Source organism: Geotrypetes seraphini, chromosome 17, assembly GCF_902459505.1.
Source record: "Geotrypetes seraphini chromosome 17, aGeoSer1.1, whole genome shotgun sequence".
In the NCBI taxonomy this organism is placed as follows: domain Eukaryota; kingdom Metazoa; phylum Chordata; class Amphibia; order Gymnophiona; family Dermophiidae; genus Geotrypetes; species Geotrypetes seraphini.
In genome coordinates this window covers 16,063,631-16,301,614 of record NC_047100.1, presented here as the reverse complement: position 1 = coordinate 16,301,614, position 237,984 = coordinate 16,063,631, and the positions used below count along the sequence as shown (strand labels likewise).

Genomic DNA, 237,984 nt, shown 5'->3' with positions numbered 1-237,984 from the left:
TGCTAATATTCAGTATGAGATGGCTAGTGAATAGCCAGTTATGTTGCGTGACTTAGCCAGCTATCTGTGACATCTAAAGCACTAGCAGGTTAATTTTAGTGGCCAAATCAAGCCACTTAAAACAGCTGGTCTATCTTTGGCCACTATAAGCCGGCCAGCGCTTAATATCAATTTAGCTGGCTAGACCCAGATATTCAGGGCTGGTCATTGGAAACGTCCTGCCATTGAATATCTGGGCTCAGCACCTACCATTGGAGTCAACCCAGCTAACTCCCCTGGTTTGAATATTGGGCCCTATATTTTTATGTAGTCTGAAAAAAAAACACATTTTGACAAGCATGATGTTTACAAAACTAACATTACATATTCTGTTGATTGTTAAAAGCCAAAACCAGTTATTTTGTCATCAGCTGGGGTAGCATTTGGTTATTTTATTTAATTTGTAGTTGATATCTTTCAAGATTTTGTCTTTTCATCTAGCAGTTTCTTGTTATATTTTGTGAGACGTAACATAAAGATAACTGCGCACAGAATGCTTGAGCAATAAAATGTTTCTACTTGGACTAAATGGACCATCTGGTGACTTGGGGCGCAGTGTTGAACATAGTAATATAACACAGATGATGGCAGATAAAGACTCGTACAGTCCATCCAGTTTGCCCAACAAGATAAACGCATAGCATAAGGTATGATGTGATGCTACATAGGCATACTTGATCTTGATGTGTCCTTGCCATTTTCAGGGCACCAGTGGCACATAGAAATGCATGCAGTCTTGTCACCATCCCTCAAAACACAAAAAATTGCACATGCAGTTTTGGTTGCATATCCAAATTGTACACACAATCTAATTGAATAACAAGCTAATTAGTGCCAATAATTGGCATTTTAATGAGCAATTATTGATGCTAATGAAAATCAATTACAGGTTACACGTGTACATTTAGGCAAGTCAAAAAGGGTGCAGAAATGGGTGGGTCACGGGTGGATCTAGGCATTAAAGTTCTGTGCATAATTACAGAATAAGGGCATTCACATCTAAATTTAGCTGCAGGCATTTGCACCACGTTTTCATTGGTGCAAATGACCACGCCTAAATTTAGTCATGGTTCCCAAGCGTAAACGATATTTTATATCTAACTTTAAACATAGAAACCATGATGGGATCTCTCAGAGATCCCACGTGCCTATCCCATGTCTTCTTGAATTCAGACACAGTCTCTATCTCCACCACTTCTTCAGGGAGACTGTTCCATGTATCTATCACCCGTTCCGTAAAAAAAGTATATCCTTAGATTACTCCGGAGCCTATCGCCTCTTAACTTCATCCTATGATGCCCTCTCATTCCAGAGCTTCCTTTCAAATGAAAGAGATTTGACTCATGTGCATTTTATATCACGTAGGTATTTAAACGTCTCTATCATGTCTCCCCTCTCCCGCCTTTCCTCCAAAGTATATAGATTGATATCTTTAAGTCTGTCCCCATATGCCTTATGACGAAGACTACATACCATTTTAGTAGTCTTCCTCTGGACCGACTCCATTCTTTTTATATCTTTTTGAAGGTGCTGCCTTCAGAATTGTGCACAATATTCTAAATGAGGTCTCACCAAAGTCTTATGCAGCTGCATCAATACCTCCTTTTTCCTACTGGCAATACCTCTCCCTATGCAACATAGCATCCTTTTGCCGCCACCTTAAGATCATCACATACAATCACACCCAAGTTTTACATTCAAGTACTCGAGCATTTTTCTCTTTCTGTCCCGGTAGGCTCACACACTATCTAATGTGCTTGGGGCAGTGACTTGCCCAGGGTCACAAGGAGCCATGTGAGATTTGAACCCACAACCTCAGGGTGACAAGGCTACAGCTCTAACTACTACGCCACACACAGCTTATAGAATAGCATTTTGGGGGGGGGCTGATTTTTTGGGCTCCATACATAGAATTTAGCCCTACGTGTACTTACATGTAAGTATATCAGGGATAATTTTTTTTAGGTCTTTTCTGTGTGTAAAACAGCTTTTACATGCAGTAAAACCCCACTTCCGATGGGGGAGGGGGAATTCTGTGCAAATGCGCTGTGCAGAGTTTACATAAAATTTCCCACCTGTGCGGAATTCTGCACTTCTTATGGAAAATATAATATGGTTTGAGATGTAATGATAGGTTAAAAGATTTTGGGTAGTGAGAGGACTCAGAATCTTTATGCTCAATATTCATAAAATACAAAGGGTTTTCATATAAAACTTAAGTGAAGGGGGGACTCACTAGATATGTGAAAACCTATACTAATCATTTCTTTGGCACTACTAGGTGTATGCATTATATCCAGGAATCTTCTTTGTCCCTAGTGGGCTCACAATCAGAGTTTTATGCACCTGGGTCAATGGAAGTTTGAGTGACTTACCCATGGTCACAAGGAGCTGCAGTGGGAATTGAACCCATTTGCCCAGGATATCAGTTTGCCAACCATTAGGCTATTCCTACACTTCTCCAATACTTTTTCACTGACAGGGTGGTAAACTCTACTAATACTACTATTAATTATTTCTTTAGCGCTACTAGACATACATACATACATAGACATACATAGCGCTGTACAGAGTCACAAAGAAGAAGACAGTCCCTGCTTGAAAGAGCTTACAGTCTAAACCAGGCATCTCAAAGTCCCTCCTTGAGGGCTGCAATCCAGTCGGGTTTTCAGGATTTCCCCAATGAATATGCATTAAAAGCAGTGCATGCACATAGATCTCATGCATATTCATTGGGGAAATCCTGAAAACCCGACTGGATTGCGGCCCTCAAGGAGGGACTTTGAGACCCCTGGTCTAAATAGACAAACAGGATGTCATGGATACAGTTAAGGGGAACGGTTAATCAGCTGGCTGGGTTGGTGGGCAGAAGAGTAGGGTTATAGATTGAAGGCTGTATCAAAAAGTTGGGTTTTCAGTCTGCTTTTAAACAAGGAAAGGGGCTTGGCGGATAAACTTGGGTAATTTATTCCATGTGTAGAGGGCAGCTATATGAAAGGAGTGAAGTCTGGAATTGGCAGTGGAGGAGAAGGGTACAGCTAAGAGCGGCTTATCTGAGGAACACTGGAACAGACTTCAGTGGCAGGATTCCAGCATATATAGGGCAAACATGAAAGATCTTAGTGGCAGAGAGGCAGACGGACAAATCATCACAGATGAGGTAGGACCTGAGAGAGCAACTTAATAGCCACGCCCAAAATGCATCAATCCTTGTCTGTCGATGTCCTTGCAGTGTTACTGCCTGTTATTACTAGGATCTCCATGCCTCACAAACTGAACTCTTTTTCAACTAGAACCTGTGCTAAAAATTAATTTATGTTTACAGAATTACATTAGAATGCTTGTGCAGTCTGCTCTTTTGTTCCTTTAAATTAAAGGATTTGCAAGGAGAGAAGTAGTCTGTATTCTTCCAGAGGTCTGTAGCAAGTGCTTTGTACAAAGCAATGTTAGTGTAAGACATGTTAGTTACACGGTTGTCATTTTAATTCAACACTGGCAAGATCTAAGCAGAAACGTGTTGCTGAAGGCTTTTATAGAGACTCTGCAAATGGAAGGAACTGCAGTCTTTTGGATATATTTTCAGAACCTGGATTTTGTGATTTTTGGTACAATTTCATGATGCAGGTACAAGTTGAAACATAGCATGCAATACATTTTATGTTGTTAAACATAGTTGTTTCCTTATTTTTGTACATGTACACATGCGTTAAAATGTAGATTGTATCTGATATTTTCTATTTTTGGAAAGTATGGTACCTTCAAATTAAAGGTTTCTTTATGAGTTTCTAAAGTCAGACCAGAAAAGTTTATTAGTAGTGTAGTAACGGGGGGGAGGAAGGGGGGCAGGAGCACAGCATCCCAGGCACCATCTTGGTGGGGGTACCGGCACCTCTCTGCCCCCCCCTCTCCACACACACACACACACACACACACACTGGCACTCTCCTTTCCCTGCCTCCTCGTACCTCTTTAATTTTCACCAGTGCAAGCAACTACTCTAGCCAGTTGTTTGCATCGGCCTGGCTCCCTCTGAAATCACTTCCCGGTCGTGGGGCCAGGAAGTAATGTAGAGGGAAAGCCAACGCCAGCGCAAGCAGCAGGCTGGAGAAGCTAAAGAGGTACTTGGGTGGGAAGGGAAGGCATGAGTGTGGCGTGGGTAGGTGGGTGGAGAGGAGGGGAGGGGACACACCGCCCCATGCACATCCAACCTTGCTACATCACTGCCTGAGTACAGTATTTTTTTTTTTTTTTTTTGGAATGAACCTCTCCAGTGGGTGGCCACATTCTGATACAATTAAAAGTAACATTTTGGAAAAATTATGTTGCAAAGAACAATGTTCTCATCCTGATGATCATATGAAGAACAGAACAAGCACATTCTAACTTCAGTCTGCTCTGAACTTGAAATTCTTGGGGTAATTTTACAAGGTGGTTCTGCAGGTAAAAGTGGTTTATATGCAGGAACAGCCTTCTGTAAAATTGTTCAGCCAATATGGAAGTAATTTGATAAGAATCCACCTAGGCAGCTGAGCACAGAAGAAGCCATGGACCTAAGTTAAAAGCCAAAGCAGGTCTGAATGCTTTAACCAGTGGTCTCAAACTCGCAGCCCATGGGCCGCATGTGGCCTGCCTGGTACTATTTTCAGGCCCTGGATATTATAAAGAATGATTCTTTATGGAAAACTTGTGCCTTAAGTGGTTGGCGGTCACTGTAACCTCATGCAAGCGCTTTCCTGCGTCTGTACGCGACTGTGAGGTGGATAGGACAATTGCGTACAGACGCAGGAAAACGCTTACGTGAGGTTACAGCAGTGAGGCGGGCAACATTCCAGAACGTAAGGTAACCATTGGAGGCAGTGCAGATTGTGCGTGTGTCCAGTGCCGGAGGAGGTGAGAGCTAAAGGCGGTTGCGGACGTGACAGCCGGACACTTAAGGCATAGGTTTTCCATAAAGAATCATTCTTTATAATACCGAGGGCCTCAAAATAGTTGGTCCAAAATCTTGTCTCTTGCAGTTGATACGTTGATAGTTTTTCACTTTCTGCATGATGCGCTGCTTTCAGTTGTGTATAGCTGAAATTATCAGAAGCAACTAAGGAAAGATTTATAAACTATAATGAGTTTTACCTCATGCAAAGTTGTCATTTCTTCAATAAGACCTTAACTGTTTTTTTTCTGCAGCCTTCCAAGTACCTACAAATCCAAAATGTGGCCCTGCAAAGAGTTTGAGAGACTGCTGCTTTAAACTGAATGTTTGCTAGTGTTTGTTTTTCTCTGTGCTGCACATGAGTGTTTGGTAGAGGCTCGAGGGACTGAGCTACAAAATTAAGTTGCCTTATTTACTGAGGCTGTGAACATGTTTCTACTCCCCCCTCGAAACTATGGGCCAGATTCGATGGTATGACGAATTCAGAAAAGTGAAATATGCAGATGGGGGGGGGGGGGCAATCGGAGGAACGCCCCCATCTGCCTGCCCAGATTGCTGGTGTGAGATCCCCGTGCATGCACAGACCATCTGCTTTCCCTGCAGATGGTTTGCGCATGTTTTGTGTCTTTTTTTTTTTACTGGGTTTTATTTTGGGGGGGCCCGACTTTCCTGCTCCTATATCCAGCAGCAGCAGCCTCTTCCCGGCACTGGCAGCAGCCTCTTCTCTCCTTCCCTGCAGTGCAAGCCCACGGGTTTAAAGCGGGGTTGCACTGCAGCTTCCAGCCCCGCTTTAAACCCACAGGCTTGCACTGCAGAGAAGGCAGCAGAGATCAGTCTGGGTGGCCCCTAGATGTATGCAACATAATTGTTTGGGAACTTAAGGGCGCATGCTGCTCTTTACTGGAAACATGCAAGGTTTACTTTATAGCGAACTGGGAGCTCTCTCCTTAGAGATTTTTTCAAAGACGGTCCTACAAAATTCCTGAATCTTACAGGCAGTACTGGAGAACCCTCAACACTTGAAAACTGTCTGATTCACACAAGGACTGCTCTCCCCCCTGCCCCAGGGCTTCTGCAACCCCTGAAACAGGCAGCGAGATCGGGGCAGCAGAGAACAGGGCAGAGGTGGCAATGGAGCAGGAGAGTCGGTAGAGAGATGTGCAACTGGTCCCCAGCAGTCGCTTTAGGACTTGATCAGCCAGCCCAGTCGGATCGAGAATTTTGTATAGTGAATCGCTGCCTTCCCTACTTTTCAATGTCCCTCCCCTCATTTACATGCACAGATCGGAGGATAGTTGGCGAGAGGTAAGTGAATCGAGCTGGAGGGGAATTTGGTTGCTAAGGAGTCACAAACCGATCGGTACATGATCAGTTTGCTTTAAGAATCTAGCCTTATCAAGGAAGTGGCTGGGCTGAATGCTTAGTAAAAGCAATACAGTTGGGTGGGCTTGTCACCTATGGGATTAGCTCACCCTGTCCAGGCTGGTGGTATATAGACTCGGTGCCTACCAGCAAAGGAAGAGCCTTGTGAGCAGTGTGAGAGAAGTCTTTCTAAAGTAAAGGAAAAAGTTTTAAGTACTTTTTGTGTTGAAAGGGAGGTGTTTAAGAGGAAGAGACAGAAGCCCTCGAGCTCCCCAGAAGAGCCCAGAGGGCTAATGACTGTTCTGCTATGAAAGTTTTGGGATTCTGTTCTTGTCCCACGTTGGGAAAGGACCCCCACAGGGGAAGTTTATGAACCAGTCAGGTTCTACGGTATTACAAATTGTGTACTTTGAATTTGGACCGCTGAAGCTGGACTATTCCTGACTGGACTAAGAATTGATTAAAATGTGGCCTTAATAAAGGGAAGTGGGTTTTTTGTTTCATTTTCCCTTCTGTGTTTGGCCATTGAACCTCAAGGAGTGTGAAGCAGTGTGCATGGGATACACTGAAATCTACAAGGGTGGAGGTCGCACCCATTCAGCTCTTCTGGGTCACACCCATTCAGGGTCCTCCGCTGGTTACTGAGTGGCCAACTTGGTGTCCCTGCCACAACACTAATACATGTGACTTATAGAATTCTATAAGTTATACACATCACCCAAATCTAGGTGCGAGCATTTATATCCAAGGGCCTGATTCTGTACTGGTATCGGCAGCCACCTAAGAAGCGTGTCAGTCACGCAGCGGTGTCCTATTCAGAATTGGGTCTGCACTCCTGGACAGGTGCCTTAAATGTAGGCCAGCATATTGCAGGCCTTCATTTATGGTGTGTGTCTCCCATCTACAGAGATGCATACCGACACTTAAGCCCGCCCAAGGCCACTTCCGGATGAAACCATGCCCATACGCTGCCTTAGACATGCTTAAGCGTACTTGTGCGTCTTCTTAGACATATCCATAGACATATCCTCAGCAGCATTTTTTCTAAAAACGTGCTTCCCAATTGGCTACCGGTAGGACACCTACCGCCACATAAAATCAGTACGCACAGTTCAAGAATCAGCACCTAAATGCATACATTATTTTTTATTTATTTATTAGAATTTACTATACTGCTTTGACTGGCAAGCAGGGCTAAGTGGTTTACAGACTAAAAATATAAACATAAAGGAAAAAGAACCACAATCATTTTGATAGGAAAGATTAACAGATGTTCAAACACTAGAGAAGATGAATATAAGAAAGTTATCTTAAGCCCTGCTGAAAACCCCTCTTAAATAGCTGTTTTAAAATGTGCTAAAGAGCGCTCCCCACATATCATTAATGGAAGCAAGTTCCAAAGCACAGGGATAGTAAAATAAAAAACAACGTGTCTTGTGGATTCATGCTGGGTTGCCTGGGGACCAGGCAGTATCATGTGGTGGTCATTTCAAGATCTAAAGACTTGAGCTGGAGTGTAGGTTATTGTCAGAGAAGAAAGGCTCCTGTCCTAAAGGCTTTAAAGGCAAGACGTGAAATGTTAAATTGGACTCGATATTATACAGGGAGCAAGTGGTGATGTTTTAATAATAATAATAATAACTTTATTCCTTGTAGTTCAGAGCGGCTTCCATCAAGAAAAGCTGAGAAAATGCAGCAAAAATACATCAGCATTTTTCATAAGAAATACATAAGCAAGATGATTAAACAAGTTTATCAAATAAATAAGTTTTCATCGATCTTCTAAATGATTGAATTCAAAATCATGAGTGACATAATAAACAGCGGTGCTTTGTAAAGATTGGATCTTTTTAATAGTTAATTTCGATATACCAGAATAAATGATGATGCACTAGGCAATCCTCGTAATTAAGAGTGCTAACAAATGTAGGGTTTTTAATGTCCTGGTTAAGATTGTGTAAGTCTTTTAGGTATGACTTTGCTTTGGAAGTTATGAATGTAATTTTGTAAACTGCTTTGAACTGACATTGGTTAGTATAAGCGGTATAGACATTTTTAATAAAGATAAAATGACCTGTGGAAAGTAGGCACATATGTTCACTTCTGCCCTCAGGGCTGTGTAACTGTGTCTGTACCAGTATGAATAGCTGCATGTGACAACCCTGCCACCATTCTGCCCCTGGATATGCCCGGCCGGTTTTATAAAAGCCAAAAGCCTACACAAGCACATTGAAATACTTTTCTAAGTGCTGTATCCCTAGAGGATCAAAGGTTTAGTGAATCTGGTCCTGTGTGGACTCGAGACATGTTACGACACTTTACAGATATACACACTAGGGCTCCTTTTAAAAAGCTGCGCTAGCGGTTTTAGTGCATGCGCTAGATGCTAACGCCTCCACTGAGCTGGCGTTAGTTTTTCCACGTAGCACGTGCTAAAAACGCTAGTGCAGCTTAGTAAAAGGAGCCCTAGATGTTGCATTTGGGAGATTTTCAGCACTGTACAGTAACTGCATAATTACATGGTTAAATCGAAAGAAAATGAATGTCCATTAAATCCAAAGTTTCTGGTTGCCTAATGACTTTCTTTATATGGGTGTAGTTTGGATTGCCCTTCAAAGTATACTTGTAATCTGTATTTTAGACTTACCTGAGAAAATGTCCCTGTCAGCATTTACATAATCTCTAGCTAACTTTACGTTTGGACCTGAGGTTTGAAAAGATGCTTGGAGAACTGTGAGTTTCGAGGATGGCTCACCAATTATATATTTTTACTTCTGCATCCTTGCAAAATCTTCATTCACCAAACTTTTATAAAATACTAGCATACTTTGAAATATTTTTTTACCCATACAGAGTTCTCTTATGTATGAGACAAAAAGCAGCTCCTGTCCAACTTCAAATCAGTCAACCAAAGCTACATCTGATTCTGCTTAATGCAATGCCCTTACTCTTTTCTGAAATTTGCATAGTGGGCATTTGTTTATTATATGGTTAGAAGTTTGCTCTGTATGACTAATGACAGGCACAGCTGACTAGTGCATTTAATGCATGCTTGTTAAAAATATTTTTCTGCACTCTGTAATATGTAATGATGCTTGTTAAGGACATAATTATAGATTAAAAATAAAGTCCTCTTTTAACATAGCACTCTTCATTCTGTATGTAATAAGCTACCAGTTTCTCTTCTTTCCTTTCAGATCCTACTTCTAGACTTTTTCCTTAAGGGCAATTTTACCAAGCTGCAGTCTTAAGCTCTAATGCTGTGTTTCCCAACCCTGTCCTGGAGGATCACCAGTTAGTTGGGTTTTTGGGATAACCCTAATGAATATGCATGAGAGAGATTTGCATATAATGGAGGTGAAAGGCATGCAAATCTTCTCCATGCATATTTATTAGGGCTATCCTGAAAACCTGACTGGCTGGTGGTCCTCCAGGACATGCTTACCACTGTTCCCTCTAAGCCAGGGATGTCAAAGTCCCTCCTCAAGGGCTGCAATCCAGTCGGATTTTCAGGATTTCCCCAATGAATATGCATGAGATCTATTTGCATGCACTGCTTTCAGTGCCTTCAGGGGGGACAGGGGGGGTGCAGACCTTCAGGAGAGTGCAGGCCTTCAGGGGGAGCCCTGGTGTGGGAGTACATGGAGGGAGGGAAGGGGTGTTCAAAGAGACGTGCATATGCCGGACTTGGGGGGGGGGAAGAAATAATGGGTCTAAAAACAGAGGAGAGGGAGAGAGATGGTGGACAATGGGATTTAGGGAGGGAAGATACAGAAAGGGAGAGAAGTTGGACAAAAGGGATGATGTGGAGAGGGGTGGGGGATAGAGATACTGGATAGGAGGTTAGTTGGGAAGAGAAAGGGAGAACTCATAGACCCTGTGGTGGTGGGAAGGAGAGAGAGATGCTGGATGAAAGGGTAGTTGAGAAATGGAGAGATGGTGGATCTGGGGAGGGTGGGGTCTATTGCTGCAGCTGCGGGGATGGAGATGAAAAAAATGGAAAGATGCTAGATCTCCAGGGGAGGGAAGGGAAATGGAAGGGGAGGACAGAGATGGAAGATGGATGGTTAGCATGGAGAAAGAAGGAGACCCTGGCAAGTGAGTTATCAGAAGACAACCAGAGCCTGGGACCAACATGATTTGAATAATGACCAGGCAACAAAAGGTAGAAAAAAATAATTTCAATTTCAATTTTCTATTTTTCATGTGAGATTTCAAATGTGTATCCTGCCAGAGCTAGACCGTGAACGTAATCTAGGATTTAACAGAGAGAGGAAAAGTCTTTTTTGTTTATACCACAGCGCCAGTGTGGGTAGGAGAGGGCAAAGGGAGTGAAGAGGCTATAAAATAAACCCACTAGAATGTCTGAAAAAAACACCCAATTGGGTAGGAAAAGTGAATTAAAAAAAATCGATTCAATAGGCTGAATCGAATAAACATTTTTTTTTTCTGAGTCGGACAGCTCTAGCATTGGATACTGCAATTGGCACTGCCTACACTGCACCTGAACATAGACAAAATGTTGGAGTATAAAGCCAAAGAATCAAGAACGGAAGATACTGAAACTGTAATTAGAGTCTTATAAGATTTGCAGCAAAGTTGGATGCATTAGTCATCAAGAGGGTGGAAACATGATTCTCTTTACAGCAACACCCCATGTATGCCAGGCAAGGGTGTGCCCATAGGTATGAGCTGGAATTGAAATCACTTCGGCTGTGACACGTGGAACTGCTGAAAACCAAAAAGGGCTGGATTCTATAAATGAAATCTAACTCCTAGGTGCCATTCAGCATGATTGTCTATCAACTGCTACATGCCATAGAATCATGCCTAGTGGTGCCTAAGTGTTTTTAGGTGCTAGTAGGAAATGAGAGGCAGATTCTATAAATGGGTGTCATGACTGTAAGTGTCCTACCGCCATCTGGCAGCCAATCAGGATGCACGTTTTAAAAAAAAACAACCCAGAGGTAGGCCGCCTACACTATAGGCATTTGTCGCAGGTGCAGGGAGACGCCTAGAGACACTTGAGCTTACCCAAGGTTAGGCGTAGGCATGGTTTCATCCAGAAGTGGCTTTGGGTGAGCTTAAGCAGCCTTAGGTGTCTCTCTAGGGCCACAACAGACGTCTGAAATGTAGACCAGCAAAATGCTGGCCTACATTTCAAAACCTAAAGGTAGACATGGCCAGCTCAGTTGATCATGGCTTTGGGGAGTCCTGCTGGCTCAGCTGATCGGGGGGAGGGAGGGGAATACCCTTGCTGTGATCAGCTGAACAGTTGTGGCAGGAGACCCCCCTAACAAGTATCCCTGAAACTGGCAGGAGGGATGCCCTCTCCCTCCTGCTGCCTCTGCAAAATGACAGGCATTCCCCATTCTGGTGCATACTGAGATGCACCAGGAAGGGGCCTAAGGCCTGATTGGCTCAGATGCCTAAGGCCCCTCCAATAGGAGGCGCCATAGGCCTCTTCGGTGCATCCTGGAATAGAATGGAGATGGCCTAAGACTCCGATTGGCCCAATGCAGCAAAACTCATATACTACAAATCAAGATTTGACCATGTCACACCACTGCTTATAGAACGAAACTAATTACTGATAGAAAAAAATAATTTAAAATGCTATACGGTAATGTCCCAAATAGATTCCCCAGATTTACTGAACTATTGGTTAGATCTGCAGATCAACGTAACTCTAACAATCTGATCCTACTATTCCCAACTCTGAATGATATAAAATACAAGATAGCTCACAGTAAATCATTCAACTACCAAATAGCAAAAGTGTGGAACTCACTTCCCATCGTAATTTGCGCAACTGCAGTATATACACTTTTCCAAAAATCTAAAAATGTGTTGTTTTGGGGGTTTGTTTTTTTAAAAATCATTACCTGGGGTCCAAAGAGACTCAGACTAATAATACAAGTCACCCACAATAAAGACAATATTAAGGGTTAGTTGTTATCTTTGATATATTATCTCAGACTGTATGTACAATTTGATAACTTTATCTAGCATATTTAGTACAGTCAAACCTCAGTTTGCGAGTGTTTTGCAAGATGAGCAAAACATTCTTGCAAATCTTGCCTCGCAAACTGAGCGTTGACTCGATATGTGAGCCCCCATCCCTGAGAACTGGCATCACCCCGCTCCCCCCCGGCCAAACCCTTACCACGATCGGGCACCGGCACACAACACCAACCCACAGGATGTGCTGGTGCCAAAAGAGCATGCCACCTGCTGCTGATCTCTGCTGGGCCTTGAGCATCTGCGCATGCTCAAGGCCTTCTGGCTCCCGCTCTCTCCAGGATTATAATGAGATTCTTGGTTTCTCCCGCTCTCAGAGAGAACAGGAGCCAGAAGGTCTTGAGCATGCGCAGATGCTCAAGGCCCAGCAGAGATTAGCGGCAGGCTGTATTGGCAACAGCATATCCTGTGGCTTAGTGCTGTGTGACAGTGTCCGATCGCGGTTAGGGTTTGGGTAGACGGGTGGACGGGGGGGGGGGCGATGCTGGTTCTTGGGGGCAATGCCTGTTCTTGGGGGTGGGGGGGGGGTGGCCGAAGCCAGTTCCTGGAGGTGGGGTGGAAGCATGCCATTGGCCTCGGGGGTGGGGGGGTCTTCATGAGATGGGATGGGGTGGAAGCAAGCTGTGGCCTCGGGGGGGGGGGGTTCTTTTGGGGATGTGGAATGAATCGTGAGTTTTCCTTACTTTCTATGGAGAAACTTGCTTTGATATATGAGCACTTTGGTTTACAAGCATGCTTCTGGAACGAAGTATGCTCGCAAACCAAGGTTCCACTGTATAATTATTTATATCATGTATAATTCTTTGTAAAATGTTCTATAAAGAATTCTATATAGCAATACGCAGCTTGTAACCTGCCTAGAACTCTAATTAATGAGGATTCAACAGAATATAAGATTGCATATAACATATACATTATATACTCGTATGTCTTCATTGTATGTGTATCTATCTATGTATATTCATCCAATGTTTTAATCATTTTAATGGGATGAAAACAGTAGAAGAGCTATGATAGGGATGCATCCATTTTATTTATGGACCTTAATTTTGTGAGATTTAGATTGCAATCTAGCAATGATGGATGGAAGCTCTGAAAAATATTGCAGTCAGTTAGGTAAGGGTGATCAAGGCTGTTTAAACCGATATAACAAACTGTAAAAGTCTTTAACCCCTAATGAAGCATGAATTAGCAAAACGGTTGAGCTCCAGTCAGGTGAAAGCTACGTATTTTTGTTATATTACAGTCTGAGCATTATTAGCATTCAGCATTTTATTAAAACAGCCAGCAACGGGTTTGATGTGAACTGGTGATGATATTCATATCCCAGTAACTGATTGGTTGTGGGTGTTTGAAGTTCACAATCTCACTTACTAGTGATATCAGTATATCTTGTTTCATAATACTTATCTCAGTGATTTATTTGATAAAATCTTAAAATACAGTTCAGATGATAAATATATTATGCAATATGATGTAATACTGTATGTATTGTAATAGCTACCTCTCATTTCATCAGAGTTTACTAAGCCCTCTAGAGACTGTTCAGGGTGTAACTCTCCAGTATCCTTGGCATGATCATGACATCTATAAGAAACAATATTATTTGTGACCCTCAGAGGGAATATCTTTGACTTAGGCTCACAAAATTTCATATAGCCTAACATTTGAAAGCTTTTACGAGAGTTCTAGAGCAGAAAAGAGATACCTTTCATAATCTATTTAAAACTCAGATTCTATATATGGCACCCAAATTTGGATGCTGATCAAAGATGTGCACTTAATTAAGAACCCCTTTTATCAAGCTGCATTAAGGTTTTTTTTAATCTCAGGTCGCAATGGTAAAAGCTCCAACGCTCATAGAATTCCTATGAGCACTGGAGCTTTTACTGCTGCGGCCTGCGATAAAAAAGCCCCTAAGGTAGCCTGATAAAAGGGGGCCTAATTGGCTTACAATCCAATTAATTGCAAGAAATTTATGTTAATCAGTTATTGTAATTAATTTGCATTACTAAATATTGCGAGCACTTCTTCCTGGGTGCTATTCTATAAGTCTGCATGTTTAAATCCCCTGGCATGCAAATCAAAATGGGGTGTGGCTAAGGACAGAGCAAAGCTGCCATCATTTGTGCTTTTCAAATGTCTGTCTGTTAAATAGGACCTGAACCAGCTATTCCAAACTGTTGTAACTGATGTAATAAAATGTCATGATTTTTGTTGGCTAGGAAATGTATTCTGTTATTATGGAGGCAGGCCGAGGTGCCAAATGTTACCATGTGCAGAAATGAGCTGTTTACATTGTTAAAATTTAAATATTTGGATGTAAAACACTGTGGTCCTGGTAGGTGGAAAACATTTCAGGCAGTGTGGGCTCCTATTTGGGACAATTTGTCTCCTAGAGCTTGTAGTGCTCTTTTGAACTTTTGACACTGGAGTGCTTGGGTGGGTGGGTGTTTCTTGTTGGATATTGTTGGAGCTTTTTAGTCACCTTGAAGAAACCACGCGGTAGACTTTTCTTGTCGTTCTTTCTTGTTGTGCTTTATATTTGGACTGTTGTACTTTGTATTTTTAAAAATTTTCTAAAAAATAATAATAATTAAAAAAAAAAAAACAAAGTCATGATTTAGTAGGAAGTTAATGTCTCATGGGCAGCAATGATGTCCCCTACATGGCATAAATGCGCATGAGTCAAGTCTCTTTCATTTGAAAGGAAGCTCTGGAATGAGAGGGCATAGGATTGTGTTAACCTCAGGAGTAATCTAAGGAAATATTTTTTTTACAGAAAGCGTGGTAGATGCATGGAACAGTTTCCCGGTAGAGGTAATGGAGACAGAGACTGTGTCTGATTTCAAGAAAGCCTGGGATAGGCATGTGGGATCTCTTAGAGAGAGGAAGAGATAATGGTTTCTGAGCACGGGAGACTGGATGGGCCATTTGACCTTTATCTGCCATCTCATTAACAATGTTTCTATAACCATAAAGTTATATGACATCACAATGCAGGTGTAAAGAGCTTTAGACAATAGGGAGAGGAGGAGATAGTGAATGCTGCCAGATGGGCAGATTGGATGGGCCATTTGGCTTTTATCTGCCATCATGTTTCTATGTTTCCTGTGACCCAAATTGGTCAGCTCTCCCACTTCACCCTGAAAATTCTGCTCACTCAGATTTGAGCGTACTATGGACCACCAGAAGAACTAACAAATTGATTCTGGAAGAAATCAAACCGGCTATGTCACTCGAAGACCAAATGATGAAGTTACGACTGTCTTATTTCGGTCACACTGTCAAAAGAGAAAGATGACTGGAGAAGGACTTTATGTTTGGGAAGATCAAAGGAACCAGATGAAGAGGGCGACCTACAATCAGATGGCTGCTGGACATGTTAAAAAAACAAACAAACACGGGGATGATCCTGGAAGACATTAGCAGCCCATCTCAAAACCAGTCTCAAAAGATCTGTAATTCATCTAGTCGCTAGGACTCGAGCACAAGTCGATAGCACCTAACTATTACTCCTACTGTAATAGAATAATTCCTACATCTCTTTATACTTTTTTTCTTTCTATTCCTCTGAGAAGTGAACTTCAAATTCTATCTGGCATGCTGTCCTTCACTGATATTGCTTTTGAGATTTCTTTTGTAGTATACAATATAGCTTCTGAATGTATACCATTTCACATTTCTCCTGGAGGTTTACAGTGGTACCTTGGAATCCGAACGCCCCAGAACTCGAACGACTTGGAATCCAAACTTTTTTTTGTAGTAAATTTTGTCTTGGAATCTGAAAGCCCTGCACATTATATGCCCCAGAATCTGAATGCTGCTTTGGAATATTTGTTAATATTTTACCTTAAAATCCAGTGTATTTCCTGTTAAAATTTGAGTTTTTGGGAGCCAGGAACAGATTAATCCAGTTTCAATTATTTTCAATGGGAAAAATTGTCTTGGAACTCGAACGCTTTAGAACTCGAATGGGGTTCTGGAACGGATTAAGTTCGGATTCCAAGGTATCACTGTATTTATCTGTATTGAGTGGTTGACATCACATTTGTGCACTTAACCCTCTTTATTGACTGAATTGTTTATCCTTGGGGTAAATCTGCACCCTTCCCTCTAGCCCAGGGGTAGGTAATTCCAGTCCTCGAGAGCCTCAGGCAGGTCAGGTTTTCAGGATATCCACAATGAATATATATGAAAAAGATTTGCATGCACTGCCTCCTTGAGATGCAAATCTATCTCATGCATATTTATTGTGGATATGCTGAAAACCTGACCTGCCTATGGCTCTCGAGGACCAGAATTGCCTAGCCCTGCTCTAGCCTAACGGTGGGCTACACAGTCCTCTATGGCCACAAACAGTTGGGCTTTCAAAATTTCCACAATAAATATGCATAAGATTAATTTGCATGTTCTTCCACTGTATGCAAATAGATCTCATGCATATTCATAGTAGAAATTTTGAAAACCATACTGGGTTCTGTCCATTAAAGGCCATTGATGCACACCTTTCCTCTAGACCAGGGGTATCAAAGTCTCTCCTTGAGGGCCGCAATCCATTCGAGTTTTCAGGATTTCCCCAATGAATATGCATGAGATCTATGTGCATGCACTGCTTTCAATGCATATTTATTGGGGAAATCCTGAAAACCTGACTGGATTGCGGCCCTCAAGGAGGAACTTTGACATCCCTGCTCTAGACCTTCCGTGCCCTTTGCACAATCATATAATTAATCTATGAAGTGAATAAAACTTTTTTAAATTTCTTGTGACACTGGATAGTTCTAGGCACAAATCTGTTTCCCTTTTGATGGTGATCTGCCACAATTTCTCATCCTCATGCCGTATTTGCATGCTTTGTCAAGCATATCACTCTTTGGTTTAATATTAAAACCATTTCTTAAAAGCCTGAGTAAATTATGTTAATTACTTCTAAAGTTCTCATAGTTATATTGCTATTTATTTGTTAGACAAGGTTTTCCTTTTATAGACCACACTATTTTAATCATATTTTTGTGAGATTAATTCTGTTTTATGCTAGATTACAGAAGTTATTCCCCATATTTTACTTGTTTTGAAGCCAACCTCCAGATCTTCCCTACTATTCTATATGGAGGGTAATTTTAGAACAGGTTGCCTAGCTTGAGGGGGGCAAGATGATGCCAATTCATAAGCTATAGAAATTGTAACTGAAATGGAGCTGTAGACATACACTTACTTGGAAAACCATTAAAAAGACCAAGCGGGTGTCAAAAGATTTGTGATGTAAGAATGCAGCCTACTGATGCTATATAAAAGCAATCTCTTAATGGTTAACAGCAATGGAGGACAAGAAGCCATGGTCAGAGAAATGAATACTAAATTCCATCCTTGTACTGAATATTCAACAAGTACCTGATATGCTTCTTGGTACTATCATGATATGCAGTACCGTTATTTGCCAAGCAATGACAAAGTCTCTATAGATTCTACCCTGAGTCTGTAAAGCCAAAAAGGAGAGGAAAAAGCACAGAAGATGGGTCTGATGGGCAGAAATGGATATCATGAGGACAGAAATAGATCGGCACAGCTGGGTTGACAATTGGTAGCCTGAGCCTGCTAACAGCTGAGAGTAAAGACCTGACGGGGACAACGAAGGGACAAGCGGTTTATGCCTGAAGGATGATAATCAGATTGTTATGGCTTTATCTTGTTTTATGTTCACATTGGACCTAAATATGTGGGGTTTGACCTTCAAGTGGCTAATGCAGTTAGTGGTAGCTATTTTAAAAAAAACACAAAAACACCTCTACAATGTATATACATTAGTTTTATGTGTATAACTATAATTTCAGGTTATATGCATAAAATATGTAACTGTAAAGGATGCAGGGAGAAGGGTAGGCTGAGGGTGAGCCAGAAGTTATACAGAGTGACAAAATTAAGTCGGTCAAATATACCTTACATGCATAAGTTATACAACTGAAATAGCAGTCCTAACTTATGCACAGGAGCTGCAATGCAATTAGGGGATGATTCTGTATAGGACACCAGTCTCAGCAGCTGCCTAAGATGTGGCTGAGAATCGCACACTGGCGTCCTATTCAAATTCGGTTGCCTATGCTTCAAAACAGTATTCGGCACGGCATCCACCTACCTTCTGAATCACTACCTTCCCTCCTCCTCCATGGTCAGCATTTCCTCCTTCACCCCCTGGCTAACATCTCCACTTCCCCTTTCTCCGCTCCCCCCCAACCAGGTCCCAGGTCACCAACATCTCTTCTCCTTCCTATCCCCATCCCCTGATGCCAACCCCTCCTCTTCTTATCATCCCCTAGGTTGCCAGCATCTCCCTCTTCTTACCTTCCCTGGGTCCTGCCATACCTGCTATCATTACTACCAGCCTACCTCTTCCTGGACTGAGACTTCACAAGCTCAATATGGCATATGCCCTTGAGAACAGGTCCATATTCAAGCAGTGCTATGACCCCTTGCCCCCCCCCCCCCCAAGATGACTTCCTGTTTTGAAGGTGAGGCGGGAGATGAGAACACTTGAGTGTGGGCTTAAAGACCTTGTGAAGCAGCAATATCCTCTTCTTTATTTTGATCTATCAGCTTCAGCTCCCAGTTTATTTAGCATTGATCAGACACAATGGAACTGACAAGAAACAATTCAATAATGATCTGGGTTTTCTAGCGCATACTGATCCACAAAATTATACTACCCAGTACCCAACACCTTCTCCTCTGCACCTCCCTCTTCCTCCTTCACATTGTCATCAGAATGCTTTTCATTATTCAATTGCATTCTAATCTAATCTATTTTATATACTGCATCCTCCCTGCAAAAGAGGGCTCGATGTGGTTTATATTAAGACTTTGCACAGTATATTAATTTTAAAATGTGTATGAATTATACTATAAAAAAAACAGTAATCCAAAATAGCAGAAAACAAGAAAGTCTTTAATCTTTTCCAAAAGATTTGATAGGTAGTGCATGACTGCAGACTGATGGGTAATTCATTCTACAGAGTGGTAAATAGAAAAGAGCATAAATGAAAGACTTGACTCCTTGACTGAACACTTTTAAACGATGGAAAAAACAACTATTTAAGCAGTAGAAGATTTACGGCCACTTTGTCGTGGCAAACCTGAAGGCAATAGTACAACTGAGTCACCTAATTATCTGTAAAATATTAAAAAAACTAGACAGGCACATTTGAAGTATGACTCTCGATTGAATAGGAAGCCAATGTAGTGATCTTGAGGGGCGTGACAGGTTCAAATTTATTTCTGTTATTCTCTAGTACTGCCAGCTTTTGCTCTTTCTGTTCTGACCTGAAGTAAGTATTAGTACAATAAAGATATATTGTTTTTGTTGACTTTCATTTTTGCACATAACCAAGAAAGTATGGCTATTGTAGGCCACAGTATACCAGATTCACCTTAGAAGTCATAATGCCATACAATTCATTAAAAGCCAAGGTGGAAGACTAAATCTTCACTTGGAGAGCTGGTGTCAAGTTCTTATCAAATTGTTTTTATTATCTCTGCTCATTGTGATGTGACACCCTTTGTTTTCATAAGTAATTTAACATGATGGTCCTGGAAGCCCTCTCCTGCACATCCCAAAAATATATTTCTTGCAGCTGCATTATTTATATTTTAAGAGGATTTTCATATTGAAATATAATTAATGGTTAGCAGCCTTTGTTGAGTCCAGAGGCCTTAATCAGTCACAATCAGAATTTTAGTGTCATCTATCCACTTCCTGGTAGGAAGGAAACAGGAAATAAATACCTGATACCAGGAATTATGATGGCCAACTATCCAAATCCTTTTGGTTATCATAAACATTATAACATACTTAAAAAATTATTATTGTGAAATGCCTCTCAATGAACATATTTGGTTTTAATTTCTACATAAAGACACAATAAGACTATATGAAAGCTTATCTTGGTAAGATGAGTCATAAGCATATCCCTAAACTTGTGGACTGTAATCCAATAGGCATAATTAATCACACAGATGCCAGCTGTCTTAGCCACCACCCTCTTCTGCTTCAGCCAAAAAAATAGTTAATTTACCACAAAGGGAATTAAGATATGCCCTTCTGTGCCTCTACACAAATGTCACTCTTAGAAGCTTTCAGACCTTGCTGTGGTTGCTTTAGGAGAATAACTTGCACTGTTCAAATCAACGTAGTTTGCAAAGATAGCCAGAAACCCTTCCAAACCACAAATAGGTCAGATTTTAATGATAATTCAATAAGTCTGTAAAAAAAAGCATATAATGGAACTGCGATGGGGACAGCCATAACACCTAGGGCTCCTTTTACAAAGGTGCGCTAGCGGTTACCGCCTCCTTTTAAGCAGGTGGTAGTTTTTCGGCTAGCGCACACTAAAGACGCTAGCGCACCTTCGTAAAAGGAGCCCCTAGTGTTGCTAATTTATGTGTTTCTCAATTTGAAGAAACATTGTTATATTTTTCATCGTGGTGGACTCAAACTAAGATCTGGTTGATGTTCATAGATCTACAGTCCCCCAAAAAACTTACCCCCTCTTTTATAAAATTACGATAGCAACTTCTAGCGCAGGGAGACACGCTGAATGGCCCACGCTGCCGACGCTCATAGGAACTCAATGAGTGTTGGGAGCAAAGCAGGCCATTCAGCTCGGCTCCCCACGCTAGAAACTGCTATCGCAGTTTCGTAAAAGGAGGCCTTAGTCTGAAATGACTACAAAACAACAAATGTGGCTCACCATTAATAGATTAAATATTGGAGCCAGAAAAAGACTTCAAGTGCTCCTGATAATAGGCTAAGAAAGTTCTAGCCTAATTATGGAATTTAGGAAACATCATCAGTCATTAAAAAAACTCCTCATTTTTATATTTTTGTTTTTCTTATTTGTTCATATCCTCAGACTACTAGATACTAATAAATATTGTACTTAATTTGTGAATATAAATCCAATGCTTGAACTGAGGAAACAGTTTCATGCAAGAATGGTCAAGATTGAACTTTTTCTTAGCCTATTACCAGGAGCACTCCTTCTAATATTTAATATATTAGTTGTGAGCCACATTTGTTGTTTTGATGTTCAAAGATTACATATTTTTGGTTTGGTCTTCATCTCAAGTTAAACTAGAACAATTTGTCACATGGTTGAATACTTGTCTTGTCATAAAGAGCACATTTCATTTTTAGATATTCTACTTAAAAAGACACAACATGAGCTAATAACTACTGTATTCAGTAATTCTACTGATCAAAATAATTATGTTTGTTATTCCAGCTGTCATCCTCAGAAGCTCAAGGACTCTCTTCCTATAAGTCAGTTTTTACGAATAAGACACATATGTATTTCGGTGACACAGTTCAAAACAGAGGCTAAAATCTTGTTCCAGAAATTTATAGCTAGGGGTTATCCAACTAAAATGGTTAACAAAGCATACAATAGAGCTTTATTTGCCCACAGAGACCTACTAATGGAACCCATGTGCCATAAACAACCAATAAATCAGCAACTATGTGTTTTGAAACATACAATTTTGGTTGCTCAAGTGGCCAAGATCATTGGCACATTTTTGAATTCCATCCTATTTTCAAGACACGACCATGTATTGCATACTCTAGAGCAGTGTTTCTCAACCTTCTCAAGCCAAGTACCCCCTAAGCCTAACAAATACCAACTGAGTACCCCCGGCCAAACTCTGCCCCTGACTCCACCCCCATAATAATAATAATACTAACTGTAATGCAATTTCTTCCATCCATTTTTCATATATACACAATATCATCTTATTAATACATAATGGTAACCATAAAATTAAAAAACACATAGCACACTGTACACAGAGAAAATGTTAATTATCATTTATATTTGGGGTTTTTTCAAAGATGTCAAGGCAGATGACTTTAAAATATGCAATGTCACCTCAGTAACAACTATAGAAAAATAGACAAATATAGTGCAAAATTTAGACAGCAGATTCTTAAAACTGACACATTTTGATCACTAAATTGAAAATAAAATCATTTTTCCTACTTTTGTTGTCGGGTGATTTCATAAGTCTCTGGTTGCACTTCCTTCTGTTTAGCTGACCCGGACCTTCTTTCCAATGTCAGAATCGATGTCAGACTTGTGAACTAGCGGTGTGCAATCGCTGCACACGCCTAGCCCTTCCCTTCCTGGAGTTGTGGCAGCAGTGGGGGGTAATTAAATGGAATAGGCAGGCGGCGAACAGGCGGTGAGCGGGCGGCAAGCAGGCGGTGAACAGGTGGCAAGCAGGCGGCGAGCGGGCGGTGAGCAGCAGCAGCGGCGGAAGGTGGTCAACCAAACTTGGTATATATATCATTTACTATTTGGGGAAAAAATACTGTGAGGGTGGGAAGGGGATGATGTAAAAATTCTCAAAAACAACACATATTACTGTCTACCCTGTAGTTTTCGGCCTCACTGAGATGATTTTCCAGCATAACTCTGAAACGCATGGAGAGATTTCAACCAAACATGGTATACATATGACTTACTATCTGGGGAAAAAAATACTGTGGGGGTGGAAAGGGGGTGACATGTAAAAATTATCAAACACAACAGATGATTAATGCCGGGTAATCAGCTAGTTAGAAATAGAGTAGTACAATCTCTTATTAGTGATTCAGAAGCCCATCAGAGTGTTTTTCACCAACCATGTGGTACATGTAGTCTGTGAAATATCTTTAACAACTTCTCAATGGATACATCCATTCATATCTAAAGTTTATTACTTAAAATCTCAAACTTCATGCCAATCTTCATATGTAATTTATGAGATCTTGTCACAGCAATAAAAAAAAACTTGAACCACTAGTACCCCTCTGGTTGAGCATTTTCTTGACGATTACCATCAATTTGATTAGATACAATGGTTTATCCTAGAACAAGTTTTCATTTCTCAAATAGGAGCCAGACAATAGACACAGCTAGAGAACAATATTGGATCCACCACCTGAATACTGTAGGACTGTGGGACTTAATGAGAGTGTAAAATAGAATACCATAATCTAATTTAACATCAAGATATTCATTCCAAATATAAAAATGTTTTGTAGTATATTTAACTTTTGTCCTTATAATACAGTTTTTAAAGTTTTATTATATCATCACGTTTTTTACATTGCAACGTAGCAGCGTCATTATGACCCTTATGTTGCTCTGGGGTTAGAGCTTTTTAGCCCACAGTGATCTCTGGCTGAGCACGCCGCTTCCCTTTTATTTCAAATATGCCTGCAACTAGAGAGTGACATGGTAATGGTTATCATGGTAATTCCTGTAACAGGAAAAAGTTGCTGATTTTGACTGGTATTACTGAGGTTGCAGTAGACCTTTCTATGGTAATACTGTGGGAATGGGAACCACTGCCATGGTAATACTACAGCAATGGGGACCCAGAGAACCCTCCCCAAGCCTACCTTTTAACATCCTTAGTGATCCAATGGCTTCTTTCCTCCTTCCCTGTTCTGCCTGCCATACATCCCTCCATCTCTCCCCTCCCCTGCCATCCATCCCTCCCTCCCACATAACCTCCCTCACCGTGGTGTAACCCCAATGCTGACCCGAACACCCTGTGTCCTACTTTATCATAACTAGTCTCAGCAGCCATTTTGAAAATTTTCTGACCAGTGGCGGCAGCAGCTCTAGCAGTGGAAAGAAAGAGTTGGGCTCTTTCCTATCCCCAAAGAAGCCACTACACCACCAGAGATAATAAGGCAGGATATACCTTGAACTACAAGGTATAGAAATCCGTAATGTAATGTAATGATATAGGGAAGGGAAGGTCAGTGTCGCACCATGGGGGGTGGGGGAGGGTTAGGTGGGAGGGAAGGATGGCAGCTAAGTTTTCCAAAGTCTCCATATGAATATCCAATTGTTGGGTAGTATCCTTAGACACCTTTTGGATGGACTCTACAATAAGTACCATTAGGTCTAAAGAGCATTGAGAATAGCTGCCCACTTATCTAGGAACTATTGATCACAGGTGAACATTTGAGGTCCTTTGATAATTCTTAGTCCTCTCAGAATCATCTGTTGTTGAATATATTCAACCAAAGCCATACTATACAATTTCATTTTAATTAAAGTTTTCTGAACATTAAATCATTGAGATTGAACTGCACTCAATGTAGGGAAACTATATCCTCTTGATCTTGAAATAAAGAACAGTGCTACAATAATTTGGTAATATCTTCTGTAGAGTAACATAAGAGAAATTTTTTTTTTTTTTTTGCCACATTGGCATGCCCATAGTGACAATTGCAGGCAAATTTGAAAAAGAAGGGAAGCAGCATGTTCAGCAGGAGATCACTGTGGGTTAAAAAGCTCTAACTCAATGAGATTATGTCCTGGAATCCAGATGCCATAGATCCCTGAAGAAAGACGTAAAACAGGGTCCTTGGAGGCATTTAGCTACACTGGAGCTTGTTTAAGATAGGTTTTCACATTTTGTGCAGATTAATCATGGCATTCACTAGCACAGTGTATTGCAAACTTTATGCTGTGGCACACTAGTGTGCAGCACGAGATTTCATGTATGCCATGAGAAGCCAGGGAGGAGGAGAGATGCCAGCACCAGCTGACTGCCTACAGGACATGCCTCTCACGGCGATAGGCACGTCCTGTAGGCAGTCAGCTGCTGCCAGTGCCTCTTTTCCTCCCTGGTGTCTCGCCTCCTCTTTACACCTCTTTTTTCAGCACCCCCCCACTGGCGGCTCAGGGCCCCATCTAGAGGGCCTCTCCGCATGCGTGGACATCGACATGATGATGTCACACATGCATGTGACATCATTGCAGCGATGTCCGCACACTTCTGGGTGCCCTTTGAGCCACGGCTCATAAAGTTTGTGAAACACTAGCATTTAAGATATTTTTTTAAATGAGCTCCGGTGTGTATGAAGCAGTTTTTCACTAGGGGGCACAGTTCTCTTTATTCACAGTAATTTAACCAGAGAATTTCTCAGTACAGTATTTTGTTTCACTCATTAATTGGAGGAGGGATATGATGTGAATTGTAAGTGACAACAGAGTCTTTTTACAAGGGTCATTTCATAAATAATACACACTATTTTTGTTAATTTACATGTTTTATTTTTTTTTCCAAGTATTTCTTTACAATCCTTCAGAGTCCCAATGTCCGGAAAGCTTCATTATTCCATCCAAGACACCGTTTTTGTTCAGTTGCCAAATGGTGGAAAAAAGCTCTTCCAGAGATGCAAAACAATGTCCACGCATAGGTTGTTTCAACTTTGGAAAAAGGTCAAAGTCTGGTGGACTCATGTCTGGCCTATAGGGAGCAAGAGGTAACACCTCCCAGCCGTATTCGCGTACTTTTCAATGATGAGTGGAGAGCTCCATCTTCCCCCATGACCAAAAAAATTTTGACGAGTTCTAGCAAAAGTTTAAAAATGATGATTTTTGCTTATGTTCATGAAGGCATCATCATCACAAAGTTCCATGTGGAAGAAGTGTCACAGCAGTGTATTATCGTGATTTTTTTTTTGCAAACAATGCACAAAAAATGCACAAAACTCAACCTCAGTTGCTCTTGGCTGGGCCACTTATTCTTCACGACAACGCCCACCCGCACATAGGGAATGTCATCATTGAAAAACTACGCAATAACATCTGGGAGGTGTTACCTCATGCTTCCTACAGTCCAGACATGAGTCCACAAGACTTTGACCTTTTTCCAAAGTTGAAACAACCTATGCCTGGACATCATTTTGCATCTCTGGAAGAGCTTTTTTCCACCGGTACCCGAGCCATTTGGCAACTGAACAAAACGGTGTATTGGATGGAATAATGAAGCTTCCCGGATGTTGGGACTGTCATTACAAAGCAGGGAGACTATATTGAAGGATTGTAAACATGTAAATTAAAAAAAAAAAATTAGTGTGCATTATTTATTAAATGACCCTTGTAGGTTCATATTTGTCTCCATTCTAGTGCCTGGTTGACACTTTCAATCACTGATACCTCCCCTTTCACACAATATATATATTTTTTTTAATATTGCATTTACTTGATTGATTATGAGTAAGGAATTGTCTCCCTAGTGATTCTATACAATTGGGGAAGTTGTCCTATAGTTGATGTTCTTTTATCCTTCCCCATTTGAGTTTTTTTGTGGATTACACCCGATTCTAATGTGGTTGCAAACCTGACCTCCTGAAACCTATAGTTTAAAATCTGCAATCAATATTTTAGTTTATGAGCGATGTCACGAGGGTTAGTGTCCTTGCCCCACTATAACTTTGCTACCTGGATAGCAAAACTGTACTGTATATATGTAAGTTTCCACATGGAATACCCCTCCCCCCTCTACCTGAATGGATATTGTTTGTGAAAAAGCTGAGGTTTTAGCCTGCTAAATGGCATTAATTTAAAGTAAAGAAACGTTAATTTAAAAAGTAAATAAACTTTTTGCTCGTTTGACTCGCGCCCTCTGAACTGAAGTCCGAATGACATCAGGACTTTCCAGGGCACAGTGGCTAAGGGAGGGGGACGGCAACTCCTCTGTCACCACAAGGCACCGAGTCAAAAGGGGGGGAAGAGAAGAGACAGAGAGATTGGAAGAAGGGAAGGCGGAGATAAAACGGGCGAGGCGGAGACAGGGGGGGGAGGGGAGCCGGAGCGGCGAAGGAAGCGCGAGGTGTAGTTGGAGGCAGCTCGCGCCCGCTCGCCGCCGCCGCCTCCTCTTCTCCTACATGCCCGGCGACCAGCTCCCGTCGCTCGGTCCTGCGGGAGCAGCAGAGCCCCGGAACTCGCCGAGCTCGGGGGGCCCCCTCCGGGGACGGGGCGGCCGCCGCCGCCGCGCTCAGCCTCTCCACAGCCGCCGCCCGCCGCCCCGAGAGCACATGCAAGAGGGAAACGAGCAGACCGCAGCCGAGAGGTAGGAGAAGTCGGCGCTGCGCTCGCGCAGCCAACCGCCTGACTGGCGCGCGTTCGAATTTCACTCGGAGAGGGATGGGTTCGCGGCAGCCAACTTTTTGAAAAACGAGTGAGGGGGGGGGGGGGATTTGCTGCACGCGCCGAGGAGCGGTTGGAGCGCTCGCAGACCTGCTAGCTGGGAGGGAAAACTGAATGATGCAGATTGTCCGTGCTGTGACCTCACAAACCTTGAGTCATGGGGGGGACTTTAATTCACGTCAGTTGCTTTGTTGGCTTTTTTTTTCTACAGTTCTCACATGATTTTTTAACGTTTCCTCGTGGTTTCATAGTTCATCTGCTCTAGTCACTTATTTCCTAAGATTTAAAAAAAAACAAACCAAAAACCAACAACCCCAAAACCAAACATAAACAAATCTGAAAGACGCACACTTTCAAGCAACCGTATTTAGGTTATATCACAAAAAAAGAACTGTTAGATCTGTAGTGTACGTAGTGAAAAACAAAGTAATGACTCAGAGCAAAAAAATGCATAGACAATGGAGGTCCACTTGCTTCAAGAGAGATTTAGTTCAGTGTCACTCAGCAAGTGAAAACCGATTCGATACTGCTAAGAGTCAGACACATTCCAATATTGGCTTAACATTCTGATACTTGGCAATCTCTCTACTGACTCTCCCTAGGCCATTCCCCTGTAATTAGGAGCCTCTTATGGTTAGAGTGGGATCATCCTCTCCCAGGTGCACATTCAGCACTGCTGCTTGGTCTAAAGCAGTTGCCACTTTAATGATGGCCACCTTCTCTCAAGTCTCAACATGCTGCCTTTGAGGCATGTCCAGACCTTACCAGCTCTACAAAGCAAAGGATTTGACACCCCTGCTAAGCCAGAAGAAAACAGTGTCCTGAGCTCTGGGTCCGGCCCCTATGTTTGTTGTTTGGGTGTTGGGATTTGTTTGGTTTTTTTTAATAAATTGGCAGACATGTATTATCCCTGTTTGACTTTGTGGTGTTTTGAACATCCTGTGGTATAACAGAGAGACACATTGTGGCCCTTATTCTGTAACCAGTGCCTAAAGTTAGGCACCTATTTCGGAGGCGCCCAACTAGATAGGCGCCTATCTAAATTGAATAACAAGGTCAATTAAGCTTTTTAATCAGCACTATCAAGAAAGCATGATTCTGTAACAAGGCACCTCTAAAAATGTAGGCGGCCTTCAAAAAAAAAAAAAAAAGGCGCTATGTATGGTGGGCGTGGCTACATGTTAGGCGCCTTGTTGCAGAATCACTGCTCTTAAGCATGCTTAAGGGCTCAGCTAGGTGCCTGACTTTTAGTTGTGCCTAGAGCTGGCCTATTTCTTGGACGCCTCCAAAATAGGTTTCGCTCAGCGTGATTCATTAAACAGCACCCAATTTTACTTGAATCGCACTGAACAGTGACTAATTAGGCGCCTAATTTTTGGGCGCTTCTTATAGAATTTGCCCTACAATGACTACTTTGAAATCAGATGAAGCTCCCAAGTCATTACACCTGACTTAAGTACAACTCATACTTAAGAATGTGACTTCATTTGATTTCACTGAGCCGTATTTCCAGTGGCATAGACTCCTACACTTCTCCTGTAGCAGATTCAGGAATGATGCATGATACATTAAGAGCAGTGCGTGGTTGTGCATGCTGTAACTTAGCGGGAACACTGGTCTAGGGACAGTTGGCCCTTTTGTCAGCTAGAATCGGAGGTAAGCAGCAAGAAACAAGTTCTGAGTTAGGTTTTTAAAGCTGTTCTTAAGTCGTATTTGTATTCTTAACCTGGGGACTGCCTGTACTGTTTGATGTTTTGCTGTGGCATATTTAACAGAGCACCCAAGGATAATTACAGTCATAATAGATTATTATTTTTATCACTGTTAGTATAATAAATGAATACTATTAACCCTTGATTTAATGGACTAATTACAGGGAGGAGGTGCCCATTAAATTGAAATGACCAAAAATAATTAAATTTTATACATTTTGAAGTGCAATAAATCAGATTTCATTTTTTTTGTGTGTGTGTGTGTTCAACACTTTTTATTGGGTTTCCAAGAAGTAAATACAGAACAGAAGAAATACAAATACAAAAGGTACTTTTCACAGTGTATAACAGCAGAACATAGCACACTCAATCATTGCATACGTGAGTAAGAAGTCAAATAGTGTTCAATAACACTAAGCAAATCGTATAAAGTAAACATAGAAAGACAACCCAGTCAAAAAACAGGTATGAACGACAAAGGTCAAATTAGCTACAATATCGAGTAAGGGGTGACCAAATACTACAGAAAGTATGTAGGGTACCAGACTTTTCAGCTAGAGCCTTTTCATATTTGCTAGTCAGGCAAAGCATATTCCACCATGTGTGAAAATCCACTTTAGTGAGATCTTTCCAGCAATAGAGAACATTTTGTAACGCTAATGCTAACATAATAGTGATCAATTGAATTTCAAACTTATTGAAGGTATGTGACAGGCCTTGTGACATTAGAACAATAACAGAAGTGGTAATAGGCTCAGATATATTCATGACATCACTTATCATGGCCCATATTTTTTCCCAATACAGTGGTGCCTCACACAACGAACTTAATTCGTTCCAGGAGCAAGTTTGTTATGCGAAAAGTTCGTTATGTGAAACGCGTTTTCCCATAACAATACATGTTAAAAAAAATAATTCGTTCTGCAGCATAAAATATGCTAAGATGACATAAAAAAAGATAAATTTGTCAAAATGGTGAAAATGGTGGTCTTGCTGAGGCCAAACTCTTTGACGAGGTCACACTGTTTTACCCCACATTCACTCCTTCTAATTATTTCCCGTTTCATTTCAACAGAAATCACCTTCCTGCTTTTTTTAGAAGCCATGATATATAAAAAATATTGAGTTTATCTTAAAAGGACGACTGTATACAGTGAGAGAGGGCAGTTAAGCGCAGTGACTAACGACTGCCTGCAGTGCCTGCGCGGAAGGATGCAATACATTGGCAGCTCGGGCGACTTCGTTGTGTGAAACGAAGTTCGTTGTGTGAAGTTCGTTGTGTGAAGTTCGTTGTGTGAAACAAGACATGAAGTTTGTTGTGTGCAGCGTTCGTTGTGCGAGGCACCACTGTATAGGGTTAAGTGTTTACAGGTGAATATTAGATGAAGCAACAACAAGATTTTGTATTTAAAACCACAAATTTACTTATATTAGATATTGTGTATTGAGAAATATATACTGTACATGCATAAAGAAACATTTTGTTTTGGAATTTGCAACTTCTACGTTCCATCAGCTGTGTCATTATAATACACACACATCTGCTGGTAATTTGTCTATTAAATCTGAAAGCTATCAAATCAGAATCCATTAAACCGAGGGTTGACTAATCTTTTTTTTTCTCTACAGTAGCAGTGAAATGTAGACACAACAATTAAGTGCACTGTAGCAAATCTATAACTGTGTTAAGATAACCCTAACCCATTATAGAACAGTTGCATAAAGCCTCTTTTGAGTGCCAAAACTTAGGCATGACAGCTTACAGCAAGTCAATGGCAGGTACAAGCTGGCACCTAAGTGCACCTTGCAATGTACACGTCTGATGCTGTTCTATAAGGCAGAGATTTTCAACCCAGTCCTCGGGGCACACCCTACCAGTTGGGGTTTTCAGAATATCCCAATAACAAAAAGACTGATGGGAAAAATGATGAAAATCTCCAAAACAATCACAGCTGTGCCAAGTGGTGAAGGTGACACTACAAAAATGCAAAAAGTATTCATCCAAAAATTAAATGCAAGTGGAGAGAAAAAGACCTCCACAAAAAGGAGCTGAAATTTGCAGACATAGCTGCATTATAAGGAGCTCAATGGTGCAACCTTGCCTTGAGTATTGCGTTCAGTTCTGGTCTCCTTACCTCAAAAAAGATATAGCGGCACTAGAAAAGGTTCAAAGAAGAGCGACTAGATATAAAAGGGGATGGAACTCGCATACACTTATGTACCAGTGCGACTATCGGACATTGGGAAGATTATCAGAGTAGTTATGAGAAAACACACCTGCCACAGGATAGAAATATGTTGTAATATCTGTTTCCAAAAACACTGGACAACCGGACAAAAATAAAATATATTTATTTCTTAATAATGAAGGGTAATTCCAATCCAATCCAATCCTTAGGTTTATATACTGAATCATCCCCAGGTACTGGGGCTCGACTTGGTTTATATTATTGGTGCAAAGAGGGGAAAACAATAGATATAGAAGAAGAGAAGCCCAAGTTAATTGACCCAGCACGATACTGAATGAAATCAATTTTTGTATTCATCTAGAATAGATCTAGAGGCTGTTGGAAAAGATAGGTTTTCAGGGATTTAAAGAGAAGTCCAGTGACAGATAAGAACACTCAATAATATGATAAGTGTTTTTTGTCAGTACGAAAAAGCCATCTTTTTAAAATTTATAACTCTGCCTTATGATTTTTGTTTTTTAATGCCAAAGGTCGCAGCTTTCTCAAATTGGATTCCAATGGTCCATTTGAAATTCAGAGCTGTCTTTATTTGATACGTTCTTGGCCGCCTGTATTCATGCAGAGGTTCATTGCTGCTGCTGTATATGTGCAAAGCTAACCCCTTTGGAGACACTGTCCCTCTTCCTGTACCTCGAGAGAAGCCACCTCTTCTTTGAGTGCCCTTCAATCGCTGTGCAGAGTGTGCCACTTCAATGGGAGGCTGTGAGAGCCTAATTGGTCTTTAGAGAGCTCGTAATTACAGTTCTCCTTAGTTTGTGTACAGCACTTCTAGAATCCTCTGTCAGATACGCCAGTTCCATTGATCTCCTAAACCGTGCACTTCGACTACTGTCTCTTCTTTTGAAGGAATTTCCACAAGAGGAGGGGCCTAGGGCGGGAGGCAGGGAAACTAGGTTTCAGATCCCACTTTCCTTGTCTTTCTGACTTTGGGCAAGTCGCTTTTTCTCTCCCACTGCTTCATGTACTCAGGGGGGCCGGGGGACGACGACCTTTTACTGAAAAGTGCTAGAATCTGGGCTTAATGCAGGGTTACATTCAGTTTTACCATGTGCTAAGCCCATATCTTAACGCAGCACTTTTGGAGGATTTTTAAATGCATTTTTATTGCGGGTTGATCGTTAATTTTGTCTTGGGAGCACTTACTCCCTCCTATTTAAGGGCGCAAGTGGTCCCACATTAACTCTGCATTAGCCAGTATAAAGCACTAGTTGGTAAACGTTTCTGCGCCCACTCTCCATTCATGACCTGCTCCCTTTCAAAAAAATATTTAAAAAACCCAATGATGTGCAGGTTAGCATATGCAAACAGACAATATACCGCAAAACGCTTTTACTATTTCTCTGCAGTAGCCTGTTTGCATGTGTTTATTGCATATTAAAGGCTTATTGCCCTGTAGTAAGAGAATCCCTTGGGTTATATTTGAGAAGGACTTTTAATCTGATACAGTGGCATAGCGAGGGAGATGCACGCCCAGGGCAGCGGCGCCCCTCCCCTGCCCTCTTCACTGCCCCCCCACCTCTACACATTTCTTCCCTGCCCCCTCCTGCCATGAATGTGCCACTTCCCTTCCCCCCTACCTCTTTAATGTTCCTGGTGTGAGCAGCAACCCCCAAGCTGCTGTCGTGCCAACGGCGGCTCTTCCTCTGACATTACTTTCTAGGCATGGGTCCAGGAAGTGATGTTAGAGGAAGATCCAGTGCTGGCGCGACAGCAGCTTGGGGTTTGCTGCTTGCATCAGGAACGTCACAGAGGGACGGGGGAAGGGAAGTGGTGTGCATGCGTGGGGGTGGGGCAGAGAGGAGGATGGGTGCCTTTGCCTTCAACAAGACAGCGCCCGGGGTGGACCCCCCCTTACTATTGCACTCATCTGATATACCATCTATCTAAAGCAGTGTATTGCAAACTTGTGTGCTGTGGCACACCAGTGTGCCTCTTGAGATTTCTGGTGTGCCGCGGTAAACTGGGGAAGAGGAGAGGTGATGACTGTCTACAGGATGTGGCTCCCGCGAAGAGAGGCACGTTCTGTAAGCAATCTCCCAATGCTGGCACCTCTTCTCTCTGCTGGCCCTTCTCTCCAGTGCAGGTCTTTCTGCGCAAGGCCCGTTTGAAGGGCCTCTGCGCATGCGCTGATGTCACACATGTGCGTGATGTCATCACACTGACGCCAGCACACTTCCGGGTGTCTCGAGCCAGGGACACTAGGTTTAGTGTGCCCCGGCTCGAAAAAGTTTGCGAGATACTGATCTAAACATAGGTAGTTTTCAGTTTTAAAAATGTACATAAAAACATCTCCAATATAGAAAACATGACCACGGAGGCCTAGATTACAACTAACAAAGTAGTAAAATAAATTGGTAAAACACAATTAGTCCAAAAGGAAGTAAGGGAAAAAAATAACATAAGATAGACAATAAAAACAGCATGGCCAGTACCCTAACTATGTTGATGCTAGAGGGGAGGTTCTCAAGCCAATCCTCGACGTACCTGGCCAGTCAGGTTTTCAGCCTATTCACAATAATAAGAGAGAGTTTTATGCAGTACCTCCATTCTGTGCAAATCTACCACATTCATATTCATTGTGGATTTCCTGAACACCTGACTGGGTAGGTGTATTCCGAGGATCTCAGTGCAGTCGTGTGGCATTATACAAATATTTCAGCATCGTTCTGAATTTTACCTGCAAAGTTTCCGGCTGATTATCAGAAGGGAGGTCGTTCTAGAACAGTGGTTTCCAAACCTGCTCCTGGAAGACATCCCAGTCAGTCAGGTTTTCAGGATATCCACAACGAAAACTCATGAGAGAGATTTCCATGCAGTAGAGGTGGTGCGTGTAATTCTCTCTCATGAATATTCATTGTGGGTATCCTGAAAACCTGACTTGGCTGGGGTGCCTTCCAGGACCAAGTTTGGGAACTATTGTTCTAAATAGGATTGATGTGAGATGTCTAGACCAGTGGTTCCCAACCCTGTCCTGGAGGAACACCAGGCCAATTGGGTTTTCAGGCTAGCCCTAATGAATATGCATGAAGCAAATTTGCATGCCTGTCACTTCCATCATATGCAAATCTCTCTCATGCATATTCATTAGGGCTAGCCTGAAAACCCGATTGGCCTGGTGTTCCTCCAGGACAGGGTTGGGAATCACTGGTCTAGACAAATATGCAAATTTGATGGAACAGAAAGCAAATTTTGTTGAGATGCCTTATTTCTATCCACATTGTAAGCCACTGTGAATATGACTGAAAAGGTGGGTTGAACATCCTCCAATTATTACCGTACATTATTTTCTCTCTTTCTTAAACACTCTCTTTTGTACTTGTGTTTTACCCATCTTCTTTCATCTTCCTAAGCTGTTTTATATTATTTCAAAGTAGAAAAACTAGAAGCTGGTATAAGCAGTTTGAAGTAAAACCTTTTTTTTTTTTTTTAAACAAGTCATTTCTTGCTCTCATAGGTAAATAATGCAATGCATTTTTTTCTGGCTTTGACGCCCATTGTACTAAGGATTATCCTATTAGCGTCAGGAAAAGAAAGCCACTAGAACAGCCTGCACAAGCCCTGGAAGCTATATAATCTGCCTTTTGCTGGTAAATCCTGCATGTGTCATTCATGTAGTTTTAAATTTGTGCCATGGTGGCAGAGAAAGGAAGTGGTTTTATTTATTTAGATATTGATTTAGCTCACACATTTTCGGTAATAACTCAAGGTGAATACTAGGTATTATCCTGTCCTCGGAGAACTTACAATCTAAGGGGCTGTTTTACTAAGCTGCATTAAAACGTGGCCTATACTATTATTGCGTGGTTTTCCTGCACCCTAAAGGCCACTTTTTTATTATGTTTGTTTATTAAAAATTTGATATACTGCTGTTTCTTACAATAGATCACAGCGGTTTACAAAACTAAAACCAAAATAGAAAGGAACACCATAAAAACACAGGAAAGAATACTCATTCACAAAGATACAATTAACCTGGAATTTGTTGAGTTTTGAGGGGAAAAAAATCTTCTAATAAAAAAAATATAGCTTTAATATATATGAACATAGAGAGAATTATCCTTCCAAATGCTAACTCAAAAAATGACTTTTTAAAAGAGTTTTGAATGTTTTAAAATTCGATTCTAATTAGGAAGTTGGTCCCACAATGAAGGTGCCAAGTAAAAGAAGGCCTTCTGTCGAGTGGTCTCCTTTTTTTTTTTTTTTTTTTTAGCAGTCAAATTTTTATTCATACAATATGTGTATGACAAACAGCTAGTTATTCTATTGCTGCTGAGTTGTTGCTCAGAAAACGTTATGGCAACTAAATAAATAAGAACTGAAAGGATATATAGAGCCTTCTGGAGGATCTCTCTTCTATTTGTAATCTGCAAACATTCTCTGAAGCTCTTTGGGAAATGTACTGTTCCCATTCTCTGCTTGAAGCTTGTTTCTCTGCCCGGACCCATGCTCCTTCTGGCGGCTGCGGCAGGCACGTGGCGGGCTCGGGCCCCGCTTGCTGCAGTGAGCGCAGGACTTGGCCGTGATGGCGGGATGGTCCCGAGGCGGGGGCGGCGGCGGGGGCGGGGAGAGCACGCGGGCGTTGTTCTCCTGGTCGCGGATGGCATGCCGCAGGTCCCAGTTCTCCTGCAGCAGCGCCATCATCCGGCGCAGCTCGGTGTTCTCCCGCAGCAGCCCCTTGTACTCTCTCGTCAGGTCCGCTTCGCATCTCTGGTAGACGGGCTCCATGGGGGGCCCCGAGGGGCCAGCGCCACTCGGCCTCCGTGTCCTGCGGGGGCCCGGCGCCGCGCGCCCACCTCGCCTCCGCGGCCCGTCGAGTGGTCTCCTGACTGAGGGAATGACTGTTGTCTTGAAGTGATCTTAAGAGTTTGCTTGAGAGTATAAGGAATAGTTAAGGAATTCAGATAGCTTGGATGTGAAATGTATAAAGATTTATGTAGTTTAACCCTTTCAGGACCATAAGGATCGTAGGCCAATTTTTGTGGTTTTGACGACATTTTTATGGTAAAAAGGGCTTACAGATGCCAAAATATTGATTTTTTTTGTGAAATATCATTATTTTTTTTTAAAAAAATCACACTTCTGGCTTATGGGCAGTGTGGCAAGTGAATCTTCTCGTCAATCTGGCAACGACGCTAATGAATGAATGTCGGAACCAGTTTGTTTACATAAAGGCAGTATCATATGGAATCCGTACATATCAAATTTAGAACTGTAGACTATCCCAATCAAAATTTATAGGATTTTAAAGTTATGGGACAAATATGTCCCTTGGTCCTGAAAGGGTTAAACTATCCTATAAAATACCGGAAACCAATGATATTGTAAATAAAGAGGAGTACCCTAATAATTGGTGATTGCTTTGTTTTGTAGGGTCTGAAGCTGTCTCATATTGCATGAAGTAATGGCAGCATAAACAATATTAAAATAATCAAGTTTAGACATGGAAAAAGCATGTAATAAAGTATGCAAATTCTTCGGGCTTCTTTTATTAAGCCAAGCTAGCGGGGTTAACGGCCGCCACTTTTCATCACCCGCTAACCCCCGCGCTGGCCTAAAAACTAACGCCTGCTCAAGAGGAGGCGGTAGCGGCTAGCACAGCCGGCGGTTTAGTGCGTGGTATTGCGTGGGTTAATCCGCTAGCCCTTAGTATCAAAAAAAGTGTCTAATAGCCCAAATTGATCTTAACACACAGAATCCTCTTTTTAACACTCTCAGAAATCTGATCATTAAATGATAGATTAGAATCCACTATGATTTCTAAATGCCTAAGGGTTCCTTAGCATTTAGCGCATGCTAATCTTTCGCATGTGCTAAATCGGTTATCGCGCCTTAATTAAAGGACCCCTACATTTCCTAACCTTAGGTATCTTGTCTGCCAAGAAGACTAGGTGAAATATTAGGTTCAATTCCATGGCCTACTATCCAACAAGAAAAATATTTTTCAATATTTAAGAGTAATTATTATTATTAATAAACAAATTTTTTTTATTTTGCATTATGTCTGCTGGTTCTAAGTGGAGTACAAATCAATTCACAATAACAAAAATAATCCATTCATTTGGCTTGTTACAGTTCAGTTCCTTATCAAATCTCTCGCTTCAGAGTCCGCACTGCTAAATCCCCTCAAGTGCTTGTTCAAGGACAGAGGTTTTTAACCCTTCATCTGTCTGCTGTTAGCGAGGCTGTAAAATGGCCTTTTTCTGAATTAATTTCCCAATTAGCGTGTGGCTATTGGCACCTGAGCCCTTATCACTGTCTATTTTCTAGGTGCTAAGGTCTCGCATGCTAATTGGCATGATAACTCTCTAACCCCAAACACGACCCCTACCACGCTAAAAAAATAACGTATTTTTTAGTGCGTGGATAGCATGTGCCAATCCTAAAACTACTGTGGGATGCCTCAGCGGGTCCCTTGGTAGTGCCTTTTTAAGTTTCGGTAAGGACATAGGGCTTAATAAAGGGACCCCTAAATTTGTACTTAAGGCAATATTATTTACACCCCGGCTGTGGTGGTATTAGCTCGGATGCTCATTGCTAATACTGTCGCAGCCCTAATGCGACTTCGTAAAAGGGGGGCTTATTTATTTATTGAGATTTATTAACCGCCTTTTATAATGAGATTCACCCAAGTCGGTGTAGAGCGGGTATAATTCAACATAAAACTTGCAATGTTATGTTACCAACATAACAGTACAGTGGTGCCTCACACAACGAACTTAATCCGTTCCAGGAGCAAGTTTGTTATGTGAAACGTTCGTTGTGTGAAACGCATTTTCCCATAAGAATACATGTAAAACAAAATAATTCGTTCTGCAGCCCTACATTTCCCTCCCTCCACCTCACCTTATATGCAGAGTTTGCCAGCTTTCTTTTTCACCCAGCCGCACACTTTCAAAAAGCTGTGCACGCGCAGCTGCTGGAGTTGATCAATGTTCTCCTCTCCTGCAACTTCCGGTTTCCGGTTGCGTCAGAGGAGAAGATTGAACAACAGAGCATGCGCGCATGTGCTGCTCTTTGAAAGTGTGTGGCTGGCCGAAAAAGAAAGCCGGAAAACTCGGCATCTAAGGTAAGGTGGAGGGAGATGATGGAACACTGCATTCAGACAGGAGGGTGCTGCTGTTCCCGGCTCACATTAGGAAGCAGCGAGAGTAGTTCCGCCCCCCCCCCCGGGCCCCTCGGGCGACTTCGTTGTGTGAAACGAAGTTCGTTATAGGGAGCAAGACAAAAAGTTCGTTATGCGCAGCGTTCGCTGTACGAGGCGTCCGTTATGCGAGGCACCACTGTATTAGTAAAAGACCAAATATAAGCATAAATACAATGAATGAGGCAGAGTTAAGATCTGTAAATTGAAACTTAATAGCATGACTTAAGTGACTTGCCCCCAATCACAAGAAGCAGCAGCGGGACCTGAACGGTTAGGAACCATTTAAGCACATATAAAGCTGGCTTACATGTTTAAGCATACATGTATAAGTAACTATTTTAGAATAGATGCTGCCTCTGTACGGTGGTGGTTCACACAGATTTGGAGAAGGTGTGTTCTGGGTAATGTTTGGGCAAACCTTCAAATAATATGTGTAGAACCTTTTCTCATCATCATTTACACCTGCTTTGAGTCACACATAACTACCAGCTTACTCCTTGTTTGGGTTTTGGCTTGGGTTTAGGAGGAGAGCTTGGGGAGGAGGGGAATTGTGTTTGCCTTGGAGGACAACTTCTTCAATGGCTCCATGTAGAAATGCAGCTTTTCAAAACGCACCACTTATGTGTAAGTGATTCTACATATGTGTGCAAAGCCCCTGGTTATGCTGTGTTTTACACATTCTCCTCTATTTCTGTTGTGTGTTGTGCCAAATACCACTGTATACATTTAATAAAAGTATCCATGCTCAGGAAGCCTTTTCTCAGATGCTAGTGCAGATTTTGCACGCACTGACCTGGGCAGCTTGTAAAAAACTTCTCCTCAAAGACTTGCTTTCCCAAGCTTCTAACTCTCTGTACTTTTGATTCTTGTATACAAGTTCACTGCTAACGTTCCCCCTCTTTTACTAAGGCGCTCTAGCCATTTTAGCATTTGTTAAATATTAGCACATTATAAACGCTAACACATCCATAGACTATAATGGACACATAAGTGTTTAGCGTGCCCTGAAATGGCTAAAGCACCTTAGTAAAAGGATCCCATTATGTTGCCCTTAGCACAGGGCCATTACCAGAAATTAGTGCATGAACATTTACTGCCATCTATTCTGATATTTGGACTTTTAATTTGTTTTGTATTGATACCAATAAGTTATGTATTTGATATATCAGTTTGTATTTTGGGGGTCCAGGTTGACAATCAACTCTACAGTATATGGATCTCTAGATAAACAAAATAGTGAAATCTTCATTCATGTTATTAAGGAAACTTAGAACAATTAAATATTTTGAATATCATGTGCTTAGGTTAATCCTTCAATCATTAATATTCTTACAAGTAAACGATTCAAGTTCAGTCTACTTAGGTTGTTCTAGGTTCGTTTTTTCAGAGCACAGAGGCTACATTGACTTTTCTCAACGCATAGACATGAAAGAATTACACCACTTTTTATTAGGTTACATTAGTTTCCAATTGAGGTGAGGATAGAATTTAAAATTTACATGATAATATTCAAAATCCTATATGGCCATTCTCTAGCCTATGTGATATCCTTTGTACAGGTATTTGGGAATGAGACTTATTGTCTTAGAAAGCAGATGATGTGTTTAGCAACGATTTCTAAAATTAAATTGAATAAATTTTTATATTTACTATTTTGTACCAAGGGGTTAAGGTTTGGAATTCTTTGCCTACTACTGTAAGAAGGATTTATTTGATATTTTTAGGAAGGCAGTATAAACATTTTTATTTCAGAAGATCTTGATGAATTTTATGGTATATTTTTTTTATGGCAGAATGAAACCCCACCTTTTTGAAATAGCTTTCAATCCTTAACCCTCCTCCTCTGCCCTCCAACCCAGCCAACCCTGATTAACCGTTCCCCTTAACTGTATCCATGACATCTTGTTTGTCTGTCTTGTCTGTTTAGATTGTAAGCTCTTTCGAGCAGGGACTGTTTTCTTACTCTTGTTTCCGGTAGCGATTATGTCTGGTAGCGCTATAGAAATAATTAATTGTTGTAGTAGTAGTAGTATGGCGAGTTATTTTATAATCTGATAATGTCCTGGTCTCAATTATAGAAAGTTGTATTTGCCAGTGATAATGCTGAATTTCCTTGGAATTGTCCAAGTCTTCTTATCTGTAATCCACACACAATCTGAGTAAGGAAGCTGTAGAATATTAGAACTAATGGTACCAGAACCCGGTATGTGTTATTTAAGAAAAGCTTATAAGATAAAGTAAAATATTGTATTATAACTATGGCAAATCCAACATATAAACTGTCTGTGTGCCAATTAGGATAAAATTTGTACTGGAAAACTTGCACTGTAAGAATAACCAGGGTAAATTATAACCGGTAAACTATAAATGTATATTAGTATTAGACCCTTTAATATGTGTCTAGCTAGGAAAAAACTTGTATTGGAAACTTGTACTGAAATTATGGCAAATCTAGTGTAAATTGTAACCTGTTAACTATATACTATGTACGTTTAACCTGTAACCCGTTCCGAGCTCTTTGGGGACAACGGGATAGAAATCAAAATAAATAAATATGTTTTATGTATTTTTAGGGGTACACCATCAAAAGTGCGCAGGACAGTTGCACCCCGACAATTCCGCTCCATCAAATGCGCGCACATGAAGGGAGTGGGGATTTCAGGGTGCAATGGTAAGTGTAGTGGAGCCCCCTCCACTACACTTACCATTGCACCCTGAAATCCCCACTCCCTTCACGTGCGCGCATTTGATGGAGCGGAATTGTTACGGGTTTGCAGCAATCGAGTGCTTCGGCATCCTCCTGAAGGAAAGCGCAATTGTAGTAGGGGGATTCCCCCCCAAACCCCTCAGAGCAGAAGAGCGGAAAAGGGAAAGCTTCGGGAGGAGAGCGTGAGTTTAAAGTGTAGTGGGGGGTTCCCCCTATACCCTCCTCAACGGGAGCATGAGTGTCTTGGGGGGATTCCCCTTAACCCCCCCCCCTCTCTCAGAGCATAAATGAGAAGGCATAGAGGGCGGCGCACATTTGTCCTGCCTGCAAATGTCGGGGTGGAATTGTCAGCGTGCCAATGTCCGCGCATTTGATGGATCACCATTTTTAGGTGGTAAAGGCTCGCATGCTAATCCCACACTAGTCAGCTAGTGCAAGGCAATGTAGATCCGCTGATTAGATCGGAAATGTCCCCTGCCCCCAAGCATACACCTCCTAGAAAAATGTTCTAAAACTCTAGCCCACGGTTTTCGTGAAAGCACAATGATGATTTTGATATATGTTTTTGATGTACCAATTTTATCCTTTCCAGAATTTTCAAGAAATAAATCCTCGGGGGGTACTACATAGTTTATCTTTTTCTTTTCTACATGGAGACGAAGCTGCCCTCTACAACTTGTAAGAGGCCCTCTTAGTGTTTGCTGGTGGGATTGTTGTACTCTGTGTTTTGGGGGTTTGGGCTTTTTGGCATTGGTGTGAGAGCTGCTTTGTGGTTTGTATGAGCTTGCTGCTTTTATTTATCTAGCAGTTTTTATTTCAGGTGATAAACACAGGTTTCTGTAGCATCTTTTTGAGGAATGCAAATGACTATGTTGGATGAACGTGTCGGAATTTCTCCACGGACGTTTGAGATCAGGCAGTTTTTATCTACTGAAATTTCACTGAACGGCAAACCTTTTGAAAATTTCAAACAAATAATAAGAATTACGATATGAAACAGATGCCCAGCACACTTCAAAAATCAGTTGCCTAATATCCAAAATGCACAACGCAGCCCCTGGTAAGAGAGAGTTGTACATATATTTTGGAATATGGACTGCTAGTGAGGTGCATTCTGGGAGGCTATGGACCCAAATGAGGGGGGGGGGGAGGTAATAGTGCCAGGCAGGAGACTGGAGACCCAAAGATATGAATGGATGCTTGTTTCTGATGCAGCACTGGGGAGATCTGACATCACGCTGGATATATATGTCTCTCTTTCTCTCCCACTCTCACTCTCTCAAGGAGGCAGTGCATGCAAATCCATCTCATACATATTTATTGTGGATATCCTGAAAACCTGACCTGCCTGTGGCTCTCGAGGATCAGAATTGCCTACCCCTGCTCTAGATGAGGGGGGTGTTCACAGAAATAGAGAACGGGGTGGGGGGGGGGGGGGAAGAGTAAGGTGTGGAGTACTACTCACAATCATTCAGGACATCCATCTTGTCCAGGGGTCTCAAAGTCGGTCCTCGAGGGCCGCAATCCAGTCGGGTTTTCAAGATTTCCACAATGAATATGCATGAGATCTATGTGCATGCACTGCTTTCAATAGGGAAATCCTGAAAACCCGACTGGATTGCGGCCCTCAAGGAGGGGCTTTGAGATCCCTGATCTTGTCTAATGTGATGTGCTTTGCATGGGTTTATTAACCGGATTCACCCAAGGTGGATTTATTAACCAAATTCACCCATGGTTGGTATACAGCATGTATAATTCAACATAACACTTATATGTTACATTACATTACATTACATTAGGGATTTCTATTCCGCCGTTACCTTGCGGTTCAAGGCGGATTACAAAAGGTTAATTTAGAAATACAGAGTTACAGTGATTGGCTAGATAGGTAAGTTGTAGATGTTAGTGCAGTAATGGGTAGATCAGATGTCGGTTTTAGAGTTACTAAGAGGTCGTGATGTTAATGCTGCTTCAGGAATTTCTTGAAAAGTGTGGTTTTTATTTCTTTTCTGAACGTCCTATAGTCTGGGGTGGTCATCAGAAGGTTGGATATCTGGTTGTCCAGCCTTGCGGCTTGAGTGGCTAGGAGGCCGTCGTGTAGTTTTGTTCTTTTTACTTCTTTGATTGGGGGGGGTATGAATGGGGAGTGTGTTTTTCTGTGTCTGGTAGTGGGTGCTTGGATGAGGCGATTATTCAAGTATGATGGGCTGTCTCCGTGTAGGGTTTTAAATAGTATGCAGTAGAATTTAAATTGGATTCTTTCCTGGATTGGGAGCCAATGTGAGTTGATGAAGGCTTCAGTGATGTGGTCATGTTATCTCAATGAGTAGATGAGTCTCAAAGCTGTATTTTGGATTGTTTGGAGTTGTTTAATCATGGTTACAGGGCAAGGAAGGAAGAGGATGTTGCAGTAGTCCAATATACCTAGTATTAGGGATTGTACTATAAGTTGGAATTGTGTTTTTTCAAAGAATTTTCGGACTTGTCTCAGATTTCTCATGACTGCGAATGATTTCTGTTCTCCGTTTGCTTCTCTTGTACACAGTACTATGTACACTGAAGAAGAAGATATAATGTATCCTCTTTTCTTTTCATTATTTATAACTGCAACTAGAAAGAAAAAAGCTGGAACACTTTCAGTGGGATCAACTGAATATACAGTAAAGACATATAATTGAATTAAGACAATATATTTTGTTTAAAGCATCACATTTGTTCCTCATTTATATAGTTTATTATTATCAAGTTTCAAGTTTATTAAAGTATTTTTTTGACCGCTTATTCTAGTTTCTAGGCGGTTAACAAAATAAAATTACATAAAAACAAATTGTAAAATTACATTAAAACATATAAAGACATTTTGCTTGTTGAATAAATTATATAATATACTTTAAAGTTCAATAGATTTTTATTAATATTTTCAAATGTAAACAGATCATGACACAAACAGTTCACAGAAATGAATAGCAAAACAGATTGATTACAAGAATCAATATAGAAATAATGCTAACACTAAAACTAAACATACATTAACACAATAAAACTAACAGCATGGATGTACATTACCATAAACAAGAAAGAATCCAACTGGAACTGAAGTAGAAGCAGAACAACACACGAAAAACAAGAGAAAACTGCAGATAAAATGTACAAGATGCAGGCTATGTTTATTAAATCAAATATTAAATGCAGTTAATAATACCACCTTTCAACAAACCAAGGGACCCAACACGGTTACAAGGTCTTGCAATACGAGTACATACAGTATACACGCGTCGCATCATAACTGAGCCGATGGTTCTTCTCTCTCTGACGCTGCAGGAGTGTAGTGACTATTCTAAACGATCAAAGTCTTGCAATACAAGTACATATAGTATTTTGTATTAAAGTTTTTGGGTTGTGGAACAAATCGTCCGAGTTTCCATTATTTCTTAAGGGGAAATTTGCTTTGAGTGTTTTGGATGGCAAGCGTGTTTTTGGAACGAATTATGCTCATAAACCAAGGTATTACTGTATATGTATTGGTGTTAAAACGTAATAAAGTTGCGGCCAGCATATATCACATGTTGAACAGAGAACAGTTCTCGGTGTTATTTATCATGGGCAGAGGTTAATGTGTGATGCATGAAAGAACGGAAGTCCGAGTGCCAGTGCTAAGTTTTCAGTTCAATTATTTTGCTTTGTTATTAACAAAGTACGTACGAGTGTTTTTTCTTTTTTTTCTATTTCTCAGCAATACAGAATTAGCGATTTGAGGGTTTTTAAATTTAGTAATTTTGGTTCATTTAATTTAATTTCTATATATCTGTTCCACTTTCAATCATAGCATGCATAATGGGGGAAGAGCGACCAGTTGATGGCGGAGGTAACTTTTCATCCTGTGTTTGAGGCTTCTCGCAGCTGTTAAGAAGGAAAAGCTCTAAGTTCACTTCCAAACCAGCATCGCCCTTTATAAAGGTGTGATCTAGTCTAGATAACATTTGTTATTAATAGTTCTTCCTTAGCAACACAGAGACTTAGACTCTTCCCTTTTGTGTATTTGACATCCCTATTATATAAACAGAAGCACATTGCAGGGTGTGGATTGTACAGTATCATAATAGCTATATAAATGAAGTGTTACCTGGGACACGGCATGGCCAAGTGTCTTTCTACTATCCAGAAACTGCAATTTTTATGATGCAACTCGCACTGAAATAGCTTAGAAAATGTTTTAGATCACGTGTGCCAGAAGCAATTTGTTTTGAAATATTTTCATTTTAACATGTTTGACTCTGTGCATTGTGAAAAGTTTGTTTAATGTTGTGTTTTTATATGTTTTAATTTTTATGTATGTATACTGTAACTCGCTTAGTTAATAGGCAGGATATATGGTGCCAGCATTAGAACAATCGGCTCACATAGCTTCTGGTTTCAGATGGGCAGCATTCATGGCAGTATCTAACCTCCTGTGCCTGAGAAGGGGACAAATGAAGTCTTGCCTGCAGAGATTGTATCTGCAATATATCTCCACGGTGTACAGAGCTGGAATATCAATGGGAAAAGGCAAAAGAAAAGAGAGGGAAAAAAGCTCCAAAGAAGTTTTCTTCTAAAATAGTATATAGTGCAGTTATACCCCTGCTCTTCACAGTCTAGGTCGGGCAGGACCTGACTAGGATAACCAATCAAGTTAGCAGAGCCTGGCCAGGGTAACATATACTGTATACAATCTTCTGCATGTACACAGGAAAAGGTTAGTACACAGTTACTAACCGATAAGGGAGGGTGAAGATCTCTGGCTATGGCAGGGGGGATTCAGCAATTCCCGCTCAACAAATGTAGGGGTCCTCTTATTAAGGTGTGCTTACTGAGTTATCGCGTGCTAAATGCTAAGGCATCCCTTATATCCTATGGGCATCTTGGCATTTAGCATGCGCTAAACCAGTTAGCACACCTTAATAAAAGGACCCCGTAATGTAGTCCATTCAGTTCCTGTGGGTTTTGTCACAGTTGTCACGCCAGGATTGCTACTGTGGCTTTGTAAAAGTGGCCCTTATATTTTTCTCAGAAATCTTGCATTATACTATAGCCTAAATGTGCAGAATTTCTGGTATTTTCCAGCGCTGACCACAGGAGGAACTTTTTATGTGCAGGTTTCATTTCAAATCATCTTTCAGTTCATGAGTATGATCTGTTTAAATTATGTAATGCTTTATTTGTCTCGTGTAAAAGAAAAAGAGCTAAATTTTTATAAACAGATATGAGAGAAACTGCACTAGTGGTAACCTGATAGAAATTTTCAGAGGAATAAATGTGATCTGAAATAATTTGGAACAAACCAAAGTGTCTTTTAGACAAGCAGATCTTCTATAGTCGAGATCATTTTACGATATTGGAGGTTTATAATCGCTTTCTATAACCAATGTTGAATAGTCGATACAAATAAATAATGTTTGCAGTCTGAACCAAAGTAGTTCCCCACAGAGGGGAGTTAGCTGGGAAAGTGCGGCAACCTGAACAGGTGTTTTAGGAAGAGCTTCCCCCACACCCTCCCCCTCCCCAGAGAAAACTAATCTTTGATAAATCTGAATCCAGGTACTTTGAAATCTACCAGGGCAGGGGGGTAGGCAATTCCGGTCCTCGAGAGCTAGAGCCAGGTCAGGTTTTCAGGATATCCACAATAAATATGCATGAGATAGATTTGCATCTCAAGGAGGCAGTGCATGCAAATCCATCTCATACATATTCATTGTGGATATCCTGAAAAACTGACCTGGCTCCGGCTCTCGAGGACCGGAATTGCCTACCCCTGTACCAGGGAGCAAAGTTAAGTTTCAGATAATGGTGATTTGACTAACTAAAGTGCTCTATTCTTTTTATGACAATGGCCTCCATTCCATACTTTCCAACCTACTGAGGGCCCCTTTCACAAAGATCCGGTAGCAATACTGCCATGGTATATGCACCAAAGCCCATTCAATTCCTATGGCCTTCGGTGCATTTACTGCAGCAGGATCGCTACCATGGCTTTGTAAAGAGGCCCTGTGTAATTAAGTTGATGATTTTCCATAGTTTTAAAGGAGTAACTTTTTTTTTTTTTTTAATTTGAATTGTCTAACTTTAACATGATCAATGAATGATTCAGAGAAGAGATAGGTTAAGTATAGCTGAGATCATGTTGTTGAAGTCTACAGAAGTGAATAAAATGGACAGGTGATGTCTTCTCTGAAGTTTGGGCTATTCTGTTAATTATCAGCTGTGCTAGTTATTTTAGAGTTGTTTGGCCATGAAGCTCTTGATTTGTTGTGCATCATACAATCTTCCTATACTTAGGGGTCCTTTTACTAAGGTGCGCTAGCTGATTTAATGCACACTAAACGCTAACTTGAGATCATTGGGTGTGGATAAGCAGTTTCCAGCTTTTATTAACATCTGTGCCTTTTTACTAAGCTGCTGTAAAATGAGTCCTTAGCTTGTGCTTTACACATGTCATTTTCAAGCATTAAGGCCATTTTTACCACTTGGGTAAAATGACCTTTTTTCTTTTTCAGCATTAAGGGCCACATGCCAATTTTCCCATTAGCACATGGCCATTAGCGTGTGAGCACTTACCAACACCTATATTGTATGCAGTAAGGCCCTGATTCTATAGAAGACATCTACCGGTGAGCGCCCCAATCTAGGCACCTAGCTTAATTATTTTTAAGTGGCTTAATTGGCTCTGCTAATTGAAAGCACCATGTAAAAAAAATGAACTAATAGGTGCCTACTACCTTGTTATAGCTATCTACTGCAAGGCTGGCAGTGTAAAACAAAATAGACACTGAGCTGCCTACATGAAAAGTAAGTGTGGTTAAGGGCAGAGATTGGCCATGGATTGAGTTAGGCACTGGTAGGTGTCTTAAGAACATAAAAATAGCCATAATGGGCCAGACTAATGGTCCATCAAATCCAGTAGCCCGTTCTCACGGTGGCCAATCCAGATAGTACCTGGCCAAAACCCAAAGAGTAGCAATATTCCATGCCATCGATCCAGGGCAAGCAGTGGCTTCTCCCATGTCTTTCTCAATAACACTATGGACTTTTCCTCCAGGAAACTGTCCAAACCCTTCTTAAAACCAGCTACACTATCCTCTTTTCCACAACCTCCGGCAATGCGTTCCAGAGCTTATCTATTCTCTGAGTGAAAAAAAATATTTCCTCCTATTGGTTTTAAAAGTATTTTCCTGTAACTTCATCGAGTGTCCCCTAGTCTTTGTAATTTTTGACGGAGTCAAAAATCGATCCACTTGGACCCATTCTACTCCACTCAGCCGTCTTTTCCAAGCTGATGAGCCCTAATCTTTTTAGTCTTTCCTCATACGAGAGGAGTTCCATCCCTTTTATCATCTTGGTCACTCTTCTTTGAACCTTTTCTAGTGCCGCCATATCTTTCTTGAGATATTTTTGCTGCTGGTATATTAGGCCAAGAAAACTCTGACAGTACAGTATACAGGATTCTACAAATGGCGCCTAACTTTGATGACATGTGGAAGGTTCTGCTTTGCTAGACGTCTACCGAGTTAGACTTCATTTATAGAATCTGGTCCTAAGGGTAGGCTTTAATTGGTACGGTAATTGATCACATTTTGATGAAAAACTCATTTTTTTAAAAAGTAGGCGCTGGGAGGCATCTGCAGTCTCGGCGCTGTAATCACGTCTGCACCAAAGTCTAAGTGGGCATGTTTAGGGGCGGAGTGCAACTTAAACGCTATTAGGCACCTCCCAAGCACGATTGACGGCCATTTTTGTAGGCGGCTGCCAATTTAGACACCATTAATAGAATCTAGTCCTAAACGCTCACATAACCGTGTGCTAATTGTTAATTGTGCTAAATGATCAGAACAAAACAGAATGGACATCATGGAAAAAAAGTTCTTTAATGCAAAACACTTCTCCAAGATGAATTGCAGCCAGTTTAGTTTTGCAAAGTTTTCTTCACAGGTAGAATGTCCAAACATGACATCTCCAGTATTTGATATTTCAGTGTAAACCCCCCCCCCCCCCCATCTGCTTGTCAAGCAGCCAATGCAAGTCTCTGTATCTTGTTATTGTATGGGACAAGACCTGATATATTACTCAGCAAGAGACAAGTACAGGCTTTCCAGTTCATCAAAAGGCTGTGCAATGGAAAATACATAATCAAATGCATATTAGTGTAATAAATATATAAGCAGATACAAATGTATACCTTTAGAATGAATACATGTAGTTATATATTTTCAGTTTTTATATGATGAGCTCCAAGGAAGAACATTTTACATCTGTAAAAACTCTTTTCACAGGGAGGATTCCTCATGTGCATGCAGCCATGGGTCAAGTTTCAAGTTTATTGGGATTTTATATACCGCCTATCAAGGTTATCTAAGCGGTTTTTACAATCAGGTACTCAAGCATTTTCCCTCTCTGTCCCGGTGGGCTCACAATCTATCTAACGTACCTGGGGCTATGGAGGATTAAGTGACTTGCCCAGGGTCAACTCGGTGGTCAACTCTGAGGTATACACACAGAAAAGCTCTTTAGGCCTTCTTACATTTTTTTTGGTTATGTTTTGATGGTTTTATACTTCTATAGAGTCAGGAGTGGTACCATAGGATTGGAGAAGGGTGGATGTGGTCCCTCTCCACAAAAGTAGGAGTATGGAAGTAGTAGGGAGCTACAGGCTGGTAAGTCTGACTTTTGTGCTAAGTAAATTTAATGGAAATGCTTTTAAAACAGACAATAGTACAGTTTCTGGAATCCAGTGGATTACAGGACCTGAGGTAACATTGATTCACTTAAGACAGGTCTTGCCAGACAAATCTGATCCGACTGACCAGAGAATTGGATAAAGGGAGTGCGCTATATATGATGTATTTAGATTTTAGCAAAGCCTTTGACCATGTTCCACAATGGCCTCGATATGGGCCCCACTGTGACAGACTGGGTCAGGAACTGGTTGAGTGGAAGATGACAAGAGGGTGGTGATCAATGGAGATCACTCTGAGGAAAAGGATGTTACCAATGGTGTTCCTTACAGTTTGGTTCTTGGGCTTGTTCTTTTTAACATTTTTGTGAGCGATATTGCTGAAGGGTTGACTGGTAAGATCTGCCTCTTTGTGGATGATATCAAAATCTTCAATACTTTGTTCCAACTCTGCTTCCTCCCATTCTAGTGGGCTAGAAAAGATCCATGATCTATTTTCACTGGGAAGCTAGACAAGATTTACATCATGGACTCTGCCATGGCTCCCCCATGAATGATATCAAAATCTGCACTAGAGTAGACACCCCTGATGCTGTGGAAAACATGAGGAAGGACCTAGCGATGCCTGAGGAATTTTCTGAAATTTGGCAGCTAAGATTTAATGCTAAGAAATGCAAGGTCGTGGATTTGGGCTGCAGAAACCAGAAGGAACGATACTGTTTAGGGGGGTGAAGAACTTTTGTGCACGAAAGAGGAACGTGCTTGGGTGTGATAGTATGTGATGATCTTAAGGTGGCCCAAAAGGTTGTGCACCAAAGAGGAACGTGGACATGGGGGAGCTAGAACTCACTTACACCACTGGTCCTACTCCATTTTCTTGGGGGCTGAGAAAAGTGACAGTGGTGTTTTGGGATGTTCTGCCAGAAATTAAAACCTGGGTACAAGTCACCAGTAGAGTGTTAGCTAGCATAAATTTGAAACGTCTGAGCAATAACGTCAATAGCAAAGCCAAGGCTAAAGCTATGCACTAGAACAACTGTTCAGATGTTTCAGACAATTGATAATTTACTACCTTTATGCTGAAATGTCTGCTTTGGGATCATCCCTCCCCCCCCCCCCCCTGGGCCTTGCAGTACAGGAGAGGAACTGGATTAGGGAGCCGAGTGACTGTTTTCTGCTCTGACTGTACCAGCCTCACCCTCCTCCCACTCTTCCTTGTAGGCTGTATGGAAGGGAGAGGTTGGAAAAAAACAAAACACCCCTTCTGTTTTGCCTCTGGGGGAAAAAAAGGTGCAGAACTGTGTTTTGGCAATTAAGCTCTAGTTTATGATAAGTGAAATGGGCATTCAGAACACTTAAAATGCCTGCAGTGTGTGGCACTTTACTTTCTAAAATCATGTTTTGAAATCATCCATACCTGTTCATGTGCAAATAGGAAAAATAAAATTATTTCAGGTCTTGAAACTTGTTATTAGATAAAGAAATAATTGTACCTCACCAGCAGTTTTTACAGGCTCATATTAAGAATATGGAGATTACCATTTCCGAGTCTTTGCAGAGAGTTGACAGCTGCTAATAATATTACACCATAATCTGTAGTTTTTGTCTTCTTTTATTAATGGGTGGAGATGTTATGACTCATGCTTTGATTTGATACTTTTAATGAGTAGAATACTGGAAAGGGTATGCATCCTTTATCTACCTCTCTTCAGGGTGGATTCAATTAATGATTTAGGGGCAGATTTAATACAGGTTTGCAACCATTTTGGAATTAAATTACATTAGTGATTTCTATTCCGCCATTACCTTGCGGTTCAAGGCGGATTACATAAGAATTGTCATGATATTAAGAAATACATAAGGCGGATTACCTAAGAATTGTCATGATTGATGCAAAAGATCCACTAGACTTAACTGAACTAGTCTAGTGAGGAAGAAAAGTAATGTGTTTAAAAAAAAAAATGTACCTCCTGCCAAACAGCAGAAAAGACAAGACTTGGACTGGTTCAGTGGAGATGTGTACAGCTCCTATGACAGAGGCCTTATGGCAGGGGTGCCCACACTTTTTGGGCTTGCGAGCTACTTTTAAAATGACCAAGTCAAAATGATCTACCAACAATAAAATTTTAAAAAACACAAAGCACACTGTACGCTGAGAAAATGTTAATTATCATTCCTATTCCGAGTTTTTTTCAAAGAGGTCAAAGCAGATGACTCTATGCACTGTCACCTCAGTAACAAATATACCCCCCTCCCTTTTTACTAAACCACAATAGCAGTTTTTAGCGCAGGGAGCTGCGCTGAATACCCGCGCTTCTCTCGACACTCATAGGCTCCCTGCGCTAAAAACCGCTATTGTGGTTTAGTAAAAGGGGAGCCATAGTGCAAAATATAGATAACAGATATAAATTCAGACACATTTTGATCACTAAATTGAAAATAAAATCATTTTTCCTATCTTGTTTGGTGATTTCATGAGTCTCTGGTTGCACTTTCTTCTTCTGATTGTGCATCCAATCTTTCTTCCCTTCTTTCAGCCTTTATGCTTCCTCTTCTCCAGACCTCATTCCCTCCCCCAACTTTTTCTTCCTCTCTCCCTGCCCTTTCTTTCTCCCTGCCTCCATTTCTTTTTTCTCTCTCTTCATGCCCCCTTTCTTTTTTTCTGTTTCCCTTTCCTTCTGTCTCCCTGTCTGCCTCCTTTCTTTCTTTCTCCCTACCCTCCACCAAGCCACTGTTACCACCATCAGGGAACAGGCCCCCAAGCCGCTGCCATCGAGTAACCGCCACTGCACCAAGCTCTCTCTGCTTCCCTGCATCGGGCCAACCAGCATTCCTCTCCCCAACATCAATTCTGCCGTCGGAGAGGAAGTTCTCCCCAGCCAGGCAGCGATTGGCTGGCCCGAACTTCCTCTCCGACGGCAGAATTGATGTTGGGGAGAGGAAGGCTGATCGGCCCGGTAGATCGCCAAGGCAAAGTGAGTCTGATCGACTCACTTTGCCCTGGCGATCTACCGGTTGATCGCAATCAACCTATTGGGCACCCCTGCCCTATGGGGTGACTTTTACAATGAGCTAAGAAATGAGGCCTGGGGCTTTGGTAGCAACAGTCTTCTGAAGACTTATCTTCCTTCCCTGGGAGAGGTGAGAACTGGAATTTGTGAACTTGAAATTCTTCCAAAGTCGGGTTCAATAAGCTTTTGAAGGCCTTCGGGAAATCCAATAGGCTGTTTGTACTGTTTGGGTGGGATGAGGAGAGCAAGCAAAGCACAGATGGCATCAAAGCCTCTATATTCAGGTGGATTAGGGAACCCATTACCTCAGAGTACATGCCCAAGTAGGTTCAAGTGCCAAAATGTCTGTGGGTTCGTTCTGGCAATCACCTGTTCAGAAAAAAAGATATATGTGGGAAAGCGGGATAGGAAACTGAATTTGCAAAGTATTTGCAGGCAAGGGGGAATGCTGCATTTGAAGTGCAAGATTTGTAGGCCTTCTCCTGTCCAATCTGAACATAGGTCCCCGTAGTCTGGATTGGTCTGGCAGGCATAGAAAAGAAGGTCACATTATTCTTACTTGATAATGTTCTTTCCTTGAGTCCTAAACAAAAAAGCAAATGGGGAAAGGACTGTACACATCAGCCTTAGAAACAATAAGGTTTATTAAATACAATTATACATATAGGGCCTCTTTTATGAAGCCGTTTAGCGCAGGCTGCTGCGTTAACGGCCCCGAAGCCCATAGAGATTTAAAGGGCTTCGGGGCTGTTGCTGCACAGCTTTGTAAAAAGATATAAAGAGACAGGGATGGGTATTTGTGGCATGTGGGTGAGTATTGTATGCGAGGGTGGGGTAGATTGTTTTTGATGTGTATTTTATGTAGGACAATACAGTTAAAGTCAAGTCCATGCCTGCATGTATGTGTTTTGTAATGTGTGGGTTTTTTTGTGCTTCTTTTTTTAACTATGTATGTGTTTTTGGAACCCGCTTTGTATAAAGCGTGGTTATAAATAAAAACCATAAACCATTAAAACATATCACATGTATAAATACAGTCCATCTCCTTTGGTCTGTGTTTCGGCTTCAAAATAAAAGCCTTCCTCAGGGGTGAATGTGTCAGTCTAGTAGATAGTGCTGAAGTACTGAAACATCAAAATAAATGCTCCGGGCTCGTATTAAAATGTACAAGAGCTGGGAACAGACCAATCTAGAACCTAACCCAGGAGGATGACATTTAAGAGGTAAAGCCTGGTGCATTCGGCGGAACCACAGGGATACAGGGCTAAAAGAGCAGAATAATGATAAACTTCCTGGCCATATCAGCCTATATAAAGAAGCCAAATAGTTTTGTTCTGTCTCATCTGCTGGCAGGAGGAACATCACCCAGTAGTCTTGACTGATCTGGCAAGACTGAAGGAAAGAATCATTTCACCTTATATTCAATGGGAAAGACACTGGTGCAAAACTAATGTGTTAACAGATCAAGTGTCCATTTTTTCTAACATGTTTGTTTGCAATTCAAAAACTAATCAACTATCAAGTTTGCAGAACTAAATTCTTCCATACAATGACAAGATTCTCAGACTTGCATGGGCTGCTGGACAAGCAGGTGGGGGTTTACACTGAAATATCAAATACTGGAGATGTCGTGTTAGAACATCGTATCTGTGAAGAAAATGTTGCAGAACTTTGCGTTTGTGGGGTGGGAGTTACTATATTTCAAAACATCCCTTGAAATATTGTTCACATAGGAAGTTTATTGTAATATGTATCAAACAAGTCACAGAACCTTTTGTATCGCCTCAAATCATCTGGTTTCTCATTTTCTTCCATTCTTGTGAACCAGACTGTAGCAAAAAGCTGCACAAAGAACTTTTATGAACTTCAGGAATTCTGTACATCTGAATATCATAAATTTGTTCAATGAAATTAAAGACATTAAGGATCGGACCTATACATGAACCTTGCAGAGCTGTTGTCATGAAGCATCTGTTTATCTAAGAAGAAATATTTTATAAAAACACACAACCCAGAGCCTTAAAGTAACATTTGGAGACATTGCCCTCAAGTAACAATCCTTTACAGTATTGTGTTTAGTGGTGTAATTTGCTACAAAAAAGACAGTTTTGCAAAATGTAATATTTTTGGCCCATTTTACATAGAACATAGAATTCCAAATTAAGACGATCAGCAGTATTTTAGAAAAGGATCGGTAAATACCCAAAGGAGTACTTGAGCAATGCCAGCACTTACAGGGGGAGCAGCCAAGTTAGAAATAGAATGTAGAGATCCATGCACTCCCCTCCCCCCCCCCCCCCCAGCTTGCATTTTCCCTGATGCACTGATTGGCACAAAGGGAGGAGGAGGAGCAGGATGGTTGCATTTTCCTCCTCTGCCACCCTGGCCCTGGATGCTGGTTTGAACTGTGCTGGTTCAGCAGTGAGGCCCAGGCTCTATGGAAGGAGGTATATCAACTAGAAATCACAAAATAGGGGATAGAATACACAAAAATATATATTCCTATATACATCTTTGGTGGAAACGTTGCAAACCTAATAGTCTTGTCAATATATATATATAAATAAATGGAAGTGCTAATTGAATAGCGAAATCACTGGAATCATATCCAATTTCAATCGGGTCAAAAAACCTCCAGTGTCTATGTCCTTAATTGTGTTATTATTATTATTTTATTTCTTATATACCGCTATGCTGTGAGGTTCAAAGCGGTTTACAATGAAGATAGATTAAAGATACATTAAAATAAATAAAAATGATACTTTGGATTTCCCTAGCTGTCCCGAAGGCTCACAATCTAGCTAAAGTACCTGAGAAAACAATAAATAAAAATAAATGAAATGAAATTCCAGTCAGACAATAGGATCTGATGTTAGAAGTTCATAAAGACGATATGTCAAGGAGCGAAAGCTGGTATGCTCCTTGAGCCCTGACGTATGCAGCCAAGCCAACACACATTATTGATTACACAGAGAAAAAAACAGCACTTATTTTAATTCCTATGGAGTATCTTCATTTCACCAACGGTTCTTCAGGGGAATGAAATGGCTGTGAATCCGTCTCTGTCTGTCACAATAGGAAAATCTGAAAAGAAAAGACAAAAATGAAACAATAACAAAAAAAAAAAAACCAACAAGGCAGAAAGACAATTTAAGTTGTTACAACTCAGACAATGGGACGTTGTGAGCCAAACTTATCGGCGTGCTCCAAATTGGGCAGAAGTTTCCCCCGTGCCGCATTGTAAAGTGGCCGCGGGCAAATTTTAAAGCTTGAGGAAACCAATCGGCAAAGAACACATCATGATGGCATCACCTGGAAACCACTGCTAAGTGGAAAATGAAAACTATCAAAATATCAAGGAGATGTCACCAAAAGGCAGACCATTGAATATTAATAACATGACATAGAAAATTTACTTCTGTCCCGCAAAACCATTAAGTTCTATGTGGTTTACAAAAGAAAAGTTATTACAATGGAATAGAAAAGTTTTATTTGCCTAAGTATCTAGTGAACAGGTATGTTTTAAAATATCTCCTAAATCAGGGATCTCCAAAGTCCCTCCTCGAGGGCCGCAATCCAGTCGGGTTTTCAGGATTTCCCCAATGAATATGCATTGAAAGCAGTGCATGCAAATAGATCTCATGCATATTCATTGGGGAAATCCCGAAAACCCGACTGGATTCGGCCCTCCAGGAGGGACTTTGGATACCCCTGCCCTAAATAGTTAACTACGAGAAGTCGCGATTAAGGGATTTAAATCCTTATCCCACAATACTGCCTGATACGACAAAAGGCAATGATGATATATTTTTATTATTATTTGCACCCTTTGACAGATGGAATTGAATATTAATGTTCAGGCCAGATGGTTCGACAGAATAGAGAAGAAATATCTATCTTTGTTCGCATTGTATGAGTTTCCTGTCTCGATCACCACCCCGTATATTAACGGGGATGTGACCAATCACAAGAAGGAGGACCAATTCTCTTCCACTTGTGCAGATCAAGGGATTTGAGAAGGAGCTGTGGATGTGTCTATGGCTGGAGTTTTGAGAGAGTGAGTGTGTGAGTGAGGTGGACTTTGTAAAGTTCAAGTTCAATTTATTTAATATACCGCAAATACAAATGTTAAAATCTAAGCGGTTTACAATAAGTATAAAATAAGGGAATAAAACAATACAAGCAAACTATTACGTTTAAAGGGGAAAACAATATGATAAATTACAATAGAAATTGCAAGGAAAGGAGGGGGGGGAAAATTGGGTCCCCATAATATATATATATATATATATATATATATATATATATATATATATAAAAGAAAACCTTATGAGCAGAATACTTGAGAGAAGTAAAATGCCTTTACTTGGCCTTTAAATGTAATGAATGCTTTTTCTTCACGAAGGTAGATAGGGAGAGAGTTCCAAAGAACAGGTGCCATAACTGAGAATGAGGAATTTTTGTGTACATCAAGAAATAATTGCCTAAAAGAAGGTATGCTCAAAAGATGTTGATTTGATGAGCGGGAGAGATCTCCATGCAGTATAATGAACCAAAAATCTATGTAAAAAGGAAGGGAGTCCAGAAAATATAACTAAAAAACTAATTGTATTATATTTATAAGGAATTCAGTAGGCTATAGGAAGAATATGTTCAGTTTTAAGAAGTCACATGGTTGAATTTAGAACATCCATATATAAGTGACCTTACGTCCCGTTTTGAACGGGACTGTCCCTTTTTCTGATCCCCTGTCCCGTTGTCCCCACGCACAGCTTCGGGATGTCTAAATGTCCCGTTTTCAGCAACAACGTCCCGAAGCTGTATTTGGGGACAACGGGACAGGCGATCGCAGGAAAATGGTAATCTCCCTGCTTACTCGCCTGCCGCCGCAACAACATCTGGAAAGGCAAGTCCAGGCAACGGCCCAGAAGCCTCCCCGACGTCAATTCTGGCATCGGAGAAGAAGTTCCAGGCCAGCCAAACGGTTGCGGCAAGGGCAGGAAGTAGCAGTGGGCGTCGTTGACAGATTGGGGGGGGAGGGGAGCAGAAGAATCGGGTAGGCTTCGGAGGAAGGCAGACAGACAGGCAGGAGTCCTGCAGTCCAGCTTTCTCATATTCGGCGTGGCAGGGAGGGAGGCTGGCTCACTTCGGGGGAGGGAGTGGGACAAAGGCTGGAAGGCAGGGAGGGGGAGGCAGGCAGACAGGCTGGCTTTGGCAAGGGAGGGGCACTAAGGACATAGGAAGGAGGCACTGAGGGCACTAAGGACATGAGAAGGAGGCACTGGGGGCACTAAGGACATAGGAAGGAGGCACTGAGGGCACTAAGGACATGAGAAGGAGGCACTGGGGGCACTAAGGATATAGGAAGGAGCACTGGGGGCACTAAGGACATGGGAAGGAGGCACTGGGGCACTAAGGATATGGGAAGTGACACTAAAGACATAAGAAAGAGGCACTGGGGGCACTAAGGACATAGGAAGAAAGGAGGGAGGGAACAGAAAGGACAATTGATGGGCCTGAGTGCAGAAAGAAAGAAAGGTTGCACCGTCAGAAGGAAACACAACCAAAGACTCATGAAATCACAGCAAAGGTAGGAAAAATTATTTTATTTTCAATTTAGTGATCAAAATGTGTCAGTTTTGAGAATTTATATCTGCTGTCTATATTTTGCACTATATTTGTCTATAGTTACTGAGGTGACATTGCATATTTTAAAGTCATCTGCCTTGACATCTTTGAACCCTCCCCCAAATATAAATGATAATTAACATTTTCTCTGCGTATAGTGTGCTTTGTGTTTTTTTTACATTTTATGGTTACCATTATGAATTAATAAGATATTATGTGTCCATGAAAAATGAATGGAATAAATTGGGGGCGGGACTAGGGCAGGATTGGGGAGGGACTGACAATTAATAGATGTCCCGTTTTGATGAAAAAAATAAATATCAATCTAACTGCTGTGTTTTGTATCAACTGTAAACGATGTAATTGATAATTAGGCAGACTGATCAAAATTGAATTGCAATAATCGAGTTTAGATAAAACTAGAGAAGGAATCAGTATACGAAGAGAGCTTTTTTGAAGAAATGAATGAACAGAGCAAATTTGTCGAAAGGCGCAAAATGAAGAAGAAACCACTTTGGAGATATGAGTATGAAAAGATATAGTATTATCTAGTGTCACACCCAGAATTTTAGTAGTAGTTGTAAATGAAAGTGAAACCCCATTCATACTAAAATTTGAAAGATTAGAATGTTTACCTGAAGAGAGCTATGATGAATTTGCCAAGAGGGTAGAAAGCAAACAGGGTCATATACATGAAAAAGAGAGCAGGTGGAAGTGGGTGATGGGGAAAAACCTGGGGGGGGGGGGGTCTTGCTGTGAGGTAAAAAGAGAACTAGGGATTAGCTAGGTATTTGAGAATGGGGAGGAATGAAGAGAGGACTCTGTCTTGCTGGGTGAGAAAGAGGAAAAAAAGCTGGAGAATAGAGGGAGAAAAAAAAAGAAAAGGTTGGGGCTGGGATTTGTCTACTAAAGAGTAGGCAGAGAAAGCTGAAGGCCAAACATGAGGAAAAGGAGAGGAAGAAGATCAAGCCTAGGGAGACGTTCAATCAAAGATGTGGGTGTTAGGTCTGGTTTTATTTTCAAAAATATTACAAATTAAATTTTGCAATATTTACGGAACAGAATTTACAAAATTTTGTACTGAATTCCCCCAGGAGTAATGGGGAGAGGTTTAGAGGAGACAAGGGAGATGGAAGGTTATGGAGAGAGCGGAAGAAGCAGGAAGAATGTATAGGGAGCACAAACACTCCCAGACATCCGCTCTCCACACATCCTTGCAGGAAAATTAAAGATTCAGATCAAGACCCAAATGCAACACCTTGTGCTAGAAACTTTTGTTAGAATGACTTTTGAAGCAAGTATAGCAATGAGATTCGATTTATAAGCAGGAACCAATATACGGTAGAGAATATTCAGCAAAGCAAAATTATCTAATACAGTTTATTTGGTTTAGATAACAGAATGGCTTTTAGTTTCTTCCAGACAATGTGATGCTTGTTCCACTTGAGTCATGATTCCTTTATCCTAGTAAACAAGAACAGAAAGTGATTTTTTTCCCTCTGTGATATAGTGAGTAACTAAAATTAGTTTGTAGAATCAGAGATAAGCTGGGAAGCCCATGTGAAGGTCTACAGTCTCGTGATCTAAGAAAGTTTACCTGCTCTTCTCAGTTATGTACAATCTTCAGCCCGACATCCAGAATCTACCTTAACGAGGCAAGGACTACTCACGAGTTTCTTCACATCCTCACCTTGGGGCATTCCTGCTGAGCCAGACACGAAGGAAGCGTCAGTACTAGGAAGCGAGATCTCACTTAGTCCCGTGGGACCTGTACCTCCCTTGCAGCTGTGAGAGAGGAGAACTTCGGCAGCAATGTCGGCAGTGGACTCTCTGTTCCCCCCGGAGCATCAGGCTTGCCGGCTTCACCAGAACTTGTGGCTGGAAGATCTTCAATCAACGGAGTTCCAGCGGAGAGAGGAGAATTACCAACATTACAGCCCCTTGTTAGACCTGCTGAGGTTACTCTGGACACTATTTGGACCGCTTTGGATTCCGTTTACAAGGTATGTCTGGGAATCTTTCCTCTTGTTTAGGCTCAGTCTTTGAGGTTAGAAAAATTTGAAGAGGATTTGAAGTCCCAGGGAGAAAAAGTTAATTCCTTAGAACAGTCGGTGCAGGGAATAAAATTTACTACTGGAATTATTTTGCAGGACAAACTTTTGATGTTGAGAAAAATAGAAAATCTTGAAAATCATACTAAGAAATTGAATTTAAGACTGTTAAATTTCCCTAAGACACTGACTGACACCAAAAGAAACGTTTTATACATTTCTGAAAGAAGTTTTCAAATATCCTGATAATGACTGCCTCCTCTACATAAAATTTATTTTTTGCCAGTTTCTCCAAAAAAGCTTTCCTCTTCTGATTCTGAGGTTATTCCTCAGATAACGACAGCTGGTCCACTGGCTATATCAAATATATTGGAGAACTCTCAAGAGGAAGTCATTTTGTGTTCAACGCTTCTTGTAACATTTGTATTTCATCACAATAAAGAAGCACTCCTTTGCCTTTTTTTTTTAGGCCGAAGGAAGTTCAATTTTTTGAATAGTAAAATTTTGATATTTGCAAATGTATCAAGAATGACACAGACAAGAAGGAAAAGATTCCTGGAAATGAAAGATAGCATGAAAGCATTGGGAGCAAAATTTCAATATCCTTGTAAATGTTCTATTTGGATCAGAATTCCTATATATTTTATGAGCCCTCCCAGTTACAATTTTTTTTTAGAGGGGATAGGGATAACGTCGTAGATTCCCAAGAGTATGCCTTAGTATACAAGTCCATATTATAAATGGGGATGTGTCACTACCTTTCTTAATATCATTCCTTCTGATTGTGAAATTGTCTCTCTCCATAATGAGGTCTACACAAGAGAACTGATATAGTGAAAGGAATTGTTGATTTATTTGTTTATGATATATATATTTTTTTGTATAATCATCTTTATTCAGGCAAAATGCAACCAAAGGTATAACAACGTCAGAAGAGGTAGTGATAGAAAAACAGAGCAATCTGCAATGAATAGTAACAAGCAGGGCAAAATACAGTCGCTCGAACAAATGCACAAGGAAAGTTCCGGAACGCCAGGCCACCCTGAACGAGCAGCAGAGAAACAAAGATACCAAACTGGCATGCACATGCCTGGAATTAAGCGAAAAGAGATGAGAAAATAGAGGAGAAGAAGAAAAGAAATGAAAATAAGGGCTCCGCTCGTACCCCTCCCGCAACCAACGCACAACCACTCCCCACACATACAACCCAGCCACACCGCAGGCAAAACCTCACACACGACTAAGGAGTCCCTAATAAGGGTAAGACGTCCAGACAAAAAGCATAACAGGAATCAAGAGAACTCATAGTAACATAGTAGCATAGTAGATGACGGCAGATAAAGACCCGAATGGTCCATCCAGTCTGCCCAACCTGATTCAATTTAAATTTTTATTTTTTTTTTATATTTTTTCTTCTTAGCTATTTCTGGGCGAGAATCCAAAGCTTTACACTGTACTGTGCTTGGGTTCCAACTGCCGAAATCTTTGTTAAGACTTACTCCAGCCCATCTACACCCTCCCAGCCATTGAAGCCCTCCCCTGCCCATCCTCCACCAACGGCCATATACAGACACAGACCGTGCAAGTCTGCCCAGTAACTGGCCTAGTTCAATATTTAATATTATTTTCTGATTCTAAATCTTCAGCTCAAAACAGGGTAGATACAAGGTTAGGGCTCCACAGAAGCTGATAACAAACGCTCCCAAAGAGCACATATAATTTCTTTTTCAATGTGTAAGACTCTTGTATTTGTTCAATATGTATCTTATGATGTTTGTGGGTAGACCCTGCAATGCACTCTACCTGCGGATATACCCTGGTCACTTAACACTCCACCGATCAGATGCAAAATGTAGGGCTCTTTTTACTGAAGGTTGTTTAAGCCTGTGAGAAAATGCTGACTGGAGGAGTGTGTGGCACGGTGGTTGAAGCTACAGCCTCTGCACCCTAGGGCTGTGAGTTCAAATCCCACGCTGCTCCTTGTGACCCTGGGCAAGTCACTTAATCCTCCAGAGCCCCAGGTACGTTAGATAAATTGTGAGCCCACCGGGACAGATAGGGAAAATGCTTGAGTACCTGATTGTAAAAACCGCTTAGATAACCTTGATAGGCGGTATATAAAATCCTAAATATAAACTTGAAAAAAAAAAAAAAAAACTTGACTGCAAAATACGTTAAAGTGGGTAAGGTTTTTGCGGTAATATGTTTTTGTGTTTTATAATCATTGAGTGGGGGGGAAAAGGGTCAATTGGGAACATGTGTAAGTTGAATGTGCTTTTATTGTATAATTATACGTTGCATTTGTTATATTGCACTATTGAAGTTTTGAAAATGAATAAAGATTAAAAAAAGAAAAAAAGTGGGTACAGCACTCATTATCTGCCAAAAACCTGAACAGAAGTTCTTCTTCACAAATACAGCAATAATAAACTAACGTTGACATGGGAAAACATCTATAGTACCTACTTAAGGATGGATTTAGCATAGCCTGTAAAGCAATAGGATGCAATACTATTCTGCGGTCCAGCTAGAAAATATTGCATCATTAAAAGCTGAACCCCCTATAATTTGGGAGATAACCGCTGAAGGGCTCCAGGGAATGAGCTGCATACTGTCAGAAAGCTTTCTCCAGAAGATGCAGCATGTGGTGGCAAAGTACCAGGAACCTAGAATCCAGAACTAGCCAAAAATTTGGAAGCAATTTGAAAAGATTTTTTTTCTTTTGTTGTTGTTGGAAAAGAGGGAAAGAAGTTTAATATTTTTATATTAAAGCAAAAAAAAAAAAATAAAAAAAGAGCTATACTAAAATGCTGCTATGAAATAAATGAAACATCTTTTTCCTCCATTTGTCCAATATATTTTGTGCACATGTGGTAATATTTAAGGAAGTCTAGTTCTATGCTTTGTATTTTGCAATGTCTGCCTTAGTGGGTATTCATCTAACAAACATAGCCACATGCGGCTTGTTTGCTGAGGCAAATGGGTGGAATAGATATTAAACAGAAATTCTTTTTTTTTTTTCTTTTTTAAATCTTTATTCATTTTAAAACCAGCAGAAAGTGCAACATATTATTCAAACAGTTAATAAATTAGACAGCACTCAATACCATCAAATGATACAGCAAATACATATTCCCCTCCCTACTCCCACCCACCCTTCTTAAAAGTGTAAAAACGCTCAGGATAACACAAATGATCAAGATAAACAACCTTACAAGCAATTACTAATTAAATACATATCACCCCCCTCCCACCCCACCCCCATCCTGGATATGCAAAATCAAAAAGGGCAAAACTAATAATCAATTTTTGCAAAATTTTGTTAATTTAAACAGAAATTCAATGTACAAGTGTTGGAGCTGTTATCACTGGGGCCGGTGCTAAAAACCACGCTATGGTTTTGTAAAAAAAAAAAGGGGGGGGAAGGGTAAAAACTAGTATTCCAATGTGGTACATAAAAAACACATTCATTTACAATAGGGAAATCATTATCCTATTACAAGTAGTCCAAAGTACTAGTATATTTTGCTTTTCAAATATTAATATTTAATTGAATATATCGGACAAAAATTTTCAATTATTTGTGTTGTGTGCTCAGAGCTTCGCCTATACAGTCATATCACCATTTAGGGAGCCATCATAGCCACACAAATGCTCCCATTGACCATAAGCTGCAAGATGTACATGCAGCCACTAACAAAGTCACCTATATATAATCCCTAAAAATCCTGCTATACCCCTAAAATTCAAAAGTATATCTTTAAATTCACTTATCTGCCTTTGGCTTTCACAGATTGCTGCACCTAAATTTAAGATGAACAATACGACCTTCAGTTTTTGTGGACATCCAAAGGCAGATAAGTGAATTTAAAGACATAATATTGAACTCTGTTGACATAAAAATGCTTACCACGATATCAGTTAGCAATACCGTAATTTAAAATTAAAATTTTGTGTTTTGGCAAAATGTCTACATCACAAGAATAATTAGCTAATCAGACGCTTGGGATTTTAAAAAGGCAAAGTGTCTCATGGTGCACCATCTAAGGCACAAGTCGAACCTTTGTAAAGCGACTTGTGAAGCTGGTAAACTCTCTCCTGAGATGCCTTATAGAAGATATTGGTGCTAGCTATATTTGAGCAATCGAGGAGACAGTTATTGGTGATGTAAGGGGGTTGAGGTAGTGATGGGGAATTGGAGATATGGCATTTTATCGTCTGTGAGGATTTGTAATAGAGAAATGCCTGCTGTGATCAACTGTTTAAAACAAATTAAACAGCTGGGGATGAATGAGATAAAATCATCTGTTTGTAAATGTGGATATGTAAATGCTAGGTCGATCGGGAATAAGACAGATGTAGTCCATGATTATGTTATTGGTGGAGAACTTAGATATTTTATGTATGACCGAATCTTGGATTTTATGATATTGTTTCATTGAGACAGTGCTGCCCACCAGGGTACGGATGGCACTGGGCTTAGCGATTAAGGAAGTAAGGTGGAGGAGTGTGGTTTTGTTTTTTATAAGTTATGTTTAACCTTTAAATTAGTAGATGTATGTGTATGTGAGTGGGGTGAATGGTGACAGAAAACAGAAGTATGGTATTGTGTGTGGTATACATGCCACCAGATGTGATTAACTAACATGGTTTTCCTTTTTTGGATTTTCTGCTTGGCCTTCTAATAAGAACATAAGAACATAAGAAGTTGCCTCCGCTGAGGCAGACCATAGGTCCATCCTGCTCAGCGGTCCGCTCCCGCGGCGGCCCATCAGGCCCATTGCCTGAGCAATGGTCTATACCTATCTATACCCCCCAATCCCTTTTTCTTCTAGGAATCTATCCAAACCTTCTTTGAATCCATTTAGTGTTTTCTTGTCCACAACAGCCTCTGGAAGCACGTTCCATGTATCTACCACCCTCTGAGTGAAAAAGTACTTCCTAGCGTTTGTTCTAAACCTGTCCCTTTCAATTTCCCCCAATGCCCCCTTGTGCTTGTGGTGCCCCTTAATTTGAAAAATCTGTCCCTGTCTACTTTTTCTATGCCCTTCAGGATCTTGAAGGTTTCTATCATGTCTCCTCTAAGTCTTCGCTTTTCCAGGGAGAAAAGTCCCAACTGCTTCAATCTGTCGGTATATGGGAGATTTTCCATTCCCTTTATCAGTTTGGTTGCTCTTCTTTGTACTCCCTCAAGTACCGCCATGTCTTTCTTGAGGTACGGCGACCAGTACTGGACACAGTACTTCAGATGCGGCTATACCATTGCACGATACAGCGGCATGATAACTTCCTTCGTCCTGGTCGTAATACCCTTCTTAATGATACCCAGCATTCTGTTTGCTTTCCTAGAGGCTGTGGCGCATTGCGCCGATGCCTTCAGTGTTGCGTCTACCATCACTCCCAGGTCTCTCTCCAGGTTACTAACCCCTAGTGGTGTTCCCCCCATTTTGTATGTGAACATCGGGTTCTTTTTCCCCACGTGCATGACCTTGCATTTCCCCACGTTGAAGCTCATCTGCCATTTTTCGGCCCACTTTTCCAGCTGCGTTAGATCCTTTTGGAGATCCTCGCAGTCTTCCTTGGTTTGAGCCCTGCTGTATAGTTTGGTGTCATCTGCAAATTTAATGACTTCACACTTAATTCCCGCCTCTAGGTCATTTATGTAGATATTGAACAAGAGCGGTCCCAGCACCGACCCCTGCGGAACTCCGCTCGTGACCCCTTTCCAGTCTGAGTAGTGGCCCTTTACGCCAACCCTCTGCTTCCTGTTTGCCAGCCAGTTTTTGATCCATCGGTGGACCTCCCCTTGTACCCCGTGGTTCCATATCTTTTTAAGCAGTCTCTCGTGTGGCACCTTGTCGAAGGCTTTTTGGAAGTCAAGGTAAATGATGTCTATAGATTCCCCTTTATCCACCTGGCTGTTCACTCCCTCAAAGAAGTACAATAAGTTTGTGAGGCATGACCTACCCTTACAGAAGCCATGTTGACTCGGTTTTAGCTGCCCATTTTTTTCGATGTGCTCACAGATGCTGTCTTTAATCAGTGCCTCCATCATCTTTCCCGGGACTGAGGTCAGGCTCACCGGCCTGTAGTTTCCCGGATCCCCCCTTGCGCCCTTCTTGAAGATGGGGGTGACATTTGCTATTTTCCAATCCTCCGGGATCTCTCCGGTTTTTAAGGATAGGTTGCATATCTGTCGAAGTGGCTCCGCTATTACGTCTTTTAGTTCCTTGAGTACCCTAGATGTTACTAAACCATGTTTGTTAGGAGACTTTAATATTCCTTTGAAACCGGAAGATATGAATAATGAATATTTGGATAGTGATTTAGTCTCTATGTTCTCAGGCATGGGTTTGTTACAAATGGTGAAAGAGACAAAGAGCACAACAGAGACAAGAGAGATGTCTGAACCAACCATTAGTCACTTTAATTTAAAACAACATATAGGATAAAAGTCCTAACTCTTTGAAGTCCCAAATGAATGGAATCCTAGGAAAGTCCCAACCAGGATCTGGGTTTCGGCAAACAAACTTGCCTTCCTCAGGGGACAATGTGCATGTAGTCTTCTCTGTCTTAATTGAAAACGTGTTGGCGTTTCGAAACAAAAAGCGTAACGTTCTGGATCTTATTTTTCTTTCCAGTAAGTTGTGTGCTATATTGGAGGGGAGGGAAAAGGACAAGATAGTACCCTGGTCTGACCACTATTTCATGTCTTTTGTCTTCTATACTTTCGTTAAAAATGAGAAGCTGAGAGGTGAGATTAGAGTGAGGCCAAGATTTGATATTGATAAACTCGCAGAAAATTGGCTGCCATTGCTACATGTAGATTATGAAAGAAACATACAGGAGGATTTAGAGATATGGCATACAACTTTAAACTGTGCCTTAGATCTAGAGGCACCCGAAAGGATGGTAGCTATTAAAGATGAGGATGAAGTGACTAAAGTAATTATGACTGTTACTCCCACAAGATCATTACACTATCCATGTAATACGAGTACTGTATTATGCGTTCATTGGCTAGAAAGATTATCCCATTTGCAACTTTAGGAAAAGTTTTTTTCGATGTTTGTGGGTTGAGTATAGAGTGTATGCAGACGATATTCTATTTATTTTCCCCCAATAGGGAAACAAGTATATGAGGTTGAGATGAAACTACAGTAAATCTTTGTGTAAAGGAGGCGTGCTTGTGGATGTTGACTCATGGATTGCAACTGAGTGTTAATAAGACTGAGGTGATGATTGTGGGTTAGGGTAATGTTGAAAAATACCTAGACCTTTTAAATGTGTTAGGAGTCCAATTAGAAGTGAAGAAAGAGATCACAATCTTGGGGAAAAACAAATTTTAAAAACTATCCAGGAGGGGAATGCGCAATTGCATATCCTGTATAGATTGAACCTGATGTTGACACCTTAACGATTTTAGATTGGTAGTACAAGGATTAATTTTGTCAAAATTAGGTTATTGCAATTCTATCTTGGTTTGACAAAAATGAAGTGTGAAGCGCTGCAGTTATTGATGAACGCGGCCACCAGGCTGATTACTGGTATTCCTTGGATGACACATATAACTCCTGTTTTGAAACAACTACATTGGCTTCCTGTAAAACAAAGAGTGCAATATAAAGTAATGTCTATAGTACACCAAGTTTTGTACAAATTAGCCCCTGTTTGTTTTCAAATGATATGGGAGATCAGGGAGGGTATTGAGGTCAGAGGGAGGAATAAAGTTGAAGCTCCCTGAGTCATTGATGGGGCCATGTGAGTGGCTAGTGAAACATCGTACAGAGAGGACAACCGGAGCTTGGAGGGAGCTTTTGGGGGAATGCCCAGAATCATCTCCTGGACAGCTGGAGCTTCTGGGAGAACAATTACTACCAGATTCCTTGGGAGAGGAATTGAAGAACCAACAGAAGGATGGTGAGCCCTCTCTCTTCCCTATGATTAAACCTACCCATGTTACAGTAGAATCTATCTGGGATGGAGTTGCTCATTTGGAAAAAGTTTTCTTGGGAAATTCAAGTTTCAGTGGACGTTTCCTTACAAGATTGTAAAATGCGCTAATCACCCAAGAGCCAAAGAATTTTGAACTAGGAAAAAAGTTGAGAAAATACAACAAGACCTAAAAATGTTTAAATCTAATTCCTTAGTGCTTGGATAAGGATATGTGGGACTTAAGAACAGAGTGGAAAAGTTGCAGAACTACACACCGAGGTTGAACCTCCGTTTTGGTGAACATTTAAGAAATACCTGATAGATGTTTCCTAAACATACTTCAATAACAGCAATAGTTATGTTTACAAGATATTTGAACAAAATTTTGAAAGTGCCGGAAGCCTCATATCCACCTCTCTTTAAAATTTATTATTTACCTAGAAGAATAAAGCCACAAAGTCTTAACCAGCAGAATGTATCTGCTGATAGTTTGGACTTATCTAATTTCCTGGAGAGATCAGATACTGAGACTCAGGTGTCAGCAACACTGTTGATACAATTTGCTTTAGATGCTGATAGAGAATAGATGCTTAAGCTGTTTTTCAAATATAAAGATGTTCCCTTTTTATCAAATGTAATAAGAATGTATCTAGATGTGTCTCATCCAACCCAGAAGAGAAGGAAACAGTTCCTCATTTTGAGACCTCAGGCACTCCAGTTGGGTGCAACATTTGTTCTGAGATACCTTTGTAAATGTGTTTGAAATTTTAAGGAAAACAGATATGTTTTCTATGAACCACAGCACCTATCAAAATTTATTTCCGCTAAAGGGCAACCTATTACCTTAACATGAGTTTGTTGTTGAAGCTATCTAGCTCAATTAGGAAAATTCGAGAGCCACCTACCCCCATCTTTAGTTTTCTTTCTTATGTTTTCTGGATTTAAATTTCAGCAATCTTTACTCTGTCTCCATATATTGTGGACTACCTACTTCTTGTGGAAAAATTTTCCTTTTTTCTTTTGTGAAATTATGTTATATTTCATTGACAAATGTTTGACCACAAGAAGTTTTTTCCTTTTTGACTGTTAAGATTGCCAAAATTATTAAAATTTATAAATAAAGAATTTAAAAAAAAAAGAATTATCTGATAGAGAATTTGGGAGTACCTAAGGAAGCATTTCCTCTTGTTTCCCGAACATATTATTTGCCTGGGAAGAAGCGGCAAATCTTGAGACAAGAAGAGCTATCCATGCATAGCTTGAACTTAACACAATTTTTAGAATCATCTGCAGAAGAAGAGTGTGACAGATCTACTCTCTTAGTGACTTTTGTCCCATATAGCACAGCACGTTCACTTCGTTCATCTTCTTTTAATCTTCTTACAGTGCCTTCTATTAAAATGATAGGAACTAGAAGACAAGACATGTTCTCAGTTATGGCCCCTCATTCTTGGAATCTTTTACCACAATATATTAGAGAACTAAAAGACCCAACAATGTTTAAAAAAATGTTAAAAACCTTTCTCTTTAAAGATGCGTATGGATCTTAGGACAAATAAAAAAATGATTAGTTTTTATCCATTACCGAGTTTTCTATTTTTATTTTTTTTAAAACAACAGCTATTATAACCCACCTTTTGTTTTTTCCTTTTATGTTTTTTCTTCTCTTCTATCAAAAATTGTAACTATTCCCCCTCTTACCGCACAGGTCCTGTATGTTTTACCCACAAATTATTTTAAACTTATGTTTGCACCCAGTTTGTTAAATGTGTTAAATTTTAACTAACAAATTTGTTTTTATGTCACCATTAATATTGTACTTGTTTCATCTATTATTACATGTTTTTTTTTATTGTACATCGCCTAGCAATTTAAATAGGCGATTCATCAAGAACAAATAAACTTGAAACTTGAACTTGAAACTTTTGTCTTTGAGTCTGATAAGGGCTGGCTGATGAGGCTCTTTTTTTGTAATCAGGATAAGTTGTTTCTGGGTGGGAAGGTATGGATATTGCCTGATATCTGTGTAGATACATAGGAGAAAAGGAAGCAATTTTTATTGCGTTGCCCCCAGGTATTATCCCTGGGTGCACATTTCTTTTACGTTTTTCCTTGTAAATGATTAATTCTTTTTGAGTCTAATAGATACCGATTCTATGACCTGAAACAACTTAAGGCTTTTCTTGAAAATAAATGGCCAATTCAAGTCCCAAGTGCTGACAGGAGGGAGTTGAATGAAAAAACAGGGCTCCTTTTACAAAGCCGCGTTAGCGGTTTTAACGCATGCACCGGATTAGTGCGCACTAGCCAGAAATCTACCGCCTGCCCCAAAGGAGGTGGTAGCAGCTAGCATGGGCGACAATTTAGTGCGTGCTATTCCGTGCATTAAGGCCTTGGCGTGGCTTTGTAAAAGGAGCCCATAGTTTTTCTTTATTTTGAAAGGGAAGAAACAGGATAAAAGGAGTCCAATCTAGATACCTGATTTTTAAATAATTTTTTCCTGTTGTAATATTGCCTCATTTCCTTAAGATTTCCTCTTCTTTTATAGGGGGGCTAATAGGAAATTAAATTGCCTGAAATTATGATAAAGAATTTCTGTTAAATTTTATGATTTGTATTGCAAATTGAATTTTGTTTCCTAATGCATGATAAATGCTATTAAATTTGAAATGATAATAAAAATATTTTTTTTAAAAAGATAATGTTTGTGTATTGTGTAGAAATATGTTTTATAATATGTATTTTTTGGGGGAAACCACTTAGATTTACATAGTATATAATTTTTTAAAATAAATAAATAACAGTGCACAATGCAATTTTGAGAGAACCAGCATTAAAGCCAACCACAAATGACCAGAATTATATACTTAGTGCCAAGAACTCAATAGAAGAGGGTAAAGGTGAAGAAACAACTTTTGCTATGACCTGTTGTTAATAATGAGCCAAAGTCAACAGAAAACAGAACCACAAAGCCGCAGAGCACATACAGTTTGATAGGGACAAGCTGTGAGCTGGGAAAGGGAGCGTGGGAAGTGCCTTAACCTTCTCCACCTTGGTACTGCTTTCCTCAAACGTGATGAGTTCGTGTTTGTCCGTGTCCTTGGCACAACTCTTGATAAGCCAGTACTTAGGGGTGCTATACCTGACTTTGGTGGTGGCAAAAGAAAAGAAGAAAGTCCTGGTCATAGCAGTTGCCACGTCTTTGACTCCCCCAGCTGAACAATAATTCCTTTGGTGTAAGGAGAGTTCAAGCCCCTCTTATCGGTCTTTGCTCACATTTCTGCTTTATATGGTAGATACTGTGCAGGTTGCTGTCCTCATGACAGTGGCTTGGCAGGGAAGTGTATTGCTGCTGCAGTAGGAACTAAGGCCAGTTCTGGGCAGACTTGCACGGTCTGTGTCTGTATATGGCCGTTTGGTGGAGGATGGGCTGGGGAGGGCTTCAATGGCTGGGAGGGTGTAGATGGGCTAGAGTAAGTCTTAACAGAGATTTCGGCAGTTGGAACCCAAGCACAGTACAGGGTAGAGCTTTGGATTCTTGCCCAGAAATAGCTAAGAAGAAAAAATTTAAATTGAATCAGGTTGGGCAGACTGGATGGACCATTCGGGTCTTTATCTGCCGTCATCTACTATGTTACTATGTTACTCTCTGACGCAGATGACCTACTGCTGAGAGGCAGTGTTCTCTCCAGAAATTTTTTCCAGCCGGGTGGCATGAAAAAGTAGCCAGGTGGGGTGGGATGGGGAAATTTGGTGGCGGGGAAAATTAAATGTGCACTATTTTAATTAATTAATTATTATTATTTTCCAATGCTCAATATGACTTCCTTTAAGGCTTGACACTTAGGCAGTGTTCCAGTAGTATTTAAGCCACTCTTGAAAAAAAGTAATGCAGATCCTCTTATTCCAAATAACTACTGGCCAGTATCAAACCTTCCATTTCTTTCAAAACTACCATACTAGAGAGTGGTATTCAGCCAACTTCAAACCACTCAACCAACTTCAAACTCATGTTGAATCTAATGCACAGAGACAGTAGTTCCTGCCTTAGGGCTCCTTATGCAAAGCTGCGATAGCAATTCTGCCCCAGCAAATGCACTGAAGCCCAAAGGAATTGAATGGACTTTGGTGCATTGCTACTATAGCTTTGTAAAAGGGGCCTTTACTGACTGAACTCCATAGTCACCTAGACCAGTGTTTCTCAACTTCTTCAAGCCAAGTCCCCCCCTAAGTCTAACAAATACCAACCAAGTACTCCAGCCCAAGCTCCGCCCCTGACCCCCACCCCCATTATAATAGTACTTGTAATGCAATTTCTTCCATTCATTTTTCATGTACACACAATATAATCTTATTAATTCATAATGGTAACTATGGCCCCTGGAATGTTTGCCCCATTCCAGGTACTGGTAGCAGACGGGCATCTTGCACTGCACACAGTACATGCTGTGGTTCTCCAGCTTGTGGGCCATGCAGGTGGCGATCTTGCGGGGGCTCAGCCTGCGACTCACCTGGCCCTGAGCGGGGGGTCACCAGATGGTGCTTAGCCAGTGGCCGCGAGGTAGGTGGCAGGGCTCGCAGTAGAAGTCATCGCACAACTTACAAGTAAACCTCAATACAGTATAAACCAGCCTTCTTTTCTTTACAGCTCTAATACTATTGCATTAATTTTTTTGCATCTAAAAAGGTTCGAAGTTGCTCTGGCTCAACAAATACATATTTTATCTGACATTTACATGGATAGGATAACAAGAAATTTGCTCCCATTTTTACAGCTTCTTCCCTCATAACTAGAAACAACTTTCTGTGGACCTGTGTTATTTTAGTAACATCTGGGAAAATTCGAATTTTTTGTCCCATAAAAAGATTATGGGGAAATCGAAAAAAGGCCTTCATAATTAAATTCAGGTCCTGCTCAAAAACCAGTAAAATAACCAATGTTACTCGGCATTCGATTGCCTTTGAGAATTTTCTAATAAGATGCACACAGTTTATATACAGCACAGACAACTGAAGAGCAGATCTTCAGAGCCCTATGCAAGTGTTCCCCTAATAGTCATAACAACATGAACACAATACAGATACCTGGAAATCAGTCTCATGCGACCATCACACATCTAGAAGTTGTAAGAATGTGATACACAAGAATGACAAATGAAATGATACATGGAGAGAAATGAATAGAATAGGTAGCTGAAGGCAGTAGAGGTTTTGGCCAGGTACTAGTGACCTGGATTGGCCACCGTGAGAACGGGCTACTGGGCTTTGATGAACCATAGGTCTGACCCAGTAAGGCTATTCTTAAGTTCTTATGGGTGCTGCAGGGCAGGAATGAGGTGCATTGACAGAGAGCTCTGTGTATGAGGGTCTCCGTACCAGGGAAGGAGTGAGATGCATTGGCAGAGGGATCTCTTTGTCTGTGTGAGGGTCTCAGAAATGGAACCGCAGAGCAGAAAGGAGGTGCGTTGGCAGACTAAGTATACTAGAATAGGAGATGCTTTGGAAGAACTATGTGTGTGTGAGAGAGTGTCTTGGCACTGGCGATGTTGTGGGGCAGGAGCGAGGTCCATTAATAGAGCTCTGGGTTGGGGGTGGGGGGAGGCTCCATTCACATCTCACTTGCCCCTAAGCTGATTTTTGACTGCCTTCTCTTCCTGCTCTAATCTTTATTCCTCCCAGCATGATATGAGCTCTCCCTCCTATTAGAGCTTTTTATCTGCTTTCATCAGTTTCTGGAGCTAGAGGACCCTGTGAGACTCTGGAGTCCTGTATGGTTCAGAGTTATTGTTTATTCTGAACTTATTTGTAATAGAAGTCAAAGGGGTTCACAAATTAAAATTCTAAAACCAAATAAAGGGGGGGGAACCCCCTCCAATTAACCATAGTTCAGGTTAAAGCCTGCGCAGGAGAAAGCAGATGCAGCTCCCTCTTTAAAGTCATGGCAAAAGACACCTCTAGGCACAGATCACCCATCGGAAATCCATCACTGGCTGTTGCCCAGAGTCACTGCTATCAGACAGAGGAGGACTATCACTGTGGAATGAGAGCTCTACCAAAAGACCTGACAGGAAACTTCAAGTCTTCCACTTTTCATATCAAAAAAGCTGAGTTATCGATGTGAGCTATGCAGTTCTTTGCAGGTAAAGTGACGCTTTTATCAAGTGGAATTTATATTTCCTCTATCACACACACAAATCTCAATGACTTGGGGCCTCTTCTATCAAACTGCACTAGCAGTTTTTAGTGCAGAGAGCCATGCTAAATGGCCTGCGCTGCTCCTGACGCTCATAGGAACTGTATGGCCTCCTTTTACGAAACTGTGATAAGTTTCTAGCATGGGGAGCCATGCTGCTCCTGACGCTCATAGAGTTCATATGAGTGTTGGGAGCATCACGGGCCGTTCAGCGCAGCTCACCGCACTACAAACTGCTAGCACAGTTTAATAGAAAAGAGGGTTGGTGAGTGCGAGGCAATACAGAAAACACCCACATCTACATAGCAAAATACAAAAATCAAGTTGCAGACAAATTGTAGGTGAGAAAATAAAAATAAAATAAGCTGAAACTACTAGAAAAATATTTATATGTGTAATAGGAAATACTGGATAATAATAATGTAGTATATATATCCATCTAGTGGAGATAATGGAAAAAGACAATAAATAATGAATTGACTAAAGTAAAAGATATTCCAAATAATGTGGTAATAGCGCCATCTAGAGGAAGCAATCAAAAAAAGCAACGAATGGACTGCAAAGTGAAAAGAGATGTAATAAAATAAAATGTTTAAAAAAGTAATATATAATATGCTTTAAAGTCTCAGTATTCAGACGGAAAAGGTGAAGGGCATCAAGCTCATGACTCTCTGTTCTTGTCGACTTTGCCTCGCCTTAAAAACAAATACAATCAAACTTTATGACACAGTTAATGATGCAACCAGTTTGGAACGGAACTAAAAGAGGTCAGCGAGAAAAAGGAACCAAGCATGCCCGAAGACATTAAAAAAATCCCCAAGGGCTTCCCTTTCCAAAGCTGCAGTAGGGAGTTCCCCGAGAGAAATGCACTAAAGCCCCTAGGGACTTGGCCCTCTTCTATTAGCACAGGGAGTAGCTCTCCGCGCTAAAAACTGCTGTCGCAGTTTCGTAGAAGAGGGGGTAAGTCTTCATATATCACAACAGAAGACCCAGAGAACACAAAGTATGACAAAATATGCAAATAAGTCAAGTGGATAAAGCATCGAAAAGTACAAACCATATGATGAACAGAAGGTGAAATGCGATGTGGCTATATAGTGAGTGCAAGTCAATACAGTAAACACCCACATATACATAGCAAAATAAAAAAAAATTCAGCTTGTGGATAAATCGTGGGCGAGAAAGTAAAAATCAGAATAAGCTGATACTGTTGGGAAAAAATGTTATGTATAACAGTTAGAAAATAGTAATATCGTCATCTGGTGGACACGGTAAAAAAAGACAATGAATGTGAATGGACTACATAGTAAAAGATACAGTATTTCATATACAATGTCGCCATCTGGTGGAAACCATCACAAAGGACAACGAATGGACTGCAAGTGAAAAAAAGATGTATTAAATAAATAAACGTTTAAAACAGTTGTAATATGTAATGTTTAAATATTTTAAAAAGGCAATATAATATCAGCATTCAGACCATAATAGTGAAGAGTATTAAGCTGATAATTAACTCTCTTTTCTTCCATATATAAAATATTGTTGATGTTGCCTGGTCGCCATTCATGCTTTAAAGGCGAGGCTTACTATTTTACGAGAAACAGGAATTAGAGAATGACACGGGGAAAAAATTTGTCCCCATCACCGCCCTGTCCCCGGCCGATTATCCTCTGCACCGCCCCGTCACCGCCATTCCCTTCACCGCCCCGTCACCGTCATCGCCATTCCTTTCACCGCCCCGTCACCGCCACTGCCATCCCATTCACCGCCCCGTCACCGTCACCGCAGCATGCATAAAAGCCTCAAACAGGTATGATTTTATATACTTATCTTTATTAACGTATAAAGGAAACATTCTTTACAACTTAGTTAACTATACAAAAACAAAACACAATCTGTACTTTTAATTGTCCTTATTTTTTAACCCGTGGATGAACAACAAATCATCTGCACAAGTGGGTTAAAATGCAAACCTGCTACCATGAAATCTGATTTTTAAGGGCATGCATTTGTGCAATTGTGCCACAGCAAATGGACTTTGGTGCATTTGCCAAGGGAGAATCGCTACTGTGGCTTTGTAAAAGGGGCCCTTACTGAGTGAAGTCCAGTGTTTCTCTCAACCAAGTTTCCCAGGCCAATCTCCACCCCTGACCCCCATCCCCATCATAATAGTAAATAGTACTAATTGTAATGCAATTTCTTCCATTCATTTTTCATGTACACTACCATATTAATTCATTATGGTAACCACAAAATTAAAAGAAACACAAAGCACACTGTATGCAGAGAAAATATTAATTAATATTTGTTTCATTTTTCAAAGAGGTCAAGACAGATGACTAAAATATGCAATGTCACTTCAGAAACAACTATAGAAAAATAGACAAATATAATGCAAAATATAGATAACTGATATAAATTCTCAAAACTGACACATTTTGATCATAAATTGAAAATAGTCATTTTTCATACAATTTTTCTATCACTAATCTTCCCCCACCCCATAAATATTCCGCAGTTTTTCAAAGAGGTCAAGGCAGATGATTTTATGCAATGTCACCTCAGGAACAACTATACAAAAATAGACAAATATACCCCCTCCCCTTTTACTAAATCGCAATAGCGGTTTTTAGCGCAGGGAGATGCGCTGAATGCCCTGCACTGCTTTCGATGCTCATAGGCTCCCTGTGCTAAAAACTGCTATTGCGATTTAGTAAAAGGGGGCCATAGTGCAAAATATAGACAGCAGATATAAATTCTCAAAACAGACACATTTTGATCAGTAAACTGAAAATAAAATCATTTCTCCCACAAGTGGACATGCTTAGTTACGTCAGCTCTATGGCTGCTTTAACTGTAAGGCGCCTGAATCTAAGGCTATATGCTACCATTCTGTAAAGGAACCTCTGGGAGCCCATTCACTGCTATAGAAAAGGCATTCCCTGTACAGTCTCAGGGTGCCTACAAGGAAGAACCCACTTGGAGAATTGCCCCTTATTTTTTTTTTTAGGATTATAAAAACAGAAGCAATAATGTGAAAAACAAAACCCAGCCTTAAAACAGGCTGAATTAATTTGTGAACCATTATTTAAAGGATACTCAGAAAAAATATTGTTTTCCCTTAACTTAAATGAAATAAACATATTCCTATCCATCATTTGACTATAGCTAAGGGCAAAAGAACCTCATAGAGCTGCAGTGAAATAGAAAAGTGATTTCATTTTACTGTAATTTCTGCATTAAGTGGATTTGCACACCCCAAGCTCCTTAAATCCTGATGCACTTCTAGCTTTTCCTGTATCAGACTTTGCAAGATTAATAAATGGAGCATCCTTCTGCCTGCCAGTTAAAGGATGAAAAACAAATGCCTATAAAGTTCAAATCACAGCTTGACTAAACTTGAACTTTCTTGATTTCATTCTTCCTGGCTGACCACTTTATCTTCCACAATAGGCACCAAGGTTGCTTGGATCAGAGCTTTAAAAGAGCAAGTAGAATCGGGTCCGATGTCCATGCGTTTGGTTTTATCAAATGGTATACCACTACACTTGCTGCTTTTACTTGCTTTGGGCCTTCCTCGTTGTCAGGACCTGCCTACTTTCTGTTTCCGCGAAGGCAGGACCCGGCAGCGAGGAAGGCCCGAAGCAAGTAAAAGCAGCAAGTTGTAAGCTTCCCTCTAGGGCTCTATTGTGTGCGTGCTGGCTTCCCTTCTCTTCCCTCCGAAACCAGAAGTAGCGTCCCGGGGGGGGGGGGGGGGAAGAGAAGGGAAGCCGGCACGCACACAATAGAGCCCTGGAGGGAAGCTTACAACTTGCTGCTTTTACTTGCTTCGGGCCTTCCTCTCTGCCGGGTCCTGTCTTCACGGAAACAGAAAGTAGGCAGGTCCTGGCAACGAGGAAGGCCCAAAGCAAGTAAAAGCATGCTGGCAAAAAAAAAAAAAAAGGCAGGCGTCAAACAAAATTTTCAGCGGCGAGTTAGCCCGGGAAGGAGCATCGGCGGCAGCAGCAGGATTAGATGGGCGGTCATCTAAATCAGCTGGGGAGAACACTTACTTGTACCTGACGAAGTTTTCAGGCTTTCAGCTCCTCCCAGTGAAATGAGTGAATCCAATCGAGCAAAAAGAACTGACCAATGAAGAGCCTGTATATTAGGGGGCGGAGTCAATGTGGCAACGTGCAAGTCGGGTAGCGAGTTGGAGGAGACAGACCACATGGCGGAGACAAACATGGCTGCCGGAAAAAATCTGACACCAGGTCCCGAACCAAAGACACACGGTGAAGACAAGGTAAATAGTGGTACATAGAAGGGGGTACATTTGCCTGCGGGGACAAATCTTTTCACCGTTTTTGCAGGCAGTGAAAACTTTTGTCCCCATGTCTGCAGCGATTTGGCTATGGAATCTCCATAACCCGCAGCCAAACTGCAGCCACGCCACGGCTCCCTGCGGGGATCGCTCCCCGTGTCATTCTCTAATAGGAATCTATGTGAGATCTTGATGCCATCTATTTTACCTGGCTCAGACACTCAGCTACCTGCACACACTGGCCAACGAGCCTGCAGTTGCTGCTCTGTCTGCAAACATGTGGTATGCATTGATTCCTTCACAGATCCACATACTAATAAAGGTTTCAATATACATCATTCATCCGATTGCAATGCCTATCAAGTTGTTTACATCATAATTTGTCCATGTGATAAACTATTCTATCCAAACTGCTATCACAGTTTTTAGCGCGGGAGTCAGTCCATTCATTGCCTTTTTTATTGTTTTCACCAGATAATTCCATTATATTTGAAATATCTTTTACTTTGCAGCCCATTCACATTCACTGTCTTTTTTCTTTTACTGTTTCCACCAGATGGCGCTATTGTATATGAAATACTGTATTTTTTTACTTTTTAGTCCATTCACATTCATTGTTTTTGTTTTTTTACTATTTCCTATCTGTTATATAAGACATTTTTTTCCAGCAGTATCAGCTTATTTTAATTTTTACTTTCTCGCCCACGATTTATCCGCAAGCTGAATTTTTTTATTTTGCTATGTATATGTGAGTGTTTACTGTATTGACTTGCACTCACTATATATCCACATGGCTTTTCTTGCTATTTACATATCACATTTTAGCATTTCCTGTTCATCATTTGATTTGTTCTTTCAGTTTTTGATATTTACTCCTGTTTTGGCATACGTTGTATTTTCTGGACCTTCATTTGTGATAGACGTCACTTTGGGCACCTATTATCAAGCTGCGTTACAGGTTTTTAGCGCGGACCAATACAGTAAATGCTCCAGTGCTCATAAAATTCATATGAGCAGTGGAGCACTTACCTCGCTGGCCCGCACTAAAAACCTCTGCACTGCTTACACAACACCATCACCTCCTTGGGGATCTTCTCGCAGAGCTAGGCTAGCACTTGAGCGTTTTAAAGGTGAGACACTGACTAGGGTGAAACGCGTCATTCGAGGAAGACAGCTGGGTGCTCACTTAAATTAGCCGGGCGGAGCGCCCGGCTAAAAGACGCTAGGGAGAACACTGGCTGAGAGAAACAGTTCAGACCAAGGACATACCTGCATACCCTCTCTTGCCTACCCTTAAGACAACCTTACTGCCAGGGTGCATTGGAGTAGTCCAGTTTCAAAAGAGGATGGGGAGCTCTTAGGTAGTTCCTCAGGCTGAAGAATGTTGTCATTGTACTACCGGGATTGTTCCCTTCTTGCTTCTTCCTACTGGGTGGTCTATAGGTTCCCTCTACTGGTTTTGTTTTGGAGCACTGATATGCCTCTTCCTCAAGAAAATGCCATGGCACTCTCACCACTGTTTACAATAGGAGTGTCAAACTCGATCACATAAGGGGCCAAAATCTAAAACACAGGCTAAGTCGCGGGCTTGATTTTTTATTAAGATACTTAGTTTTAGTAGAAGTATAGGGTTACAACCTCTCCAATACCACGCTGGCTCTATGATGTAAACAAAATAAATAAAAAAGGCTTTTCTTCTTTCTTTTAGGTCCTAGTTTACGCTTGCTGTCTAACACCAGCTCTGACAGGATACACATTTCAAATCTGACATATTGTAATCACAAAATAGAAAATAAAATTATTTTTCTACCTTTTGTTGTCTGGTCATTTTGTTTTTCCATCATCTTGGTCCCAGTTTCTCTTTCTGCTTTTTGTCTATTTTCTACTAATTCTCTCTCCAGTATCTGCTGTTCATTTTTTTCTCCTTTTCTCTCTTGTACCATTCCCTCTGTCAGCCTAGCATTGCTAGCAGCCAGCATTTTCAGTTGGCTTAACCAATGTTAGCAAAGGCTTATGGGAGATCATATCATTCATGTCTGACCTTAGGGAATAGCAACCTTTAAAGATATTTCTTAGGCCCTCAGCATCACCACTCAGAACTCAAACTTATCACTGTTCTGAGCTTTACGTGGCAAATCGTCACTGGGTCTAATTTTTCATTTTAGCTTCTATCAAGAGCTTTAGATACTTTAGATACTTATAATTTTCTATAGTTTATAATTTAATTTCATTTCACTTAGCTTATATGTTGCTGTATAGTCTCTTTTTAGAGATGTCTTATATCAAGCAGGGTGACATAGCCGACATGTTTCGCGGGAACCGCTTTATCAAGGCATCACCCCTAAAAGAGATTAAGACAAGATTTCAATAACTCTTGTATGAGAAAAGCTGAAATATCTACCCTTTCAAGATATATCAGACTAGTTTAAGATAACCAACTCTCTTGCAAATAGGCAAGCCTTACCTTACCTTTGGTAAGTCCAAAGGTACGTTGCAAAGATGTAAAAGAAGCTAATTGACTCCCTTCTGTATACATTTGGAAGATAAACCTTAAATCTAATGTGGCCCACCTTTGAAAAGCAACCGATGGCAAAGATGGGGTAGTTTGCCATCATAGAGCAGAGGGCCGGCATTTAGGCCCAAAACTAATATATGACGGTGTCTTATTTTCGGGGAAACATGGTAGGAGTGGACCCTCTGTGATTTGCTTGCATATAGTTTTCTTTAAGGCTATTTGTTCTCCAAGTGGATGAGTATGTGGTCAGATGTTACTGTTGTGGAGCCTGAAAGATCAGAGTTTCTTTTTGGTTTTCCCTTTTTTTAAAAAAAAAGTTTTTGGTTAGCAAACTTTGGGGAAAATCTTGTTTGAAGCCTCTGAAACGTGTAACCTCATTAATTTTCAAACAAGGCCTGCTTGATTTGTGTAACTTCAATGGAGTCACAGTATGATGTGTGGCAAACATAGTCACGTTTGACCACAAGGGGGGGTCTCTGTTGCATGATGTAGTAGATGATCATGAAAGACCCAGAGGGTCTGATGCTATAATTCAAGGATGCCTAACTAAAATTTGCATGTAACTAAATTATCTTTTAATTGGTTAAATGTTGTGGTAATTGACCATGCTATTAAAAAACATTATAAAAAAATACTAATTAAAGTTGCGTGAGGATATCTACATGATGCCTAGTGACGCTTAAGTCTAGATGCCCTCTGACGCCTAACGGTACCTACTTGAAAAGTAGGTATGGTTAAGGTCAGAGAATAGGAGTGTTAAATTTAGGCGTGTGAGACAGGTGCTGGTAAATTAGGCCAGGTAAAACCTGAACTTATATTCTGGCACCTACCTCAACGATGCCTAGCAACACTTAGTAGTTGATTGACGACCATGCAGACCAGTTAGGCAGAATCAGGCCCAGAGTGCATAATTTATAGGATTTCCTATTTGCATCTTCATCAGGCATGTCCTTATATTTATTAATTTGTATTCTTTTTTAAAAAATTTTATTGAACATTTTGTAAAACAGAACACATTGCATCAGCAGAGACAAAATGCAAATAACATTGCGTGCAATCCCAGACCACAATAAACTAATGCACCAAATAGCTCCCTAGTCCGGGATCCCAATTCCCCCCTCCCTAATCATTCCTGAAACACCACAAAGTCCCCACCCCATCCCATGTACACATCGAAAAGGAGCATTTAGTGTGTCCTTCAAAATGCCCCTCTAATCACCACTTCCTCCCCCCCCCCGTCCTAAGCCCAAGATCCATGAAAAGGATCGGAGAGGTGCAAAAATCTTCTATTAATTTGTGTTCTTATGTTTATGTATTTATTTTTTAAAACATTTCTACCCTGCTTATACCAAAGCGGATATTCTTATTTATTGAGATTTATTAAGTGCCTTCATGAGAGATTATTAACCCAAGGCATTTAGAAGTACATTAGTACCAAGTAGCGTTTATCATTCTAATTAAATTGCATTGCTGCCTCTTCATCAGCTGTAGAGAATGACACGGTGACAAAATTCATCACCGTCCCCGTCCCCGCGGATAACCGCGGGAAATAATCCCATGTCATTTGCTAGTGTCTATTTCAACCTCAGTCCTTCTACACCAGCATTCTTCAAAGCAAAGCTTGCGGGTCAGTGGTTGAGGCCATTCATACTCTGATTCTTCCCTCTCTCCTTAAAGAATGACATGAAGATTGTTTACCGTGGTTATCCGCGGGGACGGGAACGGTGATGAATTTTGTCACCGTGTCATTCTCTAATCAGCTGAACTGCTTATTTCGAATGCTTTCCTGGAGGTTTTCAGAGCAGAACATAGCTACCTCAGTTTTGTAAGCAGTTGAAGGCTCACTTGTTTATCTTGTATTATTTTATTTTTTTTTATTGTATTTATTTTTTGTTATTTGGCTGTGTATGTTTTATTGTTTTATGACTTTGATCAGCTGAGTCAGATGAAGAGTGTATAAATCCTATAAAATAAGATCTTAAAATTTGTAAGATGCTCCCACACACCTGGCAGCTGCTGGTTTTATGAGAGAATCACAAATTGCTCATAAGTGAGATGTATTACTAATAGCTTTAATAGATTACTTAACAAGTTTTCAAGCTATGTCAGATCTTCCTCTGCAGATTCCTGTCCTAGTGGCTGAAAAAATTTGGCAGAAGTCATTGATGGGCTTCTGATGAAACTGGGAGTGTTCCCAAGCTTAAGTCACAAAAGTAGGTTTGATAGCGATCTTTCATCGTTTCTTGAACATTAATCATTCTTTCTAATTCCCAGCTAGAGAGAGATTTTTGAGTCTAGTGTTTGAACCGGACTAATGATTCATACCAGGAATTAAACTGCAAGAAAGTTTTTAGTCGAGTGCGGATAGCCACACCTGATTACTTGGGGCACCTCACAAGTTCAAGTTTCAAGTTTCTTAAAATTTGGTATCCCACCTTATCTGTAATCAAAGCGGTGATGAAAAGAGGACACTAGGCTTGCTATTTTCCTAGTGGCTGTTGTAAGTGATTCTACAGGAAATGTATCTTTCATAAAATGGAAGTTTAGAAGGGATAAACCTGGAGCCAATACTTATGCAGGTGTTGACTATATATGTGTGTTTGTTTAATATGCTGGGCTGATACCTGCATAACTTTTGGCCATACAAATCAGTATCTGTCCAAAATTAATATGGAAGCAAAGGAGCGGACAAGGGTATTAGAGGGCAAGCTATATATAGCAGTGTTGTTCAGTCATTATCTATATAACTTAACCTGTATAAATAGGAGGCTTAATTTTATACAGATAAATTATCCTTATGAAGTTATGGCAGGATATTCAGGGCTCCTTTTACTAAACTGCAGTAACAATGTGGCTTTTTTACATGGGTTTTTCTCTTTCACTACGACTATTTTACCCCAGTGGTAAAATGGCTACCATTAATAGACACAATAGAAGATCAGTCATTTTACCACTGGAGTAAAATAGGCTTGGCGCAAGAGAAAAACCCATGTAAAGATGCGCCAATGCCACATTCTTATTGCAGTTTAGTAAAATGACCCCTGAATATCCTGCCATAACTTCATATGGATAGTTTACGTGTAAATTAAGCCTTCTATTTATACAGGCTAAGTTATATATAAGGTGCGAGTATTTCTAGGCAAAATGCCCTACTGTTGGTGTTCCTTTATGTTAGTAGCACAGCCAGTGCTGTACCAAGAGGGCGGAGCAGTCTGCCCTGATGCATACCATAAAAGAGTGCTGCTCCCAGGGTCGGTGACGTGGTCTGGGAACTTCCTCTTCCAGCAGGGGCAGCCTTCACAACTTGCTGCTCTGCAGGCATTGGGCCTTCCTGTCTGCCAGGTTCTACCTTTGCAGAAGCAGGAAGTAGGTGGGACCCAGCAGAGAGGAAGGCCCTACTGTGGCAGAGCAATGAGTTATGAAGGTTACTCACGATGAGAGAGAGCAAGAAAGATACCCATTGAAGGGGAGGGTAGAAAAATGCTACACCTGATTGGAGGGAGAGAAGGATAAGGAAGAAAGCCATCCGATTGGGGGGAGGGAGAAGGAAGGGAGAGGAGAGAGTGATATCAGACCATGGGGAAGGGAGGGAAAGAAGGAGAGTTGAGGCCAGAGCATGGAGGTGGAGAGAGAGAGATTGAAGGGAAGGAGAGGAGAGAGATGCCAGGGGATGAGAAGAAACGCAAAGATGCCAAATCATGGGGTGGGAAGGAGGAAAGGAAAAGAGAGATGCCAGAGCATGAAAGACAGAATGGTAACAGAGAGGAAAATGGAGAGAGGGTGAAGCTGAAATGAATCATGTATAAAGGAGAGAAGGGGCACAGGATAGACAGTTTATGGAGAGGGCATAGAAAGAAGAAAGGTGCCATATGGAATGGGGAGAAGGCAGATAGTGGACGGAAAGGCTGGTGAAGAGAAGATGAGGAAAGCAGAAACCAAAGATGACAAAAAGCAATAATTAAGAAATGGATTAGTCCAATAAAATGGTATTTTCTTGTTTTCGTTTTTCTTGTTTTATTTCTACAGTATTTGTTAATTTGTAAAGTGGTGATTAGTATTTTTCAGTTTTTTTTCAAATTTACATCTGCTATCTTTATATTTTGCACTGTATTAGGGAACATATTACTGTTTCTGTGGTGTTGCATTGCATGCAGAGTTTGGCTTCTTGGCAGTTCATTTTAACTTTTGTTTACATATTTCTTTTTTAGTTTGTGATTACTTATTCTATACTTGGCGAGGGTGTATCTGTGTTCTGTGTGTATGGTTTTTCTTTTATATTGACTGTGCAGGATCAATCTGTATTAATTTGGCTTATTTAGTTTTACAATGGGTGTATTTATTTATTTAATTCATTTTCTCTCCTGTTGTCCCCAAAGAGCTCAGAATGGGTTACAGGTTAAATATACGTGACTGTTAACAGGTTGCATTTGCACTGGATTTGCCATAATGTCAGTACAAGTTTATGATACAAGTTTTTATCATAACTTGACACATACTAGGGGGGTTCATAATAAAAAATTTTTAAAAACATCCAAAAAGTGGCCTATATCGGTAATTGGATGATCAAAAAGCCAGATCGTCCAAGTACCAATAATCAAAGCTGGTTTTAGACATAGCTAAAACCAGCTTAGGCCTTTCCCCTGCCTCTAAACAGCTAGAGCAAAAAGAGGCGTTTTTAGAGGAGGGGAAAGGGTGGGAGGTGGGCTGACCTAGACTTAGTCATACTGCAAGTATAACCCAAAACTTGAGCAAGTTGCCCAGTCGGAACTTATGCATTTTGACTTAAACCAAGTTCCGAATAGGGGCGATCAGCTCAGCAGCCCCGGCAACCTGCCCACCCCCTACCGCAACAATCGCGGCAGGAGAGATGGCTCATCTCCCCTGTCGCATTCGCGATCCCCACCCCTGAACTGCTGCGACTTGTGGTAGGAGAGATGCCCAATCACTCCTGCCGCGATCGTGATCCATCCCCCAACCCTGACACAATACCGGCAGGAGGGAGCCCAACCCCTCCTGCTGAGGTGCGAGCCCTGCGACTCCCCACGCCCCTTAAAATATGGGCAGGAGGGATCCCAGGCCCTCCTGCCCATGGCGACTCCCCCTCACCCCACCTAAAATACAGGCAGGAGAGATCCCAGGCCCTCCTGCCCACAGCGACTCCCACCCCCCCTAAAATACGGGCAGGAGGGATCAAAAGTTTTACAAAGCTGCCTGGACGGAACTTACCATTACTTCTTAAGATAGTGCTATGATTGTCAATAATATGGCTGCATTTGATAGCTAGTATACAATATTGCACATGCAGTCACCACCGGCCACTCCTCTGCACCACTTCTGCCATGCACAGGTATGGAAGATATGCTAGAGTGCGGAAGAATATACAATGATAAGATATACTCATATGGGTTTTTTTCTCTTTTTCTCTCTGTTTTATGAATGCATGTAGTAGGTCTGTCCTATTAAAAGAATATGGTGTTCAATTTCCACTTCAATTATTTTATTTATCAAGTTTTAATAAACTGTAAACATGCATCTAGCATGGGGTTTTTACTGTGATAGTTCTGTTAACACGTTAGACTTTAGTGTGGGTCCGCACTAATGTTTAATGCTTTGAAAAACTGTTCTGACTGCTTAACACAATAAAATGGCACCACAAGGTTGTTATTGTTGTTTTTTTTTTTTTCAGTTCAAAAAGTTTTTTATTGAAATTTTTTTACAAACACAAAAATGAAATATTCAGTAAAATTTGTTGCGTAGTGATACAACAATCAAAAGGTCAGTGGGATAAAGAAATATGGAGAAATGATCAAAAACAGATACACTTATTAAAGTTAAAGCAACATCTGTATGCTATGTAATACAACATTATAGATGTGTACAAATATGCCTTTTTATTGAAATGAGTTGGTAGAAAATCATTAGAACATGTTTAAAATATGCTTATTTAATATACCCCATGTGATAGCTTCTTTGAATAAAGATGTCAGTTCAATGTCCTTACATTACCAGAGGCTCCAGTTAAGTACAAAGCTGACAAGCAGCTCCTAGCTCTTGAGAAAGCATTTGCTCAGTATTTTCTGGTAAATATCTTTTTTTTTTTTTCCCTTTGGAAAGAGGTATTTCAAAATTAAATTTAAAATTAAAAACAAAAGTGAATTTTGTTGGCTGCACCTCAAAGAGGAAAAATATTTATTATAGTACTGACCACGAATTGATGTCTAAAGATAAAGTTTTCGTGCTATGAATTTTCCAGTTTTGTTAAGACAATGTGGTTTAGTGGTTCTCTTCTTGGTATTGGAAGGTGTAATGTATAACACTAACTTTTCACCTGCCTGTATTTTGTTGGAGTCCAGCCTGAAATGAATTGTCATGCAGTGTGGTTGAGCTTCCCAGTTTATTGGACTATAGCTTACATTATAAAATAGACACACACAACCTGGCAATGTTTCTGCACTTGGCAACTCTTTGCTTAGGAAGGACTGAGCAGACTCACATTGTATGAGCGGGTGGTAGTGCAGAGTTATATGTAAAGGTCATTGGCAAAGACCAGAAATGGACATGCACTGCATCGTAGGAAGGGGTGGGGGTAGGGAGAGCTCTCTCTTTTTAATGTTGGCAGGCTGGTAACTTTCTGGGAAGCTAAGCAAGAAAAGTGTTTGCTCTTCACAAAGAAATAGGGAGGGCATGTTCTGGTAGTTCTAATTTTAAAAAGAGGTAATTTTTTTTGCCACAAATAATTTAAATTGAGGCCTACACAAAGCTATAATCTGAATTTTTCTAGTGACAGAAAAGGTCAACTATGAACTGTAACCAAGATATATTTTGAAGAAATTAGAACAGAGTATAATGTTCAAACTGATGCATTTTTGCAGACCTGTACTTGTCATTCCTCTAGGAAGCATTACAGGTTTATCTAAATGATGAGCAATTACCTTAACGGACTGGGGGAATGGTTGTTTTTGTGCAAGCAAAATTACATATAGGCATGTGGAAACACTTCTTTCTCATAACTGATTTTCCATGGAATGAATGCAAACCTTTTTTTGTTGGATTTTGGGTGTGTTTTGTTCTAGCAGTGGTGCATGTTGGGGAGGATTAGTCTGTCTGTCCATCCATATGCACAGATTTTTTTTTTTTTTTGCACTGTGCAAAACCCCCCTGTGCATAAAGAAGAGCAGAAGCTGAGGGTAGGAAGCTGTGTGTATATTTGGGGGGAGGAAAGAAGTTGAGCTTTATCATCTGAAGATGAGGATGAAGAAAATTAATATCTTAGGGTCTTCAAATTCTACAGCATAAGAATAGCAGACATATCATGGGAGCAGCGAAGATGTACATAGTGTGCCAGAAAAGGTGTGCGCCTTGGGAGAGGCCTTAAGCGTCTGAGCCAATCAGGGCCTTAGGCTCCTCCCTCTGTATCTTGGGATACAAGGGGGAGGAGTCTAAAGCCCTGATTGGCTTGAACTCGGGATGAAACTGGTGTCCTTGTGCATACCACTGGGTCAGTACAGATTTTTGCTTTCTGTGAGTTTGCAGCATACAAGAAAGCCTATTTTGGCCTATGTTCTATATTTATTTTGTCTTCCATTAGTTGCTTATGCAATTTGGAGGTTGCACTATGGGGTCCTCTGTTGCTTCTGTCAATTAGCTAGTTTAATGCATCTTGGGATAAAGACCTAAATATCTGGATCGCAATTTCTGGCACCTATCAAGAATTCAGGAAACACTTGAAAATGTATTTGTTTATAAAATAACTAGGTAACTAGGTCATCTCATCTAATTGTAGCTACTATGCTTTTGTAAACCGCATAGAGCTTCACGGTACTGCGGTATATAGAAGCAGATTGTTATGTTTAAATATTTGTTTCGTTCTTACAGTTTTCTCGTAGGTTATCCTTCCTGTGCATTGAAGTGCCTTTAAAATAGATATATGCACATCAGCGTTAGCATTGTTATTTTAAAATAAAATGTATTTATATTTTTTATGGAAGGGTGGAGTGTATTTTTAAACAATGGTGTCATATATTCATTTCTGAGGCAGCAAGAATCATTTTTTTTTTTATATATATAATATTTCTTTATTGAGCAAACCAGTACACACATAACAGAACAGGGTAAAGGGACATCCATCTATCCAGAAAAAAAAAAACCCGCCCTACCGGGCATACAGAGAAAAGGTCAGAAACACAACCAAGATCAGATGTCTCAGGAACAAGAGGTGCTCAATACAATTTTCCATGTAAAACCCTCTGAAACCCCCCCCCCCGGGACATATCGTAGCACCCCAATACTATAACATACATTAGAATACACCGTAGAAAACCGGATCCAAACCACCTCCCAAACCCCCCACCCACCCCTACTCCCGACCTGTGAAATATATATACGAAATACACAAAATAGACAAAAAATAGACAAAATAGACAAAATGGGGAGGAAAACTAGGTCAAAAAGGGAAGAAAAAGAGGAAAAAATAAAGAGAAAGAGAAATGAACCCCATAAGAGAATCCAAGTAAGAATGAGTCTGAAGAGGGAGAGTACAGAAGAGGACAGAAGACCCCAGTAGATGCTAACAGTTCAATAGTAGACTCCTCTCGCGATGGGGAAGGGACAGCCAATACTCCTCTCATACATCCTAAAATCGAAGAATCATTTTTGAACCATTGTTGCAGTTGTAATGCAGATTCTGGCAAAACTGCAAACATATGATTTACAGCAACGTAACTAAAGCTTATAAAAACCTATGCAGCCATTTCCAAGTTTTGAAGCCCAAACAAGATTTCATCCTTCTACCAGCTCTTGATTCTGAGGGTGAAAGCATAATAAAGAAAAGAAGTTAATATATACTTTGGTTTTGTTTTTTTATTTTGATTCCAAACATCTCTAATTTACAGAACATTAGACTTCTGTTGCAATGTCAGTAATTTTAGCATTATATCAGTTGAGGTTTCATTTCAGGTTACCTTGGGATTCTGTGTGTTTTCTTCCACTGTAACTCTAATAACGGGTTGTAATGCATAATCCATGTCAGAAAAGTATGCTGAAGTTCCAAATTATAGTTACTTTGCTCCATGTAGTTCGTTCGCGTTAATGGCCTTAAAATGGTAACCACACTTTACCATCCCCTGAAAACTTCACAACTGGGACGCTGAAAATGGATAGCTTGATAAGTGCTTTGAACTTCCAAAGCTTTGGTATTTGCTTTGGGTCTTTGAAGGCCTTCAACGGGTCAGGTGTTTAGGCTGTCCCTAATGAATATACATGAGAGAGATTTGCATACGATGAAGATAGCAGCAGGCATGCAAATTTGCATACGATGAAGATAGCAGCACATTTATTAGGAATATGCTGATAACTTGACCTGTTGGTGGGTGGAAGTGAAGACCTCTTGAAACAATTGATCTTGAATAATGTGCAAAGTGTGTCTTCTAAGAGACGTCACCACATGTAGTATCTGTATCTTTAATCACACTGCAGCCTGAAGCAGCTATAAATGTAACTGCTATAATTCCCTCCCTCGTGGTGCTTTTTTTTTTAGTAGAAACTGGTTTGGGTAAAACCGGCAGCTCCTAACATGAACTCAACAGATCTGAACAGGTAGAGTTAGTCTTTGCAGTCTGCCTATATTACATTTTTAGAAAGCTGTACTGAGAGAGTTTTATAGCTGTGGCATAGCATAAACCATAGTAACCTAATGAAAGCAGAAGTCTTGCCTATTGGTGACTCTTCCACATTGAATAGGTGAACATTAAAAGTCCCATCCTCAATCCAACCCCTCTTTGCAGTGTACCTGTATTTTTCCATCTTCTGTGTGTTTTTTAAACTTTTTGCAACCCTTGAAAAATATGTGTGGCACAGTGGTTAGAGCAGGGGTCTCAAAGTCCCTCCTTGAGGGCCGCAATCCAGTCGGGTTTTCAGGATTTCCCCAATGAATATGCATGAGATCTATGTGCATGCACTGCTTTTAATGCATATTCATTGGGGAAATCCTGAAAACCCGACTGGATTGCAGCCCTCAAGGAGGGACTTTGAGATCCCTGGGTTAGAGCTACAACCTCAACACCCTAAGAAACTGTTAAAGAAACATTTGTTTTGCATTATGAAATATGAGCGTCCAGTGATAGCGTGGCAGTGTAAATGGCTGTTAAAAAAAAAAAAATTGAACTCATGCTTTGTAATTGAATTATGTCGTTTGGTAATAGGTTGGATCTGATGGGTCAGTAGATTTTATGTTATTTGTTTAATTATTTAGTATGCGTTTTTACGTGTTTTTATTGTGTATGTTCTTTTTGTGATTCGCTTTGGATAAAGACGGACTAGAAATAAACTAAACTAAACTTATGGGTTCAAATCCCATGCTGCTCCTTGTGATCCTGGGCAAGACACTTAATCCCACCATTGCCCCAGGTACATTAGATAACGTAACATTAAAAAAACCCCATAAAAACTCACTGCCAGGACAGTTAGGGAAATATACTTGAGTACCTGAATGTATATCACTTAAGTTATAAGTAGTATAGAAATAAATAAATAAATAAATATATATATGGACTAGGTTGCTTTCTTTATACATTCAATATAACTTAGATTATAAGATTTCCTCCAAGGATAGGAAAATACCCACTGTAACTGATTGCAAATCACGTTGAGCTACAATTGAAAAAGTGATGAGCTAAATCTAATAAATAATTGATATCTGGATTGCGCCGAGAGATGTATGAGAAGTGGCTTGAATACCTGAATACGTATACCCTAGACTAGAGGAAAGAAGGGATAGAGGAAATATGATGTAGGCATTTAAATACTTAAAGGGTATTAATCTAAAAACCAAATCTCTTCAAGAGATGGCGAAACAGTATCACTAGAGGACATAAAATGAGGAGGAGTCACAAGAAACAGGAGATACTACGTCCACAAACGTGAAAGCAGAGAACAAACAACGAAGGTGACTAATCGATGTTCAATTTCCTTTATTGAATGAAATGACTCGACACGATCGTGTTTCGGCCCCAAAGGGCCTGCCTCAGGAGTCTGGTATCAATAAATATAAAATGTTCACAGTCTTCTATTTCAGATGCTCTAGTAAAATCTTAAAACATTCGCGGCATACACTTTTAACAACAGAATCGGATGTTTTAAGATTTTATTAGAGCATCTGAAATAGAAGACTGTGAACGTTTTATATTCATTGATTCATCATCAGAACCCAGACTCCTGAGGCAGGCCCTTTGGGGCCGAAACACGATCGTGTCGAGTCATTGAAATTAAACATTGTCTAGACTCTGGAGCAGTATCAGGAAATACTTTTTCATGGAGAGGGTGATGGATACCTGGAATGCCCTCCCTGGAGCGATGGTGCAGGCAAAACCAGTGACGGAGTTCAAAAACGTATGGCATAGACACAAAGAATCCCTGAATAAAAAGAGGATAGTAACGACACAAAACTCTACAGAACTGGAGCTATAACTTCATTATGATGAGCAGGAGTGGTGCTTAAATGGCAGCCCCAGTAGTGAAGCCGATGACGAACTTCTATGGTCTGGCCCCAGTATGTGGTAACTGATTCAGAAGGTTGTTAAGTATTTGGGAAAATGAGGGGAAAGGCATGAAGCCAGAGAATGGCACAGATAGCATCATTACTGGTCACTGGAGTGTAGTGTGAGACGAGAGATCGTAGCTAACAGGGTGCTGCAAAGTGAAGATATTAGTATGTGAGCAGAGGAAGTTTGATTTGAATGTGGGAGCCAATGTAAGGCTATTGGGTTTGATATAACACCTTTATGTGGTACAACCAAAAAAGTGGCATTGCAAGGGAGGTTGGCGCCCCCGAATCATTATTCCCTGCCGCCTCTGCATCACCATGCCCTCCACATCTTCACCAGTAATGTGGAGGAGTAGCTTAGTGGTTAGAGCAGCTGTCTCAACACCCTGAGGTTGTGAGTTTGATTCCTGCTGCAGCTCCTTGTGATTCTGGGCAAATCACTTAATACTTTGTTGCCCCAGGTACAATATAAGTAACTTTTAAAAAATATTTGATTGTGTAAACAACATAGAAAAAGCAGTATACAAGTCCCATCCACCATTTATCCCAGATTGTCCTATCCCTGCTCACACTGGCTTTCCTTCTGTCATCACTTCTTGGTCCTGTGACCTGGAAGTGATGTCAGAGGGAGGGAGGAAGCCAGCACGAGTAGTGCGTAAGACAGCCCGGTCGTTGCTGGAATATTGAAGAGGTAGGAGCGGGAGTGCTTCTCAGAGACCCCTCTCGTTGCAAGGAGGAGAGGTGCCAAGTCGCCACCTGTGTTGCTCTGTCCCTGCCTCCTTACTACGTCACTGAGTGAGCTCACAATTTAAATTTTTGTAATTGAAGGAGAGTCAAGTGACTTGTCTAGAATCACAAGGAGCCACTGTGAGAATCAAACCCCATTCCTCAGATTCTCAGCCCACTGTGCTAACCATTAAACTACTTCTCCATTCTGAAGTGGAATAGAGTGGATTGACTTGAGAAAGAGGGCTTTACAGGGTCATAACAATGCTGGTGAAAGATAAGCCATGAAGCAGACTTTTGAATAGATTGGAGTAGTGAGAGATGGTTCATTGAGATCCTGGATGCAGTAAGCTGCAGTAGTCCAAGTGCAAGATGACGAGAGAGTGAATGGTTTGCACAGAGGAAAGAACACATTTTGGCAATCTTCGAGAGAAGGAGTTGATGATATATTTTTTTTTTACTAGTTTGGATATGACTGTAATTGCAATAACAGTAAAGTGACTGCTCCCATTTCTCTCCCTGTCATCTGCTTCTTTAGCATCTTTTTATGGAATGGGGTGGGCAACAGGGGCTCTGGCTGTACCAATTTTTTGACCCACAAAGCATCAGCAACCAGACAGAGGGCAGACAAGGACAGGCAAAAAGATGATCCACAGCCTCTGTTTTTAACTATTGTCAGTACTTAAGGAAAACGTCCACAGGAATGCAGTTATTGTTATGGGCTGATTATTTTATTTATACATTTGGAACTTACAAGCATCTGAAGCCAAGGCAGATACTGTCTTCTGACGTGGTCATATGCACCTCACCCCAGAAGCCCCACATACACCCACAGATTGCTACTTTAAATTCTACCATCTGATAACACTGTAGAGGTCTACAACGTTCCTCACCGCCTAAGAAATATACACCATTAAATGAAGAAAACAAAACCTGAAAATCAAGTGAGGGGAAATCAGCTGGCATGAGGAAGATTAAAAAAAATCCCTTTTATGTGTGTAACAGGGAGGGGGCACAAGGTCAATGGGAATAAGGACAAAAAAGAGCCAGCTGCCAAATAAACTCGGTAGACCCTCCTTAAAAGTGTTGCACTGAGCCAAGACCTTCTTGTGCAAATAAAAATGTCTTCACACAGGATGCTAAGTGCCCGCCCCATACCAAAGATTCTGTAAAAGTAGACACAGAAGAAAGGGCCAGCTTCCACTGCAGAAGGCAGAAGAGAAGTGCTCTTGGAAGCATATAAAAACAATCCCAGGCCAGTCTGTACTCAGGAAAGCATTACATGACTCACTTGGTGGAGTTTACATTCGGGCAAGAGATGTTTGGTTGGATAATAATTTGTCTTCAATTTATACTTTTACATTGGAAAGAGCAGATAGATGAGATAATTTTTTTTAAAAACAATACAGTGAGAAACTATTTATGACACGATGAAACTTTGTTATTTCCGTTGGAACAAGTACTGCAGCATGCTTGTTAGTAGTTATTGATCCTGGAGAAAACTGGATGTTAATATTTGTTCAGAGAAGGTAAATTAACAACTACACCGCCTCTCTCCACACATTGAGAAGGCAAGTCTTCTCACGATGGTTCATGCCATGATAAAATCGAGACTAGATTACTGTAATTCACTCCACACTAGTTTGACCAGAAAGGTCTGCAGCAGCTCCAATTGATTCAGGATGCTACAGCAAGACTAGTAGAAGGTTGTAAGTGATGTGACCACCTCGTACCATTTCTAGAAAAGTTTCATTAGCTACTAATACAATACAGGGTTAAATTTAAAACTAATGTTGCTTATTTTTGAAATGATGATCTGTTGATTTTGTTGCATCTGAGTGTAGTGGAATTTTACTAAGTAGATTATCTAATATTGGAATTTGTGATTCAACTTACTTTGGTTCAGATCTTTTTGGGAAAATAGACTTCAATTTGTGGAAGTCGATTCTGTTTTATCTAAATCTAAAGTGCTAGGTGCTCTTTTGTCCCCACTTCTTTCTAATCTATAAGCCCCTTCTTAGATGATTGCCTAGACCCTGCCCGGATAACGGCAGAATTTATTTGTCAGGACCAGGGTCGGGACCAGTTGTAAAACCGGGGGGGGGGGGGGGGGGGGGAGAGAGCATGCAAACTAGCATCAGACTGTCCAGTCACTCATAGCAGAGAGAAGGCTTCCGTGTCAGAAGCTGGCAGTGCCTAGGAACTGCCGCCTACCGTTCTTTGAAGAGAGAGACCTGATAATAGCCCTACTCATTTTCTAAAACCACTGCACCACCAGTTGAACCAGCAGGTGCTGTGCTACTCCAATTGGTGTGTCTTGACTTTAGCATATACCTACGTTTTATTAAACCTTTTTTCCTGAAGTCTTTATACTGTATTTCTTTTCCTTAATATTACATTGGGAGGCCTGGGCTTCATGCACTGCCAAGTAGAGGACAGCACTATCAGCAAGCCACAAAGCATCTAAAAGACAAAGAGATTATAATAATATGCATTTATTATAGAATTTAGGAGTAAGGTAGATTACTATTCAATAGAGACTTCACATCAGCATAGTTTACTTCAAAATACAAATAGATAAGACTGTTGTAGATTAAGGGGCTCATAATCGAAACGGAAATATGTCTTAAAAACCAGCCTAAATCGGCACTTGGACGATCAATAAGACAAGTTGTCCAAATGTCAATAATCGAACTGGGTTTTAGACGTATCTCAAAACGATTTAGGCCTTTTCAGTGCTGCTGTATGCCCAGAGCTAAAAGGGGCATTTTAGGAGGAGTGGTGAGGGCGGGATTTGGGCGGGACGTGGGCCGACCTAGACTTATTCGTACTGCAAGTATAACCGAAAGTTTAACGAGGCTGCCTAGACGGAACTTATACGTAGCAACTTAGGCGATTGAAAACCAGGTTTAAGGTCCCAGAAGGTATCGAAAGTGACAAAACAACCACTGGCATAGGAAAGCCTAGTACAGCAGCACAGAGGTGGCTTAAGTAGTCTGGGATATTGGGGTTGTAGACAGGACCAATTTGGGAAACACTGGTATATACTTCCTGTGTGCAGTCTTTGGTAATATTAGAAGCATTTACTGCATTTTTCTATACATACTGTTAAAAATATGTACTAAAACTTAGTTTCCTGCCCCTAGAGTTGCTGATGCCCTTGGAGGAGGTATATGCTCCGCAGGGAAGGTGAGAGGTGCCTGGGGCAATGGCGTCCCTCCCCCACCCTCATCTGCACCCCTTTCTCCTTCCACAATCTCCCCTGCAGCACAAGTGACTCTCTTCTCTTCCCCCATACCTCTAGTTGTTCACTGCCACAAGCAACAAGAACGTTGACGTGCTCCTCGTGACTCCGTTGTCTCTCCCGTTGACGTTGCTTCCTATGCGTGGCATCTGGAAGGTGATGTCAGCTGGAGAGATGACGTGGTTATGAGGAACATGTTAAAGTTGTTGCTTGTAGCGGTGAAAAACTAGAGGTATGGGGGAAGGGAAGGGAGGCGCATGCATGGCAAGGGGCGAAGAGGAGGAGGGTTGTCGGAGCCTGGGGCAGATTGCCCCCCCTCTTACTATACCACTGGCTCCACACTCCTCTAGTAACTTATGCTATGGGTAGCTTCCTGCAGCATTGGCCATCAAAAGTTCTAGGAAACATAGTAGTAGTAGCTTGTTGAAAAGGATGGCAGATTCTTACACTCACAGAAGCATGTTTCTTCTTTTCATCTACTGTCTCTCTCTACCAGGCTGCAGGAATGATGATGCAACTCTGGTGGTAGACCAGTTATCTGGTCTCAAAATGCTGCCTGTGATTAGTGGCCATGTCATTCTCAGTGATATTGATAGGGTCAGGGGTGAGGTCTGTACAGTAAACCATGGAGTGGCTGAGGAGGTCCAAGGAACACCATCTAATAGGGCACTCACTGGACTAAACAGGTTGCTCAGGCTCCCCTTTCATGTCTGAGCTTATAGACTCTGCATCTCCTCCCCAGCTTCTCTTCGGCCTATTTTACCTTCAGGAGACAGCCATGCAATGATAAAGACGGAAAGAACCCAAAACCAAAGTCTGAGACCAATGTGATTTGAAGAATAAAATTACCAGACAACAAAAGGTAGAAAAAAATAAATTTATTTTATATTTTGTGATTAGAATATTTCAGATTTGAAATATGTATCCTGCTAGAGCTGGTATTAGACATAACTGGGGACCGCAAAGCCCAGGCTGTGCTTCTTTAGCTTCCAGCTGGCTTAGGGCTCTCTCTCTGACCAGGGGGCAGTTGCCCTCCCCTAATACTATTCCTGCCATGTGTGACTGAAGTATTCTATTAGCTTGATTTTTCTATGTAGCATTCTGTAGTAATTTGGTTTGTTCAGTTTTCACAATAGTGGAGGGGATATTTGTGAAATGACAATTGTACAGAATAGCCTCTTTTTATACTTTAATAAAACAAGTTCAGTATAAAATCATCACACTTCGAGGCTTGTGTGAGTGGGATCTGACAGTTTGCAGGGCAGGGACGGGGACCAACGGGACTGAGCTCATGGGGTTGGGACAAGGATGGGCACAAGTTCACGGGTTCGGGGCGGGAACGTGTCATTCTCTAATATGGATTCCTGCACTTCAGGTGATTAGGGACAGACATCTCGGATCAGTGTTGCAGAAATTTGTGGAATATTGCAAATTCTACAGCACTGTAGAGATGAATGAAAGAGACACCATTCCACTTCTTATCATGTATCATTCCAATTTCCAGGATGCTGTAAATAAATGTAACAGGCTGATGTACTTTTATGGTGAAAAATGGTCCCTAAGAAAAAAAAGAGGGGATCCACGATAGAAAATGGTGGGGTCCATGATAGAGAATGGTGGGATCCACAATAGAGAATGAGGGGGTCCATGATAGAGAATGACACTGGGACAAATTTTGCCTGTCCAAACAGAAACTCATTTTCCTCGTCCCCGCGGGAACTCATTTTCCCATCCTGTCCCGGCGAGTTCTTTTCCTGTCCCTGCTCCATTTCTGCAAGGTCCATCCTCATCTGCACAAGCCTCAAACACTTTAAAATCATAAGTGTTCGAGTCTTGTGCAGTTAAGTCAGAGCTTACAGGAATGGGGCAGGGACAGGAACAGTGACCAAATTCACAGGGATAGGATGGAGAAATTGAGCTCCTGTGGTGTCGGGCAAAAATTTGTCCCCGTATCATTCTCTAGTCCAGGGGTGTCACACTCAATCACATAAGGGACCAAAATCTAAAACACAGGCTAAGTTGAGGGCCAAATTTTTTATTAAGATACAAGTCTTAGTAGAAGTGTAGATACTTCCTCACCCTCAGACACTTGTGTGGAGTGCCCTGATCCAACCTAGCTTTTACATTGGGACTGAGTCCTGCCTGCAAATGGATACTGAGGCAGCATAGTGAGGAGCTTGGAGCACCGCTTGGAGTGGGGCAGTGCGTTCAGTCGCTTGGAGCACCACGGGGACTAGGGCTGCAAAGTCAGGCGCTTAGATGTGGTACAGTCACTGCGGGCCACATAAAATGGCCAGGTGGGCTGGATTTGGCCCCCGGGCCTTGTGCTTGACATGTGTCCACTCTAGTCCACAATACAATAGCCACAGCAAAAAAAGTAGACCAAAAGAAAACGGTGTCAGGTCCAAGCTTTGATCTGCAATGTTACTCTTGGGTCCAAATTTTTTATCCTCATTGCTACCATTTTTTAAGCATCGTCCAATTGACCAATAAATATTATTTTTATCAGCATTATGTAGAAGACCTTTTTCCTATATTTATCCAGGTACAATTATATACATTTTCATTTGGTCTACTTTTTTTACTGTAAAAAAAATAGTCCTTTCAGGGAAATCCGGTGCTTCTATCCTTACTCATACTAATCTAATACAAGACAAACCAATAAAAGGATCAGCCATGAATAACTATAGATTAGAATATGTTATAAGTTAGTTTTTCATCTTTAGTATAAGAGCATTAAATTTAGTTATGTTCAGAGATCAGGTCTACTAACAGGAATGTTATTTCTTAATGTTTTTACTTCTGTTATTCATCATGTTAAGACGTTTTATAGACGTCAAGTGAAAAAGAAAAAATAAATCTTAATTGTCATCGGAGCCATGTTGGGGTGGGGGGGGGGGGAGGGAATGCAACAAGAACAATTTTCCTGGGCCCCTTTGCCACAAGGAGAACCCTGAATATAACACAGCCTTCTGGTGAGTTTTAAGACCCATTTCCCAAATTTCTGCTCTAGGCCACAGCTTCTGTAACATTGGTCGCCTATGTATTTTATTGTTTGTATTTTTGCTCTATTTTGTGGGTGTCTTGATTGTCGATCTTATATGTAATTTTGTAAGTGTGTAACCCACCCTGGATAAGGGCGGGATATAAATAAATAAACCAAACCAAACACTGGCCCTACTTTCATATAAGATGATAAAGCAATGGAGAATGGTAAATAATGGGGAAAAAAATGCAATTAATACTGCAGTCATCTTCCCTGTTGGTTTAAAAATTGCTGAAGCTCACCTTTGGAGGTTGACTCTCTATATTTTAAAGTGCAGTCAACTGTGAGCTGTTGGCCTAGATACTGCAAACTCAGTATAGCTTTCTCAATTTCTTTTTCACTCTGTGAGAGGTGTTAAATGACCCCAGACTTCCATTAGTGCTTTCTGTATTTCAAAACTGTGTTTAGTAAACTGGAAAGGAGAATTCAGCAAGCAGTATGCTCAATCTGAATGCAAACCCTCTTTTGCATATGCCAATTCAAGCTTGACTGTATCTAGTATTGAAATGGAAGAACTGATTTGAGGAATGTGTCTAGATAAACAGTAAATATTTATTTTTTTTCATCTTCTAGGGCTAAATGGCAGCAGAAGAACACCTTTTCCTTGTTTCCTTCAACCAAAGGCTGGAATTTCAGAGGGGTATGTTGTTTTGGGGTTTTCCTTCTCCAATTACTTTGCAGTAGAAATTATATAATATTTTTAAAATATGTAACTATCATTATTTCCTGTATTTAGTAGACCGGTGCAACAGCTACAGTGTGTGAAGGTGGACTTCAGATAGAACATAGATATCAGAATTGAAATATGCAGATGGGATGTTTCAAACTGTACTAGCATTGTAGAAAAGGATCTGTCGACACAGTTTAAAATGTTTGTAGTAATGGACTTGGGGGGGAGGGGGGGAAGAAGGAGCTCTTACCTGGAAAAGAGTAGGCAAGGGAATTGACTCTACAGCTTCTGGCTCTACAGGGAAGTTGCCCTGGCTGACATCATCAGTTTGTACCAGCAACTATAAAACCACAGTTTGCCAATGGGCATGTGCCTAAAGGGATGTGACCAAAGGAGCAGGTCATGCCCCTTTGGAGCCACATTTGAGCTTCATCTGAGTTATTGAGGAGGATGGAGAAATGACCAGTAAAAGCCCCCAAATAGTGAGTAAATGAACTATCTTAATGGTTGGGATCAGTATGGGAAAACAGAAGGCTAAATTGAAGAACATATTGCTTCTCCAAGGAGGAACGATACAGGGCCCTAAGCACTCACAATGGGAGGAGCTTCATTGATGGTCAGAAATTTGAACCTCAAGATTCCCTCCCTAAGTCTGTATACCTCTACCTTGTGCAGTGAATCTGAGCTCTGCCTCCATTTGTTTCGACACCTAGTGTACAGGTTAAGGAAGTTTCGCTGTCTGATGTAAACTACACAGAACAAATAGCAGGGTGTGGTAGGCCATCCTGGGATGAATAATTTTTGTTTGATACTTGAGTACAGCTCGTGGCTCAGCTAGCTAGAGCAGGGGTGCCCAACCTGCTTCCCTTCCCCGTAAAGATAAGGTGACCATACGTCTCGTTTTGAACGGGACTGTCCCCTTTTTAGTTCCCCTGTCCTGTTGTCCCCACGCACAGCTTCAGGATGCCGAACTGTCCCGTTTTCAGGGACAGCATCCCGAAGCTGTGCGTGGGGACAACGGGACAGGTGATCGCTTCTCCTCTCTCCAGTGCCGAAGCTGAAGCCTGAACCCCCCGGACTGGCCCCTGCTGCTGCTGCCTACCGCCGCTTCAAACATCCCCCCAGTCCGCTACTGCTGCCGACTGCTGACCGCCGCAACTAAAGAGAAGGAAGATCCAAGTGCTGGCCCACAAACCTTCTTCCCGACGTCAGTTCTGATGTCGGAGAGGAAGTTTCGGGCCAGCAAATCGCTGCCTGACTGGCCTGGAACTTCCTCTCTGACATCAGAATTGACGTCAGGAAAAAGGTTTGTGTGCCGGCGCCTGGACCTTCCTTTGCTTTAGTTGCAGCGGTCAGCAGTTGGCAGTGGTGGCGGACTGGGGGGTTTGAAGCAGAGGTAGGCAGCAGCAATGGGGGCTGGTCCAGGGGGGCAGGCTTCGGCTTCGGCACTGGAGGGAGGGAAGGAGGCAGGCAGGCTGGCTTTATCGCAGTGGGGAGGGAAGAAGGTAAATAATAAAATAATAATAATAATAACTTTATTTTTGTATACCACCATACCCAGATGAGTTCTAGGCGGTTCACATTAATTAAACAGAGTTACAAGTGGTTCCATACAAGATTGATTAGAGTTGCGAACAGTGAAGAGAAGTAAGGGGGAGAGGGGGGAGTCAGGGGGGGTTCATTAGGGGAGAGGTGGAGGTTAATGAAGTGGTATTAAGGGTCCTGGTCTTGGAATAAGTGGGTTTTGAATAATTTTCTAAAGTCAAGGTAGTTGGGGGCCTTGAGGACCATTTGGGCTAGCCATGGGTTTAGTATGACGGCCCGGAAGGCGAAGGTTTTGTCAAGGAATTTTTTTGAGTGCCATAGTTTTAGGGAGGGGAAGGCGAAGAGTTGAATTCTGCGGATAGGCTGCGGGTAGACTGGCTAGCTTCGGGGGAGGGGGTGGAACAAAGGCTGGAAGGCAGTGAGGGGTACATAGGACATGGGAAGGAGGCACTGGTGGCACTAAGGACATAGGAAGGGGCACTAAGGACATGGGAAGGAGGCATTGGGGGCACTAAGGACATAGAAAGGGGCACTAAGGGCATAGGAAGTGGTACTGGGGGCACTAAGAACATGGGAAGGAGGCACTGGGGGAACTAAGGACAAGGGAAGGAAGGAAGGAGGGAATAGAAAGGGACAATTGTGGGCCTGAGTGCAGAAAGAAAGAAAGAAATTAAAGAAAGGATGCACAGTCAGAAGGAAATGCAACTAGAGACTCATGAAATCACCAGACAGCAAAGGTAGGAAAAATAATTTTATTTTCAATTTAGTAATCAAAATGTGTCTGTTTTGAGAATTTATATCTGCTGTCTATATTTTGCACTATGGCCCCCTTTTACTAAACCGCAATAGCGTTTTTTAGCGCAGGGAGCCTATGAGCATCGAGAGCAGCGCAGGGCATTCAGAACAGCTCCCTGCGCTAAAAACCATTATCGCAGCTTAGTAAAAAGAGAGGGGGTATATTTGTCTATTTTTGTATAGCTGTTACTGAGGTGACATTGCATAAAGTCATCTGCCTTGACCTCTTTGAAAACCTGCAGAATATAAATGATAATTAACATTTTCTCTGTGTACAGTGTGATTTGTGTTTTTTAAAATTTTATTGTTGGTAGATCATTTTGACTTGGCCACGAAGGTAAGGGGGAGGGAGGGGAGCTGCTGAAAGACATCTAGTAATCCTTGCAGGTTTGACTGTGCAGGGAATTATTTTTGTAAAATCATGTTTTGTTATGTGACTGGCATTATTTAGACTTTAATTTCTATGAATGAATAGAATAAAAATGATATAAAATTGCTTGCTTGTTTTTATGTGCGTGCGCTGAAGGGAAGTGGAGAAAGAGTGGGCTGAGGGCGCTGAAGGGAAATGGGGAAGAGAGAGTGGGGAAAAGACGCTGATTTATAAATTGACAATTGTACAGAATGTTGTTTCTTTTTATACTTTAATACAATAAGTTCAGTATATAACTATTTGTGTGGATGGGATCAGATGGTTTGCGGGGACGGGGACTGAGCTCGCAGGGACGTAGCCAAATTTTTTCCCCGTGTCATTCTTTAGGCTCTGCCACAAATCGATTTTGGCTATGTGCGGGCGAGCGGGGTGTCAGTCGGGTTGATGTAGCCATTGTAGCACAAGCGGGCACAGGGTATGGCTCTCAAAAGAAATCTTAATCATTGTACTGCTGATCTTTGGCTCTTTTGACTAATGAGTTTGCCTACCACTGTATTAGGTGGAAACCTACAGGAACCATTACCTGCTAATTTGACACAAATTCTAGAATCATCTCTTCAATAGACCACATTGAGGGCAATTATGGTTGTTACCAAGCCTCCAGTCCCACTTCATCAAAGGTGCAAATAATATCAGTGATTAAATATTGACCTCATGAGTCTAGTTCAGTGATGTTTGATAACATTTAAATAAAAATGAATATATAATTAATGATTCTCTAATATCAAGGGAATTAGTTTAATTGATCAAAATGTAGCATTTTTCTGAAAATTATTTTGAGTAGGTAGCAACCCACAGTTGCATCCTATGATATACAAATGTACAAAGCAGCACATACAATTGTCAGCAAGTCTCACAAAGCATTATAGATTGTAATTAAAAGGGGAAATGATCTCTTCATATACCATTGTGCTGGTAGTTATATACAAATGTCCACAGATTTGTAAATATGTACTTCTCTCTCTAAGGGGCCGTTTCAATAAGCTGCAGTAAGCACTAACGTCCTTCCAACAGGTTAAAAACTGGGAAAGAATGCCAAATAATCTTGATAGGAAAAAGTAATTGTGTATTCCAAGAGAGCAAACAAAACAACCAAAATGCAAAGAGCCAGTACACACATCCGGGGACAAGTTGTGTTGAATATCAACCCCAGAATATCTGTCTTAATCTTGCTTTCTTGGTTAAAAAAAAATTTCCCAACAAACAAAAACAGAAATCTGAAGACTATAATATTTTTATTAAATCAGGAATAGAAATAGGAGCATGATTGGAAGCAGTCATGAATAAAGACACTCTCAAAGGCATAGGAAGCAAGGATCCATGAAGTCTCAAAACGTTAGTGTAAAAATGACATCTACAAAGGATAATCTTTTGCTGGTCCAAAATTATGTTGGTTTTCAGAAACACTTTTTAAAAAATGTCTGCTAATAGTGTGCCTTGGTGTACTGATATTGGAAAATAAGACTCTCTGTTACAAACCCACGCTAGTGGTTTTAGTGCGGGCCAAGGCGGTAAGAACTCAGTCACTCATAGAATTTCTATGCTCGATTCTGAGTATTGCTCAAATGGCAGAAATCCAGACCAGAATGGAATTTTGATTCATGTAAGGCAAGAATGTTAATGGATTTACTTCCTCCTTTACAAAGTCATGCTAACATTTTTAGTACTGGCCATGGTGGAAAGAACTCAGACACTCATAGAATTTCTATGAGTGTCTGAGTTCTTTCCACCATGGCCATGGCTAAAAATGTTAGCATGACTTTGTAAAGGAGGAGGTAAATCCATCAACATTCTTGCCTTACATGAATCAAAATTCCATTCTGGTCTGGATTTCTGCCATTTGAGTTTGAAACAATATGATGGGCCCTTGTGAGGAATTGTGTGGGAGATGCTGCTGTTACTAAACAAATGAATTGGAAAGGTCACTCAGTTGCTATAGTTGAAATCTACAATTATGCAAATTTACTCTTCTGTGAAGAGTAAAATAAGCAGCCAACTTCTACAGTCTCTTAAAGGTCAGGGGTGGACTTAGTTTGAGAGTGTTTGTGTCATTCTGCTCACACTTTAAGATGCAAATAATGAGGTAACGTTTGACAGGCCCTGAAACACTCGTGCTTGGTACTGACAGTTCTCGGATTCTCATCATGGATTGCAAATACCTGGTCTAGGCCTTGTTTGAGCCAACAAAAGCACTAACAGTCAAGATGAAGTCACTAGCATTCTTGATATCCCCTAATAATAGACTGAAGATGAAGGCAGACTGCTACATTTTTCTGCTATATTCAGAATCGAGCAATATTGGCGACTTTTTTGAAACTGTGTTTTTGACCCAGCAGTTGCCTTTTGTTCTTTGAGTCTCAACTCAGTCAGAACTAGCCTCCATTGGACTTTGGCACCATGACTCTCATTTGCAACTGCCCAGGAGTTGCCATCATTTTTATAACTTGCTACTTAGACCAGCTGTTGGTTCCACACTAACACACAGTCAGCACCCACCGCCCTAAATCTACCCTCTGGTACGAAGCTAAATGTTGAAAGAACCTCCAAGGTGCTTGGAATCCTACTAGACTCCACACTGTCCTGCATACCCCAGATATCCAAACTGGGGGGGGGGGGGGAGGGAACTTTCTATAGCCTAAAGTAGCTGAGATTGATCAGACCATATTTCTACAACAACCACTTTGCAATCCTGGTTCAAATGGTAGTACTAACTCAACTTGACTACTGCATCTCCCTTATCCTCAATCTAAATGTACAGGCTCCAACTGATCCAGAACACTGCTGTCAGGCTATTTGGCCTAAAAAATATGATTATGTCACTGCACACTACCACACACTTCACTGGCTGCCTATAAAAGCATGAATCATGTTTAAATTTTCATGCATGGTACACCATGCAAGAGACGCCACTGCAGCAGAGCACATAACCCACCTGTTCTCCTCGTCCTCCTTCACTTTGACCAGGGCAAGAAATAACCACCAGCTGATCATACCTTCATCCAGAGGAGTGAAGTATAAGTGAATTTTTAACTTCCTTGTCATGCATTTTTCCACAAGAACCTGAAAATCTCTACCATCCTCAGTAAAAACGGAGCCAAACCATCTCATCTTCAGGAGAAGACGGAAAACTTCCCTATTTGACAAACACCTCACATTTTAGTGAACCCGCACTCCCACCTAGTCAACGTAAGCAGTCCACCACATTGTAATCTAATTGCTCTCTTCCTGCAACAATGTAACCTTTCTTTGTAATGTATTGTATCTTTCCTCTGAAATGGTATTTATTTCCCTTGCTTTATTGCTGTAATTTTTCCCCATGCTGCTACATGGGCCTCTTAACCTGTAAATTGCCTTGAACCTATCCTGGAAAAGGGTAATTAATAAATCTTGATTAGATTAGATTACTATTGGAGTGGCAGCCCTTGGTTCACTCTTTTTTTTTTATTATTATTTTCAATTTAAATTTCAAGTATTACACTTGTACAGAAAGCAAGAATAGAATAGATATCAAATACAATAGTAATATAATTCCTAAGTTAACAAATATACTATTTATGCTCAAGTCCACAAATTGAGATCCAAGAATTAAAGAAGCTTGGCGAAATTATATAGAAACAGTAATAATAACAAGAAACTGAGAGCTATAGCATTGAGATGGGGTCACAATATCCAAATTATAGGGCTCAAGGATTGTTAACATTCAGACGAGACATAGCCACGAAGTTGGTCAGTTGTGATGGTTCAAAAAACACATATTTAAAAGTACGGTAATATACAATACACTTACACGGATGTCTCAAATAAAAAGTTGCCCCCAGAGATAAAACCCCAGGTTTCCTTTGGTTCAATCTTGAAGCTAGTACACGTTCAACTGGAATCCAGCCAGTGGATATTACCATCGCACAATGACTAGTACATGAGAGTTGTGAGGATGGCCTTGGCAGCATCCTCAACTCCAGGCAGCTTGGGCAAATGCAAGATGTAACCTGAGAAACCAATCCAGATCCTCTGCATAGCAATGCACAACACTTACACATGGCCAGCCCTAGAGGCACTTCTTAATGCCGACTTTCTGCCCTTTTCACTCTGGGGTGGTAGTTGTTACTTAAAATAAAGGGTTCTTATGACATCAAAAACTGTGATTCTCTGACTTTATACACAAAGGAAGCATAGTGACAATGAGAAAATGACTTAAAACATTATGGATGGGCCAGTCAGTAACTCCCCCCAAGTACTATATTGTGTTATGTTACAGATTTCCTGGCTTTAATTATAGCGAGGGTGTTACCTCGTCTTCCAGCTGTCAGTACTTCTGTTTTCTTTGTTCAACAACAGAGAAACTTTAACCTTTGTTATAACAGATGAACTCTGTGGTCACCTCTTGGCTTTTTTGCTTTTCCCAATTGCTTGTTCTTGCTGGTGACTAATTCTGCCCTAAATACTTTGCTTCAGGAACTTGATGTATTGACCCAGTTGTATTAAAAAAGATGAGATATGATAAAACCATGGGTTATTTTTAGGTGTGGATTGTCCAAATATGGCATTCTCCAAAGCAATTCTATGTACTAAGGTCAGGTTACTGTTGACCTGCATGTTCAAGCATTGTTATCAGTTGCCTTAAGAAATCCATGATAAGGCAATTAAAATTACAATACGATTGACAGGACTGGAGAAAATAGCTTCGGCTTCTCTACTAGTGGAGGAGTAGCCTAATAGTTAGAGCATCTGCCTCAGCAACCTGAGGTTGCAAGTTCAATTCCCATTGCAGCTTCTTGTGACTTTGGGCAAGACACTTAACACTTCATTTCCCCAGGTACAAAAAAATAAGTATCTGTCTAAAATATGTAAACTGGTTTACAGATCAGAGAAGGTTACCATGCCACTGTACTGGGCCATGGTGCGTCCTCACCTGGAGTACTGCGTCCAGCACTGTTCACCGTACATGAAGAAGGACATGGTACTACTCGAAAGGGTCCAGAGAAGAGTGACTAAAATGGTTAAAGGGCTGGAGGAGTTGCTGTACAGTGAGATTGGAGAAACTGGGCCTCTTCTCCCTTGAAAAGAGGAGACATGATCGAAACATTCAAAATACTGAAGGGAATAGACTTAGTAGATAAAGACAGACTGTTCACACTCTCCAAGGTAGGGAGAACGAGAGGGCAATCTCTAAAGTTAAAAGGGGATCGATTCCATACAAATGTAAGGAAGTTCTTCTTCACCCAGAGAGTGGTGGAGAGCTGGAACGCTCTTCCAGAGTCTGTTGTAGGGGAAAACACCCTCCAGGGTTTCAAGACTAAGCTGGACAAGTTCTTGCTAAACTGGGACGTACGCAGGTGAGGCTGGACTCATTTAGAGTACTGGTCTTTGACCTGGGGCTGCCACGTGAGCGGACTGCTGGGCAGGATGGTCCACTGGTCTGACCCAGCAGCGGCAATTTTTATGTTCTTATGGTTGATTCTAACCACACAGAAAAAGTGGAATATCAAGTCCCATCCCCTTTACTCAACTATGGATCTACCTCAGAACTTAGAGGAATAAGTGGGCTTCCTCATTAGGGCTCCCCTATACTGCTGATGCTGCTATTGATTGGAAGTTCTGGAAACCAAAGGATCCGTGTCAATTTACGGTTGTTTGGATAATGCATTAACCATGGTTTTTCACAGACCATGGATGTTCAATTCACTGTGAGAACTGAATTGTATAAGCGCTTTCTCGATACAAGATTTTATGTTTGATTTTCAAGAGGAATGGTTAGAGGTAAAGAAGCTTAAGTTGTGTGTGTTTGTAGGGGGGAAGTCCAACAGAGTTGATCTTTTATTTAAAATTATTTTGCAGCCTTTGGGAGTCTTGAATACAGTCTTATGGACTGGAAATTTTTAGTGTATGCTGATGATATCCAGCTGGTGGCCCCATTGGGGGAACAATATACCTAGGAATACTGAGCAGTTAAATAGGTATTTGATATATAAGGGTTGGGTGCAAAAGAGTGGGTTGGTCTATTTCTGAAACAGGAATAAGGCAATGATTAGACCACTGATGATATCCAGCTGGTGGCCCCATTGGGGGAACAATATACCTAGGAATACTGAGCAGTTAAATAGGTATTTGATATATAAGGGTTGGGTGCAAAAGAGTGGGTTGGTCTATTTCTGAAACAGGAATAAGGCAATGATTAGACCACTGATGGCTGACCTTCCCCATTCCCTGAAATTGTCAGGTCTCTGAGGGCTTCGTTGGGTTGTGATGGAGGGGTGGGAGATGCCTATATTGTCAGAGTGTTGTGAAACACATTATAAACTTCATCTGATGAAGCAGTTCTTTCCACTTATGGATGACAAGACATTGCAATCAGTCATGTAGATTATGGTTTCAAGTTTTATTCAAATTTGATATAATCGCCTATTCAAAGATTTCTAAGCAAAATACAAAAAATAAAATTGTACAGGGCTAAAAAATACATAGGCATAAAATCAAACATGAAGGGTAGGTGGGGAGGAATTACAATCATTGAAAAAAAGAAAAACATTCAAGGATAGAACAATTAGGGAGTTTTAGTAAAAAGAGGATAGATTCTTTCTTTTTGAATAACGACATAAGTAACTTCGAAGTTATATCGAGAATGCATCTTTGAATAGATGACTTTTCAGTTTCCCATTAAAACAGTTGAGAGATAAGCATCTTGGATTACATTGAGTTTCCAGAAAAAGAATTAAGAAATTTCAGGTAGTACAGAATTTGGCACCAAAGCTTTTGACAAACCAGCGAAGTGGGAGAGGCATTGGCTATTATTGGCCCCCATTACAGAAGATACGTAGATTCAAAATTTTGATGATGATGTGTAAGATCCTGAGTGCATTAAAACTGGGTTATCTGAGAGGAAATCTTGTAAGACTTCTTTGGTCTTCTCAGGAGACAATGTTAAGTGTTCAATTAATTAAATATACACAGCATGGTGAAATGGCGATCTAAAGTGCTTTTGGCATTGGTGCTTGAGCTATGCTACTTGACCAGCCAAATGCGACTTCACCCTCAGAACACCCCCAAAATAAGCATTTTTCAGTGGCACCAACCAGTTACTGATAAGTGCTGCTGAAAATTAGCGAGTAGCCCCAAACAGGTGATTTAACCAGTCAGGCAGGAGCTATGGCTGGCTGATTAAATCAGTTTGAAGAGTGACCTCAACTTTTACAATAAAAAAAATTATATATATATATATAGAAAGAGAGAGAGCAGCATAATTTTTTTTTTTTTTTAATTTATATATATATAGCAGTATAATAAAAAAACAACAACCCATCTAAGTCTGTTTTGGGCCTAAGTCACAAGTCGTCCAGAGTGAGCAATGTCCAAAATCCATTCTCAAAAAATACGTCCAAAATGGTGGGGGTTTTTTTCTAGAATCGTCTACTTGCACATCTAGCTGTTTGATCGTCCAGACTGCTAAGTCATCTACAGTATCTTTATACCCCATTCTCTTCCAAAAAATCGTTCAAGCCTAAAACGCTTAGAAAAATATCTTTTAGATGTAGGAGGGACTAGCATAGTGATGGACTGGCCACCCAGATATGGCAACACAGTAGTGGGGCACCTTACAGGGCACTTCTGTGAACTTCACAAAAAGGGTGCCACATAAACATCTCACCACAACTCCCTTATAGGTCATGGTGAGCCCCCCAAAATACCCCCAAAACCTACTAAACCCACCTATCTATAACCCCAATAGCCCTTATGACTGCAGGTGCCACCTATATGGCAGTACAATAGGGTTCTGGGGGGTGCACATTTTTCACCATAAATGTAGTGGTTAGAGTGGCTTATGGGCCTGGGTCCTCCTCTCTATGGTTGACTAGACCAGTGTTTTTCAACCGCTGTTCCGCGGCACACTAGTGTGCCGCGAGATGTTGCCTGGTGTGCCGCAGGGCCGCCGGGCCCGGAGCTTACAGGGGGCCCGAGGCAGGGGCGCCAGTAGCTCGCCAAGGCAAAGTGAGTCGATCACCCAGGACTCACTTTGTCTTGGCGATCTAATCCATAGTTCTTCAACCGGCCGCAGGAAATTTTTGCCGGTCCGCGCAGGACCGGCAAGATTGACTCATTTGAACTTCCTGCCGGTCCGCGCAGGACCGGCAAGATCAGCATCGGAAGCGTGCGCTGGGCCGGAGAGATCTTGGGGAGCCTCCGACAGTGGCTTTCTCCCCTCTCTGCAGCTCTCCTTTACTTCCCAGCGCAGCGATTCACGAAGGCAGCCTCGGGGCTTTTGCTGAGTCGCGGCTGCCTCTGATGATGCAACTTCCTCTTTCCTCAGAGGCGGCGCGACCCAACAAAGGACCCGAGGCTGCCTTCGTGAATCGCTGCGCTGGGAAGTAAGAAGAGCTGCTGGGAGGGGAGAAAACCACTATCAGAGTCTGGGAAGCTGCTGGGCAGGGGAAAAAAGGGACAGCTGCTACTGGAAAGGGAGAAGGAGAGATGCTTCTGGGAGGGGAGGAGGGAAAGGAATCTGGGAAGCTGCTGGGCCAGGAAAAAAAAGGGACAGCTGCTACTGGAGAGGGAGAAGGAGAAGGAGAGATGCATCTGGGAGGGGAGGAGGGAAAGGAATCTGGGAAGCTGCTGGGCCAGGAAAAAAAGGGACAGCTGCTACTGGAGAGGGAGAAGAAGGAGAGATGCTTCTGGGAGGGGAGGAGGGAAAGGAATCTGGGAAGCTGCTGGGCAAGGAAAAAAAGGGACAGCTGCTACTGGAGAGGGAGAAGAAGGAGAGATGCTTCTGGGAGGGGAGGAGGGAAAGGAATCTGGGAAGCTGCTGGGCAAGGAAAAAAAGGGACAGCTGCTACTGGATAAGGAGAAGAAGGAGAGATGCTTCTGGGAGGGGAGGAGGGAAAGGAATCTGGGAAGCTGCTGGGCCAGGAAAAAAAAGGGACAGCTGCTACTGGAGAGGGAGAAGGAGAAGGAGAGATGCATCTGGGAGGGGAGGAGGGAAAGGAATCTGGGAAGCTGCTGGGCCAGGAAAAAAAAGGACAGCTGCTACTGGAGAGGGAGAAGAAGGAGAGATGCTTCTGGGAGGGGAGGAGGGAAAGGAATCTGGGAAGCTGCTGGGCAAGGAAAAAAAGGGACAGCTGCTACTGGAGAGGGAGAAGAAGGAGAGATGCTTCTGGGAGGGGAGGAGGGAAAGGAATCTGGGAAGCTGCTGGGCAAGGAAAAAAAGGGACAGCTGCTACTGGAGAAGGAGAAGAAGGAGAGATGCTTCTGGGAGGGGAGGAGGGAAAGGAATCTGGGAAGCTGCTGGGCTAGGAAAAAAAGGGACAGCTGCTACTGGAGAGGGAGAAGGAGACGGAGAGATGCTTCTGGGAGGGGAGGAGGGAAAGGAATCTGGGAAGCTGCTGGGCAAGATAAAAAAAGGGACAGCTGCTACTGGAGAGGGAGAAGAAGGAGAGATGCTTCTGGGAGGGGAGGAGGGAAAGGAATCTGGGAAGCTGCTGGGCAAGGAAAAAAAAGGGACAGCTGCTACTGGAGAGGGAGACGGAGAGATGCTGCTGGGAGGGGAGGAAGGGAAGAGAGTTACTGCTGGACAGGAGGCTGGGAGAAAGAAAGAAAGGGGGCAGGCAGGGAAACAGAAGGAAAGAAGAGAAACAGAAAAAAAGAAAGAAAGGTCAGGGAGAGAGGAAGAAAAAGTTGGGGGAGGGAATGAGGTGTGGAGGAGAGAAAGCATACAGGCTGATAGAAGGGAAGAAAGATTGGATGCACAGTCAGAAGAAGAAAGTGCAACCAGAAATCACCAGACAAGGTAGGAAAAATGATTTTATTTTAAATTTAGCAAAGTGGAGGCAGTATTACCACAGTTTTCAAAGGAATTTGCCCAAATAACTTAATAGTTAACTGGGTAAATTCCCAGAGATGAAAACTTCCCTTCACTTACTATGCACAGTTCTGAATTTATATCTGCTGTCTATATTTTACAATATGGTCCCCTTTTACTAAACCGCAATAGTGGTTTTTAGCGCAGGGAGCCTATGAGCGTCAAGAGCAGTGCTGGGCATTCAGCGCAGCTCCCTGCGCTAAAAACTGCTATTGTGGTTTAATAAAAAGGATGGAGGGTATATTTGTCTATTTTTGTATGCTATAAAAACCAAATACAGAGAGAGACTGAGAGCTGTTGACGAAGAGCTACGTGTGTGTCTTTCTTCCATTCCAGCCAGAATATCAGCTTTGTGTTCAGCCAAACAGGCCCAGGTTTCGCACTGAATAAAGTATTTTATAATTTTTATTTCATAATAAAGTAATTATAAAATACTTTCTTTGTGTTTATTTGATTCCTATTCAAGAGAATTACTTTATATATAGTCAATATAGGCAGAGAGTTAAATTTTTTAACATTTTCTAATGGTGGTGTGCCTCGTGATTTTTTTCATGAAACAAGTGTGCCTTTGCCCAAAAAAGGTTGAAAAACACTGGACTAGACCACCCCCCAGACTACTTAAGCGACCTCTGTAAAGCTCTACTAGGCTTTCCTATGCCAGGTGCTGATGTTCTGAAGGCAGGTATGTACGTTTTTATTTTTAAATTGCCTAAATCACAACATATAAGTTCCATCTAGGAAGTCTCGTTGAACTTTCGATTATCGCTGCAGGATGATTATGTCTAGGATCAGCCCACATCCTGCCTACTTCCTGCCCTAACCACTCCTTCAAAAACACCCCTTTTCACTCTGGGCTTATAGCGGCACTGAAAAGGCCTAAGCTGTTTTTAGATACTCCTAGGCGTCTGTTGAAGTACAGGAAAGTTGCTGAGGAAAGTGCAGCAAACGAGAAAGAAAAAAGACTTCCTTCAAACCCAGAATGCCATCTAGCATGCACTCGTGGACGCAAGCCCTGGGCCTGGATTTAGACAGCCAGCTCCCAGGGTCAAGCACTGGCTGAGCATAGGTCCTCGAAGGCGGACTTCCTTTCTTCCCCCCTCAACCCTTAGGAGAGTGTTTCACCTTCACCTGCAGAGAGCCTTCGAGAACCGCCCAGACACAAAGGGCCGGAGGGCCACCACACCCGCAAGAAACCAGAAGGCTCTTGTTTTCTCATCCCTTGTGAAATGGAGTGCAGAAAAAAGCAGAGAAAATCTGAGGGCTCACGAGACTAGGGCAGGTGGTTCAGAGGACGAGGGGGTGATGTATATAGATTGCAAAGCAAACTCCAAATGTTGCAAAATATGGCAGCCAGATTGATTTTATCTCAAAATCAAGATATGAGTAAAACTGTTATTTTTCAAATGACACTGGCTGCCTGTGGAACCAAGGTCTATCTTTAAATTGTGTGTTTCTGTTTTTCTTATAATACATGGTGATGCTCCAGCTTATATGTAGAATCTGATTTTATTATGACAGTAATAGGTTGAAAGCAGCAAAACGATTCCCAGGGTTACCATATCCTAGTCCAAAAGGCTTTGTATATAAATTTGTGTTGTCACTTTCCAATACCAAGCTGTTAAGTGGTGGAATCAGCTACCAGTTAAAATTAGGGCTTTGCTCAATTATGGGGGTTTTCATAAAATTTGTAAAAGTGTTTCTTTTTAAAATATGTATTCACTAAAAATTGATTTTTAATTGTCCTAAATTTGTAGCTCCTGGGAATGCCCAGTTTTAAGTCCTGATGCTCAGAAGTCCCAGCATTGCCCAGAAAACACTGGCAATTTTAATTTACCAGGCGATGCTTAACACAAATAGTATGCAAATGATATGCATGCTGTTTGTGTTAAGTATCCACAGTACAAGGGGGGAGGAACGTGCCTGGCACCTGCACACAATAGCTGAGCAATAGGTACAGCTCTTATATGCAGGCCCAGTAGAGTGCAGGGCTGTGATTGCCGATGGCCAGCATTTTGCCAAAAGCTTCATCAGGGTGAACAGGACTAGGTATATAGACATTTAAAATGGCTGCATTTCATGCGCTCACAGGCTCTCAAAGAGGGTCAGGAGCGTTCCCATAAGCCGCAAGACTGGACAACCAGATCTCCATCCTTCTGACGACCAACTCAGACTACAAGACATTCAGAAAAGACATAAAAACAATACTTTTCAAGAAATTCCTGAAGAAACCATAACATCACGTACTCTTAATAACTCTAGAATTGACAATTGATCCACTCTTTACTTCAATAGTAACAACTATTGTGCTTCCATTGTTACCCCCTTTTAATTCTTTTGTAAGCCGCCTTACCCTTAACAACCCGAGAAATGTTAAAAGATCTACTACTTACCTCTCTAGTTAATCAATAGTTCTCCCATTGTAACCCCCATTTTATTAATCTTTTGTAAGCCGCTTTGAACCGCAAGGTAATGGCGGAATAGAAATCCCTAATGTAATGTAATGTAATGTAAATTATACACCGTGTTATAGAATGCTTGGGTGGGAGTATTTATATCAGCTTTTGGTTGATATAAGTGTTCATGCCCTAGTTAGGCACAAAGGCCCAGATTCTATAAACAGTGCCTGAAGTTTGGCACCTAGATTGGCAATTCAGAAACTAATCACCTGATAGATGCCTAACTTGGTAGGCATCTACTCCAAGGCACCTACCAGAAATTAGGCATGGTTTGGGTGGATTCTGGGTGTGGTTTGACTTAGGTGCACTGAGGCCAAGAAAACCCTAGCATAAACGGGAGTGTGGCTAAGGTTTCAATGTTTACTAGCACCTAAGACGGATCTCAAAGTCCCTCCTTGAGGGCCGCAATCCAGTCGGGTTTTCAGGATTTCCCCAATGAATATGCATTGAAAGCAGTGCATGCAAATAGATCTCATGCATATTCATTGGGGAGATCCTGAAAACCCGACTGGATTGCGGCCCTCAAGGAGGGACTTTGATACCCCTGACCTAAGACCACTTAGGTACTGCTAGGCATGATTCTATAATGGCGCTTAGCAGATGATTGATAATTGGGCTCAATGCCTAGGAGCTGTTTATAGAATTAGGGCCAAAATGTGTGCTAAGCTAGTATTCTGTACAAATCACTTTATGCCAGGGATCTCAAAGTCCCTCCTTGAGGGCCGCAATCCAGTTGGGTTTTCAGGATTTCCCCAATGAATATGCATGAGATCTATGTGCATGCACTGCTTTCAATGCATAGTCATTTGGGAAATCCTGAAAACCCGACTGGATTGCGGCCCTCAAGGAGGGACTTTGAAAATCCCTGCTTTATGCAGAACACCGTTTGAAGAATACTATCTTAGCGCGGATCTTTGGGCACCATTTACTGAATCTGGCCCTAAGTGCGAAAAATCTGTAGTATGATTTGCATAAAGAAGGCACTGAGCCTGGCTTTCATAAGTAGTTTATTGATGGAATTCAAGTTTAATCTGTTCAAGAAAAATGTACTTTGAGTTTTACTATATCAAACTAGAATTAATCATTTCTTTTTTTACTTTTAAGAGTAATGCTTTTTTGTTAAACTGTTTGCATTATGCCACTTAAGGATCAACACAAAGTTAATTGTTTATATGTTATAGTCTCCAGGATGTGGTATACGGAAATCTCCAAAGGCTACCAGGAAATCTGACTTAAAGGACCTTCCTATCTCCTCCTTTCTCAGACTTTGAATCCAGTAAACTTCATTTAGTTGAAGCTGAAGTTTATTCTCTAGGTTTTTTTCTATTCAATTTTTGTTAAGAATTAATACTGTCCAAATAATGTGTAGTCCGAGCTTTCTGTAAGTATGAAGGACGCTTGAGCCCTTCTTCATAGAGAGGATTGGAGGGCTTATGGGAACTTGTAAAATGTACTTCTTAAGTAATTCACAGCAGGAGGAGAGGCATCTGTGAAGAGCCTCTTTCTCAGGTTCCAAGTAAAAGCTGTAGGGAGTCAATTTTCATAAAGTTTAGGAACATAACTTTAGAAGTTAGGAACCTAAATCTACCCCTTCAGATCTAAATGTAGAAGTCTTGTTTTACTATGCTTCTAAAGGGAGGTGCTCAAAAAAGCAGGTGGCTACAGGGTCAAAATTAGGATGAGGGACAAGTTAGATACATGGTGTGCAAGTTTCCAGGCACAAAACTGTGCGTGTTTCTGAAAATGCACATGCAACCAGGCTGATGAGCCAATTAGCACCAGTAATGGGTTGTTAACAATCATTTATTGGTGTCAATTGACAATTTGGTTTTACACGCACATCTTGCAACTTGAAAAGGGCATTACCATGGGAAGGGAGGTCACTAAAGATGTGGGCGGTATAGACGGTGTCCAACACATTGCACTGTTTATAGAATAGCGCTCTGTGCGTCCTTTTTCAGGGGGCAATTCTGTAATGTAGGCACCCACATTTACATATAGTCTGCTCTCGTTATTTATATGTTCCCGATGTGCGATTGCGTGTATTTACAGTTGCGTCCATTGCAACCAATATTTCCCAGTCATGCCACTGTGTTCACAGATTCGCGGTATAAATAGAGGATTTCTGCACAGGTCCGAGACCTGTTGGGCCGCCGCGTGAGCGGACTGCTGGGCACGATGGACCTCAGGTCTGACCCAGCAGAGGCATTGCTTATGTTCTTATGGGAGAGGAGGAGATAGTGGATGCTGCGGATGGACCATTTGGCCTTTATCTGCCATCATGTTTCTAGGTTTCTAAAACCATAAAGCTCTATGACATCACAATGCAGGTGCAAAGAGCCTTAGCCTATAGGAAGAGGAGATGCAAATGTTAAGAGCCTTAGCCAATGTGCTTCCAGAGAGCATAATAGGGCAGAGTACGGTACTGGGGTTCAAGAAAGGATTGGACAATTTCCTGCTGGAAAAGGGGATAGAGGGGTATAGATAGAGGATCACTGCACAGGTCCTGGACCTGTTGGGCCACTGCGTGTGCGGGCTGCTGGGCACGATGGACCTCTGGTCTGACCCAGCGGAGGCGCTGCTTATGTTCTTAGGACTTGCCCTTCCAAAAACAGCTTTCTTTGCTTTCATTTCATGGTCTGGCATTTGCTTCCAGATATGGCCCCCAAACATCCTGAAAGTGAAATATAAGCATCTATAGGCACTCCAAATGCTGTTCCATTCAAGAAACTAGCCCTGTTTTCCCTAAGGAGCTCAGAATGGGTTACAGGTTAAACAATCATAAAATACAACTAACAGGTTACAATATGACAGTTAACAGTACAATTTTATGATACAAGCTGTGTCCTAATTCTATACATACTAGGCGTCTAATACCAACACACATAAAATAGAGTTCAGAGGTTAAAATTTGCTATAGTTATCCTCAATAGTATAAGTTTTTCAATACAAGTTTTTATCCTAACTAGACGCACATTAGAGATCTAATACCAATATATATAATGCACAGTTACAGGTTAAATTTGCCATAATTACAGTGGAAGATGTTTCAATACCAGTTTTTTTCTTACGTGATGCATACTGGGATCTAGTAATGTACTAATATACACTTTTTTGTAATCCATTGGTCATGGGCAGGGGAGTTAGGTGAAGAGCTATGTGTTTATTGCTTTCCTAAAGCTGAGGAATCCTTCCTGGAGATGTATGTTGTTTGCCGTCAGACCATTGAATAGGGCATCGCAGTAGTCCATGCGGTAAAGGACTAAAGCATAGAGTAGTTGTTCACTTTCCACTGTGTTGAGGCATAAGGTGTACTGCTGTAATCTAACCTCTGGTTTGTTGTTTGTGATTTCATGGTTCACAAACATTTTTGGGAGCTGTACTACTACAAATAACAAGAACAGACTGTAATCCATATTAGTACTTACACTCATAAAGGATATACTGAATACTTACTCATGAAAGTACCATCAGAGTGGCTAGATACTATTCTGTAACAGCATGTGTAATTTATATAACTCATAAATAGAAGGGGTTGAATGTATGGGCAGGGCTGCCAGTTATGCATGCAACTTATAGAATACTGTAAGTTATGCTTGTCTCTGCCACATTTAGGTGCCCAGGATTAGCCAAGTCTATGGTTAGTGCAACTGTGGTGTGTAAATTGTTAGGAACACTGATACTGGCTTATATTAGCATTCTATAATGGAACTTGGGTGCCCAGGTTCCATTGTAGAATGGACTCCAACCATGCTCCACAGAGCATTAAATAGAGACACCCAGTAAGAGCCAAGGCACTATGTCTTCTAAGCTGAGTGGGAGTCCTCCAACTCCATTGCTGCACGTGGGGGCTGTTGCTTCCAATTTATGTTTCCAATCATTAGGGATAGGCAAGTGCCCTGGAGAACAGTGATCGTGAAACATCACCCCTCTAAGCTGAGCGGGAGTCCTCCAACTGCATTGTTGCCGGTAGATGAGGGTGAGTGGGTGCTGTCTCAATATTGTATTTTCAATTGCTAGAGACAGGCAGGTTCCTTGGAGTCCTGCAGAACACGCCTGTCCCTTATTTTTAACATGATTTAGGTGTGAGAATCGGTGCCCTTTTGTTTATTTATTGGGACTTATTAACTGCCTTTTCATGAAGAGATTCACCCAAAGCGGTTTACAATGCATTGAATAGTACTCTTACGTATTTTCCCTATCTGTCCTGGCAGGCTCATAATCTAACTATGGTACCTGGGGCAAAGAGAGTTAAATAACTTGCCCAGAGTCACAGGGAGCAGGCTGAAATTGAACTCAGAACCTCAGGGTGCTGAGGCAGCAACTTTAACCACTAGGCCACTCCTCTGCTCCTTTTGAAATTATCATTTATAATTTTCATCTTTATACTACATATAATTGTCCCCCAAATATTAGTATTCTTGATCCATAAGAATCTCGTAATAGGAATGGTCCTTAACATGGCCAAAGGGAGCAGAAACATTTTTCTTTCCAGTGGCGTGAGCCTGGACTATGTAGATTTAACATAAATAAGTTAAAAAGGAAAAAAAAAGTTAATCCAGTCCTTTGCTGGACTAGCTAAACCTGAATCTGGCAGAGCTGGGTTTCCTGAGATAGCCAATGCCCATTCCCTCAATCAACACATTCCATTGTTTAGGACATTGTCTTTTAAGACTTTGCAGCTGCACTGCCCTTGACTCTCTGCCCATTGGCTTTGACAGCCCTGTTTTGCATTAGCTGCATATGTTACAGAACTTCCCTAACATGTAAAAAAAAAGAGTATGTGATTTCATATGATGTGGCTATTGTCTGTATAGAGTTGCTATTGTTTTATTTTCATAAATAAATCACTTAGGGGGCAACTCGATAGAGGCCACCCAAATTTGGGTGCCAAAATGTAGAGCATTAGTTCAAATAACAGCGTTTAGGTGCCCACATTCCATTATAGCAGAGAGGGAATGCTTCCGTTATCAGCTGTGGGCTGCGTGCAGGACCCGCGGCTGTAGCTTTGAGAACAGAAATATGGCAGGGAGGAGGGAGCCAGCCAGAGGAGGTAACACCCGCAGGAGGGAGGCATGTGAGAAGGAGGACGAGGGGCACATTGGGAAGAAGAGGGGTGCGTTGAGACACGGAAGGGAGGAAGAGGGGCGCATTGGGACAGGAAGGGTGAAGCAGAACCCCAGTTCGTAAGTACAAGTCTGATATAAGTTGGGCGTTGTTAAACCAGGAACTGCCTGTGTATTCAGGAAATAGATTTGCATCTAAATCTGTATCATATTAGATTTATTAACATGTTATAACATGTATTAATTTAAGTTAAGCAAATATTGATGAACTAGACCCTATTAAGATACTGAGACTTATTTATTTAAGGGATCTTATTAATAATTAGCACATGTTATCTTCAGCAGAGCCCATAGCATTTAAATGGATCCTGTGGCAGATCGCATGCACTACTAATCTTTAGTAAAAGACCCCCTTAGTGTGTTAAATTCAGGAATGCAGGTTAATATATATTAAAGCATGTTAATGTTTATTAAAACTGATTAGTACATATTAAGTCCAACGATAAGTTTATGCCTGCAATATACTTGCTCAAAAGGATGTAATGAGCTTGTTATCAAGTATGTTACAATTGTGCAAAAAGATTCATCTGAAAACCCACAGAAAGGTAGAGAGTTAATCTGAGTGGCCAATCTGGGGCTTCTGATACTTCTGGCAGAGATAACTGCAGTTCTGATACTTCCTGTTATGAGCTTGAGCTAAGCAGGGTGGGAGTTCCTAGGGTAAGCAAGAGGAAGCCATATGCTCCTGGTGTGCTATGGTGTTTAATGTTACATTGAGATTTACGAAGTGCTGGTTTTTACACAGCTGAGTGGAGTATAGTTGTAAAGTGCCTCATGGTGTGCTGCTGTTTTTTTGTGCATCCTCAGGTAAGTCAACGAATATGAAAAATGAAATAGGACATATGATCTCTTTAAATGAAATGGATCCTGTTGTCTTTGTTTGGCAAGGCCTTCAGCACTAGAAAATACTACATTGATAAAAGGTTTTCACGATCAGGGAGAAAGGTAACCAATATTAGGAACGTGCACTGGCAAAACTATTTTGACTTATTTTGGGAAATAATTTTTGGGCTGTTCTTTCAATTCATTTTACAGATGCAGGTTAACCAACAAAATTTAACATTTGTGAAACTTTTTTCATGTGTGCCAATATATGGCTATGTATTAATTTGTAGGATAATTTAAATCTGTTACATTCTCTAAATAAAAGGTGTGCTATTGCACTGAATGTGTCCTACCAAATGCATATTCCTAGCCAATATGATTAAGAGGAATATTTACAGAGGCCAGTAAAGATGCAGAAGTATAATATTTTGGGGGGTGGGGTCTCAAGAAAAAGGGTTGTCCTTTAAGTCATGCATAAGAATTAATTAAGCTATGCTTTTTAATCATTTATTCTTAAAATGATCTTTGATGTCTCCTCCTAAGGTGAAATTCCCTTAAAGAACATTTTTGTTGGTAGAAGAGAGAAACCTATTCTTTTCAGCTTGCTTTGTATTTGATCCAGTTTTCAAGCACTATTTTTCCTAGTTATGCATTCTGTGATACCTATACTTTTATTTTAAAATGGTTGTAAAATAGATACAAGAGAAACCAAAGAAACACTGTGGAGAGACGATGTTCCTGTAATGGACTTTATTCAAAATGCAAAAGGTTTTTTCATTTGGTCACTGAAGCGCGTTTTATGCAGAGCTTCTATGCAATTCCACTTATCCTCCAGCCTAGGACTAGCAGGGATCCCTGAGGAAGACACGTTTGTCGAAACACGGACCGTGTTGGATCCAGTGCTCCCAGCGGACTAGGTTCTCAAGGTGTGTATGTGGATTGCTATACATTTATGCATTTTGAACAAAGTCCATTTCAGGAACATTGTCTCTCCACAGTGTTTCTTTGGTTTCTCTTAGATTTTTTTCTCTGTGGATTCTCCCGGTCAATTTTTTTTGTTTTGTAAAATAGATATACCACACCAATTTTTTTTTTCAGTTTGAAGGCTATAATCTTTGTTGAGTATTGACTGTGAGCTAATTTTAACTTTTACCTTTTTTTTATTGCATTTTCAATTATAAAGCTGAAACAAGAATTTTTTTAAAAAAAAGTATTTCACACACGTACCATATTAGGCAACATAAATCTGAAGTATCTTCCTCCTATTCCACAATAAGGGAGGAAGAGAGACCAAGAAAGGAACAGAAACAAAAAAAAACCAAACAAAACAAAAAACAATATTAAAAGAGAAATTATAAATCTGTATTATAGGGCACCACTAGTTATTAAAAGTTTTATCTGTATTTGTGCTTCTCTAATGCTTGAAATTAACAGCTTCTGATAAGTACATTTGGTGAATTTACTGCAGTTTAATAATGCTATTATATCTTGAGTTTGTGGATACCTGTAAGGACCCAAGGCATGTTTCTCAGAAAATCACCAATTGAGTACTTTCAGGAAAGGACTTTTAAGCATGAAAATTATCTTCTGCAGCACCAGTGCCTTTATGTAAAAATTATTCATGTGTAAAACCTGCAAACTTTTTCCATCATGTAAATGATTTTTTTTTTTTTTTTACATGAAACAGTTGTTCAGCTATTAATAACCCAGATAACAAGTGCAGTGTCTTTTTCAAAATCAGACTTGCAGACGAGTTACAACAGTACCTCCCTCCCCATAAAAAATGTAGAACTCTGGCAGAGTTTTCAATGGCGTGCAGTCCCCTCCAGTGCTGCGTTTGTATAAATAAGGAAGCTTGATTTAACAGTGTAGCGATAGACTGCTGGTTTATATATCTTTTGGTTAAAAGTTTGAGGTTTTGAACTTTTGTGGTTTGAATTAAAGTTTAGTGGTACTTTTTAGAAAGGATGTACAAATCAGAATTGCAATGTTCAGGTCCGCCAGTATATTAGAACAGGATCTGCTAACTTAAAATCAGTTCTAAATTACAGGCGGTATGAATGTTTACTGTATATACTCGAATATAAGACAATCTGAATAGATGTCGAAGTACCCTTTCCCCCCCAAAAAAAAGGAAGGAAAAAGGTTGACTTGACTATAAGTTGTCTCCTGTCCCGGCAAACTATAAATTACATGCTTCATGTGACTCACTTAGGCAAGAAGTCTTTCGCCTGCCATTCACATGGCATACGTGGGCTTGCCTAAACATGAGCACGCCAATGCCAGTGTTATGCTAGGATTCTATAACCGAATCTTGGCAACAAGATGCCATTATAGAAGTGGCACTAAGGCCATAATTCAGTAAATGGCACTCAGGGGGAACTTCTAGGCGCCTAAGTTAATTAACAAATGCCGTTTAAAATAGCAAAAAAATGCACCGTTAAAGCACCTACTGGCGCCTAAATAATACGCATTGGAATCGCGCCTACATTGGCATTTTAGACTGCCTAACACCACCCTGGGCATGGCTAACGCCAAAAGTGACATTAAGCAGCCTAAATCACCTACATAGGTGTGATTCACACAAAGATGGGTGCCAAAAATGTAGGCCCGGAAAACCCTGGCCTACATTTCCAGCACCTATCTTTCATGGAGGCGCGATTTTCTACAGGAGCCACCGCCTTGTCACCTAATTTAGGAGTCCTTATATATTTTTTTTTTAATCTTTATTGACTTTTAATCAAAAACAGTGTCATACAAATGAAAGAACAATAGGTATTACATATATTACACTAATACCCGTACAGGTAACATAGATATTATTCAATAATTTAAGTTTCTTACATATAATAATAGCAGAATATATCCTAATATATAATACAAATGAAGAATAAAGTTACCCAAGTGTCGCTATCAATATTTATTCCCTACCTTCCAACCCCCCCCCCCCCCCCACCCCGGATGTGTAAAGATAAATGAACCAAAGGAAAGATATGATAAATATACATTATTATATTTTTACAAATTTAGTCAATGGGCTCCAAACTTTATTAAAAACCTCACTAAATCCCTTACATTCTGCATTAATTCGTTCATATCTATAAGTCCTTTTATTAAGGCGTGCTAACCGATTTAGCGCACGCTAATGCTAAGGCATCCATTATATTCTATGGGCACCTTAGCATTTAGCTAAAATGGTTAGCGGTTAGGACAACCAGAAACTCCAATCTTTTTGCCTACCCAAGGATCATTGATTGCAAATACAGGTCCTTTATGGACAGAACTTTGAAGTCTCAAGCTAGCAAACAGCAGACCTGGCTGGGCAACTACATCAACAGAGCTAGGCTGACCTACATCTCATTTCGGAAAGAAATTAAGACAGCACTATTCAACAGATTTATCTCCTAACCAGTTACCAGATCTAAATGATTAACTCCATGCTGATAACTTGAGAAATACGTGTACTGTACTAACTGTATTGTATCGTATTGTATTTTACTAATTGTAATCTGTAATTCACTGACTGTACTGTATCATCCTCGCCATTTGTATTCTGTAATTCGCTGACTGTCCAGCTCTCTTCACTGTGAACTGCCTAGAAGTCGTAAGATTATGGTGGTATAGAAGAAATAAAGTTATTATTATTATTATTATTAATAAAAGGGCCCCTTAATTTTTTAAAATCGGATTAATCGGTGCTGATAATTTGAAAGCAAATTAAAAAACAATTTAAAAAATGAATTTGCTGGTAGATGCCTACCGCTTTGAGGTAGACTTCTACACTGAAGCATGGTTAGGGCCTAAATGGAGTGGGGCTAAGGATTTTAATGCCTCCCGGTACCATTCTATAAATGGTGCATAGCAGTTGATTGACAACCATGCTGACAGGCGCCTAAAATTTGGATTCCGTTTATAGAATCGGGGCCTTACAGTAAGAGGTGACACTATAACCTTGATAAAATATGGCAGAAAGGAATAACCTAGCAATTCCTTCCTTGCTATATGTCATTCATTCGTCAGAAGATGATACAAAAAGCGGTGGTGAAGGGAAAAATGATAAAGGAAGAAATGAGGACAATTTTCAAACTGTCTACATTGGGACATGCATGGCCTGAATTTTCAAAGCAAAATTATGTCTAGTTTTGTCTTGAAACTTGTAAGTATTTGCACCTCTCATCGCTTCCTTAAACAGCTTTGTGTGACTGCTGTTGACCAAGCCATGCTTTCTGAAGATCACTAGTTCAATATGACCTTGGTATTATCTGTGGGGATTGTGATTGGCAGTTAAACTAATTATATCTATAAAACCCTATTATAATACTACTACAGTTTATAGGAAAAATGCTTGTCTTTTTTTCTAATTAATTATTTTTTAATACATTTCATATTGTGTTTGATCTACTCATTTTCATCTGATCTTGCTTCTGAATTATGAATTCTACCTATATTTTGCGTTCGCCATTTTAGCGTGTGCTAAACGCTAACATGCCCATTATAAGTCTGTGGACGCGTTAGCATTTAGTGCGTGCTAAATCTACGCGCATGCTAAAACGCCTTTGTAAAAGGGGGCCTATATCTAAGTATTTGGGGGCAATTACCTGAATAAACAGAAAAGAAATAGAATACAAATGTGAATATGGCACTTGTATAAATTCCTGTTTGGTTTTTTGTAATCAGTATTTTGATTTCTTGCTTATTGTAGAAAAAGAGGAAGAAGAGTTCTCAGGATCATGATAACGATGATGCAATCAGTGTCTGTAGTCTGGATACAAGTGACGTAAGTGACTTTTTTTTCACTTGTGCTTATTGTTGGTAGAGCTGCTCAGATAGTTCCAGTTATGGGGTATTTTAAGTTTTATAATCTTCTTTTTTTTTTTCTATTTTAATTAGAATTCTTTGTAATTTATTATTTTCTTTGGATTTTACCTATTGATTTATGGAGTTTTCTTTTTTTTTTAGTATTATGTAAACCAATATGATGATGTAATTGTTCCTGAAGTGACATTGCATAGAATCGTCTGCCTTGACCTCTTTGAAAACCTGCGGAATATAAATGATAATTAACATTTTCTCTGCGTACAGTATGCTTTGTGGGTTTTTTTTTTTAATTTTATTGTTGGTAGATCATTTTGACTTGGTCATTTTAAAAGTAGCTCGCAAGCCCAAAAAGTGTGGGCACCCCTGCTGTAGAGCCATTTCTTGAATGACTAGATGAGCTATATTTATCTTTTTTTTTAGTTGTTTAAATTCATGCAGAAATAAATGGTTAGATTGAACCTAATGACTTCATAAACGCCTTTCCCTTTTTTTTTAACCTCTATACCATTTGAAAGAGGGCAAATACTTCTTAAATTTAGTAAAAATATTCTGGCACAAGTGTCAAACCTTAAAAAAGGAAGTCATATTGAGCATTGGAAAATAATAATAATAATTAACTAATAAAAATAGTACACATTTAGGGCTCCTTTTATCAAGTTTTATTAAGTGTTTTTAGGGTGTGCTTAGCGCATGGAGGAATTGCCAGGTGCGCTAGATGCTAACGCCAGCAGAGCTTTCCCACATAGCGCAGGGGTTTGCGCGCACTAAAAATGCTAGCTTAGTAAAAGAGGGGGTTAATTTTCACCAACACCAAATTTCCCCATCCCACCCCACCCGGCTACTTTTTCATGCCACCCGGCTGGAAAAAAATTCTGGGGAGAACACTGAGGTGCATTAGAAACAGAGAAATTAAATTAATTCTTTGTTTTAGTCTTACTGAGAAGGATGTACCATAAAGAATATTTAAGGGTTATAAAGAGAAACTGAAACAAATCTCTGTGAATCTGGAAGATATAATAATGCAGTTCAACAAGTTAAAGGGCAGAAAATCACCTGGACCAGATGGTATACACCCCAGGATACTGGAAAAAAATACCTCAAAAATGAAATTGCAAATCTACTAGTGGTCATCTGCAACCTGTCTTTAAATTCATCCACGGTACCTGAAGTTTGGAAGGTGGCCAACATAGTGCCAATTTAAAAAAAAAAAATTCCAGGGATGATCTAGGAAACTACAGACTGGTAAGCCTGATGTCAATGCTGAGTAAAATTGTAGAAACTATAACAAAATTAAAGAACACAGACAAGTATGGTTTAATGGGACAGACTCAACATGGGTTCAGCCAAGGGACCTCTTGCCTCACAATTTGCTACATTTTTTTTTAAAGGTGTGAGTAACATGTGGGTAAAGGTGAGCCAGTTGACTTAGTATATTTTTCAGAAAGCTTTTGACAAAGTCCCCACGAAATGCCTGAAAAAATTAAAAAGCCAGTGTTCAGTTATGGGTTAGGAGCTGGTTAAAAGATAGAAGATAGAGAGTAGAGCTAAATAGTCAGTTCTTTAAATAGAAGAAGATAATTTTCTAGTGGGTTGTTTTTTTTTTTACATATTTATAAATGATCCAGAAATAAGAGCAATGTTTGAGGTGAACAAATTTGCAGGTGACACTAAATCATTCAAGGTTGTTAAATCACATGTACAGTATTCTCCCCAAATTCATGGGGGTTACGTTCCTGTAGCCTCCATAAATTTTGAAAAACTACGAATACTATAAATTCGCCTCTACTTCACCTGCATCATTCCCTTCTCTGGGGTCCCGCCCTCTTCTGAGGTTGCTTCCTGTTTCCAGGGGACAGCTGTTGTGTCAGAGGGGACGGGCACCGGAGAAGGAGTGCTGATGCTGAACTGGGCAAAATTGGTGGGCCTATGGACCCTGTTGACCTACCCCTTTCCACTGTGTTATATCAGACTCGCATGCTCAGCGCTACCTCAAGTTCAGGGTGGTGGGCGATAAGGTCAACTGGGGGCAAATGCAAGACAGAGCATGCAAGAAAGAAACTCCTCCACTGTGTAACTGACACCGCTGGGACAGTCCGTGAGGGAAAGGAGAGGAGTTGTACTCAAGCGACTGTTTGCTAGAAGGGAAGGGTGAGGAGGAGCTTGCTCACTGCAGAGTGCACACCGGCTGAGGGAAAAACCCGTGAATTATTGAGTCCGCGAATTTGCGGGGGTATACTGTATACTGTGAGAAATTGCAGAACCTTGGGAAGCTGGAATGATAGATGAAATTTAATGTGGACAAGTTCAAAGTGATTGACATTGAGAAGAATAATCCAGAATATAGGCACATGATGTCAGGTACCATATTAGGAGTCACCAGCAAGGAAAAGGATTTAGGTTTCATTGTGGACATTACTTTGAAATCTTCTGCTCAGAGTGTGCAGTAGCCATAAAAAGCAAACAGAATGTTAGGGATTATTAGGAAAGGAGTAGAAAATAAAACAGAGAATATTATAATGCCTCCATATTATTCCATTAGTATTGTGTGCAATTCAGGTCATTGCCTCTCAAAAAAATACAGTAGAACTGGAAAAAGGTTAGAGAAAGGCAATTAGAATGGCAACAACTCTCATATGAGGAGCAACTAAAGATAATAGAGCTGTTCAGTTTGGAGAATAGATGATTTAAAGGAGCTATTATAGAGATCTTTAATATCCTGAATACCATTTGAAAAAGTACAAAGACTAGGGGACACTCCATGAAGTAATATTTTCTCCTATTTGTTTTAAATGTACTACTCTGTTTTTTCACTCAACATATAGTTAATTTCTAGCACTCATTGCTGGAGCAAGTGGTAAAAGCAGCTAATATAGTTGGGGGTTTAAAAAAGGTTTGGACAAATTCCTGGAGGAAAAGTCCAAAACTATGTTTAAAGTAGACATGAGGAAGCCCACTGTTTATCGCTGATGTTAAGTAGCATGGAATCTTGCTACTTTTGGGACCCTACCGGATACTTGTGAACTGGCCATTGTTGGAAATGGGATACTGGTCTACATGGATCCTTGATCTGACCCAGTAGAACACTCTTGGTCTTATGGCTTCTTTTGTTATTATGTGTTTCCTCTCCCATGTCAGCACTGACTGTTCTGCAGAATTTGATATGCTGTACAACATGGTTGAAAATTCATGTGCCTTGAGTTTGAACAGGTTTATTAGACTATATTTTGAAGGTTTTCCATAACAAATGGGCTGATATTTGATAGACAGACCATTTTATACGAGGTTTTTAATCTTCCTCCCATATTTTGCCCCCTTGCTTTTAAAACAGAAGTAACTTAGTGTTATGTAGAATAAAATAAGTTTTGGCTTTGGTGTCAGTGGCTTGAACCATTTTAAGGTGTGCAGTTTTGCAAAATTTGATGATACTGTGAGTGTAAGATGAACGTTTGACCTTCCAAACCAGTATAGGTTAAGGCTATGCCAGAGTTAAGAGAGAGAAGGATTTTGCACCAGTTCTTCTAAGAATTGCTGAACATTTTGTTTTTGCTTTGGAGAGAGAATCTTATTCTTAACTGATGGCAGTTCTTACTTGTTGCATATAATCCTTTACTGCCTTAAATATTGCATGGTTTTAGATAGCCATTTTCATATTTCAAATGAAATTAGATTACAGTTATCCAGAGGAAGCTTAGTGATCTACAACTGAATTACTATATTTTTTAATCTGACATATTTGTGTGATGTTCTCAATAAATGAAACCAGCAATAGGATGTTGACATTTAGTTTCAATTATTGCTGGTTTGTAGGAGGAGACTTGCCTTGTGTCTGTCTTCCACATGGCAAAATAAGGCTCATTGGATACCAGAAATTATTTAACTGCTGACTTGACCCACATCTCTGTAAACAGCGACTGTTTTGTACATTGTGTACAGTTAATAGAGCAAGATATTAATCAGGTTTTCTATGGAGAATGTGTCCCTCAGTAGAATATTTTTGGGACAAACTATCTCCCTCTTTTACTAAAGCTGGCAGTATGGGCTGGAATGGTAAATGCCCCAGTGCCCTTAGGAATTGAATGTTGGGTGTTGGAGCATTTGTCGCGCAACACTCGGCTGTGCGGTTTAAAAGAGGGCCTATGAAATCTCATTATTTATGAGAGATAACTACTGTATTTTTCGCTCCATAAGACGCACCTGACCATAAGACGCACCCTAGATTTAGAGGAGGAAAACAAGAAAAAAAAACATTCTGAACCAAATTCTCCCTACCAGGTTCTGCACCCAACCCCACACTCCTTGCCAAGCTCTGCACCCTGCCCCCCTCACTGCCAGACTCTGTACCCTGTCCCCCCTCTGGTGGTCTAGTGGTAGGCAGGGACAGGGCAGGCAAGGACAGGGTAGGCAGGCCTAGTGGCTGGCAGGTAGGCAGGCAGGGCCCCCTGAATAACAATTCCCAAGGGTCTCTTGGGCTGGCAATCTATTTAACTTGGCAGGAAACACGCTTTGTCCATATTACAATAAAGGTGAAAGGAAAGCAGCATAATATCATATTTTGCAAGCGCAATAATTCTCTTGACAGCACCCTGCCACCATATCCTGAAAAAGGCAAAATAATCTGATCTGTCCCTTATCTAGTTTTGGCAGTTTTATTGCAGCGTTTCCAGTACTTATTCCAAACATTATTGTACAAATCAGCCTTCCTCAGAGAACAATACAACTTTTCAATAACTGTGACTTCAAACACTTGCTTATACAATTTACAGAGACCCCCCAGTCTGTCTTTACTCTCGGTATACACTAGCCCTCTGGATACCTGGTGACCCTCCAGCCAACACCCGGTGAGCACCGTAATAGCCCAGTTTGGAGGAAGTACTGCAGCGGCATGGAGAGGAAAAATACTGGCACCATGACCAATCACAGCCCGACCCTTCCCTTTCCATCTCAAAACATGCCAGCGCAATCTTCTTCTAGCCCTCGCATCTTCTGTTGCAAAGGGCGTAGGGGAGGAGTGAAGGAGAGACAAGTAACTAATGAGTGGTGCGCCTGGGCGAAGAAGCGATGTGGACGTTTCCCTGGGAAGGAAGCTTGAGCAAGAAGGCGGAAATATGTAGTAGACTGAGCCAAGAGGTTCGCGCGTGCAGGTACGGGGTGTGTGTGGTATTCACTCCATAAGACACACCCTTATTTCCATCCACTTTTTTGGGGGAAAAAAGTACATCATAGGAAGCAAAAATTACAGTAACACACATGGGGGTAAATCTATAACAGGAAGCTTATATGAAGAATCCAAAAAAGTTTCTTTTTATTAGGGCTACATTTTGATTAAAATTATTTGTTTAAATCTTTTTTATTGAAAATTTACATAACATGAAAAACAATAGTGTTCCAATTTATCATCCAATCCTACTTACCCTCCCCCACTCTCCCCCATGTACAAAGAAAAGAGAAGAAAAGGTGCTACTTGAATTATAACCATGTTGTGCCGTGTTGTGTATAAAGTATCCATGTCATTTTTATAAAGATACAAACATAGCTCACAATTTGTTGTTGTATACTGAATATCATGATTAATGATCCCTCCCATTTGAATCCCTACCAGTTGTGAAATCAACAAATGAAAGAAAAAAAAAATTACAACTTTTGAGGCATCTACCAGTGACTGACGTGTATAATAACTTGGAAAGATATCTGCTTTATAAAAATGGCATTTATTTAAAAAAGAAACAACACTGGGAGATTGGACACTGATATTGATTACATTTTTAATCATGATTAATTGCACAATTTTGAAAAATGTAATCACAATCGTACAATTAAAAAATGATTTATTTATTTCATGCTGCAGCTCCTTGTGACATGGGTGGATTGGGGGCATTCCTCACAGTTACCCACATAACTATGGAACAAGGGACATCTGTGCCTAACTTTGGGAGTGAGGTTTTGCACTATCGACCTCTTTTACAAAGCCGCACTAGCCCATAGAGATTTAAAGGGCTTCGGGGCTGTTGCTGCACGGCAGCTGCTAGCGTGGCTTTGTAAAAGAGGCCGTATGTTTCTGCTGGTGTAAATGGTTGTGCCCAATGTTATTTGCGGTTCTTGGGTGTAAGTGCTATTCTATAAACCAAGCCTAATGTTAAGTGCCACTTATAGAATAATACTTTTTTCGGTGTGGATTTTTTTGGCACAATATATTTCACTTCATTTATTAAAAATTTATAGACCGCCTTATTCCAAAGTGGTGTACAAGAAATACATACATAATATTAAAATGACGACCCAATAAGAATAACAATGGAGAGTTCAGGTCATAAATCCCTTACATAATCTGTCCTGAATAAATGGGTGTTGCTTCAATAACTGTTTAAACTGACTCAAATGTGACTGACATCATAGTCCTGTTGGCAACCTATTCCAAGCCATGGGACTTGCCACACAGTAACTTTGTCTACGAGTACGTTCAAGACGTGCCTCCTGAATCACTGGAATCACCAGCTGACATTCAGTTTCAGAATGGAGAGACTTCTTTGGTACACACCATTGAATATAGTCCTTCAAATATTGACATGATTATTGATACAAACATTTATGTACTGTCATCAGCTATTTAAATTGAATCCTATCAGCAATAGTTAACTATTGCAACTTCTTGTAAAAAGGAGTAATATGTTCATATTTGTCAAGTACAAAAATCAAATGCGCAGCAGAATTGTGCATTACTTGTAAAGATCATATTAATGAAGCGGGCAGCCCTGTATAAATTGTACTACAATAATCAATTCCACTCAAAATTAGGCTCTGAACAACATAGATGCCATCAATAACTCTGTACTATGGACTCTATGGAATCCATTGGAATGGGTCAAAACATATCTCATTTTCCAAATATTCATCCAACTGTTGACACAACACGCTCCAGTACCTTAGCTACTACAGGCCTTGAACACTGCCGGAGACCACTCAATTGCTCATTAAAACATGGCATTTGCACAAACTTTGCCTTCTTTTTTTTATCACTACAGAATGTTCTAGAGCTACATGATCTAATGCTCCATGAAGAGTAACATCCCAATGATCCATTGCCTCACAAACTGTCATACTATCAATATCTCCCATTAGTGAAGCCCAATCCATTTCTAAATCCTGTAGCTCTAGTCTCCCCCCGAACTAATAATTCTATTTCATCCTCAACCATATGCCAAAGCACGTCAGTCTTAAACAGCAGCAAATAATGATCCATCCACACTAAAGGAGAAGTATCTATTGATACCCCTCCAGAAATATCTGCAGAATTCAGTCCCATATATAGTATCACATCATACCTTAAACTATGAATTTATCATGTTGGATGGACTGAACAGGTCTTTATCTGCCATCATCTACTGTCTATATTACTATGTTTATGCCATAAGCTTGATGATACCTGTAATCTGTAGGCAGTAAAAATATTGTGTTACATTAATTTTACTTTTTCTTCTTTACTTTAGTCATGTTCTCTGGATGGCAAACTAAACATCTGTTTTCAGCTGCTGAGTCAGTAGGTTATATAACCAACTATGGTTTCCTTAGCTACAGATGGCCTTTTTTTCCTGGAGAGGTCTGGCATTTGCATAGCTTCTGATCCAGATTTCTTTTAAAGGAATTACTGCTTTGAAATGGGCAGCAGGCTTGTTTTATGTATTACTAGAAATATATCACAGAGACACTAGAGGACAAAATGTAATTAGAAATGTAGACTCTCTTCCTGCCTGTGCCTGAAGGATCTTGATCCTGAATAAACAAGGCAACCAAAAGAAGAATTCATAGAGTAAGCTGTTAGGCTATAGTATTCTAATCTAACATATACAGTACATCTACAACTAAGGCCACAGAATCCTACCCTTTTCTAAAGTATATATTAAAATAAGCACGTCTATCCTTTGTGTGGCAAATAACATGCACATAATCCTGTAATATTTGCTATAAACATGGGCTTCTCAAACCGGTCCTCAGGATCCCAAAGTCAGTTGGATTTTTAAGACATTCATAATGAGTATTGTCACGTGTCATGGTCAGGGAGCCTCCCATTGGCCATGGAGACAAAAGCATCTCATGATTTTCTCACTGCTCTCTAATTAGGGCACTTGTAAGAAGGACCAAGACTAAGGCCAAATACGTTTAGGCTTCCACTTCATTCCAAGCATAAACCCAAAATAACAAAAGTATGAGCTCTCCTGTTCACTGTAGTGGTTGCAAAAAAAAAAATATTTTTTGACCTTTTATCTTTAATAGCAGCTGAAGAATTGGCTAGTTTTCACAGGGAAGCTACTCTCTTCCTTCAAGTACAAACACCCCCCCTCAAAGTATCTCTACTTGAAACCCCTGGCTGTGGGATCTTTCTAAGTCCTCCAAAGCTCTCAGTACCCTTTGGGCAGTGGCGTACCGAGGAGGGGGGGAGGACAGTCCGCCCCAGTTGCAGACCATGAAGAGGTGCTCCCGGCCTTGGAGTCATAGTCCATGAACATTCCCTTCCTAGAGTGCCGATGTTGTGCTTACTTTCTGTTGGCCAGGTTGACTGAACTGACATACCCCTCCGTGATGGCTGCTTCCTAAAGCAGCAGCAGCAGCAGCAGTGATTGGGTGGAGTAGGCCACAAACAGCCTGTTCACAGCAACTGCTTCTAATGGCCCGGCCACTACTACTGCTGCTGCTTGGGGGTGGGGGGCAGTGGGGAGGTGCTGCACAGTGGGAGGGAGCAGGGCCAGCATTAGGGATGGGCAAACAGGGCAGCTGCCCTAGGCCCTAAGGCTTGGGGGGCCCCTATGGCCCAGAATGTCTTCCACTCTTCCCACCCTCACTTTCTGTCTGCTGAAAAAGCCTCGACAGTAATTCAGAAACGATGCCCGCGGCTCCCCTTCCTGCTTTCTGTCTGTCGTGGTCCAGCTGGGCAGAAACAGGAAATTGTGTCATTGGAGACAGACCATGGCAGACCAGAAAGCAGGGAGGAGAGCCACGGGCAACATTTCTGAATTATTGCCGAGGCTGACTGATTTTTCAGTAAGACAGAAGGTGAGGGTGATATCATACTGGAGAGGAGAGAAGGGAGGGGGGGGGGAGAAACATACTGGACTGTAGAATCCTCCTGGACTAACTTTTTTTGTTTTTTTAGGGGAAAGGTATTAAAAGAAGTGCAAGATTGGATGTTGGGGGAGAGCATATTGGGCCAGAAACAGAGGACAGAGAGAGAGAGAGATTTGATGGGCAATGGTCTGAAGGGAAAGAAGTTGGACTTGAGGTAGTGTGGCGGAAGAGGGAAAGAGATACTTGAAGTGAGAACTGTTGGAAAGAGAAAGGGAGGGATGGTGGACCTGGGGGAGGAAGGGAAGTAGGCAGGGAGAGGTATGATCAGCCACGGGTGCCGCATACCCTAGGTACGCCACTGCCTTTGGAGATGCTGCATCAATCTCCCTTCCCCCCTCCCCCTTCCCCCCAACAACCACTTGACATGGGGATGGAAACGTGGAGGGGCATAATCAAAATATACGTCTAAGTCCGATTTGGGAATATGGTGCTAGACACCCAAAGTTGGCAGTGGGAAAATGCCCATTTTCGAAAAATATGTCTAGAAGATTTTTTTTTCCCGAAAATCGTTTATCTGGACGTCCAGACTATTGTTCGTCCAGATCGCCAGGATGTCTGTTTATATCGCATTTTTGACCAAAATTTAATCCAAGTCCCAAACACCCAGAACAAGACCATTTGGATGTGGGAGGGGCCAATCTTGTAATGTACTGGCCACCCAGACATGGCAACAGAGCAGTGGTGCACCTTATAGGGCACTGTTGTGAACTTCACAAAAAGGGTGCTAGATAAACATCTCACCAGAACTCCCTTATAGGTTATGGTGAGCCCCCCAAAACCTACTATACTCACCTGTCTATAGCCCTAATAGCCCTTATGTCTGCAGGTGGCACCTATATGGCAGTAGAGTAGGGTGGGTGCACATGTTCCACCATAAATGTAATAATAAATAATAATAATAACTTTATTTTTGTATACTGCAGTACCAGAATAGTTCAGAGCGGTTTACATGACAAGAGACTGTACATCTACAGCGAAATTTACAAATAAGTCAATCAATCAATATAACTTAGCAAGTCAGGAGCAGGCAAGAAGGAGATAGAGAGGTTATAAACAAGTCAATCGGCGTGGCTTAGGAAGTCGGGTACAAGTAGGTAGGAGGTGCAGGTAGGTGGGAGGTGCAGGAAGGTGGGAGGTACAAGGCATAGTTAAAAGTAGAGTTACAAGGAGGGCGGGAGTCAGAGATATTTGTCAAAGAGATAAGTTTTGATTGACTTCCTGAAAGTTTGGTAGGAGGGAGAATTAGAGATGAGAGTGGATAGACATTTGTTCCATTTGCATGCCTGGAACGCCAGGGATCTGTCGAGGAATCTCTTGTAGATGCAGCACTTTAAGGACGGGAAGGTTAGAATAGCTTATGGGCCTGGGTCCTCCTCTCTATGGCTCACTCGCCCCCCCCCCCCCCTCAAAGCTATTTAAGACACCTATGTACAGCTCTACTAGGCTTTCCTATACCAGGTGCCTGGAGGCAAGTATTTACTTTTTTATTCTGATCTTTGTTGGGGAGTGAGGGGGTCAGTGAACACTGGGGGAGTGTGTATGGGTCTTTATTTTGTCTCTGCAGTGGTTATTTGGTCACTTTGTTGGCACTTATACCTGATTTTACATCATCTTACTCACGTTTAAGCTCTTCCAGGACAACTAAGTCTAGTTCAGCCCCCATCCTGACCACATACTGCCCTAACCACTCCTCCAGATATGCCTCTTTCAGCTCTGGGTGCACAGCGGTATTCAGAGGCATAAAAAGTCTCGCGACACATCCAGCAAGTCAGTTTGATTATTGGCACTTGGACGACCTGTCTTATAGGTGGTCCAAGTACCGACTTGGGTGAATTTTTAGACTTGTTTAAGTTTTGATTATGAGCCACTTATGGTCTTTGAAACTCCTCTTTCCTTTCCTTCCCTCCTTGTCTCTCTAGAGTAGCCATATGGGCTCAGACCAATGATCCATCTAGCCCAGTTTCCTGTTTCCAACAGTGGCCAGTACGAACAGAAACAGTATTAAATACTGGCATCTTAAATAGAACAGTCAGCAACTTGCCACCTTGGCAACCTCATATAGGCAGTTACATGATCTAATCTTGGATCATACTACTACAATACTGTTGCTTTCAACCCTAATAATGTCTTCCCCTTCCATTGCTTTTAACCCTGAGTCAGGTTGCTTGATGTGTATAAACCATAAACAGTGCAAGTGAATTTTCTCAGCTAACAAGAAGAGAATAAGGGAAAATGGCTGAAACATTTTTGGGCTCAGTGAATGAGGAGGAGGCACTGAGTGGGGGGAGGGGGAGCTGGAGGGGAAGAAGAGCATGAGTAGAAGGCTGATAAAGGGGAGGGAGGGAGAGAGAAGAGAGAGAAATTTAGAAGGTTACAGAGGGAGGGGGAAAAGAAAGAGTGGTGAGGAGGAGAGAGTCAAGTATTAAGGGAGAAAAGATCGAACAGAGCTATTGAGGGGGATCTAGAAAGGAGAGAGATCTGCTTCTGGCAAGGATGAAGATGAGAAGAGGGTGGGCTTAGGGCAGCGGTCTCAAACTCAAAATCTTTGCAGGGCTATATTTTGGATTTGGAACTTGGAGGGCCGCAGAAAAAATAGTTAATGTCTTATTAAAGAAATGACAACTTTGCATGAGGTAAAACTCGTTATAGTTTATAAATCTTTCCTTAATTGCTTCTGATAATTTCAGCTATACACAGCTGAAAGCAGTGCAACATGCAGAAAGATGCAGGAAAGCACTTGCGTGAGGATATAGCAGTGATGTGGGCCAATGTTCCAGAACAATGGTAACATACTGAGGGCCTCAAAATAGTACCTGGCAGGGCCGCATGTGGCCCCTGGGCCGTGAGTTTGAGACCACTGGCTTAGGGGATATGCACTCACAAAAGGAGAAATTCAATCGCTGTTTATTTCCCCTTTTGCTACCCCTCCCACAAAAATACTCTCACAAGCATTTCAAATATAGAATTATGGGTTTTGATGTAACATAAAAACAAATATGTTCCTTAAAAAGGTACCAAGCCTGCCACACCTTACAGTATAACTATTTTTGTATAAAATATCAGCATTCAGATTCATGTGTGTGTTTTCAACACCCTTAATAGAGTTTTGCAGGATAAGAAAGCATTGTTCTCTTCTGTTTGCCAAGCCACCATCTCTTGGATAAGCTTACCACATGCTGACAGGATCCTCACAAAGACTACATGACTGTGTCACTGTAAGAGGTGTGATTCATTCTCCTAGATCTTATAAATAGTGCTGCTGATTGTAGAAACCCTGCTGACAGTTCAATGCAAGATACCATCTCCCATCATCATCAATCAAAAATGTACTTTGGGGCTCTACTGGGACAAATATTCCATATCCAGGACATGTTAAAATTGCCTGTAATGAGGCAGACCATAATTTGTTCAAAGCTTTAAGAGAGCTTTAGGTCTTGTGAGAAATTCATTATTAGTGTGGAACTGGTCTGTCTTCATCTGGTCATATCTTATTTAAAAAATTTTTTTTAAAGGTTAAATAATCCAGAAATTAGCAAAATGTATTCATTTTTCCTTAAAAATCTAGTATATTTGTGTTTTGATGTCCAAATGGTGTAACAGAGAAATAAAATCTTTACTTTGCTTCAGGTACAAACTTAGATTGTCAACCCTCCAAGAACAAACAAATATCTACTATGCCTGAATATAAGTCATCTTGGGGAACAACTGAAAAAGTGTGAGCTAAATCCAAAATCCCTTCCCTTCTCTCCTTTTTATATACAAAACCTTTAAAAATTTAAGAAACTATGGTTATAGCTTAAAACAGTAAAAAAAATATATCATAGCAATATTGCCATGTAATATTTAAATATGGCAGTAACAAACAAGGTACTAGATTTGATAAAATATTTTATTATAGTTTCAAGTTTATTTTCTATTTGATATACCACCTATCTCAAAGTCTAAGCGGTTCAGTTTAAAAATATAAAAGAAAGGTAATAAAAACAGAGGCCACAATAATCAACACAAGAAAAAAACTTGACACTTAAGGAGGGTAGGTAATAAAATTAAAATTTTTTAAAAGAAAAGAAAAAAAAATGAAAATGTGGACACATACGTGAAAGGGGAATGTTGGCTTATAGGGACAGATAAGGAAATATGATAAAGTATCTGAATGTAAAACCACGGGATATAAGTGGTATGTAAATAGATAAAATAAAAAAAATCTCATAAGCATCTTTGAACAAAAATGATTTAAGATTTGAATTTGGATAGACAATCTTCCTGTCTCAGCTTAGTAGGAAGGGAATTCCATAAAGTTGGAGCCACAACCGAAAATATGGTTTTGTGTGTGATGTCATAAACGATTTGGCGGATTGATGGAATTGAAAGCAGGTTTTGTTGCGTGGATCAAAGTACAGCAGACTCTCAATATTCGCGTGGGTTAGGGGCAGAGCCAGACTGCGAATATTGCAAAATCGAGGATAATTTTTAGGGCTGGCTCTGACCCATCCCTGCCTCCCTCCTGTGTCCCTCTTCTGTTAACCTGAACTCAAGCAACCAGCAAAAAAAAATTCAAAGAAATACTGTAATACATTCAATAAAAATGAAAATAAAATACATTTCTGGCTGAAATTTAAGTGTAAACTTGGCACACCACACCCAAGTATGCCCATGCTTTGCCTATCACATGTCCGGGAGATTGGAACAGTTTATGGTATGGCATAGTATGGGGTATAGAATTAGTTAGGCCTATTTTTAATAGTAACTCTCAAGCAACCAGAAACTACATTTATCAGGCATCTATCAATCCCCATTTGTGCCAGTTAACTGAGAGTCTACTTACAAAGTTTACAAAATTAAAAATGCAGTTGGGAAAAAGAGAAAAAGCTGGGGAGGATGACATTAGGAGCCTGATAAACCAAAGGATTTGGAGAACAGATGAGTTTTGAGTAATATTTTAAATCTCAAGAAAGAGGTCTCTGAGAGAATGTTGGGTGGCAATGAATTCCAAAGAAAGAGACCTATATATCTAAAGCAGGATTCTCGTGAGATGGATAACCAGTAGGAGGGGAGTGTGGGCATTTTGAGAATGTTGAAAAAGTTGGAGAGAACGAGAAGGAATATAGGAAGTATAAAAAGAACTGAGATGGGCAGAGGCAAATGGGAGTCGAGACTTAAAGGTTTGTATGATACGGGAGGAAACAGGAACCCAGCGTTCAGAATGCAATAGAAGAGTGACATGATCAAAGCAGTGAGCCCTGTGAAGTTTCACTGCAGTGTACTGACCGATCTGTAGATGTTTGGGAGAATATAAGGGTAGGTATGCATACAAAGAATTATAGTACTCAATATGGGAGATAACAAGAGAGAGAAGAAGGGTGCCGAGAAGAGAGTTGATAAATAAGGAATGCAAGAGGCAGATACAGTAGAGGGCAAAGAAGGTAGAATTAAGTACTGAATTGATTTGAGGCCTGAATGACAATTGGGGGTCAAAGATCACAACCAGAATTTTAACTGGTCATAGATGGTTCGGTTCTTGTTAGCATGACTCCAGGAGACAAATAAGATGAGCTCCCATTTGTTTAACCCTCTATTTGGCATTGTTGCAAGATGTGTTTCTATGGCTCTTATGGGAGATCTGCATCTTCAAATGCACTTGGCACTGTTGCTCTCGTTCAACATCAAGTTAAGTAAAGTAGCCGTTTCACCATCTGACAATTAAAAGGTTAAAAAAATTCCTATGAATTCATACGAAGTAGAGAGACAGCAGAAATAGTGTGAAATCTATATCTTTACTGCATAAATGTTTTTAAAGTCTTAAAACAGTGAATATAAATCAGAGGGTTATTTAGTAGACCTTTGTACAGATGGTTAGGCTCCCTTTGAATGAGGTAATTTTCCTGACATCAATGTTTGACAAAATGTTCACTAATCTTTACGGGGACTTCTTCTGCATGTGTCTGTGTAATTTCAGCTGGAATCCCTTGGTGTACTATACAAAGCCAATGTTTAATTTACTAATTCATGAAAGCCAACTTCATGAATTCCTCTGAGTCATCAGAATCCATCCTGTGACTCAATAAGGTTCACTGCCACTGCCACTGCCATTGCCATTGTGCAGAAAACAGAACTAGTGTCCATCCTTTATATAACAGTGTCTCTCAAACTTTTTTAGCTCTGGCACACTAAATGGAGCAAATGTTCTTCATGGCACATTATAGTTGACAGATACAAGTGGATCAATTTTTCACTCCATCAGAAATTACAAAGACTAAGGGACACTCGATGAAGTTACAGGGATATACTTTTAAAACCATTTTTTTAAACTCGGAGAATAGTTAAGCTGTAGAACATGTTACCAGAGGTTGTGGTGAGAGCGGATAGCGTAGCTGGTTTTAAGAAAGGTTTGGACAAATTCCTGGAAGAAAAGTCCATAGGGCTAGATTCACTAACCTTAACGATCGTGTCCCGACCAGTTTGCGACCCTGACCCGATTCACTAACCTTCCTTCCGATCTAATTCACACCCGATCCGATCCGTGCATGCAAAGTAGGAAGGACGTGATTCACTAAACTCAAGAAGGAATACTGATTGGGCTGGCTGATCCAAAAAGAAGCGACTGCTGAGATCCAGTCGCTCACATCCCTGCTTCCGACTCCCCTGCTCTCTGCCACCCTGCAGTGCGAGCTCATGGTTTTAACCCATGGGTTTAAAGTGGGGCTGCACTACAGTGTGTTTTGTTCTGTTCCAGAACACGCCATAGTGCAGCCCCTCTTTAAACCCACAGGTTAAAACCATAAGGGAAGGGCAAGACTGACTGTAGGCCTCTCTAAGCTATAGGCATCCTCCTTAAATCCTCAGATAAGAGGGCCTTCTTCTCTCATCCCTCCTTCATTGAAGTGTCCCTACTGTATCGCTACTACACGTATCACTACTGGCAGGACTCGAAGGCAGAGGGGTGAAGGCTGTAGCGCCCGGGATACTGATGACTGTGCTCCGGTGGGGAGGACAGGGAAAGGCACCAAAATGTCTTATTAAAACTCGTCTGTTGGTAGCAACAAGCTGGTCCTTAGAAATGTAAAACCTGATCAGATTACATATTCAACAGCCTAAAAATAACATTTGCCACTTCGATCCCTGAAGCTGGCGAGAGGGAAGTCAGGAGAGCAAGCACATGTGCAGATCATCTACAGGCAAAGAAGATGGTCTGCTTATGCATCGGGATCGCTCCGCAGCGATCCATGTGGTCGGTGTGGGGCGTGCCTCTGATTGTCCCCATTTGCATGAGGATGCGTTGTAGATCAGTCTCCCGGGAAGACTCGGCCATGGATCAGCCATGGATCGGATCCCTAATGTAAGTTTAATGAATCTAGGCCATAGTCTGTTATTGAAAAAGACATGGAGGAAGCCACTGCTTGCCCACAATCAGTAGCATGGAATATTGCTACTCCTTGGGTTTTGACCCAAGGTGAATTGGCCACCGTGAGAACGGGCTACTGGGCTTGATGGACAATAGAATTGCTAATCAATGCGATGGATGTGCTTATTTTTTTAGTACAAATTAACTCAAAACATGGCTTGATAGTTGACAAGCAAACACGCATTTCATCATCCACCATCTACAGTTGTTCTCTTTCATTCAATTGAATTTCTGTCAAAACTGAAAATCCAAGTTTGCAAAGATAAGAAGATCTAAATGTTAACAAAGTCTTGATTGTGTTGTTGCTCAAGTTAGGACAACTACTGCATAAAAATAAAAATTAAATTACTTGCTATTAGTTTTCAAGGACCAATCGCATCAAAGAATGCTTGTCTGGGCAGTTGTATCCTTTCACACACAGATGCTCATAACATTGACCGACTCTTGTGTATGCAATGTACATATATAGTAACATAGTACATGATGGCAGATAAAGACCTGAACGGTCCATCCAGTCTGCCCATAAGTTATATCCCTTAAAACAGAGTAAAGGTAGGGATACATGATTAACTCTTCTTTGATATTTTTGGGCCGTAGACTGTAAAGTCTGGTATTGTCCTAGGTTCCAAATGCTGAAGTTGCCGTCCAAGCTCACTCCAGCCTATCTAACCATCCTGTTGTTTGCAGGACATCTATCTTAATCTAATCTAATCTAATTTCCATCTTATATACCGGATCATTCCAGCAAGAACTCGAGCCGGTTAACAAAGATTTAAAAGAATATAATATAAAATAATAATTAAGGTAATAGAAAAATTTTCAATAAATTAGACCAGTCCTCAGTTAAGAATCTCTGAAAGAGATACGTTTTCAGATTTTTCCTAAAAAGTGATAGAGAAAATGACGTTCTGATAATCAAGGGAAGATCGTTCCAAACTTTTACCAAGGAATAGGATAAGGAATATGAGAATTTACCTAGGGTTTTAATCCCTTTAACAGAAGGGAAGAGCAATTTAAATGTATATGTATTCCTGGTAGTGTGAAAACGAAGAGAGTTAAATGATAGAGGTAATAAAGGCGAAAAAATTCCATATAAAATTTTAAAAATTACATTGGCACATTTAAATTGAATTTGCTAGTAAACAGGAAGCCAATGAAGTAACCTCAACAATAGAGAGGCATGATCATATTTATGTCTTCCAAAAATTAATTTGGCCGCAGTGTTCTGAATAAGTTGTAGCCTCTTCAGATTAAATTTGGTTAATCTGATATACAGGGAATTTGCATAATCCAGATGTGCCAAAATAATCGCTTGAACCAAAACCGCAAAATGATTTTGATGAAAAAAACCCTCAAACTCTCCGTAACATCCGTAAACTAAAATAGCACTTTTTAGATAAATTGTTAATTTGATTATTTAAAGATAAAGAAAAATCTATAATAAAACCAAGAATTCTAGATGAAAATTCAATTGTCTGGCCAGTAACATCCTCATGTTCCATATTAGTAGAGTTCCCATTGATGCCCACCCCAGCCCATCCTACACCAAAACACCATATATGGAACACAGACCGTGCAGGTCTATCCAATACTGGCCTTAGTTCTTTAATTTACATCCTTCATTTTCTAATTAGAGATCCTCTATTTTTATCCCACGCTTTTTTGAATTTCATCACTGTTTTCCTCTCCACCACTTCCCTCGGGAGGGCATTCCAGGCATCTACCACCCTCTCCGTGAGGAAGAAATTCCTAACATTGCTCCTAAGTCTTCCTCCCCGAACCTCAAATGATATCCTCTAGTTTTACCTTTTTCTTCCTGGAATCTCTCATGGCACATCCGGAATCTCTCTGGGGCACACCACTGTGCCTTGCCACACAGTTTGAGAGACACTGCTTTATAAGCAGGCAGAGCATAAGCTGCATTGAATAGTAATATTTTTCTGTGCTATTTGATGCCTTTGGCATCGGCCACCATTGTTGTCCTGGGTAGTGTTTCGTGATTCTGCTGCAACATGGAGATTAAGGGCAAGAGAGAAGGGTGAGGAATATTCAAACAGAGTAAATATGATAGCAGATCCATGTTTGAAAGGGTAATTATTCTTCCATTTGAGGTATAGCAGCTGGGTTTGATACCATTGACATTTTGACGTGTGCTTTAACAGTTGGAGTATGTATCTACCAAATGCTATTTTACTTAACAAATATTTCAGTTTTCATTTAAAAAAGAATACAGTTTACCATAGTAAAAAAAAAAAAAAAAAAAGGCATACCGCAGAGTGTGCTGAGACATCCCTCAGTAATTTTTCTATGTGGCACAGGGGTCATGTCTAGGGGGCAGAGAATGGGCACATCTATGTAAATCAACTGTTTGGCATTGCCGCAAGCTAACCGATTAGTTCAGGTTTACCGCATGAGTCCATACTACCTGCAAAATAAGTGACGGTAGGAGCTCATGTGCTAGTGGCCACATGCTAATGGGAAAATTAGTGCATGGCCATTAATGGAAAAATCTGAAAATCAGTCATTTTATCTCTGCAGTTAAAACTGGCCCTAGCTTACGGGAAAACCCAGCATAAGGGCACTTTAAGCCACTTTTTGCCACAGCAGAGTAAAAGGATTCCTTGGTTTCTTTTACTTCACTGAATGCTATACATAAAGAAACACCCCCCACCCCCACCCCAATCCTTTCAAGCTGGCATGCATTCAGAGGAGGGTAGTCGAGTCCTCATAAACAGAAGTTCATGAGCAATTATGTTCTTACTTGCTGGTTTAAGATGACATTTAGTTTTACATAATGCACAAGTTGGAGCCTGCGGATCTCGATCACAGACAGCACTTTAGCCTACACACAATGGCTGGATCTCTGACAAGAATCTGTCCTACACAGAGATGCTGGCTGGAATAAAAGGTGCCAAACACTCACTAGTGTATTGGGTGGAAGAATTGTGCTCAACTTCAGTTTGCATGCTCCTGGAATTCTTTTGTCTGTATGTTTTTAAGACTCCTCCCCATATCTGCGTTTTTTTTAAAGCTGTTATGGACATTGTCTCATCTTCATTCTTATCAAGGCCTCTGGAAAATAATTTTGGAGCTCACATGACCTTGGTTCTCTTGATATATATACAGTATATCCTACATTTTTACTCCTTAGGCAAGTTGAAGTTTTCTTTCTATTTCTCTACACAAAACATTTCCAAAATCTAACTGCTGTTCCAGCTGTTCAGCTGATGGAGAACATAAGTGACCTTTAAAGCTACAGTGTGGGATAGTGTTGTACGCCTTGAAGGGCTGATGAGATAAATAAGGGAGGTGGAATTTTTAAGGAGCTATGCTTCTTGGTAGTTATAAGCTATAATATTTTCAGCAAGTTCAAGAATAACAGAAAAACAGTAATTACAGAATCATCATTCATATTTTTTAGGTTCATAGAGAAGCATTAAAGGGAATCGGAATCAGTGAAGTGGTTAAAACCTTTGATATGGAATTACTGTGCAGCTATATGCTTATAAAATTTGCTGAAAAAGTACAAAAAAGGATATGTTCCAGCCAAAAATTCAATAGCATCATAATTCATGAAAAATGGTCAATAAATCACAATAAATAAATAGTGGGCATAGAAAATGAACGAATTACAGAAGACGGGAAGAACAAAACATGCTTATAATTTAATTTAATGCACTAATGGTTATATTATTGAAATATTCATAACATTATTACTTATAATGAAATATGCTGAAGATCACTGACATTTTGATGTGTGCAAATTAAATACATTGATACCTGATTCAACAGATTAACAAATTCTTAACTGACAGTAATCGTATCTTCTAGCTTTGCCCTGACACAGGCCACTCAGAGCCAATGTCCATTGGCACTATCTGATTAAATGCCACTAACTATGGATAGATGGCCTGCTCTGTTTGATTTAATTAATTCACTTTTTCTAGCAATGTGCGGAGGCAGCAAAAAGGGCAAACAGAATGCTAGGAATGATTAAGAAGGGGATCACAAACAGATCAGAGAAGGTTATCATGCCGCTGTACCAGGCCATGGTACGCCCCCACCTGGAATACTGCGTCCAGCTCTGGTCGCCGTACATAAAAAGGACATAGCACTACTCGAAAGGGTCCAGAGAAGAGCGACTAAGATGATTAAGGGGCTGGAGGAGTTGCCATACAGTGAGAGATTAGAGAAACTGGACCTCTTCTCCCTTGAAAAGAGGAGACCGAGAGGGGACATGATCGAAACATTCAAGATAATGAAGGGAATAGACTTAGTAGATAAAGACAGGTTGTTCACCCTCTCCAAGGTAGGGAGAACGAGAGGGCACTGTCTAAAGTTAAAAGGGGATAGATTCCGTACAAACGTAAGGAAGTTCTTCTTCACCCAGAGAGTGGTGGAAAACTGGAACGCTCTTCCGGAGTCTGTTATAAGGGAAAACACCCTCCAGGGATTCAAGACAGTAAGACAAGTTCCTGCTGAACCAGAACGTACGCAGGTAAGGCTGGTCTCAGTTAGGGCACTGGTCTTTGACCTAAGGGATGCCGCGTGGGCAGAGTGCTGGGTACGATGGACCACTGGTCTGACCCAGCAGCGGCAATTCTTATGTTTGTTAATGCTCCTGAAACATACATACAGTTTGTTACTGCACTTAAATTGATATTGCATGGACTAAATATTTTCAACTTAACATTAGGCTAAGAATTAATACATATTAAAGGCTCCTTTTACAAAGCCACGGTAGTGATTTCCATGCAGCAAATGCAATGAAGTCCATTCAGTATCTATGGGCTTTGTTGCATTTGTTGTCCTGGGAATCACTACTGTGGCTTTGTTAAAGGGGGCCTTATATTTTAATGTGCATTAATACATTTAAAAAAAAATTAATATCTGAAACAACCCCCTAAAAAAAAACCACCCACAATTTATGGGGGGAAAAAACCAGAGAGACCTCCAAAAAGCACATCTGTATTTTTATCAGAAATCCCTCAAGGCAGATAACACAGTTCCATCAGTTTTACAGCTGCTAATGAACTGTGTGTCAGAGAGTGAAGACGAGAACACCGAAACTATTCAGCCCTTTGTTTCTGTGTGGAATGAAAAACATCAAGATAAACCATGCACTGTTTTCAAAAGAGGGAGGTAGAGATGAATGTGAGCAAACAAGTTGTGGGGAATACCTTTTCATTGAACTAACTAGGAATCCTTTTACAAAGCTGTGGTAAACATTGGCCTTAGTGCATCCTTACATGGGTCTTTCCTGTGTATTAAGGCCATTTATACCACAAATGTTATACAATATTTGATTGTGTGGCAGGATCATGTGTCAGAATGCTATACTGATTAAAATTGGAGTACCAGGCAGATTCGCTATAAACCAGTGGTCTCAAACTCAAACCCTTTGCGGGGCCACATTTTGGATTTGTAGGTACTTGGAGGGCCGCAGAAAAAATAGTTAATGTCTTATTAAAGAAATGACAATTTTGCATGAGGTAAAACTCTTTATAGTTTATAAAACTTTCCTTTAACAGTTAAAAGGAAAGATATATAAATTATAAAGAGTTTTACCTCATGTAAAATTGTCATTTCTTTAATAAGACATTAACTATTTTTTCTGCGGCCCTCCAAGTACTCTATTTTTTCTGCAGCACTCACATTTAAAGTTCAATATCTTTTCTTTCTCAAACTGGCACATTTCAATCACTAAATTGAAAATAAAATCATTTTCCTACCTTTGTTTGGTAATTTCATCAGTCTCTGGTTGCACTTTATTCTTCTGACTGTGCATCCAATACTTCTTCCCTTCTTTCAGCCTCCTGTATGCTTCCTCTCCTCCAGACCTCATTCCCTCCCCCAACTTTTTCTTTCTTTCTCTATGTCTGTCTTTCTCTGATTCCGTGCCCCATTTTTTGCTTTGTTTCTGGTTCCCTGTCCCCCCTCCTTCTTTCTTTCTTCCTTCCTTCCTCCGTGCCCCATTTTTTGCTTTTTTTTTCTGGCTCCCTGTCCCCACCCCACCTTCTTTCTTTCTTCCTTCCTTCCTTCCTGCCCTCCCCCATGCCACTGCCGCCATGGAATAGGCTGCTGCCGCTGCCGCTATCGGGAACAGGCCGAGATCTCCCTGCTTCTCTTCTGCACGGGGCCGACCAACTCTGGCTGCCCGACGTCAATTCTAACATCGGAAAGGACGTTCCAGGCAGCCAGGCAGCGATTGGCTAGCCAGAACGTCCTCTCGACGTCAGAATTGAAGTCGGGCCGCGAGAGTTGGTCGGCCCGCAGGGAAGAGAAGCAAGGAGATCAAAGAACACGGTGCCGGCCTGATCCCCGATGTCAGCAGTGAGAAGGGAAGGGAAGCAGGTTGGGCACCACTGCTCTAGACGAGCCGCGAGCCGCACTCTAGGGAGAACAGTGAACCGCCCCCCCCCCCCCCTTGGTACACCACTGGAGCAGCAGCGTGTCTGGCCAGCTCGTTCGTTCAAAGCTGCGGGTGGCGGCTCCTTGCGAGATCCGTGCCTGTGTCTGAAGCCTCTCTGATGTTGTGACATCAGAGAGGCTTCCGATGCAGGAGTGGATAGCGCAAGGAGCCACCAACCCGTGGCTTTGAACGAACGAGCCGGCTGCTGCTCCAAAAGGAAGAGAATGATCGCCTCCAGACCGCAGGCCGCAAATAAAACCTGGAGAGCCACATGCGGCCCGTGGGCCGCATGTTTGAGACCGCTGCTATAAACTATTGCTAATGGTCTGTCTTTGCATAGACAATCAGGCACCAAAGTACCTAGTAGACAGCATTCTGTGATATGTCCAGCAACGTCAGTTGCGTTCCGTAATTGGGTTGATCTACATATCCCTACAGTGAAGTAACTGAGGTCAAAGGTGTCTAGGGTCTGTATGTTTTCTTACATAGGCCCCCAAGAGTGGAATAAACTTCCGCTCTATGTTGAATACGTCAGCAGATAAATATATGTAATTTTAAAAGATTGTTAAAAAGATATCTTCTTTGTTAGATGAAATATGTGAATTGAATGGCATGCAATTTCTTTAAACGCCGGTTGCTTTTGTAATTTTATCATTTTTGATAATGTTGTCATGTATTGTTTCTTTGTGATCATTATGGCTATGTATGTATTTGTTGTGACCCACTTTGGGTAAAGCGGGATACAAATACATAAACTATGAATGTAATAACCCCAGTTTTCTATTTTTGTCATTAATAGGCTTAAAGCATAATTGTGTCAGTTTTAGTTATTTATGGCTCTTTAAGTATTGCACTCTTTTTTTCATATATATATATTTTTTTATTAATTTTGATGAACTTGCACATGGAGTTCTGTAATTTTTATGGATTGGGACGGATGATTGTACGACAGGAAACACTGATGAGAAAGGAAGACGGTAATTCCCCTTATGCCTGTTCTGATGGCCTTTATATGTGTCTGTCTGTGTGTCTTCACAGACTAGGTACCTGTAAAATTATCCTCCTCATGACCAGATTTCAAGAGTTGTTCTCTTTTCATCAGGTCAGTGCAGACAGAAGGAAGCACAGCTCTTGACAGCTGATCACAAATGTATTAATTTAGCCTTGACAGAGAATATCTCTTCCAAATTGTCTGCTGCTGTTTATTTATGTGTGACTAAGTAGATTCAAGTAAGAAAGGGTTTTTTGTTTTCTTTTAAAGTACTTTGTTGCATTTGGGGTTCATACTTGATTTTGATGGCAAAACGGTTAAGGTATCTTTCAAATCTTGAACACTGGCAGAGTTAATCTCCTTCATGGTGATAGTAATCTTAGGGCCTCTTCTATCAAACTGCGCTAGCAGTTTGTAACGCAGAATGGCCCGCGCTGCTCCCAGTGCTCATAGGAACTCCATGAGCGTCGGGAGCAGCACAGGCCATTCAGTGCAGTTTGATAGAAGAGGCCCTTAGTCTTTCAAACTTCAGTGGTGTTTCTGATGTGGAAGGGCAAAATTTAGCCGCCCAGAACCAGCTCAAAAAAAGTTCATGTGTGTGGAGAATAGATTTTTCACCCACTTCTATCTTGGTTTAATAGATAGATCTGCTGTAGCTTGAGGCGTTTGAACTGGGATTTAACGTGGCTAGAGAACATCCCCATTTTTAGATAAAATTCTACATGGGCCAGTAGATACCGCAGGTACAGAGATGCCAATATATAAAAAATAATTTTAAAAAAATTAAAAGCTGAGCACCTAAAGTTGGAAATTATAAGTTAGGTGTCTATTTTCAGCCAAACTTACCCCCCCCCCCCCACCCCCTGCAGTCTGGAGTGCTAAATTCTCTGACACTGCTCCGTTGGCGAAGCAGCATTGGAGCATTTATCACCCTGGGCTGTGGTAGAAACCTCTACTACATCTTAGTAAAAAAGGGACTTAGGTTGCTGGACTTTCACTGAAAATCAACTAACACTGAGGGCAAACGCCGTCGCTAAACTGTTTTCCAGCAGTTTAGCCTGTACGCAGTTTAGTGGCAAAATATCAAAAGCAATGATCTCCGTCTTTAGCAAAGTTTCTAGCAGTCTCTGATACTGACATGCAAATGGGTTCTTCAACATTGAAATGAGCCCTCCAGTGGAAAAAAGTGGCATTGGCTTTTGGCGCCAAAAAAAGCGCAACTGATCCAGGGGTGCTGGTTAATGTCAGAGACTACTAGAAAGCTCTGTGTTGTGTCTCCGCTGCATCACAACACCCCTTCCCTAAAATCCTGGCCGCTAACTCCCCTGCAGCAGAAGAGATGCCCACTCTCCTGCTGCATTAAAATCCCTAATGTGGCCGCCGCGACCCAATCTTTTCACTTCTATATTTAGCAGGTATATATATATATTTTCTTATTCCCTATAAACCTGTAAAGAAAAATTATTTCACTTCTTTTTCAGATTTATTTAAAAGAATAGTTTCTAAATGACTTGGATCTAGAAATACACAAGAACCAGCTCCCCATGTGACCAGATATTTACATGGAAACTTTAGAAAATAGGTACCGCCCCCTGCTAGAACCCTAGGTCTCAGCAGGAGGAAGGCCTTATGTCTAATTTGTGTTTGCCTGGAAACATCTGGGAACATTGAGATTGGTTGACCATAAAACGGTACCAATTTTTGGGGAAAATATAATTTCATGATTAACATTTTTTTCTCCACTGAGGACATAGCCACCAAGAGAGTTAATCTCTTAGTTATTGAATCTCGAGTTGATTCTAAGAATTTCGTGATATCTAAACTATCAGGGGAATTTAAATTATCCAGCCCACCTTCTTGAGCAACCTCTTTGGTTCCATGTGATATATAATAAGTCTTGAGAATTTCTTTATCATCCAGAACCAATTGAAGTACTGTACTTCTTTAGCACATATTTTGAAAAATTCTCTAGGAGAAAGAAAATGTGTTACAGGAAAATTCAACAACCTTTAAATTTGTTGCCCGAAAGATATTTTCAAAAGTTTCCAATTTTGAATGGATTATTATATAACTGGCCTAAATGCCTGCGCCTAAGTTATGCATCGCACACAGGTGCTAAGCATGATTCTATAAAAGATATGCGTACCTTGTAGAATCATACGAAGCACTATTCTAGTCAGTGCCAATATTTTTGGCACAATATATATGGCCCTATGTGTTTGACAAAATCTATAGATTTCATTCGCCCTCAGACGGTATTTTGATTCATTGTGAACAGTTTAACTAAAGATATTCAACTTCTTCAATTTGTTGGGATAATTTTTGTGTAAGATAAGAGGAATTAAAGTTAACTAAAAGAAAACTTATACTTTCTAAAGAAACCATTTAATTACTACTAATGAGGTTTGTTTAATAAGGGGATCTGCTAATCCATCTGGAATTACCACACCCTTATTGTTGTCCTTGTAGAAAGACCACCCTAGTCACCAATTAGTTTGAAATGATGGCTATCTGTTTCGGAAGGTGGAGACACAATAGTTTCTCAGTGGGACTGCACTCAAACAGCAGGAAGGCACTTCTAAAAGCAGTATGCATAGGTAATCACCATGCTTTACAAATGACTTGACCTTAAATACATATTCTACTCTTTGTATAGTTACACTTGCAATCCCACTATCATTCTGCAGGAGGGGTTTAAAGGAAGAGATGTTTCAGACCACCCAAAACCAAAGACCCAATTTGATCAAATTGAAGATGTAGAAATGTTTCTTGCAAAAACATTTGTCAACATTGACAAAAAAAGAAGTATCACATTCACACCCCATGTTAAAGGAAACATGAATAAGAGGCCATGCATATCTTAACAAAACAAACTAACCTCCTTCAAATCAAACCTATTACAAAATACTACATTCATCTCTGCGTCCCTTTTGTGGGGAGGACAATATTCCAAAACTTTATAAATGTGAAAATTCCAACCTCCCCCTTCCTAGATAGGGATGCTGTTTCATAGCACACATACTTTTACTAGCATAGAAAGTAGGCGGGATTGTGGCACAAGAAAGGAAAATGTGTCAGTGATTGCATTTTCAAATCACCCCTTGAATTTTCAGGCAAATCTTTCCACCTGCTTCAGTGCAGGCTGAAAGTCCATAAAAGTATTCACAGGTACCCTCCAGGGTGCTACCTCGTTTACAAAGGAAAGGTCCATAGGGTGTTGTTATTTAAACATTGCACTTGAGCCGTGGACTTGGATGCCATCAACTCTCTGGAATTGAGCAGAGGAAGTGCTCTCAACATGGTTTCCACTGTGAGGTTTCTTCAGAATAAGAACTGGAAACTAAAAATGCTTATTCCCCTCCCACTTCAGTCACTACACTACTTCATTTAAATACGGTGAAAAGCACTTACATAGCAAAGCAATTTGAAACAAGGAAAAAGAAAAAAAGAAGAAGATAGAAACATGTGATCAGCACTGACCCAATTGAAAGAAAATTAAAGACAATGTTGTATACAGAAATCCACAAAAGAAAAATGCAGGTCCCATAGCCTTTGATTCTCTTATCAGGCCTACCGCAAAACGAACAGAAAACATGTTTGCTTTTTTACTACACTGACGCTTCATTGTGAATTCTATCCTTCCTAGGATTCATTACTTTGATAGTTCTAAACTATCTAAGAGATAGTCATTTCTTATCATCCATTTACCCCAGTGTAGCCCATCGGAAAAGGGGAGGAAAAGACATGGCATAACCAGAAGGATTTTCGCGAGCCCGTGCCACCCCGACTCTCCTGCTTCCTGCAGTGCAGCCCCGCTTTAAAGCTGCAGGTTAAAACCACGGGCTCGCACTGCGGGGAAGGGCGGCAGAGAGCAGGAGAGTCGGGGCGGTAAGAGCAAGAGAGTCGAGGTGCTGATTCCTTTCGGGGCAGAGAGCGGAGTGGCAGAGATGCAGTCAGGGCAGCAGAGAGCAGGGTTTTTGCTGCAGGGCAGGGATTTTAGGGCGCAGAGAGCAGGAAAAGATGTGAGCGATTGGTCCTCAGTAGTCGCTTGTTTTTTGATTGGCCAGTCTAGTCGGTGTTCCTTAAATTGTTTAGTGAATCGCTGCCTTCCTACATTTGCATGCCATTTCCTTCATTTGCATATGCAGATTAGATCAGAGGCTAAATGGGTCGGGGAACAATCGGGTTGCAAAGTGGTCGGGACACGATCGGTGTCCTTTGTGAATCTAGCCCTTAATGTTTTATGGTCTTAATAAATCGACATTTGAACACACAAGAACACATAATCTCAAGGTTGATGTGTACAGCCCCTAAACCACTTTTTCTTTTTTCAACATTCATTGAAGAAAGCCCTGGAGAAGAATCACAGATAACTAGCAAAAAAGTACATATCGAAATGGAGTAGATAATGCACAATTCACAGAAATGAGCAAAGCAATGGAACCAGATGGTTACATCCTAGTGTAAGGAAGCTCAGATAGGTTCTGGTGGGACCCTGAAGAGTATGTGTAAGAGCCCTGGTGACAGGAGAGGGTCCACGTGATTGCAGAAGGTAATTTGGTACCACTTCACAGAAAGGGTTACAGAAAAAGAGGTGGGAAACCACAGACTGGTAATCATCAACTCAGTGGTAGAAAAGTACTGGAAATGTTGATAAAGGAAAAGATACTCAGCTTTTTATAGTGCAGTGGATTGTAAGACCAAAGCAACTTGGTTTTACCAGCAGCAGATCATGCCAAATCTGATTGATTTCTTCAACTGGGTGACCAGAGAACTAGATAAAGGGTATGTGCTGTGTATGGTGTTCTTGGATGTCAGCAAATACTTTGATTCAGTTATTTGTTGAAGATATAATTAAACTGAACAGCCTGGAGGTAGGTCCCAGGGTGGCCAACTGTATTAAAAATTAGTTGATCAATAGACAACAGAGGGTAGTAGTAATGGAATTAAGAGCAATGGAAGTAAAACGTGAATGTCTCAATCCGTCCTACTTTTGCTGGAGGGGTATGTAAGTGAAAAAAATTACCAAGTCGAGGTAGGTGGAGGAAGGAGATAGATGCCAGACCAAGGAAGGGAAGAAAAGAAAAAGGAGTGGAATGGAAGATAGAGGAGAGACAGAGAGAGATGGCACACTATGAGGGAGGGAAGGGAAAGAGAGGAGAGAGATGCCAGACCATGAGGTTGGGAGAGGATGAATGGAGGAAGAGGAGAGAGATACTGGAATGGGGTGGGGTGGGGTGAGAGAGTTGCCAGATTATGGGGTGAGGGTGTGTGTGTGTGTAATAGAGGTGATATGATACAGACCTTTATATACTTGAATTACTGAACAAGCAGCTTTTTTTAACTGAGAAGTTCTAGAACTAGAGGATTTGATTTGATATGAAGCTACAAGGAGGGAGAATCTAGTACAACAGGAAATTTTTTTTAATGGAAAGGGTAGTGGATGCTTGCAATGCCTTCCTGAAACAGGTGGTAAAAGCAAAAAGGATGATAGAATTTAAAAAGGAGTGAGATATACACAGTGGATACCTAAAAAGGCATGGAAACCAAATGGAAAGATCCTAAAAAAACTTGGTCTGCTTGCAGTCCCCAAGGATTAAATTTGGACAGGCCTGTTCTATACAAATATAGTAATTACAGTAGAATCTCAGTGGTCCTGAGCCACAAACCCCACTTCCCTCCCAACCTGAAGCATCAGCTTGGCAGCGTCCTGAGTCACAAAGCCCTCCTCCCTCCCTCAAGCCCTGGATTGGCAGAAGCAGGTAGAGGTCCTGAGCCACGAAAACCCTCCTCCATTCCTTACCTGAAGTGCAGGCAGTCAGTAGAAGGCAGTCTCAAAACAGGCTGCTCATGTTCAGCCCTGTCAGGATCTTTGAGCATTGGCCTGATTGCCCTTTAACACTTTCCTACTTTTGGGGGCAATACTTAGTTGGCCTGAATGAATTAGATGTTATATTTATAATATAGATAGTAAGTACATTTTAACCAGTGGCTGAAAATTCTATTTAAAAAGTCATGTTTTGCATTTGGATGGAAATATATTCAACCATACATGGAATAAGCACCTACTATAACCAATCCTTTACATGCATTCATGAATGCATCTGTGTTCCATAATACTGCATTTTGGGCCTCTTCTACTAAACCACACTAGCGGTTTTAGCACCGGGAGCCACGCTGAATGACCCACGCCGCTCCCGACGCTCATAAGAACTCTATGAGCGTCAGGAGCAGCGCGAGCCATTCAGCACGGCTCCCCGCGCTAAAACCGCTAGCATGGTTTAGTAGCAGAGGGGGTTTGATTTGGACACATATGAAACGGGGCCTACAGGTAAATTGAAGTTGCCTATGAGACAGTACAAAAGTTCAAACCAAAAATTTCAAAATGAAGGCAGATTTTGATGGAGATGGCTTAGGGGTTGATTGACAGAGAATACTGACATATTTGGAAGATAATAAATTAGCTTGTGACTTTAGTGATTTTCACGACAATTCTGTTTAATCACAGATTCTTTGTTTCTGCCCAGAGGCAGCTGGAATGCCTGGGCAGACACCAGGAAAGAATAATAAAACTGGGTGTACAAGTTCCCCTCAGGCAAAATGCATCCCTCTTTTTAAACTGGATTTTCTGAACTTGTTGCTTTCCTGTTTCCGAGGATTTTCCTTTTCAATTCAATTTCCAGTCCAGCCCTAATTACCTTACTATGGTTTCCATAACCTTGTGCCAAGGAGGGATTTTATCTTCTTTTTTTTTTTGTAATGCTGTTTGTTGACTCATGTGAGATTATAGATATATAGATATTTTTTAGGTAGAGACAACATAAAACACGAATTTCAGTGGCTTGACAATATGAGTGAGCAATCAGACATTCTATAACTGGGTGCACATTTGAAGAATTTGGGAGATAATATACATTTAAATGTGAGTGCCTGATAAAAAACAAAAAACAGGCATTCGCTTTTATCTAAGCTAGGCAAAAGGAAGCATGCATCCAATTTTGTAATCTAACACTGTCCCTCTCCCTTCCCCCAAATATTATGGGAATCCTTCATGATCTGACAAGGCTGCCTGATTTCTCTTCTCCACATCCTTTGAAAAATAGGGTTCCACATGTATAAGTCAGGCAAAATCCTTTTTCCCCCTACACCAGAGGAAAGAATGCTCTACTACTACTGTTTAATATTTCTATAGTGCTACCAGACGCAGGCAGCGCTGTAATAAAAAAAAAGGGGGTTAGATTTAGGGGCAAACTGTAAAATACTTCTTCATGGAAAGTGTAGTGAATGCATTGAATGGACTTCTGAGGAAAAAATAGGAATGTAATTCAAATAAGCATGAAATAAGGAGAGAGGATTCCTGACAACAAAGAAAGGGATAATGAAACAAAAGGGGGTGGGGGAACCTGTACAGAGCAGCAGTTACAACTTTAAGGCCCAGATACAAAAAGTGGGGATGTTTTTTCTTTTACTAGCTTGCTCAGCACAATAGCATGCAAATTATATGCGTTGCTATTTGTACGGAGAATCGCCAGTAAAAGGGTGGAGGAACTGTGCCTGCTTGCTCAGATCTTTGTGAAGGAGCATTTTACTCATGAATAAGGGATTTTAACTTGCAAAATAATGCGTTCAGTACATCTTGAGCCTGCTCTGTTTAATATTTTTTAAGCGATATTGCTGAAGGACTGACTGGTAAGATTTGCTTCTTTGCAGATGGTACCAGAATCTGCAATAGACTAGATATCCTTGATTGGGTGGAAAACATGAGGAAGGACCTAGCGAAACTTGAGGAATGGTCTGAAATTTGGCAGCAAAGATTTAATGCTAAGAAATGCAAGGTTTTGCATTTGGGCTGCAGAAACCAGAGGGAAAGGTACAGTTTAGGGCAGTGTATCTCAAACCGTGCGCCTCCTGAGATTCCAAGTGAGGAGGAAGAGAGGCACCTGTCAGCTGACTTCCTTATGCGGTACAGCGCCAGCGCTGCCCCATTTGCTGAAGGCCTGCATGTTTCCCCCTTCTCTCTAGCGTCACCTTTAAAGCTAATTACAGCAGCCTGCAGAGGATCGCCCGTAGGTAAAATGATTTTATTTTCAATATAGTGATTTAAATGTGTTTTGAGAATTTATATCTGCTGTGTATATGAAAAATGAATGGAAAAATTGCATTACAATTAGTAAAGGGGATGGGATCTGGGGCAGAGTTTGGGTGGGCCTAGGGAAGTCTGTGGTTGATATTTGTTAGACTTAGGGGGCACTTAGCTTGCCTCTCCTTCTCTCCGGCCTTCTTCCCTACTGGCACCCTCTACTGGCATCTCAGAGCCCATCTGGAGGGCCTCTGCACATACGCGGATGTTGATGTGATGATGTCACGCATACGTATGATGTCATCACTGCGACGTTCACACACTTCTGGGTGCCTCAAGCCGTGGCCGCTACCTTTAGGGTGCCCCGGCTTGAGAAAGTTTGAGAGACACTAGTTTAGGTGATGAAGAACTTTTGTGCAAGAAAGAGGAACGGGACTTGGGTGTGATAGTGTGTGATGATCTTAAGGTGGCCAAACAGGTTGAAAAGGGGACAGCAAAAGGTAGAAGGATGCTTGGGTGCATAGGGAGAGGGATGGCCAGTAGGAAAAAGGAGGTGTTGATGCCCCTGTATAAGACTCTGGTGAGACCTCATTTAGAATATTGTGTACAATTCTGGAGGCCGCACCTTCAAAAAGATATATAAAGGATGGAGTCGGTCCAGAGGAAGGCAACTAAAATGGTTGATGGCCTATATCATAAGGCATACAGGGACAGACTTAAAGATCTCAATACGTATACTTTGGAGGAAAGGTGGGAGAGGGGAGATATGATAGAGACATTTAAATAGCTTTGTGGCATAATTACACGAGGTGAGTCACTTTCAATTGAAATGAAACTCCTAAGTGAGAGGGCATAGGTTAAGTGGTGTAATCTAAGGAAATACTTTTTTATTGAGAGTGGTAGATGCGTTGAATAGCCTCCCAGTAGAGGTGGTGGAGACACTGAATTCATGAAATTGTGGGATCTCTTAGGGAGAGGAGGGGATAGTGGATGCTGTGGATGGGCAGACTGTATGGACCATTTGGTCTTTATCTGACATCATGTTTCTATGTTTCTAGAAGAGTAATCATTAGGCACAGCTTCTCCCTTCTGTCAAGCTGCTCTCCTTGTCCTGATCAACTGAACCACAGGACTCCCCGAAGCCGCCAGCAGCTTCGGGGTAGAGAATGACACGGTGAAGAAACATTGCGGCAAGCTTTAGCGGACCGCGGTTTGCCCAAGACTATGGAGATGCCTAAGACTGACTCACTGCAGACATGGGAACAAAACTTTTCACACACACACCCCCCCCTGCAAGAATGATGAAAAGCTTTGTCCCCGCAGTTTGAAGCACCCCTTCATTCCTTACTGCCATTAACTGCTAGTAGGGGGTACATGGCACCACGTGGGTTTCCCGCCCCCTTCCTCCCCAATGTGGAGCCACTGCTGTTCACTACTGCTGGGGATCCCATTTGGAAACAGGCCTCCTTCCTGCCTTCCAGCTGCATGCCCCCCTCCGCTGAAGCCAACTTGGAAGGCTTCCCTCCAATGTCAGAGCTGACGTTGGAGTTGAGCCTTAAGGGTCAGCCAGGGATCCCAGTTACCTCAACAGTCATCCTTCCAGGTGGGCTGCTCTTTCCTGCCTTCAGCTGCACTTGTTCTTTGCAGGGATTTGGGCAGCAACTCTTGCATGCTGCATGTGGCTGGAAGCCTTCTCTCTGACATTGGAGCTGACATGACTTGCAGGTCAGCCACATGAGCAGCATGCAAGAGTTGCTACTCATGTCTTTACAAAGAACAAGTGCAGTTGAAGGCAGGAAGAAGCAGTCCAGCTAGATGGCCCTGAAGGGAGCGAGTGTGGCCCTGAACTAAACTAAACCTTAGGCTTATATACCGCATCTTCTCTATAACAGTAGAGCTCAGCACGGTTTACAAGAAATTAGAAAGGAGAACAGGTACAATATGAATCTGGAATAGTATGGAGAGGAGCAGAATTTACAACTTTGAAAATAGCCAAGTTTTCAGATGTTTTTGAAATGGTTGGAAGAGGCCAAATCGCGCAGTTGAATAGGAAAATTATTCCACAGCTTCCCTACTTTACCAATGTAGGTAACGCCTTTCAACGTAGGAAAGGACAATTTAAATTTTTGAGTAGATCTGGTAATGTCAGATCTTACAGAATTCCAAGACAGGGGAATTAAAGGAGGAAGGATGCCATGCAAGATCTTAAATGTTAAGCAGGTACATTTAAAATAAACCCTGGAAATTATTGGAAGCCAATGAAGGGAACAAGTAAGGGAGAGAGGGGATGAACTTGGGACAAAGGAAGAAAGGAGGGGAAAGGAGCACATTGGGACAGGGGATGGGGTGCGAATTTGGGACAAAGGCGGGGAGGGGGGCATGAACTCGAAACACAGAAGGAAGGGAGGGGGAATGAACTTGGGACACGAGGGAGGGAGGAAGGGGACACTAATTTGGGACATAGGAGGGAGGGAATAGAAAGGGAGAATTGTGGGGCATGAGTGTGTGAGTGAGAGGGAAAGAGATGGTGCACATGAGGAAAGGAAGAAAGAGGAAAATTGTTGGGCATAAAGAGAGAGGAGTGAGGTAGAGATGCTTGGGGAAGAGAAGGATGAGAGGGAGAAATGTTGGCTGGTGGAGAGGAAACAGAGGGACAGATTGAAGTGGATGCAAGGGGGAAGAATGTTGGACATAGTGATGGAGGGAGAGGTGTGGCATGGTGCTTGAGAGGGGTGATAGAAAGAGCAATGTTGAGCATGGAGCTGGTGGGCAGTGGTGAAAAATGCTGCACATGATCCAGAGGATATGAGAGGGAGAAATATTGGATGTGGCAGTAGAGGGAGTGGGAGAGATGCACCCTGGATCTCTCTCTCTTTTCCCACTCCCTGTACACAGGGGGAGGGGATAATAGAATGGTGAGATGATGAAGGCAGGGAAATATTAGAAAGGGACGTATAGGAGACATAGAGAAGAGAGATGCTGAACATGGGGAACAATAAGTATACAAGAGATAGAAGATGGATGGTGAGCATGGAGAAAGAAGAAATGTCAAATGGTCAGGAGACCCTAACAAGTGAGTTAAAAGAAGACAAAAGAAAACAGAGACCAGCACCTAAGACCAACATAATTTGAAGAATAAGATGATGTGACAACAAAAGGTAGAAAAGAATAATTGTATTTCTATTTTGTGATTAGAATATATCAGATTTGAAATATATATCCTGCTAGAGCTGGTGTTAGACATAACTGGGAACTATAAAGCCCAGGCTGTGCTTCTTTAGCTTCCAGCAGGCTTAGGGCTCTCTCTAACCAGGGAGCAGTTGCCCTAGTAATACTCCCCTAACACTATTCTTGTCTTGTGTGATTGTGGTATGCTGTTAGCATGATTTTTCTGTGTAGTATTCTGTAATAATTTGACTTATTCAGTTTTTCGATAGTGGAGGGGATATTTGTGAAGGGGAGGGAAGACAGGGGTTTTGTTGATCCTTGCTCTGTATTATTTGTATTTATAAAATTACAATTGTACAGAATATTGTTTTTTTTTTATACTTTAATAAAATAAGTTAAATATAAAATCATACCTATTCGAGGCTTGTATGGATGAGATCAGACGGTTTGTGGGGATGGGGACCGCGGGGGCGAAGACAAGGGACTGAGCTCGTGGGGACGGGGCAGAGACAGGGACTGAGCTGACGGGGACAAATTTTTCCCCCGTGCTATTCTCTACTTTGGGGCTTCCCCTGCCGCTCAGCTGTTCAGGGCAGGAAAAGCAGATTAAAAAAAAATAGGCACAGATGTTGTACATGTTTTACACATGCACAACATCTATGCCCATAATAAAAAATAGTTGTGCTGGATGCCCCCCCCCCCCCCCGGATCCCTGACTCCCTTCCTCTCTCCTGCCTCATTCACCACCACCCCACCATACCCACTCCATACTCACCATACCCACCCCATCACCGTGCCTCCCTCCCACCCACCCACCGATCTCTCCCCAGCACCAAGGAAAAGGTTCAGCAGGAGGGATGTCCACTCCCTCCTGCCTCAGCCGCTGATGCCCAGACCCTCCCTCGCACCCAACTGCCCTGTACCTTATAATGAAGACCAGGTGGAGGGATGCCCACTCCCAAAATGGCGGGCCTTCCACTTCCCGGTGCATCCTAGGATGCAATGGGAGAGGCCTAAGAAAGCTGAGCCAATCAAGGCCTTAGGCCCCTCCAAATGCATCAACAGCATCACTGGGAGGGGTCTAAGGTTTCCAGAGCAGTTGTATAATATACATAGATGAAATTCAAGCTTTATTGAGCATGTGAATACTGGAATTATATAGTTATTTTTATAACAAACCTCACTAACATTGCTGACTATTTTAAAATTTGGCAAAAAAGACATAGAAGGGGATCCATAACTATCCTTGAAAGAATCGGAACTGAAATTGGCAAGGCCTGAAATGACCTCCTAGCAGATGTAGAAGCTTTCATTATGAGAAATTTGGGGCATACATGTGAAGGATGAGATGGGCAGTGGTAGGGAAAGGGTTAAGAAAATGATTTTTAAATGGGAACTTACAATGCATGCCCATCTACCTGAAATGGAGGAATCTCAACTGGGCAGACAGGATAGGCTAATTTGGTCTTTATCAGCTATGGTTTACTGGGTTTGCTCTTCCTCCAGCAGGAAACTATCTCAGCTTTTCTCTTTCCTCGGGGAATGTGACTCATACTGATTTTGTGCTGTGCTGAGCGTCAGAAAGAAGCTTGGACAATATTTCATTGTGGGAATATTCAAGGTTAGGTATTTTGTGGATTCTTCTAGCACAGTGGTTCCCAACCCTGTCCTGGAGGACCACCAGGCCAATTGGGTTTTCAGGCTAGCCCTAATGAATATGCATGAAGCAAATTTGCATGCCTATCACTTCCATCATATGCAAATCTCTCTCATGCATATTCATTAGGGCTAGCCTGAAAACCCGATTGGCCTGGTGTTTCTCCAGGACAGGGTTGGGAATCACTGTTCTAGCATACTCTTGTAAGTAAAATAGTACTCTGCCTTCCATAACAAGTACCCCGAACTGATGGGGGGAGAACAAATCTGTACTTTGACATTGAGGAAGGCACACGATTAACTTGTGCCTCCACTGACTCAGGGGCTGATGCTCAATGCTGGATGCAGATGTGCCCACAATGCAACAATTAAAAAAATTAATAAATAAAATTTGCGTACAACGCGTAAAGCAAATCATTTTTAAATTTTATGCGCAGTTTGACAGTAACCCCCTGTTTTACTAATCAAATTAGCGCACGCTAAACGCTAACGCGTCCGTAGACTAACATGTTCGGTTAGCGCACCTTAGTAAAACAGGGCCTAAGTGTGGCTTTTGTGCACATACCCGGACAAAAATGGAAGTGTTAGCACATATTAGCGCTTTTTCTTCGGCGCTTAAATGTGAGCTTCAGAAATATTACTGGCATAGGGAAGTTTTACAAGGCTCATAGGGGTCCTTTTACTAAGGGGTGCTAGCTGTTTTAGCGCATGCTACATATTAGCGTGCACTAAACGCTAACGCGTCCGTAGGATGTAATGGATGCGTTGGCGTTTAGCGTGTGCTAAAACAGCTAGCGTGCCTTAAAAGGACAGAAACCCGTACAATGATGTAGGCTAAGTTTATTTAATCAAAAGCGGTTCAAAGCAAGACCTTAAAATCAAGGGGCCCAATACGGTCCGTGTTTCAGAAAGCACACCTTCCTCAGGGGTCCGGAAAAAACCAGAGGTAAGTTGAAACCACCAAAAAACTGTAGCCTGTAGGAAAAACGAGCGCCGAAGGGCTGTTTTGCTTCCGTACCCTTCACTGCAGAACCTGTTGGCTCTTCTCCCTTGTGTTCACCTTGAAAGGACCCCATATTTAGGTGCAGAGGTATGGTTTTACTTTCAGTTTTGCTCTGACACGCAATACGGTCCGTGTTTCGGAAAGCACACCTTCCTCAGGGGTCCGGAAAAACCAGAGGTAAGTTGAAACCACCAAAAAACTGTAGCCTGTAGGAAAAACGAGCGCCGAAGGGCTGTTTTGCTTCCGTACCCTTTGGTTCTTCTCCCTTGAAAGGACCCCATATTTAGGTGCAGAGGTATGGTTTTACTTTCAGTTTTGCTCTGACACGCAATACGGTCCGTGTTTCGGAAAGCACACCTTCCTCAGGGGTCCGGAAAAACCAGAGGTAAGTTGAAACCACCAAAAAACTGTAGCCTGTAGGAAAAACGAGCGCCGAAGGGCTGTTTTGCTTCCGTACCCTTTGGTTCTTCTCCCTTGAAAGGACCCCATATTTAGGTGCAGAGGTATGGTTTTACTTTCAGTTTTGCTCTGACACGCACACGTTTGTCATTTCCCATCTGCCTTGAAAACTTACAGGAGGAGCCTTGTTCTGCTTGTGAAAGAAGACAAAACCAGCAGATCAGTCTGAAAAGTTGGTGGGTGGAGCTGCTGCAAAATAAGTACCCGTCTAAAATATTGCAACCACACAGAAAAAGTAATATATCAAGTCCCATCTCCTTTATAAGAAATCTTCTCCCTCAAAACTTCAGCACAGCCCCTGACCTGGCAAAAACCTTTTAGCGATATAGGCCATCATTTCCTTCTGTGCATTGTGATGGAATACTTACTGGCCTCATTAACATCCATTTAAGTACATTTCAACGCAGTTTTCGGTCATCTTGATTGCACAATATTAACACCTGTACTTGAGCCCTCAGAATTTGCACATAACAACATGTACGTAAACCTAGTGTTCCCCATAAACCTAGTGTCAACCACACGTTTACGCTCGCAGTAGCTTTGAACATCAGCCCCTTCAGTTGTTATAACAATAGGGGGAGCGTGCAGGGCAGGATTAACCAATAGGCCAAGTAGGCACGTGCCTAGGGCCCAAAATGGTTAGGGAGGTCCGATGAAAGAGGGCATCAACATTATTTTTTCCAAACGGCGATGTACCCCTCCAGCATTGATCGGCAATGCAGGCCCCCCCCCCGATCGGCAATGCGAGCCCTATCCCGATCGGCAACATGCCCCCCCCCCCCCCCATCAACGGAAAGTAAGACAAGCAAGCAACGCGGGTAAGAAAGGCAATGGGAACTGTAATTGTGCAAGCGGTGCTGCTTGCCCAAAGCTTCCCTCTGAGGCAGCTTCCTGTTTCTGCCTGGGCGCATGGTGGAATGAGGCAGGGGGCCCAGTATACTTGTGTGCCTAGGGGCCCTCGACGAATTAATCCTGCCCTGGGAGCGTGGCTCCTTTTCTTCCACCTCCTTCTGCTTACACACAGCGTAGGTGCCAGAAATATGCCACCAAGCAATCCATGCTCAACACTCTGATGCTAAAGCAAACAGCACCCACCCCATACCATGGGAACAGCTGCTCAATGTTCAACCCTTGAGGAGGGGGTGGCCTAGTGATTAGAGCTGCTGCCTCAGCACCCTCGGGTTATGAGCCTGCTCCCTGTGACTTTGAATCACTTAACCCTCAATTGTCCCAGATACCATAGTTAGATTGTGAGCCTGCGGGGACAGATAGGGAAAGTACTTAAGAGTGCCTGATTGCTATTCAATGTATTGTAAACCATGAAAAGATGGTTAATAAATCTAAATCAATCAATCAATCATATGCATGCTGTGAGACTGAAAGTAGGGGGATGGAATATGCCTGGTGCATGCACACAAGAGTTTTGCAGTAAGTGTAGCTCTTGTGTGCATGCCCAGGTATGCCCGGAATTGAAGCACACATCAACACCATTCTTCTGGGCCTTTAAATATAAACTTTAAAAAAAAAATTTTCTTCACTTGAAAGGTTTATACCAGTATGAGCTTTTATTTTCGGATTTGCTTGGACTTGCGCACATTTATTTTTCAGTACTGGTGCTTAGAGGCTTGTAGAAGCTTCCTTCTGCTTCCAAAACACATCAAAACGGGCAGATTTTAAACAGAAAATCATAAGAAATACATTTCTGTAACTCCCACCCCCTCAAAGTCAGTTTCAAACTGGTGGTAGGTTTCCAGTGTTAAGAGCAAGGTTTTTTGGTGCGCTGTTCTCTGAGCATTTGGAGAGAATAGCAAATGACCTCATTAACATCTGATTGGTATGCGTGTTTCCTGCGCTAAAACCCTCTGAACATTCTGCCCAGATTAATACTGGCACTAGTCCGGCACTAATGCTTGGTTCTGAGCATCAGGGCCTAGAAGTGGCTTCAGTGTATGCTTTTTATTGATTTATCTAATACTTTTCTATATGGCTCTCTCTGCATTTTAGGTCCCCAAAACAGTGGAGGAATGGCCTAGTGGTTATAGCATCTGCCTCAGCACTCTGATGTGAGTTTGATTCCCATTGCAGTTCCTAGTGACTCTGGGCAAGTCACTTAACACTTCATTGCCCAATGTAAACCACACAGGAAAAAAGTATAGAAAGCTCCATTCCCCTTTACCTAAGCTTCTGAACTGGCCAATCAAAAAATAAGCGACTGCTGAGGACTAAACTAAACTAAACTAAGCCTTAGGTTTATATACCGCATCTTCTCCACTGAAGTGGAGCTTGACACGGTTTACAAAGTTTAAAAAATATGGGAAGAGAGAAGAGAAAGAGTTTACAAAGCATAAAAAGAGGGGATGTAATCAGGAGAAGAGATTATTATATGCTAGAGAAAAGCCAGGTTTTCAGTTGTTTTCGGAATAGTTGGAGGGAGCCCAGGTTCCGCAGCGGGACAGTGAGGTCGTTCCAGAGGCCGGTGATTTTGGAGAGGAGGGATCTACCCAGTTTACCTGCGTGGAGGATGCCGTGTAGAGAGGGGAAGGATAGTTTATGTCTGTGGGCAGATCTGGTGGTAATTGGTGTCGGGGCGAGGAAGGATAGAGGGATTAGGGGCGACTGCCCTGCTCTCGCCGCCCTGCTCTCTGCCCCGATTCTACGCTCTTGCCACCCTGCTCTCTGCCCCGACTCTCCTGCCCTTCCCCGCAGTGCAAGCCCGTAGTTTTAATCTGCGGGTTTAAAGCGAGTTAAAACCACAGGCTCGCAAAGTAAAAATGTGTGGACAATTGCCGTTGCCTATTCTCCCTAAGGTAGCTTCCTTTTTGATCCTGCTGAGCCTAGCACCTTCCAAAACATAAACTTGTCTGCCTTATTAAATGCTTTGACTTATGGTGAAAGATTGCCTGGTGCTTTTCAATTGAAGCTGTAGCAACTTGAAAGAACCAAAAAAATAAATTGAAAAAGTAAAAAAAAATTTCCAGCTCTGCCGGGCACGGTGGGCCAGTGCATGTGCAGACTATCTGCAGGCAAAGATGGTCTGCGCTTGCTTTGGGATCGCTGGAGAGCGATCCTTGCGATCGGTTGGGAGCGTGATTCCGATCATCCTCATTTGCACGAGGACGCTTTGTGAATCAGCCCCATGGCCATGGATCGGATCACTCACAGATCAGATTTGTGGGCTTAGTGAATCCAGCCCTATGTACTAACAGTTGTAAAGAACATTATAATCCTGGGAGAAAGGAAATCCAAGATGGTTGCAGCCCCAGGACGGCGTCTCTGATTGCAATCTATAGAATAGTCCATTTCGTTTTCAAAAAACTCTAATGCCGCATTCGAAGCATAAGGGGATGATCCGGACTGATTCCCCTGCACGCCGACCTTCAACCCCTACCCAATGCTCTATTTTGGAGTTCCAGACCAAATTTATTTATTTATTTATTTATTTATTTAGATTTTTATCCCGTCCTCCCAATAGCTCAGAACGGTTTACAATTGAACATACACACTGCGGAGTAATTAGACATATAAGTAGTACAACAGGTTTAGTGGGTGGATTTATAGTTTTTGGAGAGAGTTAAATACAGGGGGATTGAGCAGAGAGAGAGAGGGGGGAAATACAGTAGTTTAAGGAAAGTTATAAGCGTATGGGTGCAATTTTATTTATTTATTTATTTATTTTTTTAGTGGAGAGAGTAAGATAGGAATGGAATACTGGAATTTCGGGAAGGAGAAAGGAGAGTGGAGGGTGGGGCTTATGGGGGGGAGAGACAGAGGGGAGCTTTAATTGAAGAGGAGGGTCTTTACCGATTTACGGAATGCTAATAATGAGTTCTGTTGTCTAAGTTGGGGGGGAAGTTGGTTCCAGAGGTGTGGAATGAAGTGGCTGTAGGATCGTTTGTGGGCAGTTTCTGTGAGCAGGGATCTTCCGGGGGGGACGCATAGGCGTGTCTCTGACTTTGAGCGGAGGGTGCGAGTGGGGTTGTAGATGGGAAGCTTGGATTTTATATAGGAGGGAGTGGTGGAGTAGATTCTCTTGTGGGCAATTGTTAGGGCTTTGAAAGTACAGCGTTGGCTAATTGGGAGCCAGTGTTCAGCATGGAGTGCCGGGGAGATGGAATCGCGGTAGTTGAGGTTGTGTAGGAGGCGGATGGCTGCATTTTGGACCCGTTGGAGGCGTTTGATATTATTTTTGGTTAGTCCGTTAAATAGCGAGTTACAATAATCCATTCTGGAGAGGACATATGCGTATAGGAGTTGGGCGAGGTCTGGTTTGGAGATGTAGGGTTTGATCCTTTTCAGTTGGCGAAGGTAGAAGAAGGAGGTGGAGACTACTTGGGATATGTGGTTGGATAAGGATAGGTGTCCGTCTAGGGTTACTCCTAGGCTGCGAACTTGATCTGCTGCCGTTAGTCGAGTGGAATCCCATGTTAGTGTAGGTCGTAGGTATTTGGTGTTTTTGTTTCTGATCCATAGGAGTTCGGTTTTGGAGGCGTTTAGTTGAAGCTTGTTGTTTGACATCCAAGTTTTCATGTCAGTGAGGCAGAGTTCGAGGTTAGCAATTTGGGATGGCCGGTTTTCGCCTAAGGGGAGGAGCAGCTGGATGTCATCTGCATAAGAGTGGATTTTGATTTTATATTTTTGTGCTATATCGATGACGGGTTTGATGTAGAGATTGAATAGGAGGGGGGATAGAAGGGCGCCTTGAGGAACGCCATATTTGATAGGCTTAGGGTTAGATTTATTTGTACCTAGTAGGACTGTTTGGGTCCTTTGGTGAAGGAAGGAGGTGATCCATTGGAGGGCTGTGTCTTTGATTCCGAGGTCGTGGAGCCTAGATGTGAGTAGGTGATGGTCAACTGTGTCGAAGGCAGCGCTAAGGTCAAGTAGGACTAGTAGGGCGTCGTTGCCTTTGTCCAGTATTGACCAGCTGTCGTCAATGATATCAATGAGAGCTGATTCTGTGCTGTGGCCCTTACGGAAGCCGGATTGGACTGGGGATAGGGCAGCTTGTTCTTCGATGAAAGGGTGTAGGCGGTGGAGTACAATTCGTTCAAGGAGTTTGGAGACAATTGGGAGGTTGGAGACTGGGCGATAGTTGCCAGGTTCATTAGGATCAAGGGAGGGTTTTTTGAGAGTGGGCTTGATAATAGCTGATTTCCAGCTGAGGGGGACAGTTCCAGTAGTTAGAGAGGTGTTAATGATGGGGAGGATGGATTCTGCCATGGCGTCTCCGGCAGCCAGCAGGAGGCTGGACGGGCAGGGGTCGAGGATGGTGTTGGAGGGTTTAAGTTCTCTCAAGGTTTCGAGGACCTCCGCATGAGTGGCTAGGTGAAATTGGGAGAGAGAGGCGGAAGGGGGGGTATATGGAGTTGGTTGGAGCTGAGTAGGAGTGGGTTTGGTGTTGAGGTCGAGGTTAGCTCGGATGTTTTGTATTTTGGACTGGAAGAAGTCCGAGAGAGTTTCGCTATTGAGTTCTGTTTGGTTGATTTGATTATTCCTTTGGGCGTTGGTGAAGAGATGGTTGGTGAGGGTGAATAGTTGTTTTGATCTGGAAGGGGCTTGTTGTAGGAGACGAGAGTAGTAGGTCTTTTTTGCTTCTAGAATGGCAGCTTTGTATGTGGTGGATATGTTTTTCCAGTGGGATTTGGTTTCAATGTTCGGATGTTTGGCCCAGATCCTTTCAGCTTTCCTCAGGGATCGTTTTATGGATCGGAGGTCATTAGTGTACCAGGGAGCAGGTGCTTTGTTGGTGATTGTTTGGGTTGTTTTTGTCTGGACCAGGTTATTATAGAGGGATTGGATGTTAGAGTGCCATGTGGCGGCTGCCAGGTCAATTGATAGGGGATGTTGGGTATAAGATTCGTTTAGGGTGCGAATACCTGCGGCCATATCTTGAGGGTTGACCGAATTAGGAAGTTGACGTAGGGTGGGGGGGGGTGGGATCTTTACGTGGGATTAGGGCAGTATCGAGTGGGAGTTCGAATTCAATGAGGTGGTGGTCTGACCATGGGACAGGTGTGGAGGTGTAGGTTTGCTGGGGTTTTGTCGTTGGGTCTTTGAGGGTGAAAAGCAAGTCTAAGATGTTGCCTGCTGAGTGAGTGGGGGTGGTTATAGTTTGGTGGAATCCTAGGTCGGAGAGGGAGGAGAGGAAGTTGTCTATTTGTCCTGAGGTGTTGGGGTAGTCTGGGAAATTGAAATCTCCTAGGATTGTCATGTGTTTGTGTGAGATGGTTAGTTCAGTGATGAATTCGAGGAGGGTTTCTAGGGTATCTGCTGGGGAGTTGGGGGTTCTGTAGAGGAGTATGAGGGCGGTTTTTTGTTTGTGGCCTAATGTGAACGCAATAGCTTCTAGGGAGGGAATGTTGATGGAGTTTATTAGTTTTGGTGTGGCGGAGGTTTTGATAATGGAAGTCACTCCACCTCCTTTTCCAGAGGTACGTGAGCAGGTTAGAGCCTGGTAGCCTGGGGGACATAGTTCGCCTAGCGTTATCCCCTCGTTGTCTTGGAGCCAGGTTTCGGTGATCATGAGGGCGTCCCAAGTCTTGTCGCAAATGAGGTCATGTAGGAGGAAGGATTTGTTATTGACTGATCTTGCATTGATGAGTGCCAATTTGAGTGTGTTGTGAGAGGGGGTTTGTGGCGAGGGAAGAATGGGGATGAGGTTGGCAGGGTTTCTGGAACGGCTTTTTTTAGGTTGGGGGGAGATATCACCGTATCTGCCTTGGCCTGTAATAATGGGGATGGTAAAGTATAGTGTTGTAAGAAGTGTAGTGGGAATGGTGGGGGTGGGGATGGGCGGGAGGGTGGTTTGTAAAGTGGTGGGAGGAGGGGCGGGGAAGGTGGTGGCCTGGATAGTTGGTGGCATGGCAAGAGGGGGGTTTGGGGCGTTAGGAAGGAGGGATTCAGGGGAAACTCACTGTCAGGGGAAACTTGGTTTGGTTCTATTGGTGAGTTAAAGTTTGGTGGGAGTCAGTTTTTATAGAATTAGATCTGGAGCATGGAGCTGAAGTGTTATTATTGGTCAGCTGGAGGAGCAAGTAGAGGAGAGAAAGCTGGGGGATAGAAAAGGAAGGAGTCAGAGAGCAATCAGTTAAGTTAAAGAGGATTGAGTAAAATCAGTTAAGTTAAAGAGGATTGAGTAAAATACTGTTACTAGTTATAGTAGTTGTGTGGTCGTGTATGCTGTTATGCTAGTTAAAGAGCATGCAGTTAAACAAACAAAAGAGGTCTGCTATCCAGTGTCGGGAGGGGGGCGGAGCAGGGCTCCCACACTCCTCTCTCGATGCAGGGGCTGAAAAATGAAGGCAGGCACCTCCGATGAAGTTTTCTGTGTTGGAGAGACGTCATTAGGAGCGACTCCCATGAAAATGTTTAGAAAAGTTTTGACTAAAATCAACTATTCCGCCGACTGTATTCCATTATTTATTATAGTCCTGTAAAAAAGGACATGGGAGCCACACCGGAAGAAGGTGTCCAGAATCCATCAGGTGTTTTGAATCTCACAGATTTCCTTGAGACCTCAATAACTGGGACTTCAGAGCGTGCCACGTTAATTGTTTCCTTTGTTTTTGAGCAGGACATGTCTGCTTTACTTAGGCAATATTTTCATAACCTTCCATTATCATTCTTGGGGAAGATGTTACCAGACAGACGCAAGAGTGCAGGAAATTATTTCTTGCTATGAGAGTTGAAGTGGTAAAGCTGGGAGGGAATTTTCTTTTGGCTTACCCCTGTAAGTGCATTATTAAGTATTTGGGGACAAAATATGTTTTTTTTTTCACCCGAACAATTACGTGTTTTCATAGATATGAAGAAATTGTTGACAGGGGGAGTTTAGTGTTTATAACACAGCAATGTAAAAGGTTGGAATTTTCTGTGAAGCCAATGTTTGCTTTAGAGGGTTGGTTCTCTTCACCATTTTCTGGATGGACTTATTGTGATCTAAGGAAGATGTTTGTTTTTGCTACTTATGTTTAAATATACAGTAAAACCTTGGTTTGCGAGCATAATTCGTTCCAGAAGCATGCTTGTAATCCAAAGCACTCGTATATCAAAGCGAATTTCCCCATAAGAAATAATGGAAACTCAGACAATTCGTTCCACAACTCAAATACAAAATACTATACGTACTCGTATTGCAAGACTCTACTTGTTTAGAACAGTCACTACACTCCCGCAGCATCAGAGAGAGAACCATCGGCTCAATTGTGATGATGTGGCGTGTACACTATATGTATTCGTATTGCAAAATTTTACTTGTTTAGAACAGTCGGTAGGTACACTCTTGCAGCTTCAGAGAGAGAAGAATCATCGGCTCAGTTGTGATGTGTTTATACTGTATGTACTTGTATTGCAAGACATTGCTTGTATATCAAGTTAAAATTTAATAAAATGTTTTGCTTGTCTTGCAAAACACTTGCAAACCAAGTTACTTGCAATCTAAGGTTTTACTGTACCTCATTTTGATTGTTCCTTCTGTATTTCTTTTGCAAGAGTTATCTTGTACTTTATTTGTAAATTCAATAAATAAATATTTTTTTTAAAAAAAAGATCATCATAATCCTGACTGGATGAAAGCTACTCTTTAAAATTTGGATGACTAAAAGATGGAGATGGTTGGTGTTTGTTTATCATTGCTTGTTACCTTCTTCCCAATTAATCATACAGTGGTGAGACAGTCTCTGAAAATTCATCTGAGTTGCCTTTAACCTCAAGACACTTTTGCAAAAAAAAATAGTACCAAGACACCAGAGTACACTTTCCCCCGATGTGATTTGCCCACTGCGCTGCGTTCCCCACCCACTCTTGTCCTCTCTTCCCCGGGCTGGTGGGCGGGGTTTCTTAGCAGCCGGGTTGGGTTGTCCCCGCCCCCCCCCGGCGCTGGGCTGGAGGTAATGCGAGCGGCGGCGGAAGCTTTGTGCGGACGGCTGAAGCAACGTGGAGGTGAGACGCCGCGCCACAGAGGAGTTCTGCGCTCAGGCCGAGTCTGCAGCCGCCATGGTGGCCAAGGATTACCCCTTTTACCTGACGGTCAAGAGAGCGAACTGTGCCCGGGAAGTGCAGGCAGCGAGCAGCTCGGGGAAGGAGGCGGAGGTAACTGCCCCCCTGTCTAGACGCTTGGTTTTTCCGGCTGAGGAGAAGTTGAGATTACTGCGCGATGTTGCTGGTCTTTGCTGATAGGTGATTAATACGCGGGGTAGCTCAGGGGATACATCCGGGTATCTTGTTAATAGACTCTTCTGAGTACAGTTCTTGCAATTGGTGCTAAAGTGGAATCCAATTTCTTACCTTAAGATTTTCTATATTTTTATTAGGGAATATGAATGCTTGGAGACTGCAAGGGAAATCTTTTGAAATGCGTTAGATTTGCTACTTGCCTTTCAGGTCAGGGTATAAAATTAGAGCAAATGATGCATGTTGCCTTTTTTTTTTTTTTTTTTTTTACCACAAATATGATTTATTGTTGTTGTTGTTTTTTTTCTAAATAAAAGACAAGTGTTGAAATAACCTGACAAATATTCTAAAGCAAACTGAAACAGGGTTTTCATGGCTTATTTTGAATAGACGTTTTATTCACACTTGAGATTTTATTTTACCGGGACACCGGTTTTATTTTGCTACAGAGGGTTGTTTAAATCTTTATTTTGCATCGCATGATTTATGAAAATCTGAGACTGATCATGCATGAAGAAATCTTAGGGATATGTAGACTATGCATGACAATGCTCTGGCCAAATTTTGTATTTTTTTATTTGCAGTCTGCTTGAGAAGCTTTGTAATGGGGCCCTTGTGAAATATTCAACAAGTGTCAAAGTGAGCTTTTTCTCTCCTTTCTGCTTATATTTTAAATAGTAATTGCAACTCTCTTCCTATGACTAGGTGCAGCTGGTGTGAGGCACTTTGGGAGGCTTATCTTTATACAAGCCTCCGAAATGCTACTTACTAGACCTGTTTGCATAGACATAAGGAATGTGTTTTGACTTGCTGGACTCATGAAAGCAGTAAGCCAGCCTATGTCTGCACATTTGCACTTCCACCAGTAACTTCCACTGAGGTCTGGATGCACAAAAGCTTTCTGTGGCAATAACAGTTGCTAAAGCAGCCTTACTGTCAAGGCACAAAAGGGTTCTCCATGGCTGCCACCCAGAGCCCTATGCAAATGCATTACAAGGAGCTCTTTAGTTTCAAGTTTTATTAAAATTAGATGTACACGCAATATCAAATATTTCAAAGAGCTCTCCTTGTGATGCACTAAAGGTTTTGCCCTCCCCTCCTCACACAACGCACACACACAACAGATGCACCCCCATTAAAAATAAAAAGGGGGTCCCTGGAAAAGCCAGCCCCAGCTTTCCCTGCCAGTTTATCCCAGGATGTACCAGGAAGGGGAAGGCCCACCATTTTCAAGAGGTGTGCCTGCCGGCAGGAGGGAGTGAGCATCCCTTCTGCCAGTCTTGTATTGAAGGTATGGGGGGGGGGGGGGTGTTGGAGGAGGGTTGATGGTAGCAGAAGGGAGTGGGGCATTCTTTCTGCTGTTTTATATTGAAGATATGGGGGAGTTGGGGGTGCATGACAGGAGGAATGGGAGATCATTTTTTTTTTTTTTTAATAGAAGCAGTTCTTGTGTGTGTATTGTGCATGCACAACAGCTGCCCCCATTATAAAACAACTGATATGGGATTCCCTTGCTGGCTCCAAAGCAGGAGTCAGCAGGGGAAGCCCCAATTCAAAGTCTGCAGCCGCCGCTGTCCCCTCTGCCATTTATGCCTTTAAGGACACAGTAATATGGACTGGGTGTCCCTAGGATAGTGGTTCCCAACCCTGTCCTGGAGGACCATCATGCCAGTCGGGTTTTCAGGATAGCCCTAATGAATATGCATGGAGCAGATTTGCATGCTTGACACCTCCATTATATGCTGATCTCTCTCATGCATATTCGTTCGGGCTATCCCAAAAACCCAACTGGCCTGGTGGTCCTCCAGGACAGGGTTGGGAACCATTGCCCTAGGACATTACAGGCAATGCGATTCCCTGGTCTCCACATTAAATAACACAGTACAACCTTAATTTAAATTTTTGAAATGAGGAGAACCCTCAGCGTAGGTTTGAAAGCTCTTCAGAGCAGCTCAACAGAGCAGCTCTGATGCTTAAAAAAGCAAAGCCGTCAAACACTGAGCAGAAAATACTCCTCCCGCCAGCCGCACACCATCATCTGGCAGTGTGCTTTAATAAGTGCTAATTGAGTGCAATAAATGAATAAATATCAGTGAAAAGGCAGAGAATCACTTGTCGAGTGCCTGAATCCACTGACCCAAAGACAGACAGTATAAATCTTAATCACGTGTCCCTCCAGGTACTTAGCTGAATGTAAAATGCTGCAGTCAAATGGTACCGAAGGAAGCCCAAGTTCTTTTAAATCAAGGCAGACATTAAAGTGCAGTCCTGTTTCAACACGGCTCAACCCAGCAGGGATTCAGGGCCGTAGCCACTTCCTCAGGAACCGAGCAGGAAAAACACAGCTGTAGGTCAGAGTGATTCCGGGCAGGCAAGGCAAGTTTCACTGATATTTATTCATTTATTGCACTCAATTAGCACTTATTAAAGCACACGGGAGCAGCCAGATGATGGTGTGCGGCTGGCGGGAGGAGTATTTTCTGCTCAGTGCTTGCCGGCTCTGCTTTTTTAAGCATCAGAACTGCTCCGTTGAGCTGCTCTTAAGAGCTTTCAAACCTACGCTGAGGGTTCTCCTCATTTCATAAATTTAACTTAAGGTTGTATTGTGTTATTTAATGTGGAGGCCAGGGAATCGCATTGCCTGTAATGTCCTAGGGCACTGGTTCTCAACCCTCCTGTCCTGGAGGAGCCCCAGGCCAGTCGGGTTTTCGGGATAGCCTGAACGAATATGCATGAGAGAGATCAGCATATAATGGAGGTGTCAAGCATGCAAATCTGCTCCATGCATATTCATTAGGGCTATCCTGAAAACCCGACTGGCCTGGTGGTCCTCCAGGACAGGGTTGGGAACCACTATCCTAGGGCACACCCAGTCCATATTACTGTGCCTTTCAAGCATTAATTTTTTCCTTTTGGGGCATTTTTGTATTATTTATGCCTTTAAGACATTTTTAGGCAACTTGTTTATATAAAGAAGCTTTTTAGATGCATAAATAGTTGTTTGCATGCGTACACACCAGGCAGTTTTGTAAACTTATGTTTACACACAGAGAGGTAAATCTATATATGTTCCTGGAAAAAATTGGCATTTAACACCTAAGTTGTATGCAGATTGGGCATACACTGTATTCTATAATAGTGTGTCTTAACTTTTAGGAATGCCCACGACCCCTATGCTCCTCCCATGGCCACACCTCCTTTGAGATCCACGCACCACTTTATAGAATACGCTTAGAAAATTTTTTGTGTAAATGCTAATTAGTTCAATAATTGCTTGTTAATTAGGCAGTTATCGGCAATGATTGGCTTGTTAAACAATTAAGTTGTGCATGCAACTTTGGGGGCAGTATATAGAATTGGAGGGGTGGACCACTGAATACTAGAGGTGTGCAAGGGAACGGGGATCGCGGGAATCCCCCCTAACCCACGGGACTCCCACGGGGACCCCCTCTGGCCCACGGAACTCCCACCGGGATGGAAGGCTCTGGAAGCAGGGTTCGCCCATATAATATAATGAACACGTCAGCCTTAGTAAAAGAGGGGGTTTATAAGTTAATTACCTGAACAGAAAACAAAAAAAAGGGTCCACCAAAGAGATTCCACAAGGAAAACAGCAGCGCAAACACAAAAGAAACTGCGGAATTGATGATCCTGTCAGAAGTAATTGCTGCTTTTTATGGGGACGGGCGGGGATGGAGGTAATTCCTTGCGGGGACGGGTGGGGACGGAGAGGATCCTGACGGGCACGGGTGGGGATGGAGAAGATCCTGGTGGGGATGGAGAGGATCCTGGCAGGGACTGGCGGGATTTCTGTCCCCGTGCAACTCTCTACTGTATACGGGGGAAGGAAAGGGGTGTGCGTGCAGCAGGGGGACAGAGAAAAGGGCAGGGGCACCTCCCAACCTCGCTACGTCTATGAGCAGCACTATCCAGTTAAGTACTGCTGAAGATGGCTAGTTAGCCCCAAACAAGCGACTTAAGTGAAATATCAGCTCCCAAGTTTTAAGGATGACTTTCAGAGCTTCTACAGCAGGGATCTCAAAGTCCCTCCTTGAGGGCCGTAATCCAGTCGGGTTTTCAGGATTTCCCCAATGAATATGCACTGAAAACAATGCATGCATATAGATCTCATGCATATTCATTGGGGAAATCCTGAAAACCTGACTGGATTGCGGCCCTCGAGAAGGGACTTTGAGATCCCTGTTCTACAGGGACTGACTTTATTTACAGGGTATCATCAGGAGAGATCGATTCTGCTTTCTGCAAGGGTTGCACTTACATGATCTAAGCTGTTTTCAATTTTCAGTAGCAGGAGTTCAACTCTGGTATGATTTGCCAATTAATACTAGGATGGAGACTGATTTGTTATGCTTCAGGAAAAGCCCAAAACATATTTGTTTTCATTAATTTTTACTGCTTCCTGACCAGACCTATGATTTGTACTACGCTTTAATTTGTCTTTGCTTTGCCTGTTTATGGTTTTATTGAGGATGTTTGAACCCACCTAGATGCAGCGAGATAGGCGGGATATAATATAATAAAACTAGCTCTTTAAGCCCGTTACATTAACGGGTGCTAGAGACGTTACCTCCCTTTCCCCTTCCCCTTTCATTTCCCTTTGCACGGTCTCCCTTGTGCTCAGGACAGGGTGGAGGGGGCTGTCGGCCGGGGCCGGCGGAGAGGAGCTAGGTGGCTGGAGGAGTAGCAGCAGTCGCTGCCGATCGCAGCCTCCGTCCTACCTGGATTTGCTTTTTTTCTGCATCGGGAAGGTGGAGAGTGGCCTGCGAGATTCGCTACAGCGGCTGGCGAACCTCAGCAGGCTGGTTTGAAGAGCAGCGGGAGGGAGGAGTCTCTGGAACACGCGCCTCCAGCTAGTGCAGGCGTTGTGAGGTGTGACACAGAAGCACACCTCACGCCACCAGGAATCACGATCTTTGAAAAGCGCATGCGCGCTTACTTAGCCTTTTATTATTATGGATGAAATTTCCAAAATAGAGGCATAAGTTCAAACCCTGTCCCCAAGAACACCTCCGCTCAGCTCAAAGAAATCTAATTGGGGGTCACAGCATATAATGAATTATAATAATCAACTAAAAGTAATAGGAGGACAAATAAAAAATTAAATTACATGATAACTGGAACAGAGCTAGTGAAATGAAACTTATGTGCTCGTACATTGCCTGTTGGATAGTTTGTTCACGCACAGTGCAGTGCTCGGCCTTTAGTTGTGTGGCAGCCACGAGGTCAGAAACATGGACGCTCCATTGCAAGATTGCACCATCGAAGATCAACGTTAAGTGGTGTGCTTTTTTTGGGCAGAGGGAGTGAAACCTATGGAAATTCCGGAGACAATTGTCACAGGCAACGAGATGTGAGGGCATCACTGCGACTTGGAGAGAAAAAGAGAAAACATGATGAAGTAAAGGAAGCGGTGCTCACCTAGCTTTGGGAGCAGCCCAAAAATTCTCTGCAGGAATGCAGAAGCTAGTTGAACGATACATAGTCCATAGTCTGTTATTGAGAAAGACATGGGGGAAGCCACTGCTTGCCCTGGATCGGTAGAATGGAATATTGCTACTCCTTGGGTTTTGGCCAGGTACTAGGGACCTGGATTGGCCACCGTGAGAACAGGCTACTGGGCTTGATGGACTATTGGTCTGACCCAATAAGGCTATTCTTATCTTGCATGAGGACTGTGTGGAAAAGTGATATTTCAATTGCTCACAGTTACTTCTATTGAAGCCATTAAATTATTTTGCCCTTACTTTTTGATTTACCCTCATATAAGAGCCTGCAACACTGCTCAAACGTTCTCTTTGATAAGCATTGGCTTCAGTCACTTCAAAAGTTATAATCTTTAAAATATACTCATACCACCACTCTAATCTAAGATTGTAATGATAGGGCAGAGTTTAAAATAATCTCAGATTATTTAATTTCAGTGTTTACAGGAATAATGGTGCCATATAGGAGGGGATGCTGAAAAGTTCTCAGCCCAACCAAGACGAGAATGATGTGGATATGGTTCAATCAGTGACTTGAAACAATGTCAAAGCATTGAATTTTGTTTCTGCAAATTGGCACCTAACCAAAAAAAGATAACACTCTTTTCAGATTCAGTGGCAAAATAACGCTCAGAATTTAGAAAGTTGGTTCATTGGACCCAGAGCTTTTCAGCAGCTCCTCATAGCCAAATGCTATCAGGGAAAATAAATAAACCATTATGAATGTTAACATTGCCTAAGTTATCATCACATAAACATATAGATCAGTGGTCTCCAACTCCAACCCTTTGCAGGGCCATATTTTGTATTTGTAGGTATTTGGAGGGCATCAGAAAAAAAATAGTTAATGTCTTATTAAAGAAATGACAATTTTGCATGAGGTAAAACTCTTTATAGTTTATAAATCTTTCCTTTTGGCTAAGTCTTAATAATAAAGAGAAATATGATCAAGAAATTGTTTTATTTTACTTTTGTGATTATGATAAACATACCGAGGGCCTCAAAATAGTACCTGGCGGGCTGCATGTGGCCCCCGGCCGTGAGTTTGAGATCACTGATAATACGAATGGAAAGTCATACATGCCTCGGAGCAGGAATAACTATGGGGGCAATACAGAAAGCTAGCACAAATGGACATACACAGCAATGTCTGCACACAATTTTCTGGGCACATGAAGCTAACCCTGTGTAAAAACTCAAGTCAGTCACCAGTACAAAGCTTATGAAAGTCAATGGTAAAGAGGATATTAGCTATTCTGCCTTGATGCAGAAGACGAGTTCCAATGCCAGACAACTTAAATGCCAGGTCTGAGGAGGTGTGGAAGGGTTAGTTTGTTCTTCAACATAACATCTGAGGATTTAATGCCTATTTTTTAATTTTTGCTGAGATCCACCCAGATCCTGCACCCCTGATCCCAAAGAAGAACCAAATTTCTGATCCCCTGATCCCAGAGATGCTGTACTGAGAGCCACCCAAAATATCTCAGGTAGTCTAGTGCAGTGTTTTTCAACCTTTTTTGGGCAAAGGCACACTTGTTTCATGAAAAAAATCACGAGGCACACCACCATTAGAAAATGTTAAAAAATTTAACTCTCTGCTTATATTGACTATATATAAAGTAATTCTCTTGAATAGGAATCAAATAAACACAAAGAAAGTATTTTATAATTACTTTATTATGAAATAAAAATTATAAAAATTATAAAATACTTTATTCAGTGCGAAACCTGGGCCTGTTTGGCTGAACACAAAGCTGATATTCTGGCTGGAATCGAAGAAAGACACACACGTAGCTCTTCGTCAACAGCTCTCAGTCTCTCTCTGTATTTGGTTTTTATAGCATACAAAAATAGACAAATATACCCTCCATCCTTTTTATTAAACCACAATAGCAGTTTTTAGCGCAGGGAGCTGCGCTGAATGCCCAGCGCTGCTCTTGACGCTCATAGGCTCCCTGCGCTAAAAACCACTATTGCGGTTTAGTAAAAGGTGACCATATTGTAAAATATAGACAGCAGATATAAATTCAGAACTGTGCATAGTAAGTGAAGGGAAGTTTTCATCTCTGGGAATTTACCCAGTTAACTATTAAGTTATTTGGGCAAATTCCTTTGAAAACTGTGGTAATACTGCCTCCACTTTGCTAAATTTAAAATAAAATCATTTTTCCTACCTTGTCTGGTGATTTCTGGTTGCACTTTCTTCTTCTGACTGTGCATCCAATCTTTCTTCCCTTCTATCAGCCTGTATGCTTTCTCTCCTCCACACCTCATTCCCTCCCCCAACTTTTTCTTCCTCTCTCCCTGACCTTTCTTTCTTTTTTTCTGTTTCTCTTCTTTCCTTCCGTTTCCCTGCCTGCCCCCTTTCTTTCTTTCTCCCTGCCGTTCCCCAAGCCACTGCCGCTGCCATCGGGGAACAGGACCCACCAATGGATAACAGGCCCCAAAGCCGACGCGGACGCATGCTCTCCCTGACGTCAATTGTGCAATCGGAGAGGAAGTTCCGCCCAGCCAGGCAGCGATTGGCTGGCCCGAACTTCCTCTCCAACTACAGAATTGACGTCGGGGAGAAGAAGACTTATCGGCTCGATAGATTAGATCGTCAAGACAAAGTGAGTCCTGGGTGATCGACTCACTTTGCCTTGGCGAGCTACTGGCGCCCCTGCCTCGGGCCCCCTGTCAGCTCCGGGCCCGGCGGCCCTGCGGCACACCAGGCAACATCTCGCGGCACACTAGTGTGCCGCGGAACAGCGGTTGAAAAACACTGGTCTAGTGGACTTTCCTTTTCCCACCCTGTAACCCCAGAGATGACTCCTTAATCTTCCTAATACCTCTCGAAAAATTCCATGGTAGAATGAGGGACTCTGAATTCCACCCCATCTCCCCACCCCAAATACTTTCCAAAATGGCAGCTTGACCTCATGTGGTGCATTCCCAGAAATTATATGCAATGTTATAGAATACCTGCTTTTGGGTGCCAGCATTTACATCGGCTTTTGGCAGGCATAAGTGCTTGTACCCAAAGTTAGACATGAAGGGCCATATTCTATAAATGGCACCTAGCAAAGCGGTACCTACCACATGCCAATCAAAGTTAGGCACTATTTGTAGAATCATGCCTAGCAGCACCTAAATCGACTTAGATTGGTGTTTTAAAACCCAATAGGAGAAAATATTTTTTTCACTTAGGGAATAGTTGTTGTCAGAGGATGTGATAAGAAGGGGAGAATTAGAAGGGCTTGAGCATGCGCAGATGCATGCTCAAAGCCGGCAGAGACTGGGAAGAAGATCTTCAAGTGGCACCGGCACTTGTGGGCTTCGTGCCGGTGCCAAAGGGGGGGTGAGTTTATTGGTCGGGCGGGGGTTCCTGTTCTCGCGGGGGGGGGGGAGGTGCCAATTCGAGCGGGCGGGGGTCCTTTGTGAGCGGGGGGGAGTGATGCCGGTTATCGGGGGGTGCTCGCAAATCGAGTCGACACTCGGTTTGCGAGACACGTTTTGCTCGTCTTGCAAAACACTCGCAAACCGGGTTACTCGCAAACCGAGGTTTGACTGTACTGTAAAGTGTTGTGATATACACGCCTAAAATTAGGCACTATTTATTTAATTTGTTTTCTATCCCATTTCCACCAAAGAGCTCAGAATGGGTTACAGGTTAACATATAATTTGCCATAGTTACAGTTCAAGATTTTTCAATACAAGGGGGTGCCGATTCGAGCGGGGGGGGGGGGCGGTTCTCGTGCCGGTGCCAGACGGGGGGGGGGGGGGGTGCCTGTTCCCACGGGGGGTGCCGGATCATGCGGGGGGGGGGGGGGAGCAGCGCCCTGGCCTCGGGGGGGGGGGGTGGGAACATATCAAAGCGAGTTTCCATTATTTCCTATGGGGAAACTCGCTTTGATAAACGAGCATTTTGGATTACGAGCATGCTCCTGGGACAGATTATGCTCGTAATCCAAGGTACCACTGTATTCCGGATTTTATATCTTTTGGCCTCAGCCCCACCACTCCACGCTAATATAAATTTATAGCGTGAAGAATTATGTGGATCTTCATCATTGACCATGAATTAATTCATTCATTCATATTTTTCTTTTTTTCTTAACTTGGATATCAATAAATAGCCCTTCATAAATTAAATTCTTAATGTATTAAAGATTAAAACTTTAAGACTTTTAGCCACTTATCTTAACTGCTGATATGACCCGGGAGAAATTGACCCGACTTGTTTCGCACAACCGTGCTTTATCAAGGGTCGCCCCCTATAATGAAAGAAAACATAGAGATCAATTCTTACCCCATATTTAACTTATTATTTAAGTTCAAAAAGGGCATTAAATATATTGTTCTTACCGTGGCCAGTACTGTCATCTGACTTACAAGCAGTTTTAGCAAGCAAGATGGCGCCGGTGTCTTTTTTATATACAACGTTAACAGCTGACTTTCCCTGCATCCTATTGGGTGAGAACTAGCCAATCAATGATGCCCAGTCTATTTCAGCATTCAAACCCTTCGGTTCAACGGTATCAAGTTTGTAAATATACCATTGTTCTTTTTCATTAAGAACTTTTTCAACATTACCACCCCCCACCCTTTGTTCTACCTTGTCTATGACACGCCACTGTAGTTCCTCAATGCTATGGTTTTTTAACATCCAGTGTTGTACCATGGGGGCTTGTAAGATCTTATTAGTCAACCGCGATTTATGCTCATTCAATCAAATTTTCACTGCTCTACTTGTGCGACCCACATATACCAGATCGCACGGACATGAGCATTTACACCTGCTAAAGGCTGGAGTAAATGATCATGCACAACTGATGGCAGTTAGGTGTGCAAATGCACGTGTTGTATAAGATTGTGCATGATTTCTGGGAATTCCCTTGACTCGCCTACATAGCCCTGAATTAACCATTAAGCAAAATTAAGCAAGTGCTTAGGGCATAGAGTCTTTTTTTCCCAACTGTCATACCTTTAACTCTTTCACTGTCATTTGTCATACCCATTATTATCCAACATGAAGCTCAGTGTTTTTCTAATCATTATAAATATATGGTGTTTTATTTTGTACACTAATGATATTTCTCAGTACTTATTGATTCTTAATAACTTTTCAGTTGGATTGTGTTTAGGGTATCAGTTAGACTTAATATGGCCATGCCCCTCCTATGCTATACTCCCGCTGGAGTTGTTCTTTGAAACTTAGGAATGTTGTAGAATGGGGCATAGGGCAGATCCAGTGTAACTCCTAATTGCTGTCATTTAAGTGCATGTTGACACTAACAATTGATTGTTATTGCCAAATTAGCTAATTAGTTTACATGCATATCTGGGATCTGTGCCCAAAATCGCACACCCAACTTTGGGTGATCTATTTAGGATTCCGTAGTCAGTGCACAATTTGCCACATGGTAATTGCATTAATGGGTTTTTCAGTATTTTAGCAGTTATTGTGAAATAAACTGCTGTTTTACGTTATGGGTCAGGGCATAGGTGGAGAATGGATATTCCCAGCATTGTGACTTGGACAAGGGGTCATGGACTGAAACTGAGGGGCACCAGGCCCAGGACAAATATCAGAAAGTTCTGTTTCTCACAGCGAGTGGTGGACGCTTGGAATGCTCTCCCGGAAGAGGTTGTGTCGGAGACCACCATTCCAGGATTCAAGGGCAAGTTGGATGTACACCTTCTTGCAAAACACATTGAGGGATACGGGTAAACAAGGTCTTTAGCAGGGAATTTCGAAATGGGCCTCCGTGTGTGCGGATCGCCGGACAGGATAGACCTAGGGTCTGATCTGGTGAAGGCATTTCTTATGTTCTTATGTTTGCAGTTAGTGTGTGGTATTACTGACTCTTCGGCAGTTAACACAGGCTCATACACCACCTAAATAAGAGACACCAACCATTGGATTCTATATATGTTATCCAAAGTTGGGTGCCCAAATTAAGGGCATGGTGCTCAGATGCGCAGGTAGACTGGTCGTTAATTGGCGCTAATTAAGCTCTATTCTATAACACTGGATGCCCAAAGTGTCTCATGTGTAATCTAAAGGAGGGCATGGCCTTCTTAGGAAGGTCATGGGTGGGTCTGAGACGTTCCAAATATTTATGCTTATTTAGAATACCGTGCTTACGCACCCAACTTGTGTACTAAAATTCACCCCATGTTTCGGCTGGAATAAGTCCTCTTGCAGATTTTCCCTAAATTTGAGTGCCATTTACTGAATCTGGCCCTAAATACTTCCACGTCAATTGAAAGTAGATGCCATATGCTACTTGGCCTTTTAATGCAGGACCTGTAAAACGACATGCTGGACATGCCACCAATTGTTGCTGTGTTAGTTATGCAGCGACCTGGGCAGTAATTTCCTTTGTTATACCGTCGTAACTATAACATCTAATGCAGTTGAGTGAAAGGGCCTCATAGTTTTGTAAATTTGTCCTTAGCATTCATAGCTATCATTGCAAATGCTAAACTAAATTGTCTAATGATGCATATTTATAAGCATAGAACTGTTTCGTTTTCTTGGTTCATGAACAAGAGAATATGAAATACCTGCCAAATTGTTCACATGTCTGCTTTTGGATAGATATAATTCAGCAGGGAGAAATTATCTCACAGCATTAACGACCTTCATTCAGTTATTTATTCATTAGTTGTTCACTGTTCCTCAGCGGGCCACCACACACTCAAGCATTCTCATAGTGTATGGCTTTATGCTCCCACTCCTCATTGGAACCAGTTTAAATTTTTACTATTGTAGTTTTTTTGCAATTTTTTTTGCAATTTTTTATATAAATACGTGTTAAATACTAAGAATACTTAGCTTTTAGCTTTTAGCAAGACGCTGTGTAGGGGAGTTGTGTGAATACACCGACATGTTTCGCCCGTGCAAGTTAATGGGCTTTCTCAAGGTTCCCACTCCCTGTAAAATATAAAGTCAAAGACTAAATTACACTAGTCCACCTTCCCAACTTTTTTCAGCACAGTTGCTAAGTATAATTTTATAAAATATATATAAATCATTCTTACCTCTCACAAACATTCAACCACCATAGCGTCGAAACGAAATGGCTGGCCGACTCTAAATCACGTGATTTATAGGCTCCATCCCCTCACGTCAACCGCCCAACCATATTGTGGACCGTGATAGAGACATGATCTCTTGCATTTATTTATTTTTTTTTATTGTCTTTATTAGCAATTGCAAAGGGAACATACAACCAGATGACCTTTTAAATCAAATTACACTTGAAAACTAATATTGCTTTCTCAAATGGGATTTGACAATGACTTTCAAATGTCAGTAGGATCACTTTCCAACATGATAGATGGTTGGATGCCAGACAATGTTGCATTCTAGTTTAGCTGAAGAATATGGTCTCTATTTTGTAAAAGACACTTTTAGCCCTTCACTTAAATCTGTCAAGCCTCAGAGGAAATGGATACAAGCTTTTTGGTATAAACAGAAAGGTACAGAACAGAAGGATATAGCTTTCAACAGTTTAAGAAAAGGCTATTGCTTTTACAGTAACAACTAAATTTAGATCTTTAAATGCAATAATTGCCCAAAACTAAATGTGTATTTTGACACTTTTGTTATTCTCAAGGTCTTGAACATATTGTTAGCTCACCACAAGCATGAAGTTGAGCTATTTTGAGATTTGGCAAAAGCAGTACTTTCAACATAGTTGATCCGAAGCATCATTCTTTAACACTGTATACCTGCCAGAGCTAAAAAATAAAATTTAAAAATAACAGAAGTTTAACAGCTTGGACAATTTTGGATACACTTCCTTCAGAACTGCTCATCTCTGCATGTAGTGGGCCAAAACTAGTAGATTCAGCCTCTTTTGATAACATAGAACTACAGTAGTTGGTAATACTTAGGGCCAGATTCAGTGCATGGTGCTCAAAGTTAGGCACTAGGAAAAATCGGCACTAAGTACTATTCTCTAGGCTGAGTACCTTCCATAGAACAGTGCTTAGCATGGATTCTCGCGCCCAACTTTGGGTGCAAGGACTTACGCCTGGTCTACATCCCGGCATGCAAGTTGGGCACATAACCCCAGTATTCCATAACTTCTGTGGTAACCAGGAGCAGGCACCTTGCATTAATCTGAATGTTAGCTTACAACCTGCCATAAAATGGAGCGGTAACTCCCCCAATGGCTGCCACATTAAATTTGCAACTACTGTGTGGAAAGATTGAGATTTGGAGACACATAATACTCGATAGCAGAGTTTTTTTGTTTCAGTAAAGGATATTTTGTTTTCTATGAAAACATTCACTGAATTGATTGATAGCCCATGGATAAAATTGAAATATAATTTCTGAAATGCAGAGGTTTTCACCTGGATCAGATTACTAGAGTCTGAATCATAATACTTTATCCACAGATATTTATTTCAATAACTTAAAGAAGCATTTTCTTTGTACCATCCCTGTCTGGTTTGCAGGTGCCCTCTAACCTCCTTCAGAGCCTATCAGGATGTTGCACTGGATTCTGTGGTCCCCAACAGGAAGTGGAACAGATATTCTCTTGGTGTAGGCACACTCCCAAATTGCAGAGAAATTCCTGTTTTAATTGCTAAGGAGCTTTTTTACTAAAGCTTAACATGGGTTAACAGACATTAGAGTGTGCAATATTTAATGTGTGGTAGTTCCATTAATGTGTGCTGTTTTAGTAAAATGGCCTTTAAGATATTTTCTGACGATGGGCAATGTAGTTTACTTTGACGATATGGGTTAGTAAATTTGAAATATTTATTTAATGGCTCACTAAGCAGGTTTTAGTTCCATTAGTACCTGCTTAGTGAGTTTGAATATTTCAGCCTAGACACATGAGGGACTACAAATAGACTGAACATAGAAACATAGAAATAGACGGCAGATAAGGGCCACGGCCCATCCAGTCTGCCCACCCTAATGTCCCTCCCCTACCTTTGCCCTGTGAATAGATCCCATGTGCCGATCCCATTTGGCCTTAAAATCAGGCACGCTGCTGGCCTCAATCACCTGCAGTGGAAGACTATTCCAGCAATCAACCACCTTTTCAGTGAAAAAGAATTTCCTGGTGTCACCTCGTAGTTTCCCGCCCCTGATTTTCCACGGATGCCCTCTTGTTGTTGTGGGACCCTTGAAAAAGAAGATATCTTCCTCCGCCTCGATGCGGCCCGTAAGATATTTGAACGTCTCGATCATGTCCCCCCTCTCTCTGCGCTCCTCGAGCGAATAAGAAACATGTAAGAAAAAAAAAAAATCTGTATTAGAAATAACATGAGAAACACTAAGAAACTGGTTGATGTAAAAAAAACCCCAATCAACCCAAACCTTGTGTTTTCTAAGTTAAATGTGAATATTATCTCTATCCCCCTCTTTTACGAATGCAGAGTGCAGGTTTTAGCGCCGGCAGCGGCGGTAACTGCTCTGACGCTTATAGGAATTCTATGAGTGTCGAAGTAGTTACCACCGCTGCCAGCGCTAAAACCTGCACTCTGCGTTCGTAAAAGAGGGGGTATGAGCTTTGCAGGGAGATTAAGCAAGGTTACAGGGTGTCTGCTATCAAGATTTGGTATTAAAGCATTGGCAAAGAACTTTCGGTATTTTTGGAAATACGTGGCCTACACTGCGGTGACATGTGACCTACACTGTGGTGACATGTGACAGCTCTATATAGACCTCTTTCGAATACAGTTTATAGAACACAATCATCTATTTGTTTTTATTATTCTCAAAGCTTTCTTTTGTACAGTGCTTTAGTGGCATCATTGATTCTGGAGAAATCTGGGAATCTGTCTAAGTTTTGATGCCTCTTATAGGAGCACAAAAATCTGCTTGCACTATGGGAGAAAGGGGCCATAGGTTTGCTGAAATCTAAGTAAATTACATCTAGCATATGTCCTCGATCCAGCTCTCTGGTCACCTCATCAAAAAATTCAATCGGATTAGTTTGACAAGATTTACCTTTAGTAAAGCCATGTTGCCTCGGATCTTGTAACCCATTAGATTCTAGGAAGTTCACTATTTTTTCTTTCAGCAACACTTACATTATTTTTCCAACAACCGAAGTGAGGCTTACCGGCCTGTAGTTTCCTGCTTCATCCCTGTGACCACTTTTGTGAATAGGGACCACATCCGCTCTTCTCCAGTCCCCAGGAACCAATCCCCTCTCCAGAGATTTGTTGAACAAGTCTTTAATAGGAAGCACCAGAACCTCTCTGAACTCCCTCAGTATCCTGGGATGGATCCCGTCCGATCACATCGCTTTGTCCACCTTCAGTTTTTCAAGTTGTTCATAAACACTTTCCTCTGTGAACGGCACAGAATCTACTTCATTTTCTTGTGTAACTTTGTCAGATAATCTCGGTCCTTCCCCAGGATTTTCTTCCGTGAACAAAGAGCAGAAGTATTTGTTTAAGCACGTTTGCTTTTCCTTCATCACTCTCCACATATCGGTTCCTAGCATCTTTTAGTTTAGCAATTCCATTTTTCATCTTCCTCCTTTCACTGATATATCTGAAAAAGATTTTGTCTCCCTTTTTTACATTTTTAGCCATTTACTCTTCCGCCTGCGCTTTTGCCTCTTGGCTTCTTACAGTTTCACCCGGTAGTCCTTTCTATACTCTTCTTCTTGGGTTTTTTTTTATATTTTAGGAACGCCAACTCTTTTGCCTTTATTTTCTCCGCCACTAGTTTAGAGAACCATGTTGATTTCCTTTTTCTCTTGTTTTTATTTATTTTCTTCACATAAAGTTCTGTAGCCATTTTTATAGCTCCTTTCAGCTTAGATCACTGTTTTTCCACTTCTCTTTTGTCCTCCCACTGCTTACAATTGGTTCGTCTCCTTCTTTTCTAATAGAACATCCAGAGTCAGAGTAGGACAATCTTCATCAGACAGCCTGAAACAAAAATTCGGTATGCCACAAGACTCTATACTCTATCCTCCTCTTTTTAATATCTTTACTTCCCCTATTCTTACTATAGCACAATCACTTGGATTCACGGTATACTCTTATGCCGATGACATACTCTACCCAATCAACCTAACTAAACAAGAAATCCATGACATTAACTTTAAGCTTGAAATAATTAACCAATGGTTACTCAATAACATGCTATTCCTTAACCCACAGAAATCTACCAGGATGATATTCTCTGCAAATAATAACGCAGATGACTTATCTATTTCACCCATACTTCTCAAATCCACTCTGTTAAAATTCACCAACACTGTAAAAATTCTCAGGGTTATACTTGATATCAAACTGACTTTTCACACCAAATAGGATCCGTTGTTAAGAAATGTTTTTACAAATTAAGAATGATTAGGTCCATTTCAAATCTATTAGAACCATCCTCTCTTAATATCCTTCTTCACTCCTTAATCATTTCTCCATTAGATTACTGTAATTCGTTGTATAATGGTCTTCTCCAAAAGGAACTTTGTAGATTACAAATCATCCAAAATACTGCTGTTAAAATAATACATAAAGGGAAAAAATTTGATTACGTTACTCTGTTCCTAATAAAATCACACTGGTTTCCGATAACACATCGAATCACATATAAAATTTTACTGGTAACATTTAAAACAAAATCTTTGCATACACTGCTTTCTTGGACAGATTGGTTATTCCTCATTGTTCCTCTAGAACACTAACCTCCCTCTTCTATTAAACTGCGCTAGCAGTTTTTAGCGTTGGGAGTAACGCAGGCCATTCAGCGCGGCTCCCCACGCTATAAACTGCTAGCGCAGTTTAATAGAAGAGGCCCTAAGATCTAATACCCAGAATCTTTTACATATTCCTTCGGTCAGACATATTTTTTATGATAACACCTGAAAACATATTTTTTCTGTTAGTGCTCCCAAACATTGGAACTCATTACCGGCACATTTAAGAGAAGAGGAAAATATTGATAAATTTAAAACAAACTTAAAAATCTTCATGTTTAGGGATGCTTACAACTTATGAATTTCCTCCGAGGGACAGGAAATCACAGACCTCCCTCAACCAAACATCTCCTAATGGAAGAGCATAGTTCCCCTAACCTACCATGCTACCTTTCTTTCTTTCCTATAAATAATTGTAGTTCCACCCCTCTTTCCTTTTGTCTCGATTTTGTCATGTATCCACCCAAAGTACTAATTGTATGTCATTAATTTTATAATTTTAAATGTATTGTGCACCGCTTTGACAGTTTTAAGGCGGTATATCAAATTTTAATAAACTTGGAAACTTATAGGAGCCATATGTGAGTTCTCTGCATCATACTGAAGAGTGTCTGACTTGATGGTCAACATTGCCTCTTTCCCTACGTAGCAGAATTTATCTTTTTGGCATGGTGTTATTTCCTAAATGGTTATGCACTTTACAGCTCCTTCCTAGATGGCTGTTGCAATGAGATATTTGCAAGCTTTCATCCCTTTTGTCTCGGTTCTACTGGCAGAATACGAAGCCAAAAGTAGTGCATCAATTTTATATGGGGGAATTAGGGTCGGGAGGGGTAATAGGGCTTCCTAATTTGGGTTTATACAATTTTGCTTGCTTGTTGCTCTTTTGTGGGGAGTGGTTCTCCGATCTATGGAAATGGCGTTGATGGCTCCCTGGCATATTCTATCTTTTTTGCAGGCACCTATCAGTTTGTTTCCATCGTTTGTAAAGGCTAACTTGCTTTTAAGAATTCTTTAGGTGGCCTAGAATGAGTTGCTGAGACTTTGGCATTGAAATCCTAAACTAACTAGTTTATTGCCTCTTGTTAGTAATTTGGAATTTGTATCAGGTTCTGAGAATGCAACCTTTCATAGGATGGCGCTGGCCGGAGTTACATTTTAGTCTCATATACTTCAGGACAATGGTATGCTACAGTCTTTGGCAAATCTGTTACAACGCTGCTATTTGGGTTTGGGAGATTTTCTAGCCTATAAACAACTTCATCATTATGTTCAGTTTTTGAATGTCACTGGGTTATTATTTTCTATTTAATCTAAAATTTGGGAGTTTGTGGAGTCTTTTACAGACACAGGATTTAAGGTATCTGGCTTGCACAAAACCCTTCAGACCCTAATCCTGTCAAAGCCCAGGAATGCACTGCGCTCTCGATGGAGTCAGGAGATGGGGGTTTCAGAGGACTCTTTGGCGTTGCATGTTTTGATCAAACTGATTCCAGGGATTTCTGTGAGTTCAGACCTCTGAGACTGTCAATTTTGAATGATACAACAAGTGAACTTTACCCAGGATCAGCTTTACAAATCAAGGTACAGTAAAGCCTTGGTTTGCGAGCATAATTCATTCCATAAGCATGCTTGCAATCCAAAAGCACTCGTTTATCAAAGCAAATTTCCCCATAGGAAATAATGGAAATTCAGACGATTTGTTCCACAACCCCAAAATTTTAATACAAAATACTATACATACTTGTATTGGAAGACCTCGCTCGTTTAGAACAGTCACTACACTCCCGCAGCATCAGAGAGAGAAGAACCATCGGCTCAGTTGTGATGTGTGTATACTGTATGTACTTGTATTGCAAGACATTGCTTGTATATCAAGTTAAAATTTAATAAAATGTTTTGCTTGTCTTGCAAAACGTTTGCAAACCAAGTTACTTGTACAGTATAATGATTCTCCTACTTGACGGAAATGCTCTCTATGAGCGGCTACATTTTTCATGCATTGTGGTCCTGTCCAACCACTTGGATTTTTTGGCAAACTATAGTTGCACTGCCTTGTTCCGCTTTTGGCTGTGGGACTCTTGCTGGATAAATGTGAGGCGCTTTTTTTTCCTATTAGAGGTCATCTTTTGTTTATGTGGAAGGTGGTCATTTTGGGGAAGAAAGAAATACTATCAATCTGGGTTACAGACACTGCTCCTTTTTGGTCTTGGCGGAATTGTCTGCACGCCCTTTTTTTATTGGAGCATAAACTAGCCCGGCTCACCCCTAAAAGGAAGCCAATAGTTCCTTCAGAGTTGGAATCCTAATATTTTTCTTTGAGCTCTAAGGCCCATAGTGCCATTTTGAATTCTTTGTAAGCTTTTGTGCCTGTTTTGGTTCAGTCTCTTGAGTATGGCCAGCCATGGGGGTGGAAGGTATAATTTTCCTCTGCCCATATAGGCTCCGGTATGGTATAAGAATCCAACCTTTGGAGCCTAGCGGTTGCTTACCTGTCTAACCATAGTTTAGCCCTCTTTTTTTTTAATGGGCACAGATGCTTTACTTATGGGAATAGCTCAAAAAGAAATGAGACGTTTGCAGATCATTCAAAATACCTCAATTAAACTCATAATGAAAGCAAGGAAATTTGATCACGTCACTCCTCTTCTTAAGAAAGCGCACTGGCTTCCAGTAGCGCATCGAATTCAATATAAACTAATTCTACTTACTTTCAAATCCCTGTTATATAAAACCCCAGCTTTCATCTACAAGTTATTGATCCCTTATACCCCAATCAGATCACTGAGATCTATTGACCAACATCTATTAGTTACGCCCTCACTTAAAGTTATTAATACACGGCGGCACTTTATCTTCTCTGTTACAGCTCCTCAAACTTGGAACTCCCTCCCTATTTATCTCAGAGAAGAAAAGAACTTAGATAAATTTAAAAGTAAACTCAAGAGCTTTCTTTTCAAAGACTCTTATGATATTTAGGAGTCCCAGCCTATTTTTGCTTATTTTCATAAGGCTACTTCTTTTATTTCCCTCCTATTGTTTTTTACCATAATCATCCTTCTTTCTATCATTATTATTGTATTTCATTACCCTGTCTTTCCCTTTGTTTTCCCTTTCTGATTATTTTGTTAGTCGATAATTCATTGTTCATCTGTTTTTTTTATAACCCCTGTATTATCTGTAAATTGAAAGATTTGTTCATCGCGTAGATATTTGAGTAAGCGATTAATCAAATACTTTATAAACTTGAAACTTGATGTTACATACGCACAATATCAAGTTTCAATATTTGTTCCTTTAAAAAAAAGTAAAAAAGCACTCCCCCCTCCGATGATGACGTTCCCCCCAACGTCCCCCCTGATGCACCGGGAACACCCCCCCTCCCCCCGCGGCAGTGAAAACAGCAGGAGCGATGTTTCTGGTTTCTGTGAAATGCCTCTTTTGAAGGGAGTGGGGTGGAAATTGCTAGTAATACAACCAGGAAAAGCAATTAATAGAACTAGCTCACACTATATCCCAGGCTGTTTACCTTTTGTCAGGAAAATGTAAAAACTGAACTTCTTACTGACAAGACAAAACTAGATTTTGGAAGAATGAAGTACAAAGCAAAATGGAGTCTATTATATGGCACCTGTTTGAGGGCTGTGATTCTCTGGTTTCAGTTATCCAGGTCATTGATTCTGACATTTGCTCTCTAACACAAAGGGAATCCAGCCCAGTTTGTTCTTCCCTGCCCTTCTCCCAGTGCCTTGCTGGCAAGAAAATCAAACTTGACTTTCTGTGGAATGCTTTATCCACTGTTGCGTGGTAATTAGAAGACTGTGGGTGGTCCTGCTCGATGGAATTGAATAGAAAAAAACCTCAAATTGCTATTTTGAAGGGAAGGGATTTGGGATTTAGCACACACCTTTTTCAGTCTTTACTCAAAGTGCGTTTTATTCAGGTAAGAAGGTATTTATCTTGTCCCCAAAGGTGTCGTTAAACTGGACTTAGAGTACCTTTATGAATGTCATTCGTGTTAAGGCCCATTTGTACTACAGCCATAAAAATGCCTCTTTTCTATTTATAGCAATATTTTACTATTTAGTGTGGCCTCATATTTATAAATCATTTAAGCTGTGTCTTCAGATGTGCCTTCCATATGGTTGTTGTACCATCAGGAGTATGTGCACTAGAGATCTGCACAGGAATGGGGATTGTGGAAATCCCGCGGGTCCCATGGGACTCCTGCGGGGATTCCCCCAGGTCTATGGGACTCACGCAGGGATTCCTCCCCAGGTTCATGAGACTCCCATGGGAATGGAACCGGAGTTCCTGAGGCCTGGAAAGAGAATTAGTAGAAGATAGACAAAAGCAGAAACTGGAACCAAGATGATAGAAAACCAAAATGTCCCACCAGCTTCAGCAAGGGAGATGTTCATTTTGAGGGGGGCTAAGCTCAAATTGGGAGGCCCAGCCCCCTCTCATGGTTATGCCACCAATTGTGTTTAGTACAAAATGAAGTACTTGCTGAGTTTGTTTTGGGGTTTCCAGTTCAGTTTGGGCACATTTTTCTTATGCAACCATTGTCCTGAAAAGCGTCTCTCTCAATTCTGCTTTAAATGATTTTGATGCTGTATTGTTTGATTCTTTACTCATTGCTGTATTAAAAACCATTTGTGGATCTTGGAAGGACCTCTCACAAGTTACCTATGCCAGATGGTGGAACCAGATTTGTTTGCTCTACAGATATGAGCTTTATATTGCCAAAAAATCCAACTATTTTTTTAACATGAAATGGTCGACCCTTATGTCTCTTATTTTCTTCATTTGGATCCTTTTTCCATTCTTTGGCTCTAATAGCCTCTTTCACTTCACCTTTTAACCACGCTGGCTCTCGTTTCTAAGTACAGTATTCAGCAACTATTACAATTGTAATGAGATTTTTTAGTTCATTATGAAATTATCTCAGTGTCTTGGACCGATTACAAATGAAGTGAAGTTAGTTACTCAGAGTAAATTCAATGTGACTCCTGAGGGTTTCTCCGATACTATAAAGTATTTTTGACAAGAGATATAATTGATTTCTGTAGATTAGGAATCTCTTTCACATGGAGAATTTTGATGCCAATTTTTTTTTTTTTTTTAGTGGCCATGCATTAGTGGCAGCATTGGCGCACGGGCCTTTAACGAAATAAATAGTGTGGTGATGGCCAAAAAAGCAAACAAGATGCTAGCAATTATTTTAAAAAGGAATAGCTAACAAGACTAAGAATGTTATAATACCTCTGTATCGCTCCATGATGCGATCTCACCTGGAGTATTGCATTCAATTTTGGTCACCTTATTTGAAGAAAGAATTAGCAGAACTAGAAAAGGTTCAAAGAAGAGTGACCGAGATGATAAAGGGGATGGAACTCCTCTCATATGAAGAAAGATAAAAGTGGTGGGAAGGTGCAATGGATGAGGAAATAGAAAGGAATATAGGTCTACTTTTGTTTTAATCATCATCTAGGATCACATGACTTTTTAAGTACTAAAAGGGGGTTATATTGAATAAAATTTGGGAAGCACTGCTCTATCATAAAAAGGACATTATTATGCATGATATTTTGCCTTGACAACAACCAATCTTTCATTATGTGATGTTAATGTACCATACCTACAGTTAAAATAAATTTGTCTTTATTTGTGATTGATTTGCAGGAACCTTGTAACAAACGTGTCAAGTCTTTAGCGAGAGTCACTTCGCTAGCAAGCCTCCTTCCTCCCGTGAGGACTACTCCATTAAAACGGTTCAGCCAAACGCTTCAGGTAAAGAAAATGCTAAAATACTTGATGGGTTTCTTTTTAATCCATTGCCTCATTTCCTTGAAAACAGAAAAAAGAAATTGAATGAAAATATTGGCATTGTATGTGCAATTATATACATTCATTTTCTTAATGGAGCAATACTATTATTAGTTCACTCTTTCCCATGCTTCTGCAAACCAGTACATGTGTGCGAGTACTGCTTGCATAGAAACATAGAAAGATGACGGCAGATAAGGGCTACAGCCCATCAAGTCTGCCCATACCATTGACCCCCTTTTAAGTCTACTGGCCCCCTTAACTCTACTGACCTGCTCTATTAAGTCTATATCCTAGCGACCCTATTCATTGGTATGACCCTCGCAGTGATCCCACATAGGTATCCCATTTATTCTTGAAGTCTGGGATACTGCGGGCCTCGATCACCTATACTGGAAGCTTGTTCCAATGCTTTATCACTTGTTCCGTGAAGAAGTACTTCCTGACGTCTCCACGAAACTTCCCTCCCCTGAGTTTGAGCGGATGTCCTCTTGTGTTCGAGGGTCCTTTGAGAAGAAAGATATCATCTTCCACCTCGACCCGTCCCGTGATGTACTTAAATGTCTCAATCATGTCTCCCCTCTCCCTACCTGAAAAGAGTGTACCCTGTTTTACAAACAGTTTGCACTCCTCAAATTCAGGGCACAATCTTTCTGAAAGACTGCACAGTCTTAACGATATTTCTCCCATTAGATAAAAAAGGACCCCCCCAAACAAAACAAAAAAATTACTAGAAACAACATAACAGGAAGATTTTAGGGCTAAACTCCCCTAGAAAATGTATTAGTGTATGGAACATAAGTGCCTGGATTCCCTTGGGATTATTCATCTCCTCCTGAGGTTGTATCTGTGAAAAAAGTTAGCAGGGCTCTGCAAGTAGGATTACATTAGTTCCAGTCATAGAAAGGAAATTAGGGCATGACTAGACTTTTCTTATGAGCCTGATTTGACCCTTTTTACAGCCTTGTGCTAGTTCTGTCATTTCTTTATTTTCATTAATGTAAGACTACCTCATGCTACATCTTGCAAAATTGTTATTATACAATTTAGGATTTTATACTTCTCTCTGCTTTCCCCCTCCTCTCCCCCCCCCCGTAATGACTTAAAGCAAAATTGTGCAGCGCTGTGGAAATGTGGTCCTTGCTGCTGCCTTTTTTTAAGGGGACAATTTTGAAATCCATATACCTGGGTAAAAGGACTGAGAGGCAGACGCTCAAAACTCCAGCACTGTACCCTATCTGGGGGATGCACAAAACTTACCGATCGTGTCCCAATTGTTGCTAAACCAGTTTGACCAGTTTAGCGATCAATCGTATTGGATTCCCCGATGCATAAAACTGCCCACTGTGTGTTTTTCCCCTCGATGCCCATTTTCTGATCTGATCTGACCCATGCAAATTAGTAAAACCCCATGCAAAACATCCAAGCGATTGATGCACTAAAATCACTTGGCTATTTAGCATCAGGTTTTACCAATCGTAAAACCCAATTGCTCTAGACTTGTCGGTAACTGGGAGGCATCTGAGCCAATCAGGGCCTTAGGCCCCTCCCCATACATCACATGAAGCACTGGGGAGTGGCCTAAGGCCTGGCATTCTGGACGCTGCATTGGAGGAAGCAGGAGGGATGGTAGCTCGGGGTGCTGGTGCGGGGTTGGGTTTTTTTTTAAATTTTTTTTTGGGACAGGTTGGGGTTTTTTTTTATTTTTTTTTATGGGACAGGTTGTGTTTAACACACGCACAACATCTGTGTCATTAAAAACAAAACAAAACCAGAAGCCCTAACAGCAGCGACAAGAAGCTGCATTACCTGTCACTGCTGTTAGAGCTTTGCGCATTTGTTACTGAGTGATTGAATCGATTGCGTTTGCGTGCAAATCGTTTGCGTTTCGATTGCTGTTGGGGAATTGGCCAGCAAATCGGTCAACAGTGATCCAGTGGTAATACCGACTGACTTTTGTGCACCTAGGCCTATTTGGTATTTCGGCCCCTCCCAATGCATCCATTTTGAAGAGGTGGGCCCTGAGGCAGAAGGGAGTGGACTTGTGCTTGGGAAAACTTGTTATAAGCGACTCATTTTTTAAAATAAATAAATAGTTTGTTAAGGTCTGTCTGTTTGGTTCATAGCAAGTTAATTTCCTTCATTTTGGGGACATATTTTTATGAAAGTGACCCTTTTGATCTCTAAATTTGCAGTGTTCATTGGAGTGTTTGGGATGTCTTATTTTGTCATTGTTTGAGTTCAGGCTGTTAATATTGGTTTGGTAGGGCAGGGTTACTTATATAGATTGGCATCAATATTCAAAATTAACTGGACAGGAGAAGCTACTACCCACTTATGCAGGGGCTGCTAATGTTCAGTGCTATTAACCAAGATAGTGCCACTGAATATGAGCACCAAGCCGGTAATTTTCTAGCGAGGGGGGGGGAGGTTGAGGGGCAGAGTCAACACTTATGCAGTGAAGTGCTGATATTAACCAGCCAGAAAGGTCTGCATAAAATCAGTGTAAGCTTTGTCCAATTTAAATGTTGAATATTGCACTTAAAATGGATAAGAAATTATATTTTGCTATGTGGTTTGTGTTTCTTCATGGAGTGCCTCATAGTGGAGGACTGTTTTTGCGATGTTATTGAGATTCCACTAAAATTTGTACATTCTTTTTTCTATTTTGAGTAAGGGGAAGAGTACTAATTCTTATCTGCCTACATTATTGGAGTGTTTCTATGTACATGGAGTATCTATTTTGCAAAACTAGAAGTGCGGGTTTCTTTTTTTTTTGGGGGGGGTTCCTATTCTGTGTACATTAGGGTTAGAATCAGACCCTAGACTTTTCTCCTATAAAATAACATGGGTTAAATGATGCAGTCAACACCTTAGCTCAGTTTCTGCAATTTCTCTCACCCCCAGCATACATACTCCCATAGCTCTCTCAGAAACCCCTTCCCCTGCATACCCTCCTAGATTTTTCTCACAATTCTTCCAGCTTGCATGGTTAATCTTCACCCCTAGAGGTGCATACCCCACCATAGTTCTCTCAACTCCCCTTCCCCAACATCCACAGCATCATAACTCTCAAACCCATGCCCACTTCACACACCCTCTGCTTAGCTATTTGACTGAGGTAGTTTGAACTAGAGAATGACACGGTGACAAAATTCATCACCGTTCCCATGGATAACCGTGGGAAACCATCTTCATGTCATTCTTTAAGGAGAGAGGGAAGAATCAGAGTATGAATGGCCACAACCACTGACCCGCAAGCTTTGCTTTGAAGTATGCTGGTGTAGAAGGATTGAGATTGAAATAGACACTAGAAAATGACATGGGATTATTTCCCGCGGTTATCTGCGGGGATGGGAACGGTGATGAATTTTGTCACCGTGTCATTTCTAGTTTGAACATCAGAGAGGAAAGTACAGTTCTTTAAAATCCTGGGTCCAATTGAGCAGTGCCTCAGAGCAGATGTAAAAGCTGACAATGATTTGTGTATTTCTTTACAAAATAGGGAATGTGTAGATACAGTACTTTTAAAGTTTGGTGAATGCACAACCATAACGTGCCCCCTTCTAAAATTGCTTCTTTAATGAACTTGCCAACGTGTGTCAGATTTGATCAAATACTACAAGAAGTTCATATGACACATTTACTACCTGTTTCACATGTCTTCCTAAAAGTGTGTTCTTGCTCCTTGGCTCAGAACATGTAACTGAATATAACCTAGACTAGATCAAAGTAAACAGTAAAAGATCCCCTTGTCTAGGGAGATGCCTCAAGGGAAAATCACAACCAGTCTTTTCATGCCAATTAATTACCTGATTATTTACTTTTTCCAAACTTTTGTTAATGTTCTTATATATCGCCAACTGTAAGTATAACGTTACAGTGCAACAAACCACACCAACTGTTTAAACCTATTCTGCCTGAAGCTGGGATTTCTCCCATCTCAGCATCCATAAATTTTAAGAAAGTTAGTGTCAAGAAATGTTGGTTATCCAATGTGTGCGTTCCAACTGGGTTGCTAAGTGAACTTGCTCCAAACTGCCATTACGAGGGATCTGGGTTCAGTTTTCAGCTTAGCTTTTCTGGCTCCTTGGATCAGCTGGGGGTGGAGTGGGAGTGCATAGTCATTGTGAAATGGTGACACCTAATGGTTAGATTTAGGGTTCATGATAGTAAGATTTTAGGAAGAGTGCTGGTACATGGTTCTTGGCTGGACTAATTAAGTTTGTGGATGGGAGAGAAAAAGAGGGGGAAATCTGTAGGTGGTTTATGGTTGGCTAGAGGGTACCTAATTGGTGCATATTCTGTAAAGGAAAGTAAGTGTCTTTCCTTAGCAACAACAGCAGATGAATTCAGAGACTAGTGGGATACCACACATCTACCAGCAGGTGGAGATAGAGAACTGAATTGCAGGTGCTCCTCTTGGATGGGATCTCTCCTGGCCATTTAGTATGCTCCTATCTCCAGCAGGCGGATGGACGCCATTCCTCAAGCTCCTGGCTTCACTGACTGAAAATCTGTCAAATTCACTGCAAAGTGAATTTCACTACTGTTGCTACGGCTTCAGTTAGTGCTGGGGTGTCTGGCTGAGCGGTGCCAGCTATGGGGGTTACACCTGGGCCTCCCCTAGGTCCCTTCCCCTCCCTCCATCTAGTGATTAAGGGTTTGCTGTGGGTCTCTGCATTTTTTCTTCTTTCCTAGTTGGTTAAAAAAATACCAAGAGAGAGAGACCATTTAGAGGGAGTAGTGTTTTGCACTATCGTTCGCTGACACACTGCAACTACTGTCCCTGCCAAATTTGGCAAACTGTAAGTATTTTTATTGTACGTTTATGATTGGCGCGTATGTGCGGTGTCTTCTGTGTGCTTTTCATTGGCGCGTTTTCTGGGCACGGCTCATGGCTGCGGAGGGTGTTATACGGTGCTTGCACTTTGGGAAACGGCGGTTGCCGTTGGGCCTCTGTGCGGCGGGCTGCTCGGATGGCACCCTCGTGGCCCAATATGGCAGTGGGGGGCAGCAGGATTTCCCGTGCAACTGATACATCTTCGCTTCTGTCGACTGCTTCGGCAGGTCTCTTGGCGTTGGAGGTGTCGGGGCATGAACAGGATTTAGTGGCAGCCACACACACTGGCGCCGTAGTGTCTTCGGGGCAGAGCACGCTGGATCTGACACTGATGCGGAAGGGTTCTTCGGCAATGCTGTTTTCTCCCGAATTTGTTTTGTTGTTTCATCAGGCTTTTCTTTTACGCAGATCCTCACGGCTCAGGCTGGGGTTGGTTCTCGGTATGTTTGCCTTTTAACCAGCTTTCAGGGATGGCAGGGGTCAGGGCTCAGAGTGTAAAAAGGCGCAGGATGGAAACCGCAGCGGCGGCAGACCTGCTGTGAGCCCTGATTTGTCTCCTCCTCTCACGGGCTCCGTGGTGGATGGGAATTTATAGGTTATGCATGGTTAGGAGTGGGGAAGGCTCTGTCCTGTGGGGAGGATGACTCCACGGCCCTTTGGCTTTTCTATATAGAGAAACTGCCTGCGTTTCTTACTATGGTGCTCCAGGGACTACAGATCTCTCAGGACATGTTGCAGTCTTCTATGCCACCTAACCCTCTCATGGCTGGCACAAAGAAGCTCTCCAAGTCTTTTCCGGTTCATGAAGTCATGAAGGAACTCATTGGGATTTGGTGGCCTTCTCCAGAGGCAGGACTGCAAGTGGCGAAAGTGATGCGCCAATTGTACCCCGTGATGCCGGGTGAGATGGAAAGGTTGCAGTTGCCTGAAGGGGATGCTCTGGTGGTGGTTGCCAAGAAGACCGCCCCTCCGGTGGAGGGTGGGGTGGGGAGTGGCATTGAAGGAAACTCAGGGCAAGAAACTCGATGCTTAGGTTACGTCATTTGAGGTGGAGGCTCCGAAACTGCAGGCAGCGGTATGCAGTTCAGAGACGGGTTTGGCGTCTCTGGTGGATGCCTTCTAGGCCATTGTTCACGCTTCAGATAAGCAGATGGCCCTGTTGGTAGTGTCGCATCGGTCCTTGTGGCTTCACCATTGGGTGGCGGATGCTGCGTCCCAGTTGCAGCTGGTTCGTTCTCCATTTAAGGGTCATCTGTTGTGTGGTGAGGTCTTGGAGAAATTGGTTAAGGCTTTCAGGGATCCTTACTCCCGTCCAAGTTTTAGATATACTAAGCGTTATAAGTCTGGTAAGCTGTCTTGCGCTCCCGCTTTCCCTTCCGAGCTGAAGTATCCTCAGAAGGGTTCCTTTCATCCTCCCAAAGCCCCCAACTCTCTGTCATCCCATCCTCAGGCTTCCCGTGCTTTCTCATGATGGGGTCTCGGTCCCCTCCGTCAAGGTGATAGGGGGACTTCTGTCCTTCTTTCTGGCGGAGTGGACCCAGATCACGTCCAACCAGTAGGTCTAGGATATTATTCAAGATATTACAAGTTTGAATTCTCCTCTCCCGTCACAGATTCTTGCTTGTTGTTACCGTGTTCGAGCACTGCCAAGGTGGCGTCGGTTCAAAGCACCCTCCTGGTACTCCAGGACATGGGGGCTGTGGTTCCAGTGCCTCAGGAGCAGCAGATAATATTCCTCCATTAAATAAAATATATTATCTTCCAAAAACCACTAGAGCTCAGGAAACATTGGAGGGAATTAATCCAGATACACCGCAATTAGATGTTAACAACATACCAGGTTGGAAGAGTCTATTTCTGACTTCATTGAGAGTGACACTTCTGATTTCATTTATTTTCCAACAGGACTTGGATTCCTTTATGAAACTCTATTTCCGCTTATCAAAAGAACTGTTTTATGGTAAAAAGATATGGGTATTTCTGGATGTAACTAAGGTTACCCAGGAAAAAAGGAAGCAATTTTTGTCCTTGAGACAGGAGACCAAGGCACTTGGGGTGTCCTTTTTACTGGCGTACCCTTGTAAATGCGTAGTAAAATTTGCTCAGGTTAAATATATTTTTTTTCAGCCAGAGCAGCGAAGATCATTTCTGGAGCTAAAGAAAATTGCTGTTTAGCAGAAATTTAGTATAAATGCAGAGTATGTTATAGCCTTTCATTGACTAGTTCTTTTTCCTTTGTGTTTAACTTCTTAATAATAACTGTCATTACTCCCCTTCATTTTTTGTTGTCTAAGGAAGCGATAATTTTATTTTCATATCTGTTTATAAAATGTGATGTTTTAACATTTATTCCTGCTGTATTTCCTTAGCAAGAATGTTAGTTTCTTGTAATATATTGACAATTTCAATAAATTATTAAATATTTAAAAGGAGCAGCGGGGACTGGGGAGATATTACATTTAATTTGCAGTGCCAAAGAAGGCGTGGTCTGTCCCGGTTCTGGTTTTCAAGCGAAATACTTTGGCGTACGAAGTGTGGCCTCAGGAGGAGGCTCAGTGGTCCATCAATCTTCTGAAATTAAGAGCGATCGGACTGGCCCTGCTGGCGTTTCGGACTCTTAATTCAGGGTGGGCCGATTTTTCCATCTCTCTTTTAAAGTGTCTGTACCGGGGCTCTGTGGATGACCTCACCCACATTTGAGAATATGCTGCCTGCTTGTCCTGTGATAAGGCCATTTATGCAAGAGTGTAGCCACATATATATGAAAATGATTCTATAAAATTACTCCCAATGAGTCTACATTAAATAGATTTCTTTGCAAATCTGTTTTATACCTAGTCATTTGGCTATCCAGCCCTTGAGGACAAATCTAATGAGAATTCTTTAAAAGCCTTTTTCTCCCTTCTGCCCCCTTTCTTTCTCTGTGCTAACTCATGTGCTAGGAAGGTGGTGCACTTGAAATATTAATTTATCTGAACACTGGTGGACAGGAGACCTCAAGTTGGAATCTTTATTCCATGGCTGATCTGCAGAACTAAACTATTCTTGAAGTATATGACTAAGCCTGCATATGTCTTATTATTTAGTTTCAGTTTAGTGTTTTGGGAATCATAGTTTTCCAGTTCTTCAAGAAAAACTATCTGTTTTTGGAAGTCAAATACTTTCATCCTCTTCATTTTGCAAACTTTTTAGATGACCAAAAATGAAAATTAACTGAAGTCCTTTGGTGGTGGTGTTATATATCCTATTAACCATTTATTACATATTTCCAGCGTTCCATCAGCTTCCGAAGTGACAGTCGTCCAGATTTACTGACCCCACGACCCTGGTGTAGAAATGCGGCTCCAGTTATCACAAAACGCAGAGACAGCAAGCTCTGGAGTGAGACTTTTGATGTCTGTGTTAATCAGATGCTGACATCTAAAGAAATCAAGCGTCAAGAGGTATGATAATCTTTATGCTGCTACTTGTGTGGCTTAGCATTGTCTAATGTGTAGAAGTAAACCCATCAATTCTTTACATTTTCTCAGATTATCAATTATTTCTTTTCTAGTGGAAAGCAGTGGCATAGCTTCAGGTCTTTAAGCTCAGGCCTAACCATCTGTAGCACCTCTCTGATGTGGCTGCTGGGCTCCCTAAGCCCAGCCAGCTGAAGAGCCCAGCATCTTTCCCTCTCCTTCCCCGCAGGCATAACTCTACCTCCAAACCCCCCATATCTTTTAATGCCTTTGTTTCTTTGCTGGCAGTGAAAAGGGACTCCTATCTGCTGACACACTAGCTGCAAGCCTTTCCTCTGATGCAACTTCCTGTTTTCTGCACAGCAGGGACCAGATCAGAGGGAAGGCTGGGGGCCAGAAAGTACAGCAAGCAGGAGTTGCTGCTCACTGCTAGCCCTTCTCTCCACTCCCTTTCCATTATTTTGCACTTAATTCAGAGGCTTCATGTTTAGTTCATGCTGGGCTTCAGTCAGCCAGTTTTTGAACTTAGAAACATTTATTTCAGAAGGATATTTTTTTCAACTTTAGCTAATAAAAAATCTTTATGTTTCATGTTAAAGAGATACTGCTCCCAGTCCCTGCATATTTCATCTTCTTTATTTGAATTTTTAGGATGGTCTCCTGCTTAGAATGATGCATCACAACAATTGCTTTCATTTCCAGCATTATTACAATATGCATGGATAGGCAGATTTGCTTTCCTGTTGTATTCATTAGGCAGAATAAAGGCCCTGAGTATGCTTAAACCTCAGACCTAAGACAAGAAGTTACAACATTTATATTTAGATGAACTCCATAGAAGGCAATAGGGAAACAAGGATATATAGAAACTCTGGAATTAAGGGGGCATAGGATGAAGGTGAAAGGGGATGGACTCAGAAGTAACCTCAGCAAATACTTTTTCACAGACAGGGTGGTGAATGCCTGGAATGGCCTCCCAGTGGAGGTGGTGGAGACAAAAAGTGTATCTGAATTCAAGAAAGCTTGGGACTCGGATCTCTAAGGGAGGGGAAGGGATAGTAGATGTCTCAATTAGGCCATATGGTTTTTATCTGCTGCCATTTTTCTATGTTTAGAATGATTTTCATTGAGAGGGTAATTTCAGGACAGGCTGTTCGTAGATACCTGTTTTCTAAATATGCACACACTTTCCCTTTTTTTTTTTTTTAAATTTAAATCTTTATTCCTTTTTATTTCTTTCAACAAGTGTACAGTATTATTACAATTAATTTACATAACACACTTGGCATTCTTAAATAATATTATTATACATGTTTTTATTCCCTCCCCCACCTCCCACCCTTTTCCATATCAATAAAATATTCCTTCCAAATTTATATATAATTATACATCCCTTTTTGATAATACAATTAATCTGACATGAAATCTGTCCCTCCCCCATCCTTCTTCCTCAAACACTTTAAACATTTTATTATACCCAGTAATGCACAACAATAAGTATCCCATCCTATTACATATATCTCCTTATTTTTCATAACAACATATTTCCAATATTTTTCCCTCCCTATCCCTCCCATCCCATCCCATTTCTATATATTATCCCCTAAGGAAAAAGAATAAACTTTACTCGTTATAATATTCAATTAATGGCCTCCACACCTCTTGAAATCTTTTAAAATACCCCCTCTGTATCGCAAGAAATCTTTCCATCTTATACATATGACAAACTGAGTTCCACCAAAAATTACAATTCAATCTAGAACAGTCTACACACTTTCCCTTTGAGAAAGTATAAACATGCATTACATCTGCTTTCTGGCAAACACATACTTTAGGGTATTTTAGAAAGCACACTCGTAAGGGGAAATCCTGCCCTGGTAACACATAAGAAATGCCATACAAGCCCAGTATCATGTTTCCAGCAATGGCCAATCCTGGTCCTAAGTACCCAGCTAGATCCCAAGTAGTAAAACAGATTTTATGCTGCTTATCCTAGGAATAAGCAGTGGATTTCCACAAGCCATCTCAATAATGGCCTAAGGACTTCTCTTTTAGGAAATTATCCAAACCTTTTTAAAACCCCACTAAACTAACTGATTTCACCACATTCTCCGGTAACGAATTCCAGAGTTTGTTTTAAATCTACTACTTAGTAGCTTCATTGCATGTCCCTTAGTCCTAGTATTTTTGGAAAGAGTAAACAAGCAATTCACATCTACCCTTTCTACTCCACTCATTATTTTATAGACCTCTTATCGTATCACCCCTGAGCCGACTTTTCTTCAAGCTGAAGAGTCCTAGCCACTTTAGCTTTTCCTCAAAGGGACGTCTGCACTTATTTGCACCTCTGCACTTATTTGCACTGCTGCACTAAGTCTTAAACTGTTATTTTACCTGTTTTTTTGCTGTAGTTATATGTTTTTAGTTTACCAATTTGCTCTTTATTTTCAGTTTCTCAATCCTACCGTTCCTCTGCCGCCGCGAAGCGGCGGCCCGCTGGACTCCGCCCCCTTCAAGGTCAGCGCATGCCCTATTTAGAGGACCCTTCGTGCGCGATCGGAGTGCAACCCTCCTCTCTCTTTAGGAGTGCTGTTTGCTTTCTTATCTTTTTTACATCTCATCTATAAATCGTTATTGTTTAAAATCCGCCTCACTGATCTAATCTCTTTGACACTCTCTATCCATTGTCTAGTTAATTGGTTTAGTCTGATTCCCTTAAATATGACATCCACTGATAATAACATACCTGTCTTTTGGGGATATAGGCCCATTAAACCTATCTCTTCTATACCTTTTGACCGCTCTTCTCAAAACCTTTTAGCAGTTCCAACCTCCTCTATACGTCCAAATAATATTAAACCAAATACATCCACTTATCTCCGAAGTCATTTTACCCATACTAATCAACCTTTAAAAATTGGTCTTTTAAATACGCGATCTATCCGAAATAAACATCACTTAGTAAAAGATGTTATTCTTCTTAAGGGACTCCAGATCCTATGTATCACAGAGACATGGCTTACATGTGGAGATGAGGCTTTTCTGTCATTCTGCTGTCCCCCAAATTATGATTACTATTGGAATCATCGTCAAAATCGTAAGGGAGGTGGAGTAGCCATCATCTTCCAAAAAAATCTTATTTCAATACGCGATCAATCAACTAATAACACAATTATTGAATTTTTACATGTTCAAACTACTCAGAATCCTAAAACTGACCTTCTTTTACTATATATTCCTCCGCCTATAGATTCCAATAAACTATCCTCTCTACAAAACTTACTCTTTGATTTCTGCTCAGCTTCTACCAGTTCTATTATCCTAGGAGATTTTAATATCCACTTTGATAATACAAAAAATTCATATACAACGGATATGATAAATTTCATACAAACTTTAGATTTGACTATACAATTAAGTGAACCCACTCACTCTTCAAAACACACACTTGATATGATACTTACAACTAAAACACAATATACAACATATACAATATCTGAAGTCATCCCGGTACCATGGTCGGACCACTATTTAATCTCTTTTAACTGTCATTACACTCATTCATCAGAAAAAGCTCCTTCTTCTGAACTTCCTAAAAATATCACTTTCAGAGATCTCTCTAAATTAGAAAGCTCTGATATTTCTCCTTTTTTCAGCTCTTCTATACCTATTCCCAATTTTGAATCTATTGATGATCAACTCCTTGCTTGGAACTCTCTCTTAGAAACCTGCATGAATGAGAAAGCACCTCTCATCTCAAAAACTATTCTACCTTGTAAAGCTCGTAACCCTTGGTATACTAAAGAATTACATCTTGTTAAAACCCAACTTCGCTCATTGGAAAGAAAATGGCGTTCATCAAAATTACCTATCAATCTGCAACGTTATAAAGAACAAGCACATTTTTACAAAAATAAAATCAATCAAGCTAAAAAACACTATTACTCTAATAAAATTAATGAGGCCAAAAATAGTTCTGAAATATTTTCAATTCTAAAATCCATAACTCCTGAGTCAAAAAATAATAAAAACACGGAAATTTCTATTACACTTAAAGCCCAAGATCTAGCTGATTACTTCTGTAATAAAATCATTCAAATAAGAAATACTTTTATAACAAATAAAACTAATGACCCCCTAGACAAAAACAATGATCTTTCTTTACCAACATCTAAATGTTTAAACTTCAAAATTCCATCCTTAAAAGAATTAGAAGGGGTCTTTCAAAGAATTAGATTAAAAAACTCTCGAACAGAACTAATCTCCCCATTCTATTTAAAAAAATTTTTCTGTTGTTTTGGTCCTTCCATACTCTCGCTTATCAAAAATAGTCTTCTTTCATCTACAGTTCCTCTTAATTGGAACAAAAGCTACTGTTACTCCAATTCTGAAGAAATATAATGCTGACCGTAATGACGCAGCCAACTATCGCCCAATTTCAAATTTGCCATTTTTAGCTAAAGTCACGGAAAAACTAGTTTTTGAACAATTATCGGATTTTGTTGAGACATCAAACGTATTACATCCTAACCAGACTGGCTTTCGGAAACACCATAACACAGAATACTCACTGCTAGGCCTTGTCAATACTATTCATTACTATCTAGATCACCATAAATCGGTTGCACTTTTTTCCCTGGATCTCTCAGCGGCTTTTGATACTATAGATCACGCTATTCTAATCCATCGGCTGGAATCTATAGGTGTTGGAGGGCAGGTACTGGACTGGTTTAAATCTTTTCTCTCTAATCGACTCTCAACTGTTACAATGAAAGAAGATCATTCTACTTCTTACACCTTGCCTTTTGGGATACCACAGGGTTCTATTCTGTCTCCTCTTTTATTCAATATCTTTCTCTCACCTCTACTTACCATCTGTCAATCACTGGGCTTTACTTCATTCTCCTATGCTGACGACATTCAACTCCTTCACCCAATTGACCCAGAGAACGATAATGAAATTACAGAAATTAATACTAAACTTGATATAATAAAAAACTGGCTCTACAATAATAAACTTTCATTAAACATTAAAAAAACACAAACTATGTTATTTACATGGAAAAATGACATCACATCTAAATCATCATTTATGCTTGAAAATAATCCAATAGAATCTGTATCATCTATAAAAATTCTAGGTGTAATCATTGACACGAATCTATCTTTCCACGATCACATAAGTCAAACGGTAAAATCCTGTTTCTATAAACTACGCCTAATACGATCAATTTCATCCTTTCTAGAACCAAAATCTATCAATATTCTGATCCATTCTATGATAATCTCAAAATTAGACTATTGTAATTCTTTATTGTATAACATATCTCAAAAAGAAAAGAAAAGACTTCAAATAATCCAAAACACTGCCATAAAACTTATACACAAAGGAAAAAAATACGATCATGTTACTCCTCTTCTTATCAAGTCGCACTGGCTACCCATTAATCACCGGATAACATTTAAAATAGCTTTCTTAGTTTTCAAGGTACTATTGTTCAATACGCCATTATTCATATCTAGAATGTTAACCCCTTATTGTACAACTCGCCTCCTTCGATCTTCCCAGCAAGACTTATTATCGGTCCCTTCGCTAAAAATTGTTGGAACAAGGAGAAATGATATGTTCTCTGTACTAGCTCCCCATCTCTGGAACACCCTGCCCCTTTTTATCAGAAAGGAAAAAGATCTTATTTCTTTTAAAAAACTGTTGAAAACTTTTTTATTTAATGATGCTTTTAATGATTAATTTCCTTCCTTTTTATGTAATGATATTTTTAATGTTTAACTTCCTTCCTTTTCTCCCTCTTTTATATTGTCTTTCCCTTCCTTATGTTCTTTCCTTTATCAAGAGAAACATTGTAATCCTTTCCCTCCCGCCCCTTGTTATGTCTTGTTAAGTGTTAGGTAAAGAGAAATTCTCTTCATTTTATTTAATTTAATTAACAATTGTTAATGTTGATGTTTTGGATGTTTTATATTACTAATATGATAATATGTTTTTATAACTTGTATTTTATTGTACATCGCCTAGAAAGTTTTATATAGGCGATTAATCAAAATAAACCTGAACTTGAACTTGAACTTGAACGTCATCCCATCCCTTTTATCATTTTCATCACCCTTTTCTAATTCTGCTATATCTTTTTTGAGATATGATGACCAGAACTGCACACAGTATTGTAGGTTAATATGTATATTATCTGGACAGTTTAAAAAAACTATATCTGCATATCAAATGTGGTGGTACACACCAGTACCGTTGGCTCAAAGCTGGTACCATCGGTCCTGCAGGGCATCTAGGGGTGGGTGACCTCGATGAGGATGCATGCCCTGTAGGGGACACTACTTGCACTATTAAAACTATTATGATATGTCTTTTACTTACAGGCTATCTTTGAGCTTTCCCAAGGAGAAGAAGACTTGATTGAAGATTTGAAATTAGCAAAAAAGGTAATTATTTCATTTCTGTTTGCATTTAGTCAGTTCATCAAAATAGAGGGAATCCAGATTCAGATTTTGTCAGAAAGGTTGGTTGGGTATGTGTAGGGCAAAGAGGGCAATGTATTTGGGCCAGGGGAGCGAGATAAGGCTGCTGCCACCATTTCTGTAATGACAAATCCAGAGGTGCTGTTTGTGAGCCTCCTAGTCTGTACCCTTCAGCTATCAGGCCAGCATGGGATTTCAGTACCACTCAGGCCATCCTTGGTAGGGTGATGCAAGAGAGAGAAAAAGGTGGAAGAAGAAAACTCATGGTGAGAATCACAAACAGATTGGAGAAGGTTATCATGCTACTGTACCGGGCCACGGTACGCCCCCCACCTGGAATACTGCATCCAGCACTGGTCACCGTACATGAAGAGGGACATAGTACTACTCGAAAGGGTCCAGAGAAGAGCGACTAAAATGGTTAAGGGGCTGGAGGAGTTGCCGTACTGTGAGAGATTGTAGAAAATGGGCCTCTTCTCCCTTGAAAAGAGGAGACTGAGAGGGGACATGATCGAAACTTTCAAGATAATGAAGGGAATAGACTTAGTAGATAAAGACAGGTTGTTCACCCTCTCCAAAGTAGAGAGAACGAGAGGGCACTGTCTAAAGTTAAAAGGGGATAGATTCCGTACAAACGTAAGGAAGTTCTTCTTCACCCAGAGAGTGGTGGAAAACTGGAACGCTCTTCCAGAGGCTGTTATAGGAGAAAACACCCTCCAGGGATTCAAGACAAAAGTTAGACAAGTTCCTGCTGAACCAGAACGTATGCAGGTAAGGCTAGACTCAGTTTTGGCACTGGTCTTTGACCTAGGGGCCACCACGAGAGCAGACTGCTGGGCACAATGAACTACTGGTCTTACCTAGCAGCGGCAATTCTTATGTTCTTATGAGAAGAGAATTTTAAATGGAGTTCTTTAATTTAATGAACGTTTACTAGTGGAAAAGTATATATACTGTCCACAGACCTTCTCTTTGTGGAAAAGGGGTTGGGGTGTGGGGAGACCTGCTAAAGTACACGCGAGGATTTTATTTTGACAACTGAATCCTGTGTGTGCTTTACCCCTGTGTACTCTGCACTTATGAAGCCTGTGGGTAAAGAATCAGCCCACTGCCAGACTGAAAATTAACTTGCAGGCCCATGGGTATAACGTAGCCTGCAGCATTTCAATATTGTCCTCAGAATGTGTTTTTGGATATTAATTTATTTTTCTGAATAGCCATCATATATGATCTTCACTTTTTTTTTCATGCTTGCTTTAATATTATTTGTACAGGCTTATCATGATCCCATGCTCAAACTTTCCATAATGACTGAGCAAGAGTTAAATCAAATCTTTGGAACACTGGACTCTCTAATTCCTCTTCATGAAGGTATAGTATATTGTACTTTAAATAAATTATGACCTTCAGACCTATATTTGGCACAAAAAATACTATGTCATATTAGCAGAACTATGACTTAACAGTAGTTGTATTAATGATATCATGGAAGTACATTTTATTTTCTAATTTTATTTTGGTCAGAACTTCTTAGTCGACTTCAAGATGCCCGAAAGCCTGATGGATCTACTGAGCATGTGGGCCACATCCTCGTGGGCTGGGTATGGAACCTTTTCTAGTACTGTGCAATAAGCTGAATAGTATTTTTTTTTAATATGAGGATTCGTTGCACCACTGGATTGAGTTCTGGTTGATAAGTAAGGGAGGTGGGGGAAACTTTAGACTCCTTACAAAAATAATTTGAAGGGTTAGCATCAGAGCACTTCCATTCCCGGCCTTGATTAGTCAAGATAGAAAAAAAAAGTATATGTGCATAATTTAAAAGCATAATTTAAAATTTTGATGATGATGAGGATTAGGAAGTATTGGAGGTCATTTAAGAAGCATCTACATCTGGAAACAGTGGCATATTATACTTGTGTAGATCACATACCTCTAAAAATGCTGATTTCAGAAAGCAACTGTTTATACGCATAGATTCTTGGGACACAAAGATTTCAAGGGGGGTGGTGGTGGTGGTGGTACAGGCATAATTTGGGTGGGTCAAAAATATATATGGCACTTATTACTTAGAAGTTGCAAAATTGCCATGTAAGGCCCAGAGCCTCTGTAGAAGCTGCTGAGTTTCTGCAGCTCATATAATTAAACATAATCTTCGTGGTTATGCATACTTATTTGCGCATATGTGGTTGCACAATTTTATAAAACCCATTTACCATGTGGAAAAAGTTTTATAAATGGCAACCCTGCCTTTGCCCCTCCCATGGTCTACCCATGTGGACACCCCCTTTATATTTACATTCTATGCCATTTACACACACTGTTACAGAAAAGTGCTTAGGTGTTTTGCTGTCAGTTGGGTGCATAATTATGCACTTAACCACAAAATTGACAGCATTCGATAAATGCGGGCATCCTTATATAGAATTGAGGCTTCTATCTGTGGGAAGGCTGTTTAGTGCTTCAAGGTAACATTGATGTTGCCCTAGTCCCAAAGACCTGACAAATCATTGGTGGAGAGGGGTTCTTCAAGAAACAAGGAAACTCATCAAGTGTGAAAATAGGATTTCAGAGCTCTTTAGTTACCATGGCACTTTGGCAATATGAGAATGGGAGATTAATTGCACAAGGAAGGACTGGGCAATGCTATGGGCAGAGTATTTTTACCTAGTCTGTGTCTGTCAGTAACTGCTAATTTGTTTCTTTGTTGGGAAAAGAAGAAAGCTTCCAGTGCTTGGAAAAACAGGAAATGGAAGACTCGTGCAGCATTTCTTCTTATATGTTTTTCTACAGGTTGCCAGCAGCAGTTCCTACAGGCTGCCGGCAGCTGACCTGGAAGCCTTCCCTCGGACGCAAAATGCAAACAACGTTAGAGGGAAGGCTACCAGATCAGCTATTGGCAGTGTGTAGGAACCATTGTTGGAGATCTGGAGAAAGACTATCCAGAGTCCTTCACTTCTGGGTGGGCGGACCAGGCCCGCCCTGTGGGTACATCCCTGCCTGAGATATAGTGGAGTCAGAGTGATACCAAAATCTGCAATAGAGTAGACACCCCTGAGGTGTGAGGAAGGACCCAGCAAAGCTTGAAGAATGGTCTGAAATTTGTGAGCTAAGATTTATTGCTAAGCAATGCAAGATCATGCATTTTGGGCTTCAAAAACCCGAGGGAATGGTACAGTTTAGAGGGTGAAGAACTTTTGTGCATGAAAGAGGAGCGGGAGTGGGGGTGGGAGGGGAAGAAGACTCTGAAGGCCTATGAGGGAGCATATTTAACAATGGTGGCTCTGTTTTAAAAAATGAACATCTTGTTTATTTTTCTTTCGTTACATTTCAACAATGAAATTAAATAGGAAATGCCATTAACTTTTCCGATTTTTTTCTTGTCAGCACATTCCTAATACATAGATTCACTATACCTTTTTGAAGAGGGCAAATAAGCCAATTTATTAGTGGTTTATTATTTACCTAGGTAAAGAGTTAGAAAGTTGCCCACTATAGGGGCAATTGAACAACTGACACCTCCATGTAGACTCCCTGAGGACCTGCAGTGAGAGCCTATTCTATAACATCTGGATGCCCAGATTCCATTCTAGAATCCTGGCATAATTCAGTATTGATATGTCTAACATGTGTATGCCATAGGCATAACTGCAGGTGCTTAAATGTGACAGAGATACACATTTGACAGTATTCTGTAAGCGACATGTGTAAGTTGGTGCCCTGCCCATCTATACAACCCTTGCATTTACGCACTATGCAACTTAGGTGTGCTGTTACAGAATAGTGCGGAGGCACCCTGCCTAGTTTATAGAATTGCCCTTCACAGGGCATCATTATACTGCATGATGTTCCTGGAACTTACACTTGCCTTTGCTCCACCATCATCCTACATTAATCTGGTGATTTCTAGGTATCTAGTGAGTGAAAAGATTATTTAAGGCTAACCTTGGGGGAGAGGCAGAGTGTGTGGTGCAGTGGTTGAAGCTACAGCCTCAGCACCCTGGGGTTGTGGGTTCAAATCCCGCGCTGCTCCTTGTGATCCTGGGCAAGTCACTTAATCCTCCATAGCCCCAGGTACGTTAGATAGATTGTGAGCCCACCGGGACAGATAGGGGAAATGCTTGAGTACCTGACTGTAAAACCGCTTAGATAACCTTGATAGGCGGTATGTAAAATCCTAATAGAACTTGAACTTGAACCATGCAGGGTTCTATGCCCCATGTTCAGCAAAATGCCATTAGGCTGCATTCCCTTTCATGTTGCTGCTGCTCCTTTCCAATGTTGTAAGCTCTCGTGCAGCAATGAACAGTTGCTTACTACGTTTCATTGGAGCAAAGAAGGTAAGAAGTATCGTTCTTTGCAATTTGGTCAATGGGAGAGCAGGGCTGGAAGCGCCAGCACTTTCAACCCACTCCTCCTGCCACTGGTTTTCTCCCTACTCTACCATTAAACAACTGATTTGAATGTCATGGGAAGAATAGCTACTGTTGACAGCTAGAGGAGTTATAAATACTAAAGACCCCACTTTCCTGCTGATGCAAGAAGCAGAGATGCAGCCTTTTAGTTAGGGATACAGGCACTGAGATTTGTTGGGGGGGGTATTGAGGATTAGGGATGTGGGATGCAGTGAGATTTGATGGGACAGTAAGGACTGATAGTGTGGAGAAGTCCCCTTTTCCTGTCTTCTCAGTCTCCAGGGGAACCTCCTCCCATCATCAGTTTCATGGTAAGGAAGGTCTACCCTGGGTGATTTGCCTTTGACCTTACGTTCCTCTAGGTTAGCCCTGAGACTAACAAACACGTATGACTGAGGTGGATAAAACAGAATCTCTACATTTATTCTCATTTACTGAAAAAGCAAGATTTTAGTTTTATTAATTAGTAGCCCATCTTCAAAAAGGACGCCAAAAATAGTTTTGTACAACAGACAACTACACTTCAAGTTGTGATGCCAGTATTTTGTTTCTTTTTCTTAGTTGCCGTGTTTGAACTCCTATGACAGCTACTGCAGCAACCAGGTGGCAGCTAAAGCACTGCTGGACCACAAGAAGCAGGACCACAGAGTGCAGGACTTCCTGCAGCGCTGCCTACTGTCTCCTTTCAGTCGGAAGCTAGATCTGTGGAACTTCCTAGACATCCCAAGAAGTCGGCTGGTGAAATACCCTTTGCTGCTAAAAGAAATACTGAGACACACCCCAAATGATCACTCAGACCAGCAACACTTGGAAGAAGCTGTAAGCACTCAGACCCATGCCTACTCTGCTATCTGCTGCCTTGGATGAATTTTTTCAAAAAGGGGGCATATAAATCCTAATCAATAATAATTAGGAGCCCTTCACTCAGCTGTGCTAAAAAGTGGCCTGCACCATTTTTAGGAAGTGGGATTTCTGTGTGCTGAGGCCACTTTTATAGTGCAGCTGTAAAATGGTTGCATTTTTTAAATTAATGGTCACAAGCTAATAACCAAATGAGCATGTGGCCCTTAACGCCACCTAAAATAGTAAGAGCTCCCATGCTAATCACATGCTAATTGGTTCGTGCATGTCAATGTAGCTACGCTAACAGATTAGCATGCCTACTCTCTGCCCTCAAAGATGTCCCCGTGCTAAAACATAAAATCTATTTTTTAGCACATGGGAAGTGTACGCCAATCTTAAAAATATGGCGGAATGCCTGAGTTTTGAATCCAATCCAATACTGTTCAAATTGTATTTCTTCGCATACCCCTTCATGAAGGCAGAGTTAGTGTCATCATCAAGTTGTGATGCTGGATCCCTTTTTAAAGGGAAGACTGTTTTAATAATATAGCACATGATAAAAATGGGCTTTTGCCACTTAAATTATTGAGTTTTTCAAGCATTGTGCATTCTTTGAATAAGAGACATGAAATATTTTGTATTAATAAAAGAAAAAAGAATCCTGATGGGTAAATAAACATATGAGGCCCAATATTTAAAGGGGTTTAACTGGGCAGGAGAGGATTCTGCCTGATTAAACCTTGCTGACTTGGCCAGCAGCTGATATTCATAGGCACTTAACCAGGCCGTGCCACTGAATATCTCCACCAACCGACCATTCCCTAACCAGCTAGGTTAGGGACAGTCCGGGGACAAAATTTGGTCTGAGCTACAACTTATCCAGTTAATGATGATGTTCGGTCTGCTAACTAGCTAAGTGCACAAAGACAGGAATAAAACTTCCTTAACTTTTCCCCTCCTTTACTAACGCATAGTGCGGGTTTTAGTGCCGGCAGTGGCGGTAACTTCTCCGACACTCATAGAATTCCTATGGGCGTTGGAGCAGTTACCGCCGCTAAAACCTGTGCTACGTGTAGTAAAGGAGGGGAGATTATGTTCTGAGTTAACCAGACACCAGTGTGAATATTGGCCACTGCCCGGTTAACTTCCAGGTTAACATATACCTGGCTATTCATTGCTGGGAGCTATGCATGCCCTGGCATTCCAAATCCAGGGTTGGGTCAGCCCGTGGCTGTGAGTTGCTTAGCACCATTTCTCTAATGATGAGCATTGACACAAAAGTATTCCTTCTATATGGCATCCATTTGGGATATTATTTGATCACTTCCCTTTTTAGTAATCTTTTGATGTGAATATTGCTTTTAATATATAGGCTCAGTTATATGTACATTGGAAAAACACATTAACCAAGGGGATATGCATAAAAACTAACCATAGAAAATTGGGAATATGTTGCACAGTAGAGACACCAAAGTGTAATGCATTGTAGTAATTTTAATTTAAAAATGTATTTCCTTATTTAGAAATATTGCAAAAAAAATAAAAATACTGGGATTGGTTTTTAGCCAGCATGGTAGAAACATAGAAACATGAGGGCAGATAAAGGCCAAATGGCCCATCTAGTCTGCCCATCCACAGCAACCGTTATCTCTTTGTCTCTCTGAGAGATCCCACACGCCTATCCAGGCAGTCTTGAATTCAGACACAGTCTCTGTTTCCACCACCTTTTCCGGGAGACACTTCCACGCATCTACCACCCTTTCCATAAAAAAGTATTTCCTCAGATTACTCAGGAGCCTATCGCCTCTTAACTTCATCCTATGGCCTCTCATTGCAGAGCTTCCTTTCAAATGAAAGTGACTCGACTCATGCACATTTATATTACGTAGGTATTTAAATGACTATCATATCTACCTCCTACCGCCTTTCCTCCAAAGTATACAGATTGAGATCTTTATTAAGTCTGTCCCCATACGCCTTATCATTAAGACCACACACCATTTTAGTAGTCTTCCTCTGGACCGACTCCATCCTTTTTATATCTTTTTGAAGGTGCGGCCTCCAGAATTGTACATAATATTCTAAATGAGGTCTCATCAGTCTTACACGGAGGCATCAATACCTTCTTTTTCCTACTGGCCATACCTCTCCCTGTGCAACCTAGCATCCTTCTAGCTTTCGCCGTCACCTTTTCAACCTGTTTGGCCACCTTAAGATCATCACATACAATCACACCCAAGTCCCGCTCTTCCATCGTGCACATAAGTTCTTCACCCCCTAAACTGTACCGTTCCCTCTGGTTTTTGCAGCCCAAATGCCTAGCCTTGCATTTCTTAGCATTAAATTTTAGCCTCCAAATTTCAGACCATTATTCAAGCTTTATCTAGGTCTATCTTCATGTTATTCACACCATCCGGCGTGTCTACTCTATTGCAGATTTTGGTATTATCCACAAAGAGGCAAATCTTACCCGACAACCCTTCAGCAACATCATTTATAAAATTTTAAAAAGAACAGGCCCAAGAACAGAAACCTTGAGGCACACCACTGGTAACATCCCTTTCTTCAGAGCAATCTCCATTGATCACTACCTCTGTCGCCTTCCACTCAACAGTTCCTGACCCAGCCCATCACTTTGGGACCCATTCCAAGGGCACTCAGTTTATTTATTAGACGTCTGCGTGGAACACTGTCAAAGGCTTTGCTAAAATCTAAATACACCACATCTAGTGCACATCCTCTATCCAATTCTCTGGTCACCCAGTCAAAGAAATTGATCAGATTTGTCTGACAAGACCTACCTCTAGTGAATCCACGTTGTAATCCATTCCAGAAACTTGACCATTCTCTGTTTTAAAAGTGTTTCCATTAATTTGCTTACCACAGAAGTCGAACTTACCAGCCTGTAATTCCCTACTTCTTCCTTACTTCCACTTTTGTGGAGAGGGACCACATCCGCCCTTCTCCAGTCCTCTGGTACCACTTCCGACTCTAGAGACTCATTGAAAAGGTCAGTCATCGGAGCTACCAGAACTTCTCTAAGTTCCTTCAGCACCCTCAGATGTACACCATCCGGCCCCATCGCTTGGTCTACCTTTATTTTGCTAGCTCCTCATGAACACAACCCTCTGAAAATTGATCAGGGTCTATTACTCCTCCATCCCTATTCACGTTTGTCTTCTGTGGTCCTGCTCCTGGCGCTTCAGCCGTGAACACAGAACAGAAATATTTGTTAAGCAATTCGGCCTTTTCTTTATTAGCTTCTACATATTCCTCCCCTTCACCTTGAGTCTTACAATACCACTTTTGCACTTCTTCCTATCACTAATGTATCTAAAAAATATCTTGTCTTCCCGTTTTACCATGTGTCAGCCATTTTTTCTTCCATTTGCATCTTTGCTTTCCTGACTACAAGACCAGCCTCTCTTAACTTTTCCAGATATTTTTGCCTGTCTTCCTCTTTCTGCGATCTTTTTTAGTTTATGAAAGCTAACCTCTCCTTACCTTATCAGCTACTATTTTAGAGAACCAAAGCGGCCTTCTTTTCCTCTTACTTTTACTTACTTGCCTCACAAAAAGGTTTGTTGCTCTTACAATCGCTCCTTTCAGTTTTTCCCATTGCATTTCCACTCCTTCCAGACATTCCCACCCAGACAATTCCTTGACGTAAACCTCCATCTGAACAAAGTTAGTTTTTTTAAAGTCTAGAACCTTTGCTTTTGAATGAGCCCTCTCTATATCCATCTTAATATTAAACCGTACCATGCAGTGATCACTGGATGCCAGATGATCACCCACTGTAACATCAGAAACACTTTCCCCATTTGTAAGCACTAAGTCCAGTATGACCTCATCCTGCGTGGGTTCCATTACCAACTGCTGGAACAGTGCTTCTTGTAGAGAACCCAGGATCTCCCTACTTCTAGAAGACCCCACAAGAGGGATACCCCAATCAATATCCGGCATGTTAAAATCACCTATTAGCAAGACTTCCCCTTTTTTAGATATATTCTGAATGTCTACTATTAAATCTCTATCTACTTCTTCCGTCGTGAAGGAGGCCTGTATATCACACCTTTGTAAATAATATTCATCATTCCCACTTTCCAAATTGATCCACAGTGCCTCTTCCTTGCCCTGCAGATCCTACAATTGTGTGGCTTTAATTTGATCTTTAACATATAATGCTACTCCCTCTCCTTTTCTTCCTACCCTGTCTTTCCTGAACAGATCATAGCCCGGTATAACTACATCCCAGTCATGGTTCTCCATAAACCACTTCTCTGTGATCACCACTATATCCAACTCCTCTTCTTCCATCACAGCTTCAAGATCCAGAATCTTGTTTCCAATACTTCGAGCATTAGTATTTACTGCTTTCCAGACATTGCCCCCTTTTCCCATCCATGTAGAGGTATTCAGTGATTTACTTACCTGAGGGCTTACACTCACCTGGGAGCTTTGATTACCCTGCCCCATCACTTCTAGTTTAAAGCCCTCTTCGGTAGATTAGCCAGCCTGCCGGCAAAGACACTTCTTCCCTTCTTTGATAGATGCACACCATCTCTGCTCAGCAGGCCTTGGAAAATCATCCCATGGTCCAGGAAGCCAAAACGCTCTCAATGACACCATCCATGTAGCCACGCTTTTATCTCCAGGATGCAAGTTTCTCTGCCCTGGCCTTTACCCTCTACAGAAAGGATGGACGAGAATACCACCTGCGCACCTGACTGGTTCACCTTCTCTCCCAGCCAAAGTCACTTTTGACACGTTCGCAGGGGTACTTGGCAGTATCGTTAGTGCCAATATGGATGAGCAGCATCAGATAGTAGTCATCAGGCTTGATGAGTTTCGGCATGCTCTCCGTAACATCTTGAATTTTGGCACCAGGTAGACAGCATACCTCTTGTGACAACATGTCTGGTCTGCAGATGGACGCTTCTGTACCCCTCAGAAGGGAATCGCCAACTACCACTACCTTATGCCTCCTAGTAGTCACGGATCCAGTAATTTTTTTTGATCTCAAGCTTTGGTCCTTCCTCTCCTTGGGATGCGCTCATCTCCTCCACTTCTAGAACAGCATACCGGTTCTTCAGTTCAAGGGCAATACAGAGAACACAATTCTCAAACAAGTTTCTTTTTATAACCTAAGGAAATAAACTAATGCCTTCTCAGGCCAGGATTCTAAAAAAACTGTGTTAAAAAGCGACAGTCTGCTAACACAGCCGTTCTGCTAGCGAATTAAAAACGAGTCATTCTCAAAAAAATGCTCATGTAAATGATGTTGGCGGAGAGTAGTGAAGACTCACAGCGCAGAAAAAACGCGAAAAGAACCCCCCCCCCCAAAAAAAAAAACAACAGTGGGAGAAATGTTCAATATCTGCTGCCTCCAACCAACAAGCAACCCCCCTGCAGCGGGAGAGATGCCCACTCTCTCCTCCTGCCTCCAATGCCCCCCCCTTTACCTCCATGTAGATGTCTTACCGGAGGGACACTGATTCCCTCCACCCAGCTGGCCCGATGCCTCAAAATGGTCCTTCCCCTCCCCGGTGCATCCTGAGGCTCTGATTGGCCCGCCGTGAGGGGGGGGGTTGTTTGTGGCAGGAGAGAGTGGGCATCTCTCCCGTTGGGGGGGAAAATTATTTGTGGCGGGAGAGAATCAGCATCTCTCCTGCTGCAAGGGGGGGTTCGCCACTGCAGGGGGGTTGTTTGTGGCGGGGGAGAGTGGGTATCACTCCTGCTGTGGGGTGTGGGGGGGTTGTTTGAGGTGGGAGAGAAATGGCATCTCTCCCGCTGGGGGGGGGTGTCACCGCAACTGCAGGGGAGGGGTGTTGTGATGCAGTTGGAGAGAATGGGCATCTCTCCCGCTGCTTCACAACATGACTTTCTAGCAGTCTCTGACACTGCAATGCCTGTACTGGCACCCCTGGACCCATTGCTTATTTTTGTCGCCAAAAGCCAACACCGCTTTTAGAAAATGGCTCGGCATTTTTTTAAGAATCCACCAGAGGGCTCATTTCAGTGTTGAAGAGCCCATTTGCATGTTGTTGTCGGACACTGCTAGAAAGCTCACTAAAGACATAATCCATTTTGATAATCCGCCACTGAAATGCATGCAGGCTAAACCGTCGGTACAGTTTAGCGACGGTGTTAAAGTGAACTAAGTATTGGGCAATCAAGCCATTGTGACATCAATGTTGAGGCTGGCTCTTAGGCATTGGTGGAATAAGGCACAATCTCAGCTCTGGTTACCAGAGACAAACTCTTCACACTTAGAGGGCGAATATATCAATGTGGGCTTCTATTAAAGATGTGTTATTTTACCACTAACTTGTGCTGTTTTAGCTGTGTCATTTTACATAATGAGATGTAATTACTAACAACTGGCAAAATAATACATCTTTAATAGAAGCCCATGTTTGATAACTTCTCATCTTAAATGGGTAAATTTATCTGTTTCATGCCTTAATGTGTTAGGTGCCATCGACTCGTGTTTAAGTCCTAGTAACTTGATGAATTACAGATTTAAAAAGAAATTGGTTTTGAGCTAGTCTGGGAAGGTCCTCCAGCATCATTCTGATAGTTGTTTTCAATGTGTTCAGCCTTCTGATTACAGGTCACCCTCTTCACCTGGTTCCTTCAATCATCGCAAGCATGATGTACTTCTCAAATAATCTTTCTCTTCTGACAGTGTGACTAAAATAAGACAGTCGTAACTTCATCATTTTGACTTTGAATGACATAGTCAGTTTGATCTCTTCTAGAATCGCGATTTGTTAGTTCTTCTGGTAATCCATGGTATGCATAAAATCCTTCTTCAGCACCAAAGCTCAAATGAGTCAGTCATTCTTCTTTCTGTCTTGTTTCTATAGTGTCCAGCTTCCATAATTGACCACTGAGAAAATGAGTGCGTGGGCAAGTCTGATCTTTGTTTAGAGTGTTATTTCCTTGCTTTTGAATACTTTGTCAAGAGCCTTCATTGAAGAGTGACCAAGTGCTATTTTGCAGAGTATTTCTTCCATGCTAGTTACTTTTTGGTTTATGAAAGAGCCCAGGAGATTAAAATCTTTTACAGCTTCTATCACCTTCAAGCTCAAAATCTTCATCATTTTTCTTGTTCATGATCTTCGTCTTGTTTATGTTCAGTTCTAATCCCATGTTATGACTTTCGGCTTTGACTTTTCTCAGTAGATAAAGCATGTCTTCTTTGCTCTGATGATGAGTGTTGTATCATCTACATAGCACAGGTTGTATATATTTCAGCCACCAACTTTGAAACCTTAATATCGCATCTAAATGGAGTGTTTCTGTCTTCCCCTCCAATGCTCCTCTCTAGCCCAGCTACTTATTATCTGGATAAAATCTAGCTAGATTTATGTAAACAGACCATTTTTGTTTGGATAACATTAGGGCCTGATATTCACAAAATGCTGAACTTCTAAATAATAATAATAACTTTACTTTTATATACCGCAATATCACAAGCAGTTCAGAGCAGTTTACAGAGGATGAGACTATATACAGACAGCAATATTACAAAAAAACTTACAAAATTACATTAGCTTGGTAAGATTAATCAAATTTTTCCTGAAAATGTTTTAGATGTACATTAAGGCAGAAATGTAATCGGAGAAATTCATCAAAGAGATAAGTTTTGATTGACTTCCTAAAAGTTTGTTAAGAAAAAAATGTTTGAGATAAAGTTGGTTAAACATTTATTCCATTTGCATGCTTGGAATGATAATGTTCTATCGAGGAATCTTTCGTAGATAGAGCCCTTCAAGGATGGGAAAGTGAACAAGTAGGCACTACATGTACAAGTTGTGCCTGGAAATGTGAAATGATGAGATAGATAGATTGGGGATGAACCTGTTATGGTTTTGAAGCAAAAACAAGCAAACTTAAAAATAACCCTTGCTTATATACCTCCTAAATTGTGCCCTATTTTCAACCAAACTTATGAGCATAACTTTCGGTTGGGCAAGTCACTCAATCCTCCATTGCCCCAGGTACGTTAGATAGATTGTGAGCCCACTAGGATTGATAGGGAAAATGATTGAGTACCTGATTGTAAACCGTTTAGATAACCTTGATAGGCGGTATATAAATACCTAATAATAATAATCACAAACTTAGCTTAGGAGCCTAAGTTATGCTTTCCAGTTTAGGCCTACAAAGAGAGAACAAGTAGGGAGTGTGATAGAACATGTCAACCTTGGGACAAACAATCTTTTATTTCCATAAATTCAAAATAGATACAGAAACACATGAACAAAAACATGTATTCAAGTCCTGTGAGTGTGATGTCCTTATTTAGAGGACCCGACATGGTCTCCTTGTTGATTTCATCCTTTGGTTTTTCCATGAGCCTTGCATATTTATTTTCTAGAGCCTGGTATGTGCTCTCAGTCTTTTTAAAGACTTCTTATATTCGTATTTCCAGCACTGGAGTTGACACCTAGTGGTATATTCTTTTCAGACCAGTAGACACACTCCTGAGCCAGGCCTCCATCTGGGGCCCGAAATACGGACTGTGTTGGGTCATCGACTGGATCCTCTAAATAAAGACATCACACTCACAGAGCTTGTATACATGGTTTTATTCATGTGTTTCTGTATCTATTTTGAATTTATGGAAATAAAAGATTGTTTGTCCCAAGGTTGATGTGTTATATCCCACTCCCCACTTGTTCTCTCTTTGTTGGTTTTTACGTGGAGTTTCTGTTCCTTTTACCTTGTTTTCTTTCAGTTTAGGCCTGCCATTAATTTGCCTAAATTTATGAGCCTAGTAACTAAAGTAGTGTATTAGAACAAACTTTGGTATGCTATCAATTAGCTAACAGGATATTCTAGTAAATCTGGTCGAAAATTCATTGGCTGTCTCCATCAGTATCTCCATCTTACTTTTTTAACACTTCAGTAGTTTTATAATTGTAGACATAATATCATCTACCAGCTGTAAAATATGCAACTTGATTAACTCTTTTTAAATAATATTACTAACTATATAACTAGATATTTTATTTTATTTTCATGCTGTCTTCCCAGATTAACATTGTCCAGGGGATAGTGGCAGAAATCAACATAAAGACAGGTGAATCTGAATGTCAGTATTACAAGGAAAGACTTGTTTATCTTGAAGATGGCCAAAAAGATCCATTGATTGATAACTGTCGAGTACTATGCTGTCACGGTGAACTGAAGAACAACAGAGGATTGGTAAGAAGTTGATACTTCAGTGTTGTTTGTTTTACTCTGTCATTTTCTTTAAATATTTTTTTTCTATTTCCGTTATGATAATGTCTTTCTGCTCTGCATAGACATTGAAAGAGGGTCAGCCCTTCTTCTTTAAATATTAAGGTTTTCTCAACAAACTTTCAATTCAGAGGTCAGTGCAAACAGAATTCAAAACTTTAGAAACTACACTGGAAGAGGCATGGGAAGTACATCTTCTAAGGATACCAATAAAAAAAATACTAACAAGACAGGATAAACAGAAACCAATTCTGAAATAGCCTCCAAATTATTGAACATGTCTTCAAACAATCCTACTACAATGCTTACTATTGGAACAACACACATGAAAAAAAACCACAACTGGATGCAATAGCCTACTACACCGCCGCAACGTAAGAACTACCAATCTCTTGCCTTGGTTTACCGAAAACCTACTAGCTGAAAAACAATCTTGCTGAAGACTTGAGAGGCAATGTCAAAAGAGCAACCTACTAGAACACAAAACAGTTGCAATCAATCAATAAATACAAATTCAATATTGCTGAAGCCAAAAACCCACTATGCTCACAAAATAGAAAACAACAATTTTTATATCAAAAATCTTTCGCCTATCCAAAATTAATTAAATGTTCAATGGATAAAGCCTTCTTTCTTATTTTGCTGAATCTTTCTGCATTCGGCTAGTAGCGCTATAGAAATGATAAAACATTGCTGAATTCTTGTTTAGATCTCTGTTAAGAAGTATAGGCTTGCTCTGACACTTAGCTCCCCCCATCCCCCTTTATTCTTACTATCATTTTTATCAATGTGAGTTTCCTTTAAGCCAGGTTATTTTATTGTTAGCCTGGGATAGTAGTAACTAGGTCTAATTGCATAAAAATGGGGCAAGTATTAAAATAGTACAAGTTAGTGTATAACCTGTCTTTAACGGTAACTCACATTGATAACCCCCCCTAAATTTTAATTCAGATATATTGTCAGTGGGTATTTGTACATATTCTACAATGGCTTTTCTGAAAGAATGCCTCTGATAGCTACAAGGTACACCACAGAATCCTTTGAATGAGTGATTTTGGTTAAGTTATTATTTATATAGGGGCCCTTTTACTAAAGCTTAGTAAAACAGTCTGCGTTAAATGATAAGAAATCCATTATATACCTATGGGCTGCTTAGAATTTAGTTCACGCTCTATGCTTTAGTAAAAGGGACCAATTGTTATTTTGTATAACACTGCACATGCATACAATATTATTGTCTTAGAGTACTTAAAATTTTACATTTTAGCATAGGGAATTAAAGCTATTTGCTCAGTCACTGTTAATACCAGAGTGAAGAATTAAACTCAAGTTTTCCAATGTCTTATAAACATAGAAACATAGAAGATAAAGGCCATAGCCCATCAGGTCTGCCCACTCTACTGACCCACCCCCAAGTCTACTATCCTAGGGATCGCACTCCTGGTGACAGGTTCCCTTTGCTTAACCCTCTAAGGGATCCCACATGGGCATCCCATTTGCTCTTAAATTCTTGCACGCTGTTTGCCTCGATCACCTGCACCGGGAGCTCGTTCCAAGGATCAACCACTCTCTCGGTGAATAAATATTTCCTGGTGTCGCCATGAAATTTCCCGCCCCTGAGTTTGAGCAGATGCCCTCTTGTGGCTGAGGGTCCTTTGAGAAAGAGAATCTCTTCTTCCATCTCGATATGGCCGGTAATATACTTAAATGTCTATGTTCTATGCTACTAAGGTGCTCTATCAGTTATGTACAATTGAATGAAATCAGTGATTCTCAAACCAGTCTTGGGGATCAGCAACGAGGGTCCCTGAAAACAACAGGGCAGGTGGTCTGCAAAATCCAAGATGGTAGTCAAAACAGCAGATCAACCGAAGTGAAGTAATCAAAGTCAGTTTATGGTTGTGGAGACACAGAACACATACAAACCCCCCCCCCTCAGACCATGTTTTGCCCACGCAAGGGCTGCAAAAGCAGTTTTTAGTGCTAGATGCTCATAGGAACTCTGAGTGTCGGAGCAGCGCAGAGCATTCAACGCGCCGGCTGGTGCTAAATCCGTTTGTGTGGTTTTGTAAAAAAAAAAAAAAGGGGGAGGTTAAGTTAAATGCCTAAATTTAGGTGTCTCTTATAGAATTTCCATAGCCTTATATGCTAGGTTATAGGGGTCAAAAAACAAGGAACAAAAATGTATTTTAAAAAAGGCAACCTCCTCCCAATAAAAATGAATTAAAAACCATCAAATTATGCTGGGAATCACCTAAAAATGCTAATAAAGTGTAAAAGAACTAAAAAAAAAAAATCCTAAACTTTTTTTCAAGCTGTGCTGCTGAGCAGTGTGAACTAAATGCTGAGCTGCCCATAGGAATAAAATGAGTGGCTCAGCATTTAACTCACACTGCTTGGCAGAGTGGCTTGATAAAATGGGGGGGAGGTATTCAGTTTTGCATTATTTATTTCATTAGCAGCAGCTTACCGTATTTTCACGTAGATAACGTGCACCCGTGTAAAACGCGCACACGGGTATAGCGCGCGGGAAACCGACATATATGTAAAAAAAAAATGTATATACCGCGCACACCCGTATACCGCGCATGCTGCCCCGACTCTCCCGTCGCCGCCCAACTCTCCATTCGCCCGTCCCGACTCTCCTCTGGCCACCCCGACTCTCCTTTCCCCCGCCTCGACTCTCCTCTCCCCCTTGAAGTCCTGTCCCCACCCTGAAAGCCTGATGCCCCCCCCCGACGTCCGATTCACCCCCCCCACAGGACAGCTCGCACCCCCACCCCGAAGGACCGCTCACACGCACTCCCACCTGCACCCGCACCCCCACCCTGAAGGACCGCTCGCACCCTCACAGCCTCCTGACCTCCCCCCTCATCATGTAGAAGCTCCTACCGGTGTCCTGCTGCTTCCTCTTGGCGGTCCCGGCCCTACTGTGAGCCCTGCGTCTGCGCTGCTTCGTCTTCCGGCGGTCCCACCCTTTCTCTGACGTCAGACGTCAGAAAGGGCGGGACCGCCGGAAGACGAAGCAGCGCAGATGCAGGGCGCACAGAAGGGCCGGGACCGCCAAGAGGAAGCAGCAGGACACCGGTAGGAGCTTCTACATGATGAGGGGGGTGGTCGGGAGGCTGTGGGGGTGCGAGCGGTCCTTCAGGGTGGGGGTGCGGGTGGGAATGCGTGTGAGCGGTCCTTTGGGGTGGGGGTGCGGGTGCGTGCGAGCGGTCCTTTGGGGTGGGGGTGCGAGCGGTCCTGCGGGGGGGTGAATCGGACGTCGGGGGGGGGGGGAACTATGTAAAAAAAAATTTGTAAAACGCGCTCACGCGTATAACACGCAAGGTTATGCACGGTTTGTAAAAACCGTGTATAACGCGCGTGTTATATGCGTGAAAATACAGTATATTCTCTTATTTAATTTTTATGGGAATAGTCTATGGGTTTTTTGAGATTGTCTATAGACTAATTTTGTGCAAATTATGCAATGATATCAAATTGTGGATTTAAAATTGTCATATTTAAATGCATTTTTTATACTGGTTTTCCACATTTTTTGATTAGTGATTCTGGCTCTCCAGAGCGATATAATTCAGGTTATGAGGTTTTTGTTTACTTTTGAGACTGTTTTTTTTTTTAAATTGTTTTCACAATATTTTTAAGCTCCCAGAGGTCAAATTTTTTTAAAGTTTTTTTTTACACTTTCTAAGCATTTCCTACATGATACTCAGTATAATTTGATAATTTTTTATTAATTTTTATTGGGGTTTTTGGCTTTTATAATACATTTGGATGCCTTGCCCTATGACGCCTCTAAAAGACTATGGATTTCAGTACAAGCAGCTTGCTGCTGTCTCTGATTGGGGAGCACTGCCATCTTTAGGAATGTAATGGTAAAGATGATTATTTTGTTTTTGTCCATATTGGATGGAGTTATGTCTCCTTTGATTTAATAGTAGAGCACTGCCTTCTCTAATCTTAAATTCAGTTTTTTAGTTGCCACCTGGCTTGGCTGGTGATGCTGGTTTTAGATACCAGCTGGGTATGTACTCTCATTTTGTCTTTTTTTTGTTTGTTTCAAACAATTTTTATTGATGCTAGCAAGGAACAAATCCAATAAGGGATAACAGCCAACAGAGATACAAATAGTAATAGTTCTGCCTCCCAGAATAATTCTGATGTAACTATACCCGCCTAAGAATAGGAGGGGGTCAGGGGAGATTTAGCAGAAATATTGTTCACTTTCCTCTCTACTGGTTCTTGTGATCAGTATCCTAGCTCCAAATAAACAGGCTTTTCAGCACATTTTCTTCTGTGGCTCAAACACACTGCTGGAGCTGAGCCACTTCAGTAATTATTGGTGAAGCAGAGACTACATCTTTACCCTCCATATAACAAAGGGAACTAGCTTCTCAGTAGATTCTCTGAATACCATTATGTGATAATCTGTTTTAAAAAAAACCCTTAAAGACTTATTTGTTTTCGTTTTACATGTTAACTTTTTTTTTCTCTCCATAACAGAAATTGCATGTTTTCCTGTTCCAAGAAGTGCTGGTCATTACTCGGGCTATTACTCAAAATGAGCAGCTCTGCTACCAGCTGTACCGACAGCCTATTCCAGTGAAAGATCTTGTACTAGAGGATTTACAAGATGGAGAGGTGCGATTAGGTGGCTCTCTACGTGGTGCCTTCAGCAATAATGAAAGAAGTATGAAAACAGATTTTCTATGATTTATATTCCCCATATTTTCTAATATATTCCTTTATATTACATTTTCCCACCAACAAATGATAGGCTGTAGCAATTAAATTTTTATGATCCCAATTAATTTGTACCCAAAATGTTTGGTTAACAGCAATGTCCCGCAAACTTTGTTGAGCTGTGCTACACTAAACGTAGCTGCTGTGGCTCGAGGTATCCCATGCGTGAAGGCCTTCCAGAAGGGCCCTGAGCCGCTAGTGGGGGGTGCTGGCAGAGATGTGCGGAGAGGAGAGGCACTGGCGCTGGCTGATGCTTCTGATCCCCATTTACTCCTCGATATGCTGTCCTCAGTGTAATTTGAGGGTTCTGTTCTCTCCTGGTTTTCTTTCCAGGCCATGTCCAGACACTTTCAGTGTATGCAATGGTGGACCCTCCTCTACTGCTTTCCCACTATCGGTGGACCTCTCCTTTTCTCCCTTTATACTCCCTCCCTCAGTGTACTGATCTCCTCCCATGGTTTTCAGTATCATTTCTATGCTGATGACTTCCAGATCTACCTCTCTACACCAGATATCTCTACAGGAATCCAGGCCCGATCTCAGTCTGCCTGTCTGATATTGCCGCCTGGATGTCGCACTGCCATCTAAAACTGAATATGGCTAAATAAAGCTACCTCCCCCCCCCCCCATTTTCTATTTCTGTGAACAACTCTCTCCTTCTCCCTGTCTTGTCAGCTCACAAACTCAGGGTCATCTTTGACTCCTCTCTTTCCTTCTTTGCTCAGATTCAACAAACTGCTAAATTAGTTGCTTCTTCTATAATATTACCAAAATCCAACCTCTCCTTTCCCAGCATACTACTAAAACCCTTATTCACACGCTCATCACCTGTTCCTTAGACTACTGCAACTTGCTTCTCTCAGGTTTTCCACTCAACCATCTCTCTCCCCTTCAGTCCATTCCAAATTCTGCTACATGACTTATATTCTGCCAGAGCCACCATACTCACATTACTCCTCTCCTGAACTTACTTCATTGGCTCCCCATCCATTTCCAATACAGTTCAAACTCCTCTGACAAGTGCATTCACTCTGCAGCCCCTCAATCTCTCCTCAGTTATCTCCCCCCATGCTCCCCCCCCCCCCTGTGAACTCTGTCCCTCTTATCTGTACCTTTTTCCTCCACTGCCAACTCCAGACTCCGTCCCTTCTGCCTTGTTGCACAGTATGCCTGGAACAGACTGCTTGAGTCATTACGCCAGGCTCTGTCTTTAGCAGGATTTGAATCCAAGCTAAAAAGCCCCCTTTTTTAGGCTGCTTTCAACTCCTAACTCCCACTCACCATAAGATACCTATGTCCATCCTATCATTCTCTCTGCAAGAAACTCCTGAACCCCTATATGTCCTGCCTGTCCAAATTAGATTGTAAGCTCTTCAGAGCAGGGACCATCTATTACATTTATGTACAGCACTACATATGCTTTTCAGCACTAAATGGTAAATAGTAATAAGAACATAAGAATAGCCTTACTGGGTCAGACCAATGGTCCATCAAGCCCAGTATCCCATTCTCACAGTGGCCAATCCAGGTCACTAGCACCTGACCAAAACCCAAGGAGTAGCAATATTCCATGCTACCGATCCAGGGCAAGCTTTCACTTCCCCCATGTCTTTCTCAATAGCAGACTATGGACTTTTCCTCCAGGAACTTGTCCAAACCTTTCTTAAAACCAGCTACGCTATCCGCTCTTACCACAACCTCTGGCAACACGTTCCAGAGCTTAACTATTCTCTGAGTGAAAAAAAAATTTCCTCCTATTTAAAAGTATTTCCCTGTAACTTTATCGAGCGTCCCCTAGTCTTTGTATTTTTTGACGGAGTGAAAATTCGGTCCACTTGTACCCATTCTACCCCACTCAGAATTTTGTAGACTTCAATCATATCTCCCCTCAGCCTTCTCTTTTCCAAGCTGAAGAGCCCTAACTGTTTTAGTCTTTCCTCATACGAGAGGAGTTTCATCCCCTTTACCATCTTGGTTGCTCTTCTTTGAACCTTTTCTAGCGCCACTATATCTTTCTTGAGATAAGGAGACCAGAATTGAATAAAATATTCCAGATGAGGTCGCACCATGAAGCGATACAGGGGCATTATAACATTCTTAGTCTTGTTAACCATCCCTTTTTTTTATAATTCCTAGCATTCTGTTTGCTTTTTTGGCCGCCACCGCACATTGGGCAGAAGGTTTCCTTGTATTGTCTATGATGACACTCCAGATCCCTTTCTTGGGTGCTAATCCCCAAGGTGGATCCTAGCATCTGGTAGCTGTGATTCAGGTTATTCTTCCCAATGTGAATCACTTTGCATTTGTCCACATTAAATTTCATCTGCCATTTGGATGCCCAGTCTTCCAATTTCCTAAGGTTCACCTGCTATTTTTCACAATCCGCATGCGTTTTAACAACTTTGAACAGTTTTAAGTGTCATCTGCAAATTTAATCATCTCACTCGTCATTCCAATTTCCAGATAATTTATAAATAAGTTAAATAGCACTGGTCCTAGTAGTAGTAATTAGAGAATGACACAGTGACAAAATTAATCACCGTCCCCGCGGATAACCGCGGGAAACCATCTTCATGTCGGAGAGGTGATAAGACAGAGTACAATTCTGGGGTTCAAAAAGGGACTGGATGACTTCCTGGAAGCGAAGGGGATAACAGGGTACAGATAAAGGTTTACCTTACAGGACATTGAGCGAACAGGGTATGGACATTTTAGGTTAGGTAGGGAACACTTACAGGTCATGGACCTGGGGGGCCGCCGTGGGAGCGGACTGCCGGGCCCGATGGACCCCTGGTCTGACCTGGCAGAGGCAATGCTTATGTTCTTTATGTTCTTATGTCATTCTTTAAGGAGAGAGGGAAGAATCAGAGTATGAATGGCCACAACCATTGACCCTCAAGCTTTGCTTTGAAGAATGCTGGTGTAGAAGGACTGAGGTTGAAATAGACACTAGAAAATGACATGGGATTATTTCCCGCGGTTATCCGCGGGGACGGGGACGGTGATGAATTTTGTCACCGTGTCATTCTCTAGTAGTAATAGCATTATGGAGGAATAATAGTGTAGTAATTACAGCAGTAGGCTGACAACCAGGAAAGTACGGTTCAAATCTTTCATTGCTGCAACCTTGTGATCTTGGGCAAATCACATAAGGGTCCTTTACTAAAGCCAATACAGGCAAATGGGCATTAGTGGTCCAAAGGGATAAATAAGCTGTGCAGCATATAGCACATGCTTAGCTTTTGAAAAAGGGCCCCCCTTAGCCTTCCATTGTCTCAGGTAGAAATTTTCCAGTCAATATTCAGCTGATTTCAGTCAGCATTTTTTTTTTTTTTTGTCCACCAGCCAAATTAGGCCCCGCTATTAAATGCCAGACCATGTCCAGGCACTGGCATTGAATATCTGGTAGATCTTATGCAGGTCCCAGCTAATATTCAGCTAGAAGCAGGTCCTCTCCCCATAATTTCCATACCACCCTACCCTCTAAAAATCACAGCTGAACAAAGTACACCTAAATATTTTGTTGTTTAATTATGAATTTAGTATGAATTTAGGTGAATTTACTTACCCCATATCAAAAAGCTCTGTATTCTACACATCCGTCCCAGAATTTTCATTTGTCATACTACAAAACAAATAAACATATATTCAAATTCTAGTGTCATCTTAATAATAGCAACACAAAATCCTTCCACTGCTAGATTTCGTGAAGGAACATAAAAACCTGCACATATTCACTCATAAACTAGCAAACAGAATCCATGGATAGCAGACCAGTAACATGTTCAGTTGGGCCTGGAGGCAGCAATTATTATTGGGGGTAGTAGGAAAACGAAGTAGGGACCAGTTACAGGGATTTCAAGAACCTGACTCTCAGGATTGTTGGTCTTCCCAGCTTGCAGGCAGTGATGGTTATAAAGGAACCAGAGGTTTGCTGTCTGCACCAAATTTTGTGACACACCTCCCATCTATTGGACACACCAGTTGACCATCACTGGTACCAGCCATATTTAGAAATTAAACAAGTTCTCCTTAATAGCAGCATACAACACCAGCTGCAGTCATCAAATTGACCCAGGCAAGTTTTCTAAAACCATTCTATGAGTTACTAGAGAAATACTTACCACTGAAGTAATAGTTTAAGAGTAGTGTCATGAAGTAATGTGATAAATCTCCATCAACATTGCATACCAAAACTAAATATTCAGAAACCATTAATGTCATCTTTTGGTTCTTGCAGTTAAAAATTTCTTCAGAGTGAGCTTCAGAAGTGGATCTCAAAGTCAGTCTCATTCTTTGCAAGCCAGTGACACTTTCAACAAACAACAGTGGCTTAACTGTGTTCGACAGGCCAAAGAAGCCGTCTTGTGTTCAGCAGGAGAGGTTGGCACATTGTATTCAGAAGGGCATTTTCTCATTTCTACAAATGTGAGCACAGAATTACAGCATGAGACAAAGTCAGAGCAAATGGACCATTCAGACAGCATGTCAGACTGTAGCATGGACACTAGTGAAGTCAGTGTGGACTGTGAACAAATGGAGCAAATAAACTCTTGTGAAAATGATAAACAGATAGAAAGCACCGTTTGACAGAAATCTTGCACTTCATACAAGTGAACCTGTGTCATACCTGTACAGTATTTGCATTCCATAAATGGAACAATTTAGAAAAGCACTTTGTAAACATGTTATGATGGTGTCAGCCCAGTTTTTTTGGTATTTCTTCTATGAACTCTTGTACTGTAACTGTCAGTTATGTTATCTAAATTAGAATCTTTGCCATTACTAAGCATCTTGGTGGATGAAAGCGGTACTTTACTAATAACTTATATAGCCCTGCTCTTTAATTAGTTTGACTTTATATTACATGAGGGATATTTCTGTTTTATTGTGCTCTTTCATTCTTACAAATGGCAGCTGAAAATCTCAATTTGATATAATGTTTGAACTGGGGTACTAGAGAGAGCTCGGGGGAAAATATTCATAAAAGTAGATAAGAAAAGATTTTACAATATATGAGGGTAAATCAAAAAGTAAAGGCAAAATACATTTAATGGATTTAATAGAAGGAACTGTGAGCAATTGAACATATCGCTATTCTACATAGTCCCCATGCAAGATGATGCATTTGTTGTATCGTTCAACTAGCCTGCAGAGAAGAGGTTTTTCGGCTACTCCCGACGCCAGGTGAGCACTGCTTCCTTTACTTCATCATCAGAGGTGAATCTACGACCTTGCAGCGTCTCCTTCAGTGGACTGATGTGATAATCGCTAGACACCAGATCTGGGTGGTAAGGAGAATGTAGAAGATGTTCAAACCTAAGCTGTTGAACTGTCTCTTCTGTTGCTGCTGCTGTATGAGGACGTGCATTCTCATGGTGTAGCAAGACTATTTTGGACAACATTCTTCTTTTGCTGTGAATTGCAAGTTTAAGTTCATTTTGCAGCAATGCACAGTAATTTTCACGATTTGCCCATGTTCTTGGAAAGGAGCTAGAATAAGCCCCTTCGTATCCTTAAAGAAGGTTAACATGATGTTTTTGGGAGGAAGGCCATTTGAATTTCGTCTTCACTGGAGAAGACGGACTTCTCCATTCAATGTTTTGTCTTTTGCTCTCCGGGTCGTAATGATACACCCTTATCTTGTCACTGGTGAAGTTCTCTCCAGAATACTCGGATCTTCTTCATACCATCTCAGGAACTGGGATGCAACCGCCACACAGATCAGTAAGCTCTTTGGGAACCCATCATGAGCAGACTTTCCTGTATCCCATCATCATGCATTATGGTAAATGCAGATACATAGCTGGTATCCAAATTTGCAGCCAACTGAGGCACTGTTATCCGTCAGTCTTCTCTAATCAAGGCATCCACCCTGTCAAAGTACTCGTGTGTGTGTGTGTGATGATGTTGGGTGACCAGAACGACCTTCATCGGTTACACCTGTTCTCACTTCAAACCTTTTTACCTACTCTCAGACCTTTCATTGATTCATGTTCTATGTCCATTCTGAGTCAGTATCCGACGGTGAATCTCCCTGTGCCCAAAGAAAATGCACTACTGCGCGGTGTTCGATGGTGCAATCTTGCAACGGAGTGTCCATGTTTCTGACCTTGTGGCTGCCACACGACCTAAAGGTTGAGTGCTGCACTGTGCATGGATGAACTATCCAACAGGCAATGTACGAGTAAATATGTTGCATTTTACTAGCTCTGTTAAGATTATCGCTTAATTTAACAAATGCCTTTAATTTTTGATTCACCCTCGTAATATCTCAGAATAGAATGTGCTAGATCCTGTGGTAAGAGATTGCGAATTGACCCATTTTTGCAAACATCTAAGGGAGTTATTAGTAAAAATTAGCATATTGCACTGTATGACAGACCCACAGTTAGTGGCATATTAATGGATAATTATCAGAATATGCCTTTCTATCTAAAAATATGTGAATTTTAAACAATATTAAATATTAATATGTTGGGCATTTAAACATGTTAAGGGAATTCCCATTTTATCATCTATAACTTACATTATTCTAGCATATATAGAACTTGAAAGAAATGAATGGAACACTTCCTAGTCAATATATTTCTTTCTTATGACCTCAGTAACTTATAAAGCACCGATTAATGGAAGCTAAGAGGTTGTTTCCTAAGCTTCATTAAGCAGCAAGTATAGATTTTACTGCATGGTAGCCATTAGCTAGTGGGGTGTGGATATTTCAGGGATAATGTAGAATGGAGCAGTGGAATAGCAATGGTCCTTTAATCCTCTCCCAATGAAGACCCCACAGGCACCTTTCTTGTCCCCATCCCAATGCTTCACCCACCTTTCCCATCAGGGCTCACCCTGGAGTTCCCTGGTAGTCTAGAGACACTAAGAGCCGGATTCTACAAATGGAGCCAGTTT

General features: G+C 41.3%; 1 protein-coding gene across 2 annotated transcripts; it reads left to right on the top strand.

The window, feature by feature from the left end:
* The first annotated feature begins 27,021 nt into the window (after positions 1 to 27,021).
* On the top strand, positions 27,022 to 235,867 carry ARHGEF3 (Rho guanine nucleotide exchange factor 3). 2 transcript variants are annotated; one of them, XM_033926553.1, is made up of 12 exons: positions 27,022 to 27,262; positions 100,620 to 100,686; positions 126,443 to 126,517; positions 196,880 to 196,987; positions 205,139 to 205,309; positions 211,715 to 211,777; positions 213,088 to 213,184; positions 213,338 to 213,414; positions 216,790 to 217,047; positions 226,120 to 226,290; positions 230,836 to 231,022; positions 235,316 to 235,867. In XM_033926553.1, the coding sequence occupies exons 1-12, from the start codon at positions 27,078 to 27,080 to the stop codon at positions 235,663 to 235,665; spliced, it is 1,809 nt and encodes a 602-aa protein (XP_033782444.1). In that variant the 5' UTR covers positions 27,022 to 27,077; the 3' UTR covers positions 235,666 to 235,867. The 2 variants fall into 2 exon arrangements, with proteins under 2 accessions (XP_033782444.1, XP_033782446.1); XM_033926555.1 differs by lacking the exons at positions 27,022 to 27,262; positions 100,620 to 100,686; positions 126,443 to 126,517 and adding an exon at positions 173,685 to 173,936.
* The last annotated feature ends 2,117 nt before the right edge of the window (positions 235,868 to 237,984 follow it).

Bases quoted from the DNA above. Each gene is read 5' to 3' on its own strand.
- ARHGEF3 (XM_033926553.1), top strand. From the start codon at position 27,078: ATGCCCGGCGACCAGCTCCCGTCGCTCGGTCCTGCGGGAGCAGCAGAG. The intron at 217,048-226,119 runs GTAAGCACTCAG...CTGTCTTCCCAG, and splicing joins AGCAACACTTGGAAGAAGCT to ATTAACATTGTCCAGGGGAT. The intron at 226,291-230,835 runs GTAAGAAGTTGA...TCTCCATAACAG, and splicing joins TGAAGAACAACAGAGGATTG to AAATTGCATGTTTTCCTGTT.